The sequence below is a fragment of the Equus asinus genome, chromosome 7 (assembly GCF_041296235.1).
Source record: "Equus asinus isolate D_3611 breed Donkey chromosome 7, EquAss-T2T_v2, whole genome shotgun sequence".
NCBI classification, from domain to species: domain Eukaryota; kingdom Metazoa; phylum Chordata; class Mammalia; order Perissodactyla; family Equidae; genus Equus; species Equus asinus.
The window spans coordinates 12,150,606-12,438,963 of record NC_091796.1 but is presented as its reverse complement, the minus strand read 5'-3'; the positions used below and the strand labels follow the sequence as shown (position 1 = coordinate 12,438,963).

The following is a 288,358-nucleotide window of genomic DNA, read 5'->3' as shown; positions in this document are numbered from 1 at the left end:
AGGGATGGAAAGTCACCCGTAAAGATGGCAATGCCAGTGGAACTACGCTGCTTGAAGCTCTGGATTGCATCCTGCCACCAACTCGTCTAACTGATAAGCCCTTGCGTCTGCCCCTCCAGGACATCTACAAAATTGGTGGTATCGGAACTGTCCCTGTGGGCCGAGTGGAGACTGGTGTTTTGAAACCTGGCATGGTGGTCACCTTTGCTCCAGTCAATGTTACAACTGAAGTAAAGTCTGTTGAAATGCATCATGAAGCTTTGAGCGAAGCTCTTCCTGGGGACAACGTGGGCTTCGATGTCAAGAACGTGTCCGTCAAAGACATTCGCCATGGCAACGTGGCTGGTGACGGCAAAAATGATCCACCAATGGAGGCAGCTGGCTTCACAGCTCAGGTGATTATCCTGAACCATCCAGGCCAAATCAGTGTTGGGTATGCACCTGTGCTGGATTGTCACACAGCTCACATTGCTTGCAAGTTTGCTGAGCTGAAGGAGAAGATTGATCTTCTTTCTGGAAAGAAGCTGGAAGATGGCCCCAAATTCTTGAAATCTGGTGATGCTGCCATCGTTGATATGGTTCCTGGCAAGCCAACATGTGTTGAGAGCTTCTCAGACTATCCTCCTCTGGGCCGTTTTGCTATTCGTGACATGAAACAGACGGTTGCTGTGGGTGTCATCAAGGCAGCGGACAAGAAGGCAGCTGGAGCTGGCAAGGTCACCAAGTCTGCCCAGAAGGCTCAGAAGGCTAAATGAATAGTATCCCCAATACCTGCCACCCCAGTCTTAATCAGTGGTGGAACGGTCTCAGAACTGTTTGTCTCAATTGGCCATTTAAGTTTAATAGTAAAAGCCTGGTTAATGATAACAATGCATCGTAAAACCTTCAGAAGGAAAGGAGAATGTTTTGTGGACCATTTGGTTTTTTGTGTGGCAGTTTTAAGTTATTAGTTTTTAAAATCAGTACTTTTTAACGGAAACAACTTGACCAAAAATCTGTCACAGAATTTTGAGACCCATTAAAACAAAGTTTAATGAGACAAAAAAAAACTGAAAGCTAGAAAATATTACAAACATCAGAAAATTCAGGAGTATATGTGTGTTTTTATTAATTAACTCCCTGACACATGTTTATAGTTTGTCCCCTAAATTTTTGACCGAATATTCCTTGAATGCTTCCTCATTTGACAACTTTGTAACATTTTCTATAGAAAGAATAGAGTAGCAATTCAATATTTCCTCCAGAAGAGTTTAGGAAATTTTAAATTATTATTTATAATTTCTAACAGCTCCTCATTATTTGTAAATTCACATGTAACTTAGAATTTTTGTCGAATTTGAGAAAACTGCTATAAGCGTCTTTCACAGGTAAGATGTAGGAATTCAGGGCACTTTGAGTTTTCTTCTGCAGTACCTACTCTTAAACACTCTTTGAGCTGATAAAAGTTATTAGCCAATTTGTCCCTGGTGTCCTGGTTTTAGTGCTATATTGTAATTTTTATGCTATCCTTGTCCATATCAGTATTTCATGTCACATTAGCAAGAACTTTAAACATTTTTCCAACATGTTTATATGATTTATGCCACTTCATTAATTGGATTATCAAACAACACAAAAGCCTATTAATTATTTGTATACAAGATTTATCTCTTCCGTTACATGAGTTATTGCTTTTGGGGTGATCTGAAATCATTTTTCATGACAATTAGCTCCTCAGTGTCAGAATTATTTCAATTTGTTATTACTTTTGTTTTTGCATTCCATTAATTTTATCCACATTTCCTCTCAGGTCTTTACTAAATAAATTTAATACTCACATATACTTTCAGTTCAGGAGTTTGCAGTTTCTTACTTCTTTTATTGAAACTTTCCAAATAATGTTTTTTCAAATTGTAGGTTTCCCAGGGTATTTTACTTCCCAGGATGCTTGGGTCCACTCCAGTGAAATCCCAAATAGGGAAGGGTGTTGTGGAGCAAAGTCATAATGAAAGAGGCAGCAATCTTAACTAATTTTGGTTCAAGTATGTAATTTTTGAAAATGAAAAAAATGTATGTGACCACCTGCATATATTGATAAGGTCTCTCTGGGGACATTGGAAGTGAGGGGCCCTGTAGCATAAGCTTCATTAGTTCCATGGTATGTCTATCTCTGATCAAAAGTAAAACTAAGACTATCATCTCCCTCAGTAAGCGTGTTTGATGAATAGGTGTGTGCTTTCAATGCTAAGCTCCAAGGAAGACAAGAAACACACTTCATAAAAACAAATTGCAATTATTTTATAAATTGGAGAGAAACTTCTACATTGCTCTTTGAAAGTAATTGTTTTCTTAAAATATGCTTTAAAAATTGATATATTAAAAAATGAACACAACTTTAAGAACAATAAGAACAATGAAACGAAGCTTGAAAAACCTGAGCAAATTTTAGCCTCCGGACTCTTGATGAAGTTTGCTTAATTTATTACTGTTTCTTAATGCCTAGCATGCTGATGGAACTCAAGAAATATTTGTGACCAAGTACATTAATGAATGAATGAACTACAAAATTTGAAGTAATTAAAATTCTAAAAACCTAATATTTAATGGACAGGATAAACAGGTGACATTAGTAGAAGGAAAAATATTCTCTTGACTGAGAAAAAATGTAATGGGAAATATAAAGTATACACAGCAATGATTAATTTCCATTTAAAATTTTCTTTCACATAAGGGAAGGAAAATGATGCAGAAAGTTTTGCTGTTCCATGTAAAGAGTTCCAGTGCTGGGGCTGAGTAATCAGAGTGAAGAATACAACTAGTGTGCTATCGAAAGACTAACCAGTGGCTGAAGCAGAGATGAAAAGTTGCCAACATCATTGGTAAACTGAAGAGTCGCAACAGGAAACGGCTATTTTCCCAATTACTATGTGTCTCTTTTTCTGAGCTATATGAACCCACGCCCCTTACTGGTATCCTTGCCAAATTATTTAACTTTTCAGCCACGTATGCTATTATTATAGTCCTATTTTTGTGTTTGAGACACAGTCATGTTCATTTTAAACTGGCAGACCCGTATCTAGGTCAAAGGGCTTCTCTTGTCTCTGAAGTGCTGGCTAAAGCCATGACTTTCAAGAGTGTGTGTTGGTGTTAGTGCATGTGGCCCTCCTGTCGTGGGGAAGGGGGTGGAGAAGTGGTTCTGGATCTCAGGTCCTATCTCTCTCTTCCTTTTCTAACTCCCAGTTCCTCTGGCACTGAAAAGAAAGGCAAGAAAAGAAAGAAAAAAAGGCAAACATCTTCCCTGTAGGATATGAGTGCAGCCTCATTCTGGGGGTTCTTGCTGCTTCTCTGGTTAACATAACAGGAGGGAAGGTGGAGTAGTTCTGAAGTATGTATTTCTTTGCTGAAAGTTCCTTCTCATAATGGGAGAGTGATTCTATTAGGAGCAGGATTGATTTGCGGTGCTGAGTGTCCATTTGAGATTTGCAGTCTTAACTGTCAAGACAATCATCTGCATGGTTGAGTCTTTACCTCCAATTGAGTTCAGGTACTCACTTAACAGGATGGGCATCATCTCTAATCAGGGCTGGACTTCTACCAGGGGTAGACAGGAAGAAAAGACCATACAAAGAACATGCGAAGGGTTGATTCATATGCCTGACTATGGAATCTAAGTTGGGGGAGGAAAAAAGGGATATGATAACCTTTGTAAAGGTATTAGGATCAACAAAGAAAAGCTCTGTTGATACTGAGAAATTGTCAGAATTTGAATGCTAAACATGAAATTTTGAAAGTTCTGTTTTGTGGATAGTAATAAGGTGTAGAGTCTTGCTCCTCAAAATGTTATCCAGGGCCCAGCATCATTTACATCACCTGAGAGCTTTTCACAAATGTATAATCTTAGCAAGTCAGAATCTTCATACTAGCAAGTTCTCTAGTTGATTCAAATACACAGTAAGTCTAAGAAATACTGGTCTAGAATAGTGCTTCTCAGCCCTGGTTGCATATTAAAATCACTAGGGGAGCTTTTAAAATATTCCTGATTCTAAGTGAGAAAGTCTTGGGGTTGGGCCCAGGCATTGGCATTTTTTAAAACCAGAATTGACCCTGACAGTGGGTGGTAAGAAAGGAGACATGAATAAACAGAAAGGTCAAGATGGATAGATCATCTCATGGATTTTGAAGTTACCAAGTTACCACATTCTACTCAGGTCAAGCCAGTTGTTGCCACGTGGGGATACAGCATTGTCACAACAATTTTTCAAAGAAGAAAGAAATTTTGGAGGAGTGACATCAGCATCATGGCAGAGTGAGCCCTTCCCTTGAACTCTCCCCTCTAAGATACAACCAAAAGGAAATTCATATACCAACAGAGGACATATACATATCACAAAAGATATCTGGAGACCCACATAGCCTTACACCTCAAGGTGGTGGTGGGGCTGCATCCTCCAGAGGAAATGGAAGCTGATCTGAAAGAGTTCTGTGGAGAGAGATGGGCCATGGCAGTGGGAAATGTGCAGGTGAAAGGGGCGCCCCATCCCTGCCCAGTACTCCAGCCCCAGAATCGTCTGGAGCACGGTGTGGTGAGTGTGGTGGTGGTGGCAGGGAATGTGCTCAGGTGAGAGAGATGTCCTGTCCCTGCCTGGCACTCCAGTCCCAGGATCACCCAGAGCACAGCACAGAGAGCTTGGCAACAGCAGTGGGGAAAGTGTGCAGCCCCAGAATCATCTGGAGCATGGTGTGTAGAGTGTGGTAGTCACGGAGGGGAAAGTGCACAGGTGAGAGAGGTGCCTTGCCCCCACCCAGTACTCCAGCCCCAGAATCGCCTGGAGCACAGCACAGAGAACTTCGTAGCCATGGAAGGGAAAGTGCGCAGGTGAGAGAGGTGTACTGCCCCTCCTAGTACTCCAGCCCCAGTACAGTATAGAGAGCTTGGCAGTGTTGGCAGGGAAAGGGAAAGTGTAGTCCTGCAATCGCCCAGAGCTCTGCACAGAGAGACAAACAGGGGCTGGGAGAAGCACTGGGGAAGAAGAGTACCTTTCCCCCTGCCAGTGCTGTAGATCTGCCATCAATCAGTCGCTCAGAGAGAAAAGCAGTCAGTGGCTGGAGCTGGGGAGCCCTGCTTGTGGCAGATGCAGAATACACAGTGCCTGATCCCCATCCAGTGGGGGTATGTGGCAGCTGTGACCAGATAAGAGCACCACAAGGAAGCAAAAATCTACTTCATCAAGCAGTATGAGTAGGTGTGTTAAAGCTCCAGACCAGCAGAAAAGTGACAAGTACTCAGAAACCAACCCTGGAGGCACAGGAATTCATAACCTAAATGACAAAGAACTCAAAACAGCTATCATAAAAAAACTCAATGAGTTACAAGAAAACACAGAAAGCCAAATTAACGAATTCAGGAGCTTCTTCTCAAAGGAGATCGAAACTATAAAGAACCAATCAGAATGGTTGGAGATGAATGAATGTATGAAATAAAGAAATAAATGGATGAAATAAAGAAATAAACAATGGATGAAATAAAGAAAAATCTGTATTCCCTAAACAACAGAGCTGACAACATGAAGGAGAGAAACAGCCAGTTGGAGGATAGTACTATAGAAATGCTTCAGAGGGAGGAGAAGAGAGAACTAAGACAAAAAACAAGCTCTCAAAGACATATCTGACTCAATCAGGAAATGCAGCATAAGGATTATAGATATTCCAGAGGCAGAAGAGAAAGAGAATGGAGCAAGGAGCTTATTCAAAGAAATAATAGCTGAAAAGTTCCCAAACCTGGGGAGGGAGCTGGAAATCCATGTGAAAGAGGCCTCCAGATCTCCTAACTTTGTCAATGTAAAAAGAGTCACTGCAAGGCATACACTAGTGAAGCTGGCAAAAGTCAAGGACAAAGAAAATATACTAAGGGCAGTAAGGCAGAAGAAAATAACTTACAAAGGAACCCCTATCAGGCTGTCAGTGGATTTCTCAGCAGAAAACTTAAAGGACAGGAGAGAGTGGAATGATATATTCAAAATACTGAAAGACACAAACTTTCAGCCAAGAATACTCTATCCAGTAAAATCTCCTTCAGATTGATGGAGAAATAAAAACTCCCAGATAAACAAAAGCTAAGGGAGCTCATTGCCACAAGACTCCCTTTGCAAGAAATCCTCAAGAAGGCCCTCATACATGAAAAAAAAAAAAAACACAATAGGAAAGGAGCTACACAGCCCTGAGCAAGGAGATGAATACGTAGGCAATAATCAGAAAACAGCAGCTCTCTATCAGATCAGCTTAGCAAACACTTGTCTTTATCAACAAGGATAAAGAAAAGGAAAACATGAAAACAAAAATGATCTCATCAATTTAACCACAAACTCACCACATAAGATGGAAAAACATATGACAAAAATAACTTAGAAGGGGAAGAGGAATGGGATGGAATCTGTATAGTCTAAGGAAATAAGAGGCTATCAGAAAATGGACTATCTCAACTATGAGATTTTTTCCTACGAACCTAAGGGCAACCACTAAACAAATAATTAGAACTGAGACATTTACAGTAAACAAGGAGCAAATGAAGAAAACCAACAAACAAAACTACCTAATCAGATTGGTAGCCCGAAATACATAGGACAAGAAACAAAAGAAATGCAGAAGAACCAGGAAACATGAGATAAGATGGCAGTATTGAGACCTCATATATCAATAATCACTCTAAATGTAAATGAATTGAACTCTCTAATCAAAACTAGAAACAGAGTGGTAGGATGGATTAAAGAACAAGACCCAACAATATGCTGCCTCCAGGAAATACATATCGGCTCTAGAGACAAACATAGGCTCAGAGTGAAAGGATGGAAGACAATACTCCAAGCTAATGGCAAACAAAAGAAAGCAGGTGTTGCCATACTTATGTAAGACAAGGTAGACTTCAAGATAAGAAAGATAAAGAGAGACATAGAGGGGCAGTATATAATGATAAAAGGGACTCTATACCAAGAATACATAACACTTATAAACATGTGTGTACCTAACACAGGAGCATCAAAGTACCTAAAGCAACTATTAACAAACCTAAAAGGAGATATCAATGACAATACAGTAATAGTAGAGGACTTCAATAGCCCACTTACATCAATGGATATATCATCCAGACAAAAAGTCAACAAGGAAATAATGGAATTAAATGAAAAACTAGACCAGATGAACTTAATAGATATATAGAGAGCGCTCCACCCCAAAACAGCAGAATACACATTTTTTTCTCAAGTGCACATGGAACATTCTCAAGGATAGATCACATATTGGGAAACAAGGAAAACCTCAATAAATTTAAGAAAATTGAAATCATATCTACTATCTTTTCTGACCATAATGCCGTGAAACTAGAAATCAACTACAAGAACAAAACTGGAAAAGGAATAAAAACATGGAGACTAAACAGTGTAGTACTGAGCAACCAATGGGTCGTCAAAGAAATAAAGGGAGAAATCAAAGAATATTTAGAGACAAACGAGAACACCATACTAACTCTTATGGGATGCAGCAAAAGTAGTCCTAAGAGGGAAAGTTATAGCAATACAGGCCCAATTTAACAAACAAGAAAGAGCTCAAATAAACAATCTTAAACTGCACCTAGCAGAATTAGAAAAAGAACAACAAACAAAGCCCAAACTCAGTAGAAGTAATGAAATAACAAAAATTAGAGCAGAAATAAATGAAATTCAAACAAAAAAAACTGTAAAAAGCATCAGTGAAACAAGGAGTTGGTTCTTTGAGAGGATAAACAAAATTGACAAACTCTTAACCAGACTCACTAAGAAAAAAAGAGAGAAGCCTCAAATAAATAAAATTAGAAATGAAAGAGGAGAAATTACAACAGACAACACAGAAATACAACAGATTATAAGAGAATATTATGAAAAACTATACGCCAACAAACTGGACAGTCTAGAAGACAAGGATGAATTCTTAGACTCTTACAACCTCCCAAAACTGAATCCAGAAGAAACAGAGAATCTGAACAGACCAATCACAAGTAACGGGATTTAAAGAGTAATCAAAAACCTCCCAAAAAATAAAAGTCCAAGACCAGATGGCTTCTCAGGAGAATTCTCCAAACACTCAAAGACAATTTATTACCTATTTATCTCAAACTATTCCAAAAAATTGAGGAAGACGGAAATATTCCTAACACATTCTATGAGGCCAACATCACCCTAATCCTGAAACCAGACAAGGACAACACAAAGAAAGAAAATTACAGGCCAATATTTCTGATGAACATAGATGCAAAAATCCTCAAAAAATTATTGGCAAACCAAATGCAGCAATATATTAAAAAGATCATACACCATGATCAAGTGGGATTCATACCAGTGACACAGGGATGGTTCAATATCCACAAATCAGTCAATGTGATACAACACATTAATAAAAGGAGGAAGTAAAACCACATGATCTTCTCCATAGATGGCAGAGAAAGCATTTGACAAGATGCAACATCCATTCATGATAAAAACTCAATAAAATGGGTATAGAAGGAAAATACCTCAACATAATAAAGGCCATATATCACAAACCCACTGCCAGCATCATATTCAATGGGGAAAAAGTGAAAGCCATCCTTCTGAGAACAAGAACAAGACAAGGGTGCCAACTCTTGCCGCTCTTATTCAACATAGTAGTAGAGGTTTTGGCCAGAGCAATTTGGCATGAAAAAGAAATAAAAGGAATCCAAATAGGCACTGAAGAAGTGACACTCTCACTCTCTTCAGACAACATGATTTTATATATAGAAAACCCTAGAGAATCCATTGGAAAACTATTAGAAATAATCAACAGCTACAGAAAATTTGAAGGATACAAAGTCAACATACAACCATTGGTGGCATTTCTATACTCTAATGACGAGCTAACAGAACAACAACTCAAGAATACAACCCCATTTACAATCACAAACACAAAGAATAAAATATCTTGGAATAAATTTAACCAAGGAGGTGAAAGACCTATACAAAGAAAACTATAAGACATCACTGAAAGAAATCTATAATAAAATAAAGTAATGGAAAGATATTCCATGTACATGGATTGGAAGAATAAACATAGTTAAAATGTCCATATTATCTAAAGCAATCTACAGATTCAAGGCAATCCCAATCAGAATCCCAAGGACATTCTTCACAGAAATAGAACAAAGAATATTAAAATTCATATGGGGCAACAAAAGACCCCGAATAACCAAAGCAATCCTGAGAAACAAGAACAAAGCTGATGGAACCGCAATCCCTGACTTGAAAACATGTTACAAAGCTATAGTAATCAAAACAGCATGATACTGGTACAAAAACAGGCATATAGATCAATGGAAGAGAATTGAAAGCCCAGAAACAAAATCACAAATCTATGGACAGCTTATCTTCCACAAAGGTTCCAAGAACATACAGTGGAGATAGGAAAGCCTCTTCAATAAATAGTGCTGAGAAAACTGGATAGCCACAGGCCAAGGAATAAAGTAGATCATTATCTTTATCCACACACAAAAATAGTTTCAAAATGGATCAAAGACTTGAAGATAAGACCTGAAACCATAAAACTTCTAGAAGAAAATACAGGCAGTGCACTCTTTGACATCAGCCTTAAAAGGATTTTTACAAATATGATGTCCACTCAGACAAGGGAAACAAAAGAAAAAGTAAACAACTCGGACTTCATCAGACTAAAGAGCTTCTGGAAGGTGAAGGAAACCAAGATAAAAATGAAAAAATAACCCACCAACTGGGATAAAATATTTGCAAATCATATATCTCATAAGGGGTTAATCTCCATAATATATAAAGAACTCAAGCAACTGAACTACAAAATAATAAACAACCCAATCAAAAAGTGGGAAGAGAATACAAATAGACATTTTTCCAAAGAAGATATACAGATGGCCAATAGGCACATGAAAAGATGCCCAACATCACTAATCATCAGGGAGATGTAAATCAAAACTACACTCAGATATCATCTTATGCCCATAAGAATAGCTATAATCACCAAGACAAAAAACAATAAATGTTGGAGAGGTTGTGGATAAAAGGGAACCCTCATCCACTGCTGATGGGAATACAAACTGGTGCAGCCTCTTTGGAAAACAGTATGAAAATCTCCCAAAAAATTAAAAATGGTGTTACCATATGACCCAGCTATGCCGCTACTGAGTATTTATCCAAAGAACTTGAAATCAACAATACAAAGAGACTTATGCACTATTATGTTCATTGCACCATTATTCACAATAGCCAAGACATGGAAGCAACCCAAGTGCCCAAGCACTGATGATTGGACAAAGAAGATGTGGGATATACGTACAATGAAATACTACTCAGCCATAAAAAATACGTAATCGTCCCATTCACAACCACATGGATGGACCTTGAGGAGATCATGTTAAGTGAAATAAGCCAGACAGAGAAAGACAAACACTGTATGATTTCACTCATATGTGGAATATAAACAAATTTACGGACAAAGAGAACAATTTAGTGGTTACTAGGGGGAAGGGGGGAGGGTGGGCACAAGCTGTGCAGGGGTACATTTATATGGTGTTTGACAAATACTAAGGTAAAACTGAATTTTCAGAATGTTATAAACTATTTAGGCCGTAACAAAAAATTGTTTTAAAAAGGCAAGAAATTTGAATTTCATGAGAAATATCTATATTTTAAATTTAGCGTTAAAATTAAAAAGAAAAAATAAAATCACTAGGGATTCCAAACACAAGAGGCTAGAGTTACACTTCAGGTTTGCAGCTTGGAAAGAACAGTAATCTTAAGCCCTCAAACATGTGGACTCAAAATTCCTCTTGCATTAGCATACCAGAGATGTCCCCTTTCCCAACTGTTGAGTCACGTTAGGTAAGCTCACAATTATTTAGAGAGTAGCAATGAGTAAAACTGCTGAGAATTTTACAGGGCTCAGAATAGTCACATTGGCATTATCATCTTCTTTACTCTGGGTACACAATGATCAGTGGCCATCAGAGAAAAATGTAGCAGAAAAAGTTCAATTAGATGAATCCATGCTTCCATCTCCATTAAAGGGAAAACTGTTCTCTGTGGCACAAAAATACTTAAAAGTCTTTAGCTCTTCCCACCTGGAGGATATGAAAAACCACAGACATGTTGGCCGCCTTTTTTTCCCTCTTCTTCTGTTTCCCTTTCTGCTTGTCACATTGTTTTTTCTTTAGATAAATTAATAAAATCAATTGTTTATACCAAGTACTAGAAACATGGTAATTTTTTCCTTTTATAAAGTGATTTTCACTCTCTGTTCTAATCTGTTATGTGCAAAAGTCCTTTTTATTAAAATTGTTTCTGTTCTCCAAATGCTATGGAGAACCTAGCCATTTGGGTTTGTAGCTAAACATCAATGAAAAGTGAGCTAGGAATAATCTGGACAGTGATGATAAGAAGAGGGCCATCCAGATAGAACTGTCACCGATAACCAGTGACCTTGCTAGAGCTGCCCAGTCCAGGCCCTCAGTTACTGTGTGGGAGCTTTCTCCCCGTCCATACCCACATTCACACACACCACTGTACTAGATGTCCAGTCCCACCTCTCCACCATTTTCCAAATGTGGAGCTTACAGTTATCCTTAGCACTGAAGTGTGATCCACACAGGGTATTCAGACTAGGGCCAAACTCCATGGGACAGACAACTCAGACCCTGGTAGGGTGAGACCCTGGTAGGGATGAAAAGGCACAGGTCCTGAGTGCAGTGATGGGAGGATCTCAGGCACATAAAGGCTGAAGTTGGACGCGTTGCTGGGCTTGGAATCAGTGTTCTGGGGCCTCACTCAAAGCCCAGTGGGTCTCTTAATCCACTAAAACAATGTTTCCCAGGCAGCCTTTCAAGGGAGGCTTCCCACCCCATTCCCAATCTGCCTATGACTCCTAGCTTAACACGTTTTTATTCATATACAAAGTAGGGGAAAAAACTAATATCCTTTTATTTTGCAATAGACTTTGAAGGCCTAGAGACCAAAATCATTAGCACCTAAAAACCTGGATCCTCTTTCCTTGAGAGTAGGGAGGTCTCTGTCTTTAAAACCTATTTATGAGCCGGGGGGAAGCATTCCTTTATGGAATGCAGGCATCACAGACTCATTGAGAAGGCTGAATTCTTTCAATGGTAGAAATAGAACAAAGGGAGAAAGTTGTTTCCATATTAACTGAGATTGAATACTCTTATATAATTACTCATTTTATATATAAGTATATATAAACATTATATATGTACAATATTTTATATACACATATTATATATGTATGTATGCATATATATATGTTTATCAGTTCTAAGTACACAAAATTGAATTACACAGATCATATTAGAGACTAGAGTTAAATAGAACATCATTCTACTTTCCAGTGGTTAACAGAACCAGTGGCAATATAAACATAAACAGAGGAAAGTCCAAATTCCAGAAAAGAATGATCAATAATGTCAAATGCCACAAAGATGTCAAATAAAGTGAGGACTTAAAATTATCTAAGAAATTCCAAATCAGAAGGTCCATAAGATTTTCCTGTAGGATGATGACTAAAGCCACATTGCAGAGGGTAGAGGAAGTAATGTTGAGCTGAGATTTTAGAGACAGGGATTATAGACTATACTCTCAGGAAGCAGAACTCTGAGAGGAAGGAACAGAATAGAGCTGTCAATGGGATGGAAGATAACGAATGTTTGAGGGAGAGCTTATTTTCTTAAGTTTAGAGTTAGGGAACCAACAGGGTAAGTTAGAGACAAACATAAAGGTTACGATTAATGGAACAAAGTGACAAACAGGATGGGGACCAGATCCAGAAAAGTAGTGAGAGGATTAACTTTAGATAGGAGATGGGGTAGCTCTTCCTCTGAGAAGATGATAAAGGTATGGCTGAGTTGGAGTTTAGGTAAATTATCTGGACACAGAGAAATACTTCAAAAAAGAGGCTTCTATTGCCTCTGTGAGAGAAGGCATTTCCTTCTTTTGGTACCACTGTGGTGGAGACCAGCCTTGCCTCTCACCTGGATTATCGCAGTTGTCTCAGAGCCATTCTACTTACTCATCTCACTTCCCTTTTTTCTCAATGCTGCATCCAGAGCAATGTTAGATTTAAGCCTGATCACGTTACCCCTCTGGACAAGACCCACAAAATCCTGGACATAAAAGTCGCAGTCTATATAGTGACCTATTTGACCTGCCTGTGTTCTGCGCCCACACTCACCACCTCACTCCCAAACTCTCTGAGCCTTCTACTTCTCTTTCCTTGGCTCCCTGGCTCTGGCCACAGTGGCCTTTCTCGAGGTCTCCAGGGGCCTTCCACTATCATCCAGGACTTTGCTTTTGATGTTCCCTCTCCTTGGAAAGCTCTTCTCCAAGAACCATGGCTCAGTTTCTTCACTCCTTCAGATGTGACATGGCCTTGAGCTCTCTTCAGGACATGGCATCTAAAAATTCCACAGTGTTCCTCCCTTGACATTTTCTAACCCCATTCGCTGAATCACATTTTCAATTTAGGCTAGCTACTTGAAATCTGTGACATACTATATATTTTCCTAGCGTGCCTTGTTTTTTACCTGACTCCACCATGAGTGCAGAGGTTTTTATCTCTTGTTCACTGCTCCATCCTCAGCTCCTAAATTGGTGACAGGCACAGTAGACAATGCGCATTTGTTGAGTGAATTGTGATAGGTCGTTGAGGGCTGGAGCCCTCTGGGTACAAGTTAAAGGCCATCTGAGAAGTAGTGATGGTCATTTTAGGCTAGAAATGGAAATTCTAGGTTAGAAACACACATATTTGTATGATTTCTCTTGCCAAGTTCAATGCTCAGGAGTTGACAATAAGGACATAAATGCTCTGACACATGTAAATCAGCACTGCTCAACAGAATGTAATGCAAACCACAAAGACAAGCATGTATGTAATTTTTCTTTTTTTCCAGCTTTATTGAGGTATGATTGACAAATATAAATTTTATATATTTAAGGTGTGCAATGTGATGATTTGATATACATACATGTTGTGAATTTATTACCACAACCAAGTGAATTAATGAGATTTTACAATCTATTTTCATACTAAGGCGGTGAACTCTAGTGTGTATTTCACACATCTAGCATATTTCAATTCAGACTAGTCACATTTCACGAGCTCAATAGACCATGCGGCTAGTGGTTGCCGTATCAGACAGTTTAGATCTAGATAATATAGAGTTGGAAAGGGCTTGTTTCTAGTTGAAAGACATGATATGGAGGCAGTCGAATGTAAAAATAGGACAGTTATTGAAATGATAGAACATAAAGCCAATTGCCTCAGTAGGAGAAAAGGGTTGGACAGAAGTGGATTATGAAAGGAATTCCAAATTATGTCAAAGGGCAAATTCAGTGGGATTAAACAATAGGAGTTTCTGATCAGAGATTATCTGAAGCATCAGATGGACGGGAAAGTTATTATGGACAGAAAGTACAATGGGTATCAACAGTGGTCTAGGAAAATGAAAGATGTTGTGGACAAGAGAACTGTTGCCAGAGTCTTCAAAGAATTTGGGCGGAGGTGAGTGACTCTCAGGTCAAGGATAACAACAGTGGAGTCCAGAGGATGACTACTGGAATCAATGACACCCAAAATAAAAGATTTTAGCACAGGGGGAACCAATAAATCTTTTAGAAGTGATATAATGTAGGTTCTAGAGATGACTAAGAAAACATCAATATGATGCAGAGTGAGGAGAAGGAGATCAGAGTATAATGATCGGGAAAATATTAGACTAGGATAGAAGACAGGCAGCTGTAACAGCTGGGGCAAGGCCATGTTTTCCAAATAAGAAGAGCAAAGCCTATCTCTGGGCAAATCAGAAGATGGGACTCTCCAGTTATCTATCGATAAGGATATTTCCTGGCTGGCTGTGAGCGAGAATTTTTCCTCAAATAAGCTGGCACTGCCACACTACCCTAATCTTTTAACAAATAGTTCTTCCCAAGGGCAGAAGTGACTCTTAGATAATGGCTCTGAGATAGCCAAGATAAATCTGAGAAGCTTTATGAAGGCAGCTCTTTCCTCGAATTCACAGTATATTTATTATCCTTGATGTCATTTCACGTTACCTATTTCAGAAGCTTCTTTTAAGGGATAAAGGGGGAAATAAAGGAGGCCCAGCTGAGTCGTGGGTCTCGAAAGAGTACATCAGAGTCATCTAGGAGGATCTTAGTTTTTGAAACCCTATGGCAAGATAGGAGAAAAATCAGTATTTTGTTTACTTTGCCCTAATAAAGGCTGAACTAGTTATACAAATAATCTTTGTTAATTAAACTTGGTCACTATTCAATATTCATTCAACAAACATTTTCTGAATTTTAGCCAGTTGTCAGGCACACTACAAGGTTCTGAAGACACAGTGATGAAAAAGACAAAATTTCTCTCAAAGAGTTTCAAATTAAACCAAGAGACTGACAATTAACTAGGGAATTAAAATAGAGTGTGGAGGGACTTTCAAGGGCCCCTCCTGACTTATGGGTGGGAGATTGGTGGAGCTAGAACATCATCCCAGCCAACATATCCCCATTCCCCAGGTAGCTGACACTTCATAGAGTTTACTGAATATGAGAATAGAAAAGAGAAAATTGTATGACACATCAATACAGCAAAACCACCTAAGTGCCCTTCCAACATGTTTCATTGTTTCCTAAAAATTTCATCTTTATGTAGTAATCATCACATCTTTATCTCTAAAAAATTTGGATTCTCTCTAATTCATGTACATTCTCAAACATCCGATCATGCTCTCACATTCCTCTCTGCGAGACAATTATAAGCTAAGAGAAATAGTTCTCAAACTTGGCTGCACATTAGAATTAGCTGGGGAATTTTGAAAATGCCCTTTGCCCAGGGCACAGCCCAGACCAATTAAATCAGAATCTCTGGGTATGGGATACAGGCATCAGGATTGTTTTCTAAATCTCCCCAGGTGGTTCCCATGTGCAGGCAAAGTTGAGCACCACTGCCTTCAAGCACTCGGTGAACCCAAAACTAGTCGTAATTCAAACCATGACTTCTCATACTTGAGCATGATCTCTATAAAGAGCTTAAATTCACGGCTCTTCCCAAACAATCCAGGTCAAAAATGGTGGTGTTCTGAATGCAAGTAAGTAAGAATGGGAATCTTACAGATTTGAGGCTGGGCAGAAGCGAGCTGGTCCTGTAGTTTCTGGCCTGGGCGGGCAGTAGAGTATGGTAAGTGCAGCCAATTACAAACAACCCATGATATGTTTGTAATAACTAAGGGTCACTGGAGTACTTGACATGAACGCAACATGGTTGTTTTAGAAACTTAGGGTTTTTTAAGTAAGAATGCAATTAATTGTGTTATTTTTGAAGTGAAAGCAAAGTCCATGTGATGCTAAGGAAGAATTGTTGACTCTAAGGAGAATGTTTCTAAATGATGAGATTCAAATTAAGAGAATATTACATAGTCATGTGCTGTGTTTGAGGCGAGATTAAAATTAGACTATGGAATAGACAAGTCATGTTCTTTTCTAAAAGAAATCTTTGTCTTGAATTAAACTCTACATTCTTTTAACCATTGAATCTTCAAATCTAGGTAGTATCCTGAAAAGAATCATGTTTTTCCCCAAGCATATCTGTGTGGGAGCTTTAAACAAAAGTAAAAGGTAATTGTTATTTTGCAATTGAGGAGGCCCGAATGAGCAGTGCCACCCTTCAATCAGGATCTTACCAGTGTTCAATAACACAAAACATTTTCCTCAGATTTCCTCACACTATAATTTTATGTACTTTGCTTTGTAATTCCCCAAGATGTCTTAGAATTTCCACCATTTTTTACTCACCCTTTATGCCTTTCTTACCAGTGAAGTGGTAAAATACAGGCACTCTTAACCTTCTATCCATTTAGGATTTTTGCACCCAGAGCGTAAATATAGTACTATGAGTTTGGTTTTAACAAACAATGCATGTGTCATAGCTTATAATTCTTTCCTGGCTTGACATTAAAATAGGAGAAATGGCACACAGAGTTCTTTTACCTTTTAGACCAGGCAGGCAATGCTCTCCAAGAAGACTAATGACTGGGTTACATTTTGGTTATTAAAGTGAGGTTTATTATGCTGTTCAACAAAAAGTGCATTTAATAGCATTTTCATTATATTCAAATCATTTCCAGAGTTACACACTTAAAAAGTAAATGAAGTGTAGTTCTGTAGAGAATTACTCCTGTGTGAATTCAGGCAAAGTAAGAATAGTATATTATTCTTAATGGAAAATCCCAAATACATATTTGAGCTATAAATACATGTAAAAATGAATGATACGTTTTCTAAGGGTATTTTACTGTGAAGTTAACTTAGGTGGTTAAGGCAAAAATTCATAAATAAGTTTTAAAATTTCTAATGGAAAATGAGTGACATGCTGTTCAATTTCTGCAGCCTCATTGCAATCCCTCCCTCCAGCCACTCTATTCGCTCCATGGAACCTGCGTTGTGTGTGTCCTGATTGATGGTATTTCTCCTGCTTTCCTTGGGAGACATGAGTCCTTTCTGCTGCCAGTAGAGCTCCCAGTACGTTTGTAAGCATAATTTTTTTTTCTTACTTCTTGCCCTTATTCTTTGGGATTAGGTGAAATCTTTCCACTTAACTATGCCCTAACAAAACTGGTAATCAAGTAATGTGAAAAATAGGAGATAATGAGAGAGAGAAGTTGTTTTAGCATCCTAAAGTGGTGATGGTATGAAAGGGGTTAATTTTGTATACTTAAATAAAGGAATGATCAAAAGTTAAACTAAAATGAACAAATCACATATTTTTCCAATTCCTACAATTTAAAAACCACTTTTATTCACAATTAAGTAAAAGGACTAATGAAATAACTTTTTACTCTATTAATACCCATGGACAGAGTGTGTTGCTCTATATTATCTATCAATTCCTTCTGCTTTGAACTACAGCAGCATATTTTTAACTAAATTTAAATTTATAGGTGTATTTGATGGCTTCAGGTTTTTTAATTCTAGATTCTTGCATCAGTCATGTAAACCTGCGTTGACTTATCATCTGAAAGAAATTAGATCAGGCCAAATAGATGTGAGGCTGTTGGTCAGAAAACAAACTGAAAAAAGAATTGAAAATATGACCCTCAATACTGTTTTATATCACGGTGCCCTCTACCACCAGCTGTTTATAACTGTGAAACTGGCAAGACTCTTGAAAATGTGTTTTCAGAAGCTGAGTCTCTCAAGAAAGCTCCTTGCATTTTTTCATTTTGAAAAGAGAGCCTCTTAAAAAATTGAGCGCATATATATGGTGGTGAACACATATTTGGTCAAGGAATAATATTTACAGTAAAATAGTACCTAAGTATCAAAATTTAGTATTTAATAAACCTATTGGAATTAAGTTGTATTTAAAAATTTTTAGTCAAAAATTTAACAAACACATCATTTAAAAATAGCTTCAGGGGCTGGCCCCGTGGCCGAGTGCATAAGTTTGCGCGCTCCGTTGCAGGTGGCCCAGTGTTTCGTTGGTTCGAATCCTGGGCGCAGACATGGCACTGCTCATCAAACCACGCTGAGGCGGCGTCCCACATGCCACAACTAGAAGGACCCACAACGAAGAATATACAACTATGTACCGGGGGGCTTTGCAGAGAAAAAGGAAAAAATAAAATCTTTAAAAAAAAAATATCTTCAGCTTTATGTTAGATTTCTCTTTGACTTTTTAAACCAATTTTTAAAATTTAATCTAATATGATTATAAGGAATACATGTGTGTGGTATGAAGTTCAAGCTACTGTAACTTAGGCCTTTTTTTGAAAAAAGTATCCTTTACCTTAATATTCTTTAGTATTACTTTCAATATTATTTATTTCTCTATTTGTTTATCCTTACAATTTTCTGTACAGTAATTTAGTTGTATATGACTTGAACAAAGATGAACAGTTATAACCTCAAATTAGCAGTCGTGCTAAGCTAATGAAAAATGGTGCTGCGCTTTTGCTTCTTTAAGGATAAATTTTAGTTTTATACTAAAAATATCAACATAATTTTGATAAGTCGGTCTTTGGGACAAAATTCTTAGTATTTAGATTTTGAGATTAGTATTCTATTTATTTATTTATTTAAGATTTTATTTTTTTCCTTTTTCTCCCCAAAGCCTCCCAGTACATAGTTGTATGTTCTTCGTTGTGGGTCCTTCTAGTTGTGGCATGTGGGATGCTGCCTCAGCGTGGTTTGATGAGCAGTGCCATGTCTGCGCCCAGGATTCAAACCAACGAAACACTGGGCCACCTGCAACGGAGCGTGCAAACTTAACCACTCGGCCACAGGGCCAGCCCTGTATTCTATTTATTTTTAAGGAGAATGATACTGGCAATTTTGAAGACTTCTTCAGATTTAAAAATGCTAAAATATGAATGTCTCATGTGTTGTTCTTGTTGTAGTACAAATTTATTAATTATTCTTGTAAGATTACTTGGGAAAAATGAAGGCTAAACTTTTGAGTCCAGTTCTAACGGTTTCATTGAAATATACACTGAGAAATACCTTCGAAGAAAAGAAAGGATTACATTGAGGTCCTTTGAAAAGATTTAATCACTAAGTCGCTTCTATTTCTTATGACACTGAAATTCCATTCTATATCAAATGATGCTATATCAAATTTTCCTGCATGTTTAGGAGTAGCTAAAAGGAAAAAAGTTAAAACAACTTAAAAACAATAATTTATCCAGTCTTTGAGAATTAAAAAAAGACACATTATTCAAAAGATGTGGGAGCACATTCATACAAAGTAAATATAAGTACTAAAATGGTTTAGCACTAGGTACATTCGAATTTTTAAAATATCTGCCTTCTTCTGGTCGTCCAGTTGTCCAAAGCAGCTCAGCACTGAAATCAGGAAATCAACGCTGAATTTTACAGCTCCCTTCTCCCAATGCCCAATTTACACAACAGAACAACTATGGCACTTTTGAAGAGTGCGTCAACAGTCCTAATCCACCAGGACTTCATATGTCATTTGGGCAGTGCAGTGCATAATTCCCTAGTGGCGTGAAAAAGTTAATGCTCTTAGAAAAGTACCCAACATTCATGGGGGTAATTTATGCACTTGGAAGATTGAGTTGAATAAGATTTTAGTTATATCATTTTACTGAGCTATGGCTTTTTGGGCTTAATAACTGTGAGAACTAGAAAATAGGGGTCAGTTTTTCATGGTATCTCATCTAATCTTAAAAATCATGGCTCTGTGTTGCATTCCGTGCTGTGCCCCGTGGGAGGATGGGGTCCAATTTAGTTTCAGTGAAGTCAGTTGAAAGTTCCCATGGAAAATCTTTTTCCTAGTACAGTGAAAGACTGAAAGTTTACTCTCAGGTGAAAAAAAAAATTCTGAGACATTCTCTAATTAGAAGCCATATGAGTCTCAGTAATAGCGTAAGTGGAAACTCAACTCAAAAAAAATCTTTTTTCTTTCTTTTCTTCTACTGGCCCCCGAGTCCCTATTCTCACCATTTGCATTTTAAAACTTTTCTTCCCTAGCAAAGATCATATAAACAGGAATTAGTCTTGTGTACTAATGAAATTGATGAAATTAGTCAGACTTTTTTTTAGTAAGACAGAATATGTAGTTACCATTCATATCTACCTTATTGTTCAAGTTAGTTGCCCTGGAAATTTAAAGTATCTAATATACTTGGAAAAGATCATTTTAATCTCCACACTTCCTTCCTCGTTATCCGTGATCAAGATGGCCTTAATGTTCCCCTTAGATGAACTTGAGACAGGTTTCTCCCTGACTGTAGGCTGCTGACTTCCCTTAGAACTTTTACTTTAGAAAACTTGTGATTATAAATTCTTTCTCTGCCCCTTTGAGATGTAAATCTTCTAAAATCCAGAAACTTTTTTCTCGCACACCTGTGAGTTATCCTTTTGAAATGTAATCATCTAAGAAGCTGGTGCCCCTTTCTCCCAGTCTCTGTGGGAAGACAGGAGCCTGACTTCGGTAAGGTGAGAGTTAGCAAACACAGACGGTCTAATCTCATTGACCAACCTTCCCGCTAATGTCCTCCAGTACACTTCCATTGGCTTGCCCCAGCCTTTGAAAATCCTTCCTGCTTTGACTTCAGCAGAGTTGAGCTCAGCCTCCTCCTCCACTGCAAGGGTCCTGAGTAAAGTCTTCCTGGTCTCTTTTAAGAAGTGTCCAGTGCAATGTTGCTCTTCCATCAGTTACTACGTTTTTCTCCCTCTGCCATTTCTGTACTATCTACATGTGTATCATTCCCTTTATCTCTTAGTCTGTTTCAATATGTTTGAGAAAACTTTGGACTAATAAGAACCATGATTTATGGGTTACATCTCTTGAAACTAAGGTAAATGAATAGACAAAAAATAAAATAAAATAGAATTAAGGGAAAGAAGAAACAAGGCAAGTTCCCCATATGATTTTTACAGAGGATGCTATATATCTATTTAAGAAGCTCATTAGTTATGAGTACTAATTTAATATTCTCACAGTCTACAGGAGAGGTTAAAAATTGTATGCTAGTACATCTGAGGGTGAATTTTATTTGACCTGTTCGGTGTACTAAAAATCAGGATATTTCATATAAGTTTTCAGGTTTCTATCATCATAAACAAATTGTATAATCTCCCAACCCTATATATTTATTCCAGCAACACATAAATCAACTGAAAAAATAGAATAACAACAGCTTTCATTTAGAGATAACTTATGCTACATTAAAAGATGCACCTCAAACTTATTTTTATTTGTTCTGCAAGCCATATTGAGCATGTAATATATTCATTTCTGCCAAGTAGTTAAAGTTCTAAATGGCTTCTGACAACATGTTTTGAGTTTCTGGTTTCTAGGAAATTTGCACTTTACATCTCTTAGCTTTATAATTTGTCAACAGAACTGATAACTTTTTAGACCTCCCAAATTTAATATAGAACTTTATCTAAAGTGGTTTTCCATTTTTTTGCATTTTCTCGTATAACAAAGCACATTTACCGGCATAGTTTGGTACTGTATCATTTTCTTAATTTAAAGAGCCTTATGTTTTGTACATTTCTATTGGTCTTTCCTTGTTTTGAAATAAAAGTGACTCAAGTTAATTCTCAACTTAATACCCATTTTTAAATAAGTAATGAACAATTAATAAACAAGATTCATTACAGTTGGGTTGTGTGTGTGTGCGTGCGCACATCTGTGTGTTTCGTTTTGTTTTAATAAGAGATGACATAAACCAGTGTGTTTTTAGCTTTGATTTTCCTTTCATAGAACACTGGCTTCAAGCCAGTCTCTTCTCATCACTAGTTGCTTTTACATTTAGACAGATCACTTAAGCCCACTCAGACTTGCTTCCTCACACTAAAATAAAGAGACTGAAATACACACTTTCTAAACTCCCTCAAGCTCTAAACCAGGATTAAATAATGTGAAAATTATTGCTATGGCGAATGTTCACGTATTGGGGCAGCCAGAGTTCTAAAATCAGGCAGAAACCAGGTCTAGTGCCTGCTGTGCTTCGAATATTTCAGCCTGAAATACCATGTTTCTAGAGATTTATCATATAATTTTTACTATAAATTTTTACCAGGTTATAGAAATTTATTTTCACTCCATGTTTCTAAGAGTGTTTATCATGAATACGTAGATGTCCAGTTTTATTAAATGCTTTTTTGCATTAAGATGATATTCTGTTAATGTAGGAAAAATCCATATTTCCTAATGACAAATGATTCTTATATATTTTAACAGGGATGAATCTTCTATGATCAGGTTTTAAAAACATGATTTGCTGGCTTAAGTTTATTCATATTCTATCTACAATTTTTACACTTATATTCCTAATTGACTTTAAAATATAATTTTTCTTTTTCCTACAGTCTTTGGTATAAAAATTATATAAGAGTCATAAGAGGGTGGGCCTGGTGGCACAGCAGCTGAGTTCGCACGTTCTGCTTTGGTGGCCCAGGGTTCACCAGTTCGGATCCCAGGTGTGGACATACGCACCGCTTGTCAAGCCATGCTGTGTCAGGCATCCCACATATAAAGTAGAGGAAGATGGGCATGGAGGTTAGCTCAGGGCCAGTCTTTCACAGCAAAAAGAGGAGGATTAGTGGCAGATGTTAGCTCAGGGCTGATCTTCCTCAAAAAAAGAAAACAGATTCATAAGGGAAGTTGCAGATATGTGTGTATTTCTGTGTGTGTATGTATTCATAATCATTGGGTCAATCTTTGCAAGATGATGCTTATATGTTCTTCAACAGTCCAAATCACCTGTTTGGTTTGTCAGTAGAATTTAAGTGATTTATTTCACTTGTTCCATTTTTCCAACGGTTATAAATCTATTCTAATTTTTTATTCATTTCTGAGTGAGTTTGTGTAAGCTATAGTACTGTCTTTAGAAAACTGTTTATTGCCCCAAACTTTTTATACTGATAGCATTGATAGTTATAAAATATTCTTATGCACTTAAAAAATATTTGCTGATGTATATTCTTGTATCTTCTTTTATTTGCATCTTGTTAGTGCTTTCTATTAAATCTTATTTAAGATGTTGGGGTTACTATCCTTGTGCATTGCCCAGTCCCTGTCTCTCACTCCTTCTTGAAAGTAAGCTTCTTGCAAGGAACAGCTCTTCTCTCTGGTCTAAACCATCAGTGGTTCAGGGGCGGCCCGTGTCTGAGTGTGTACACTGGTCAAAGGGGTTCTTCTCTGCAGGAAGGATAAACAAAGCTCACAGACCTCAAAAACCACAATTCCTCTGAACGTTCCTCCTAACATTTCTCAGTGGTCTAACAGCCATTTGCTGGCGGAGATGTGAACTGGGAAAAGAGAAATATGCAGATTACTTTAGGACTATTAGACATTGATGGTGAATCTGAAACAACGTTAATTTCTAGGGTCAAAAGTAACCCCTTGATTCACCTGTCACAATGGAGACCAATTGATAGTAGGAATGAAATGGAGTTTTTACCCAATACAACAAACAATGTTTCCAATGGGACCTCAATTCCATCTCATATTTCCCCAGTTTCTGAGTTCTCCAGATCCTCTCCTTAGGAAAAAAATCGGCCATCTCAGGGGGCATCAGAAATCTTATTATTACCGTAAAAATTAAAGTGATTCAGAGGTAGTCACGTTTTCTATCATATTGCCACTTAACTGTCAATTTGTGTAAGTGCAGAAGATGGAGAGATAGTGGAGAATGACAGTGGATGTTCTGAGCTTAATTAACTGGTGCCTCCAATTGGAGCTATTGCTCCAGGTGCTGCCTGTTTTTCCCAAAGCAAATAAACAGCCTTTGGCATCTGGTGTGTAGCCAGTGATCTGGTGAATGTTTCCCCCCTCTTAATTAGTAATCCCCAAACACTACAAGTTGTCTGAGGTTTATACTTGGTAAGTACCACAGTACACCTCCATTCACTGTGCTGCCTCAGGCTTGCATCAATCTATGACTCTATCCACAATTTAGTCCAAAAGGAACTTAATTGTTCTCATCATTAAAATAATATTAAGCTAAATTATTCTATTGATGACAGCATATTGATAGAACCTAGAGAGCAGAACATATCAGGAGCTTAGAGGATAGAAATAAATCCCATGAAAATATTGGGCCTTCAAACAGTTTCTTTAAAGAGAAGAGAGTTACAATAGTCTGGAATGTAGCTGGATATTATTTTTACAACATAACGATGTTTTACTATGTGTCACTACACTTTAAAATGTGTGTATCTCTTGCTGGACCTCTTTGGATTTTGGAAGAAACACACCCTAAACTTAAGGATACTATATATTATATTTACACATGATACAAAATGCTGTATTTTAATTGGAATGCAGAACAAGAAAAAAATAAAAGCTCTCAGTTTATTCAAACTAGAGTGTGAGCACTTCTAACATTTGGCCCTTATAAGGGAGCCAGTATAATTGGTTGCTGTGTGTGTCGATGGCCAGGATAGTGTATTCAGAATTTTGTCAGGCAGTTACATCTGAACCCTTGTGCCTGCACATAGTTTTGGAGCAAAGCCATGCCTGCTTCTCCAAAGAACTACACTACTTTTGAGAAACATTGCTGGTTTTGCTACTGTCCTCAAAATGATTAAATGCCAAATCATGAAACTCCAGGTGTCCTTGCAAGCAAACCTGCTCAGCATCAACTGGTTGTCATTTGATCCGCTTAGATGCAAATTTGGGTGAGCTGAGGAACACTCCACGGTCCTTTAGGAATTGTCTTTACAGCAGAAATTATAAGTAGGTTCTAAAGCTAAACAAAGTTGTACAGAACTCCCAGCTTGTCCCGTTCTGCCACAATACTAGATGGCTACACCTACAATCAATCTTTGAGTCTTCAGGGGACTCCGCTGTGACCCATTTACTGAAGTGGAACATACGTGAAGCTGTTTTAGAGAGAGCTCTGTCTCGTGGAAGATACCAGCTTCAGGATGACAGTAACAGAATGATTACCCCGTTCAGGGTCAGCCTAAATTAGCACATCTAGCTAGTCACTTTGCCTGCAAAGAGAAATCACCTGAGGATGAAATGAACCGTGGCCTGAGATTTTGGCTGGTAGTTCAGGGACTTGGAGCAAGATTAGTTTACTGGTAACAAGAAATCTTGGGAAAGAGGAGTGTTTATCCACTCAGAACTGCGCTCGTCTATGTGTTTAGTGCGGATGCTCTCCAAAGGTTCTTGAATGCAGAGGAAGCATTTCATAATCAGTCAACAGTGTGACCTGACCTATGGATGGTGGGCTTCTCCCTCAGCTGTCGCAGGTTTACAGGTTTCCGTCACCATGTGGGGAGTATAAATTCAAACTTCAAACCTGACAGAGACAAGATGGTAGTTGTCAGTGTCTCAAAGGAGTGTTATTATATTTTACTTATTTTGAGCAGTGACACATGCTTAGTCAAGCCTTCTGACTTTGACCCTGGTAGATGGGTGCGTCAGTCTTTTCTGCCTAGGGTATATAGCCCTGCCAGGTCCCAAGTTCTGCAGAGATTTCAGTTCTAAATCTTCACTTCCCAACCTAGCGTCCTTGTCCCTTTTCTTGTCCCTGCTTAGGTTTTGAAACCCAGTAATCACTTCTGCATCACCTGCCCCTTCTCCATTCAAATCAGGATTACCTACCCCCCATCAACCTGGGAGCCCCCCATTCTTTCTTTCAATGATCTCTTCATTCCTGGTACCTGTCACTTCCCTTTCTTTCTGGAAAGCATAGCTATGAATAAAAATATTTTTATTGTATTTGTTTAATATTTAATTAGCATTCTTAGGTGTTTTATAGAATTGTTTGAGTGTTGCCCTGTTCAGCTCTGACATGACTCATGTCTTTCCAGTATAGCAGAATTTTTTAACACTCATTTATATTTTATTTGCATTATTAAACTTCTCCTGTGTAATATATATAGCTACATAGTGATGACATATCTAGATTTAAGGTATAGTACATATCATCATGGTGATTTTAAACAAGAATTCAATGTGGCTTAAAAATAAATTTTAAATTGCCAATTTAAATGTATTTTAAAATCAGAAAATAGTCCATTGTCAAATCTTATGACTCTATTACAAAACAGAATAAAACATGATTACTTACTTATAATATTTTCTTAAAAATAAAATTATAGATACTGATATTTATCTAGAATTTGAAAAGTATTAGTCAGTGCATCTAATCTAGAATAACATAGTTATTCTGGCCTGTTATTAATTACTTCTTATAATTTCTCATAGTAGGCTTGCAGCTTCATAGACTATACTATAACTACTGTGTAAAATCTGCACTACTCAAGCACATAAAATAGATGTAAGCAAACACAGATTAGAAAGACTAAATGAATGTCTCTTAAAGATTTTTTTTCCTAAAATGGTGTTTCCTGGAACTGTTTTGAAAACAAGATTCTTAACACAGTAACCATGGTTGGGTACTTTAAAGAAGTACTAATAGTAAAGGGCAAATAAAGTGCCTTTTATTTTCTAACTAAATATTAAGTTAGCTCAACTTCAGTGTTGCTTGAGTTGCAACATGCGTTATAGAATACAGAGCTAATTGCTTTAGTCTTTCAACCCTCCAAGCAGTGCAGATGTTATGCAAATGCTTTAGTGCTCATTTTCAGAAAGTAAACAATTGTGGTAAATTTTGCAAGGGTATTTTCTTTTTTTGCAGTAGCACTAAACTTTCCAAAATCGTTGCTAGCTGCAATGTTAGTGCTCAAATAAATTGAAATCTTTGTGGGGCAAAAACCTGTCAGAGGTGAAACTACAATGGATTTTTTTCTATTTGTAAAACTTCGTTCCATTAGAAAGCAACATGCATTAAGTAGAACAATTAGTATTAAGTTGTCTTCATAATTTGATGAAAGATACGATTGCTATCCACAGACAACAAGAATTTGTCAGGTGTGTCTGTAATAAGTGTAAAATACAAACACGTTTATTTCTTCACATGAAATTTACACTTAGTAAGCATTTAAAATTTTTCGTAATTCTACACTTATTTTGTGTCAACAACAAAGATAATTTAGAAAAAAATTCAATTAATAAATACTTACAAAGATGATTTTGAAATTCAGTAGCTAACTGATTTGTAATCCTTTGTAAATATGCCATCCGTGTGGTTTAGAAATCTGAATATTAATTTATAAGGATTCCTATTATAGGAGTGCAGAGTGTAGGTTCTTCTTGATTATGTGAATTTGAGAAAGAATGTGTATTTGTTTCCTATTGCTGTTGTAACAAATTACTACAATTTAGAGGTTTAAAACTATACAAATGTATTATTTTATAGTTCGGTGGTTCAAAAGCCCTAAATTCAAAATGTCACAAGACTGTGTTCCTTCTGGAGGCTCTAGGAGAGAATGTTTCTTTGTCTTTTCCAGCTTCTAGAGGCCATCTGTGTTCCACGGCTTCCAGCTCACTCCTCCATCTTCAAAGCCAGCAGAGTTGCATCTTCATATCACCCTCACTCTCTTCCTCCCTTCACCCCGTGACCTTTGCTTCTGTTGTCATGTCTTTTCTGACTCTGATTCTTCCTCATCACCTATTCCCTTACAAGGATCTTTATGATTACACTGGGTCCGTCCAGATAATCCAGAATAATCTTCCCATCTCAAGAGCCTTAATTTAATCACATCTGAAAATTCTCTTTTGCCATGTGTAGTGGGTTGAATAGTAACCTCCAAAAGACATGCCCACCTGGAACTTCAGAAAGTGACTTCATTTGGAATAAGAATTTTTGTAGATGTAATTAAAGATCCCCAAATGAGATCTCTGTCGATTAGGGCAGGCCTTGACTCCAATGAGGGTTGTCCTTATGTGACGGAGAAGGATTAGACACAGACGCAGAGTAGAAATGATACTGATATCATTGATATCCAAGCACAAGATAGATTCAAGTAAAATTCTTCTTCCCCATGGAACAGCTTGCCAAAAGGCTGATGATGAAAAGAGTTTGGTAAGGTTATAAAAAAAAAACATATTCTGGAAACTTGATATGGTGGACCTATAATTTAGAAATGTTTGCTCTTCTCTTCATATTAGTCCTTAACTGCAAGAACAATAAAATTCATAAAAAGTAGTTTATCAACTGAAATTCTCTAAACAAAACATGCCCCAGTCCCATCTCTATGTTTCCCAATGAATTTGGATTGATTTAAACAGAGATCACACTTACTTAACTAAATCTTCTCTATTTGTTTCCCAGAAGCTACTAGTTGTATCTAAAAGGCCCCAACTTTAATTTGGCAGTGGGTTACTGTTAAATCTTACAAATGAATCCACAGTGTTAGATTTTTTTGTTCACAATTAGACACTTTACTAGTGGTCCTACAGTCATCATAAATTCCTGTTGAATATCTGCATGGATATTTTCCATACTAGACAAAGATATTAATTTATTAGTAGATCAAACAGAATTGATTTGATCTACTATCGATAACAAAACTACAGTTGTTATTTTACGTGTTGAATTTGAATAACCCCAAATCAACGATAAAAATATAGACATCCTTCATGAAAAATACTTCAACACTGATTTCTCCAGGTTGCCGCTAGGTCATCACAGGTGTTCCCAAGTTAATCAGCTGTCTTTTTACAACTACTAATTAAGTCTCTTTTTGGGTTTTAGAAATTATAACTGAAAGCTAGTTACTCTTATAGTTATTCATGCCCCAGACTTACTTCTTCAAGCAGTAATGACATACATACAAGGAAAATAAAGTATGCTTTCTCACTGGTTGATATCAGCCAATGCAGGTAATTCGAACCAAGAAATATTTTTGCACACTTAGGTATAGATATCACAGAGAGACATAGCCTGAGAATTAAGCATGTAGTGCGTGTGACTATAATTTCTTACTGCCTTAAATTTCTTTTCAGAAGAGACATGAATTATAGAGTTTTCTATAGATTCCATTTCTACTTGACTGTTACAAGGACATATGGGATGTTATGACTAATTGAACTTAATTGAATTACAAGGGGTTCACTGTTTCTTATAAATGTTATTTTTTGGTCAAGCAGTCATATATAATAAACAAGAGAGTGACAGATGTATTCTGTCATTCTCTGTGCTGCCTATACTTCAAGTAAAACTTTTTGGAAGAGATGCCATCTTGAGCGGTAGAGCAAAATTGTAGATTAGAGTACTTTTAAAAATGACTAACACAGACAACTTCTATAAAGTTATTTTATTTTTCTGTGTTTAGGACAGAAATTTACCTGTATAAAACTATTTAAAGTATTTTAAACCACAACTGAATATTGCAATGCTGTCCTTAAAAATCACATGAATGAAATACCATGCACATTATTAGACTACTGTGACTATCTGCAAATGTTCTGACATGTTTATAAAAGTAGTGAACTTCTAGGCACCCACAAGGTATGGCAGTACATAATAATTACTGTTGAATGTGTTATTGAATCTGCATTGTTATTCCAATACATGATAGCATAATTTTCCTTGATTGAAATAAAAGTGTTTCTAATTACATACCAATTTCTTAAAAACACTTCTAGATATATGCATCTTTTAAGCTAATGAAAGTGATCATCAAAAAAGAAGTTTATCCATGCTTAACTAATGTAATTATTAGTAATTTCAAAGTAGATATGAATAACACACCTGGAACATTTCTTCTCTGAAAACACAGGGTAAGAAAAGTAAGCTAACATAAAATTTCTTATTTTAGTTATTTTTTGAGACACTTCCTTTTGAATGTTACAAATCTGGAAAAATGGAAAATAAAAGAAGTATGGAAGTAAGAGCTTCCATGAGGAAGAGGAGAAGGAACATAAAGAATAGAGAAAAGAAAAAGTAAAAGATATAGAGTAATTAATAAGAAAAGCAAGAAGATGATGTAGTTCCTGAGCCAGTAGAGTGTGAAGACTCCATTATACCCCATAGTATCCTCCACTATGTAAACAAAGAAAACTAAAACAATCTGATTCCCTACAAAGTGGCCTTTCCCCCCCGCCCTCATTTGCTTCCCATTCTTAGTTCCATTTCTCTAACTCAGTATTCTCAGTGTTGTCTGAAACTAGCACATCTGCCTTACCTGCAAATTCTCAAGATCCTCATCCTAGACCAACTGAATCAGAAACTCTGGAAGTAGAGCCCAGCAACCTGCTTTTTCTTTTTTTCTTCTTAGAAAACCTTCCAGGAGATTCTCATGTACACTAAAACCCACTCCTCTAACCTAAACCATTATCATGTTTTCCTCAACTTCTTCATGTTCATCCAAAGAATCCAAACTGCACACAAGAAGGGGTAGTGTAGTGTGTTTGTTCCCGCCCTCTCCAACTTGGCTAGAATAGGCCAAGACATAATGAACATGTGACAAAATTAGGGTGAATTCCTATGCTTGACATTCAACAAATCTTAAGAAAAGGGCTAGTGAAAATTAATGAAATGAAAAATTTTTCAACCTGCATGTTTTCATAGTTCAGTATTCCCAAAGACAGGAATCCTGGGGCTTACGTCGAATCTGTACTCTCTTCACTACGGTGCTGTCTAAAGCGCCAATGGAATTGTCTTCCTTAAAGATCTAGGAAGGTTAACATTCGATCAAATTGTTGAGGTCTCCCTGTCGCTTTCAAAATGAAGTATAAATGATTTGGCACTTTCCAAATCTCCCACTTTTCTACCTGCTACCAATTTTCAACCTTATCTCCTCTATAAACTTTCCAACTCATTAATTCCCACATGACTTTTCACTGTCATGCCCGTAACCTCATTCTCACTATGTCTATAACCATGTATGATCACATTCCCATTTGAACCCGTAAAACTTCTATTCACTTTAAGTTCAATTTCATGATCTCCTCTTGCCTAGTAAAATGTAATCATGCATGTCCCCCGCTTTGCATTTGATTCCCTTTTTCAAACACGTCTTCCCTCTATGTTCTATTTGATCATTTGCTCACTCACAGCTTCTCTGTATGAATGATATTCAATTTCGACCACAGATATAAGGCTTACAACTCTTCATATTCAGTTGTATTTTAGAGATAATTTGTCACACCTGAATTTCTGTCATTCATCCATTATTGGATATTTTTAAAACCTTTTAAAATAAATATTAAATATCATACAACTATTGCTTTACATTCTGTATTAGTTTGCTAATTATACAAATATTATATATTATTTTCTGTATTCGTTTTCTAGGGCTGCTGTAACAGAGTACAACAAACTGAGTGACTTAAACAATAGAAATTGATTTTGTCATAACTTGGAGGCTGGAAGTCCAGGACAAAAGTGTCAGCAAGGTTGGTTCCTTCTGAGGGCTGTGAGGGAAGGAGCTGTTCCAGGCCTCTCTCCTTGCCTTGTAGATGGCCTTCTTCTCACCGGGTCTTTACGTTGTTTTCCCTCCATACCTGTCTGCGTCTAAATTTCCGGTTCTTCTAAGGACACTAGTCATTTTGGATTAGGTCCCACCCTAATGACTTCATTTTAACTTAATTACCTGGTTGAAGACCCTATCACTAATAAGTTTACATGCTGAGGTCCTGAGGGTTATTACTTCAACATAGGAATTTGTGGGGGAGACACAATTCAGTTCATACTTTCCCTTAAATCATGCAAAATGGCATAATGCATAATAGCACGTATAAGGAGTGTGGTTGGAGGATAAGACCAATTATTTGGAAAGTTAGAGGGTGAAAAAGCCTCACTGGTTAGTTCAAGATCTTAATATTTAACTTGCAGGGTCAAAGTCAGTTGAAAACATAATAAAGTTGTGGGGTTTAAGCATTTCCCTCTCTTCAGGTTTCTCTATTGGCATGGTTTAAAGCCACAGGAAATGCATAGAATAACATCAAGTTTACACATTTGTTGTTAAATAAAATGCCTTCCTAAGAGCCACAGCAGACCTTTAGCAAATTATTGCTGAGCTGTTGCACCACAGGCACTAAGAAAAATTCAATCAATTTCTGCTATATTCAATTGCAAAAAACTAAAATATCATTCCTGAATAGGCTTGCTTGAAAAGAATCACATCATATTTAATAGTGTTATTGTTTGGCATTATTTCCTACACAGAATTGGTTTGGATAGAAATAATCTAAATTGAATTGTGAATATTTTTCAGTGATGTTCCTTGTCATAAGTTATTAAATGATCAGCCCTATGCCATGTTGCTCGTAAATTACTAATAGCATTAAAAAAAACCCCTAATACCTTTAAATAATTACCCTTTCTCTGGATGGAAGACAAGATGGTATGGCATATTTTAACTACTAAGAGTGAATCACTTTAACAGATTTATATAGAACATCTCTAACAAATGTAAAATGAACATAAAACAGCAGTTTACTTTGGCCATCGAGAAATAAAATAGTCAGCATTAGTATAAATTATTATTTTCTGTACTACATGATGCAAAACCTCCATCTCATAAAACTTTTTAAAATGATAAAAATTTAATCGTTTCAAAAACTTGTCAGAATCCAAATTTTATATTTAAGGAGAATAGGGATCACATAGTCTAAGCAATACATTTTTTTGTTCAAATGAAGAAACCCAGGATTGTAGAGGTTGATTCCGTTTCAGTAGTGGGATAGGTGCTATGAAAGATAGAAAGGAGAATTTTATGTAATTCGTCATTTCTAAGAGTTTATAATCTATGCAGAAAGGAAGACATAAGTATGTTTCAAATTAAATAAGGCAGATATAATCATGGAAAAATGAGTAAGTAACATAAATAAAGCATTTTACATAAGATATATTCAATTGGTAAGAACAAAAATGGCAAATATGAGCAAAATCTTTGCTGAAGAAACCTCAATCTTATTTCTACACTAATTTCCCAGTTCGGGGAGGCTAAGGCATCTTCAGGTTGGCATCTCACAAAGTGCTTTTATATGTTGTCTTCACTACTAAAAGAAGTAACTGGAAAAATATCATATTTTATACTCTAATCCACCCTCACATTTTGAAGAGATCAGATTATGTGGCTTGTCAAAAGTCAAAAATTAGTGTAATTTTTTTGTAAACCTATATGTTTTATTGCAAATAAATTAAAAGGTAAAACTTGAGCAGGAGGATAAAGTTTGTTTAATGTGGGCTCTGGTTTTCTGTTGGCCTGTCTGACTTAGTTTCCTACAGCAGCAAAAGTATACAGAAATAATTATTAGGTGTGTTCTTCATTATGTGTTAGTTTGGCTAATACACTATTTTGCAAACTACAAATACTATTTTGTTTTTTTGTTTGTTTTTTTATTTTTCAGTTTTTTGTTGTAGTAACATTGGTTTATAACATTATGTAAATTTCAGGTGTACATCATTATATTTTGATTTCTGCATAGATTACATCCTGTTCACCCAAAGACTAACTACAGTCCATCACCACACCCATGTGCCTAATCACCCCTTTTGCCTTCCTCCCTTCGCCCTTCCCCTTTGGTAACCACCAATCCAATATCTGTCTCTATGTGATTTTTTGTTGTTGTTTTTATCTTCTACCTCTGAGAAAGATCATACTGTATTTGACTTTCTCCCTCTGACTTATTTCACTTAGCATAATATCCTCAAGGTCCATCCATGTTGTCACCAATGGCTGGATTTCATCATTTCTTATTGCTGAGTAGTATTCCATTGCATATACATACACCACATCTTCTTTATCCATTCATCCCTTGATGGCCATATAGGTTGCTTCCAAGTCTTGGCTATTGTGAATAATGCTGCAATGAACATAGGGGTGCATGTATCTTTACGCATTCATGTTTTCATGTTCTTTGGATAAATACCCAGCAGTGGAATAACTGGATCATATGGTAATTTTATTCTTAATTTTTTGAAGAATCTCCATACTGTTTTCAGTAGTTGCTGTGCCAGTTTGCATTCCCACCAGCAGTTTCTGAGAGTTCCCTTCTCTCCACATCCTCCCCAACACTTGCTGTTTCCTGTCTTGTTGATTATAGCCATTCTGAGGGGAGTGAGGTGGTATCTCATTGTAGTTTTCCTTTGCGTTGCACTGATAGTTAATGATGAATATCTTTTCATGTGCCTGTTGGCCGTCTGTAGCTCTTCTTAGGAGAAACGTCTGTTCAGATCTTTTGTCCATTTTTTAACTGAGTTGTTAGTTTTTTGTTGTTGAGACCTGTTAGTTCTTTGTGTATTTTGAATATTAACCTCTTATCAGATATATGATTTGCAAATATATTCTCCAAATTTTTAGGTTGTCTTTTCATTTTGTTGATGGTATTCTTTGCTGTGCAGAAGCATTTTAGTTTCATGTAGTCCCATTTGTTTATGTTTTCCATTGTTTCCCTTGCCTATTCAGACACGTCACTTGAGAATATGCTGCTAAGACTGATGTCAAAGAACATACTACCTCAGTTTTCTTCTAGAAGTTTCATGGTTTTGGATCATACATTCAGTTCTTTAATCCATTTTGTTATTTAATTTTTTGGTGTAAGATAATGGTCAACTTTCATTCTTTTGCATGTGGCTGTCCAGTTTTCCCAACACCATTTATTGAAAAGATTTTCCTTTCTCCATTGTATGTGGTTGGCTCCCTTGTTGAAAATTAACGTCCATGGATGTGTGGGTTTATTTCTGGCCTCTTGATTCTGTTCCATTGATCTGTGTGTCTGTTTTTGTGCCAGTACCATGCTGTTTTGGTTACTATAGCTGTGTAGTACATTTTGAAGTCAGTTAGTGGGATACCTCCAGCTTTGTTCTTTTTTCTCAGAATTTCCTTTGGTTATTTGGTGTCTTTTGTTGTTCCATTTAAATTTTAGGATTCTTTATTCTATTTCTGTGAAAAATGTTATTGGAACTTTGATAGGGATGGCATTGAATCTGTAGATTGCTTAAGGAAGTATGGACAATTTAACTACGTTAATTCTTCCAATCCAAGAGCATGGAATATCTTTCCATTTCTTTGTGCCTTCTTCAATTTCTTTCAATGATGTTTTATAGTTTTCAGTGTAAAGATCTTTGACCTCTTTGGTTAAGTTTATTCCTAGGTATTTTATTCTTTTTGTTGCAATTGTAAATTCGATTGTATTCTTCATTTCTCTTTCTGCTACTTGCTTGTTAGTGTGTAGAATTTCAAGGACTTTTTATGTTGATTTTGTATCTTGAAAATTTATCATGTTCATTTATTATTTCTAAAAGCTTTTTGGTGAATTCTTTAGACTTTTCTATATATAAAATCATGTCACCTGCAAATAGTAACGGTTTCACTTCTTCCTTTCCAATTTGGATCCCTTTTATTTCTTTTTCTTGCCTGATTGCTCTAGGCAGAACTTCCAATACTAGGTTAAATAAGAGTGGTCAAATTGCACATCCTTGTCTGTTTCCTGTTCTTACAGGGATAGCTTTCAGTTTTTCTGCATTGAGAATGATATTAGTTGTGGGTTTGTCATATATGGTCTTTATTATTTTGAGGTACTTTCCTTCTATACCCATTTTATTCAGATACTTTAGCATAAATGGATGCTGTATCTTGTCACATGCTTTCTCCACATCCATTGAGATGATCATGTGATTTTTAGTGTTCATTTTGTCAATGTGGTGTATCACGTCAATTGATTTGCAGATTTTGAAACATCCCTGCATCTCTAGAATAAATCCCACTTGATCATAGTGTATGATCTTTTAAATGTATTGTTGTATTTGATTTGCTAGTATTTTGTTGAGGATTTTTGCATTGATGTTCATCAGTGATATTTGCCTGAAATTTTCCTTTTTGTGTGTTGTTCTTTCTGGTTTTGGTATCAGGGTAATGTTGGCTTGTAGAATTACAAAGCTTCCCCTCCTCTTCAATTTTTGGAAGAGTTTGAGGATAGGTATTAAGTTTTCTTTGAATGTTTGATAGAATTCACCATGGAAGCCGTCTGGTCCCAGACTTTTATTTTTGGGGAGGATTTGATTACTGTTTCAATTTCCTTACTGGTGATTTGTCTATTCAAATTCTCTCTTTCTTCTTCATTCAGTTTTGGAAGGTTGTGTGATTCTAAGAATTTATCCATCTCTTCTAGATTATCCAGTTTTTGGTGTATAGCTTTTCATGGTACTCTCTTATAATGTTTAGTATTTCTGAATTGTCCATTGTACACATTATCTTAGGCAAAAGGCCGAGAAGCAATTAAGTTTTCCATTGTAACTTCTCCTCTTTCATTTCTGATTTTATTTATATGAGCCTTCTCTCTTTTTTCCTTTGTGATTTTAGCTAAAGTTTTCAATTGTGTTTATTTTTTTGAAGAACCAGCTCTTAGTTTCATTGATTTTTTCTATTATTATTTTACTCTCTATTTCATTTATTTCTGCTCTGATTTTTATTATTTCCTTTCTTCTGCTGATTTTGGGATTTCTTTTTTCTTTTCTTTTTTTTCAGTTCCTTTAGGTGCATGGTTAAATTGTTTCTTTAAGAATTTTCTTGTTTATTCCAGTAGGCCTTATTGCTATAAACTTCCGTCTTCAAACCACTTTTGCTGTATCCCATACATTTTAGCATGTTGTATTTTCATTTTCATTCATCTCCAGGTATTTTTTTGATTTTTTATTTCCCCTTTGATTTCTTCATTGACCCTATCATTGTTCAGTAGCATTTTGTTTCATCTCCATATATTTGTGGCTTTTCAGATTTTCTTCCTGTATTTGATTTCTAGTTTCTTACCTCTGGGATCAGAAAGATATGCTTGGTATTATTTCAATCTTCTTAAATTTATTGAGACTTGTGTTGTGGCCTAACATGTGATCTATCCTGGAGAATGTTCCATATGCATTTGAAAAGAATACGTATTCCACAGTTTTTGGAGGGAGTGTTCTGTATGTATCTGCTAAGTCCATCTGGTCTACTGTGTCATTTAAGGCCAATATTTCCTATTGCTCTTCTGTTTGGATGATCTATCCATTGATGTAAATAGAGTGTTGAAGTCTCCTACTATTATTGTGTTGCTGTCTATTTCTCCTTTTATGTCTGTTAATAATTGCTTTATATGTTTAGGTGCTCTTATGTTGGGTGCATAGATATTTACAAGTGTTGTATCCTCTTGTTGGATTGTCCCCTTTATCATTATGAAGTGCCCTTCTTTGTCTCTTGTTACAGTTTTTGTTTTAAAGTATATTTTGTCTGATATAAGTATTGTTACCCCAACTTTCTTTTCATCACCATTTGCATGGAGTATCTTTTTCCATCCCTTCACTTTCAGTTTGGGAATGTCTTTAGGTCTGAAGTGTGTCTCTTGTAAGCAACATACAAATAGGTGTTTTTTTTAATCCAATCAGCCACCATATGCCTTTTGATTTGAGCATTTAGTCCATTGACATTTAAAGTTGCTATTCATAAGTATGTACTTATTGCTATTTTGTTACTTTTTTTCTGGGTGTGTTAGTTCTTCTCTGTTCCTTTCTTCTTCTCTTGCTGTCTTCCCTTGTGATTTGATGGAGTTTTTAGTATTATTTTTGGGTTCCTTTTTGTTAGTTTTTTTGTGTATTTATTATAGGTTTCTGGTTTATAAAGACCTACCTATATAGCAATTTATATTAAATTGATGGTCTCTTTAGTTTCACTTCTTTCTAAAAGCTCTACTTAACTCCCCTCCTCCCACATTTTATGTTTGTGATATCATATTTAACCTCTTGTGTGCATGTGTGTGTATCATTACTCTTTCATCATTGAAATAGGGAGTCTTAGTACTTTTGTCTTTAGAGCGTCCTATTATCTTCATAGGTGGTTGATCTGCTACCTTTACTGTATTTTTGCCTTTACCAGTGAGTTTATTGCATTTTTTGGATAATTTTCTTATTCCTATTTGTGGTCTTCTCTTTCCCACTTAAATAAGTCCCTTTATTATTTATTGTAAGGCTGGTTTCTTGGTGATACACTCCTTTAATTTTTGCTTGTCTAGGAAAATCTTTGTCTCTCCTTCCATTCTGAATGACAACCTTGCCGGGTAGACTATTCTTGGCTGTCAGATTTTCCTTTCAGCCCTTTAAAAATATCATGTCACTCCCTTCTAGCCTGTAAGGTTTCTACTGACAAGTCAGCTGATAGCCTTATGGGGTTTCCTTTGTATGTAACATTGTCTTTCTCTCGCAGCTTTTAGGATTCTCTCTTTAACTTTAAGTCTTGACACTTTAATTATAATGTGTCTTAGTGTGGGCCTCTTTGGGTTTATCTTGTTCTGTGCTCTCTGTGCTTCCTGTACCTGGATGTATGTTTCCGTCCTTAGGTTAGGAATGTTTTCAGCTATTATTCTTCAATTGGATTCTCTGCCCCTTTGTCTCTCTCTTCTCCTTGTGGGACACATATGATATGAATGTTACTTCATTTGATGTTCTCCCAGAGCTCCCTTAGACTGTTCTCATTCCTCTTAGTTCTTTTTTCTTTTATCTGTTCAGCTTGGGTGATTTCCTCTAGTCTTTCACCCAGCTCACTGATCTGTTATTTTGTATCATCTACTATGCTATTGAGTCCTTCCAGTGACGTTTTCATTTCCAGTGTTGTATCCTTCATTTGTAATTGCTTCTTTTTTATATTTTTCAATTCTTTCTTAAAGCTCTCACTGAGTTCATCCATTCTTCTCCCAAGATCAGTGAGCATCCTTATGACTTTTTGTTTGAATTCCATGTCAGGTAGATTGTTTATTTCTGTTTTATTTAGATCTTTTTCTGGGGTTTTGTACTGTTTCCTTACTTGGAATGTATTCCTTTGCCTCCTCATTTTGTCTCTTTCCATGTGTTTATATCTATGTATTAGGTGGGTCAGCCATGTCTCCTGATCTTGGAGAGGAGACCTTATGTAAGAGATGCCTTAGGAGGCTCAGCAGTCTGCTTCCCTTTTGTCACCAGTTCCAAATGTTTCAGGAGTGACCCCTGTTTAGGCTACATGTGTCCTTCTGTTGTGGTGGGGTTGATCTTGCCTCAGGTGCCCAGGGAGTCTACACTGTACCCCTGGCTGGCTGATTTTAATGCTCAGCTGTGTGTGGCTGCTATGGGCCCTTCAGTCACTTTATTTTGCTTGGAGAACCCCAGCACAGTTGACTACAATGTCTAATATCACATTCCTGTCGCACTTTTTCTGTTAAGTGATTAGGCCTGGAGCATGGCTGGTTGTTAGGCTCAGGGGCTTATAATTGTTATAGCACTCTGGCCTGAAAGGCTGTCATCAGATGTCTCAGGATTGTAGCTGAGTGGGGCTGACCCCAGGCATGGGAACACCCAGTTGTTTCAGGCTTTGGAAGGTGGGGCCAATCCCCTATGTGGCTGTTTAAGAGGCATAAATCTTCTGCAGCTGAGATGCCCCACCACCCACAAGGCCACAAACACCATCAACACAGTCCTGTCCTGTGTGCACACCCAGATCCTTGAAGTGGATGCAGTCATCCCACTACAGAGGCCCCACACATTCCACCAATGTCTGATACACTCCACCTGCTCCTTGAGCACACTGTGCCGCACTAAGGTGAATCCACTGCCCAGCTCCAGAGGATCCAGACCCCAGCCTATACAGGCTCACAAGTTGCCCAAGGGCTTACTGTTGGATGGGACCAGTCCCTAGGGCGGGCTGCCTACCCTGGCTGAGCTGGATTAAATCAGTGCTCAAGTGGGTGTGGCAGACCCTTGGATAACAGGCCAGTGGAAGAACTCCAACAGGTCTGCCAGTGTCTAAGTCAGCATGCCTGTACTAGGTCATGATAATGGCTGCTACCAATGTCTCAGTCCCTGGAGAGGTCTCACTTCTCACTGAGATGGACCCAGAGCCTTTCAGGTGAGTCTCTTTTCATCAAAGGACTGTGAACCTTTCTTTCCAGTGATTTTAGGTTGCTTTCTGAAATGGATGAATTTGTGCATGGGCCTTTTAAGAGCTGGCTTTTTTTCCTTTCTTTTGGATAGCTTTTCTAGGGGTATTCTACATTGTTGTTAGTGGCAAGGAAAGCCAGAGATTATGACACTCATCTCAGTTGTGCTGAGTCCAAAAGCTACTTGTAGCTCTAACCCTTCCTTGCTCAGATCCCCCACTCCACCAGGGAAGGCTGCATACCTTAGGATTGCTCTGGCTGGCCGTGAAGTGCCACGGCTTGTGAAGGTGGCTTTTTTACTCTCCAAAAAGGAATTTCTGATTCTTCCACGTCAGTCAGGACTGTCTCTTGTTGCCAGGTTCTTTCTATACAGTTTTCAGTTGTCTCTCAGGGGTAATTGTTCCAAGAGCAGTTGTAAATTCATTGTGCCCATGGGAGGAGGTCAGTTCAGAGTCACCTCTGATGCCATCTTGACACCAACCAAAAGTTAGTGTATTGACAACTCTCAGGATTTAAAGAAATCATCCAGGTCATCTAGTGATTGCCCATCCATTTGCTGATAAGCTTCTCAGTGATTCAACTGAAACTGGACCATTTGGCTGCTAATTGAGTGCTCTTTTCTAACATGGATATGTGTTACAAATAGTTACTTGAATTTTGAGATCAAATGTACTTGATCCAAAATGCCTTTCATCTTCATTTCAGAATTCACTTAGAAATCCCTGAAATAAATTGCATAGGACCCCCTTACTATCATAACTCTTCTGGTTGTCATCACAACTTGTGAAATTTAAACATACCCAGTGTCTGCTATAACAATGTCCACGTTTATGCAAAGACAAACACTGCAGTTGTGTGAGTCCAAGTGAAAGACTGTAGGGTGAGCTGCAGTCATATCTCAGCTGTACTCCTGATGGATTTCTTCTTTTATTTGTGGTTGTGCATTATTATTTTCATAGGCTTCTAGTTTAAATTAAAAAAAAATAATATAAAATGTAAAATCCTGGGGAGAAAGTAAGTGAGCCTATGAAGCCTAGAAAAACTCATTAAATAGAAGAAAATTTTATAGGGAAATTTATTGAGAGAGGTTTATGCCTAAGAACCATATGCTTAACCATACACAAGTTTTATGAGAGTTTTGTTGGTTCTGGATGTTCTCATTAGGATACTTGAGCACTGTGTAATATTTTTGAAATACTAGATAAACATTGTTACAGAAGTTTGAAAAGCCACTGGCAGCCTGGATACTATTGAGCATCTTGATACAGCAGAAGGTGTTGAAGAGTCTTTCAAAAGCTGAAAAAGAAAAGGAATAGAACTCAGAAATGATGGAAGGACTGAGTTTCAAGGCAAGTTTCAGATGGTTTGGGAGAACTGAGAATCATTCGCGACTATAATTTGAAGATCACAGGTGAAGCAGCTAATGTAGAAATTAAGGCTACACCAGGCTTTCCTGGTAACAGAAGTGGGCTACACTGCAAAACAAATATTCTAACTTGATAAAGCAGGGCTCTTTGGAAATAAATGGCATCTTTTCTGATTATATCAGAAAATTAAAAAAAGTACTGACACCTTCAGTGCCCGATGATAGTCTCGCTCTGTTCTGCAGGGGATGTTGTGAAGAAGAAGGTAAAACCTTTGTTGGTATAGCGCTCCAAAACTCCAGAGCCTTTAAAATAATGTTGGAGAGTGCTTGGACTGTTATATAGCATTCAAATCATAAAGCCTAAATGAGACAGAAGGCTATTTAACAGTGAAGAAACAACACAAGAAGGAAAATCGTGAAAGCAGCACTCTTTGATACGAGGCAAAACTTCAAGAATGTATTGATTTATGGAAGAGTTATTAATTTATGCAGATGATACTGAAGTGAAATTTTTGCCTCCTACTACATGATTATTGTGATTTTTTGGACTAAATATTTTTCACAACCTTCCCAGCCTATTCTAAGCAGTATCTGGTTCAGGGTGCTGATGGAGATGATACCAATTGAATGAAGACCTTACAAAAGAGTTTCTGCATCAAGGAGACATTCAGGTTTGAAAGAAAAGTATCACAACAAAGAATAGAGATTGAGAGAAACTGTTTTTGCCATTTTCTTGCTTGTTTCCAACGTGTTGAGGAACTATCTGACCACCCCACTCTCAAAGAATTAAACACATCTTAGATCTTTTGGAAAGACCAGGATTTAGTGAATGATGAAAATGTTGCAAAGCTATTAGCATCAAATAATGAAGAACTTACTCCTAATATATTCATTTTGATACTCGTCATTGATCAGGGAAGAGGAAGATGAGTACCAGGAATACTGTGTGGCAAAAATTTAGTTGAAAATTTAGGTTATGCAACAACAAAAAAAAAAGATCCTGTTAGTAAGCATAAGCATAACATGAGCAGACACATCACATTTTTTAAAAAAACTGTAGTGACAAGTTGGTGTATATGATCCAGATTCTTGGAGTTATCAGAAGTTTTGAATATGTGGGTTTCTTAGATTTGGTCATTAATAAGCCTCTAGCATTTACTGGGTGTCCTGACTTCTTCATTGGCACTGACCTTAACCTGCCACCTACATGCAGAATGACTGTTTCTTTTGTCTCCTCTCATCACCAAATCTCAATTGAACAATTCCTCCATTGTTAAGTAGAAATTTCGCTTGGTGTTACTTGAATTCCTTACGTATCTTTATCATGTTATTTTGATTCTTAATAACATTAGAATTGAATGACTAACCATCACATTTTATGAGTGTTGTCCTGGTGTAATTTTAATATCACACCACTCACCCTCAAAACTGATGTATTTTGAACCTTAAGTGATATTCTCATTGTAGTTACAGCATATATTTGTTGCAGTTTAGAAAAAATGGATTTGTGTTTGATTCTGTAAACTGTGTCATGCTATGCAAAAACACCCATACCCACCAAAGTTCATTTGTTGATAAGCAATTGGGTAATTTGTGTTTTACAACTCCTCAGTGGGTTTTTACATGGGTATTTTACAGAGTTTTTAAGATATGTGAATAAATTTGGGGTTTTGTATAGATTGGAAATGTATTATTGCTTTTCCTATTTAAATGAATGGTTGTGTATAGATGCCCACTCTCTGAAAATTCATTAACCAGTCGATTTTCAGGAATTGAGTAATTCTGATAAATGAAGAATACTTGGGCTACCATTTGATCAGGAAGTGAGTAATAGATTGGTAAAAGAAAGAGAACTCATTTATCCTTATATATTGCAATATAGCCTTATTGAATTTGTTTTGTTCATAGAAATAAAGCCCAATAGAGATAGAAAGTCTAATCCTTCTTACCCAGTATCTCTGTCTCAGTCAACAAATAGAAGGAAAATTGCTGGTCATCATCCTTAGATGAAACTGAGGGATGAATAGTATTTATATATGATCAAATTAGAGCAGTGTTGGTTTTTAACTGATTTGTGTTATGTGCCATTTCTCTTTTAATTACAAAATCAGCATGGGCAAATTTATTAATCTTCCTGGAAAGAAAAGTTGTTTTGTTTTGTCTTAATCCGGCATGGATTAATAGTCTACTTGCACGTCTAACAGAAAAAAAATAGAAAGAATTGTTGTACAAATATAATGGGTTATCAAGATTAGTATGCTTATACTACTATCATACGCTGACACAGCTTTCATTTAAGTGCACAGAATAGATGAAGAGATCTCTTCTGTAACTAAGATTCAGCTGGGCTTTTATTTGATCATCTCATTGCTTGTAATAAACTAGGGCTTATTCAAATAGAGTGAGCTAGCTCTTCTCTTTCTAAATCGGAATTGGAAAGCATTTTACCAGTGGGTGAAATCATGGAGATTGCGTCTAGGATGCACTGCTTCCATTGGTGGGGGAAAATACTGGTGCCAACTGAGGACATAGATGAGGAAGAGCTAGAAGACTTTGACAAATTAGCAATACTTCTTCCTTTTTCTTTAAAGTCGAAATTAGCATTTGCGTTACAAAATATTCACATTTGAAATGGATTCAGATTTCACATAAACGTTGATCTTTCAAATTTCATAATTATTTTATTGAGGAAATCAGAAAGAAGTGTAATCATTACACCAAACAAGAATACAGGTGATGCTTTATTGGGGCCAGGCCTCGAGAAATTATGGCTAATTTGTGATCTCCTTTATCATCAACTTTTCACATTCAGTGGCTACATATATATATATAAATTGTGTATGGTAATCATGTATGGGAGCACTTCCTGCCAGAATTTGACTTGTCCCAATAGGTGAATCAGTGACCCCTGTCAAGAAAAAAATATATAGCCTAGGTATAGTAAGAAATTGTCTTTAAAATTTAAAATAAAATGTCTATTGTATTCTTAAAATATAGCCTATACCTAGGCTGTATATTTCTTTTTGTTTGAAAGAGATCACTGATTCATGTGTTGGGACAAGTCAAATTCTGGCAGGAAGTGCTACTCACAAGTGATTACCAATTTACTAACAGCCATCAAATAGTTTCAGTGATCATAATTTCGAATTTCTAATTGAAACTCACTGGATAAATAATTCATTATACAGTCCAAATGATGATACAAATCACTTTTTCCTCTATGGTTCCACATAACCATTTTCCTTTAACCGGTAAGCCTATTTGGAAGAAAAGGCAATTTACAAATAACAATTTTTTAAAAGGCATGAGGAAGGTATTAAATCTGTTAAAGTAAAATTATAAAACAAATAGAAAAAATAATTTTTATGGTGTTCTATATGTATGTATTATTCACTTACTCAACTATTCTTTCAATTATTCATTTATATTTTCTGTCAATTTGGTGAACTGTACCATGTGCTAGCCATTGTGCTATATATGGTAACAGAAAAATAAGAATGCCACATGCCTCATCTTATAGATTTCCCTGACTTGTGCAACATACCTAAACTGGCAATTTCAATAGACTGTGATAAATGCTAACATAGAGGAAAACTCAGGATAGAAGAGAAGTAAATCTCTGTAGGTCATAAATTTGACATGGATCCTCCTGGGCTACAGTCAAGATGTCAGCAGGGCTGTGTTCCTTTCTGGAAGATCTAGGTTAGGATATATTTCATTGTTCATTCTGATTGTTGGCAATGAGATCCCCGTTTCCTTGGTGGTTTAAGTCATGTCTCAGCTTCTACAAGTCATCCACACTTCTTGGCTCATGGCTCTCTTCACTTTGAAGCCAACAACAGAGAAACGAATCCTTCTCATGCTTCATCTCTTCTACCTCCTCTTCCATCAGCATGTCTCTCTGACCAAAACCCTCCTGCCTTCCTTTTCCACTTTTCAGGGCCAATGTGATTACACTGGGCTCACTTGGGTAACCCAGTGTAACCTACCAGTCTTAAAAGTCAGCTGATTATAAACTTTAACCATTTGCAACCTCAATTCCCTTTGACCATGTAGCATAACATATTCATAGATTCCGGGCATTAGGGCATGGATATCTTTGCAGGATCATTATTCTACCTATCACAACATTCCTGTGTATTTTCATCATATATATTTCTAGGCAGATGTATTTACTAATGCTTTAATATAAAAATCACACATTCTTCTAGAGCTTGACAGGACTTCTTATTTCAAAATGCTCTCTCATAACTCTCATTGTAGTCTCTCATTGTAGGTTATCCTCCTTGAATATATGAAGTGATTATTTCATTATGTCTCAAGCATTAGTTTTTGTAATCTTGAAAGTAGCTTTCCAGAGCTTCTTCTGTTTGTGTTTACCTCAAAGTAGTATTTATTGGGTTATATTTTATAAATATATTCCTCACTACTTGGCAACCTATTCATATAACTTTTTATTTTTACACTTTTTCTTGGAATGAATTAGTCCCTATAATCTTAATTAATATATATGTACTTTTCTCATCTAATTTTGTGATTTTAGATTTTTTTGTTTCTTTCTTTTATTTTATCGTTTTTGTTTTTTCATTAATAATTTTTCCACATCATATGGGCCTAGCCAAACAGAATGAAAACAATACTTTCTATAAGCAACAGCAGCATTCACTCAATCATATAACCATTTTCCACCTTTTGTACCACTATTTTACATCTTTCATGTGTAGGTTCTAGAAAACCACCTGAAAGCTATTCTTAAGGAGGAGTCATTTTGACAGAGTTTAGTCGATGCAGTAATATGACTAAACTATGTTTTCAGAATCTTAGCCATGTGGAGAAGGAATGGTGTGGTTATATCTGGAGGTTTGGAGACCTGAGAGTACATTACTATAGCAGTCTCACTGAAAAGTAAGAAGGTCCTGCAAATACAAGCACAGAGAAAGGATCAAATGATGTTTTAGAGATCAAAGTAGGATGAGTTAATGATTTCATTCATGATAAGTGGGGAAGAAAAGAGTCAAAGATGACGTTCAGGTTAGTGCCTGGGTCACTGATGGGGACTTCTCCAAAATAAGGTCAAAAGAAGAGTAGTTTATATGGGGGTTAGGTAAATTCAATTTGGGACATAGTCACCAAATTCGTTGTAAATTCAATCCATAAAAGCAAGTAAAATTACTCAGGGAGAGCAAGCAGAGGGAAAAGAGAAACAACAAAGAGCCTTGGAAAACACTAAATTTAAACTATGGGCAAAAAAAGAGAATAGAATAAAAGAAAGCATATGCAGAATAAAACCCTCAGGATAGCATGTCATAGTGGAGGCAAAAATCAGAAAAATAAATTCCAGTGGACTAGATCTTCTGTTTTATCAAATATTTTGTATAGTTCAAGTAATTTGAAAATTGAAATGTAGCTATGGGAGTTAGTTATATTTTATCATTTACATTACATCAAACCTCAGGTGCTATGAGATTTTATAATCCTCAGTAGATGGAGTTGGAAAGTTTAAGTAACATACCCAAGGCTACACCTCCACTAAATCAGGGAATATAGTTTTAGCCAAGGTTATTTGACTCCTTGATCGTAAACATTATAGTACAAACAAAACAAAAACAAAATGAACAAAAACTAAGGTAAAAAAGTGATAAATATTTATTGGCTGTTGCAGTAGAAATAATTTTCTAAATTTGAAAGCTTTAGAAGAAAAATAAATTAGAGAAAAAAGATTTTTTAAATAAAAATTGGTAACTCCCACATATAAAACAATAGAAGCAACTAAAGAGGAAACATAACATTTTTGAATGATATCTTTAAACCTATAAATTTGAATGTAAAATGTACTAGGCTTCTATCAACTTTCCTTTGAAACACCTTAGATGACTCAGAAACACCAAATCTCACAAGAACACTGAAAACTATAAAACATTACAATAATCTGAAAGGAAGTACAAGACCCACGGGCCTGAATTGAGAATCACAATTGGCAGCTGACATGAGCTCTGCCAACTGGAGCAGATGGTGTGGATATGTTCTGGTTCTGTGCCACAACCTCCCCCTGGTAAGAGACCCGAATTTATGCCAACAGGAAACTTGGAAGCTGCCCTCCTCTGCACAGATAGAGGATTTTCAGGAGATCATAGTATACTTGCTTTCCTATTGCTACCTTGTCTCAAGTACCTCCCATTATGCAAAACGTAAGATTTTAAAAGAAACAATGAGAGCAGAGACCCTGGGATGGATAAATTGTATCCTGTGAGGTGTTGCCCCAACATGTTAAATTTTGTGGGCAAGATCAATAGGTGTGCCACTAGTCACATCTGCTGGGGATTAAAGTTTTTTCTGAATTCTTTTAGCATAGTGACAGAAAAAGATGTCATGGGTTTTTTTTTGAGACCATTATACCTCAGTCAAGTAGAATTAAACTAGACAAATATTTCCTAGCACAGGAAAGGAGTCTAGGAACTGTATCATCAATCTAATGTATACAAACCAAGAAGCCCAGGTCTGCCTGCTTTTTTCTCTCCACTAACCAGGTTGGTTGTGTGAGCTTTCTGTTTAGAAAACAAATAAGTGCTGTAAAGTGTGCTAAAATGGTCTTCCTTACTCCATTGGCTTGAGCCACCCAACACTCTGCCAAATTGCAGCTTGAATATGAAAACAGAAGGCTTCAGTCCAGCAATTCTTTTCTGATGCTATCTGAGAAGTATACCCAAGAGACAGTGAGAAAACACAGGGTAAGCCATACATTCTTTTTTCTAGAATTACTAAATGTGCTAGACAGCTCCTCATTCCAAAGTAAGTAAACAGAATCAAAAATCCACATGAGGAAAAAAAAAAAAGGTACAGGATAATGAATAAGGAATAAAGTAGCTTTAAAATTCAGAGAAAGATTTTGCCTACAAAGATTGTCTAGTTCTCTGAAATCATAAAATCAAATCTCCTCCATGACCACATGGTCCAGATCTTCCAACTGTTCTGCATCATTATTGCCTTTACTCCTTATGTTCAACATCACTGACATCTCCAAAACCTGAATCCTCTTCCTTCTTCTAACCCCTTATTCCTTTGTTATCTCCTTTCTGGCACAGACTCCAGAGTCTCTTCCTTGACTTTGCTCTTGTGAATAAATTCAACTTTCCTTTCTCACTAGTTGTAGCAACCTGGGATAAGTTCAGAGTTGGACAGACTCAATATCTGCATTCTTTAAGCCTACGCTAGGTTGGCTGAGCAATGCTAGGAAAAAACTGTCTAATTGCAAAGATTATGGCCTCGTCCCTCAACTGATGGGCCTTTGAAGATATATATATACACACAAGCATATATATAAAAAGTATGAAAATAAATTATACATATCATATATGTATATTATATATCTCAAATATATAATATATGTGTAACCTTGTACACATACATATATGTATGTATATATTTATTTTCACACCCTTCATATTCTTGCTTCTTCCATGCAGTGGAGAGGTTAGGTCATATCTTCTCAACTCTTTTCAGACTTATCCCAAGTACCCCTCCCTCTCAGCACAGGACCTTGCAGTACACATTAAATAGTGCTCATCAGATGAGAACTCATTCCACTTTTTGTCACCAAACTTAAAAATCGCCTGTGTTGTTATTAGTCTTTATTTCTTACTGTTGTAAAGGGAAAAGTGTCCTTCCTGTCCAAGCAGTGACACACGACAGGAGCAGCACCACACGTAAAAGGGACTGGACATTTTAGGGGAAGGGTATTAATTGTCATGGTTGATTGGTGAATGGTACTGGCACCTGCTGGGTGAAACAAGAAGTTCTAAAATGTTCAGGGAGGTCTGCTCATAGAAAATGTCATGTCTCCTGCCCCAACGTTCAAATATCTCTTTGGAATTAAAATAGGTGAAAATCTGTTTTTAATGACAGGAGTGTAGAACACAACTCTGATTTAGATGCAGGCCACCACCTTTCGCAGGTGTTTAATATACTGAGAGTTCCAGAAGTGCAGCTACTGGAAAGTACAGCTACTGGAAAGTTTAGTTTGTTTGGGTTCAGAATTTTACCAAAATTTGCATACCCCTTGTCCTTCTGGAGTTGACATTCTATTCTTATAATAAATATGCAGTATGTGAGAAAGTGATAAAGGCTATGGAAAAAAGAAAGCAAAGTAAGGAGAGAGGGGAATCCTGGAGAGAGAATTGTAATTTCAAAGGGTTGTCAGGATAGGGCTAATTGAGAAAGTGACTTTTGAGCCAATATTTGAGGAGGTGATAGATTTAGCCATTTATTAACTGAGGGACTCACAAGAAAGAATAGGTGCTAATAGGAACCTCACACACTTGTGCCCTGTGATATCCGGGTGATGATAGCTGTTAGCTCTTGTTTCTAGTATAGTTAATAGTATAGTCTTGGTGGGGACATAGTGCATGCCCTCAAAGAATCTTCACAGTGAGGTCATTCATCACAAGAAATGTGATGTCTCTGCAAACACTAAAATGTTTAGTTCAAGTATTGCAATAAAATCTATTACAATAATGAAAAGTTGAGAACAATCTAAATGTCCATTCAAAAATATTATGAAGCAATTACAATTCTTTTATTCAAGATTGTTTAATAAACTTTAAATAATAAATAAATTTTAGTAACTTCTCTGTAGTTAAGAGTTTGAAGTTGTTGGCTTAATATAAAGAGCAGTAATAAAATATCCCTAAATAGGCTTTTAAAATTTTAATGATAAAGTAGCTATAAAGTTTTCCTCTTTTATTTTAAATGATTTTATTTAATTGGATATTTATATTCTATTTATATTTTTGAATTTAATTTTATTTAATTTCATATTATAAGCATAATATATACATACATATGACATTATTATGTATCATTATTGCACTTCAGTTCTTATGTATATAAGGAGTAGGGATATTTGAGACCAAATGTTTACAGACACACTGCTGGCATTTTCATTAGTCAATGGGATCATTTTTATTAAAAAAATAAATGGATACTTACTCATAAATTTAAATAGCTATATATTTTCAGATTGAAGACAATTGAGACTACATAATAAATCCCACATTTATAAAGATTGAATTTCAGATTAGAAATTTTTTTTCAAATTAACTGTGGGTGTATTGAGTGGTGACCTAAAGAATGGGAAAAATGCACCCCACTGTGAGGCCTTAAAAAGAAGAAGTAGGAGTACCATCTGCCTTGGAGAAACTTGTTTTTTACCCATCAGTTAAATGTTTGTAAGCATTGTGAAAATTTCTCAAAGGATGTCTGTGCTCCTCAATGTAGATGTTGTTTGTGAAATCAAATAAAATTATTCATAAATGTAATGTGTGGGTATATACAATATTGAAGTTTTTTTCTTAACAAGATCTCAAAATGGAGCATTATTGCAAGAATAGCAAAATGCAAAAGGAAGAAATATTTGGTTGTCTATTATATAATGGCACTAAAAGAGAGGTCACCAATTTGAATACTCTGTTTTATCGTGGCTGCAGAATATTTTAGTTACAAAAAATAAGCTACAACTCCTTCGAATCTTAGTAGGAACTCAGGGAGATGTACAGGTTGCCTAATAATGTTAAGCAAAGGTGCTTCCTTAAATACAAAAAAAGTAGCAAATTTATTTGACTGAGATAAAGCTTATTATTTACTTATTCAAATCAAAATTTTCTTTCAGAATGCACACATGCCTTTCATTTATACTAAGTGATAATTCTATTAAAATTGTGTATAGAGTACCAAACCTCTGATTGAAATGTCTCAAAATCTAGTAGTTTGGGGGGCTGGCCCCGTGGCCAAGTGGTTAAGTTTGTGCACTCCACTTCAGTGGCCCAGGGTTTCCCCAGTTGGGATCCTGTGCACGGACGTGGCACTGCTCATCAGGCCACGCTGAGGCGGCCCCCGCATGCCACAACTAGAAAGACCCACAACTAAAATATACAACTGTGTACTGGGGGAATTTGGGGAGAAAAAGCAGGAAAAAAAAGATTGGCAAGAGTTGTTAGCACAGATGACAATCTTAAAAAAAAAAGTCTACTAGTTTGGCCTCTTATAGACCAAAACATAGATATAAATGATTAAATTGTTCAATTTTCACTGAAATATTCTACCATTACCTAAAATCATTCTAATTTATCATTTGAGCTATATCCCACTGCGTATATTTTTTTTAAAGTGGAGTTTGAATTTTTTGTCTCCAAAGTTTTTATGTTTTCAAAGTATTCCGACATCATGTTATTATAGTTTATTTGCAATGTACAGTGTGCACACAGTGCATACATATAATGCTCTTAAAACATTCATTTTGTTGCAATCCACTATACTTAATAATATTAAAAATAGATATGTTCTGTGTTGATTGTTTTCTTTTGATACTTGACAACTTTACTTTTTAATCATCCATTTTTAGTCTTTTTGTTTAAAAATACACTTATTTATTTAATTTACTGAATCATTTAGTATTCACTTAGTAAGCGAACCTCTTTTGGTAAAATCTTTTCTAGATATAAGATTAATTGATGGCATATGATCATCTCGTCTCAGAAAGTCAAGTGGCTTCCAAATGGAGAGAATCCTTGAAAGGACACTGGAGGCAGTGTCTGAGTAGTTGTATAGTTCAGGCTTGACAGAACTGCTTGCTGAATTTAATGTGTCCATTGTGTCCACGTCAACAATAAGGAATTGGAGACATTGTGCATTTCCACAGTGGTTCATCTGTTTTGGCTGAAACTCAGTTAAACAATGGTTAACTCAAACTCTTTATCTGATTTACTTCTCAATCATTTTTTCCCGGACTTAGCTAGCTATTTTAGCTGTAATTGGAGAATTAGTTGTCTAAGCTGACTGAACCCATTAAAGAGTAGGACTTTTTAACACTTAAATTAATTTATTTGTTGTTGGTTCCTCTTTATGTTTTAATTTTATTTTTAATAAAAATTGTACATATTTATACATTGATAATGACATGTTCAGAGTGTTTTAAAAGAAGTTTTGATGAATTCTAATTATTTTGGATAATAACGAATATCAATTTGTAGAAATTACTTAAAAATATATTTTCTAGCTCTGATGATGTGTCAAGAATATTTTGAAAGAGAAGTTTTTGATAAATTCTAATTATTTTGTATCTAATAAATGAATATTTTTTGTGAAAATGGTTTAAAAGTATACATTCAGTTCTCCATGGCTACAATACACTTGATTTACAAACAAGAGAGTACTCATATGTTAATATTCACATATAATGTATGAAAGTTTATGTGAATTATTGAAATATGATACGTCTTTAAATGAATGTACTGTGCTCTCAAACTGGAACAAAGTATTTGCAAATGGAATTAGTATAAAAATGAAATTTTTTGTAGACTAGTCAAGAAATAAATATCAACATCTTACATTGTAAAAATTTGATCTAAATATTATAAATTTCATCTAAATACTTCATATTTGCTTCACAGGAAATCTCTTTTGGATTGGTTTCACACATCAATTCTAAAATTTTATACCTCTTCAAATGTAACCTTTTTAAGGGAAAACAATCATTAATAGGAGCAAAGAGAGCTTTATGAATAAATGCTAAAAGAAGGTAGCTTCAAAAATAAAGTAGCATTTTAAAGACCATAGAATTCATTCAACTGTATTCTTAAATTTTCTTAAATCCAAGGAACTGATCAAAGTTTTATTAGTTTTATGGATTTTTCATATAGTCCACAAATAGCTAAACAAAAGAAAGGAAAATCAATAACTTAGTAATTTGACACTACTTCCTTCTGAAACATAGGAAACTTTTAATAATTAACTTGCCCTGATAATCTGCCACATTGTACACAATCATTATGTCAATCTAAATTAAAAATGGTCAGTAGTCCTACCAAAGTGGTGTGTTTAGAATGATATAAACTAGTTAAATATCTTGAAGATACATTATTGGGAAGCACTGATATAAAAACAGAAATAGGCCAATGGAACACAACAGAGAGCCCAGAAATAAACGCACACAAATATATGGATGAGAGTGCCAAGAAAACTTTATGGAGAAAGGATAGTCTCTCCAACAAATGGTGTTTGGAAAACTGGACATACACGCACAAAGCAATGAATAGGAACCATTATCTTACACCATGCACAAAAACAAACTCAAAGTGGATTAAAAACTTAAACATAAGAACTGAAACTATAAAACTCCCATAAGGAAACATAGGGGAAAAGCTTCATGACATTGGTTTTGGCAATGATTTTCTGAATATAACACCTTAAAAGCACAAGCAACAAAAGCAAAATTAGACAAGTGGAATTTCATTAAACTAAAAAGCTTCTGCACAGCAAAGGAAACAGTCAAGAGAGTGAAAAGGCAACTTACAGAATGGGGGAAAATATTTGCAAACCATGTGTCTCATAGGGGCTAACATCTAAAATTCACACAACTCAATACAAACAAACAAAAAACAACCCAATTAAAAAGTGGGCAAAGGACTTGAATAGATATTCTACAAAGAAGATATACAAATGGCCGACAGGTACATGAAAAGATGCTCAACATCATTAATCATCAGAGAAACACAAATCAAAGCCACAATGAGATATCACTTTACACTTGTTAGGGCGGCTGTTATCAAAAAGTCAAAAGATAACAAGTGTCAGGGAGGATGTGGAGAAAAGGGAACCCTTGTAGACTGTTGCTGGAAATGTAAACTGCTACAGCCACCATGGAAAACAATATGGAGGCTCCTCTAAAACTTAAAAATAGGACTACCATATGATCCAGCAATCCCATTTCTGGGTATACCTCCAAAAAATTGAAATCAGGATCTCAAAGAAAAATCTGCATTCGCCAGTTCATTGTAGCATTGTTCACAATAGCCAAGACATGTAAACAACCTAAGTGTTTATCATCTGGTGAATAAATTAAGAAAATGTAATATATGTATAAATGTGATTGGTGGTTGTCAGAGGCTGGAGGGGTGGGTGGGGAAATGAGAGTCCCTGTTCAACATGTACGTAGCTTCAGTTATACAAGACAAATGAGTTTTAGAGATCGGCTGTATGACGTTGTGCCTATAGTTAGCAATAGTGTTTTGTGTACTTAAACGTTTTTCCAGAGGGTAAATCTCATATTGAGTGTTCTTACCACAATAAAATACATAAATAAACATTTTACAAATGAAATACAATTATTTAATGAGAATATTCGAGACTGCAAAAGATGCAGTAACATTCTATTTCACATCTGGTAAACGTATAAAGGGGTATAAATTTTGTGAAAAATTATTTGGTAATATGCCCTGAAGTTTAAAGCTTTCAACTTCAGTAGTTAAACTACTAGGATGTTATCATGGCAACAAGTGATGTGAAATGATACATGCACAAGGGTAATTATTACAGAATTATTTGTAATAATGAAAAAAGGAAACAACCTAATTTCCAGAAGGAATATTGTTAAAATGAGCTTGTAGAAGGTTTAATGTAATGGGGAAATACAACATAATATTATTTAAACAAATAAAATTAAAATATGTGCATTAAAATTTTTTTAAAAATTGTTCCGATAGCTCTGTATTTTTTGTAAACTAGTATTGTCTCTCTTCCTTAAACCAGCACTTGCCATTGGGAAGGAATGAGCAGAGAGTATTGAGGTTCAGAGAGTAGAATGACAAGCTTGGGCAAGAGCCTATAGATTGGGCAAGAGATAGGGAGCTGTCTGAGTGTCAGACCTAGGGTTGGTGGAAGTGTAGGAATCCCTGGACAGTGAGAGCGGGAGCGCTGACATGGAGATACAGTGTCTGGATAGTACTTCTTTCCCCCAAAGAGACAGGGAAGTACCAAGGCATTTTCATAGACAGACTGGGCACTGTGGGTGTGTGTGCTGAGGCTGGAGTTCAATCACTGGTTTTAGGGTAAGGGATGTAAGGCTTGTCCTCCAGAACCAAGACATAAAATGAATATATTACTTAAACCAAGGTGCAAAATTAGGTGATATCAGAAATGGGATTGATTTCAAACTGATTCTTGCTGATTTTCCTGAGCTCTTTGTTTTCCCCCTGCACAGGGGCAGAGCAGGAGGTTAAGCATCTGGTGAGCTAAAACTAAGATTGGGGATTATGTTTATTTATCTCTTTTCTTCTTCCTCTCCTTCCTTCCTTCCTTCTTTCCTTTCTTCCTTCCTTCCTCATTCTACTTTTTTACATTGTCTTCAAAATTGGTGTATTTTACACTTAGAGCTCATCTTGGTTTCAACTATGTACATGTCACAAGCTGAAGAGACTGTGACTGATGACTAGTGGCTACCATATTGGACAGCACTGACATTGTTATTCTACCATACTGTACTGTAAGCCCTGACAGTTGTGTTTTTTCTTTTTTGTAAAACAAGTACCTGGCTTAAGTTTTGATTGCTGAGGCATCCACTTCAAAGAGGCATCCACTCCAAAGAAGGCTATCTGGAATACACACATTGCCATCCACATGACTAGATGAAGAGTGAGGCTGCCTCCCCCAACTAAGGCTCCCTTGTTTTAGAGATCTTGTTTGATTTCCATTACTCACCATTTGGGCTACTTTTTTTCTCTTTCCATGCTTTAAATTCCCACCCTACGTTTTAAATTCACCAATAACTGTGACCAAGAGAAACCCTAGGCTCCCACTCTTAACCCCCCAAAAAAGAGAACCCCAGGCCCGTGTGCACACTCTCCCTGTCCCTCTCTCTCTCCCTTGTGACCTCACTTTGTGGTCCCAGGTGTGCTATGTAATTTCCAGGTTTTGTAAGTAATAAATCTTTATTTTTTGATAGTTCCCTGATGGTTGTTGCTGAAGGGTATATTTGCAATCGTAATAAGTACCACAAGGGGCGGTCCAACAACAACATTGGTTATTGATAGGCTGAGATCAGACAAATCACATACACTCTGTATAGCACTTTATTTCCTCCACTTATATCTCTGTCATGTTCCTGAAGAGGATATAAAGCCATCCCTCCATTTTTAAAATCTCCTCCATAACATCCAACTATAGGGATGTTACAAATTGGGCTTAAAGGGCTCTCAGTGCAAATGGAAAGATTAAGTAAACTTGTTTACATTATAAATGAGATGAAATATTCTTACTTTAAAGATGAGGAAGTTGAATTTCAGAGGAGTTAAGCAACTGAAATGGAGTCGTAGGACATCTTAATGGATCAATACAATAAACTTTCATAATCAAATGTTTTACTTGAGTATTAAGATCAAAAATCCAAATAAATTGACTAATTTTAGCCATAACTGAAACAGAACAGGAAGCTTATTGATTTGTTCTGGTATTTATTATTCCCTTATAAATAGTATCAATATTAATAATATATTTTGGATAAAGTACAAAGTCATTTTCCTTCAAAATGCTTCAGATTTGGTTCTGAATTTTTGAATTAATTAATATACTCTGATTGAAAAGTGAGAGTTGAAATGAATTATCAGTTAGAAGTGCAAATTAAGTCCAAAATGTATGCTGAGAAATCCATTCAAGGTAGAATGACTAGAAAAGCCACACAGTGCACTCTACACTACAAGGTTCAAGCAAGCTTCAGTCTTTGAGGAGAGTGTCGGAATCAGGCCTGAGAGCTGGAGTTGAGCTAAGCTGCTTCCTCCAAGGTTCACCAATAAAACTGATGCCTGCTCTGCTTCTGTAGTGGGCTGAGCACTGGTGTCCACAGATGCACGTGCACACACTGTACTGGATCAAGAGCATTGCTTTATCTCAATAGATGAGTTTCCCTTCGTGATTAGTTAATATTAGTAATAGTATTATTACTCTTTAAAGGATAAATATCCCACTACTTTTGCATATAAAAATAAAAACTTTGGGATTTGGGGGAGAAATGCTCCAAGTTTTTGTAATATCAATTTTATTCCTTTCTTGAGCGTGTGGGTGTGGGAGTGTGTTTATTTTACAAACAATAAAAAGTGGAAATCTAATATAATTAGGTGCTTGTTACGCTGCCAGACATCAAGGCACAGTATTAACTGCACACCTATATTGTGCAATCAGAATCCTTTTATGTACTTCTACAAACGGCAAAGAGCTAAGGAGACTAATTGATTCTAAAAGAATTATCAGAAGAGATAGCCCCCACCCCTGAAACTCCAAATTAATTGAGTTGTATTTTAGTAGAAGCCTTTTGGTGACTGGGCCTATATTTATTGACAACCTCAAAGGAATAACTGTAAGTGTGAAAACTGCAGACTTCAGAAAAGAGAAACTAGCAGATGAAGGCACTTCCTGAGAGAGAAGTGCTTTATGGTCACAAAACTCATGAGAGCTCACCTGATTTAAACACTGCCTTAGCCTTTAAAAATCTTTTAGAATGTGCCGTTAGTGTTAAAAGCCAAAAAGAAAAAGATTTATATAATGAAACTGATATCAGACAAGAACTTCAGTTTTTTTTAGTTTGTGAATATGTTTCAATATCAATTAGAATACAGTAATAATATTTAAACCTTGTTAAAATGTTATATATATATATATCGGAGTATTTTACAATGAAAGAATTATCTTAGTCTAGAGATGGTACTGTCTTCCCTTTTAAATAGTCATCCATTATAATTATTAATTTGAATCTGGAGAAACTAAGGAATAAAACACTGTTTGATCCAGAAAGTCAATGATATAATTAACAATGGTGTTATAATAGTACTATTCTTGTTTCAATTTTTTATCAATTTAACAACTTGCAAAAATAAGTTAAAGATATCTTTCTCTAAAATGGAAAATTATTATTTGATAATATTTAGATTTTTATGGTGCTTGATAATTCAATTCACTTGTCTGTGTATAGTAAGGCAATATTGAAAGCGGGTGTGAAATTATATTTAATAGACAATAAACTGAGAAGCGAACACTTCATGACCAATTCAGTTTTAAGACCTGATTATATAAAAAATGACAAGGCAATTAGCATTATAGATTTAGTCCACAGTAAGAAATCCTGAATGACTGATTCTTCTCAAATTCCAGAGCAGTGTTGTAAAAAAATAAGATTATAGAAATTATAAGACACTCCATTCCCAGTAAAAGTAATAAATAAGTAAGATTTTAGAAAATTTTCTACAGGATTTAAAAGATAAATTCATAAAATAATCATAAATCTGTTATTTGTCACATAATATATAAAAATATACTTTGTAACAACAATAACATAAAGGAGGGCAGGAAGATAGTGCCATACAGGTACATAGATTTTGTATGCTTTCCAAATTAAATTGGTATTTATATGAATTGGACTGTTAAAACTTAGGATATGAAATATAACCCCCATGGAAATCACAAATAAAAAATTTTTTAAATATACACAAAAGGAAATGAGAAGGGAATCAAAAGACTTCACTAAATAAATCAATAAACACAAAGAAGGCATTAATAGAGGAAAAGAAGGACAGAAAAACACTATAAGACATACAGAAAGCAACTAACAAAATGGCAGAAGTCTGTCCTTTCTTATCAGTCATCACTTTAATGGAAATGGGTTAAACTCTATAGCCAAAAAGCAGAGATGAGTAGAATGGTTAAAAAACTTCAAATATTGGCTGTCTACAAGAGATTTGTTTTAGATCCAAAGACACAAATAGAACAAAACTGAAAGGATGGAAAACATCTTCTATGCAAATAGTAACTAAAAGAGAGCTGGAGCATCTACACCAATATCAGACAAAATAGATTGTAAGGGAAAAGGGTCACAAGAGACAAGGATATTATATATTGATAAAAGTATCAATTCATCAAGAATAACAATTAGCAATTGTTAACAATTATTGATGAATTAACAATTCATCAAGAATAACAATTAAAAACATGCACCTGAGGATTCTGGGAAGATGGCAGACCAGGATGCACCAAGAAACGGTCTCCTCACCCAGACAGCAATTGTGGAGTCTATTGAAGGTTTGCAATTTCCAGGGGAAGGGATGGAGGGAAAATCGCAGACAACTTCAGTCAATTTCAGCTCTTAGCACAGGTACAGCTACCAATCCCCACCCCTCAGCCCCCTGAAAGCAGCTGTGCACATGTTCCTGGAGCAGCTGGCACACATTTTGCAGAAGCCAGGGTGGGTAAAAAGGACCCTGCTTTTAAAATATGGTGAGTCTGTCCTCGGATTGGTGGTTGCTGCTTCTGATCGGAGGTAAAAACGAAGAAGTGGGTGGCCACTTTTGTTGCACCTGCTCCCATTGTTGCAAGCCCCTCCCCCTCCTGGTGAAGTGTCTTCCAGGGTATTTAAAGGGCCAGCATCCATTTTTTTTACCCCTTTATTTTTCTCTTTCCCCTTTTTTGGTTTTTTTTTTAAAGATTGGCACCTGAGCTAACACCTATTGCCAATATTCTTTTTTCTTCTTCTTCTTCTCCCCAAAGCCACCCAGTACATAGTTGTATATTCTAGTTATAGATCCTTCTGGTTATGTTATGTGGGATGCTGCCTCAGCATGGCTTTACGAGTGCTACCATATCTTTGCCCAGGATCCAAACCAGTGAAACTCTGGGCTACCAAAGCAGAGCCCACAAACCTAACCGTGGGCCATGGGGCCAGCCCCTCTTTTCCCTTTTGGAAGCCAGACATTAAAGACTAGGACATTCATACAACCTTGTACCAGGGGGATTTGGGAGAAAAAGCAGAAGAAAAAAGATTAGGATATTCAAAAAAAAATTGCATATACAGAGAAAATTAGAAAGTGACTGCTCATGCCCAGAGAAAGGCACAGGCTCAGAAAGACCTTAGAAGAACTAAAGTTTATAACTCAAACTTATCCTTGGCACATTGATAGCCTACAATAACCAAACAAACACAATTTTAAAAAATAACAAAAAACAGCAACCTCTGGGGAAGGGGTAGGATATGATTTCCAGAGAAAACACATTATAAGATTCAAATGTCCATGGTTCAACAAAAAATATCCCAAGGCATACAAATAAACAGGATAGTGTAGCCCATTAAAGTAAAAAAATAAATCAATAGACACAGTCCCTAAAAAAGACCTGATGGCAGATGTACTAGACAAAGACTTTAAAACTACTGTCTTAAAGATGTTCAAAGACCTAAAAGAAGATGTGGAAAAAGCCAAGAAAACTATGTAAAAACAAAACAGAAATATCAATAGAGAGACGTGAAACCTAAAAAGAAACCAGAAAGAAATTCTGGAGCTTAAAATACAATTAGTGAAATGAAAAGTTCACTGGAAGAATTCAAAGGCAGATTTGAGCAGGCTGAAGAAAGAATCAGAGAACTTGAAGAAAGGACAATGGAAATTATGAAGTCTCAGGGACAGAAAGAAAAAAGATTGAAGAAAAGTGTGTAGTGCTTAAGGGAATTGTGGGATACCATCAAACCAACCAACACACATATTATGGGAGTCCTAGCAGAAGAAGAGAGACAGAAAGGGGCAGAGAGGATATTGGAAGAAATAATGGCTGAAAATTTCTCAAATTTGATGAAAGACACTATAAACATCCAAGAAGCTCAACATCCAATTTAAAATGAATGTAAACATCCAAGAAGCTCAAAGAACTCCAAGATGAACTAAAAGAGACTCATATCAAGAAACATAATCAAATTTTTGAAAGACAAAGAGAATCTTGAACATTGCTAATGGAAATGAAAAATGGTACAGCTGCTATGAAAAACAGTTTGGTAGTTCCTCAAAAAGCTGAAGATAGGGTTACCATGTGACCTAGCAATTCCACTACTAGGTATATACCCGGAAGAACTAGAACCAGGGTCTCAAACAGTTACTTATATAACAATGTTCACTGCATGATTATTCACAATAGCCAAAGATGTAAACAATCGAAGTGTCCCATCAACAAATAATGAATGAAGAAAATGTAACAAATACATACAATGGAATATTACTAAACCTTAAAAATGAATTAAATTCTGATACATGCTACAACATGGATGGATCTTGAAACAATATGCTATGTGAAATAAGCCAGATACAAAAAGACAAATATTTCATGATTCCACTTATATAAAATATCTAGGCAAATTCAGAGACAGAAAGTAAATTAGAGAATACCAGGTGCCTGAGGGAGGAAGGATAAGATGTTATTGTATAATGGTTACAGAACTTCTTTGGGATTACTGATAGAGTTTTAGAAATAGTGATGATGTTTGCACAACATTGTGAATATACATAACACTACTGAATTGTACACTTAAAATGGTTAAAATGGCAAATTTTTCTTATATACATTAAAATACTTAAAAATCCCCCAATTCACCAAAATATAAAATAAGCAAACAAAACAATAATAACAACAAACCTGCTAGTCAGAAATTAGATGCAACATTAGAAATCTTTGTTATGTAGAAATATATCTATAACAAGTAATTAACAAAATATTTCATCAAATGTAATTTTTAAAATGAAACAAAAACAAAAATTATCTTCTATGAAATTCTGACTTTTCTGCATTGTGACTTTTAAAAGCATTGAAAATATAAAGTGATGTAACTGATTAAAATAATTTACATTAGATAATGAGCTCCTGAGTGCAGGAAGCATTTCATAGTTTATAGCTTACTGAGGACCTTAAGAGCTTTCATTAATGTGGTTTATACCCATTGATATTTGCCATATTATAAATTAAAACAGATGTTTTAAAAATAGGTACTTACTAAGTAATTAAAAAACAATAGAGACCTATTTATGCTAATATAAATACTTTGTGTAAAAGAATCTTTTTGAGAAAAAAATTTGTGTCATGGTTTTACATTTTTGCAAATCTAATATCTGGCTTCATAAAAAGCACAGGTTCTCATATTTGTGTCTGTGCTCTATTTGTTAAGATATGTGGTTTTGTTTGAAGAATATGAAGAAAATCCAACCTTATATGGACATGGAGTCAGAAAGGGAGTATCTAGCTCTAACCACACTTTGAAACCATAGACGTATCTGGAAACCAAGTTACCAAGAAGACCTCATTTATGACAGATATAGATTCTAGCTTGAGTCAGTCTCATTCTCCAGTACTTCATATGAATGACACATTTGTTAGGAAACAATCACAAATATGCCTATTTTGGGATAGGTACCTCTCTTCTCTTTTCCTACAAAACCTTGGCTTAGTTCCATCCTTACTCTATCACAATCAGTTTTACTTATTGTCCTCACTCATTACACTGCCAGCCCATACGGGACGTGGGAAATGTTATCCTTCCACTAGTTAGGACCAAGTCACCAGTTAAGAGTAGCATGAATCACTCTTTAAAGTATGTGTGAATAAATTTAATTGAATGAGTGGATGAAGGAAAATATTTGAAATTCTATTTAAAATGGATCACCACATCTTCTTGTAAGATTTGGAGATAATAGAACTGTGTTTTGAGAGGATTTGGTAGGACAGCAAGTGAGAAAATCATACTCATTTACACTAGCGAAGAATTTGACATCTTACAGACCTCCAGCTGTTATGCTAGACAGTTAAAAGGCAAGTCTCTTCCTTCCTTTGAGTTACTCAAAAAACTCATTGTGGTTTCAACGGTAGCACTGTTTTTATAGCAATCTTAGTTTTTAGAATCTGAAAAAATATTTTATACAAACCATTTAATTTATTCAGAAATAATTTCATAAATTGAGATAATATGGAGGGAACAATGAGAAAAAAGAAAAACCTCCCACAATAAAAAAGAAAACACTCTTTCTGGTCACACAACTAGACATCTTATAAGACTTCTTACACTTCCCTCCAACCCCTGACAGGATGGTTTTATCAATGCATTTTATTTACTTTTTTTTATTTTCCTCTGGTTTTATATTGATTGTAAAATTAGATCTCTGAGTTTGCATATGCATGCACGTGAGAGACAGAGAGAAAAATAATATATGGCCTGCAGTATACAGATATAAAATCTTTTCTTGCAATTTTTGTAGAAATTTTACCTTTTCCCAGGTACTCTATTGTACTTTCAATCTGTCATTTCTCTCCTTACAGTAACGTATAAGCAAGGAAAATATAACCATCTGTGTTTTAAAGATGTGGAAAAAAGGAGTTAAATGAATTGTCCAAATTCATATAGTTAGCACAGAGTGAAAACTCCTGGATCTGTAGTCTTTTCCACTTCATGGGCTTGCCTCTTTCCTCTTACTCTCACCAATCCAATCTTACTACCCTCCATGTATGTCTCTTCCCCCTTCTGATAGTTTGGGTGGATGCATGGCTGACTTTGTAGATCTCACATGATGAAGCATCTGGGGGTGGCCCCAGAGCTGCTGGCACTCTGGTGAGTTTGCCCCACAGCTCAGCGCAGATGGCAGAATCATTGATGGAAGTGACAGCCTCAAGGACGAATGTCGGCCACAGGGACAGCTTCTGCCCTTGTGTTTCTAGTACCAAACCAACCTTGGGAAGGCATTCTCTTACTCACGGGAACAGTGGCTATTTATGAGGCGGCCACTGGGTGGGGCAAAAGTGCATACTTTGTAAGAGGATGCTGACTTAATTGACAAGCATAATAGAGATAAACTAAAAGTTCATTTTTTGAAGCAAATTGGAAGGCTCAAATTCATATCCTAAGTTAAGGTCTGAATTTTTATTATCTAGCATCCCTCCTCTATAATATTTTATTAATTGCATATATTTTTATACATGTTAAAGAGAATATGTGTCACACACACACACAGTCTAAGGACTAAACACAATTATTAATTTGTATAATCGAAAGTAGAATACTAAGTTATCGTTGTCATTTATAATAAAATGTTCTCTCTAATCTTATCTGCTGGGCATTTTTATGTTTCTGAGTGTGTACGTCATAATTTTGCTTCAGTGTGGCAATTTTAAAAATGATAGTATATTACATTTTTCTCCGTACTTCTGTGGCTTTATGATTGTTGTAGTTACATTCATCAAACACCACATTCATATGCAGCAACATAATTGTGGCTGTGTAGTATCTACAATCACTTAAAGAGAATGAGTGGGAATTAGCCCTTAGCTGGAGAGTTTAAAGACGGAAAGAGCAAGCTTTAGTGTTTAAAAACAGATGAGCCATTTTCTACCTCCAGAACTCTTGCAGGATTTGTGCCTAGTCTGATTTTCTTTAGATTGGGGAAAATGCTTGTATCTATGAAGAATTTAAATGAGTACATTATACAAATGTTATATTCAGGTAGAGTATAGTGTATCTAGGAGTCTATTTTAAGGGATTCTATGCCTGAAAATCCAGTACAGTGAAAATTTTCATCCCCTCAGACTTTTGTGATCTATAGACAATGCGAAATACTTGCTTTAAAAAATAGTTTCACATGTAAGAGAAGCTCCCTTTTTCATATATATGTAAAAAGTGTGAAAATAACAACTGAAAATAATAATACCACAAACATGTCAGCATCAAATTGAAATACGAATGTTTAGTGATATTTCTAGACCTTTTATTTGTGTTTTTCTTTTGGTCAGAGAGGCAAGCCTCACTTTCTTTTAAATGTGAGGATGAGGTGCAGGGATATTAAAGTATCCAGTTTGGGAAAAGAAAATAAATCAACATTGAATGATACTTTTCCCTTTTCCTTTTTCAATTTTCCTTTTCATTTGTTTATTGTCAAGAATGTCAGCTTTAAGAGGAAGTACTTCGGAAGAAAGTCTCTTTTTCTTTTTTCAATTCTTGTTTTATGGTATGGGGATTTATCAGTATATACACAGCGAGCAAACAAGATATTCACCTTTTCCAGATACATCTCATTTTGCTTAAGTATGTTATAGAAAGTGTTGAAACATGGGTGCAAATTGCATTGAGCAATCAGACATGCTGTATTCAGTGTTTCCACTATTCTATTGTGACTGAATGGATAACACAACATCTTAGCATGATTCTTCCGCTGCCTCATTTATGGTCACTAACTAATCTTACCAGATGGTTCAGTAGCAACTTCATGAGTCAAGATGATGCAAGTAAAATAGGAACAAAATGACCTATCCAAATATATCATGGAAATGCTATGGATATCAAGTCATTGGTAGGGAAAACCAGAAAATAAATGAGGCCTTAGAGAAACAATAATCATAATAATCATACAAATACCATTTATTGAACTATGTGCCTGGTCCTGTACTAAGAGATTCATATTCCTTAAATCCAATCCCTATAATTCTGCAATATAGGATTATTGTTTTAGCAGGTGGGAAAGCAGAAGAGTAAAGAAATGCAGCTCACCCAAGATTATCCAGAAATTGGGCGACAGAGGGCAGAGGCCAGAGTAAATTTATTATTACCATGAAATTGAAAGTAAGGAAACGTAGATGTTTTATGCTTGTTCAATACCCTCAGTTTACAAAGTGCCACCATCCTACCATTTGATCTTTCAGGAACTCTGGGAGATACAGATATTCTTACCTCTGTTGTCCAGATGAATAAATGGATACATAAAATAACCATAATTACATGTCTAATAAAGTGCAGAGCCTAAGGTTGAAAAAGAGATCGGCACTTTCTCTATCAAGTCTAACCAGCTGACTCGGAGAACTGAAAGTAAGGATTATAGACGTATATTGAGAAGAAAGATACACATTCTGGAGGCCAATTCAGATGAGGATTCATGGCTTTTTATATTCATCCTTGTTCTACAGGTGACTAGAAGAAATGTGCCTGGAGAGGAACCAAGGGAAGAAAAAAATATTTGAGGAAATAAAGGTGGCTTACAAAGGCTTTGTGCGTGGGCAGAGTTCTGGAAGAGCTAAATCTGCCTGCAGCCACAGGAGGCAGCGAGCGATGAGGAAAGGAGCTCTGTGTCTGAAGCTAGCTGCTCTGGGTTCCAGGCTCCGACACTAACAAGCTGAAAAATCTTGAGAATGGCTTAACTTCTTCAGAACTTCTTTTCCTCACTTGTAAAATGAGAGGGTTGAATTATATGATGTCTAATGAATTTACCAACTCGAAAAGTTTTGCCCCTATAATTTAATTATATTTCCAGCCTTATTAGGAAGCTATCAGTGACAAGACAACAGCCCAAGGGGCTTCACGAGAGAAGGAGGAAGTCCCAGAAGTTCTTCTACCTGCCATCATGGTACCGGCAACCAACTTTTGTCTACCTAAATAATAAGGTAAACTGAGGCAAGCTCGAATTACCAGAAATTGAGTTTATTCTGGAAGAGCAGCGGTATTATATTTTGGGAAACGCAAACTGTAGCATGCTCCAGGCGAGTCCGTTGAGGGTTTGGGGTGGGCTGTATTTATGAGCAAGGAGCGCAAAGATGGGGGAGTCCAACCAGAAAGTTCATTGGCTTGAGGATAGGGAGATATTGTTGGTGGATATTCATTGGTCAGGAGATAAGTTTCAGTCTTCTGTAAATCACGCATTTGTGGGAAATTAATCTCAGTTCTTGTTTCATTTTCCTGATCGCGCGTGAGCGAGGTTCTCCATTTCACGTTCTTTTGGTTCCGTTTTAGATTGAAATGTTTACGCATCGTCAACATCAAAACTGGCAGTAATAGTATTAGCTTGCTATGTTCTTCCTACTTATCTTCCTTGAAATTAATTGAAGGGGGGAAAGACCATGAGGAAATAGATCGAAGGAAAAAATAGGATGCAAAAGACTTCCCTTGATTTTTAACCCCCAGTGCTTTAACGCTGGACTGCAGGTTTAAAGAAATAAACAGGAACAGCATATTCTTTAAGACAAATGAACCATATTTCTGGACGTCATGAGCTTCTCCCAAATTTTGTGGTCATCCTAACTCCAGGAGACCTCCATTCTCTCCATTCAAATCTGATCAGCTCCTTCTCTGCTCTTAAATGTATCAACAAGGACAGGACACCCTGCTTTGGAGACTGACTCAATTATTTGTCACTTTGTTTCTTCTGAATGTCTCACAGAAAGCCAGGGATAGGTTTTCTGGATCCCCAAAAAGATTATTCCCATGCCCTTCTTAAATACAGTAGATCAGGGATTCTCGGAGTAGGCATTTCGGAAGTTGGTAGGGGGAATTTTGCCCCGCCCCAAGTATTTACATATGAAATATACATTATTTTAATATAAATTGCTTTCTTCTATGTCTCATTTTTCTGTTGGGACATTATATTGATATTTTTAGTTATGGTAAGTATATAGGTGGGTTTGTTTTCTGTGAATTTTATTTCAAGATATTAAATGACCATTTTAAAGCACTTATTATGAAAGGAATCATCGGATCTTACAGGGGTCTGGCTCACTGGTGTAAAATAACTCCCTTTATTGCCTACTAGGCTCCTTTCCAGGTTGGGTAAACGATGCTTCCTTTAGTTCCAGTGTTCCTTTAACATCCTTGATTAATCAGCTCCCTAATTTTCCAGGATTAGAAGGCCATCTGATTTTTTATTTCTTCTCATACGGATGGGAAGCAGATGGACAAAAAAGTCTTGAAATCCATGTTGCTACCTCTCCAATCCCTACAATAATCTGCTCAGCTAACATTTACTAAAAACATACATTGTGCAAAGCTAAGTTTTCAAAGGATACACATGGCCACTACCTCACTGTCTCAGGGGACTACCTAAGAAGGTTGTGCTGTGGTTGGCAGGGAAGAAAGAGACCTGTGAACAGAGCACCAAGGCAGAGGAGTGGTCTCAGGAAACAAACAATGTGCTGTGGAATTGCAGGAGAAACAGTTCTTACAAGGGTGTTCAGAAAAGGTTTTATGAAAGGAATAACATTGGAATAGAAGCTTAAAGTTCAAATGGGGTTTTGATATAGCAGGAGAGCAAACAGTCTGAACAAAGTTAATTGGCATCAAAATGTGGCCGTGTTCAGGGAATAATAAATAGTCAATATGTACACCAAAGTGGGCTTCCAGATGGAGCTGACAGGCAGGATATGGACAGACTTTGGACGGTATGGAATGCCACGCTCAGGAATTCTGACCTATCCCCTTAGACGATGAGACCCTACATGTTTGGGGAGAAGATCCTGGCACTCTCCAAACTAGTCCAGGAAAATGAAAGTAGCGGTTTAAGGAATATAAAGGGGAGCAAATAAAAAGAAAAGGGCCAGCGAGGCTAATGAGGAGTTTCTTCCATAATCCAGTGAGATGACGTGGCAAGACTGAAGCCGGTCACTGAGGTAAGAATGGGCAGGAGCACGGAGGACGGGCAGATAGGCGAGAAACCGTATTTCCTAACTGAGTGTAGGGGCAGAGGAAAATCGAGGAGGAGATGACTCCAAGGCTCCTCATCTTGGTGATACCAGTAACTGCAGGAGAGACTGTCACTCTGGAAGACTCGCTATTTAGAGAGAGAAAAACGAATTTCGTTTGGAGCATGCTGAGTATTCCCCAAATAAACTTTGCTTTCAATAAAGATAATATCAACATTAAAAGCAAATAAACTCCCCCAAAATCAATAGTAACTTGTCAATATCAGTTTCCTTTATGGCATAGTCTTGGCTGATGGAAAAAGTCACTCAAAATATAAACAGGTTCTATCATGATTTAGGTAGAAGGTAATTGAATCACAGAGACAGTAATGTTGTAAGTGGACTTTATTAGCAAATACCAAAAAAGTTCTTTAATGAATGCTAAAACTTAAAAAATGTGTTGTGTCCATTGTCTGCCAGTAAAACTCAGCTGTTTACACTTGTTAATGTGTCATAAGATTTGACATGAAAAGATGCTATGCAGAAGAACAAAGTTCACGCCAATTGCAGATACTTACACACATGCACATTCCCAAAATCAATCATAAGAAGCTAATTACTCTTATACACTCTGACAGTAACAATCTTACAAGTACTTTTGCTAAATGTTAATATTTTACTTTTTTGCTGTTGTTTCTCAAAAGTATTTCAGCTGCCCCTCACTCGGACACCAAGGCTTGTTTCTATGTGACAACCTAATTCTAATGTGCTATAAAAATAAATGACTATAATTATTGGGCTTTTCTACAAGACATGGCCCACCATCTCTTCCTCTCACAACCACTGGGAAATGTTCTTGCTCAGGGATCTGGCACTGCTCTGGGTCAGGTAGTGGAGAAAGAAGGACTTCAAAACCGGACAGACCCCTTACGGTACTTTATGGATTGAATTAGACATCAGTGAAGTCATCTTAAAGAGGAGACTATAGCTCTCAGATTAGACAGGGCTCAGGAGAACATATCTAGAGAAGTAAGCGTTAATAAGACAGAGAGCTTAGTCAGAAATGGAAGCACAGTAGTAAATGATGAGCTATTTGGGTAGACACGCGTTAGTCTATTTTACCCAGACGCCTTTACACTTTTAAATCACAGAACTAACAATCCCCCTTCTCACTTCCTGCTCACCGGCTAAGAGCCTGATTATAGTATGGCTTCCCATGTGGCGTGCCTGCAGGTGGAGTGTCTGGTTGCCTCTCCAATTAGATTGCTCATTATAAATTGATAAACTGGTGTACATCATTCTTTTTGAGCTTGGATAACGTGAGACCACTCTTACTCCCGGTATGTTGATAAATCAGCTTTCTAAGCCACCTAGACTTAGAGCCAACTCTTGAACCATGATGAATTTGAGGCTGCCTCCCGATGAGCTTCTTGGGAGACGGATAGAAATGTCTCCCTGTAAGACTCCCATCGTCTCACTGATTGCAACTTTTCTGAATTAAATTTCAATGATTGCCACTATTGGCAGAGTGAAGATTTGTATTAGATACACTATGTTGTAGCGTGTTGGACCCAGTACCGTCCTATAGCCAGTGTGAGCATACAGTTCAGAGTTTAATACCAGATCACAATTGAGAGTGAAATGGAGCACTCACCAAATGTGAGAACAGAATAGGACACAGTTGTAAAAGAGGACTGTCCTAAGAAAACCAGGGTATATAGTCATCCTACTTATAACTCACGGTGCTGGACCAATCTTGAGATTGATCTTGAGATTTTCATTAGGATTCTTTTGTGATTCAAAAATGAACTAGTACCAAAAGATACAGTTTTTCTCTGCCATCTAGGCATAGACCCCTTTCAAAACTTCCTGGGCCAGCTCCCTCAGGGTTTCTGCACCCTGCACGCCATAGCACAAGCAAACTTTACTCTTCAGGATGACTTCCAGGCCAGATGACCTCAGCTGTGCTTAGGTTATTCTGTATTCGCTGTGTCTTATCTGAGGAAATCTGTTCCCTAAGGAGAGAAAATGAAGTTCAGGTCAATATAAAATTGTCATTGTTAAAAGTAGTTTTCTTTGAGGGGAGGGAATGGGAATCAAAAGGAAACAGGAATTGACTTTTTTATTTATAATTTTCTGTACTATTTGGATTTTCTTGTATTCATTTGATTTTTAATGATAGTCTTTTTACAAAAGTCACTTTACTCTTCCCAGAATTCTTAGACTCTGGTAACTGTGCAATGAAGACCCCTATTGGAGGCCCATAAGCTTTAGAAGAGAGCAGAAATATTAGATTTTTTGAGTATCACAGGGGCTTACACAAGGCTCGAGTAGAGAGAAAATATATATTTTATAAAGTAATATATATTATAATACTCATATGTGTTATATATATATATATATAAAACGTGTTATATATATGTAATACATTATGTATATATATCATCAGAGTTGCTACTTCCCACTGTGCTATTTCTACACTGGATTTCTCTTTCTTTCCTGATTATCTTTAGTTGGGATTTGTCACTGAGAACAGTCATGCTGAAGTCCCCGTGGTATGCAAAGTGAGATGTCTGGGTGCAGATTTCATTTGCTGAATAAGATTCCTCTGAGCACACTTTACAGATGGAGACAGCTGCTATAAATCATGTGGAATTGAATAGTACATTTTAAATTTCTTAAAATGAAATTAATTTAAATTAAACATACACATGTGAGTGAATAAATATAGAAAAACAGTTTTAAACTCAACAGCAAATTCCTATTGCTTCAAATCAGCTCCATATTTAAGGTTGCTTTCAGTTACAATATCAATGATTGTATAAAATACATTATTAAGATCTAATACAAAGAAGGCCAGCCCTGATGGTCTACTGGTTAAGTTGGTGTGCTCTCCTTTGGAAGCCCGAGTTTGGTTCCCAGTCGTGGAACCACACCACTCATCTGTCAGTGGCTATGCTGTGGTGGTGGCTCACATACTAAAAAAAAGAGGAAGATTGGCAACAGATGTTAGTTCAGGGTGAAACTTCTTCAGCAAAAAATAAAAAAGATCTAATCCAAAGAGAGAAGCTCTCGTATAAGTGACTCCAACAATGTAAATCATAGAGATCACAGCCAAGAAATGAGTTGCATGTGTGTTATCTTGGCTTCTAATATAGATACTACAATTTCTCTGAAATAAATGGTCTTCCAAACTTATTGACATTTAACATATGCCCAATCCTACACAGTTTAGTGATGAAATTAAGAGCACCTCAGTCTAGTAGTAGCACTTTAGAAGGGGAAGGACTTTAAAAGGGAGGTACTGAAAACAAATTAGGTAGGATATATTTAAATTTAATATGTTATATGTATGGTATTTCATATGTTTTTAAACATTAAATTTAAAAATTGAATAATTATACTTATACTATGCTTACAGTTATTTAGAGATTCTGAATTCCTAAAAAAGAGAAATAGAACATGTGAAAATGAAAATTGTTGATGCATTAAGTTAGGCAAACTCATAATGGAGAGAACCCAAATGGCAATGGACCAAAAAGATAGAAGGTCGTCTTTCAGAAAATGTTTCAGAGAAGATAAGCAGGTTCTGAGCATCAAAATCATCCGGTGGCATTGGCCGACAATGGCTCTGCCATATTTACCATATAGCTTCTAAGGCCACTCTGGACATGGTCTTTTCAGACACTGGGAAGGGGAAGAGCAGAAGAGTAGAGGCGAGGATTTCTTCTTAAGCAAGTGAGGTGGAAGTTGCATGTATCAGTCCTACTCATGTTCCATTGAGAGGAGGTTGGGTTCTTGACCTTGTACAGTTCAAGACAGGCTGAAAAATGTCCTCTATCCAAATGCTTACAAATAAGAGAAGGACCAGTATTGACCAGCAGTTACAGGTCTTGGGCCCACAGACATTATGGATCTTTGTCATCCTTTACCTGCATTATTATTTATTCAATAAAGACAAATAAAAATTCAGCATTAATTGGGAACTATTTCCAAATAATCCCCCATTTGTTCCTCTGGATGTTCAGTGAAAACTCAAAATTCTTTAAGAATTGAACAGTTGTTCATAGCATACAAGTAAAGATCATATGACTTCAATTGGCATAAGCAATCCTTTTGTGAGAAAAAATATGATTTACCATCCTGAACAGACAGAGGGTACATCTTGTCTGGTGGCCAATGCCAGATGTTTCACTAAGAGGAATAAACCTCCCATAATACACTTAATTTCACAATACTATACCATGGAGGGGAATATCTTCCTGACCCATCTGGTGTGCAGCTTCTGCCCTGAAGCATGAAGATTGATAGCTGGTGTAATTCTATCCTAGCTAGTGTACTGTAACTGCAGATGCTACTCTTCCTCATATGAATGTCTAATTATCTTTAGGATCATTTTCTCTCATTCACATCCTGTTGCCTAGAGTTATACAGGTTAGAAATGTTGTTAGTCCTTGAATGTTATTCTAAAAAAAAACACTTATGAATGTTTAATACATTGTTCTGTCTTGTTTTACTAGCTACAGGTCACCTACTTTTGTGAAAAACTGTTCTATTTATATTTGATATTGCCCCCAGTGGTTTGAGAGGTGCATTAATAAACTAATTTTTTTCTCAAAATCTATCATTGGCTCCATTTCCCCTGTGCCAAATGTCTTTGTTTATTTTCCATGACAATTTATAGTCATGAACTAACTTCCTTGCTGCTAATTTCACTGTAAATTTCATTGTGTTACCAGACACCCTCTGGACTCGACTCTAGCAGATCAATACACTGAATTTATATTTGGTATGGAGCTATTAGCACCAGTATCAGCAGGGTAATTAACTTCCCAAACAGATATCATTCCCCATCTTCATTATTAATAGTGTGTATATCTTGCAAAAATACTTCTATTTGCATCTAACACACATCAAAAGAACTTGTGGCTAAATTCCAAAGTCCCTGTGAATTCCACACTTTAGAGACATAATTTCTTGGCATAGGACAGTTTTAAGATATATTAGGAGAGAAATGAGTTGAAGAATATATAAACTGCTAATCATGTAAAGGGCTATACATAGGAACAAAATATAGAGGCCACATGGAAGAAAGACATCAATATTAAATGCTACTCAGAATCTGGATCATCCTTCCAGAAATAGTGGAGCCAATCCCTATTTAAATGACGATGGAATTCGCTTAAGGGTCAGCATTCGCTTTAGTAAAGCAAAGGCCAATGAGTTTTCACTGACAAAATAATTTGCTCCTCATAATTTAGGAGGTGACTACCTTGATCAAAAAATATGCTATATACTTAATGACCTATAATTAATATATGATATATATTAATAATATAATAACAACATATAATTCACTTACTGACTGAGTGCATATCCTACGCAAGATTCTCTACTAAGTTCTTTGAGTATAAAAAAGGAGTATTACCTATCTATTCTCAATTACTACAATTCTAGTGGGGATAAGAAGAGAACTATTCTGAGGCAAAAGTCCTAACAGAAAAATCTCACCACCACGTGTGAATGGGAGATCTGTGATTGAAGGGAGCTCACGGAATAATTGTCCTGAACTTTAACACAATAAGAAGTGTTGGGGACCGAAAAATGTGGGATTGACACAACTAATTTAAGGAATATAATTCCATCAAAGAAGAAAAAGAACCTCATCTATTCTTAGATAATGTTTGCCTAATGTTCTCATCTCAATGAATGGATTAGGGACATTTTATTTTAAAAGTAATTGTGGAATCTTCGAAACATGTTCTTTTAAAATTTCTTTGTTTAGCTATTTCAAAAGCCCTGATTAAAAATGACAGTGTTATTTAAAACAGTTTATGCCGCTTTTTATGTAATTAATTTCTGCTATCATTTGAATCTGTTTTCCTTTACTGCTTTTGTTTTTGGAATAAATCTTACTAGTTTTCAACTTCTCATGTAATTCTGTGCTTAAATATGAAGACATCTATCAAGCTTTGTCTAACCATCAGTTTGCTAAAGAGTACACGTCACATGCGCTTAAGACATGGTTATCTAAGTGAGAGTAAGAATTCCTCAGGTGTCTGGAAGACACAGTAATATAGGGCATCTGATAATTAGGTGTAACTCAATAAATGCCCAAGTACTGTTTTTCCTTATTGTCATTCATCTAACTACCTTGTAGTTTCTTATGTCATTATGGCTCACTTTTCAATATGACCATGGCTTAATATCCAGTGTGTCAAATCTAATCCTACGGTTTATTGTGGGCGATCCCAGTTGGTCTGTTCTGAGCTTTTTCCTCTCTTCCCGGTGAATGGAAGTTATCCTTATGCCCTGCTCGTGGTGGCTTGAATCACCTCAATTGGTTCTGGCAATCAGAGGCAGCTGCTTCATGAGAAAGTCGTGAGGAGCACTGACCATCACATTAGGACTGACCCCAAGCTGAATGTAAGAGGCTCAGCCCTCTCTACCAGGCCAGCAGAGCATGTGCAAACAGATTTGCTCAAGTGCCAAACAGTCCAAGGATTTAAAGCAAGGCTTCGTCTCTCTTCCCTTGCTCCTTCTCTTTTTTTCTTCCTGTCAAAATGAAACTGGATAGTGGGCAGGCTGGTATAATCTTAGCGACATCTGCTGCCTTTCACAAGAGTCTTAGCTGAGGACAATACATTTCAAAAGGGGACTGAGTTCCTGTTGACAGAGGTAAAATAGAAGCCCTTGACTGAAAGGAGTGTGGATATGTTTCCCCACACACAGGAGAGTCCTTTTGTGCCTTCTGCCACAGTGGGTATGAAGAAAGGTTTTTTTCCTCTTTTTTTCCTGAGGAAACTACCAGAAAAAATCTTTCCCAATAAGTGCTTAATGGACTTGAAGAACTGTAGAAACGTTACATTTCCCCTTCCTTCCTTTTACTCTCAATACCACGATCTTAAGTTCAGTCCATAAGAAGTGTGAAGGAATTGATTCTTTGCATTCTTTCACATCTGTTACTTTTGAGTATTCTTAAGTTAACTTTTATACTAAGTCCGGACAATTTTGAGAGCAATAATTAGGTTCTTACATTTTTTTTTCTTGGCCAAAGTAAATATTTCACACCGATTAATTTTTCCCGTAAATTTGATCTGTTCATCTTACTCCAATTAGCTAATGTTGAGCTGCAATAAACATTAAATTGGGATAATTTATATAGGAACAGTTACCTGCTTTTTTTGCGAGATATTTTTCACAAGCAATTTTATTCCCTGTAACCATGACATCCTTTCATATAAATGAGATATGATGCAGCTTATGTGTGTAGATCTCCTGCAGCCTTCTATTTCTTAAAACAAACACACAAATAAAACAAACAAACAAAGATCAATTCCAATATCTATACTTTTATTGACCTGATGTATGTTTTTGGAATCCTTCACATAATTTTGAAAAAATATATAGAAAGAAAAATCTATAAATATAGATTTATGTCTATTAAGAGAATGATAGATTTTAATGATTATGATCCATGTTCTACTTATAATAAAGACATAAAAATATTTCTGAAAAATCTGAATTTATACATGTTTCTTTAAAAAATATAATGGATCCTTTGATACTCAAATTCTTGTACCAACATAGTATATTCACAATTGATATATTTAACAATTGTTTAAAATGCCGTTTAAAGTTATAACTTAAAATGGGTACAATGTTTGTTCTTCCAAAATTAAAATTTTAATGCCTCAAAGGCTTTAAAAGTATTCCTTTTGGTTTAACTGCATTATTATACTTCCAATGCTATTTATATATGTGCAATAAAAATATAAAAGTACAATATTGTATTCATGCCTCCTATGGCTCTCCTTAATGATTATCAGGTTTTCCTATTTTTAAACCAAAAGTAAAAAATAACAGAACAAACTGAATATAAGAAGCAGAATTAGGGGTATAAAGATTATGTGTTATAAATATGGAAGAATATGCTAGGCATAATTGAAATAGGTTATTTTTTTAAAGAAAGGAATACTTGCAAACTGGGTATTAACATCTAGACCATCCTGGTAGGACACGGGGAGCTAACAGTACTTGAGAGTGTTTCATAACTAGTCTTCATGAAATGGAATGATTCATATTTTGCTTTTCTTGCTTCTAATAGATACATCTAAATGCTAAGATCCCGTTTAAATCAATAGGCATACCAAGCATAGAAAACCTTGACAGCAGGAGTAAAATGAGAAAAAAAACAAATAGATTGAGTCATTTGCCAACTCACACATGATAAGGTGGTTGTGTCCAGTGGGTGGTACAAAGGTTTCCTGGATAACATACTAATCAAGGTGAGCTAGTACTGTAGTTTCCATTCACTTCAAATACTCAGTCCCGATAACTGCCACACACAGGAACGATGAGATCTAATTATGTCTAATGGTTAAATGGAAAAAAACTGTTTAGACTTTTAAATCTGCCTATGTGTATGTCTTCGGCTATGGACTGAATGTGTTCCCCCAGATTCACATGCTGAGGCCGTAATCCCCAGTGCGATGGTGTTTGGAGGTGGGAACGTTGGGTCATAACTGGGTTTGGATGAGGTCATGAGGGTGGAGCAGGTGGGGCATGACCAGAGGAGAACTCAGTTTGCACACTCTGGTTAAACAAACTAAAACACCTAAAAACATTGCTTGTCTTGCTCCTTTTTGTATTTACTCAAACATGAGACTCAAATGAGGCAAATGTGTGTGGTCAGCTAAGGAGCTGTGCTTCAGCAATTTAGAAAGATGTATTTTGTCTTAATGTATAAGGAATATTTAAATGTTTAAAGGGTATTTTATAATTTTCTAACAAGTTAAGAGCTATTTTTAAGCATAACTATGTTTTAAACAAACTTATTTAGTTTTCTAATTATTAACCTTTTGGGTGGAAACTACTTGACATTTCATATGATAAAGGAACTGAATTATCAGTCAATATGGATTCTAACACCAAATGACTTTCCTGCCATGAGCTATTCATTTAACTTTATAGTCCTCCAAAATATAGGCATTTTACCCCATAGCAAACAACTCATTCAATTCTTATTCTCCTCAGAGTTAGAATTATGATTTACATTAGTATTTAAATAAATTTTAAGGTGTGTTGGAGAGCCATGTCTACAGAATTATTTATGAATATACATTCAATTGTCATAATTATAAAGTCACTACAGTCCAAGCCATAATAAACATTGAATTAAAAATGAGAAGGGTTACCACCGATTTCTTTTTCCATTGCTTAGAAGAGCTATGACATGTAAACAAAAAATTCCTTTTGGTATTTGAAATGCAAAATATCAAATAATTAAGTCTGAATATCCAGGGTCTTTCGGAATCCTGCTTTGGATATTGCAGTATGGACCAACCTGCGTGCCTTCATTCCTGGCTTGTGATTTACATTGCCATACCTGAAGTCTGTCATGAGGTTATGAACCAATCCCTTTACCCCTCTGAATTTCAGTTTCATCATTGATAAAATAAGGGAATATGCTTAAGTGTCTTCAAAGGCGTCTTATGTAGGTCATTTCATGCATGAGGTACTGAGCCCAATTATCCTCAGTGACTGTGGTAACTTAGTGGCTTACTGGGGCTCATTAACCCATTCAGAACATTACTTGTATCCACAGATATATTTGGAAGAAATCTTTAAGTTACTGTAACATTTTTCTAGCAGCATTAAATACAAAAAGCTGTAAGTAATAAACATGGCATAATGAGTATTCATTTCCACCACAACTTATTCTCACACAAATACATGAACACATTAGGAAATATTGTGCCTTATTTTGCTCATGAAGTCTGTTTATCTTGGTCCTAACACATTGTATCAGTCTGAATCGAGCCAATTTTTTACTTAATTTAGTGAGGGCCCCTCCCTTAATTGGGGGTTCAGGGTGACCATTTTGCTAGATGGGGAATGGAGGAAAGGAAAGATGCTAGTTATATTCCTTTTTAATCATTTAGATCTAAAAGCGGGAAGTGGAACCACTTGCAGTTCACAAAGATAATGACTGCCTCAGATTTCACCTTTGTGCATGAGGTAGTTCAAGTTCATAAAAAGACTACGGCTCTTCTGAACCATAAGTGTCTTCTAGGGCGGCGGTTCTTCAATATTTTATTAAGCATGCTTACCTTACTAAAAATTCTTTGAAGAAACTGGCTCATTTCATCTCATCTTTCTTCCTAAGGTATATAGTTTGCTCTCATATTTTCCCCTCCTGGATTTTCCTTCTGAATATGAGTTTAGCCTCAAAGTCACGTACTCCAGAGAGCTGTACTCTTGGCTCCATGCAGCTGCTCGAAGTAGGGTCATTCCTACATGCACGTTTTATGTGTGTTAGGAGAGCACTAAATATAATTGAGTGGCACCAGCTATAAAACCTACGGAACCCAGGGCAAGCCAGCTCTCTGGAGCTACAAGCAGGGAGCAATCAGATTAGTGCTGCAGAGGGCATGGCGGAGAAACGGTGTCCGAAATACAAGAGAAATAAGTGAGTGCACGCTCAGGGATCCCTCTTTCTGTCTAGGTGAGTAGAGGATTATGTATAAGAATCTAATTTTATCTGAAAAAAAGATTCCTCTATTAAATCCCTTTGCTCCTTGGAGGTTGTTTAAAGTTCTCTGAAGATTCTCCTGCTGTTCTGCTGTCTCCTGCTGTCTCCATCGTATGCATGTCCAAGACCCAAGTGAAATATATTGGTTTATGCTTTTGAGCCTCTCCAAATACCACGTGTTCTCTTCCTCCTCCAAATCCCATACCTCACTGCTCTTACTGAGTTTAGCTGCATCTCTTCTTTTTTATTGTTGTGCATGTGCCTAGAATATTCCGTGGGGCCCTGGCTTTACTTTCCTTTGTGGCTCCTGCAGTTTGTGACATTAAACTTGGTTCACAGGACACACTCAATAACTATTTCTGAAATGAGTTTATTGTGAAAATCCCCTTTTTTCAAAGGATTCTCTGGCTTATCATAGGGTGATACAGCAATGTGTAGCAGAAATTTGCATTATTGCTTTTCTCTCTGAAGGTTTTAGAAGGCTTTTATGGAACAACTATAATTCAAGAGACGGCACAGGCCTAGTATATTATTTCTGACAATTTTGATTTGAGCTGCTTTTTTAAAAGTAATTTGTGTTCCAACTATTCTGAATCCAGACATACAATTGCACATCAGTAGTATTATATGCTATTTAAATCAGTAAGTATTCCCTTGCTTTGGCATTTAATACAATATCCAAATCAGATGTTTATCTGTTTGAGTTTGTTCTTCAGAAAGAAAATGTTGAGAAATTTCACACGTGGCAGCAGCAAACTCTACTTCAACTTTAAAATGATAACCAATGACCTACAACATCTCAGATGTTCTAAAGCCCCAAAAGCACCCCTGAATGTCTGCAGGAGACGGGAATGATGGTCAAGATGACTTCTTTTGCTTAGATCAGGAAAAAAATGAATTCTTCACCTTTGCTTTCCAACCTCACTCTGTGTCGTTTTGTTCCCATTTCCTTTCTGTGGGTTTTTTCTAAGTGGTTCCAACCAGGAGTGAGCTACCTGCAGTCTCAGAGCCGAAGTGGCATCTTTGGCAGCACAAACTAAGTCTCAGAGAAATCTTCCCTGTGGATTTTCACTTCCCTCATCCCAGACCACTGAGTGCTGAGTGTCTGGCTTCTTAAGGACTGAGGCTCCTGAAAGGCCTGTTGCCCTACTCCTTACCAGGAAGAACTTTGAAGGAGAGAATTCCTTAGACACCAGTAGGCATCCGGGCATTTTCTAAATTATTCTGTGTTGTCTCAGCAGCTCCCTTGTTCTGTGAATATCTTCAGGGCCCTTTAAATGAACAGTCCACTTTCTGAGTAAGTATTCACTTTAGGACAGGCTGACTTTTTGGATAATGAAAAAGGAGCCCTTGAGAATATCCTAAGCAGCACAAATGTATCATCTCAGACTTTGTGTTCTTCCAGTCTAGTGTTCTGTGAGGGACACAGTCATCAGTGAGATGTGCTCCAGGGGGTGATTCGAAGATGTCAATCATAGGCACACATGTTTGTCTTTTTTAGTGTTCATTTATGGTCCCTCTTTGATAACTGTAGTCAAGAAATCTTTAAATCTATTTACATTTTCTGATTACATCCAAGTGGTTTTCATACATTAGTGTCACAACTAGAGTCCAGGCCAAGATTTTTGTCACCTGGATTTCTGCAGTAATTTCCTAAACATTTACTTACCTCCAATCCAAGGCTGACTTCAAAAGGCTGCCAGGATGTTACCTTCTTCTGCAATTGTCATCATAATGTCCCTTCATAAAACTCCTTGTGGTACCACATTGCCCTCTTGGTACATTCCAAACATTTTCTCTTCCCATTCAAGACTTTTTGTCACATGGCCCCTTTTACGTGCTCCCACAGTTGACATTTTGTGCATACCTCATCACAGTGCTTATCATAGTGTATGGAGATACATGCATCTCCTTATTTTCCTAATAGGTTGGAAAGTTCCTGAAGATAAGAACATATCTTCATCTTTTGTCTTCCCGTCCCCTAGTCTAGGAATCACTCAGCAGGGTTCAGCTGATATTTACCAAGTTAGTGAATGACAATCTAGAGCTACAAATCTCTCATACTAAGTTCTTTCTTTTCTAGAAGGTAGACTGGAAGAATGCTTAGATGAAATAAATTGAATATAGACATATTCAGGAAAATGCTAAGCATTACATAATGAAAAGATGTATTTTTATAATTATCCACAAGTTTATATCGGGAGAGACATTCACAAGAAACCATAAATGGTCCAACTTTTTGAGAGCTTTCCATATGTAAATGCCTCTTACTTTCTGCCACATTGATGTTTTCCTACCCATGACTCCACAGAATTTTCAGAACTACTCAGTTCTCAATGATGACCTCTCTTCGGCCCATGGCTGCCAGATACCTGAGTGACATCTTTGGCTTTAAAGTAAGATCAGGATGAAATGAATACGAAGCTAATCTAATCACTACTCTCATCAGAAACTTCTTACTTGCATCAAATCTGTTTTGGGATATAAAACATGCAGGGAAGTACTTTCCACACTGACCGAAATGGTGGCAGCGTTCTCCTACCTTTTTGGATTCCTCATTATCCTAAATACGGTTCTGGTTCAGGTGATTTTACTCATCTAATCAAGTGTATAGCTAAAACAAGAAATAAGAAATGAAATAAATACGGGGGATTTTTTTAGGGAAGAAGAGGGGGCATTTAGCAAATTTGTGTACAGCATTATATGAAACTGAAGAAATAAAACCTTCAACTGAGGGGATCTGAAAAAGATTGTTATAAGAGTAGAAATGTTATAACAAATTTGAAAATTCGATGGAAACACATTAGGAAATTTCATAAGTAAGCATATGCAGTTGTGACTTACATTTGTATTTCATGGAATCTTAAACATTTGGCAGCTTGGGATTCATCCAGTACAGTAATTTTTTATTTGTGTTCTTCAGAAAACTAGGTTTCCTAATCAACCAAAAGTTGTAGGAAAAGGAGGGGAGCGGAAAGAGGATCTAATAAAACACACCTTGCCCCTAGACTTGACCACAGTGTAGACCTGTGGAGCTCTTCTTTTATTTGGCATTCCTAATGTTGGGTGTCCTGCTAAGAATAAATGAGAAACTCCTTCCAGGTCTGAGACGGCCCTGCAAGACTTGTCCCTTGCCTGCCACTCCAACATGATCCATCTTTACTCTCCCCATCCTTCAGTACTCCGATTCTCAAAGATACCCAACTCTTTCCTTCCAGACATTCACCCTTGTTTATTCTGCCCAGATTTTTCCTTCAGATCTTCACAAGTCCAACTCGTTCTCATCATCACATGTCAGCTTAAATGCCATCTCCTCAGAGAAAGACCATCTCTGACCAGCCTAGAAAAAGGGGGTGTCCCTCAGCTACTGTCTGAATCATCCTCTGTTCTAATCCTTGCCTTCTAAGTTGTACCCTCTAGGTAGAGAGGACCCTAGACTTTCCTCTAGGATGAACAGCTTGCTAATGTGAGAAACACAACTAGTGTTCTAGTTAACTGAACTCACGTCACTCCTTCTAGAATCTGTGTAAGGGTTATGGTTTAAGGAAATTTCTTGAAAGGAAAGCAGGTTGCATGGACACATCTGGTTCAAGATGGAAGTCCAAATTGCTAGTCAACCTTTATATAGAGGCACAAGATAAGAAAAGGAAAAATTGTGGAAATTTATAGCCAAAATAACTTAAAAAGTGGTCTCCAAAGTTTTTTCCTTTCTTATGTCGTATCCTTTGATTAAAACAAGCTAGTAAATGAATATGGTACAGTACCTTATTCCTGATCACAGTATCCTCTCTTATAGATGAAGACTCAGGCAATCAATGAGCAATTTACAAAGAGCTTGCTGTGTTTAGGGTTGTGTTAATTGCTGGATGGGATACAAACAGTGACTTCTTGATTTAAGAAATATTTACTATGGGGCAAAAATGTGCTGTCTTGATCATACTGAGCATCAAGGTCTGTCTTCCTGAAGCTTTTAGTCCAGAACAAGTAGAAGAAAAGTTTCCATGCCAGAAATGAGTTCGTTAGACAAAGCAAGGCAAATGTGTGTAAGGCCACCAGAAAAATGTGAAGTTCTAGACTGTACGATATTAGCCAGAAAAATTGAAGATTTTAATACAGCAAAACATGTCAAAGGCCTCAAAGATGAACCCAAGGTTTAATGGCTGGTACCTGGAGAATGATGGTCCCCCTCACAGATAGGTGCATACTGGGAAAATCCAAGGTGATATCTAAGAAGAGATAAGAAGGTTTGTTCTAAAAGTCCTGAGTTTGGGTGATGACTGACAGTTCAGTGGAAATGGACCATGAAATGGCCATCCGAGAAGGCCTGGAGCTGAGGAGGTTTGGGGTGGGAGATATAACTTTTAAACCTTACAAGGAAACAGCGTAGAACGGCATCTGGAATTTACCAGGATCTCAAAAAATGTCTGCTGTTAGAATTACTGGCATAGAATTCGGTTTAGCGACTAACTAGATGAGAGGAAAAATGCAAGCTAAATGGACAGGAGGGTCTGGACTGAGAGCAGAGCAAGTGCGCTTGAATGAACAAGAAAGCAGAGGTGCTGACACCGAGAAGCCTACGTCCACGTAACCGGTATCCGAAGAACCACTGTTACGGATGGATAAGAGAAGCAGGACAAGTTCCATTGGCAGAACGAGAAAAATGTAGAGGAACGTAGTTGGAAATGATCTATTCACCTTCCTAACCCTTAACAACAGAACACCTAGCCATCAGGTTAAATCAAGCAGCAGAGCAGAGGAAAACAAAGCGTGCTGACTTTCCCGGCTGCGGCGCGTTCAGAATAAAAGCCCCGATCCCCTTCCCCACCTCGGGAGGGTCTGCTATCCCACCCTGCGCGTAAATCACACACCTCGGAAGTTTTGCATTAGAGAGCCCAGCAGGGGAGGAAATTTTCTGCAAGTAAAAAAGTAGAACTAGGGCAGTCGAAGGAGATTGAAAGGGCAAAACTATCACGCAAGAAAACTGTAAGTTCTGATTAGTTTTATGACTTTGCCTTCATGCCTCAGGAGCTCAATTGATCATGGCTTTCACGACAGGTTGGGGAGGGGGAGAGGAGGGCGCTTGAAAAAATCCTCAAAACTCTCCTCCAGCTCCGCGCTTTCAGATGCAAATACCTCGCGGAGAGATGGATGGGCTGCAGCCCCTCCTACTTTCATCGCTCCTCTTGATTTTCCTGCGAAGGACTCCATCTGTACGGATCTGTCAGGAGGGCGGTGGAGGAGGGGTGCGCGGCTGTGCGCGCGCCTGGCGGCTGTGCGGCTTCCTTTCCAAGAGCCCGCACTGGGTCTCCAGGAGGTGCCCAAGTCTCAGTGGCTCCCCGGGCCGGCCTCGCTCGGCGCTGATCACAGGCGCCCGCCGCCGATCCCCCTCCCTCCTCTCCTCCCTCCCTCCCCAGCCCGGGCCCGGCGCCCTGTCCTTCTCTCCCGCGCCGCCCTCTCTCCCTCTTTCTGGCTGCGCGCGCCCGCTCGCTCCGGACTTGGCGTCGGAGCCGCCGGGGAGAGCCGGCTGGGCAGCCCGGAGCCGGCGGAGGCGGCGGGCCTGGGGCGCCCCGCGGAGAGCGCGGTGATTGGAGCAGCGCCCGCGCCCCGGCCGCCGCCAGTCCGCCCCGCGCGCCCTGCTGCGCGCCCCGGTCCCGGAGCGCCCGCGGGCGCCCGGCCGCTGAGCGCGCGCCCTTTCGGATGCCAACGGCCGCGTGGCTGGCGCCGGACGCCGCCGGGAAGGCAGCGAGGCCCCAGGTGAGTGTGTCTGCCTGTGAGGGGCCGGGGCGGGCGCCGCTGGGCAGGAGCGCGCCCTCGCCGAGCGCCCTGGGAAGCAGGACTCTTCACTGAGCGGAAAGCGGGCGGGGGGATCCGTGTGGAGTTTCCCTTGGCGCCCCCAAGTTACTGCTGTGTGGCTGTGCGACGATCCTCTGCGAGGCAGGACAGGCGTGCGGACTGAGCTGAGGGCGCTCGGCCCGGAAAGCGGTTGTCGACAGACCCCAGGTGCGAGGCGAGTTCAGGGCGAGAGCAGATCCCCGCGCTTTCCAGATGAAGCGGTAAACAGAGTCTGGACCGCTCGCCTCCAAGAGGAGCACGAGGGGGCCCCCGGTTGACCTGGATGGATGGGGGCAGAACTCTGCGCTGGCTGGGCCGCTGGGTTCTGGGCGGTCTGAGACTGGAGGGGGTGTGTGCCTGCGTGTGCTCGAGTCCTTTTAACTGTCCGCGCTAGACTCCTTTTAGCTTTCGTGAAGGTGGCACTCAGCTAAGGGTGCCTTGCTTTTCCCCGTAATTAGTATTCTGCTGCCACAGTGCATCTGCAGGGCTTGCCTCTGCCCAGCGTCGTGCTTCCCCTCCGCACGGCTGTACCTGAGGTGTGAGCTGGTAAAAGGGCACCCTGCTCTGAATGCACGGTGGACTTCTTCGTGGGTGCACCTGGTACATGGCTACTTGCTGGTATTCAGCCTCCCAGCGTGGATTAATGAGAAAGGACCTATTGTCTGTATTGGCTTCACGTTTTAGATCGTTAACCTTACGGATTTCTTAGATATAGTTCAGGTGAGTAAAGATTGGAGCTGCCTTCACCCAGCACTGGGTATGTGGGAACCTGTAAAGAAACCATCCAGGATTGGGTGTCTCAAGGCTTTGGAAGTCTGCAAGTTGAACCATGAATATACTTAAGACTCTCTTTATTTTTGCAACAAATGTCTTCTCTTTATTAGATAATTTATTAAGTGAAATGTCTTTAAGTAGGACTCGCACTTCATAATTCCTGTAACTAGACAGGTGTTCAGATCATTTTTCATATAAACCTAGATAAACAGAACTTTATGGGGAAAAAAAGTAGAAAAAAACGTAAGTAACGTGAATATATGGCTCCTGCTAAGTGAGAAGTATGCATTTTAAAAATCAGGTTAACAGCCCCAAAATGTATATTTTAAAAGAGTTTAGGGGCAGTAACAGCCTTTCTTTTTGAAAAGGAAAGTTTGCCTCGATACACTGCCAGCAACATCTAAATAGTTTTAACTGTGTCTTAATAAAGACAAGTTGGTAGAGGAAAAAAAGGGCTAAGAAAGTAATTACATTGGAAGCTTTCAATAACTCATCTAAAATTACTTGTTTCCCAAAGAACGACTTAGACTTTGGTACCCAAGCTCTTTTCCTGTTACTATATGTAAAGAGGAAATACATTAAGAATCCCTTTCTTCATTTTGGGGGCTATTTGAGAACAGAATGAATTAAACTGCAGAAGAATTAAGGCAGGTAGTCAAGCTGGCAACTTTGTGGAAGTCTTACTGATGTGCTAGTGTTGGATATGGCGTGGAGCGGCAGAAGCAATTAGGGAGCATCCGACGTTAATAGTCTTATCTGGTAAAGCTAGCTGAAAGTCTGTCTGTAGAAAGAAAAATAAAGGAAACAATGATCGGTAGTGCAGACCAGCACCCTGCTAGAAGATATTAAGGTTTGCAGCTTTAATAAAAGGCCATTGTGCACTTAGAACGTGAGGTATTATTGTAATTAAGAGCTACAATAGGTCATTAGAATTGTGTTAACAATCAGCTGACAGACTCACAACTCTTCTTAAGTCTGTTTTTATTGATTTAATAGCACAGAGCTTTTCCCTTTCTTATGAAAGGGTAATTGTAAAGCAGCTATATTACTGCAGTTTACCCTTGAATTGACTCTAGTTTTTAGTGTCCAATGAAGAAGAGAGGGTGGGGAGCATACTGAGTTGGCCACTGTTGTGCCTTCCTAGATCTAAAAATCAACCCACTGTGTCTCCTCAGGCGTGATTTCTTTGCTGGTCTATCATTCAGCATTTTAGGATTTTTTTTTTTTTTTTTGGTGGCAAAGCTGATATAAACTTCTCAGAATGTATACTGATAAGAGGAAGTGAATATATCCTTGTGTCGAGTCAAATACTTTCTTTGTCAAATCTTTTAGAAATCTTTTATAAAGTGCTGAACCCATAGATTGTCTGAGTGGTTCCAAGCTTCCTCGATTTGTTTAACATTTTGCATTTATTACGTTAGTAATTTGTATCACATCACAGTTCTCTCACACACACAAAAATGTTTTTTACTTGCTTGGAAGGCTTCAAAGCCTTTGCCTAATTTGGGAGTTTCAGAAACTTCTAAAATAACGCACACACATTAGTTGATTGTGAAGGGACTGTGATGGAAGCTTTTCTCCTTGCAGTGAAGGAGTCAGTTGCTTCTAAATGGAGCGATAAAGGGGAGTTGAGGACAAGGAAAGAAGACATGTGATCAGAGTCCTGTGTGTGACCATCTCCTCAGCCTCTGACAAGCAGAGCAGATCTAGCTGTAACCAGCAATACTCGAGTGCCTCCTCTGGGAATTTGCTGGTTCTGCAGAGATACCCCTGCAAACAGTTCCCCCTTGCTCTGCAAGACTCCTCCCTGACACAGGTGTCAGTGCAAACGAATATGCAGACGTCTGTCCATATGTTCCTTTCAGATCATACTATAGATCTTCCTTCTGTTGGAATTTCTTTCTGACTGTTTTGCGAAGTGCTTATTGAAACATGATGCCTTTTACTGAAGTCACATAAATCATACCTGGCTCAATGTAAATGCAGGGATGAATTAAAAACTAAAATTAATACAGCTGAGATATGTTGTAAAAGTATAAAAGAAAGGGCCCTTTAAATATAATGTTACCATTTTGATATTATGTAAATAGCTGAAAAGGACTATGCTTTGTCACTTTGTTTTCTTTTTAATTTACATAGGCTTCTTCTAGTTAATTATGAACTATTGTTCCTCTTTCTTGTTCATTTCTTTCACCCATGACAGAGGTTACTGGCGCTTAGTTGAAATTGACTCGATAATCCACTTGGAGAAGTTTGCATTCTCTGTCTGATAACCAGATGCTCACTACAGGCTGTGTGGTTCATTTCCAGGGCCCCTGCCTGAATATTTAGGCCAGTTAACGGTAGGAGGTTGTGGTCTGTGGTTGTAATGTTATCTGGCCCAGGGAGCTGATGAATTTGATCACAGTTTCTTTACATAAGAAGTCAAATATCTCAGAGCATCCCCAGCCTCACTAATTAAAATGTAAAAAACTATAAAGTGCAAAAGAGGAGGGCTGTTTCATCAGTATTAAAATTATTGAAGTTAATGCTAAACTTTAAATGGTATACCGTGAAACAAGTGGAATGATAGTATATTTCTATAATAAAAGCTGAAGATGCCAATATTAAATCTAGAATGATTATAGTGAGTATATTAGGAGCAGAGAGTCATTGCAAAATGTAGGATTTGTAGCAACAACCAAATGATCTTACATATACATTCTTATATCCTGAGAAGTTTTCCTGAGTTGGTACCTATTTCTAAAACATTCAATGGGCTGTTGTTCAAATTCAGCGGAAATAGTTAACGACCTTGGTGTCACAGTGCAGTAGGAAGTTCTCTCTTGATCACCAGGGTTGTTTGGAAGGGAGAAGGCAATTTTAAAGTCGGATACTGCTCACTCTCCATTTTTTGTATCCTGGAAACATACAATCCTAAATAACAGATCCGTTTACTCTGTTATTCTTACTCTGCACTCCTGGCCCTTGTGAATGGAAATCCTGATGATAGCCTACTTTGAAAATTCAAACTCATGGTCATATAAAAATTTGAGTCAGATCAAAGCTACTTTTCTTGGCCTTTGGAGAAGATGGTAAATTCCAAAGATAATAAATTAAATATTTGTCATTCTGATAATGAAGATCTTTTTAGCAAAGACTTTAAATTATCCATTAAGTCCCATCATACGCAGTCCCACAAGTAACTGGCTTTGTGACCTCGGGAATTTCACCAGGATTCTGTAGATCTTGGTTTTGTTCTTAGTAAAGAAAGAAGAGTGTGCCTTTGGTTTTTCTAATGTCTATTCAGTTGTGTGGTTCCACTATTTGAGGAATGTTCAAACATTAGGAGCAGCGGATTTGGGGACTTTTCTAACAGAAAACCTTAAGAGAACCAAGTCATCACCTTCTTCAGCACTGAAGTGACTTTCCTCTCTATGTATCCCACAGACGTTATCCTTAAGAGCTCTGCTTGTGTGTGGTGGTTGGAAATAAAGTGTGGCCACAGCTCTTGAAATTCTGCTTATCCTGGATTACTTTCTCTCTATTGTGGGATCAGGACATCTGCTCATTCATGAATGGGAGATTAGAACATATCTTTCCTCGTTTTGCATTCCTCAAAATATATTAAGTGGATCTACTTTAAAAATAAGTAAAAGTAGCAATGAACAAGCATTATTCTTTTTACAAAGCAGACTACTCTAACTCTGTGTACAGAGATAAATCACAGGACCTCAGTCATGACAGGTGGCTGCAGTCCTGGGGAAAGCAAGGGCAAATAAGGTCTTTAAAGAAGGCATTGGATGACTCAGGAGGCAGTCTCTTCATTGAATTTAAATAATGCTATTAAATACCCAAGGAATATTGGAAAAAGAGCAGGCTTCTTTTGCCAGACTATTCAAAAGAACTAGTAAATGGAAGGTTGTTCCTAAAGCAATGGTAATATTTCACAGTGCCCTCTAACCACCGCTGCGAAGTGGTGTGCTTTCCACTTTTAAACATGTATCTTGCTCACCCTTCGTAAGGATTCATTAAAAATATGTTGCTTGTCAAAGTGTAGTTCAACTTAAAGCAATCTTGGAAATGACAATTTCTTTCCAATAGGCCAACAGCAAGATTTTTTTTTCATTTTGTTGTTATTGGTACAACTATGATTTCTTGTACTATTATGTTTTATAGACAGCCAGGAAAACATCTCGGGGAATATCAGATAGATTCTGCAGGTGTTTGGCAATCAACCATTATGGATTTTTCTGATTCTCATGGATTACTTTCTATCAAGTACGCTGACAGTCCTCAAATGTCATTCTTACAATTGTTTTCCTAGAAAATGAAAATTTCTGAGTTTATTTTGGGGCTATATGTTCTACATAGTTGTGAACTGTACCCATTTTTAAAAGTAGGCACAACTTCTTCAACTCTTCTTTAAATTACCAGTAGATGATAAACTATGTGCTAGGGTGGTATACGTTAAGTATATTTCAAAACAGTTTCAAAAGACCTGTATCTGATGCAGCTACACACAGAGAGCATGAGCATCTGTTCCTTTCCAGTAATTTAGAGAAACTGTGATAGTATAAAGTCTTGAACTGAGATAAGCTATTGGCTATTTATATTGAACTGTAAAGAACACATTCCTGTTTAACTTTTAGTGCCACAAAACCTAAAATAGTAATATATTTCCTTTTCACATAATTGATAGTCATATTTTATAGCTCAAGTTATTGCTGAAGGCATATAGCACTGTGTGCCTTTTTAAAAAACATCTTAGCATATATAAATTAATTGGTAATTAGGCACTCTTGTGGATATACATTAATGTGAGTGGATGAATATGATTCATTTTATACTATGTGTCATGTTTTTAGCATGTCGCCTTTAATGTAGGTGGAAGACTCTAGGAGATCGGTGCTCTTCCTGTTAACGATTGATATGCTGGTGCATAAAAACCATTTTTTGTTATTAAGGGATTTTTAGTCGTTGCTTTTAGTATGTGCAAAACATTTGATTAAAAGCTTGGTAGTCACTTGATCTGGTTTTTAAAAGTGATTTCACAGAGATGTTAAGTGGAGCAGAAAATCCAAGAAAATTTTCTAATAATGAATTTGGGTAAAATAATATTAGCTATTAAGGTTAAATGAGTAATAAACTGTCTACTTGGAAATAATTTTTTGCCACTTAGTTGAACAAAAATAATGAAACAAAACGGTAGCATGATAAAGTGATTTCAGGTCAAATAAATGATGTTGATTTAGTAAATACCGCCTGACTGATTCTCACTCCCCCTCTTTTTTTCATTTTTGCTTCAATCCATTTAAAATTTCCTTTGTGAGGTTTCATTTTGTATTCTCTTGATTAAACTGTGTTGTGCTGATCACAGTACTACTTGTGGTGATGTTCATATATTTTTAGTTTGGCAAGAAAATTCCTAAATGCTATAAATTTAAAAAGTACAAGTTTTAGCTTTAAAATATCAGAGCAAAGAATTTTAAATGTTACTCAGATACTTATTTTTATTTTAGATTACTTATTAGTCCAGTAGCCGTCACCACTGCTCTCTCAAACATCTCTGCTTGAGCCCTGTTCAGTTCTTCTCTCAGATAGAACCTATTTCTGTTGTTTTTCTCCTCAGAGTTATAATGCTGCACATTTGTAACTGTCCAGAAGTTGACACAGATCAGTAGGAGTTACCTAAACTGTATACCAGCACATCATTTTTCTGCACTGTTTTTTTTTCGCAGCTAGTAATAGTGAACAGGTCAGCTATTCAGACCTCCAGAAGGTCCTTCTCCTCAGTTCTCCCACAGGAGACATGATGACACACAACACAGCCTGGCTGCAGAGACCTCTGCTTGTTTTTCATGTGACTATCCTTTTGTTAATGCCTGATAGGAAACTCAGCTAGAAGAAGAGGCAGAAGAACGGGAGAGAATAAGCAATATCCTTCCTAAGAAGGAAAGGTGCAAGTTTTTGCTTTGGGGTAGAGGTTTGTGAGGCAAATTTAACCCATTGTGAAAAAACATCAACAATTGTGATTGTGTGCCAAGTTCATTTATAGATAAAAAATGTTGTGGTACCTTTATACATGTTGTCATGTGTGCAATGATGGGAAGCCTGTTTGGAGGGATTATGCAAGAGGAAATCTCAAGTTCAAGTTTTGGTTACTTCTGTTTGATGATCATAAATAACTGAAGGTTTTGAAGGTTTTTCGTAATGCTTCAGGGCCCTTCATTTCATTCATGGTACCCCAGTTCAGGACAGGATGAATTGGGTTGAACTGCTGTACTGGCCTTTACCTTGAAAACCAGATCCAATTGAAAAGGAGGGCAAGGATTTGGGGAAGACTGATGAAGAAAGGGGACACCTGACCTGTGCCCGGACCACTTTCCCCTTGCTATATTGGGTGTATATTCCTGGCAGAGGTGGAAACTACCAAAAATATTGATGAACATATTATGAAATGCCCCTACTCAGACCACAGTTGTTCACATATGGTTTTCCTATTTTACAAGTGCACTCCACAAAGGGTATTATAGAAACATTCATCTGCCTCATAAAAGAGAATTTCATCCTCCAATAATGTACACAAAGCCAGTTAAAGTACCCTTGTACACTCTTGTAGATCTTCAATAAAGGCAAGGAAAATTTGTCTCAAGAGCCTGAGGAATACTTCAAATACTGCAGAGAAATATAATGGAATTGTTTTCAAAGTGATTGTGACTCATAAACATGGCAGGCAGAGTTACCAAAGAATTTATATATTAACTTATTATATGGTTAATTTTCCGTATTAAAAGATGAGCTTGATTATAATGAAAAGAAACATTCCGCAAATATTTTTGAATGCCAGTTATGTGCCTGCTTGTGTTCTAGATACTATGATACAAAGACAGCATAGACATCCCTGTTCAAGGTTTATGTTAATAGGAAAGTACAGAATTCTCAGGCATCTTTCCTTTACAAATATTATCTCAGTGACTGAACAGTAAGCCGTGGCATGTTCTGTAACTCACTTCTCTTATATGTTCTAGCTAGTGTGATAGCTCCATAATCTTATAGGGAAGAGAAATAGTCTTCAAGAGGCAAGAAGAATAATGGAAACATCTCATGTTAAAATTCATGCTAAATTTCATAAATATGCCAATGGTTCTTTTACATTCCTATGACTGTCTTAAATCTCTCTACCTTTTGTCTTTAATTATTAATAATGTGCATTTTTTAACAGGTTAAAAAAAGCCAACAAAATCAATTCTATATACTGTCAACAGCAGAAAAGGAAGACCTGTAAAAAACAAACTATAAGATAATTTAGTTCAGCCCTCTCATTTTGCAAATGTGGAAATTGAAATCCCAGAGGGATCCAAGGTCGTACAGCAGATGGTGGAGGTTCTAGGGCAGAGACCCCAGTGGTCCTATTCCCAGTCTAGATTCTATTTCTTTTCTTCCATATCGTTGAACATCCTGAGTGAACTCGACTAAATTTATCCAATTTTGATATCAGTCTTTGACTTATAAAAATTACAGATGACCTGCCTTTGGGAAAGAAAGTGTTACATTCTTTTTTGAAAAACGTATTTTGATGCCATTGTTTGTATCCATTTAGATTTTTTGGTTCATGATCAGTTTAGTTCTCTGGAACTGACTAGAACTATCAAGAATGTTTTCATTCACTGTAAAAGTTGTCTAAGACATTTATTATAAGTAGCATTAAAATGAAAACTAACATCACTGCATAAACTAACTTTAATTTTTTTTTTTTAAAGATTTTATTTTTTCCTTTTTCTCCCCAAAGCCCCCCGGTACATAGTTGTGTATTCTTCATCGTGGGTTCTTCTAGTTGTGGCATGTGGGACGCTGCCTCAGCGTGATCTGATGAGCAGTGCCATGTCCGCACCCAGGATTCAAACTAATGAAACACTGGGCCGCCTGCAGCGGAGCGCGCGAACTCAACCACTCGGCCACGGGGCCAGCCCCGAACTAACTTTAATTTTAACGTAACTAGTATCAAACTACAAAATATCATCATGATAGTAATAATTCCAACAGCGACTTTTTTAGTGCTTCTGCTCGTTCCCGCACTATCCTTAGCTTTTCATGATTTCCCTGTTTAATCCTATGAAGTACACGCAGTTCTTATTGTTTTCACTTTAAGTGAGAGGCTTGAGGCTTCCTCTGTGGAGCTTCTTTTCTTAGAATTTAAATAACTTGTTCAAGGTTGCAGGCTAGGACATGGCAAACTCAGAGCTTGAGTCTTTATCTGATTGCCGTGCCCGCAGTCTTTACCACTGTGTAGTATTAATAACTCCTCAAATTTGGAATTCCAAAAGTTCATTTGCTGCTTAGTTTTTTAGAAGGTGGGTGCATTTTTACACTGACACAGTCTCACCAAGTTCACTTAATCTGTAAAGTCACTTAAATAATAGAATTTATGTCACATTTAAAGAAATTTTGTCTTAGAGACCAGAGTATTTATGTCCTTGTTTTTATGAGAAAATTCATTCTCTCTTGAGGAAGGAGAGCAGTGAAACTGGAAATGTTCTTTGGCCGCAGGTTTCACATGCTAGTCTCAGTCCTGTCATCATAACTCTAACCCATCCCTCCCCACCCCCAGGAACCTGGTTTGCCACTAGACTGAAGGGAGCCACATGACCATGTCCCGCCCCATACTGACAGCCTTTCCTACTTTATAAAGGCCACTCACCATGAGTGCCTGGCTTGTCATGGACTCATCCATGCATTAGTGCACCATTTCCTAGTTTAAGAACCTACTTGCCTTCTTTAACTACAGGTAACCTTTCTTTAGTGGGTTAGCTCAGACCTCCCTACAGTGAACTTTCAACCTAATTAAGGGGTCTACATTGGAATATCAACACATGACCGCAGGTTACTTCTTGTTTATAATTCTAAGTCGAGAACATCTAGCCCTTCTAGAGTGATTTCTAGGTTGACCAAATTCATTTTGATCCTTAGATGGGAGATTAGATTTTGGAAGAATGTGTTCAATGCACAGACCACAGTTAACATGCTCTAATGATAGTTTACCTGTTCCACAGTGGTTCTCAGCATACATCACTTAGCTGTGCATTGGATTATTCTGGAATGCCTTCAGGAATTTCAAGACTTCATGGAGATATTTTTAACAGGAATATGTTCATTTGAATAGAGCTCAAAGTCAATGCAACCTGTTTCTTCCGGTTGTGTGAACTATTTTAACATATTTGATAAATTGCACCTTCTACTATATATGGCATTTTTCATAAGCAGTTTGACTGTCAGAAATCGTGTAATGGGTAACAGACACTCCGGTTACAGGAGAGACAGGTAGAAAGATGGAAAAGCTTAAAACATAAAGATAGTGTGTTTTCTGTTTTGATAGGGAGCTACCTTTTGGCTTCATGTTCTTAAAACTGTAATTTTTCTCCTCTCCCTCAGAAAAATAAGCAAATGTTAATCCTTTGCCTTGATTATCCTATTGTTGATTTATTTATAGGTAGTCAAATAAATTCATAAATCAAAGTGCAGCATAGTGATTTAACTGAGCATTTTGTCATGAATTCTCATTCCTCTGTGTTTTGGGAAGTTTGTTTTGTAAGTGATTTTATATCTCTTGCATGATCAGAATTCTGCAACTGAAATAAGTAGACTTTAGCATAAAAGGTTTTTTTCTGTGCTGTTGGTCAAGCACCTCCTGGGGGCATGCCAACGATGAATGGAGCTCACAAATATAGTTGGGTTTTCTCATCCCCTCTGCTGATCAGTATAATTCAGTCCCATAAATGTTTATGGAGGAAGGCCCTACTACGCACAAGCCATGTGATGAGCTGTTTAATAAATATTTGCAGAGTAGCAAGTAAGAGCCGTGCAATAGCATAACCTAACATTCTACACAGCTTACATGCCAGCAAGTTTGAAGGGTGGAAAATGGGAACTACTGAGCTTTTCAGCTGATCACAATCAAATCAGAACACATCAAAACAGCTGGTGTTCTGTGAGTCAGAATCAATCAACGGGTTTTGAATCACCTCATACTTATTTCTCTTTACAGTTTTGCAGAAGAAATTTAAACCAGCATATGTCTTTCCTATTTGGTTGAATCTCTGCTTTGAGCTGCTTTGCTTTCATATTCTAATACCAGTGAATGAAACTGACTGTAATATAAGAGAAAAAAAATAAAGGCCAGCATTAAAATGATTTTTTAAATGATACTGCTCCATTTGGGTTAAATAAACCATATGTTCAAATAGAATGCCCTAGAAGAAGTACGAAATTTTAGGGTTGTGTTCTGGAATGAGGATGATTCAGCATCAGCAGTATTTATATAATTTACAAATATGACAAGAGTTACTGTAAACTTCTAAGTTTATAATTATTATTTTAATGATTATACAAATAATGATGTCTTGGGAAAGTCAATATTAAGTTAGTAAATGAAAGTTAAAAGTTGGTATGTGTTTTGGTTTCTGACACCGGCTCTTCTCTTTGTTCTGATAGGTCCCTATCACACCATTCTTTGGAGAAGGTTCTTTAGCAGTGGTGACCACTCCCAGGCGAACACTCTACAAACTATTATCTCTGGACTCCCAGGTGACACCCTGCCGGAGGCAAGAGCCACTAAGCCAACTGGAACTGTGCCTTTTCTCTTGTCAAGGTTTTTTTCTTACACAGGAAAAAGAAAGAAAAAAAAAAAGATGAAGTTGGGCAAAGTGGAGTTCTGCCATTTTCTGCAGCTAATAGCTCTTTTCCTGTGTTTTTCTGGGATGAGTCAAGCAGAACTCTCAAGGTCCAGATCAAAGCCCTACTTCCAATCAGGGAGGTCTCGGACCAAGCGCAGCTGGGTGTGGAATCAGTTCTTTGTGCTGGAGGAATACATGGGTTCAGACCCGCTCTATGTAGGAAAGGTAGGGCATTTGGCCTTTTGAAGTCACAAATGATTGTTGTTAATGTCTACAGTTGGATGGAGAGTGGCTAAGTTTTGCTTTGGGGATGGAAAACACAAAACTGTTACTCCTATGGAATAGCTTGTGAAGTTTTTGGCATTAGCCACTCTGAAATTGTAATCTTGGTATTTATTATCCGTACAGTGAAAGCATAACTTAGTGATGTAACATTCTTAGAAACAGATGAGGGTTCCACAGATGCCTAGACTGCCATGTCACAGCAGTAAAACTGTTATTTCCAAAAATGGAGCAAGAATATTCACTAAGAAATAAAGAGTAGTGGCTTCTTATACCTAGTTGACTTTTTAGCTTTTTTTGGGGGGGTGGTACTATGTAAATGATTTCCTTACTAACTTTATGCTTATATTTCCTTCCGTGATACTTGCAGTTTAAAAACTGCAAAGTGAAGTTATTAAGCCTGTTGTTTCTAAATTATGAGCAACTTAAACCCACTTTTCTTAGTGGTGGTCTTGTTTTGATGGATTTTTTTTTCTAATTTGCTTTTTGAAATTTCTTTTTGGTTAAAAATGAATGTGGACAGAGGTCAGTTGGAAGTGATATTAGACAGAAGGTGGGCAGTTGGTGGTGCATTTCTTTGGTGGCCAAGTGGCAGCCAAATTGAGCTTTTTCTCCACAGCTTCTTTTTTGTCTGAATATTTGGGCAGGTGATTTCCATTCCAGTGCCTTTTGAACTGAAGGGCACTTCAAGAGAGTATGGCTTTCCCCCTTCCATCCTCATAGCATGTTCCCAGTCCCTAGTCTACTGCAGGTTCCATTATTTTCATTTTGTGCAGATTTCCTGAATTTCTCAATTTTGGTGTTGAGTGCTGGGGAAGGTTTTCTACATAGAGTGCATTGGCGAGCAATCTGTACATCTGCATTTCTCCTCTTCGCTTTGTCAGTATTTTGTGTCTTTTCCTGATAAAACGAAGCAAGACATACTGATGAATTTATCTGTGAGTGAATTTTCAACTTTGAATGATGAAGGAAGAATATTTGCTATTTATTCCGTGGGTCAAGTTTTTATTTGAATGCACCTTAAGTAAGGGTGAAAAATATATTTTTGTTGATGGCTATCTACATAAATCAAGGTAATCTTTATTATATTTATTATTATTTTACTTTAATGCCTCTATATTTTACAAATACTGACCAACATGCATTGTAAACAAAAGGATTTGAATAAGTTTAAGCTTTCCAGGGATGTGGACTAGGGTTTTCCTTTTAGCACAGCTATAGAAGTTTTCTGCCGTAAACAAAGGATATGTAAGTACACGAGTGTTTTGTGTGAATATATTTATTTTTCATAGCCATTCTGCTTTGATCAATAGCATCATCATATGTACTGTATGTGTGGTAAATTTCTCTCATTTTTTTTCTTGTAAAGAAGAGCAATAACCATTCTGCAATTTTATTGACTAAGATGCTAGCTCTTAATTTTTAATGAACATGTAACAAATTCATCAAACTTATTTCAATGGACAGGTCTATAATATTCCAGTAATTCATAAAGAATCAGTAGTTATTAGGCAGAATCATGCTTTTTGCAAGAATGTAAAATTTTCTAAAGACAATTAAAATATTTCCCGTAATTTGGTTTTAAATGGAGTTACCTGGGTGAAGTTTACATGTTGAAATAAACATAATTTAAAATTTTAAAAACGTCTTATTTTAAATTTTGTAATCATCACATAATAATTCAGAATGCTTAAAATCCAAATAATCCTTAAGAGGAATTTAAAATTATGATACATGTGCCTAAAGTTACTTAAATTCTGAGTGCATATAAAGCTACTGGACACTGCTGTTGTTATTTTTCTAAAAGAAATTGTGTGGTTCCTTGATTAGGTAACAAGAAATATTCTGTGCTTCCCTTTCAATTAATCAGAGACAATCGCTTTGCAGATTTTATGTGACCGGAAACGTTTGTTTCTCTCTTGTGTGCCGTATATTGGGAGTTCAATACTGCCGTTCACAGTAAAATGTTCAGAATGGAAATGGATTAAAAAGGAAAACTCCTTAACTGACTAAAATGCAGAAAAATGGGAGTAAAATAATTTGAGATGGCGAGAGAATATATAGACAAGAGAGACAAATGAAAAACCTTAAAAGAGCAATTTATATTTGCTTGAGAAAGGTGGCAGAGATCTTGGAGTACTTTAGATTGTATAGAGGGGATGATGAAATGATTCTTTTTAGGCTGATGGTCTGAATAAGCAGAGGTGTAAGAATACCTTTGATCTCAGTATATTTTTCATCACTTGTATATGAAGAATAAATGTATTTTCCTTTTTTTGTTTTTTAAGTTGAAGGAGGTAATGGCTATGACCAGTTTTTACAGTACAGAGAGAGTGAAAACAACTGTAAGTGAAGCTGTAGGAGAATGGATAGGCAGATAATCATGGGAAGAAAAGAAGGAACCTAATCGTAATCTCTCACAAACACATATTTTAACCTGTACTAGTTAGATGGCCATACTCAGTCTTCCTGACAAAGTCTAGCTATTTAGGTAAATTTAGGAATGTGTAAATGATGACTTTGATAAACTTGATAGCTTAATTTGATCACATAATGGATAAGTACAGTGTGTGTCCAATTGGCTTCAGTTTTATTATTGACTACCACTGCCTACGAGTTGTATAACTTTGGTTAAGTTGCCTAATATTACTGAATTTGAGCTTCCTCTTCTCTGAAATGGGAGTAATGATATCAACAGTTCAAGTCTCTTACTGAGAATAAATGAGATCAAAATATTTGGAACATACCTTAGATTAATCTAAACATTATTATGTTTATCTACTTCACTCCATGTTATAAATTAACTGAGTTATGGGTAATCTGTTGTGTTATGTGTCCAATGTTATATTTGCGATCCTTCACATAAAAGCAGATGTTATTTTACGTCCTAAATAGTACTTAAATTTATGGCAGTTAATTAGAGGAATGGTTTGTGTTGGATGTGTTTAGAAATACATCATGTCTTTATATTTGTATATGATTAGACTATGGCAAAAATATGGCTAGTGGGTAGATGAGTCTATCCTTAAACAGACGGACTTAAAATGTCAGAGATGTCTGTAATTTTTTTTGACCTTTGAATTTGGAGACCATGTTAATGACTGGTAACCAACAAGATCAGTTAAATGACTGTACAGTAAATAAAATTTGGTCATTAAGACATTTGGGATAATGAGATCACAAGAGGGCTCATGACCGTATTATTTTAGCCAATTTACAGGTTTATTTAACATAATAACTCAAGACCAAAGTAGAACAATCTACTGAAGAAGGCAGGAGTGCTTCTAGAACTCTCACCAAGAGACCCTCAGGGCACAGGCTTCTGGGCCGTGAATCTGACCTTTATCATTAGCATACCACCATTTTCCTGTGATACGAGTTGATAACTGCTGACTCTAAATGTATAGAATTAAGGAAAGAGTCCTTAGACATTTCTCTGATGGAGTTCTTTTTTTCTTGAGGGATAATTGACTTAACACCATATTAGTTTCAGGTGTACTACCTAATTATTCAATAATTGTATATTTTGCAAAATGATCACCACAGTATGTCTAATTAACGTCTGTCACCATACATAGTTACATAGTTTTTCTTGTGAGGAGAACTTTTAATATCTACTCTCTTAGCAACTTCCAAATATGCAACACAGTGTTGTTAACTACAGTTACTGTGACATATGGAGTTCTGTTTTAAAGAATAATAGTGAGGCCTTTCCCTCAGAGTAGTTCTTCATTACCGTCTTGCATGTTTTCTTGTCCTTTTACAGGGAGAATGAAGTGGAGTGTCTTTTCTTTTCTCCCTGTGACTTTATATCACCCTGAACTGGCTGTTTGAAGTATGTAGGAAGTAGCAGTTTCCAGCCTTCTCATTGCATCACACTGCACTTTTCTGGTCCAGTCATTTCCTCACCTTGGCATTTCTCACTTAATGTCCCCTAACCACCTGACACAAAAAATTTGTCTGCAAAACCACCCAGCCTGTGTTCCAGGTATTAAGTGTTTTTCATCTCTGCTCACCGTAATGGGCTGCTGGCCGATTGCTGCGCTCTAGGCCATTACTTTCACTGAAATGTGTGCTTCGTGCCTCTTCCACCGTCCGCTTCCAGAGCTGTTAACATCATCACTCTTGCCTTTTCTGCTACTCCCTTTTCTTCCCTACTCATTCACAAGAATTTATACCTATTACCTCAGTCAAAATCAAATACATCGAAATGCAGTGTGGGATTCACTCTGCTTTAAATTTCAGCTTGCTCCAAAGTGTTGATGAGCATTTCCAATGCTTTTAGTTATACCTCAGCAGTCTCTCACCAAGAGATTCTCTCTCCTGATATCGAAAGCTACTACCTTCAGTGTTCCAGAAAAGAAATTTTCATCTTGAAAAGAGGTTGTGTTCAAAATAGAGCTACAAATGAGATTCCTTAACTGAGCAAATTTGTATTAGATACACAAAAAGAGTGAATCCCAAATATTAATTACTTAGGGAAGAGCATATTCATCATAGTAAAATTTACATTTTATAGATTTCTGAGGGAAAAAAGCATCCTCTAAATATGTAGATTGCCTAAAGTTGGTTCCAATCTTAGGAGAAAGCAAATACTTCCCATTGTTTGTTGTCCCATTGTATGTATAGAAAACCCGTTTTCATAACATCTTTGTAACCAGCGTGAATTGAAGACCATTGTTCTTATCTACTTGTTATTTTGCTGATAGAAGTGTAGAACTCCTGGTGTCTTCAAAAGGAATTTGGACATGAATCAGCTCTGCGGGATGCAAATAAGTTCAGATTTTTCGAAGTACTTTCTGGCAGTTACTTTTAGTTCTTATAATACTCCAGTGTAGCTATAAATATTAAATGTATTTTCTCTACATAAAATCAACAATTCAAAGTTTTTTTCTTTAAACCATGATGAAAATAAAATGTCATATTTTGCCACTAAAATGCAGAAACTTACCGTTAATTCAGTTGAATATTGCTCATTTTCTCTTCAAAGTTATCTTAGGTTAGAAATGAAGGTTATAATTACCAAAGGCTCTATCAGCTAAACATACACAGCTAAAAGTTGGAGGAGAAGGGACCTACAGTTACAAACCTAATTATAGTCAACTATGTAGTCTAGATTGGCTCTAAATTTTCTGATTGTCTCTGTTGATCACAATCATTTAAAAATGCTGCCTTCTGGAACATATATTTGTGTTTATACATGCTTTGCTTGCCACCCATTTGGTGATAGAAGAAGCAAAAACTAAAACAAATAAAATTCAGTCTAGTTGTTTTTACATTGTATTTGTGTTGCGTTTTTAAGTGCAGAAGACAGGAGATACACTAAATGATGATATTGGGCCTTTCTACAGTAAGTGCACTGTAACTGTTCGACGAGCTTTATGTGCAGTGGTCATTGATACAGAGTCACACAATCTGCAGCAGTCTCTAACTCACCCGGATAAATGACAGAATTAGATCAATAGCGGGACAGTCACCAAGCTTTTGCTGGTTTAAGCATATACAGGAAAGTACTACATTGGGAGAAATTTCATCCTAATCATCTTGCATGATTCATATTGATTATTTATCATGGTGGTTGTGATCACTGGAGAGAAGCAGTAGTGTGTATAAAAATGTTTAACATTACAGCCCCCAAATTCTCGTTGGCATACTATTAAGCGTATCCTTTTGAATTCTCTTTCTTCCTCCTTCCATTTCCTTTCTTGTTCAAATGCTCATCACTCTGTGATAGCTATTATGCTAGATAGAAGAGTTAAAAGAGTAAACACTTCTCCTTCATAAAATTCACAGTCTGGATGATAAGCCAAGCAGGTAACCAGATGGCAATGGAAAGCAGTAAATTCTACAGCTTATCTACAGATGTGGGTAAGACAGAGGAACTAATTCATGGATCTTTGAACAAACACTTGCATGAGGATACCTGGTATGCCTCTGTGATTTCATAATCCTTTTATACAACCTTCAAATCAAAACAAAAAAAATTATCTTCTTAGAAAGTAGGACAGAGTCTTCTAATTCTATTGGGGAAGCTTTATATAGTGGAAACGTCAGTAAGCAGAAACCCAAGGTTATGCTAACAAGTTTCTTGTTATTTTAAGCAACGCTTTAAAACATAATAAATATCTATCTGCTCCTCTGTGAAATGGAGATCAAATAGGTAAAATTTTAAGGCTTCTTATTTTGAAATAATTTTAGACTTACAAATAAGTTGCAAAGTACCACTTCGAAACCCAGCTTCTCCAAATATCAGTATCTTCCGTGACCACCTGTTATTTAAACTAGGAAATTAACACTGGTATAATACCGTTTACTAATCAACAGATTGTATTCAAATTTTTCCAATTGTTACAATAAAGTATTTTTCTAGTAGGAGCCAATCCAGTATCATTTCTTGCATTTGCCTTGTCTCCTTAGTCTTTCCAGCCTGGAAAGACTCAGTTCCTCAGTCTTTGATTGTTGTTCTTGACCAGTAATTTGCTAACATATCTCATTATCTGGGTTAGTGCCATGTTTCTTCCTAATGCATGCATTTCAGATGATGTAGTTATGGCAAGAATATCACAGAAGTGATCTTGTGTCCTTCTCACTGCATCTTGTAATGAGGTACAGGACGTTTTATAACATTCTTAGTGATGTTGACTTTCATCACTTGTTTAAGTTGGTGTCAGCCAGGTTCCTCTGCTGAAAAAACATATCTCAAAGTTTCAAAATCTTGAAGGAAGTATAAAATTTTCTAAGCTGTCATAAGGGATTGGAATAAATATTATCACTGATTTGAGGGGGATGCATTAGATGATTCTTTAAGGTCCACTGTCCATTTTTACGGAGTGGATCCATCTGAAGAGTGGGTCTTATTTAAATCTATAATACTATTGGTAGTGTCCATAATTTTATGTAGTAATTGATCTTGTTTCTCAAAAGCACATCCATTTAGAATGTCTCAGGGAAATTGATTTTGTTTTGTTCTTTTGAACCATGCAATATATTCTCTATAGTCCGGGATTCCAAGATATCTACTGATCTAGAATTGAAACAAGAGCTTTCTTCCTCATCGCTTACAAAATATAAAGAGCTGTTTTACATTGTAAGGTGTGTCACAAATATTTAACCCTCATAATTAAAAATAAAACATTGTTTTAGAAAATAATAGATACTTAGAGGTCACTAAGATAAAAGAAGTAGCTCAAGGGAATGCAATCTAATGTCTAATATTTTAACATTCACAAGAGAGTTGAAATCTAAACAGTGAAAAGAATTATTTAATGTTTGAAAAGATTTAATAATGATACTTCCTCCTAATGATTCTTTTTAGAGCCTGTAAGATTTCTGTTTCGTAGTCAATACTGATTAAATCTTCAGAAAAGCCTTGTGAGTTAGAAAGGAAGTGTTCTTATATTAGAGATGAGGTAATAGATGCATTTGGAAGTAAAATAAGTAGAGTAAGGGAACGATCGTTAGAGCTGTAATTTAGAAGAGTTAGAAAGCAAATCTGGATGCTTACATCAATTCTGGAAAGCAAAATTCTGGAAAAATGTTAAGATGCTTTATGTCTATGAAAATATTTTGTTTGCCTGCAAAGTATCAGGCTTAGTTGCATTATTGTCAAGCCCTTTTAACATATGTTTTTGAAACCTTTGCCTTAAATGGCATGTATTCGAGGAAGAATAGATACATTTACAGGGCTCTCAATAATTTCAAACTACTTCCTAAAATTTAACAAATCTTGAAACTGAATATAGTTAGAATAATAAGCAATGGTAATAATGGAGAGATTAAAGTGGTATTTAGCCAGGGAACAGAAATACTAGAATTGAATCCTAGAACAGAAATTTTCAGAATGGGGTGTGAAAAAATAACAAACTATTGAGAGTCTGGAAAGAAAATATTTAGGACTTTTATTCAAGTTAAACAAAAAATCTCATCCTATAAAAATTCCAGTTTTTGGTGTAGGAAATATACAATATACTTCAGTTTTAATCGATAAAAGTGTACTTGCAAACAAGTGGAATGACCATTAGCCCCTCTCAGAAGGGGTTATAAGAAAGATAAAGAACATTTGTAACTAGTCGGCCCTAGACTGCAATGCAGTACTTCAGTGAACTGATGTGGGCCCAAGGATCATGCCATAGGTTGGCCTGGACCAAGATAGGCTTAAAAGTCAGCTTAGCTTGCTTTTGCATCTCATAGCTTAACATTTCAATATAAGGGAAGGTCTGAACACGTTCCAGTAAATAACAGCTAAAGCAAAGGAAATGGCCAGGAAAATACTCATGTTGGACTCAACCAAGGAAGACCATCTCTTTAAGTCTTCTCGGGCTAAGAGCCTGGGAATTCTCTTCTGTCCTGTCACCATACAAACGAAAAAGATAGAGCCCAAAAGATATGGGAGAAAAAAACCGAGGCAGTATGGTGAGGCCATCTACATTTCAAGTTAAGCTAGAATCCTTGTCTTCTGTAAGATAAATGCAGAGGAGTGATTTCTCAAGATGGGGCTGTGTTACAGGAATGGTAATTACAAGAACCAAAATGATTAACATCATTCCAGCAAGTTTTGTGTGTAAACAGTGCACAATTATCTGATAAGAATGCTTCCCTTAGAATATTTACTTATCTTCTTAGTTAAAATGCTGACATGTTTTAAGGTATTTAACTGAAAACACACAATCAAGATTTGGACAACACATACATAATGCTCAACAGATGTGGGTTTGAAAGATTTGTGATAATCAGTAGTGAAATTAGTCAAACCGTGCTTAAATTAGATTCTTCTGATTTGTGAGTCATTTAAGTGTCCACATTGGAGCAGAATATGTGTGGAGAGTAAGAGATTACACATTCTGCACTTGGTTCTTTGAAATGCAGAAGAAGTAAGTATGCATTTTCTTTTTCATAACATATCTGAGAAACTCAGTTCTGTATCTCACATCCACTCTATCCCTGAGACTGTTTATATAATTTTCTCAACTGAATCATAACAGAGCTGAATTTAGGTGGCTAACTAATTTTGCTTATTCAGGAGAAGCAGATATTGAACTAGTCATTGGGATTCAATGTAATTATATCTAAGAAAAGTGATGCCATCAACAGTGAAAAATGATTGCAAAAGAAGTAGATGAGATATGGCTATAGCACATAGTGAGAGCTTATTTGTAATGCTAAAATCCTACATGGAATATATAAGGAAAGACTGAGCCGTGTCTAAAATAAAAGTAACTTGAATTGTAGAGCAGACACACAACCTTGGAAGAGCCCTTTTTACAAAGATTGGTATCAAATGATGGGATAGTATTGTAAAGCTTGACATTGAAATTAAAATTACAAGGTTTATTGCAAAGGATAAGTTATCTTTTTGGTTGATCATTAAAACACCAGCAAATAGAGTTTTACCTACGGCACAGCTGTGTTCAGTGAATTCGGGAGAGCAGTTGTGGCGTGTAATGATCTGAGACAAGATGTTATTCTCATTGATTAGATCATTGGTTGGAAACGTGAGTACCATTGACAATGGAAAATATATACAAATGGGCGAGGATTCGGGGTTAAGGTCAGAGGATGCAGTGCATTTGGTTTCAGATCCACTTAAGATTTCACGGTAGAATTTATGATAAAAAACATAGGGAATTAATATTCAAATGATTAACATCTTGTAATATATATTTTTTTCAGTGCTCTTCTCATCACACTGTCTATGGTCTCTGACTTATGTTTAAATTTGATTTCTCTGTAAACACTGGGCGCACTTATAAAGTCTAGTTTTTCCCAGCACTTCATTTTTAACTTTCTACCCAGAGCTAAGGGATGTGTGGGAGAAATGGAAGCTTTAAGGAGGAGTTCAAGCTACTGCAGAGGCTTCAAGTGTTGCTCAGTAGCTCTTTTTAGTATTTTTCCAAGCAATGACCTCCCTTGGAATTTAGCAAAAAAATAAAGCATTTTATGTAATTTTGGGCACATGATGCACATGACATTTTTTTTCAAATTACATGTATGCTTAATATTGAAATCAAAATATTAATATAAAATATTTTCATCAAAAGGAAAAATAATATATTCTTGTTTTTATTTTAGTTTTTAATATTAGATGTGCTTGGGCCTTTCAAGCTCATTTAGTCTAGTGTCTTTCTGAGTTCAGGAATTCTTTGTACAATATCCCTGATGGGTGATCAGGCAGCCTCAGGTCTGTTTCTTAGTTGGGGCAGGAATTGTGGTGGAAACACACAGTTCAGAGTCACATGAGCTGGGTTTGAGTGCTGGCTCCACTACTTACGAGTGATGTGACTTCGAGCAAATAACTTTCTCATTTCATTCACTTACAAAACAGGAACAATGATACTAACCTCACAAGGCTGTTGTAAGCATCAAAAGAAAGATGCAGTGGCGTGAAAGCATATAATGAAGTGTAAAAGGGAAAGAGTGTATTTCCAAAAGTGAGAAAGCTTTGTGAGGAAAGAGCTCCCTCCACTCCACGCAGAGAGCCCGTTCGCACTCGACGGGTGGTGATTGAATGCAGGAGAGGCTCACGAAACTGTGAGGCCCTGAGTGGTGGGGTGCGAGGATGTTGAGCTTTAGGACAACTCTTATTTTTAAGATGTTGAAATACGTTTAGCTGTTAAAGTCTTTGAAGGCAGCTATTTTACACTCCTCCCACCCCCATTTAAAATACATACTTGGAAGGATTAAGTAGCTCTTCAACTCAAGTATTTCGTTTATGACGTGATTTCTGAACTATTCTCATACTTAGCTGAGCTGGTTTCTCGATGTCCTGAAATATGACGAATGGGATTAAAGCTCATAATTTATAACTGACTCTGTCAATTCAAAAAAATAAAAGCCAACATTTTTATTTCCCTTGATATGAATTCTGTCACAAATACAAACCATGATTGCGTTAGCTATTACTATTATTAACATTATCATGTCATGAGGAAAACAAATGTAAGAAAAACAATTAGCGTTTAAGACTAAATATATGTAATCATAAAATCGCTAGTGAATATGCTAAAAGGAAGCTATAATAAAATTCAATATTAACTAAGAAAGCTAAAATCAGTCTCTTCAAATGTTGTTTTCCTCAGGAAAATGTTAAATGAGGAGCTTAGTATCTCTTCTTCCATAGAAACTCTGCAAACAGCCTGCACGGGCTGCCAATATTTGCTTCCTCTTACCCTGCTCTTCAGGTGTCTCAGCATTCTCCTTTGGTTTTACAGGTTAAAACACCCTTTTTCCGTGAATTGTCTGCTCTCTCCTCCAGGCAGCGAGACAGCTATTGCACTGGTGATACCTTGCACAGCTATGGGGCCAGGACGCTGGATTTTCCACGTGTTGCTGAATCTCATGCATCCAACTGAGCACGATTTCCTCAAGACTGTCACTGAGAGTGTCTAAAGCAACGGCCATTTCCTGGAGCATTTCCAGGGGACAGTCTAGTCTACTGGAAAGATGTGGGGCCCAGGAGACAGGGAGGCCTGGACTTGACTGGTAGTCATCCCCCATGATGACCTGGGATCGTGGACCTTACCATCCCTGTAATTCCTATGACGGCCCTGGCCCTATTTTGAAATCTGCCATAAACCAAGCAGAAGGAAATAAAGAAAGGGAAAAGAGGTGGGGGAAGGAGATAGGTTATTTTGGAACTGCCTGGAATGTTCAATACAAACAAGAGGATAGTTGGTTTTCTTTTTTTATTGAGGTATAACTGACATACAACATATTAGTTTCAGGTATAAAACATGATGATTCAGTATTTTTATATATTGCAAAATGAGTACGATAATAAATCTAGTTAACAAGTCACCATACAGAGTTACAAATGTGTTTTTCCTGTGATGAGAACTTTTAAGATCTACTCACTTAACAACTTTCACATATGCAATCCAGTGTTACTAACTGTAGTCACCATGCTGTACACTACATCCCCAGGACTTATTTATTTTATAACTGGCAGTGTGTGCCTTTTGACCTCCGTCACTCATTTCACCCACTTCCTACCCTTGACTCTGGCAACCACCAATCTGTTTCTGTATCTATGAGCTTGTTTTTTGAGGGGAGTGGAGGGTAAGATTCCATGTATAAGTGAGATCATCTGGTATTTATCTTTTACTGTCTGACTAATTTCACTGAGCATAATGCCCTCAATTGCCATGCATGCTGTCACAAATGGCACGATTTTCTTTTTTATGGCTGAATAATATTCCACTGTATGTATATGTCTGTGTGTGTATACATATATATACATGCACCACATTTTCTTTCTCCATTCCATCGATGGATACTTAGGTTGTTTCCGTATCTTGGCAATTGTAAGTAATGCTGCAGAGGACATGAGGGTACGTACATCTTTTCAAGTTAGTGTTTTCGCTTTCTTTGAATAAATACCTTGAAGTGAAACAGCTAGGTCATATGGTAAATTTTTGAGGAACCTCCGTGCTGTTTTCCATAGTGGCTACACCAGTTTACATTCCCATTACAAGGGTTCCCTTTTCTACACATCCTCACCAACACTTGTTATTAATTTGTCTTTTTGATAATAGCCATTCTGATAGATGTGAGGTGACATCTTATTGTGGTTTTCATTTGCATTTCTCTGATAATTAGTGATGTCAAGTACCTTTTCATGTACTTATTGGCCATCTATATGTCTTCTTTGGAAAAATGGCTATTCAGATCTTCTGCCCATTTTTCAATCAGATTGTTATTTTTCCTTTTGCTGTTGAGTTCTTTATATATTTTGAATATTAATCCTTTATCAGATATATGATTTGCAAATACCTTCTCCCATTCAGAAGGTTGTCTTTTTATTTTGTTGATGAGTTCCTTTGCTGTGCAGAAGCTTTTCAGTTTGAAATAGTCCCACTTGTTTAATTTTGCTTTTGTTGCCTTTGCCTTTGGTTTCAGATCCAAAAATCATCTCCAAGGCCAATGCATGAAGCTTCCGCCTATGTTTTCTTCTGGGAGTTTTATAGTTTTGGGTCTTACATTCAATCTTTAATCTATTTTGAGTTAGTTTTTGTGTATGGTGTGAGATAGTAGTCCAGTTTCATTCACTCGCATGTGGCTGTCCAGTTTTCTCAGCACCATTTATTGAAGAGACCGTCATTTCCCCATTGTATATTCTTAGCTCCTTTGTCATAAATTAATTGGTCATATATGCGTGGGTTTATTTCTGGGCTCTCTATTCTGTTCTATTCATCTATGAGTCTGTTTTTACACCAATAACATACTATTTTGATTACTATAGCTCTGTAATACAGTTAGAAATCAGGAAGCTTGATGCCTCCTGCTTTATTCTTCTTTCTCAAGGTTGCTTTGGCTATTTGGGGTCTTTTGTGGTTCCGTACAAATTTTAGGATTGTTCTATTTCTGTGGAAAAAATGCATTGAAGTTTTGACAGGGGTTGCTTTGGGTAGTAGGGACATTTTAACAGTATTCTTCCAATCCATAAGCACAGAAGATCTTTGCATTTCTTTTCTTTTTTTTTTTTTGAGGAAGATTAGCCCTGAGCTAACATCTGCTGCCAATCTTCCTCTTTTTGCTGAGGAAGACGGGCCCTGAGCTAACATCCGTGCCTCTCTTCCTCTCCTTTATATGTGGGATGTCTACCACAGTGTGGCTTGATGAGCAGTGCCATGTCCACACCTGGGATCCAAACAGGTGAACCTCGGGCCACCAAAGTGGAACGCGCGAACTTAACCCCTGCGCCACCGGGCAGGCCCTCCATTTCTTTAGACTTCTTCAATTTCTTTCATTAATGTATTATAGTTTTCAGTGTACAAGCCTTTCACCTCCTTGATTAAATTTATTCCTAGGTATTTTATTCTTTTTGATTCAATTGGAAATGGGATTTTCTTAATTTTTCTTTCTGATAGTTCGCTATTTGTGTATAGAAAAGTAACAGATTTTTATATATTGATTTTGTATCCTACGGCTTCACTGAATTTGTTTATTCTAACAGTTTTTTGATGTAGTTTTTAAGGTTTTCTATATATAATATCATGTAATCTGCAAATAGTGACAGTTTCACTTCTTCCTTTCCAATTCTGGTGCCTTCCTCTTGCCTAGTTGCTCTGGCTAGGACTTCCAATACTACTTTGAATAAAAGTGGTGAGTGGGCGTCTTTGTCTTGTTCCTGCTCTTAGAGGAAAAGCTTTCAGCTTTTCACCATTGAGTATAGTGCTAGCTGTGGGCTTGTCATATATGGCCTTTATTATATTGAGGTATGTTCCCTGTATACCCACTGTGTTGAGAGTTTTTATCATAAAATAGGAGGTTAAATTTTGTCAAATGCTTTTTCTGCATCTATTGAGATGATCATGTGATTTTTATGCTTCATTTTAGTGTGGTGTATCACATTGATTGATTTGCAGATGTTGAACCATACTTGTATCCCTGTAATAAGTCTCACTTAATCAAGGTGTATGATCCTTTTAATGTATTGTTGAATTTGGTTTGCTAATATTTTGTTGAGGATATTTCTGCCTATGTTTATGGGGATATTGGCCTATAATTTTCTTTTGCGTCCTTGTTTGGTTTTGGTGTCAAGGTGATGCTGGCCTCATTAGATGAGTTTGGAAGTGCTCCCTCCTCTTCTTTTTTGGGAAGAATTTGAGAAGGATTAGTATTAATTCTTGTTTGAGTATTTGGTAGAATTTACCAATGAAGCCGACTGGTCCTGGACTTTGGTTTGTTTGGAAGTTTTTGATTAATGATTCCATCTCCTTGTTAGTAAACGGTCTAGTCAGATTTTCTAATTCATAATGATTCAGTCTTGGTAGGTATGTTTCTAGAAATTTAGCTGCTGCTGCCTTTTTTTTTTTTTTTTAAAGATTGGCATCTGAGCTAACAACTGTTGCCAGTCTTCCTTTTTTCTTTTTTTTTTTTTCCTGCTTTATCTTCCCAACCCCCCCCCGCCCCCCCCCCCCCCCCCCCCGTACATAGTTGAATATCTTAGTTGCAGGTCCTTCTAGTTGTGGGATGTGGGACTCCGCCTCAACGTGGCCTGACGAGCGGTGCCATGTCCTCGCCCAGGATCCGAACCCTGGGCCGCTGCAGCGGAGTGCGTGAACTTAACCACTCGGCCCCTAGCTGCTGCTTCTAATTTGTCTGATTTGTTGGTGTATAATTGTTCATAGTAGTCTCTTATGATCCTTTGTATTTCTGTGGTATCAGTTGTAATGTCTCTGCTTTCATTTCTGATTTTTATTTATTTGAATCCTCTCATTTTCTTGGTGAGTCTAGCTAAAGGTTTGTCAAATTTGTTCTCTTTTCGAAGAACCAGCTCTTAGTTTCATTGATCTTTTCTGTTGTCCTTTTAGTCTCTATTTCATTTATTTCCATTCTGATCATTGTTATTTCTTTCCTTCTGCTAACTGTGGGCTTTGTTTATTCTTCTTTTTCCAGTTCCTTGAGGTGTAGTTAGGTTGTTTACTTGAGATTGTTCTTGTTTCTTGATGTAGGCATTTATCGTTATGAAGTTCCCTCTTAGATCTTCTTTCGCTGCATCCCATAAGCTTTGGTATGTTGTATTTCCATTTCCATTTGTCTCAAGGCATTTTTTGATTTCTCTTTTGATTTCTTCTTTGATCTACTGGTTGTTCAGTATGATGTTGTTTAATCTCCACATATTCGTGATTTTTCCAGTTTTCTTCTTGTAGTTGATTTCTAGTTTTATACCGTTGTGGTCAGAAAAGATGCTTGATATGATTTCACTCTTCTTAAAGTTATTAAGACTTGGTTTGTGGCCTAACATATGATCCATCCTGGAGAATGTTCCATGTGCACTTGAGAAGAATATGTATTCTGTTGCTTTTCGATGGAATGTTCTGTATATATCTGTTAAGTCCATCTGGTCTAACGTGTTGATTGAGGTCAATGTTTCCTTTCTGATTTTCTATCTGGATGATCTATCTATTGATGTAAGTGGGGTATTAAAGTCCCCTACTATGGTTGCATTGTTGTCTATTTATCCCTTTAGGTCTGTTAATATTTTCTTTATATGTTTAGGTGCTCCTATGTTGGATATATAAATATTCACAAATGTTATATCCTCTTATTGTATTGACCCCTTTATCATTATGTAATACCCTCAGTTGGTTTTCTGATAAGAAACATGTAGAAGATAGAAGGAAACAGGGATTAGACTCAACAAGTACGGGCTTTAGAAAAGTAAGATGGAAGCTTTTTGTTTTGTTTTGTTTTCTCATAGGTAGTTGGAAATTATCCCGTAATTTGCAGGTTACATGATCATCTTTGGATATGTTACCTAATACACTGGTAATGAATTGATAGATTATGCCAGTGCCAATGTTGAGAGGGTGATTTGCTAGTTTTAAATCCTAACTCATAAATCGGGTTTATAAATCAAGGAGATTTGAGTGTGAATCTCAGCATTGCCACTTATTTGGAAATTACTCAGCTTCTGGCAGCTTAATCTCTGTAAAATGAGTTTAATAATATGCCTTATATTATTATTAATATTATGCCTTATATAATACGATTGTTAGAACTAAGGAAAACAGTATATGTAAAGTACTTCATGTTTGATACATAGAAAGCATTCCTTAAGGGTTAGCTGTTATTATTAATCATAACGATATATATTTTACTTTGCATTTAATCGCTACTTTCTATAATTGACTTGAGTCAGGTGTTTTCTCTTTAAAGCATATTTTTAAAAGAACCTATAGTCTGAGGAGAAAACAAGGATAAACCCAAGCAAGATTCATCACATTGGCGTACTTTGTAACCACAGACAAGTCCTTTAAGTTATCTTTCCTTGTTCTCTCATCTATCACAAAGAAAGGGTAATGCCAGATCTCCCTGGGTCACAAAGTTGGAATCAGGACCTCTGACAGATAGCATCTGTTAAAGTGCTTTGAAATGTACAAAGTATTAAACCTTAAATAAAAGTTATTTTTGATGGGAAGGGCAGTTACTAGTTATATTTATGAAGTATTAGTGTAGGAATAGAATTTGCAACACATACACTTTTTTGGGTAGTTCTTGATGAGTAATACTTGGACAGTCTCTTTTGGTAATTATTAATGAGTAATGCTTTGATCTATACCATAAAAACACTTCCAGGACTTGGCTGCTATTTTAAATTTTATATATTCAGGATCAAATCAGAATTAAAATTACATAGGACAGCTTTTCAATCCACACATTTCAAGAAAGAGCAGGACACACACACACAGACACACACATACACACACACACACGCGCACGCACGTTTTACTCTCAAATACTTTCCAAATCTAGAAAGCCAATGACATCTTTGAGAGTTTCCTAAGAGACAAGAGATTCCAGTGCCATTAGGATTTTACTGAAGAAAAGTGATGCTCAATGGAACCAGATAAATGGGATTGCTTGTTAATCTCTCAGTTAATTTTCTTTGTTTTTTCTAAGATCATATCTCAGGTCAGAACTTCATTTAGTCTGAAGTTTGGCTCAAACCTATTGCTAGGGTTTATCGATCCTATACTCTATTGAGTTCGAAATTGAGAAACTGGGTTTGATTAATTCATTTTAGTTCCAAAAATGGTAGCATTTAGACATCTCTAGCTTAAGTATTGAGAATTAATACTGTTTGTATAACATTTGTGGAGTAATGAAATTCTGATGTTTTGAGAGAAAAAAACTATTGAACATCTTGATATAATTTGAATATTTGTATAAACAGGTATTTTTTCCTTCATGTCTTTGGAAAGGTAAATAAAGAGAAACCAAACATTTTGCAATCCTGTTAGCCTTACTAACATACAGAAGGAGAGGCATAGAGAGTTCATATTGGGAAATATTGCTAAGCTTCTAGGAGTTGCCATTGCAAAGGGATCAGTTCAGATAGACAGGTGTTGTCGAGTGTAATTTAAATAAAAAGAGGGAAAAAGAAAGATAGAGGTTACTTTTCCCTTTTTTAAAAAAATAAATAAAATGAAAGGCAAGATGCTGAAATAAATTGCCAAAGGATATGTGATACAAAGGATGAGGGACTTCCTGAAATGCAATTCTACAATATAAAGCTGAAGAAATGCTTCTGTAGCTAAGATAAGCATTTCTTTATGTACAAAAATAAACATGTCAGTTGACTATATCTGAATGAAAGCCACATGAGTTTTAGGGCAAATTCTGTACATTTTAGCTTGAAAAGCCTCAAAGTTTCTAGATAAAAATGAATGCCCAAAAGCTCATAGGAGGCTTCTTCTGTGATCTCTGCAGTGAGGCTAGCCTATAGGTGAGAAGAAAAACTCTTCAGCCTGGAGCAAATTTACCCATTCAAATGACTAAATTTATGGTTTATCCATCCAAATAGAAGCATTTAGTTGAGCAGAGAGAATACATGTCCTGGTTTCACAAACACTCCACTAAAGATTGAGGCCATAACTGGGGTAATTTTCTTTCTCTTTTATCCCCTGCCATATATGAAGTGAGCATTCTAATGAAAATTCATACCCTGCTCCCACACACCACCGAAGTAGAAATTTTATTCAATTTAAAAAAGGTGTCTAAAAATATGGTACATGAGTATACCATAGTATATTAAAAAATAAATGTACATAACAATCCTACGAGTCCCCTTTGTTGGTTTTGTAACAATGTCTCCTTAGAGAAACTAAATTCTGTACTCATGTTTGTTTCAGCTTTGATCATATCTCATTGAGAGGTGTCATCAGCCATCTAGTGAATTTAATCTGTATTTTTCAGGGAGTCGATGACTCTTCCTTAGTGTTTACTTTATGCTGATCTACAACAAAATGCCAAGTATACCTAAGTCGCTATCATCACTATTTTTATCAAGAACTGGTGCTGGGCTGATTCAAATGCACATTATTCTGAACTCACACAGAATTATATGAACGGGTTGTGCTAAGTTACAAAACCAAAACAAGAAAAACTGCACAGAGAAAACTGGTTTATTTTTATTCCCAGGGATGCATGCTATCCTTCATTGTTTTCTACCATCAGAACTTGCACAAATGAGAGTGAACATCTCTATAAATTTTGTGCCCTATAGGTGTCTTACCCTTAGGAAGGCTCTTGCTCTCACAGAAACACAAGGGCAGGGTTAGCAGTTGCCTAAAACTGAGAGTGAGTTCACCCTTAAATTTTGTACCCTTAATTGCCTTGCTACTAATCCTGGTCTTTGGCAGAGAAGTCACTAAGAGGATTTTCCTCCCCAAATCTCTGATGCTAATTCAGCGGCACTGGTTTCAACTTGAGTCACATATGATCCTCACCAATACTTTTGGGAAGTCAGTAGAGCAATAAAATACAAATATGTAACTGCCCAAGATGATGATAGAATGGGAAGAATTGACAGCTTCTTTCCGTGTTTTAGAAGGAACATCTGCCAATCTTGAATTCAGTTCTCTCTCATGGCTACACCATTGTCATTTTATCAGAGAGTTGACACCAAATCCTCAGAAAGATTTGGTGGTTGTGCTTAGTGCTTTTACTTTGATTGGTCCTGTCAACCTTTCGTTATGTATTTTAGATGTGCTGAATTTTATGTCAACCAGTTAGTAGAAAATAAAAAATAATTGAGAAGAGAAACAGTGATTTAAATAAGAAAGCAGATTAACATTTAAATTTTTCTCTAAAATAGCATGAATATAATCTGACCATACCCATAAATATCATGCAAATATATGCAAATGTGCATACAATAACTATTTTTACCATAAGCATTTTATAGATTTGAATGTGGTTTCTTGGTACAAATTTAGAGCTATTTCTCTTGAGAAAAAATAGTTTTGTGTTTGCAAGTCAACCTTTTAGACATTTTAAAAGGCAATGTTATCAGAAAGCAGGAATACAAAACAGAATATGTGCAATTGAAACCCTTTTTACATTTACCTTCCCACATTGTCTCCTCTTTTCTCTGATCCTTCTTTTCCTTACCCTTCCTCTGCCACGTCTTATATCTGTCTGACACTTGAAAGGGATTGCTCCTATCTTAATAGGGCAAAGGACCCTGCTAACTACCATACTGGTTGATTTCTACTTGTAGGTAGAGTTAGAATTTAGGAGTGACAAAGGCTTTAAAGTGGAGCAAAATTTTCTGTTGGATGGCTGGTTACATTCAGTTGATTCTCATTATTTAAGCAAATACTGAATCATTGCTCATGTGGGGAATACAGGCGTAGGTTCTTGTGAGCCTCTGGTCACAACGTTTCTGTCAACTGATCACCACAGAACCTTGTTTTCTGTGTGTTTCTGTTTAAAGACACCTTATGTAAAATATGTAGTGTTGATCATTAACATCGAACTCACAGCCAAGAGCACTATAACTCGTGCCTTAGCTAAGCTTAACTAACACACATATTTTCTCTTCCCTAAGGCACATAATAGCCTTCTTGTGCCCAGAAACACAAGACTGCACTTCAGCACTACACTTGGGGGCCATTTTAAAAGGCAAAAGCACCAAGAAAGCAGCACAAAAATACAAAAATGTGGCACTAAATAGACTGCAAAACGGGCACTTGTTTACAGTATGGGAGTTGAAACAAGAAGGCAGAGTGATGCCATATTTAGCTGTAATTGGGAATGGGCAAACCAGGAGACTCAAATATTTTGCTGCTCTGCTCATGTCCACAAATGACCATGAACAAACACATGTTAACAAGTAGGTGAATTCACAAACACGGAATCTGGGAATAATGAAGATCTGCTGTATCTACTTTAGCCAAGAGGACATGCATGAGTCATATTTTGGACCACAATGCGTGAATACTTTAACATTCAGTTATTAGGCAACTAATCCTCTCAAATAAATAAACCAGAGGAAAAATAAATTGATAATGAAGACAAATTAACAGTAAGATAATTACAAAGCAAGAATTGCAGCAGTTGAAAATTCTGTAAAGCTCAAAACATCACTGATAATACAGCATCCTTTCTAAAAATGGTATTTTCAATTCAGTGCGTGTACATGTATGATATAAGAGGTTGGCAAAACCACTACACTGTTTCATGGCAACCATGTTTCTTGTAGAATTTTGAGTTCGAGTCTATAAATGATAATTGCATCCTAACTTCAGTTTATGAGTACCAAATTTAGTCAGGTACTGGTACTAACCCATAGTGATGCAAAGGGTTTCTATGGAAAATTTGGTGATAGAGAAATTTCTATGGAAATTTTAACTCATCTCTTCATGGCCCTGAAAAGGACCTGAATGGGTTGAAGAAAACATCTTGAGGATCACTGACTTAAACTTTGCAAAGAGTGTTGACACATGCCTGATGTATTTTATCAGTCTTATCTTTTTTGGTGAATCCTGAGCGGAACCAGTTAGGGAGTGGTGATAACAGCTGAAACTGAAGATAGAGAAAGACACCAAGAATATGATGGAGCTTATATTCTACTGGGGGGCACAGGCAAAATCAAATAAATGGAAATAAAGAGTGTGACAGATGCTGACAAATCATATAGAGACAAATACTTAAGGGAATGAAAATAAAGAGTGTCAATGGAGAGGTTATAATTTTTAAAAGGGTGGTCAGCTTCTCTGAAAGTGATATTTTTACAAAGTTCAATGAGAGGTGCAGAATGAATGTAGTAGACACCTGGGGAAAGTAAATGCCAAGCAGAGGAAACAGAGCCAGCAGACAGAGACTGTTAGGTGAGAGCGAGCAGCTGATATGTTTGAAGAAATAAAAAGGGCCATGGTGGCTAGTTTGGACTGAGCAGCATATGAGAGCAGAGAGGAAGGGGGAGTCAGATTATCTCACCTGCTGTTTATTTCTTGTTAGTGAAGTGCTCTTTGATGTCATGACAATGGAGTGCAGCTCAAATATACTATAAGAAAATAAGTCCTAGGAAACACATCTCTATATCTGCTGTAGAGGTGGTGCAATAAGCTGCCAGAGTGTTTAGAACTTAATTTGTTGTCCAACTTGTCAAGAAGTTCTGGCGGCATCTTTTGACTCCCTCTTATTACTCAGTCCTTTTTGTGTTGCCACATTAATTATCCTGATGTTGCCCTTACTGTGCATTTATGCCATTTCATTGTATTTAGTGTCCTTTGAAACCATCATAAGTCCCTTCTGCAACAAGGTATTCAGTAGACAGGTGGAGAAATAAATAGATGATAAGAAAATGGAACTGTGTTCTTTTATGATATTTGCAGCGACTACAGTTTAATTAATGGCTTTTGGATTGACCCTCAGTTAACTGGTTTGGTTAATTTATTGCAACAATCCACTTGCAAAGCAATACATGTAAACTATGATTTACTAAATCCAGTATGTTGTATCTAACATAATTTTATGAAACTGATTATCAGAGAACCATGATGTGTACAAAATGAGTATATGTGTTCTATAATATATGTCATGTAAAAATATACATACTTGGTAATTCTCAGACCAAGGGGACAAATATAACATATAGTTCTCTATAAAGACAGCATGAAAACTAGATCATTTCCTTAAAATATGCTGACAATCTGGTAGGGAAGATTATTTTCTGTTTTCAATGCAATTTACTAAAAATATGTCTGGTTAAAATAATAGCATGAAATTCATTGTGTCATTGTTGAGGCAAATGATGGTCATTTAAGAACCACATTCTCTAAAATCCAGAATACTTATTTGTAGACAATGCATTGACAATAAATTCTTAGCCAGCCTTGAAAGACAGCTCTGCCCAATGCAGAAGACATTATATAAAATACAGGAGAAAACTTGAAATCCTTGAAAAAATAACACTAAGACTTAATGAAAAAATATCTAATGGTGTTTAGGGAACTTAATATGTATCATTTTCCTAGTGGCATTAGAGTTCATTGTATACATCATGGAGCGAGTATTTATTAATTTTATTCTGATTTTGATATTGTCTAAATAACAAAAAACCTGAAAATTATGATTGTAAAGTATTTTGATTTAGAAGGGGAATTATTTTCCACACAAGGAAATAAAAAAAATTAGAGCAAAATTAAACTTTTAAATATAAGAAATGAAATGTTTCATAAATATAGCAACAGAATTTTTTTAAGCAACTTATTTTAGTAAGATACTGAACATTCACTTTAAAACGTGTTATAAATAATTGTCGTGTTCATTGCAATTACGTGTTTTTCTTACATTGGCATGCAGAATCTTTGGTTCCCTAGGCCCAGAGATATTACCTGGCATAAAGTAAATGGTGGTCGTTAATCTGAGTTAAAGCTGCCTGTTAATATGGGTATAACATGAATTGGCAGTGCTGAAATTGTCACTGTGATGGTTCACACATATACCTTGTGTTTCTTCAGTGAATGTATCTGATTGCATAATAGAGATCTATGAGGGAGTACTTTTAAAACTAAACATTTGCTATGGCATATGACATTTTGGGAGCATACCTTTGTTGAAAAAAGTGATAAGTGGAAAGATATGAGTTTTGTTGGTTCCAAAGCTTCATAAGAAAAAATATAAAAATTGCTTTTGAACATTTTACAAAATTCTGATTACATTGCTAAGCTTACCGACTCCTCCCAGTTCCTTCGTTCTGGAAATGGCCTTGGCAAGTGTGGGGCCCTAGATCTTAAGTTGCATTAGCTTCGTAGTAAATCCACCTCTGCATAGCAAACCGTAAATCTTGACTGAAAATGTTTAATTGGATATTTTAATATAATGTCTGTGAAAGGATTGGGTTCTTGTTCAAACTGGTATTGTAAAAGGATAGTTTTCAGAATTGATAACTCTCTGGGTCAGATAATTTCCTTGGTTTTATGCTCATCAATGAAAATCCATTATTTCCGACACAAGACTGTCACATTTTTATGTGTTTTTACCAAAACAAATTAAGGATCAGTATCATAAGTAACATTGATTGATACACGCAGGTTGAAAGTCATACATGAAATACTTAGAAAATTTTTATCAAAAATTATGTATTTTTAATTTTAGTAGAAATTTGATATATATGTATGTCTATGCATATATATGAATATTCAGAAAGAGTTTTTCTTGCAAGATATTTCATTTAACTAATATTTCAACTTCATTGAATTATGCATCATACATTTAGATACTTATAGGTCGGAGGAAGATTACTGAAACTTTGATTTCGGGAGGTTGTTATCAGCTATTTTGCATTGTTGTTTCTTTTGCTGCCCTTGTTGCTGCCACAGCTGCTGCTGCTGCTGCTGCTGCTGCTGATACAGGGGATTTTGGTAGCAGTTCAATGTAATTTAACCAGAATTTACAGAGTATTTGCCATCCATTCTACAAGGTATGATGGAAGTTTTCTTATAGGCATGAGCATGGAGAGTAGTTGTCAAATACAAGTAACACATTTTAAGGAATTGTTAGTCTAGATTTCAGGAGATTTGGGCTAAGTGATCAGGGTGCAGGTAGAAGAAGAATGAAATTAGAGCTGTTTTAGTTTTGAATTCTATACCATGAAAGACTGGATGGACTGTCCAGATATATGAAGGCCAGCACAACAATATAATAAGGTGGAGCGCCAATTGCCTGCTTACTGGGCTGGCTCTTCTCTTCCATGAGCTCTTTGAGGGAGGATCTGTGTCTTTCATTTTTGCATTGTCAGCACTGAGTAGATGGTCTGATGTAAGTATTTTTAAAATATATTACATAGATGAATATAAAGCTAAGAAACTACAGTTCCTAAGTAGACTGAGACTATTAGGACTGTGCACTTGGTAGCTATACGGGTAATATATTTTCTGAGTAAGTTGGTGAAATTCAAGGCAAAGAAGTAACCAGTTAGTGTGAAGAATGGAGAGGAGTAAATCACATTTTCTTTTTAGCAGGATGGATCTTTGTAAAATAAAAGCACTGAAATCTTGCCTTAAAATATTAAGCAAGAAGAAAGGCAGATGTTAGCCATAAGCATTTTTGCTTTTTCAGTTTTTTACTGAACTCTCCTTCATTTGAACATGTTGAAAACAGGCTTTTCTAATTAGAAATTGATCCAGGTTCATCAAATGAACAGTGTATTAAAGTTAAACTGTCTGGGTTTTGGCTGGTTGGGTGCAGTGGTTGGGCTAAAATGGGCATCTGACTGGTGGTTATTTCAGTAAACATTTACCAAGCAGCACTAACACACATGGTTCTTGCCCCTCAAAAATCTTTGAACCAAGTGGAAGTTTCTCTTAGAGCTATTCTACTAGATCACACAGCAAATTCTGTATTACTGGTTCAAGACTTAAACACAGGAAACCACTTGGGGTCATCAACACTAAAATAGCTGGCTTTGGAGTGCTTTGTCTAATCTGCTTATTCTAAATAACACACACAAAATCTGAAATTAAAAAAGAAAGAGGGAAGGAGAGAGGAGGTAGAAGGAAAGAAAGAAAGAGAGGAAGGGAGGGAGGGAGGAAGGAGAAACCCTATCTGTCACATTATGTGTAAAGTTCATTTTGGTATCTATAAACCATGCTGTGTGGTATGAGCGGGTGTATTTACAGACAATTCAGTTCAGAGCTTATAGGGGCCATCTGCAGATCTGCTCAACTAGTACAAATGTTTGAATTTCTAGTGGCTCACAGCCTCTTGAACTCACTACCTCACTGACCAGAAAGGCCTTTCTCATGATGCCACTTACCAGACATCTGTGTAATCCAGAGACGAGCATAGCAAATACTATTTGTATGTGTCCTTAATGGGAAGAAAGAGAAGCAGAGTTATACCTGCATTCACTAAGATGGAAGTTCCCAGATGGTTAGCTCGTTAGTGAGAGTCAAATTTTCAATAAAAGAATCTACCCTAAACAGTTTTCTCTACCCAAGTTTAGATTTTACATGTAGCTGAGACAGTTTGCCTGGTTGAAAACCAAACTTAGGGGTTAAGGAAGTATAAAAAAGAAGAAATTCATGGTATGTAGTGGTCCTATAAGAATTCATATCGTCATGAATATTTTTCAAGACATGAACTAAGTTACTCTTTGATCAAATATTTATGAAGTTCATGGACTATACACCCATGTGGCTGTGTACTGGGATAGAAATATACAAAAGTAGGTTCTTATCCTTTCTGTAGGCCACAATATAGTGAGGAAACTTACAAATAATTTGTGTTGTCTTACAGTGGATTTTGTAAGTGTACAATGGGAGATGAAGGAAACAGCACCAAAATCAGCTTGGGGAGATCAGGCAAGTCTTTAAAGAGGAGGTATTTCAGCTGAGCCTTGAAGGATGAAAAAGTAATCCCTGAACTATATGGGAGAAGAGATAAGATATTCTTCTCCCAAAGAAGTAATTTATACAAAGGCATGGAGATGTGAGAAAATACAATTTGTTCAGAGTCTGTAAGTGATTCAGATGGCCAAAGAGTAGGACAAAAGAAGAGCAGAGGCAGCAGCCGTGAATCAAGAGCCACATCATAAGAATTTAATATACTTGCTAAGAAACTTTTTGTTTTTGTTTGTTTGTCTTTTGGTACGTTTAGGAGATGGTTTTGAGCCTCCTTAAATTTCAGAAAGGCCAGCTCTGCTAGGGTCAAAGCCTTTTAAATGAAGAGGGCAAGACTGGAGGCAGAAAGTCAATTCAGTGATGGTTAAGTATTCCCAGATAAGAGATGGTGGGGACTGAAACATGATCATGGGAAGGAGGATTAGAAGGATAAGATGGATAACAGTTATTTGGAAAGTGGAGTAGTTAGGAGACGTTTAACAGTTAAATGTGGAGTTGAGAATGTTGAAAGGGATACAGAAGGAGGGAAGAGGGCCTGTCTATCTTGATCACTGTTGTCTCTACAGTATCAGGAAAGGTACCTTCCACATAGTAAGTGCTGTGCAGTGAATGATGAATCCAGTGTTTCGGGCTCAAGATAGGAAATTGCTGAATTTGAAGCTGCCTGAGGGATATACACGTGGACATCTTCGTTAAGGAAACACTCAAATTCCTAAACATAGAAAATAGGTGAAAAAAACAACTTATTGACCTGGTTGATGGTGAAACATGTAGGATTTGATGACTCCCTGAAGAAGAGTTGACTTTTACATTTGGTCATTAGCATGACTCTTTGGGAGTGAAGGTAAAAAAAAGTACTCTACAATACACTGATTTTTATTTTTTTCCGTCTTCTTAATTCCCTTTTCTTGTTCACCCATGGAGTGAGAAATACTTTTTAAAAATATTGCATTAAATAATCTTTGTAGTCTTTGTACAAAAGCTATTGTTATGGACTGTTTATGACAGGTAATTGATTGGTTCAAAATGAACCCACTAAATTATGAAGTACATACTATGAGTCACTGTATATGTAATAGTTCATTATTTAGACACCTTGAACAGAAGAAAATCTGTTTCCAAAAGGGCTTTCAGAAACATGAAAAATATGTTTAAAGATTCCATTAATATTCTTGCTTATGAAGCAATGATCCTGTAAATCTGTACAATGTTTTAAGAAGGAGCTAATATAAAAATTAGGAACACTTCTTTTAGTCTCTGTGCCTAGCTCCATTTGAAACAAAATATCTCTGAGTGTACATGTATGTATAGAGACATGTATGTTGTGTGTATATCTCAGCATTACACATGTAATCAGTCAGCTTTTTGCATACAGATGTACATACAAAATAGTAAAATAGCTGGGTCTAAGACTCTGTCCTCTTTATGTGGTGCTCTTAAACAGTACTAACACTAAAAACTCCTTATTTAGTATTTTGTCGTTTGTAAGCCATGTTCTGTGACATTCTCTCTCTTGAATCTTACAAAAACTTCCTGAGGGTGGGGAAACATTATCATCACTGGTTAACTTCTGTATGTGAGAAACTTGAGACAGAAAGAAAGTCATATCCATAGATAAGAAGCAGTGGCGCTAAGTCCTGGTCCCAAGCATCCTGTTCTCGGACCATGTTTTCCTGTCCACTGTTAGTCACTGGCTATTTGGACTGATGCCAGACATTCCACTGGAATTCTTAGGAGCCATGTTAAATGATATAATATATAATAATAATTTAATGTTCTCTCTGGGACTCTGTCCAACAAATTCTGTCACTAGTTTTATAATTTGTTTAGAATATGACAGAATTATTGGCAAAACAAATACAACTCGACTGGTTCGGATTCCTTCTGCCCTAATAGTTGTATATATTCTCTAATGGTCCTCATCTTTCATCTGTTTCTCTTGGCCTTTACTTTAAATTGATATCTCTGGCTTTTAATTAAATGGCATTTGACTAAATAACATTTCTCTGTTCATTATGGTAATTTGTTTATATGGTACTTGGATATTGAATTTTGAAAACAACATTAACTATTTATTTTGCGACGGTGTGTTAGATATTTTTCTTAAGTGGCCCTGAGGCTGACATTCTATGCAGTAAGAAATGGCTCTCCTAAGTTCTAGCCGCACTCCGTGGAGCTCCAGAATGGCTGCTGCAGCCAGCCTTTTCTCAAGAGTGGCAAAACATATGGAACATATCTTAGAGAATTTGGAAGAGAGAAGAAAAAATGGAAAAGGGGAGTCTTCTGGTTTCTATACTCCAGACGACTGAATTCATGTACCCTCTAGGGCTCAAAGGAGGTCAGTGTCTGTTGAGGACAAATGTAAAGTATCAAATACCCACGCCTTGAAAAGCTCCCTGTCATCCTGGTCAGAGGAGCTTCTAGGTAAAAAAGCAGGCAGTATTCCTCCCTAGGGCTGTGTGTTGGCCATTTTATGTTTTAATTTTCTTGCCTTATATTACAAAGAAATGCAGATGGGAAAATATGTATATCTTCTTTCTAAGGTACAAATAATATTGTATTCTAGAATAATATGTTTTGCAGGTGTTTTTCCTCACATGGCTGCAGAGTTGTATTGTGATGTCGTAGCACTCTCGCCTCTAGAGCAGCCGACGACAGAAGACCACTTTTCCTTATTTCCATTGTTACCCAGTTCCCAGCTGCCCTCTCATCCATGCAGATAGATTCTGTTTGGCCTTCTTCAAAACTCAGCTCTCTACTAATTTCCGTAGGAAAACCAATTACACCAAGCATTTGGCAACATTTAAAAAAATCGTAGTTAAAGTTAAGTGAGGCCATGAGATTGCCATACAGCATTCCACTTAACAGACCTTCATCTGACATTCCATCCTTGGCTATCCTCCTCTGAGACCCCACCTTGAAGAGTTCCATATCTTTTCCTTCCCCCTTCCTCCATGCAGCCTCCAGCTCCTCGTGTCTCTCTTTTATTTGTGGGGGGGAGTTAGTGATTATCCTTTATAACTTGAGCGTTTATGAGGAAGGTTGGATGTCTCAGTTTCCGTACCACAAAGTTTATGAGACATTTCTTCTACATAAATAAACATAGGAGAAATTCCAGTGAATACATTTATTTCCATTTCATTACAAACTAGAAACATTTTTCACTGTATTAAAAGCCTATAAAACAGTGTTATTACAGTCCAGTCTGTAGACTGGAGCTCCGAGATTAGATAAGGTTTTTTTGTTAATGGTGGTAACTATAAATTGCTTACAACATCTCATCACACTGTACTTATCACCAAAGTATACTATCACTCAGTGTGATTGTAATGGACTTGATTTTGTACAGAAAATAAGAATAAGATCATCTTAAAAGATGTTCTGGAGAAAACACATGCAGTGGCAGTCCTAAACAAAATGCTGTCATTTATCGAAGCTGTTGTCATCATGTTTCTTTGAGCAACATATAATATTCAATGCTTCATGTGCTCTTTTCACTTTTATTTGGCTTCCTTGATTTTCATGTTAGATAAATGCAAAATATGGATAATTTTGGTATTGAGTCTGATGGATTTGATTGTAGAAAGCTTTAGGCAGTGTGTTTTTTCTTTGCAAAGCCTATTGCATTCCAGGGCAGAAGGGGAATGTAGAAAAGAAGAAGAATATGGGAGAATTAGAAGTAGAAAATAGGAGATAAGAAGCAAAAACTAGCACATTCTATCAATAATAATTTGCATTTTTTTCACATTTTACCCTTCAAAATTGGAATGCCTAGACATCTTAATATTATATAGGTTTCTTTTAATTTCGTGATAGCATATATGATTATGGTGCACACTGCAGTCAGTGAGCTCATACCACTGAAGACGTTAAATGCTAAGCTGATCTGTAATGTGGAAAGTTGTCGGGAGCCATCCCTGATCTGGAGCTGAAGAGCAATATCATTGTGTTTTAGTAAGTTGCACATGACAATCATGTAATGTTATGTGGTAGAGATTTTGAAGAGGGGGAGACCAGTTAAGAGTGCCCGTTTTTTGTAAACTGTAAGTTGCTAAGCTGATAACGTATGTGAGAAAGAATGAAATCCTTATTCAGGGCAGAAGTGGACAAAGTGGAGACAAAATGGCAGAGCTGGTGGGCATCGAGGTGGAATATTGAGAATTAACAACTGATTGAGGATGGCAGTCAAAGGACAAAGAAGGATCAGAAACAAAATCTTGACAATTCAATAGCTTTGAATGTACATTTTGCCTTTCTAGTGGTTGGATTTTCATATGAGGGGATGTGAGAATCCAGTACCTTGCAGATCATTCATCTCTTGTGGGAGGACACAGGGTAGGGGCAGCATAGTACAGACAGAATGGGTAGAAGACAGATTTTTGTTGTTGGCGAGACCTAGAGTCAAGTCTGTGATGTTACCGTCTAAGCCTGGGCAGAGTACTTACCCGGTTAAATCATAGTTTCCTCGTGTATAAAATTAGGCCAATAATGCCTACCACAGAAGTTTGTTAGGAGAATTAAAGGCCTTTTACCACAGTGTCTGGCACATAATTACACTCAATAAATATTAGCTCTCACTATTAGCTATTTGAATAAGAGAGCTATAAACCAATATGTGAAGCAGAGCGGATGAAAGTCGGGACTGCAAAAATAAAGCAAAGAAGTGTGAGGTTACAGAAAGGCATAGAGGAGCCACATTCTTTAACAGTTGTACAGTTGTGGTGGGGTTTTAAGTTAGACTGGATCAAGCCTGCACGACATTCTTTTTTATCATAACTTCCTCATGATTAAAATAGTCCCACTTCACACAGTATTGCAGTCCAGAATCAACTAGCCTCAGTGATTACTGATCATTTTGTATTTGACATATGACAATGCATGGCTGTACAGTTGTGATATTCTTTTTTCTCTTTTTTAATCACAAGTAATGTAAAAGAAAGGAGATTCAGTTGGCACTCTTCTTTTAAAATTAAAAAAAAAATTTTTGTCTACAGCAAAGGAGATTTCAGTTAATAGAAGCAACATAGAAAACAAGGGTGAATACACCCACCCCGAACGATGCCCTCCAGGAATGTTTCTCTGTATTAATATCCTCCGCACCAAGCTTCTACCAGGAAATCATTATCATCACGGTACTGCTGCAAGGAGTTTCAGGTAGTTCAAATTGAAATAGAATAATACATCTAAACCATGTATCTAAATGTGACAGGATAGAGTATGGAGAGAACATATAACATTGTAAATCTCAGGGAAGCAAAGAGCAAATAGGTTTTCTTAGTGTGTATATTTGTAAGTGATACTAATTGAATTTGCACATAGGATATCAGATAAATTATAAGTACTATTAATAATGTTTCCTTTTAAATAAGGGCACTTTTCCTGACAGTTGTGTTTAGGTAGCATATTATTTTGACATACTCTTTAAAGATACTTCGGGTATGTTCTTGACATAAATTTTTAAATCAAAAGCTAATTACTTCTGTTGAGTTATTTTAACCAAATTGCGAGCTGGTATACACAGGCAAAAAGATCCTCACTCTCAAATGCCCCGAAATAAATGTCTCAATGCCTTTTTTTCACAAGCCACCAGAAAAGACATTTTGCAATTATAGAAAAGACTCTTAACAAAATAAATCTTTGGGGTTTTCTGAGGATACATACTCTGAACTTGTTCTAAAGCACTCCTGACGTTCCCAAGGTGGCACGTCTATACAATTCCCACATGGATTTTATAAACTGGTTTAAGCTAAGGCATTATCACACACCTAAAACTCAGCCCCAGTGTCTTGTGCATGGCCTGGAGTAGACAGTATGTTCGAGGAATCTGGATGGATGATTATAGTTCATCCCTCCTCATTTGGACGGGATAGAGGGAGTTTTAGGGTTAGAAAGGGCCTTTAAGACCTCCTAGTTCAATGCATTTTGTAGATGAACAAACTGAAGTCCCGAGAAGGCCCTAATTGCCTCAGTGGTCTGGCCTTGGAGCAGTCTCCGTGGCACTAGCCACTGGTCCCCTGGCTCTTGTCCTGTGTCAAGTTGCTTAATACAGATGTGAATCGGTTTCATTGTTATTGTGACTCACTTTAGTGATTGTGATTGTGCCGCTGGAGGGCTTGATTTCTTCCTCTTGAATCCCAGTTCTGTGGATTAATGCATAGCAGAGTAGAGTTCTAATATTTGATACTCCTTTGAGAAGAAGAGACAAAGAGTCATACTATGAAATAAATGTGGCTGTTAGGAAAATACTCAGAGAAATTATTACATTTTTAAAATTGGATAGAACTTCATCAGTTTAAAAGCTAAATAGAATTTTGCAAAAATCAGTCTTAAGTGATGGTGTTACTCCTCCTGCCTTGCCTGTACCTTACCACTGGGATGCAGCCCCCTCTCCTTAGGTAGAACTGGTGGAGTCCTCCTGTTAATACCAGAACAACCTGTAAACAAACACACACACAGCCCTGGCCAGTCCTTCCCAGGAAAACCAATGCTGCCTTTCCAGCGTCTCCCAGGTGAGAGCTACTCGAGGATGCCTCACTCTGGCGTCAACTAGTTATTGACTTTATTCTGATGGTGCCCATCCTTCCACTTTACTCTCTTTCTCCCTTTTTCTCTTTTTCCTCCCCATAGCTTTACTAATTTTATTACATTTGTTTATGTAAATTTTTATCCTTAGGGCATTAAACATTGCAGTCAAGATTGTTAGTGGTACCGAGGCAGGATGTTGAAGTCATTGGCTGCAGTGGGTGTTAAGAAGGCTCCGAAGGGACTACATTTTCCTCCTTTATTTTTAAATGGTATTTTGTTTTAGAGAAGAAAACATGTCTTCGCTCTTCTTAGGTCACCTGAGCCAGAAGATGGTCCTCTTATTCCTTGCACCTGCTCTATTATAGATGAAACAATTACAGATCCCACAGAGGGTCCTGTCATGTGAAACAGGTTTATTTTTCATTTAGGAAGCTTTTGTGTTTATTGAAATTATGTCAGAGATTTTTCGAGGTCTGCTTTTAAAATTTGTACCTTTTCAGCAAATTATTGCGTAAGCTCTGCAGACGTGCTTATTTTCAATTTTTTATCTAGTGAATAAGCCTATTTTTCCTCTGTCTTTCAAAATGATTTTATCAGTAAAATGGAAGAGCATTTCCCTCATCTTCTTCTGTATTTCTTTCTTCTTTCTAGGCCAGTGATTTTTACATTGGGTGTATAATAGTGTGACCTGGAGAGCTTTTAAAAATAAAAAACGCCTAGGTCCATGGACACATATCTGATTGAACTATTCTGTGGTAGGTCTGGGCATCATAGTACGTGAGTGAACATAAGACACTTGCCCAGGCTGTGGAGAACAGGGGGTGTCGGGTGAAGAGGAATGCATGCAGACCTGGCCCCTGGGCTCGCTGAAGACCATTTTGCGTCTTCCATTTCCCCAATATGAAAAACACCACAGTGAATCCTCCTCCCTCTTGTGACTGGTTCATTCACAGTGTGAAGTTTCTAGAAATCAAAGCATTTGGAAGCATGGAAAAAATGAGTATGTCAGGTGTAGACTGAAAGAAACCAGCGTCACTGCCCAGGCTTACATCCTTTATGAATTTTACTACCCTGCAGCTTCCTCCTCAGCTGCCGCTTCTGATCTACAAGTACCAAATTATGTAAATATGCCTCTCACTCTCCCGTGCCTCTGCAGGAGACAGCATGGTATGCGTGAGGACAGATGGGCACGAGAGCCAAGCTCTGCTGCTCGTTAGTTACTGAGTTAGTTACCTGTGTGCGATTTGCAGGTCAAGGCCATAGGAAACAGACTCGGAGACAGGGATTTGCTTGTAGGGACTTCACTGGAGTGCGTTATTGGAATTAACGTTGTGAGGGAGGGAGGCAAGTAGCACTGGGCAGAGGACAGAGTTGGCCTGCAGGGCAGTTCAGCCCTGAACATAGCTGATGGGAGCTGTGGAGCTGGGAAGGCTGTTCCGAGTTGTCCTGAAGTCGGGGCTTTAAAGCCCCCATCAGCTAGTCATTGGATGTGGGATGCCCCAAGAATGGAGTATTACCTTTGGCAAAGTAACTCTCTTTGCTGACTTTGCAATCTTCCAAATTTGTAAATTTTCCCAAACTGACAATTTTGGGGAAGTGCTTAGCTGAAAAACAGCCGTCATCAACACTCCTGGTGTTTCATTGGGTCAGTAGGGAGTGGACCTGGGAGGCTGCCATGACATCCCCCGAGGCCACCCCTTGTACCACTTGCATCCATTTGCTTCATGTAATCAGTTCATGGAGCAGCTCCTACAGAAACATGTGAGACCTCTTTTCTTGGAGGCATTCACAAGAAAGTTAGTAGGATGAACTACAGCTCCTGTTGTTGCAACTGGTCTCCAGGTTACAAATGATATTCATCCTTTTCCTCTCATCACTCCTCCTGCCTCACGCTGAGGTTCTTGCACTTGTGCATTTACCATCAAGAATAGGGCAAGGGAGTATCAAGAGACACCAAAGGGCCCAGATGCAAAAACTATTCTTCCTGTCCCCCTTGTGTAATAGAATCCCACCTCCTCCTGATGATCAAAGTCAGTTACACTCATCAGGATGGCGATGCCTCTCCTTATGCCCCAGTCCCTTCTTGCTGGGAGTCCAGGATAGCATGGACATTCCCACTCTAACCCTTTAGTTCCTGGTCCTGTATGTCCTACCAACCCCAGGAAGCTATATGACATTAGATGAGGCACCTCTCTCCAGTAGAGGGTGAGTTTTCCTATGGCAAGTGATAACAGGCTGAGAGCAGGCTAATGCCAGCACTTCCAGCAGTTGAGGAAATGACTGATGACTGTTTCAGCCCTTAGGGTGAAGATGTAGTGGGATAGGGGTAACACACCATGAGTCCCCTAGAGGGGGTCTCAGATTTGGAAATACTTCTTCTTCTTCTTCTTTTTTTTTTTTTTGAGGGAGATTAGCCCTAAGATAACATCTGCTGCCAAGCTTCCTCTTTTTACTGAGGAAGACTGGCCCTGAGCTAACATCCTTGCCTGTCTTCCTCTTCTTTGTATGTGGGACCCCTGCCACAGCATGGCTTGGCAAGTGGTGCGTAGGTCCGCACCCAGGACCGAACCGGTGAACCCCGGGCTGCTGAAGCAGAATGTACGAGCTTAACTGCTGCGCCACTAGCCGGACCCTCGGATTTAAAAATACTTGTGAGGTTTAATAGAGATCATAAATATTTTCTTTGTACTACGACTTTCTTTGTTTGCATTCTATTTCCATTTCTATCATACTTATATGATATTTCCTTTATGTCATAAAAATGCAATAGTTCAAAATGTTAATTTTTTGACCAATTTCTATGGAAAAAGATACTATATTAATACAGGGTGTCACAGATCTGGTGCTTATAGTTCTCTCACCACCTTCGGTGTTCTCTCCACCTTTCTGACTCTGACCTATGTAAAATATAGGTAGGTGTTTTGTTGTTCTGAGTTTATATTTCTGACCCCAGAGGGATGCCCAGAGCATAAGAACATCCCTGCAGGTTAATAATATGACCTCGTTATATACAGAAAATGTAGTTTATGTTGCTAAGACACTACAACTTTGCATCATCAAAACATACTCCCACTGAATACTCCACAAATTAGCTTAACTTAGTTTTCCTGAAACATGAGTTATCCCGAAAAGAAAATTGTTTGCCCCCTTACCATGGAAAATTGAACTAATTGTAGAGTGGCCATATTTAAAGTATCACGTACTATTTGATGGATACATAAACATCCACTGTATATTTTTTCTCCTGTACCGCTGATTGTTAGAGAAGGGACACTTTTGAGTAAAATATGTAAACAAATCAAGATACAGAAAAAATTTTACTCAGTAATCTTTTATAGATGAGATTATAAATGCAAATTAATTGAAAAACGATTAGCTCTTTTCAGCAGTGACATTATTGGCCTCAGCTGGTTTGTGTGTAAGTGGTATTATTTGTTAGACCAGAAGTTTTTGATCTGCAGTGCTGGTTGAAAATTCAGATTCCTAGTTCCAACTCAAAGAGGTTCTGATTCCGTAGACTTAAGACAGAGCCTCGAAACTGGCATTGTAAACCAGCATCCCAGGCAATTCTGATGCAGGAACCCTACATCGTAAATGTCAAAAAAATAATAACTTCTTTAGCCAAACAATAGATTAAGATCCATGGACTATTCCATGGTCTTTTAAAAACTTTTAATTATTTAAACAGATGTTTACAGAATGTGGGTTGTAATATATTTATATTCTAAAGCCTCTTTTTATATATTGCATGAAAAAATTATTCTCTGTTATAAATTAGTAGATCCTGTGTATTACCAGTCTGAATGTCCCCAAAAAGGAATTTATTCCATCATTCAGTCAAGTTCCTTCCTGGAAATCAAGCTCCACCCCTCCATGCCAGACTAATTCTTAGTCATGGCCTTTTGCCTCAACTTAAATATCATTTCTTTAAAAAGCACTTCCCTGAACCCTTGAAGGTGGTTTGGTTTTCCTGCCATATGATTTCTTGGCATTCTGCAGGTGCTTTTTGAGGTCATCAGGAGTAGAAGTGTTTGTTCAACCTGGTCCGCTGACAGCGTGCCTCTGGGAGCTCACGAAGACGGGGACTCTTTGGGTCAGTGCTATCGGCTCCCCTGCCACTCTGCTCTTTCTCATCTCCATCCACACACCAGGCCAATAGTAGATACTCTGTACTTATTTTAAATAGATGATTAATGTATGTCAAGTGTTTAGATGGAGACAGAAACAGGCCCAATTCGAGCTCTATTTAATTTATGAGGACAATGTGGTTTGGGCACCAGGATAATGGCATTTGTATCTCTGTAGTCCAGGTAATAGCTGAAGTGGTATTTTTAACCTAGTACTTTTAATAACAACTAAAGGGGTACTTTATAAGCTGCCAGAAAGGATTAACTAGACAAACACTAAGTACTCAGTGAAGAATATTTGAAAACAAGTTTACCAGATATTATAAATTACAAATAATGTGCATACTTACTGTGGATTTAGAGTTAACCATCAGCCCTCCTTACCAAGATCTTACTAATAAGGGTGGAATGGGCTAGTCACTGTCTGTTCTCCCCTTGAACTAGCTCCTTTTCTCTGTTCACTCTGCTAGTTCTATGTGATCTCTGACATTCTCTGTCTCTCGTATCTTTGTCCACATACTGGCCTCCATCAGGTCATAATGAACACATATCTTTGCATTAGAACTTGCTAAGATAGTGTAGGATATTCTCTTTTTAAATTATACAAGTATGGAGTTTTTCTCCCCCAAGTGTAGACTCCAAAATTGCTTCCATCATTTTAACTATTATAATTTCTATTTTTGAGCGCACAAGGCATTGCAATGCATCAGACTTCAGGAAATATTTTGCAAACGCCTTATGCTATTCCTCTCTGCCACATATACCTGAATTCCTTACCCAAAATGCCATGTACAGAACTTCTGTGTAAGTCTTAAGGATGGCCTCTGCAGATTGCCCTGTGCCTGCATGGCAGCAATGGTCTTCCAGTCTGCCCTAATCTTAGGACAGGAGACATTAGCTAGGACTGATTATTGCCTAGAAGCATTCAAAAGAGCTTTCATGTAGGATTTTACCTACTGAGCAGTGCTTCTCAACTGATCTGTGGGGAAGGGCCAAGTTTTTTGTTTGTTTGCAGACTTAATTGTTTTTAATCACACAGGACACACTGTGTTGTGACCTCCTGATAATTTTGTAACTACATTAAACATGAATTATATAGATTAAAAAATTCAATCCTTATTTCTTTTATTATTACTATTGGGTTCAACAGGCATTAAATTACTCTGTAAAATGTGAAAGCTGCTGAGCCCTCCTCTCAGTTTCCATACTCACTCCAACGTGGACGGCCGGCACCCATTCATTGAGTAACACTGCCCTTGCCTCCTGTGGACATGCATCTTCTGCTCAATCAGCCCCCATTTAAAAAGTAAGACTAGGGGGCCGGCCCCATGGCCGAGTGGTTAAGTTTGTGCACTCCACTTCGGCAGCTCAGGGTTTCACTGGTTCAAATCCTGGGCATGGACGTGGCACCACTCATCAGGCCATGCTGAGGTGGCATCCCACATGCCACAACTGGAAGCACCAACAACTGAAAATATACAGCTATGTACCAGGGGGCTTTAGGGAGAAAAAGGGGAAAAAAAGAAGTAAGACTAAAAGTTATCCTCCTGAGAAAAAAGCTTAATCTTTCCAGAAGTTTGTTTTGCAGCTGCTTCTGGTTCAGCACTTAGAGTTCAGAACTAGGTGAGCGAGGTACTGCAGGGGAGCCCTGAAGGAGAGAACGTGGTGTGCTCACCATCCTTAACCGAGGAGGAGTTCTGATCAGCGAGAATTTGACTCAAGGCAGATTTCTTAAGTTATTTGAAACTTTTGGATGTGGCCTGGAGCCAGCAACCGGAGAATGGGTGAGATGCATGCTGTGGAGTTTTCTTTAGGGAGGTGCATGTAGCTGTGTGGAACAGAGAATGCTCTTCTGAGTTGCTCTCACTCCGTCCCTGGTGACAAAGATGTGGCTCTGAATGTGAAGCTCTGAGTAACCATGCCATAGGCACCAGTGTAGAACCTTTTCAAGCAAAAGCAAGATTTTTCCCCCAAAGGAATGCAGATAATTTTATTGTACCACTGTATGTGAACTTACACATGTAGATCGAAAGTTATGATTTACAAAATACTTCCAGATGCATTACTTTGTTTTATCCTCACTTCAGTATTTAAGGCCAAGTGTCCATTTATAGATGCTGATCTATAACAGATGGATAAACTGGAATTTAAGAGCGATCAAGCTACTGCAATAAGGAGCAGAGTGGAGCTTCAACAGCCATACCTCTGGTTCTTTTGAACTGACCTGGCAGTTGTAATTACTCTGCTGCTAAGAAATGAACTAAGACCCCAGAATGAAGGTTTATCATTGTTGAATTAGTGTGAACTTTTTCTAAGAATAAAATTATCTAAGTAGTCCTCCTTTTCTTTTTATTTATTTATTTCTTAAAAAAAAAGATATGAGATTTTTCTTGGCAATTTTAACCTTACCTAAGCACTTCCTGAATTGTATGTCTTTCCTTTATCGCTCTGTGCATAATAATTAATATCTATACTTCTTAAACTATGCATCTTGATCAAAGATGCTTCACAAGTAGATTGTGTTCCATTATCCTGGACCACATTGATACTTATAAATTAGGAATACTTCAACCAGAAAGGAATGACTCATACACTTGTTTTTGTCTCTAATATTTCTTCAACAGCTTGATTATTACATGGTATCCAGTGGCATGTGGAAAATATCTATTAAAAAGCATAATGAGAAAAGAAAACATACATGTAATGTGTATATTCAAGTAGTTTTATTTCTACCAATTATTGTTCAAATCTTCCCTCTATACTTGTAATTTTAACCTTGTAAAAGTTTAGTAAAAGTAAACTGCATGAGTTCTAACAATCTGTAATGTATCTTTAAACTTTAAAAAATCAGGAATCTATAATAAGTAAACCAATGGTGGAAAATTCACCTAGAAATATTATTTGCTAACATTCAAGTTAAATGATTCTCAGATTGATAAATGTGTTGCTCAAAGGAGCATATGTGTATTGTTTACTCAGCCATCATTACTCCATTTTGTACAGAAATGTAGCAATATGAAGAAGTTTTATTTATATAATAGTGCATTTTTCTTATTCAAGTGTTTCTTACAAGGAAAATTGAATATAATAAAACTATAATTATTCCTAAGTTCATCATCTCCAGGTCAGTGAGGATCATTGTGGCTTTTATTTAGTTTAATGTTTTTAGTGTCACACTTTTCATGTAAACATCGTCTCTTTCCCAATAGTTGCATCTTATGTCTAGATTTGCTCTTTTTTTTGGGACATAAAAATTTAGTATGTTTTCAAAGCCAAAAACATTTAAAAGTACAATCCTGATATTACAGTAATTTACCTTTGTGAATCACATTCTACGGTATCATCTTGAGTAGTTGTCACAATTGTTTGATGAAGTCCAAGTATGATGTTTTTATCTCCATTTTAAATAGGAGGACACTAAAAGTCAGAGTAAAGACAAGATCATCAGTAAGAACAAATAACAAGCAGAGTTTAAGAAGTACATAGAGGGAGGAAAAGTTGATCAATATGTTGAATTGATTTTTTTACCTCAGTCTTTGGCTAAATTGAGGAATATTCACTGTTTTCAGACTTTTCTTTAAGCAGATAGATTGAAAGTGCTGGACCAGGTAGTTCATATCAGGCCCTAGGTGATTAAATGGATGTAAGAAAATTGTCAGAACTGCAGTGCATTGATCTGGGTTTCAGTTTTGGCCTTTAAAATCTTAAAAAATAAATGGTGGATACAAAAATTAATCAAGGACGTGGAGATCCTGCCTTCAGAGGACAGCCAAGAGTCTATAAAATTCTCCTCGAGCACCTTTGTGTGTGTGTGTGTGTGTGTGTGTGTGTGACCTAGGAAGACAGGAGTAAGAAAGCATTTTTGCCCCTGCAGGGCCTTGTCTCCTGGGGAACACAAACGTGAAATGTGCAAATACAAAATCACGTGCTACGTGTTAGCGTGAGCGTACAAAATGAGGTATCTGAGCTCCATCTGGGCAGTTCAGAGGATTAGGAAGGACAAACCAGACATACTGGATTTTTCTTTTTGTTGCATAATGCTATTAAAACTTAAAAGGATAGAAATTGAAATAAAACAAGCACTACTGCTTTACAAGCTGGATTATAAATTTACTAAATTTAATGCAACGAATTGTTGATTGAGAATGTGGAATAGGGTGATAAAAAGAACCCAGCTCTTAAGGAGTTTATAAATTAAAGAAGGGGTTGGATAGGAAAACAACTGAATGAGATTTTCAATATAAAGTGGAATTAAATGCATTCTGTCATAGAAATTCTAAGAACATGCCATGGGAAAAAAATAGGAGGCTTGTTAAGCCTTCAGTAGAAGAGAACTTACATTAAGCTGAATTGGATGTCAGTTGGTGGGCAAGAGGATGAAGTATGTATCTTGAAAAGGGTGGAAATGCTTGCTATGCTTAGGCAGTGGTGACCAGTCCGACGTGGCTGGAGCATAGAGTGCACTCTGAGATGTGCTGGGAAAGAGAGACTAGGGAGAGAGCATGATGGCCCCATGGAGCCTATGCTTAGAATTTGGGGCTAAGTCCATAGACTATGGGAAGCAATTAAATGTATTTGATAAGGAGTGTGATATCATTCAATGTATATTTTAGGCAGATAATTTCTGACAGGCACTATGACCGCCTAGACAATGTGAATTATTGAAAGTAGACAATAGCTGGGGAGTTTTGTAATAGCCCAAGTGAAAGATTTTAAGATTCTGCATTAGGGTTATTATTCAGAGAGATTGAAGAGAAAGAGTTGATGTGTTAGAGATAATGGGTGGGTATTCTGTTAAGTGGGGGATGATGGAGCCATAATGGATTATTCAACGTATTATATTTTAGGCTGCATGTAAAGTGTACTTTGTCTTCCTGGCCTGTGTAGATTATGAAGAATCCAACACAATTTGGTATTTCCTATATTGTTACCATACACAGTGCTGCCATAGTGACATATAGGATTCACGTAATAATTGTGTCCCGTTCCCTGCTTATTCTTTTGCCTTATCATGAGCTAAACTCAGCTAAGGGTTCTGTGCTCCTCACTGCTTGAGCTCCTCACTGCTTGTGCTCATTGGCAAAAAATAGAGAAGTTATTTAGTGTAAATATTTACTTTGGAGTCCCAACAAATATTTTGAAAAGGATTTAGGAACCCAGGCAATAAAGGTAAGTTTTGTCTGGTGATTAATGAATCAAGATTTTGTTGTTACTGTTTAGATGAATCACAACATTGTGTTTACAAGGCTACTTGCAGGTGAAATAGACTTATCGTGAGTTTTACTCTGCCCCAAATAGGGTACAAACATTTGTTTTGATTGTGGTTTTTTTATTTATTTCTTATTTATTTAGCATATCGTGGGACCATAGAATTTTTTTTTCTATAATAGTCGTTCCAAAAGATTTTGTGTATGTGTGCACGTGCCTACATAGACATGTGGTAACTTAAGAATACCATTCAGTAGTTCTACACTTTTAATGTTTTTCTTTGCTGAGCGTTCTTTTTCAGCACAGGATAGTGATTTTTCACTGACAATGTGGATTTCACTCCACCAATTAAGATTAGTATATTGCACATAGTCCCGCAGATTAAATGTCTGAGTGCATCTGATAATTGTGTATCCATTTTAACATTTACAAGTTGGTCATCCACTTTTACTGTAGATGCTTACACTAACTTTGCAAGGACACCAAGCTTAGACTCAACAATTTTCTACTTGTAAATTTTGGCAGTGATTACAAGCCTAGTGGTGGTCCTACCTGGGAGAAAAGTGTCAGTGATGGGGAGGATGGTAAAGTTCAAGGATCCTGAACCAATGTATATGTGTGTGTGTGTGTATGGGTGGTGGTGGTGGAAGGCAGAAGAGAAGGAATCTGATCTTTGAATGATTGGAGAAAAAAACCTTATGAATCTTTTACCTTCAATGCTGTCAGTAATGGAGAACCACTCAGAATACCACATGATGTAAGATATGGCAGCAGAGCTCAGGTTGAACATCACAGTCGGGATTTAATGTATGTTATATATTGAAAAGGAATGTATCCTCTCCCCCTTACCTGGAATACCACAGGAATGTTGTATCACCATGCCAAGAAAACAGCAATCAGTTGACATGAATTAGTCAAATGAATCATAAGAGCTGGTTCTATAAATGGGATGAGATTTAGAGATATAGCAAGCATTTGATTAAAGGCACGACCTGGGTATTATTTATGTGTTTCTTATGGTCATCAGATCTTCCTTCAGTGTCCCACACCAGTCATCAGTAGTGTGTAGACGCTTACCACTAGATGCTGGCCCATAAAGGCACAGATGAAGATGAGGAGGGGTAAGAGAGTGGCTGTGAGAAGTGTGAATAAGAGGGATGCTTGAGGTATTAGCAGCTTAAGACAACTTGTTTTCATCCATCATCTGCATTTGTCTCGGGACTCACGTTTTTTGCTATGTGTTGTTGAGGGTGGTTATATAATGCCAAGAAAGGACCCTTGTGGTAAGTCATAAAATGCATCAATGGAAACCACCCAGAGTACTGAACTTCCTGAAGCTTTGGGGAGCCATCAGGTGGGGGTGGGTTTCATGCATCCTTCTTTCCCTGGGCTCTCCTTTGCAGCAGCTTTTAATGTGTCCCTTCACAGGACAGCAGCTCCTCTCCCAGAGACAGAATCCTATTGGAGGGAGTGGAGAATGGCCTTTCCGTAGTCTGCCAGCTTTCATAATCCTGTCACAGCCTCAGAGAACTGGCTGTGTGACCTCAGGCAAAGTATTTAGCTGTTCTCTACAACAGTTTCCTCATCTGTTGATAAGGATAGTAAAGTCATTCAATGTGAGCATGGAATAAGTTACTGTGTAGAGAACATTAAGAATAATTCCTGGCACATAGGAAGCACTCAATAATTCATACCATAATTATTCTCAGTTTTCTTCCTTCTTAAATTACAGGGAGATATAGATGTAATAGTAACCCTGAGAATAACTTAAGAAAATTAAGTAATTCACCATATTTCAGAAACACAACTTCTCCGTATGCTGGATAAACATGTGGCACAGTGATCCGCTAGATAATTCCATACCGAACAAATCCAAATGATAACTTGTGCCAGAAATTCACTTTTTGTATTATTTAGTCCTGACTAAAAACTACAGAAACTAAAGGACAAGTCAGGTATTTATTCTGAAGCAGAGTATAAACACAGCTGTTAACAATGCAGTGGAAGAATCATAGAAATCCGTGGTGCAAAAAGTGATATCCTCAACAGCTACCGTGAAAGGATGAAAATGCACCAAGCACACGCTTTCCTAAGTTGCTTCCCATATTTTATATTTTTAGCACCTTGTCTTTTAAAGAATGCAAAAGTAGTTCTGTAGGGCAGTGGAAAGCCTTGTTATTTGGTAAATTGGGTTTTTACATTTGTATTAATGGAAATCCAGAAGGACAGCAGTTACAGGGGATGAAAGATTGTTGGAATGACAGATTGACTACTGTATTTCTCAGGTTATGAAGTTCAGGAAAATGTGTAATTATTTTCGAGCTTCCTCAGATTTCTCTGTTCAACATAATGTCCTGACACACAGAAGGGACAGTTCCAGATATGAAATGCAAATCAGGAGGTGCTGCCCCTGCCACCCAGGCCAGGGTTAATCATGCAAATCTAATGCAGTTCTTGGTATTTCAAGAAAGGTTTCAGTTGAAGTCTCAGGCACATGCTGATTTAAATTCCTACTTCACAGAGCAGGGTAATTTTTTTCAGCTTCAAATTTTAAAATATAAAAGAGGATTTGGGGACTGATTTATTGACTGGACATCCATCCATTTTGTTGGTCGTGGAAAGGAGTGGAAGTAGGAGTGGGAAGGAAAGGCACCCTTAAAGAAAGTGAGGATTTCTAAGCATATTAAGTAATAGATTAGATCTAAATTTACAAATGTTCTGTAGCCAATCCCTTTGTTTGGAATAAGAGCAAATCAACCAATTATACATGTTTACTGAATATCTGCTCTGTTCAAAGAAGATGGCTAAAACTGGCAAGAACAGATCCAATAAAAAATAACACTACAACAAGTTCCTAACTTTGGAAATGATATAAAATCCCTTTGGAAATGAGACTGTTTACAGGAAGAAATGAAATTGTCTTGCTCACAAGTGCAAGCTGACACGTTCTAATAGCTTTTCTGCTGTGCATAATAAGCGTCAGCTTATCTTTCCAAGAACAATAAAATGTCATGTACTGCTGCCTGACATAAGAATTATTTTTACATATCTCCATATCGCTGACTCTCTTGTAAGTTAATCTCATCTCACATGAATTTTTCACCAGCTTCACTCTGATGTTGATAAAGGAGATGGTTCCATCAAATACATCTTGTCAGGCGAAGGGGCAAGTTCCATTTTCATTATTGATGAGAACACTGGGGATATTCATGCTACCAAGAGGCTGGATCGCGAGGAGCAGGCCTACTACACGCTGCGAGCCCAAGCGCTGGACAGGCTCACAAACAAGCCCGTGGAGCCCGAGTCCGAGTTCGTCATCAAGATTCAGGATATCAATGACAATGAACCCAAATTCTTGGATGGGCCATATACTGCTGGAGTTCCTGAAATGTCTCCTGTGGGTAAGTCAAGAGCATTACTTTTGCATTGAGTGTCTGATTTGAGGAAATTTGTCCAAAACTAAATCATCATAAGTTCTGAAGAAAACCACATTAGTATTTGTATAGTAATTGCCAGTTAGGATGAGGGGGAAATTTGGGACATGTTAGTAACCAGTACCCAAATCTAATTCTTCAACTTATTATTTTATTTATATGGAAAATTAGGAAATTTTTCCTTTTACACAGAGATCAAAATGTCTTCAATAAATTACTTAGGTCTTACATTCCCTTTTCAATTTAATATTTAAAATTTTTTTAAAGTGATTAAAATTATGCCTAAGAAGTTAAAAAGGAAAATCTTTCCAGACACAGCCCTATGATGATCTTTTACTTTTCTTTCTCCTGATATTAGGATAATGATTCACTATTCGAAACATCTCTCTGTGGCCAAGATATCAGGCAGGCTGTCAGTGATTAGCCAGGCTAACATTGGATCAGCCAGACTATTTGCTTGTAGAGTGTTGGAACTCACAAACGTCCATCCGCATGCCACCACTAATCCTTTTGTAATTTCTCCAGAAACTTAAATGCATGAAAATTTTTTACTGAATTGATAATAATGGTAAAGTGATACTCAGTTTGAGATATATAATAGAATAATGAAGGCTGTTTTACTTAAAGGCCTTTTGACATTGCCCCGTTACTGGAAAAATAGAAGGTAAAGTACTTCTAGTATATACTTTATTTAAATCAAATACTATTAAACTCTGTTTTAAAGTCCATTTAGTCAGGTATTTTGGAATAGTTTTCGGCCAGTATGTAATTAAAGTATGGATGATCTTACAAAATAATAAAAAATGGTAAGGCTGGAAGAGATACTAGTTGACTTCTCTGTTAATTTCCTGTTGTTTTTAGTATTGAAGGAGGAAGTTAATTTAAGATAATAATTGAATTTGCCTTTTACCACATGAAAATTGTACCCAGTGTGATTTGCTTTACTTTAAATGTCATTTCATTCATTCCATCATTCTGTCAGCACATCTTCTGTGTGGAGGAGTCAAACTGCAAAGATGTGTTATGTATGTCACAATGTAGTGACCCTAAATTTCTGTTCCTATCAGATGAGAGAGGGAAAATTATTTGGAGCACCATGGCTCTAGCTGCTAAAGAAATACAAACTGAAGATGAGCCAAAGAAATTGATGCTTGTGCTCAGGAAAAATTCTGAAATGCAGTGGCCGTATCTCACTCTAGTTAGCTTATATATAAGCATTTCTTTGACCAGACAGGCTTATTCACACTTTCTCAATACCGCCCACATCTTCAGAGTGCTTCCTGCCGTTGTTGCTTAACAACAGTAACAAAAACAACAACAATGATGACAGCAGCAACAAGATTTTGGAGGTTTTAGAGAGAAGAGAAGGCACATTGTCCTCCTCAAAGTAGTAATGTTTAGAAAAACAGGACATTTTGAGGTGTATTTGAGCAGTTCAGGTTGAGTCTGTAGTTCTCATGGGCTTGCTGGGCGCTCTTCATTGGCTTGCTAAGGTTTTCCTTTCCTATATTGAATGTTGCGATGCAAATTGGATTAATGCGAGCTTTTTGATTTAGAGGCTAAGTAATGCACTGTAGTTTTGGTTTCAGTGGTACCACTCTGATATCAAACAGCATGATTATTATGCACACAAGTAAGTTATTTTAGCTGTTTGATTGTTTCCAACAGGCTCAGAGCTTTTTAGAAAATGATTTTCATATGTCTTTAGCATTTACTTGACACTGATTTAGATCACTGGGTTAATATCAAAATTCAAACTAAGAACAATGAATGTCTATATAAAATATGTTATATGGATTTTTAGTGAGTCAGAGTTTATCAAAGTGTTTAATTCTAACCAAATAGTTATAATAGCCATTAAATAGTATAGTATAACAATGTAAGATTTCAGTGTTTAATATTCAGGACTATTTCTTTTTCATTGCATTCTAACTAATTATGAGATTTAAAACACACTCATAAGCCCTTATGGTAACTTATTTATTACCAGAATAGATAAGCATGGAAAATTTAAAGTTATTTGAGAATATGCATGTTTGTGTAGTAAATTACTTAAGGAACACTTCAGAAAAAATTATATAAAACTAAAATTACTGAGGTATAGTGTTCATTATTTTGTTTGTTTAAGGTTGTTTTCTTTTCAAATGAAGTAGGAAATCAGTACTAAAGCATAGCACCAAAATAAATATTGCTGTAAAGATGGTGTGTTATAGAGAAAACAGGGAACATGACTACAATTGTTCTAGCATTTTAAAATAATCAAGATTTAATTCTTAAGAAGATTTTTAAATATACATTATTTACCATTTGGTCCTACTGGGCATCCACATGGCACAATCACCTAAGTCTGTCAAATGAAAAAATAACTTCTGAATTTAAAAAATGGTACTATATATGTAACTTTAGAATTTCCACCCCGTTTTAAAGAAAATAAAATTGATAAGGGAAATCATAGTGTGGAAGAGAGAATGGATTTGTAACAAAGTGGACATTAATGACAAGGTATTTAGAAAGAGAGTCTCTGTAGGAATATATCTAAAAGAGATGTTAGGTTAAAAATGCCATATTTTCAAGAAATTATTAGAAATGAACTTGAACCTTAAAAGAATATATGGAGAAAGGGACTTATGTCATCCCTATCAGATAGGACATATATGATAAAATAGCGTGTGCTTAACCATATAAACCAAGCAAACGTATCTAATATTTTTAAGATTACATTCCAAATGGAAATAAAAAGAACAGATCACAATACATCGCTTATCCCATATAGAATAAGTGAATACATAGTAAAGTGGAGAAGCAACGTGACATTCTATCCTATGACATGTAGAAAAACAACTAATAATGCAATTTTTGATGTTGTCATGCTTTTCCTTCTTTAAGGGGAAAGTTTGGTTTAAATTCTCATTTCATGTTTTGTTTTCCAATCAATGAGTAGAAATGAAAAATAAAAGTATTACTGAAGAGATAGGATAGCCACCTAATATCCAGTTAAATGTATCAATTGAATATTCCTTATTCAGTTAGTGAAGTTTCTATTTCTGTCTGGGTCTGCTTGGTTACAACAGCGAGATTCCCTTGATGACTTGAGTGTCAAGATGCGATTCTTTGTCATGCTGCCTTCTGGACAGTGATTGAAACATACAGAGATTGCTCCTGATAAAAACTTGTACCTGGACCCTGATGGATGAGATGCCTAACATTTGAGTCCCATCCAATTCTGAGTATATCTCTGTCTCACATACATCATCAATCTTATTTTTTACTAACGCATTTTTATATCCCTTAAATATTTCTGAAAGCTTAATTAGCATTTGTCTTCTTTTTGAGTTAGTCTTATACAAAAAATATATCCATTTTTCATGTGCCTTGAAACAAGGAAAATGAAGAATTTAAAACATCGAATGTAGAATCTTCAGCATTATGTGAGTTTTTAGGTTTTGTGGCCTTTGAAGTTTTTAATTCATTGGTTTTGGGATTGGCGTGTAGGGACGTCGGTGGTACAAGTGACAGCAACAGATGCTGATGATCCTACGTATGGCAACAGCGCCCGAGTGGTCTACAGTATTCTGCAAGGACAGCCATACTTCTCAGTGGAACCAAAAACAGGTAAAAACTGAAGTGCAGCACTCCTTGTAAAGTCATCATTTATGTTTTGACACAGAATTAATATTAGCTGTTTTTATTCAATATAATTGGCACTGATAACAGACACTATATTGTGCTTTGATCAAGATGTGTACTATGGTAATCAATAACATTATTTATAGAGGCATTAGCACCTTTTAAGAATATTTTATTATATTTATCAGTATTCCCACGAAATTTAAACAAAATATTATAAATTAAAAGTCTTTCATTGGGGCCAGGCTGGTGGCATGGCAGTTAAGTTCCAGTGCTCCAGTATGGTGGCCTGGGGTTCACCGGTTTGGATCCCCGGTGTGGACCTACGCACTGCTTATCAAGCCATGCTGTGGCAGATGTCCCACATATAAAGTAGAGGAAGGTGGGCACCGATGTTAGCTCAGGGCCAATCTTCCTCAGCACAAAGAGGAAGATTGGCGGTGGATGTTAGCTCAGTGCTAATCTTCCTCAAAAAAAAGAAAAAATTTCAGCTGCTATCTCCTAACTATATAAGAAAATAGTGATGATTCACTTTTAAGTTGTGCTTTTGTTTTGTTTTCTTTAATTAATTCACATAGGATTTATACGCGTTAAAATTTAAATCTCAAGGAGATACGTCTCTGCCATGCAGTAGAATAGGGGTTCAGCTTATCCTTCCAGAGGCTGGTTTTCTCAGGAAATTATTTTAAACATACATAACAATTAGGATGGTGATCTGCTAAGTCAAAAACTAAATTAAATGACTTTTTTTTTTTAATTTAGGAGAAAAAAATTTTTATGAGTTGCCAAACTGCCTGGATAGAGTATTTGGTTGGTTGGCTAGATGTTCTGCTTTGATTTTAGGCTGAAATAGTTTACATCAAGTAAGACTATAATTTGGAGCACTGTTATCTTGGTTATAGAATAATATTTTATCTATTCTGCTTTTCTGCGTCTGTGTGTAGGGTAGGTGGGTGGCTGTGAAGATGGCTGAGTGTGTGCCCTTGATGTTTTTCATCACTCCGAAAATCTAAAATTTCTCTACATTTTAATAATTTTGCCTTTATCACAGAGAAGAATTCTTCTTCTACTAGCCAAGTTTATGATTATGAATATTTGATAGCACCTGTGATCCTAAATGAATATTTTAATGCCACTTATCCTCTTTCCCATATTTTAGAAATTGACGATAATAGTTCATTCTTAAATCATTGTGAGGGATAAATATTTTAAATGTCTTTTGAGAATGACAGTTGTATTGTGCCTCAATAGGAAGGTAAATTCAATCCCAGCTCATCATTCCTTAGAATTTTCATAGAGACCACATTGCGTATTTTATACCAATGTAGTGGTACAGTTTGGAAGCCACCTGGAAAGTCTAATAATAAAGTAGAACTAGTTCTGATTAAGCAAGTATTGAAGGAGAAGTAAGTGAAAGTATTTGATTTATGATATGAATCCTGTGAATGTAGAAGTTGCGCTCGTGGTTGATTTAATGATAGATCTGAGAAACCTACATTCAAACACCCACCCGTTCCCTTATATATCTGCTCTCTCCAGCCTAGAAAGACATTGACAAGTTTCTGACAATTTCCTCACAAATTACACACTCCTGCATTATATAATCTGTCCCAAAATAGCATGTGCTAATCCCAAGGGTTAAATATTTTGCTGCTATTAATGCCTGGCTTGTGATTTTAGCTGTGTTGTAAGATAATAGGTTTTCCATAAGCCCTGAGGCCTCACCGATTGATCAGCTGGACAATAGTCTCTGTCATGCAATCACATTATTAGTACTTCAGATTTAATTATACTTTCAGAATCTCAAGGATTGTGTATTACAGGAGATGAAGAAAGTTTAGTTTAATTTTGTTTTGTTCAAACTAATCATTGGATCTTCTGTTTCTATAGTCATTTGTGCAGAGATGTTCGGCAGTTTTTGTCCTCTCTACTAATTCATAACATGGAGAATGCATTTTCCAAAAAAAAAAAAAAAAACCCACTGTATTTTTCTGAGAAAAATGTAAAATTTTCAGTCTTTGCGTGTATGAAGAGCTATAAATCAAGTGTGAGTTAGTCTCCTTCATTTTGTGTCAGTCGGATTCTTATTTATGTGAGAAATAACATTATTTTCCACATCTCCAAATCTGAGTTTTTGAGAAGAAAGTAAAACTTTTGAAAGGAAAAATGCTGAAAGTGTGTTAAATCAAAATTATGTAAAAATAGGCCCAGGAAATCACTGTTAGGCACATCTCTATAAGTTTGTTTAGCTTCTATTTTGTTTTTCATAAAAAAAGAATATAATTAATAACCATTACTATTTGTTAATCACATACCGTTAACCTAGCTTGGCTAAACCCTCTGAGCACATTTCCGTCTGTAGCACGACTTACAGGCCAAATGACAGAGGGTAACTATTTTCTACCATATTTTCTCCTCTCACAAAACAAGGAATGTGAGTAGCTGCAAAAACTAATGTTGTCAGTTTATTTCAACAAGCAAATAGAACGGCACTAGAAACAAGATAATACAGCATCAAAAGGACTGTGAAGATTCCCATCACCTGTCTTCACAATGTCCCCAAATTTACAGAGAGACTGAAGATTATTCTAATGTGTTCTTCTATTCTGTAACCTACAAACAAATAGATCCCATTGTGTTGTATTTCATATATGGCAGGACCAGCTACATAATTTGCAGTTCAAAATGAAAATGCAGGCTTCTTGTTTTAAAATTAGTAAGATTTCAAGATGTCATCAGCAGAGCAAGGAACCAAGCATAGGGCTAGAATGACGGACAGGTGAGAAGGCCATGAAGCTGGCCCTGGAACATGGCTCGAGTGTTAAATATCACTTGTCATTTAGGAGTTCCCTCTTAAATATGGAGGAGTGACTACATGGTACCTGTGTTACACATTACATGCATGTTTGTTACATCATAATTTTATGTAAGTAATAGAGTCATAACAAGGCCCTCCTCCCAAATATGCCCTTCACGCATTCTATTCTGTGGCATGGCTCACGGTATGGAGGACCCTCACTCCTGTTAGGACTTGCTGAGGATGTTCCCTCACAGGTTACAAAATTCCCTTCTTCAGGGACTCTTCATTTGATACAAGCTCTGGAATCATTTGATGTTCCAGAAGCTTCCATCTTTACTACTGTTGGCTGCTGTGCATCTTTCTTTCTTTCTCTTTTATTTTTTGGTGAGGAAGATTCACTCTGAGCTAACATCTGTTGCCAATCTTCCTCTTTTTTTTTTTTTCACTTGCATAAGATTAGCTGTGAGCTAACATCTGTGCCAGTCTTCCTCTATTTTGTATGTGGGTTACCGCCACAGCATGGCTATGGCTTGACGAGTGGTATAGGTCCATGCCTGGGATCCAAACCCACAAACCCAAGTCACTGAAGCAGAGTGTGCCAGACTTAACCACTAGGCAATGGGGCAGGCCCCTCTTCTCCATCTTTTAATGGTTCTATTATATACTTCACTTACAGGTAGATAAATCAAATAATACAAGGCTTAGACAGAAAATTTAGGAAGAAATACAAACTTATTAGGAAGAGATTCATCTTGTACAGCCAGTGTATATCAAACTCACACAGCCTGAATACCCTAGCCCTGTGTTACCTGCATCATGCCTAGACTCCTGAGACTGTCACAAAGCTTGAGTTTGCAGAATGTGTAGGTTCCAGTGATTGTTTGGTTCCATAAGCTGGAGTAGATTTCAGAAATGGCTCTTATCTGTTACATGTAGTACACATATGAAGCCTTAAGAAGATTCCATGGTAACAGAATATGATTTTTTTAAAAAATAAAAATTACCAGTGGCTGATAGGACGTTAGAGAATCATCTGAAAATTTATTCCCTGACTGAAAACCAGACAGTTGTGGAACAATGACAGTGATAAATTTATGTTTCAGATGCACAATACTTTTCATGAACATAGATTATAAATAAATGAAAAGTTCTGGTTTACTGGGTCAGATGATACATCTATAGAAAAATTATTATTCAGAAAGCCTAAAATCTTAGCCAGTTTTGCTTTTCTGAAGATATAAAGAGCTACTGGATATATTCTTCTCATCATAAGTGGCTTAAAGTTATTAATTATTGAAATTAAATATTTTTATCTTCCATGAAAATCTCACAAAACTGTAGGGATCTGACTAGACAAGACTGACCTTTACCACTTCAGTGACATAATGTTAATCTGCTGTGCGTGTCTATATAATATATAGCAAGATGCAAATCAGATCCAATGCATGAGAATCATTTTCCAAATGTGGACAGCTTATACTTAAAAGGAAAAAGCTAGCAAATGTCATAGAACTAGAAATCTATTACTTTTTGAATATCCTTATTTAAATTCAATTCCCTCCCAATTCTTCCATTCTTGTCAAAAATATGTTTAATATTTGAGGTATTTGGAAATTACCTTTGCCACCTGCATTACTTTGCAAACTTTGTGATGATTTTTGCCTTGGAAAAGTATTATTTATAGGATCACTTGTAAAGAGACAATTAGAGGTGTGAAAAATAAGTGAGTAACTTTGACTACCAGACTTCTCTCCTAATAGTTCTGTATTTCCTTTCAAAAATAATGCCACTAGCAAAACCAGGAAATGATGAGGTTGCGGTGTTTTCTTTGCTGATTTGTTGAGATGTTATGGACCTCTCTCCATCATAATAAATGTGCAAGGATAAAACCTCACTTACACATACTGATATTGGAAGGAGAAAATGACTCTAAATTAAAAATTAAAACTGAATTGAGTAGGAAATTTTTCTAAAAACTCATTAATATTTTGTCATCTAGATATGAAACATGCTTATTAGTCAAATATTCAAGATAGTCAATGCTCAATGTTTTTTAAAAAAAGCATTACAAATAAATACAGAATTATTAAAAAAAAAAAAAAAGAAAGAAAAAGAGAAAGGTGGAGATATGTAAGTCCGAGCACTCTTAGAAAAAGATTATTTATGCTTGGTAACAGTGATTGTTACTGAGGTCAGTGCTCATTGCATTATATTTTAGAGTTAACAGAAGTATTGAAAAACAAACATGAAATATTCCTAGAAGAATTGTGGATCTAAGAAGAATATGTATCAGACAATTATCAACTGAACCAAATGGGTGTATGACTGTGTTTCTTTTGATTTTAACTGTGATATTTCAAATATTAACAATAAGCAGGGTGTAGATAGCCAAAAAAATTCGGTGAAGGAATTATTTAACGTGCCCCTCTATTGCTGTGATTGTAGCAATGTCCAACACAGTTAATGTATTAGAGTAAGTGATTGTTAACAACAACAACAAAAATAACCCACAAAAAACTGGCCTACTCAAAGAAGTATAAGTGCTTAAAGCATTGATGTATTGTTGGTGGTATGCGTGTGTGTGTATTTGTATTTGATAGTTAGTGCTCAGACCTAAACAAAAATATGGTTACTTAAGATAGTATGAGTGTTATTTAATTTGGAACCTTGGGAACCAATAATACATTATTTAAATTATTCTCCAACTATTGAAAAGCTTTTCTCATCTCTTCCCCACCCATACACTAGTTAACAGACTGTAGAATATTGTAAAGTATAGAGCTGGCCTAGTACCATATAACCTAAGCTTATAACTTATAGTTAGGACTGAAATATAACACACACAGACAATTGTTACATGTGTCTATTGAAGAATCAGCCTTTAAACAATTTAAATTGGCAGGTTTAAACAAAATTATAAGTTTGGAGGATATGGAAACATTTTCCTGTTGAACATGAGGAAAAAAGAATGTTTATCCCAATTTGTGTCCAATTATTTTCTTCTCAAAGAACCATCCTGTTATCCAACACCCCAGTTTTGCCTCTGAGAAGTCCGTGATAGCAGAGGACCTCTTCCTCAGGTCCGAGTCCATGAGGATTTAAATTCTGACTTCCCCCTAAAAGTTAGAATCTGATTAATAAAATAGATTAGACATTTTTCAAACTAAGTCAATAAGCAAAGGGTCCTGGGTGGATCGGTAAGACATTGTCTGTGTGGAAAAGATAAAAGTGCAAGAAAGATTAAGAAGGATTCTAGACTCCTTATATATAATTAGTAAAGATGGCCTCATATTGCTAGTTTCAAGGTCTATATAGATCAATATTAAATAAATACATTTTCATTTGATATTATCTATATGTACATATACTAAGTATACGAAGTATATGTGTCGTTTTATACATTTACATATAAGATAAACTAAATTCCATCTTGTAATTAGATATTGTTGCCTAATATACTTATATAATAATTAAATTAAATTTTTATTAATATAAAACAACTAATTCACTACAATAATGATTATTGAGTAGTTTCCCCGTCAAGCAACATGAAATTCTGAAATCCATTTCTCATACATCTGAAGTCTTAAAGGCCATCAGTATTAAAGGCAATTGATCAGAAACAAACAACAAAACACAGCATATTTTTAGTGTTGTTGATTTCCATTAACACAATCATTCTCATCTTTAGTCCTTTTTCTCAGACTTTTAGATCCAGTGACATAGCCACGGTTTGAAATGGTGTTTTTCTTATTAAACATAAATCACTCTCTTTTCTTCGTAGAGTATTTCTGTTATTTTGCTGGAAAAGAGGTAGTAGGGACCATTAGTAGGGACCATAGTTGAAAGGTTTATGGTGATTTCATGTCACCCGGAATTAAGTTGTTGAAGAGGGAGAAAGAGAAGATAAAGATGGGTTCATTGTCATATATTTGTACAGGTGACTGCCTATTATTCTAGATAAGAAGTACGTTTTTTTTATTTATAAGTTGGTATTTCATGAACAATATTTCCATGAAACCTAAAGATAATCTTCTCTATCCAATATTGAGAAACTTTGTTCTTTCACATTATAGCATGTTCTGTGTTTCATAATAGTGTATAACTGTTGTATTTCCTTGGCCTTTAATGTTCATTAAAATTATTAAAAATAAATAAAACAACAAAAGGCAACAACTCAAGAGCGACTTGTGCCAATGTCAGTGTTCTTCATTAGTATAAATGCAGTGATTCATGATGCGTTTTACTGGGATTTGAAATTTTACAGGAGTCATCAAGACCGCCCTCCCAAACATGGATAGAGAGGCTAAAGACCAGTATTTGCTTGTTATTCAGGCAAAGGATATGGTTGGTCAAAACGGAGGACTCTCAGGAACCACGTCAGTTACCGTGACCCTAACTGATGTCAACGATAACCCTCCTCGCTTTCCTCGAAGTAAGCTATTCTGTTCAGTGTTGCAAGGGCACTAACTTTTCTTGCCAATCTATAAAAATTTCCCTAAAAAGGAATTTTTCCAAATACTTCTCAAATGAATCTTACTACATTCTCCTACAATTTTGTTTTCTCAGTGGCATGATTTTAATTCAGAAATATGGAATAATAAGGGTATTGAAAACAAATAGAAGCAATCTTATCTTTTTATTACTTCTATCTTAAATATGTTTTTTCCTTCATTCACATTTTGTTTACTAGACAATTATTGTTTTTTATGTATGAATCTTCTTATTCTGACTTTTTTTTATACATTTTGTTAGCTATGTGGTTGTTGCCAATTAGTAATTGCTTTATTTGTAAAGTAAAATATTGCTTTATTTTTAAAAAATTTTTTAAATAATATTTTTAAAATATTTTTTACTTTTAAAGTAAAAATAGAAGAGTACAGAACTTCTTTATTTTTCATCCCACACTTTTTTTAACCAGTTCCGACACGGTGGACATGCCTTTGGCTGGTCTTCCACATCTTTCTTGTGCAAACACTCAGGTGTTTCAGAAGAAATCAATGCAAAGAACCAGAAAACCACATGCCCTCAATTTAGTCTCTTTGACCAAAGCAGCTTTTGTCTTAACAAAGAAAAAGGGAAAAAAGATTTCTTTAGGTAGAAATGTCTGGCTGTAAAAAAAGCATTTCATCTCATTCTCTTTTGGTTGCTTTTTTTCTTTTTGATGTGTATGTGGTATTTATTTAGAATGCTCAAGAAAGTAAGGAAATTGTACAGACTACAATGTCTCTAAAATGCTTGTCTGATAGAAATGGGGAACTAAGCTCCTTGACAAACAGATCTTAGAAGCAAATGATATTGAACAAGGAAGCTTTCTCTGCAAATATGAATGTCACTGTTTTCTCCTTGAAATGTTGCTTCTTTAGAGGTTTATTTTTTATTTTACATATTTTATTATTTATATTGCTATTGTACAACAGTCATTTCAATACCTCCTGGCAAAATAAAGAAAAATTACCCTAAGTTTAGCACTTAATAAAATGAACCCATTCTTAATTGTGTTCATGTTGGCTCATAATGGAGGATGAGAGGTAGATTGTAGGATTAAAAAAAACCCACAAAACGTAATTATGTAATTATATTGGGCTCATTATAAAATTAACTATTTCTCTTTTCTTTAAGCCTAGAGTGATAAGAATTGATAATTAGAATTTTTGTGGTTTCAGTTGTCATGATTTGATAAAATAGAGCACTGTTTTCTAGCTTATTAGATAATCTCCTACTTATTAAATTGAGGGAAGCCAAGGATATGTCATTAGGTTTTTCATCTTTGCTGGAATTTTCTCTACCATTTAATTACTATTCTAACCTTGAAGTTTTTAGATTTTACTAAGAACACTTCTGGATGTGTGAAAGGGGTCACTCAGAAATGATAAGTACATGTTGTAATCAATTTTTTAAAAATCAGTAACTATTAACAAAAGTTAGAAAATTGGGAACAGCAATACCTATCAGCCTAAAGTTATCCTTAAAAAGGATACATTTTCCTTTCTCTATGCTTTCTTTTCTTTTCATAAAAAAGTGAAAATGTGCCACATTTACCAACCAAAAGAAGATGGAATAGTGTGGAGGAAACAGAAAAAGTAGATGATTAGAGAAAAATGGTGAAGGAGCGTTGTGTTCTGAGGCTTTTCCTGGTTTTGAAGGGATGGTTCATATACTTCCTCTGCTTCTCGAACTTTTTTTTTTGAGTTGAGAGAGGGCGAAGAGGAGTTTTTACCAAGGAAAGTTTAAAAAGTTATTCTTCCTTTTTTGCTTTCTTTTCTCCTGTTCAAACAATATTGTCTCTGCTCTTATACCATTATGCCCCAGATCAGTCCTACATACAGCTCACAAAAATAATTCTTATCCTTGGTAAATGTACAAGCTAAAAGAAGACTAATATCGGCTTTCATAAACTTGCTTGTCCAGTTTTCTGAAACTTTCTTAGTAAAGGATGCTATTAAGTAAATTCCAACATTTAGCAATGAGAACTATTTAGGCTTGTATTTGTCCGTATGAAGCCTAAGCTATGCAATTTTTATTTTTTAACATTTATATTATTATTTACATTCAATGCTTGTATGTTAAATTTATTTTAATTTTATTCTTCTTATTAAAAGTAGTGGTCTTTCACCACTAGAAATGCCAGAATGGCGATTCTTCTCTTGCCTTTCCTCTGGCCATCTGTTTCTGCTGTCACATATTGATTATTATCATGAAATTTCTTCAGGCTATATGAAACTTGTCATTCATCTCATATTGCCTTAGCATCTTCTTTATAAAAAATAAAAACAAATTAAGCGAAGATATGCAAAATAACCAAATAGTTACATTTTTATTGGTTAGCTTGGTTTTGTTCATTCCTTGTTTTGAATTTCACAGGGTCTTACCAATATAATGTCCCAGAATCATTGCCAGTGGCCTCAGTTGTGGCCAGAATTAAAGCTGCTGATGCAGACATAGGAGCTAATGCTGAAATGGAATATAAAATTGTGGATGGTGATGGATTAGGGATTTTCAAGATTTCTGTTGACAAAGATACACAAGAAGGAATCATTACTATACAAAAGGTAATATTTTCTTGTTTTTATTTTCTATGAGGGCAACATCACAGAGATTGCTGAGCAGCCATGTCTGCTTTGATGGAAGAATGTATTATTAGACAAACTGAATGTCCACATGAAACCATTATTATTTTAATTTTAGGAAGAAAAGCTATGCATTTGTTTTTAGGTGTCAGAATCGTAGGGAATCTTGAATGACATTTGTAATCACACTCCATCAATTCTATTCTCTGAGTAAACCCACAGCCCTTATCTATAGCTCTATAACAATAAGACACACTCACAAATGTACTGTTTTAAGTGACCTACTTCGAGACTTGAATTTGCTTCTTCGTAGACTGTTCCAGTAAGGAAACCCTAAAATCAACCAAAGGCCTTTGTAAGCAAACTAGACAAGCACTCCACATCCATGAAAATAATGTAAACAAACTTGGAAATATAAACCAAAATGTTGAAGAGTTGCTATGTTACCAATTATTCTGTTTTAAAATTTATACTAATTGAAGTGCTTGAAGAATTCATACAAACAGCAGAGCACGGAAAGTTGTGAAGCCTATCATAATCCCTTAAATATAAATGCAAAGGCAATAGAAAGTCATTATTATCCAAACTAAAGACTATTTGTCACAGTATATTTAAATTAGCTCCCAACACTGATTAGATATGGGGAAAATGAGCTCTTCCCTCTCTCTGCTGTATAGACATCATCTTTGACAAATGTTAAATTGAAATAAGTCAAAAGGAATTATTTCAGAATATAGCCTTATTTTCTCAAATATTTGAAACACTGAAAATTAAAATATATGTGAAAATCCACACCCCCAAGATACTGGGATTTATGCTAGTCTGACAATCCAGGTGTATACCTCTGTAATTAACACTTTTCAATTAACACACAGCAGTAAAGAAAGTCATATTTTGGTTGTTATAGGAAAACATATGTTTGATTTCAGACCAATGGATAAAATATTTCTGCAACTATTTCTAGTGGACAGATGCTGTTTTAGCTCAGCTGGTAACAATCTGTGTAAAAAAGTTTCAATAACTAGGATAGGCCAACTGTTGGTAAATGTTTTCTTGTCTAAAATAAAAGAAGTGTGGTAAGGTACAAATGCTCGAAGATTTCAGAGATTCATCTAAAATCAATCTGCTCATATTCAAGAATTTTGAAATACATGTTTAAATTATTTTTATTGAACATATACGTATAGTTATAAATTATAATGAGACAGAATAAATCATTGAAGAAATATATATACAAATATATATATTTGATATGAGATATTTGTATTTGTACTAGTTATTATTATAATTACAATGTTACTAGATTCATAAAAATATTATTAAAAGGCCAAACCAAAATATTATTTGATTGACAGCGCATTATATTCTACTTTGAGTATAGTTGTGGATGAAACTTCTTGTCCAAATGCAAACACAAGGCCTAAAGATTCAGTGGGCTCAAATTTAGTGTATTGTTGAAGCTCTCTCAGGTATTAAAAAAGACACCATATCCTGTCTAATGAATTAAGATTCAAAAACATTCCAAATCCTTTAAATATTTGGATTAGTGGGTTTTTGTTTTTTCTTTTTTAAAGATTGGCAGCTGAGCTAACATCTGTTGCCAGTCTTTTTTTTTTCTTCTTCTTCTTCTTCTTCTCCCCAAAGATCCCCCAGTTCATAGTTATATATTTTAGTTGTGAGTGCCTCTGATTGTGCTATGTGGGATGCTGCCTCAGCATGGCCTGATGAGCAGTGCCGTGGATTTTTTATGTTTGATACTAGAAATTTCCTACCCATTCACAACCACCTGAGTGATGTTTTGCACCTATTCAATAATTGGTAAATATTTATGAACTGGTCATTGTATAACACGTTAGCTAAGTGTTTTTAGTAATTTCTTATACTAAATATGAGATCAAAATTGTGTTAGTTTTAGTTTAAATTCTTGGCAATTGAAATAAATTTTATTTTCTCCAGTGGCCTTTAATGTATGAATACTGTCTAATTTTTGTTGTTTTTTCTCCTTTGTTTTCTTACATAATGTCAATGACAGTTTTGGAATAATTAAGCACTCTCAGTATATAGGAGAACCTTGAGAAACAATGATGGTGGACAATTTCACAATTTTACTGCTGTGGCATTAATAGCCAGTAAAAAATTTAATGAAGCAAATCTTTTTGAACTACTGTAAAATGTAGAACTGAGTCTACCATCTAGGTATCAAGGGTCAAAAGTCACATTCAGGTTAAATACAGGACTTCTTAAGAAATCCCTTCAAAGCCCAAGTGTTGAATGCAAACTTGATTTTATATATCATTTTGAGTGTAGTCAAACACTCTGTTTATATGAACAATCATTTAGACTAAGAAATGAGTAATGGTTTATTACTTCTAAGATGGTTAAGTTTGCTCTAACTTGGCTAATGTGGAAGATTGATCTGATGTTTAAGTTTTATCTTCATGTGGAGGATCTCTTTACCATATTGGGGCAGAACCATTACATTCAGAAAGCAAAATAGTCTATAGTGATAGATAACATGAGCTTAAGCAGTGTAGTTCTGCAAAATTTTAATAATTATTAACTCATTATCATAGAATGCGTGTCTAATTAAGACAGATGTCTGAAACTTTGCTATTTGAAAAAGGTAATATTTAGACAGACCTATGGAGTTTATAACGTATAGATAATATCTATGTAGAAATCATTGTAAATAAAATTTCACAGTTTTCTTCATGCTAAAAGTCTTTAGTGTAAGCAAACATTGCTTCATACTTTCCTCTTACCCTCCTTGTCCACACAGTTCTGGGTAGATAATAGACATTGGGGTAATTACCTGGTATACATCAGCCTAATTTTTATTTCCGAAGCTCCCTCCACCCACAAACTCATTTTTAAAAATTATAGTTCTGCATTGCCTACTGAGATATTCCAGCACCTAACCAATCCAACTCAGAGTTCTTACCAATATTGAAATAAACAAACATAAATAAGTGGTCCTATCAGAGTTGATTAAAACTAGTGGAAATGAAATATTTACTTTTCTCTGTAGTTCAAGCTTAGTGATTGCTGAATTCTTTTCACGTGAAAAAATTGTTTATGGTATTACAGATTAATTTAGGTTTTAGATGAAAAACTACTATTAATCCATAATTTTCTCACGTTCAAGCAATTAGTATTTTATTCAAAAATGTAATACACATTTTATGTGCAGTGACTCTGCCTAGTACTGTACGAAGGTCTTCTATTAATCCAGGGCTTGTCATGTTTAAAAAGCTCAAATAAGGCTCATATTCCAACTCCTGAAATGGACATCAAAGAACTATTGGACGCCAGAATTATTTAGACTTGTATTTGCCAGATCCATATCCCACCATTCCTCAGTTCCATTCCAAGATCTACAGTAGACACTAAGCTACTTTTAATGTCTGCAAGCAACATAAACTTTCTTCTAGCTCTTCAAACATTCTCTCCTCCTGTGGGACTCTCCCGTGCTTGCTCCCATGCCCACTTACTCTAACTCTTCTTTCAAGTCTGGAAAATCACTCCTATTCTTTCTTCTTTAATGCAAATAGGTAAGCAGAGGAAGTGAAATTGTCTGTGTTTTTCTTGTTCAAGGAAGGGGGTGTGTGCACACGCGTGTGGGTTTCCCTTCAGTGTTGGGAGTTCTACTAAAAATGTAATGAAGTTGTCTCGGTTCCACAAATACCATAGGTTTTCCATAGGCTTAGCTGTGGCCACAAAGATTTGGATAAATATCCAAGTCTCTATAGAAGTGTCCAAGAGAGCTCAGGCCCCATCTGCCAGCCAACTGCTCAGTCCCACCTAGTCTCTCAAAGGTTTGATCATGGCCTGAGGAAGAAGTTGAATTGTGGATGGATAATACTGTTTCCCAGGTAGAGAGGGAAAGGGAGACTTTCTCACAGAGGTAACCACCTGTGCAAAGATTCACCATAAGAAAGCATGTTAGGTTCAGAGAACTAGAACTAAGTCAATTAATGTGGAAGGGGATGTTGGCAACAGATGAGGCAACATAAGTGAAGGGGCTCCTCCATGCCTTTCTGCTTCCTTGCAAGGCCGCTGTTAGTAAATAGGAACATACATGTACAAAGATTTGCAAATAAAAATGGATTACAAATAATAAATTCTAAAAGATATTTAATGGACAGCTATAATAAAATATACTGTAGAATAGAAAATTGTATTTTCTAATTTCTCTTGAAGCCTTATTGTTGCAACTGTCTGTGATAATTCTAATTCATTTCAAGCATTTTACTTCTTGTCAAAGGACTGTATTATAATGAGTATTGTAGGAGAGGAAGAATTATTCCTCTAGCCTCTAGGTCCTTCTGGCTGGGCTAAGAATTAAACTGACATGAGACAGATTAACAGGAGAAAATCAAACATGCTTAAGAACATGTCTACATGGGAGAAACTCAGGAAAACTGAGTAACTCACCACGATGGCTGAAGCCGCCACCTTAAATACCTAAACTCGGCTAAAGACAAAGGAGGATGTTGGGAGTAGTAGTTTGGGACTTCAAAGGAGTGGAGGCGTGGAGATGGAAAAGCAAATGTTTGGTGAACAAATGTGTGCCATACATTGCAGAGACGATGGGATGTGGGGAGGACTTTGATTCAGTGGGCCTGGCTAGGTTCCTTCCTGTCTACCACGCCTAGTTCATGTTCTACTATGGTTACCCATGGTATCAGCTCCTTCCTGGACCAGCCCTTCTATCTTAAATTTTTTAGGCAGTTGGGGGAAAGTCAAAGTTTCTTTATGAGTCTTTTGTTCTTAAAAATAATGAAGCCAAAGAGACACATTTTTTGGGTGGCAAATTTTGATCCCCCACAGTATCAGTATTTATTTAAAATGTTGTCACTTTCCTGTTCGTAGTTCAAATAGCACAGTTTTGTTGTTGTTGTTGTTGTTAGTAAGTTAAAAGCCTTAAAGTCATTTGTAGTTTCTCTTCTTGCCTCTTATTGAGATATAATAGCTCTTGGCTGCATTTTTTCTATTCTCTTTGGTATTATCCTAGGGTTGGTTATCATTGCTTCACTCTGAAACTATTTTAATAGCTCTCGAGCTCATGATCTGCTTATAGCTTCTCAATTCTTAAATGCGTCCTTTTTTTAAATTGCCATTCAAAACTCAACCAGATTTTGTTTTTATTATTCCAACTAGTTTGAAAAGGCTCTACCTTATACTAAGGGAATAAGACAGAGTGATACAACAAATTGAAAGGAAGCCATAAAATAATCATTACTGAAGCTATATACTTAGAAATTCTAAAGGAATTCATTGAAGAATTATTAGAATTAATGAGAGCTTTCAATAATGAGAGCTGCAAAAGTAAGTTAAAAATCAGTAGTGTCACTATAGCTCATGAGAACGGTTGTATAAGCTTCTGGCCTTCAATCCAGCCATATGACTTCAACCCACTAGGCATCATGTATGGAATATCCATCCCTCTTCTCCATATGCCCAAATCCGCCATCTAAAACATTGTATTCTGCTGACCTTACAAAGGCAGTATTCACCCCCAAATCCAAGTGCTTTTCCATCAAAAGCAAACAGTATCTCAGTTCTCTATTTCAGAAGAGTGTCTTTGCTTACATTTTTTAAACCAAAGTCTCTTTGGAGTGGTTTTCTCATAATGAAAGAAGTCTATTAAGATTTTCTGATTCTCTGTTAGAACTAACAACTGCCTGTGGGCCTCAAGGACACAATTTTGATTTTCAGTTCTACTTATCAAGATTTTAATAAAATTGCAGTCTGTAGTCCATTCCAGTAAAACATTTCCAGAGATCCCTCACAGTGAGTGGAGTCTCCAGAAAAAAGGTATGTGGGGCCAGCCCTGTGGCCAAGTGGTTAAGTTCGCGCGCTCCACTTCCATGGCCCAGGGTTTCACAGGTTCGGATCCTGGGCACAGACATGGCACTGCTCATCAAGCTGTGCTGAGGCAGCGTCCTACATAGCACAACCAGAAGGAACCACTACTAGAATATACAACTATGTACTTGGGGGCTTTGGGGAAAAGAAGAAAAAAAAAAAAGATTGGCAACAGATATTAACTCAGGGCCAATCTAAAAAAGAAATGTATGACTCTCATAAATTCAGTATTCTTTCTATACTAGAGAAGAGTGGAATCATCTGTGAAATCCAGAGTGGGCTTCTGAATCTGAGTCACAAGAGCATTCTGACTGAAACCAAGAAATTCTGAAAGAAGACAAATGAAGCCTTCTTCCATTGCTTTCAGAATATTTTTAAATTTTCACTGAGATAAATAATAGAATATTCTGGGAAGTCCATAAAAAGGAACCATTTGTTGATAGGTTTTCTAGTCTCTCCTAAGTATAGGAAAACATTTATAACCAGGCCGTGCTAGGATATTAACAAGATTTTTGTTAAGACATAAATGTATTTGTTCTGATGATTCTGAATGTCTCTAAATGTTACTTTACATTTGGATAAGTGTTCTAATATCCATTTAGATAGTGTCATTTCTACTGGAATTTGGTTATTTTGTACCTGTGAACCGTGCTTGATAATCATCTGAACTTATTTTTTCTGTACTCTATAGTATAATAAAACTTTAGTGCACTGCTTTTTCATAAGCAATGTACCGTCATGGTTATAATGAGATTTATTCCAGTTTGAGCAAATTATTGTCATATTTTGAAACTTTTACATATGCTATACTTTGCATAGGGTAAACTTAGGAGCAGGGAGATAAGAGCAGACAAAGAATCTTTTTAAAAAAAATGTATATTAATGAGGCTGGCTCCACGGCTGAGTGGTTAAGTTTATGCAGTCTGCTTTGGTGGCCCAGGGTTCACAAGTTCGGATCCTGGGCGCGGACCTACACATCACTCATCAAGACCCGCTATGGCAGCGTCCCACATAGAAGATCTAGAATGAATTACAACTACTATATACAACTATGTACTGGGGCTTTGGGGAGGAAATAAGAAGAAAATAAAAAGAGGAAGATTGGCAACAGATGTTAGCTCAGGACCAATCTCCTTCACCAAAAAGCATTAAAAAAAAAGACATATATTAAAAAAAGAAGAATGAGTACAGAATTATAAAATATTACCTTCAGTCATGCTATTTTGCTCCACTGTCTTATGTAGAAAATGTTTTATCAATATGACCAAATATGCAGAATCCTCAAAGCTAAAGATTTGTGTAGGTGTTGGCATAGAATTATTTCTTTCATAATTTAATTATCGTTTCTATACATTAAGAATAAACCATGATCCTAGAATTTAGATATTAGAAAAAGATAAGAAAACTACAATGTTAAGCAGCTAATGCAAAGTGCAAGCTATTTCTCTGGCCACTTGTGATAACCTTTATAACTAATTATATACAGCTTTAAAATTCACAAAGTATAAACATAAACATTACCCCATGTGAGTGAAAACTGTATCTTTCTTTCCACCTAGAGTTTTTTCTGTTTGCATTTCCATATCATAATTTACTATGTAGGAACTTTAGTTTTATTTTTCCTTTGAGATATGGCAATCCTTCCTCTAATGTACTTCAGTTTTCAATATAAGATCTCAGTTGGGATTAACTACGGAATTTTGCTTCTAGAAAATATATTACCATAGAGTTACAGTACAGTAAAAAATGAGCACCTTCAAGATGCATTTCCTGTGAAGGATAAGTACACATCCTGTCCCTGGCACGTGAATGACTTGTTTGGTGCCTCATCTTGTCACTCTGTCAAATAAGATATTGGAGCTTCTTCAGGCCAATTCTGCTGGGCTATCTTGATAATCTCCTTGTATTCATACCCTCAAAAAGGCTGAATGAAGTAAAAAACATCAAATAATAGAGCATTATTGTGGAGGTATATAGTGTGGCTAGCCTCCATTAACTGTGGGGGAGGAAGAGTTAGAATCTGCAGTGTCCTTTCAACCTTGAACTCGGCCGCACAGATTTCTAAGCTCGGGGGTTTACTATCTCGCTGTTGAAGTACGTCCTTTGTCCACTACTTGCAATAATGAGGGGCTAATTCCCAGAGTCAAGTCTGTATTTCAGGATTTAATAAAATGCTGCTGACGTGTGGTGGAGGAAAATCAAACCAACAACATTTCCAATTTATTTTTCTTCTTCTCATTACATTTTTCTTTCAAAGATTATATTCATTTAATCCTGCTGCTGTGGATGCACATTTCTGAAAATGGAGCAAAGATACTTCTCTCATTTAACTGTGAAAAGGCATAAATTTTGGATTTAGTTTTAAAGGCTAGATATGATAAGATTAATAAAGTAACTCTAATTTATTGAACTTCTGAATTTCAGATTATATTTTCCAATTTATTTAACCCATTGTTACTGTGTATATGTAAGTAGATCCTAACATCATTTAATCATTATGCAGATGTGTGCATGTATACAAGCTGCTATCTGCTTATTAAGGTCTAAACTTACCCGTGTTTGAATAGACAAGATTAGAGGAGAATTTAGAGTCTTAAAAAGAAGAAAAGAAATCAACACTCTTTGAAGAAAGTTGATACTAATGTAAATGTCAACACATGATAGACTTGATCAAAGAGACTGAGACCCTGTTCACTTAGGAGTATTTTCTGTATTCTTTGATTTCAACAGTTGTCAGAGCAATGTTCTCAGAATATGTGTATGTCAAAGACATTTTCCAGTGAGTCCATCATGATATTTTTTTTGCTTAGTACAAGTCACAGATAATGTACAATTTTCCTTACTTCTGTCTTTTTCCATGTTGTGTTGTTTCCTAAATTAGTTTCATTGGGATTCCAAGAAAGAGATATTTAAAAAATAGATGAGAGGATTTAATGATTGTATAGGGAAAGTTGGAGAGAGAATTTAAGGACAAAGCTGATGTTTCTAGTATGAGTAATTAGATTAATAATGGTGCTGTTCCTTCAGAATGGGAGCGTGGAGATGATTGACATGATTTGGAATATGTTATGTTTGAGGTACCTGTAATATCTAGGAAAATAGATCTAGGAGATTATGAATAAGCATTTGTGGCTCAAGGGAGAGGTCTAGAGTACAAACTTAGATTTCAGAATCATAAGCAAACGCATGGCAATTAAAATTAAAGGGACAATTGAGGACATCCATACATCATATATATAAAGTGAGGGAAAGAATGCTTTACTTAGTTACTTAGTGAGACTGAAAAATTTAAGTTAGCAGGATAGAGAAGCATTCAGAGAAGGCAAATTGTTTTATTCTTCTAGGTTAAGGTATTTCAGGAGAGTTTAAAAATAACTGATCAACAAAGCAAAAAACAAAAATTCATATTCAGATAAATAAAAGGGATTGCATTTATTATCAATAGAAGAGGGAATTGGTGGATCATGGAATCTATGTTAGATAGTAAAGATGAAACATAACCAATGAAGAAATGATTAGAAGCGTTAAGGGCCTGGAGTTCAAAGAAATTCCCATGTCTGGATCTGACCTGTCTTCCATTATTTCATTTGGTCATTTCAAGTCTATTTTGGTTCATTTTACCTGGATATGCTGCCATCACATGTCAAAAACTGAAGTCACCAACTCTTACTCTCTTTCCATGGTTATAGCAACTGTCCAGCTCTACTTGACAAATCACCCCAAAGCCTAGTGCATTAAAACAACATGATTTCCTTAGGTCCTGTGGGTCAGCATTAGGTGGGGGCTCAGCAGGGTGATTTTTCTGTTGGTCTTAGGTGGGCTCACAAATGTGTCAGTAGTCAGCTACTGGTCAGCTTGGTGGCTCTGCCTGTGTGGAGGTGGCTCTCTGTCTGCTGGGTGGAAATGTGCCTTTCATTATCCAGTAGCTAACCTGGGTTTGTTCCAAGAATGACAAGAACAGAAGCTGCATGGTCTCTTGAAGCTGTTATCCAGAATTGGCACAACCTCACTTCTGCCACATTATATTGATCAAAGTAAGACAGGCCAGCCCAGGTTCAAGCAATGAGGGGGAAAAATATATGAAAAGAGAGGAGCTATAAAATGTTATGCACTCCAGGAAAATAGAAAAAAGATTTTGAGCCCCAGCTCTGCTCCAGAGAAACTAAAAAACCTCAGGTTACACTTACATGAAGTGGCAAAAGTAAGACTGAATCTCAAGTCGGCTGATCTCCACTGTAGTCTTCTCTCCACTATCAGCATTATTCACAAACTGTATGCATCAAAATCAGTTAACATTTGCCACTGTTTGATAAAGGTTCCCAGGAAAACATAAACTAAACCATCTGTGGGTCATAATCTGGATTCTGCTTTCCTGAGAATGTATGAGACCCTCCATGGAAGTCTCCGGGTACAATCAGTAGTACATGCTGGGAAATATAGACCTCAGCCAGTAAGGGAATCCATATGAACTGTAGTGGGAACCAGGTTTTAAATGTTGGGCAGGAGTATAGTCATTTGCAAGGCTTATTTTCTATAGTCTGCTTATAAAATCAAAACAGCCTACCTAAATTCACAGTAGGAGGTTGTGGTTCACAGAATAGTGACCCCCTCCAAAGATGTCAATACTCTAATTCCAGGAACCTGTGAATATTTTACCTTATAAAAGGAACTTGGCTGATGTGATTAAGTTAAGGGGCTTGAGATGGGGAGGTTATTCTGGATTGTCTCATTGAGCTCAGTGTAATCACAAGGGTCCTTATAAGAGGTATGCAGGAAGATTCAGAATCAGAAGAAAGAGATAGGGTAGCAGAACCCGAGGTTGAAGTGATGCGCTTTAAAAGATGGAGGAAGGGGCTATGAGCCAACCATGCATGTGGGCTCTGGAAGCTGGAACAGTTCTCCCCTGCGGCGTCCAGAAGGAATGTAGCCCTGCTGATACCTAGATTTAGACTTCTGACCTCCAACGCTGTAAGAGAAAATAGATGTTTTCTAAGCCACTAAGTTCGTGGTAGTTTGTTTACTGCAGCCGTAAGAAATTAATACAGAAGTCAAAATGGAACGTTTCTGTGAGTGGAAAAGCTGATCCAGACAACAGAACATAAAAGAGAAGCCCAGGCATGCATTAGCTGCATCTGGATCAGAGTCTAGGTAGGCTGATCTCGGCATTCTGTGCACAAGTCAAAGTAAGATATGATGGCAGTGGGCATTTTGGTGATAAGAGCCCTCAGTTTTTCTCTCTTGCATCTCACCACTCCAACATGGACTGCCTGTTTTTTACATCAGTTTTATAGGACTTATCCCACTTCTTCCTTTGTCATCACCTGGGATTAACTACTACTCTTTTTCTTTTAGGTTGTCTGATTCATACTTCCAGTTCATTCTGATTTTTTTCTTAGTCTATGGGAACAAAGACACTGGAGTCACACTGTCCTTGTGGTTGTGAGCAAGAAATGCAGCCTCTCCTTGACTCGGTTTCCAGATTTGTCAAAAGGATCTGTTAAAAGCTATATTATGTGATAGGATGTTGTGAGAATCAATGAGTGTGAGCAGTTAATAAGTAAATATTGTAAAACTCGTAGAACAGTGGCCTGCACATGGTAAGGACTACATAAAGGTGCACTGTGAATGGAAAATATATTTAGCAGTTGATGGTGCTACCTCTTTGTGGGTAAATTCAACTAACAATCGGAAATGTACATGCATTTAGTTGATGGTCTTAGATTTTTTAAAAAAATTGTTATAAAATAGAGATATGCTATGATCCCTGCTTAAATTGCTTTTTTTTTTTTTTTTTAATTCTCAGGGCTTGCTATATCTAGGTTAAAATGTTAATTTAAGTACTCATGGAAGTCAGAGGATACCTGTGAAGCTAGATAATGGAAATCATATTTCCTGATATTTATATCTTTATTTTATTCCTAATATCTTACCATAATTTAATATTTTAGGCTTAAACATTCCTGCAATTTTTCCTAATATCTTTATCAGGGTCCCAATTTACCTGTAGAGCACCAGATACTTTCTATGTACTGGTAATGGTCTGTTTACAAAATGTGGATATTTGTATCAAGTACCTATGAGCAGCTGTTTTAAAGTATAATTTTTTTAAAGTTAAAATGATGACTCTCATAAAATGGGCATGGAGACACACAGTAACCTTTTTTTGCTTTTTGCTTCTTCTAAATTTGCTTACACTTACTTTGCTATTTTTCAAATGATATATTTGTCCTTAGATTTTTTTTTTCTTTCTTCATTCAGCAATCAGTAAATCTCTATTATATCCAAGATAGCTGTTACCTACGGGACAGATGTAAGATTAATAAATTTGGCTTCTATCATAGATCTCAAAGTCTAGCACAGTGAGACAGATCTGAAACGGTCAGTCTCCAGCAGAAGACACCCACAGAGCTGACATGGCCTCTAGGCCTCTCTCCCCCTTAACCCGTAAACCTCTATGAGGGCATCAACATGGTGCATTCAAATATAGAATCATAGATATAACAATTTGAAACATATCTTTCCCTTCTTCTTTATAAAAAATAACTTGCCCATATCTGGATATACATTTCATGAGTCAAAATAATTCATAACAAATAAAAGCTTCATAAAACTACTATAATCCCTTGCAACTGTCAAAGCAAAAATTACACTGGACAAAGTTAAATAGGAAGACAGACTTGAAGGATATTGCACTAGGGGAAGGAAGCCAGAATCCAGTTGAAACTCAGCTCAGATCAAACAAAGGGCTGGAGAATTATTGAAGAGCTGGAGTGTGTGTGTCAGGGGGAATCATAGTTCATCTGTGTTTGCTAATTGGCTTTACCCAAAGGAAAAGTAAATTTTCATGTATCTTCATGACAGGAGGTAGTTTTACAACTCGGAGCAAGGCTCCTGCTGAAGGTTGGCTGCCACCCTCCACAGCGCTAGCACTAGAGGTTCTGTCTTCCTTGATGATGACATTTCAAAGAGATGGCTCCTAGTTCCTGGAGAAAGACATTCCTGGGCTATAAAAATGGCAAGAGGCTTTTGAAAAGATTTACATCTCGAAAGGACTGAGAATGGGTTTACAGTAAAAGTTTTCTAAAGTAAATTCTCTATGAAAGGGGGGTCAGAGGCCTATGGTTGGGAAGAATCCTGTCTAAATTTGGTCAAGCTGAGGGGAACCTTAAGGCCTCCTTGGTCACAACCCAGGGAAGGGAGAAAGTAAAGGCGGCAGTGCATAATAAAGAAGGTGTGTTCTGCTTTTGGAAAGTATTTGGGGAATAATTTTAGAATCTTTTATCTTTGTATATAAATCTACAAAATTATTCTTGCTGAGCTATCCGTTTCAAGGTTATAGATTGCTTTTAAAGTTCTTGTTAGTAGATTTATTTAGAGTAGAATAATCATAAAGAGAAAGTTATGATCGAGAGTTATGTTACTTAGGAAAAAAGATTGTATTGATTTGATCAAGAAGCAGGGAGGATATTGAAAGCAACAGAACGTGCTTTGGTCCATAAAACAGCCGGAATCTCCAGAGAAAGAAATGTTTTTAAAGATGATGAGCAGTCTTAGTGCTTTGGTACAAAATCAACATTAGACACAAGACACTAAATATATAGACACGTACATGTGCATACAGGTGCATGCATGCACACACACACACTAACCAGCTCTGATGGCACCTTGCTGTGGTTAGAAGAACAGAATGAAGAATTTCCAGAGGGATTCAACTTGGATCAATTCCTGAAATATCAACAACAGCATTGGCCAAAAGTGTAAGATCTAAAAGGAGGTCACTGAGCGTAATGAGAGCATATTTGGCTGCAGACCAGGAGCCAAGCTATAAGGAGAAAGAAAAATGTAGTGCAATGATTTTGTTAAAGAAATTCAGGATTATATTTTAACTTGAGTTTTACCATTGAAAAAGCTAAAAATGGCAGGGGAAACTATTGAGACCACGCTGTTTGTGATAGTTACTTTTTTTAATTCAAGAGACAAATATTAACTAACTTTACCGAAGACATATGCCTAGGTGTCATCAGGGAAACATAGAGGAGAAGACATAGTCTTTACTTTCCATCTGATTTGCTCATAATCTAGCAGAAATAATAGTATCATAGTAACACAGCAAATATTTACACAGTACAGCGATTACTCTGTCAGTCACTGTTCTAGGTGCTTTAAATGTATAAATAATTTACAGCAACCTGTGAGGTTGGTGAGGTAGGCAAGGACCTAAGTCTGATAATGTCATCCAGTAGGGGGCCCTAATTGCTCCTGGAGCCTGATGAATGAATCCCTGCTTGTTACAGCAGAAGGGAATGGGTGGTAGATGGGTGTGGCCTTGAGTTTACATGGTGTGTCTGCCCCGTAGGACACATGTAATTTTGAACTTTCACTGGAACTCTTTGCTATTTAGTTGTTGCGTCTATTAATAATACCAACCTTGCATCTTTTTTAATGCATGTTAAAGATGTGTGTAAAACTCCTTATTCGTAGTTAGCTCTCAATATAAAGAAGTTGTTTTATTAATTAGGTAAGGGGTGATGGGAACATGCGTAAAGAAGGTGGTGTTTGTCTTGGAAAGATTTCAACCAGAGAAACGGCAGACAAAATTATGAGAAAGAAAGCAGGTGATGTGAACTGGGAGATACAAAGTGTGCTGTTTATAGTGAACAGTTCATTTTAATTCTAATAAAAGGGGTGAGAGGAAGAGGGCTGAGCATCTAGTCTGGAAAGATAGGCTTATTATTTTGGGCTCCTTCGATCAGGGATTATCAAATGACTGCCTGCCTGGTTTTGTACAGCTCAGGAGCTAAGGATGGTTTTACGATTTTAAATGATTGAAAAAAATCGAAAGAAGAATGTTGTATGATACGTGAAAGTTATATAGAATTCAAATTTCAGCGCCTGTAAGTGAGGTGTTATTGGCACACAGCCACACTAATTCATTTACATGTGGCAGAAAATGCATAGCCAATGAAGCCTGATTATTTACCATCTGGTCCTTACAGGAAAAGGTTGCCGACTCCTGTCTTAGTTATAATGCTTACTTTTTTTAATCCTAGAGTTCATCATCCTTTGGTGGCAATAAATTTAAACAACCTGTTTTATAGTTTGGGAAAGAACATACCAAACAAGCTGCTTCTCTCTTTCAGTGTCTCTGAAACAGATGAAAAAGCAGCTTCTGGAGGTCCAGAATGGCTCCCTGGTATCCCTGGTTTGGGTCTATGTGACTCACTTTAATTCCAGGTTCCCTAACCCGAGAACCCATGAGTGCAGCATGAGTCACCTCTGCCCTCTGTGGGCCCCCAGTGCCATGGCCCCGGGGAAGGATAGAGTGTGTGTCCTTGGAATGTGGGCAAGTGACTCTGCAACCTTCTCCCTCAGCTCTGCCCCTCTGGGACAATAAACTGCCTTCTCTAAAAAAAAAAAAAAATAATCTATTAAAAAAGATGCAAGGTGGGTATTATTAATTGATGCGAAAACTAAATAGCAAAGAGTTCCAGTGAAAGTCCAAAATTACATGTGTACCAGGTGGCAGACACACTATTGCTTGCTATTGTGGGCAACAGTGTGAACAGTGTTTTGGTTAAATTTCCAATGATATATAGTCTCCAGTGAGACAGAGTTTCAAATACTGAATAGAATCTGTTTAGATGTTACTTGTTACTTTTACCTCCTTTTTCTTTCCTTCTCCTTTGTCTTTCCTCAATTGTTATTTTAATTTTTTCCCCAAGTATAACTCTGCTCATTCAATCTAATAGTTGTGGAATGTATTGCTTATATAGAATTCAATAAGAAAGAGAAACAGGAATTAAAATTTTATTGCAAAAGCCTTTTTTTCAATTTGTTTAACAATCCTATCCATCACACTACACCCCTCTTTGAAAACTAGATGTCTGGCTTATTCTGATTTGCTCTGAAAATCATTTTATGTAGCAATTCCTTTTGTCTGTAATCTTGATTCATAGCCTTTGATATAAATTCTTTTATGGCTCTATTTTCATAATAGCTTTTAGGCAACCAATCATCATGCATGGTACTGTGTTTCTTTATGACTCAGTGGCATCCAGATGTCTATACCCCATGTTGCTGCCTCTTAGACACATCTAAAAAAACTAGTTGCTATAAAATAATTGCACTCATTTGTGCAGTAAATTTTAAATTATTCTTTCATAAGTCAGTCAAACTTTTACTTGCATACAGAAATAGTTGGTTTCCTTTTTGGTAAACCTGAATGACTATCTTAAAAGTTGTGGTTTTGAATTGATTTAAAAGGAGATGGTAAACAGTATTTTTTTAACACATTCTATCATACATGGATGTAATATATGAAAATAGGATTTCTCTCACAATTTGTCAGTTTTATAAGAAATATAGGAACAAGCTGAATAGGCTAACTCCAAGCTATTTGTGAGTATGTTTAGAGTTTCTAAGTGCATTTAGGTAAATAAGAATGCTCTATTTTATTCTCAGCAGTACCCATATTAAATATTGGATTTCCTGTATATGCCCAAGAAAATTTTAATGATGGGGTCAGGTTTCTTATAAGAGAATTTACATCACAATTACCTGATAAACCTTTTAAAAATACATAAGTTTGTGCCTCATCTGCTGAATCAAAATCTTGGAAGGAGCAGGCGTGTGTTAGAAAGTTTCCCAGGTGGTTCTGATTCTCACCTTTGGTTGAGAATAAAATATTTTTAGATATTAGACAAAAAAGGTAACCTCATAAAAAGATTAAGGAATTTGTTAATAAAGTGTGGTTTAGGATACTGTCTACCATGTGCCCCAGCATTTTCATATGAAACCTCAGACAAGAATTAAAACTGCATTTTCCCATCGCAAGTCCATGAAATTTTTTGTTGTCAAGAAAAACAAAGACTCTTTCTTTCCCCATCTCCCACTTTGGCCATCAGGATTTTCTGTGGCAAAGGTATAGCTCAATTTTAAGGTTCTTGTGGTTTGGATATCTGCGTTCTAGCTTTTTCTAATTCAACAAGAATTCATTGACCCCTTTCTCCATACCAAATTCATAGCAGGCACTGAGAACGCTAGTAATGAACAGAACAGTCTGCAGCTTACAATCTACTGGATGAGACAGATGTTAAGCAAATAAACATTTCAGGAAGTACTTCCTGGTTGAGATATTTTAAACTCATTTTAAGTATTTGATTTATATATTTTTCCTTCAGTATTGGCCAGAGATAAGCCATGGAATCTCATTAGTAATATTTATGTGTGGATACACACACATGCATATACAGTATATATTTTTATATTTTATATGTACATGGGCACATGTATATATGTGTGTCATATTTTATATAAATAATATATGTCATATATATAGCATATACACACATAAAGTGTATATATATCCTGTTTTATATTTATATAACTACACTGTTTTATTTATTTTAATCAGCATCACATGCTGTGGGATGGGTTGGAATACAAGCATACCTACATGTGTACACACACACGTGCCCATAATCCTGATGGATGAATTTGGATTACAATTCTCAATATAACATTTTAGCCCATTTTTCTTAATGCCTTTTTGTTAAATACTGACAAGTAAATTATGCTTTATATTTGAAAATATTTCTGTCAATTTCCTTTTAAAACTTTTGTTTTACATCATTAAATGTAAATAATATTTGGGGACAGTTTTTCAGTGGTGACATTGAGATGGAAAGTCACAAAAAGCTGTGACTCTGTGTCCCTTGAAGAAAGAAAAGCATGTTATTGTCACAAACAACTTCAACGTGTTGTGTATATAGTTCTTTTTTTCACAGATGGTGCTTCTCTAGTACAACATTTAATTGCCTTACAACTTTTTTAAGCTACCATATGGTTTGACTTGGGTCACTCTACAGACTAGAGATTCTGGAATATAACTGTCAACCATCTAATATAAATAAGAGAGATATATTGTATACTGGTGGAGGAATAGCGAAAGGAGAAGCAGTGGGTGCTTCATCAAGAAAAATCGGCTGTGTTTTCAGACTGCACAGCCTTAACATGCCATCTCCGCTGCTGTGGCTGCATTTGGAGCACCTGAAAGCTCAAAATTGTGATAGAGTCCCCCAAATCAATGAAAATGGCCTTTTAAAGGAGAAATTCAGTGGGAAGTTATATCTTTTTTCCTTTTTAATGTGCCCCCCTGGATAGTGCAGTTAAATTACATAGTTGAAGAATATTGTCTGATGTCCCTATTGGAAAAGATTTTTAAGTCTTATCCTCTTTCAAATGCTATTCTGAAGACCTGCATTTGCCCCTGCAACGTATGACAGCAAAGTGGATGAAGTTAGCGCAAAAGCACTTACCGTTGTCTGTGAGCCAGAAAAGGACAAGGATTCTGATTGGCATTATTATTTATTATTTTTGAATGCTGATGATGCATTTTCGTAGCTGAGTCCTTTCAATGCTTATTGACATTCATAAATGAAGAGGCTCTGCTTTGCTGACTATTTAATTGGCAATTTGATTTTCCTAATAACTTGCTTTACAGGACCTGGATTTTGAAGCCAAAACAAGTTATACGCTACGGATAGAGGCTGCAAACAAAGATGCTGACCCTCGCTTCCTGAGCTTGGGGCCCTTCAGCGACACGACAACCGTGAAGATCATTGTGGAAGATGTGGACGAGCCCCCTGTGTTTTCCTCCCCCTTGTACCCCATGGAGGTGTCGGAAGCTACCCAGGTTGGGAATATCATTGGCACTGTAGCAGCTCATGACCCAGATTCTTCCAACAGCCCTGTGAGGTAAAAGCTCATCGCGCTCCTTTTCTGCGGCTTTGTAACAATGTGCTTTATTCACAACTCATGTTTCTGCGTTATGATGCTTTTGGTTCATAGCAAACAAAAACTAGTTTTGCATATGTATTGAGCCATAACAGCAGAAGTGAAACAGGGTCAGAACAACTCAACATTTTACTAATTCAGAAATGTGTCATCTGATTATCCAAAGCCATTACTATGGAGCAATATTTTTAGGCATCCATTATTATCCATAAGCCATAGCTGATGTTCCTATTCAAACAATTATTCGGAGCACTTTCAAAGCAAACTCTGTTCAAAGATGAAGTGATGCATGTCCTACTTGTAGGATAAATGCGTATGTTAGAAAACTAATTTTATAAAGAATTTAATTAGGCATTAATTTTAAAAAATCATTTTTCATGTTGGTCTATTTGGATAGCACATGTTTAGTTTATTATTTTCTCTTATAAAAGATAAAATACTATCTGTGTATAAAAACTATTTAAAAATGTTCTTTCAGTAGTCATGTATCGAGACTAGACACATTGTTATAAACAGCTAACCTCTTTAGGACTAAGAAATGATGATATGTAAACATTTAAAAATATCACCACATTTCATTTCATACTTTTTACCTAAAATTTACATTCTGAGGCCTATGTATATATTTTGGTTTATGCATGTGTCCATGTGCATATAATAAATTTTCTTCTTAAATGAATATTATATGTGGAAGATTCTTGAAGTTACATTTTATTATATGTCTTAATTCGAGTTTCTAATGAAGACTTTTCAGTGTGACAGTTTGGATTTTGATTGCAAAGTACAAAACTCAATGAATGTTTTATATTCAGATATGTTCAGCTTATAAGCTAACCATAGCCTTTTAGATTTAACTCATATTTAACAACGCTAAGTGTTTTTGAGCTAACTTCTGAGCTAAGTCTGGACATTAACTACAAAGTGTCACGAAAAGGATCTATAATTTAGACAATGATTCTTAATTAAGAACATCTCATCATCTTTTTCCTCCATAAAATAATAAGCTGATTTTGGCCTGTATATATAATTACCACTCTCCTTTTCTTCTCTTTTGCCTGACATTAATATCATAGCCTAGTAAAGAGTTGGTATAGAATAATTGCTATTTTAAAAATGAAGCCATACTCATTGTTTTTCTACCTATACAAAAAATGCACGCTAAATGGATGGCTGTATTATTTTTAATGCAGTGATCATAAACCATTCCTAAGAATATACTCTCCTGTGCCCTAGAATATTTGCGAGTCACAGGTGTACCAGATAGAATCAGCCTTCCCCTCCTCCCTGTCATAGCCCAGCCTTCATTTTCAAAACAGCTCCCTGACTTCAGCTCAGCTCCGTTCACGAAGTCTTAGTGACTTGGACCAACTTCACTTTGGGTTTTGTCATTGCATCGCATCTCTTGGTGACACAATCAAGTCTTCTTCCCTCATGAACAGTCAACCACAGTACAACTGTGGGTGCATAGATCAGCTATTCAGGGTAGTCTGACTTCTGCTTAAGTCATTTAATTTAATGGGGAGAAAGAGAGAATGCGTTCGTGAAGTTGGGAATGTGGAAAAAGAAAGAGACACGCTAATGCATAGCACAGTTCAGTACTTCAGTGAGTGAGAGGATTTAAGAAAATTTTTTTTTTTTAAAGATTTTATTTTTTTCCTTTTTCTCCCCAAAGCCCCCCGGTACATAGTTGTGTATTCTTCGTTGTGGGTTCTTCTAGTTGTGGCATGTGGGACGCTGCCTCAGCGTGGTCTGACGAGCAGTGCCATGTCCGCGCCCAGGGTTCGAACCAACGAAACACTGGGCCGCCTGCAGCGGAGCGCACGAACTTAACCACTCGGCCACGGGGCCAGCCCCGGATTTAAGAAAATTTTGATTTATTGCACTGATATATTTGTCTTGTTTTTTATTTTTCCCTCACCCATTTCCTTGTGTATCATCCTGTTAAAACCTTTCAGAGTAAATATTTCACTTTTCATAATATTTTATTTGAAAATAAAAGCAATATTACACAATAATTTGGGGAACAAGAAGGAAGAGGAGGCCCAAGTGGGTAGTAGCTTGAGTTCAAGATGAAGTGAGCTCTGGATCTGCTCCCTGAAGGACAGAGATAGAAAAGGGCAAAGGCTGAACTCCATTGATTTTGGAGGTGAAGATCTCTGTGGCCTTCATTAATGAAAGAGCAGCTGGCCATCACCATATTTTTACCTAATTTTCATTTTCTTAAAACTGATGAAGGTGACCTGATGCTTTTAAACTGTGGATCATGACTTAAATATTAGGAAGTATTATCATTATACATTGCTATTATTGTAGTTTACTGTGTTTTCATGCCATTTTTATTTCAAGGTCAAAAAGGCAATGAAAGGAGATATAGTTGACGAGCAACTATTTTGATGATCTATATTGAAGATTGTTTTGTTTCCCCATGTGTTCCAGTGTATTGAAAAGATTACATAGTTAGTGGACATAAACATCTATTTCCATTGGGCACTCAAGTAACTATCAAAATATAAGCCCTCTGTCAACAAATGCCTATGGATGGATAGAGAGCACAGTAGGCTGAGGTCCTAGGAAAAGTGAATCTCCAGATGGAGATGGGACCTGAGGAGTTTTACAGTTGTGACATTTGTGTTTCTAGACCTTTAGAAATATTGTAGTTCTTTGAGGGATGGAAAAGCAGTGTTTGTTTCATCGTAATTGTTTAAAATTAGACCAATAGTATTTGAATGTAAAACAGTTTGGGAAGTTGGCTAGTGTTTGAATTTATTGACACTCTTCGCAGTAAAATACTGAAATCCAGCATATGCCATTTATATTTGGAATATTTACTGAAATATGGAATGAGAGATTAGAATTCTAGATGGAAATACATTTACTTTCCTCCAGCAAGGCAAAATTGAGAATCTCTTCCCATGTGATCCCTACCTTGCCCAGCATTTTAAAATTTTTACCTACTTTTGGCACCAGCTAAAAGCTATGCCTAACTCTTCTCTGCACACATGCACTTTCTTTAAAAGAGGACTGGGACACCTAGAGCACCACAGAGCATTTTGACCATTTGGAAGTATATAGCAATAGGTGGAAATATTAAACGAACCCGGAGTCCAGCAGTTGGCCAGAATAGAGCACCATTGTGAAATGTTATATCTTCATTATGGCTTGCCCACCATCCAATTAGGTTACCTAGGCCAGCATTTCATGTACACTTTGCTCTCCTCTTTTCCCACGTGGAAACTGGAAGCCAAAGGTGGAAATTAGGTGATACTTGAGATTACTTCGGTAGAAAACAAAGAAGAGGTTTTCTTAAAAGAAAAAGTGGGTAATTGAGGGTCAGCATGTTTCTGGCTTTTTATTTCTTATGTAGTTGCTTACCATTTCCTGTAAATATTGGCCCTGAATACCACGTCAGGCTTTATCTATTGAACTTGGAAGGACAGATTGTGTTCCACTGATTTTGATCATCTTTCTGAATGGTAGAAACTTCACTTCTGTGTTTCTCATCAATAAGATGGTAAAAACTGTGAGAGCAGCCTAGAGTCTAGAGGACTATTCTTTCCTCACGTCAGCATTGGTAGACTGATCAATAAATCAACATACATTTATTAAGAACCTGCTCTGTGCATGACACTGGGGAAAATACTGACAGGAAAAACAAAGATGAATAAAACATTCCCTCTGACCTCAAGGAACTTACAATCTGGTTGAAGAAATAAGATCTCATAAAAGTTAGCTAATATGAGAGGAAAAAATGCCAGAGCTGTAACATGACAAATTGCGAGATCAGTAGTAATCTCTCAGAGTTCGTGGACATGAGGCTCCATTTGAAGGGTGATAGCATAAGCTGGGCTTTGAGGGATGGCAGGATCCGGACAAGCCAAGAAAACAGTATGCAAAGCCTGTTTATGTTTTATTTACTTATATCCGAAGAGTCTAGTGCTATATTATGAAATCAGCAAATTTATTTCTGTAGGCAGCACAGCAAGCCCAAAGTCCTTAGGCTAAAAATAGCCAATGAATTGAAACATGGTATTATTACAAATAAGATCAGATGTGAAGAGGGGTGATAAAAATTAATAGGGATCATTTTAAAAATTTCTAACAATTTAAGTGCAGAACTATATTCGTACTTATGTTCAAGGATACTAGGATAATAATATTTACCTGCAGTCTCTTTTGGCATTCCTGGTATTGTATGTCCTCAGATAAAAGGTGATAAAATAGTATCAGATATGACATTATGTAGTGTCACTAGTATGAACACATTTGGGGTGTTTACTAATTCACTGTGTATTGTTAAGTAGCTTGTCTGCATGCAAATATTTGTACATATTACTTTATTTGTGAGTTCTCAGAGAATTAAAAGAAAAGCTGAATAGCCTGTCTTCAAAAGAGAGGATTAAGGTTTCTCTATAAATCTGGGCAGCAAGAAAGAGCAGACAGTCTTTTCAGGAAGCAGCAGGGGGTTGAACCAGTGCCAACTCTTTTCTTTTCTGTGGCCCTCTGTGTGCGGTTCACATTTCTTGGAAAGTGTTTTGGCCTCCCTTAGGACATGTGTCACCTTTTACTAGGGAAGTCTTGGGCATCTTGATTGTGAGTACCATCAAGATTTCAGGAGATTGGGAAAGCTTCAATCCTCAAAGGAAAATTGAGTTGCCATTATCAGAAGAACGGGATGAGGATGCAAACAGTGGCATCACTAAGTACTGGATGCAATAGTTTATTTTGAAGTGATTTATTTCTCATTGAAGCCCTATAAAGCAAGTATTAACATTGCTTTGTTATAGATAAACGTGCCCCATTAAACAGTTAGAAAACCTAGTTCCATGATTTTAGCAAAGTCTGTCTCAAAAGCTGTGCACTCCTTGAAGCAATACACACACACACATGCACAAATTTCTTAAGAGATTACTATTTCAACTCAAGGGATTCAGCTATTTCTATTGATCAGATTTGTCCATGCTTATTTAGTACATTATCTTTTACCATCTGGGGAGTCGTGATGATACATTTGTGTTAATCCAGCCCACTCTATTTGTGAACAGTGACATGCATATCAGTAGCCAGGTGATAAGAATGCTACTTGTGAACCTGAAGAAGAGCATTTTAATTGATCCCTATTGTTTATTGAACAGCAGCAATGATAATAACAGGCATTTCTGAGGGATTCAGTTGTAGCAGATGTGCAGAACATTGAGGATATACAGATGTGCAAGACATGGTCCCAACACCCTTGTTATCTAGCTGTAGAAGAGATCTTACATGAAAATATAGAAAAATCCATTGTTAAATCTGGAAATGAGAAATCCTCTTGTAAAACTTTCTCAGTTAGCAGGTAAAGAAAGAGAAGAGTACAAATGGCAAATGAAAAGCCCAAATTAGTACAATAGGTTTGTGGCTATAAATGTTGTCCCTGGATTCCCAGTCAGTGGTTTGTATAGATCATACCTACTGCAGGCTTTCTTAGAAAGGCATGATTTCTGATGTAACTGGAAAGGCTTGCTGCTTTAATGCTAGAGGATTGTCTTCAAGGAATAGTGGGACTGAAATAATTGGAAAGGAGATAAAACTGGAGTACAGAAGGACCAACAAGAGGAAAGGCACAGAAATGGAGATGGAGATACATCATAAAAAAATGATTAGTTTTGTCAAGCAGTTGATACATCAGTGTGACTGTTTTAGGGCTTTAAATAGGAGAGCAGTGGTAAAAAAAAAAAAAAAAGAGAAGAAAGTGAATCACAGAGCGGAGGGTGACAGGGACTAAAAGCTCATTTCTAGGTAATGGGATATATACTGGAAGATGGCTCAGACGACGTGGTTCTGAATCTTGGCTCCATCCACAGCCAGCTGTGAGTCTTTAGAGTCCAATACTGAAATATGGCAAGAATACTATCTGTTTGCCTTAGTTAGAAATTGTGCTTGGCTAGTCGCAACAAAGCTTAACACTAATGACTTACTAATGAGAAATCTGGAGCCATGCACTCAAGGACTGATGATTTGGCGGTATAACGTCATCAAGGGTTTTGGCTTATATCAAGCACTTGTCTCCTCTTATTTACAAGAGGGCTTTTGAATCTCTTTCCATTGTGTTCATGTCCCAGGTGAGATAGAGGAAAAGGGGCAAAAATCAAATGCCAGCTGAATTACTGAATTACCAATTCTCTCTTCTCCTTTAAGGAGTTTTTCAATGATAGTCAACCCAACAACTTTCTTTTGCATCTCCTTTGCCAAAACTTGGATACAAGGACACCGCATCTACAAAGGAAGCTAGCAAATGTCGTTTATCAGCTGGATACAAGGCTGCCTCTTGCAAAAGCAGGATTCTGTTAATAAGAATGAAGGGTGAATGGATATTAGGCAGTCAAATAGAAGTCTCTGTCACATATCACCTTTCATAGTTGTTTGAGGATTAGGAAAAAATGTAAACTATGTTTAAATGCTCAACACATTCTGGAAGTGGGAAAGTTCAGAAGGAGGCATAGTTTGTGGGAAAGGTTGATGAATCTGCTTTGACATATATTGAACTTGAGTTGAAGATGTTGCAGGTGTCTGAAATAGTTTACAAAATCTCAGGAAAAGGATTGAGGCTGGATATTGAGAGTTGGACTGTCTGCATAATGAATGGATAGGGCACAAGCTTTAACTGTTAGAGCAAAAATATGGAAGTAATCTCTCTAATGGGTCACTCCACCATACACTGAAAGAGGCCAAGTATTTCAGGCTGTAATTTGCAGAAACTAGAGGGATCATTGTGAGTCCACACACTACTAACTGCATCGGAAGGTGCACTGAAGTTAACTTTGGTTCATGATTAGAGGAATACCAATCTCTCCCTTTCTCTTCACCCTCTGATTGACTCAGGTATCACACATCTCCCTCTCTAGGCCAGTGCATCTGCAAGAACTGCAAAGAGTATGCTCCTCTGAACTTGTGTAGGGCCTTTCTTCTCTTTTGGCCCAGTCAGCCCTGCCAGATTCTAATTCAAAGACATTTTGCACTTCTCATTCTAGAAAGTGCCCATATTTTCTTTGTTTCTCTTGGTTAAGGGGTTGTTTTTCTCAGGTGACTTTATACCGTAGCTGATGCCTCATACATAAAGTCCACTTTTTTATATGTCCAGAAGGGCTGGTAGAAAATAAGGAACCCCTTTAATACTGGGTGATCTCAAGTCCTTGTGATTAAGAAACATAATAACCATCCAGAATGTTCTGGATAGTTTGTCTACTCTTTGTCTTTGCCAAGGTCTTCCATCTCTTCTCAAGTCAATACCTCATTCTCTCCCCACACCTGCCCCAACTTCTTTCATCATACTCTAGGAGAGCAATTTGTTGGTTTTCTCCTAAATATTTATTATAGGTGGCTATTTTTAAGAATATTTTGTTTATGTACTGTACTTCTTTAAATAGAATGTCACATGCAAGTGTTCCAGAATAATTGCTGAATGCATGAATGAATGAAAGGGAGACATAAGATATCAGCATAATTCACAAATTGCCAAATATGTATAGATATGAGGCTGTGCTATTTAGCTCTAAGAGAAAATTATAGCTATTAAAAAATATACACAATTTATAAGTGGAAGCTACAGAGTTTATAATTTAGAAATGATTAATATTTGAATGATAGAAACTTTGGTGTCCTTCTTCAGAACACAAAGAGGCCTAGGGCAATACCCAGATCCCTAAAAGATTAGAGATTTTTCTATGAGCTGAGTAGAAGTTGGAGACATTAACATATTAAATGAATTCTCAAGTCTGGTATCCTTTATTCTAATGCTGGAACCTTTGGAACTGTTGATAATAGAGGCAAATGTTTTAGTCATTGACTTTAGCTCTGTAGGGAATTAACATGGACTCATTTAAATAGACATTTGTCAAGTTCAAGGCCTTTTTAACTTTCTAAGACTCTAGAAGTCTATTTTTTCCCTGAATATGCAAACACTATCATAGTGATTTGAGAAAATGAACAATTAAGGCTTTTAGTATGGGCTCAATTGATGCATGAGTGCATGAGTATTAAGTTTTACATATATATATATATATATATACCTAAACACACATACATATACACTCAAATGCATTTGTGTAGTATGTTAACAATATGAAATATTGGCATATATTGGTTTGACTAATATGGCATTTCAGAGAAGAAAGTCTAGCTATTCTATATAATTGAAAATTAAAATCTATTTGTAACATTAAAATTCTTTCTTGTTTGAATGGCCGTGGTGTGGAAAATGGATTGTAGACAGTATGAATGGAAGTACATTGATAAAAAATAAAATAATGCAAAATCTAGGCTAAAGTGGATAATAAGTTGGATTGATAGTACTTGAGAATAGTTGTTGAGAAATTCATTGCAGGGGTAAGGGAGAAAAACAAGTCAAGGACCAATTCTAGATTTTAAATCTAGTGACTGGTGGTGTCACTGACTCAGATGTGAAAGAGACAGGGAGGAAGTTTGGGAGACTGTAGGAGTTATAACATCAGTTTGGACATCTTATATCTCAGTTCATGTTGTCTATCCATGTGGTGATAGTAAGTAGGTAATTCAATATAGAAGTGTGATGAGCCAAGGAGATTTTATATAAATTTGGGAGTAACCAAAATTATAGAAGTTATTTAAGCCATGGGACTGTATAAGTTGCTAAAGAAAAGTGCTTATATAAAGAAGAGGGGGCCATAGGAGAGGTTTGGGGGAGTTCAGGTAATTAGAGATCATGAAGAGGAGGATGCACCAGCCAAAGTAACTGAAAAGGAACCTATGGTGAGGTAGGAGAGAAACCGGGAAGATGTGGTTTAGTAAAGACAAAGGAGAATGTGTTTTGAGGAGGAGGGAGTGGTCAATTGTAGTACATTTGGGTGAGAGGGAGAGTAGGAAAAGAATGGAGAAGTGAACAATGGATTTGACAATATGGAAGCCAATGATGAACTTGACACAAATGGAGGAAATTTGTTTTTTTAAATAGAAAACATATTTGTTTTTGATTCAGATAAAGCTGTATAGATGGAAAAGTGTCTGAATCCAAGGAAAAACTTCTTGAGAAGATCAGAGCAGATGAGGTACTCAGCTTAAATGGAATGGTTTGATTTTGATTTGAGTAAAGACACTTGGCTGTAATAAAAGGACGATGAGGAAAGGGTATGGGAAATCTCAAGTAAGATTGATTTTTCCTCTCGTGCCCAATGTAGCACAGATCCTAGAAGTGAGAGTGAGTACATTTTGTACTGCTATTGCCATTTTCAAACTGTTAATTTTCTTTTTCCTTCATCAACTTTTTTGTGGAATGTGTCCTCAGACTTATTCAAAATCTTCCATGTTGCTATCAACATACATATGTATTTATATATATATTTGACCATTCTAAAAGAATGTCTTCTCTCTCCTCCTCAAACCACCTTCTCCTTTCTGCTCTCTTATCTGGTAACCTTGTCTCATAAGCCATCGAGAAAATAGAAGCCATTGAAAAGTAACTTTCTGATATTCTCCACACCCAAACACCTATTGCTGCACAGAGACAACCATATTTGTTGGTTTATGGTTAATTTTCTTTTTAGTATTTTCTGATACCTCCTCTTTCCTTCTTGAGTTTCTTTATATTATGTAATATAGCAGACTATAAGTGTGTGATTCTATTTAATAGTAGTAGTAGTTGAACTACTATGGAAACATAAAATACTTTCTTAACTTAAATTGGGTATGTGATTATCTGTTTGTACTTTTGTTTGTTTGTCTCGTTTGTTTTTAAATGAGACCCCTTCGTTCACCCAACCAGAAAGACTGTGAGGGTTTTTGAAGATAATCATTAATGAGCGAAGGCTGAGTTTTGTGTATGGAACAAATTATAGCATAGTGGAATAAGAATACAAGTGGAGCAGTAATTTTTCACTAATATTTGGACAGCTGATATTTTGAGAAAAGGCTTTTACACACCAAAATGTTCATGCAATTTTAGAGGTTCTACTTTGACACACATCTATGGAAGCCTGGTCAAGACCACTGCGTGAGAGACGCAAAAACAGGGTTAAGATCAGGCTGGTGTTTTCAAGACAAAAGATGTTACTCAGTATATTTCATTTTAGAGGGACCTATAGCCATGGCCAGGGCTACTAAATCTATTGAAAATGGTTTTTGAGGAGCCAAAATAATGATAAAGTGAATTTGAAGGTTATTATGGCATATTCAAATCCACTGTGAAGATAACTATACTATGGTGTTTATTTTGTACTCTCGGACAGAAGAGCAAAGACATTACTGATAAACAGATTATGAACCATCTATTAACATTAGTAAAGGTTTAAACTAGGCGTATATTTATGTAATTGATATGACAGATCAAGGAGTCGGCAAGATTGGGTGATTGACTATGCAATTAATGAAATTAGCAAATTATAATTAAACAGGAATGGTGAAGGCTTTTTTCTAATATTCAATTAGGTATTCGATTGACAGAAACACGGACTTGGAGAGATACTTCAATATTGATGCCAACAGTGGAGTTATTACAACCGCCAAATCTTTGGATCGGGAGACAAATGCTGTTCATAATATCACTGTCCTGGCCATGGAGAGCCGTAAGTAGGAAGGTTTAAAATTAAACTAGGATGGAGGACACTGAGAGTGGGGAATGGGTTGTCATGAGGTTATAATTTCAACTTGAATACTATTAGCTGCTTACTTGAATTGAGCAAAATATTGAAAATCCCTCATTTCAAGCTGTGAAATATATTTATATTCACTAACTTTCTTTGCTAATACTTACAAAGTTAATAAGAAGAAATTACTATAAAATGACAGGCCTAAGTTACCCTCAGAGGGCTTCTGTTGTATTATGGTCATGTTTCATATGCTGCATTTATGCTGATATGGAGTTGGTCAAATAGCTTATGAAAAGTACTAAATTGATCTCTAACAAAATTTCCAGATTCGCATATTGTGATATTGAACTAATTTTTAGTCCCTGATAAGAAAAACATTGAAAGAACAATGTATAATTATATTTTATGCATATTATTTACACATATAGTCTATATTCATACAAATATGAGCTCTAGCATCAAATATTAAAATTCATAGTTTATTGGTTATTTTTCTTTCAATGATTTTCTTATCATGGACTAAAAAGCTACATATATATGTATAGACACACACACACACGTACCCATATGTATGACATTTGGATCACATTTTCTCTTGCTCCCTTTAAGGTCTTAATGTTATGATTCTAGATTTCATTTGATGCTTGGTCATGTCCTTATTAGAATTGTGCTTTAGAGAGCAAACAATTTTTGGTGGATTCTAATTGTTTTTAATGTGCATTTCCTGAGTAAAATGTCAGTGGAATAACACGCTTAGTCTCAGAGTAACTGATGAAACATTTCCTCTTTATTAGAGAATCCATCACAAGTAGGAAGAGGCTACGTGGCCATCACTATACTCGACATCAATGACAACGCCCCTGAATTTGCCATGGACTATGAAACCACTGTCTGTGAAAATGCCCAGCCAGGGCAGGTAAGAGGCTTCAGAACATGTTGCTCCTAGTTGTGATCTCTTTGAAAATATCCAGCAGCAGTTGCCTTTGAAATTCTGCCAGCTTTAAGGTAAAATATAATCAGCATGTTTCAGCAAAACTAACACTTTGATGTGGAGCATAAACTAATATTAAAAGAACTTCCAAATTCTGGTTTTATTGGGATGATGAAAATTCCTCAGGAAGAAAAGGTAAACATTATAAAAGCCATGGTAAATGGTTAAGGACTTAGATGCTTTTGAGGAGAAATATGGTTATTAAGCCTGGGCTGTTTCCCACATTACACAGCAGGTTCTAAGAGTTAAGTGCAGTGTAATCTCGCTGTGGTTTATTCTCCTCATCCATATTGTTCAGTGTCTCGTGATGTTTACTGGGATGGTATAATCAATTGGTACAGCTTATTTCTGAGGTTCACAAAGGAGATTCAGACATGAATTTTGAAAAGGACAGATTTGTTTTCCAGAGCCCTTTCGAGATTGGGTTCACATTAGTACATCTGATCCTTCCCCCGGCTCGTTCAGGAAGATGGTGTTTATTATAAGGTGTAAAACTGCTCTGTCCTGCCTCAGAAAACACAGCAGAGCGCACCAACAGGCTTTCACATTTTACATTCTTTCCCTAGGTTATCCAGAAAATCAGTGCTGTTGATAAAGATGAGCCATCCAATGGACACCAGTTTTATTTCAGCTTAACAACGGATGCAACAAATAACCACAACTTTTCATTGAAAGATAACAAAGGTAAGGTAATATTATTGTCATGGATCGAGGCAGCAAGTACAAACTCTCTAAGCAAGTATTTTTTCTCACAGAGGAATGCTGATTACGGATTTTTTTTATAACAGCAAAGACATTAATTAAAGGGCGATGAGCCCCTCAAGTAATTTTTATCTATGGATTTGTTGTCATGAAGAAGAAGCTGCTACTTAAATCATTTTAGGCCTAAATCCAAATGGGGGGGGGGGGAGCCAGATCCATCTCTCTCTGTCTTTTCTTCTAGACATTTGCTTCCTTATTTGTATACCAAGCTCTTTATCCAAATTATCTAATTGGTTGAGAGCCAGCTAAATGCCTTAACAAAACTATTCTACATAGGTATAACTTGAGACATTAAGAAAATAATTGGACTTTACATGTTTCAACCTAAATCAACTTTGACAATATTTCAATGCTAACATCAGTTATTCTTTTATTTTTAACATAAAAGTAATTCATACAAATAATAAAGACATACTCTTTCTTTTTTTTTTTTTTTGAGGAAGATTGGCTCTGAGCTAACATCTGCTGCCCATCCTCCTCTTTTTGCTGAGGAAGACTGGCCCTGAGCTAACAGCTGTGCCCATCTTCCTCTATTTTATATGTGGATGACTGCCATAGCATGGCTTGATAAGTGGTGCTAGGTCCACACCCCGGATCCGAACCTGTGAACTCTGGCCCACTGAAGCAGAGGGCACAAACTTAACTGCTATGCCACCAGGCCAGCCCCAACACGTACTCTTGATGCAAAGAAAATATAAAAAAAGAACAACAGAATTCCCTTTCATCCCAAATCCCATTTATCTGCTTCAAAAATAAACATTCTTATCAGTCTTCTAAGTGTCATTACAGAAATATTTTTACAAATCCACCTATAAGTAGATTTTGGTTTTGCCTAATTTATTTATATATATACAGAGAGAGAGAGAGAGAGAGAATGAGAGAGAGAATTATAAGAACTTTTAAAGGAAGCATGTGAACTTGCTATCTATTGTCTAATTTCGAGTGTATATATATTCACAAGGGTTCTCATTCAAGGTATTTCGTTTAGCAGAAGGAGAGTATTTGCAACTGATATAAAGAAAAATAGTATTCCACAACAATATGGAATGTAATTCTTTCATTCAGGTTGAACGTGTGAATCAGATTTCAGAAGAAAGAAATGTAGAAATAGATTTGCTAGTCAAATAGTGGCTTATCCGAAAGGAATTTCTCTCGGAAGAGGGACATTCTAAGTGCTTTAGCCTGGAGCCACCATCTTCTTTAGTGCAGAAAATCCAACTTTGACCTCAAAAATTCAATCTGAAAATAATAATTTTTCCTGACCCCATTCATTGTTTAATGAGAACACTATCTTGTCCCCTTAGTGATATAAATGGAAGAGCATTTTCTATGTGAGTAATCTCAAACTCTGACTTTATCAAAGTTGAAAGGGACATTTCTCAGCACTTGTATTCATCCAGCACAAATGTGCAGAAGAGAATTTATGACCTTCCCAATAAAAGAATGAATCAATATTTCCCCCAGGTGTCATCATCTAGTACCACCGTGGTTGTTGGACAGCACATGCACTAAAATGTCTGGATTTTCAGGACATTCACACTGCCGCTTGATTGAAAGATATCTTCAAGTTAAGCCCAGAGTTCCCTAGCTTGTATCTTGAAGGAAAACATCTAGGAAGGAAGGAAATTCGTTCTTCTCTTGGCTTCCATCTTAGGAAGCACCTACAGATAATCATGAATTTTATGATCTCTTTCCTGAACATAGGGTTCTCTTCTCATGTGTTGGGCATTCCAGCATGTGGTCCTCAATTCGTTTTGTGTGTGTATGTGTGTGTGATTTAATGTCAGGCATTTTAGGTTACAAATCAATAACTTTGAAAAAATTTTGTGTATCAAATCATAAATATGGATAACATCTGAATGTTTGGGAAGTAAAGACAGATGTGTGTGTGCGTGTGTTATTGTTGAATATGGAAGCAATCTCAAGACAATATCCTTCAACAACTCCACGTGTAGTTTTTTAATGAACACCTCTCAAATGCATATGTTTTAAAGTAAAAGATTTGTGTACATGAAAACCTACCAGATAGAATCTGAAAAGTGAACAGATTTATTCCTGCCACATTGATAATTGCAGGTTATACATTTTCTGCATTTTCATGTGGGCTTGTTTTGTGCTGCTTGAGATAGAATACATTTCAGCTTGCTCTTTCATTAAAGTATTGTTAATTCTTTCATGATAACGTTGGATAATTATCTCTTTGACAGTTTGGAAATGAGATATATATTAAAGCACACGGGATTAATCTATGATCCTGGTTTCCCTTCTATTCCTTCATATTTTCATTAGTTGCTGTAAATGTAAAGAATCACATAAATTCTCTAATTAGTTAATTGAGACGAGTTAGCTGGATAAATTCCTAGCAGATAAAAAAATCTATTTGTGATATAGAAATCATAGATATGTGATACAGGCTTATTGATCACTGTTAAAAGTTTCATAATTACTGTAATTGTTTAGATGAAATAGAATATTGAATATAAATTAAACACAAATGACCTACTTTATCACAGACAAAACGTCTGTTTATGTGGGGTTTGGTAACTATGGATTTTTTAAAACTATACAATAATTCCTCTTTTGAATATCTATGCATATAAAGCTAGAATGGCTTATTTTACTTGTTTTGATATTGGGCTTGGAATTTAACAAAGAAAGGATGGATCGGAAATTCCATCTGTGCTGTCTGATGATGCTGCAAAAATATTAAATCTGTTAATTTTTACCATCCTCTCAATAAGTGTATGGTTTGAAATTTGAGATAAGTAAAAGAGGGTACTAAATGTAATTTTTACAGAGTTGCAGTTCATATAATAAGTGATGTATAAACATTTTCATATTCAGTTTTACTTTCTAACTGTTTCTTTGGTTATAACGGTGTAGGATGACATAAATATATTAAAATAAACCAAATGTGGAAATATGGTTCTCTGTCAAAAGAAACTAAGCAGAGTGACTTTAAAGTTTAGCAGGACTGAGTCAATCAGAAATCTTGTGCCCTATATTTGCTCTTTATCCTAGACAACACAGCCTCGATTCTCACCAGGAGAAATGGCTTCCGGAGACAGGAGCAATCTGTTTACTATCTGCCGATCTTCATCGTGGACAGTGGCTCACCTTCACTCAGCAGCACCAACACCCTCACCATCCGTGTCTGTGACTGTGATGCGGATGGGATAGCGCAGACCTGCAACGCCGAGGCTTACATCCTACCTGCCGGCCTTAGTACAGGAGCCCTGATCGCAATACTCGCCTGTGTCTTGACGTTACTGGGTAGGTACTGTTTTCAGGTCTTGTGCTGTAAGAGCAATCACACCTGTATATTGTGACTTTTCTCTCTTCCTTTCCATTCCTTTTAGTACCTTTTCAAGAACACATGCAAATATTTTATTCAATGGTGTTTTGCTCACTGAGCAAGCCATGATCCTTGGCACACTTTCCAGTGGTATATGTAAAATATAACTCAGAAAAAATATCAATTTCACCTTTAAAACAATGGTGAAAATTAGCGGCTTATGTTTAAGATTGAAGTTTTTTAAGATTTTTTTTTTAATTTACCATATCCCAACTGTTTGCTTTAGAATACTCTACAGAGGAGATAGACTAGACTAGAGAGAATCTTTTCTATCTTGTTTGGATAATATGCTTATTTTAGAATTTATGGCTTTGTATCCTACCTCTTTTCAGAAAAGATTTAAGGCGGATTTTATAATTATTTGCAAATTTTAAAAGATTTCAATTTCAGCAATGCAAAAGTTTTAATTTCCCAAGAAGAACCAACATATTTAATTATGCTTTCTATGATTACTTTATTATGTGGTTACATTAGATTTATAACTCATATTAGAATTGTAGTTTTATAAGAGATTATGCAGCAGCCTTTTAAAGATTGGGAGACATCCAACATGGGCATGGGGTAGTGGGTTTATTGCTTAGCTACATTCCCCTTCACGGTATAACTTCCTACAGCAAGGACAACAAGCATTTAATATCGCATCTGAGACTCTGCTGTGTGTTTTCTTGGGGTTTAATATAATTTGTAAATCTATTTATAATATATTTTTGGAAAAGCAGGATTCAGCTATGGGACTCATCATTCTGTAATGTTTAAAAACAAGATTTATGGAGTTAGGTAAACCTAGCTTTTATTACTGCCGCCCACACATACTAGTTCTTCACCAGGGGGATGTTAATTCTTCTAAGCTTGGCTTCTTAATCTAAAAGGGGAAAATAATAGAACTAGACTCGTAAGGTTGTTGTGAAAATTAAATGAGATAATTCATGTGCCTACCACAGAGTGAGCATTTAATAAATTTTAAGTGTTATTGATGAAGCAAGTTCTCAACCTATTAACTAAGCTAAGACTTAGTTCCTAATACAGTATAAAGGACCTCATAAAAATGGAAGCTATTATCTTCAATAATTTCAGCTAACCAAGTAAACCTAGAAGGGAATAAACTATTTTTTTTCCCATATAGCTTCACACAGGTGGCAGAAACATTCAGAAATTCATTAGAAATGTCAAGAAATTCCCAGTTAAAGGCTGATTTGAATATAAGGGACTAGAGTAAATTTTGAAAAAGATGAAACCATTACAAACTACTTTTTCTTGCTCTATCAGCTTCTAAAACATAATAATAAATATGTGAATTGCCTGTTTATTTTATAGTAGCTGAATAACCTAGATAAAAAGATGATGATTTTCCTTCGTATTTAAAATGGCAATGTCTTTAGCTCAAAAGCATAGAGTCAGAAAAAAATGAGGGGCTAGGTAGATGACGTGTGGAGAACTCTTTTTGAACTTAACTTGACCAGTTTATCACAGACAATTTAAATTATACTGTGTCCTTCAAAGAAATAAGATCTGTTTATCACAAACAATTTAAATTATACTATGTACTTCAAAGAAATAAGATAAAATTGTATTCCCCAGAATTGAATCATACCCAACAGTTAATTAACTTTTGATTTTTTTTAAGGCTGTCTATCTAACGAAGCCTGCTTCATTTTTAGAAAATACTTTCACCTGTGACTTCAGGATTCCTTGCAATTTAGGTTGCTTGGCAATTTTAATTGTTAAGAATCATTGCCTAGCTGTTACTGAAAGTAAGGGAAAAAGAGTTTTTTTAGATCTCATTCTTGCATATGATATAAATGAGTGTGTGTGTATATACATATATCTCAGAGTAAGATTATAGTTTAGGGGATTTTGTCACAATTTAGTTAAGTATGACTACTCTTTTTGTTAAATTTGAACATTTTCCCATTTAAACAGCCACCAGGTTAGGAATGCCACTTCTAAGGATCAGGTTTTTATGTCCCATATTTTATTCATTTTTCAAAAGTTCCTGCAAGTCTGCAAAAACGTAAGTCAAGACAGAACCTATTGTACTAAACTGTAGTTTGGAACTGCGGGCTTCTGCCTACAGCTTCCATTTCCCAGTAAGGACTCTGCCCAGTAATCAGTATGTTCAAATGTTAGCATCTCAGTACAGAATGAGTCTCCTTGTGCCTTATTTCCTAAGTCTTTAGAAGCAATAATCAGGACTTTTTATACTCTTTTGGTTCTGTCTCCTCTGCTGTAGACTCTGGGTTCTCACGATAGGTGCTGAGGTCAGTGGGATCGAGTCCTCGGAGTGGGGTGCGGATGGGGTGCACAGCCTGGCATGGAACTTGACTTTTAGTGCCCAAGTGACTCATTCTTGACAACATCTCCGGAAGTGTTGTGAATCTTATTTCTAGGCAAAAGGTATCAGAATTCATAACTCAAAACTTTTCAGGCTTCAGAACAAATATTCTAGAAGAAAACGCCAAGTGAAGAGGCAGGAATGGGGAAGAAGAACTTGAGAATCAAGTTCAATTCAAGGATGAAGCTAGAAAAGCAGCTGGGCTTTAGACTCCTTACAAAAGCATGCCTACTCCATGCCAAGTTCGTGTTCCTGTGATGTGACAAATTAAAGCTACTTGTACTGTGACAGACGGGGATGCTCTAGAGTACCCAGAAGGTTAATGCTGGAAGGCATCACAGAAACCAATTCCAGCCCAAACCTCAGGTACAATTAGGTTCAAGGATTTTTCAGTTCATGTAACAAGTTAGTGGCTATTAATGCATAAGGTTCTGTCTCCTTATTCTCAGTCACGGCCTTTGGATTAAACTACAAAGGAAACACACCTTGAAAATATAAAAAATGGTTGTTCATATGTAGTCCTTTCTTCCTCAAGATTTGAAATTTATGGTATCTGAAGTTGTATTTGTCAGTCTTCACCTATATCCGTATTCTCACATTATGGGTGAGCTCTTTTCTGATTTCTCTCTATTCTCACCCTCTCTTTCTCGTTTGTTTGCACCTGAATTCTCTAAATGAAAGAGATGATCCAAAAATTAGAATATGAGCTTTCCTTTACACCAAGTACAACCTAAATGGGAGACATTATTGTCATATTCAAAGTTCATGATAAAGTTATCGAACAAGTGTCTCAGTTATTTCTCATGTAGAAAAATTTCATCAATCTATGGCAAGAGACTCAAGTATTCTAATACTTGAATAAATATTTTCCACAACTCCAACATCAAATTTAATATGCATTTTATCATTGTTAAATTCATCATTATTTATATATAGTTATTTTTCAACCAGGCTGAAAGCACTTGAAAAAATCAAATTCCTTGAATAACTGACATTAAATTATTACTTCAGTAGATTTTAGGAAATAATCAGAAATAATTTTCATTGTTTTGTTTTAAAATGTGTCAATATTAAATATTGCACATTTATTTAGAGAATATTATAGCTAGTTTCTTTCTGTTAGTCTGCACAAGGAAGCTTTTTCCTGCACGCTAAAACTGTCACTGAATTTACTATGAAGTTTTGTTTTTTCCCTGTTTGGACCTTTAGGTCCAAGTAATTGAAGTCCTATAACTTCCCCTCTTGCTCTTGGCTCTTGAGTCACTATTGGGATTAGTTAGACTGGCCACCTTCAGGTTTCCATAAGGCATTTCTGGAAACCACTCTTCACTACATGGAATTCAGGCTCTTCCAGTGTGTCCAGGATGGCCCTTTGGCAGTTAGCTCTCATGCATCTTTTCACTTTTCTTGCCTGATCTACCAAGTGCTAAACCGTATTTGCTCTCCCATTACTATGGCCACTCATGATTTTGTACAAAAATATTTTCCTAGTTTTGCAAATGACAGTGTTACCTAAGTAAAAAATATATTAGATTGCTGATAAAAAAAATAACAGTATGTAAAAGATGGGTTCCTATCATAATCTATAACAATAGAATATATTCGACATAGCAGTCCTAGCGATAATAATGGGCAGACTACAGAGGCTAATTTATGGTAGCAGATGTGTTCTTTCACACCAGTGCAAGCATACTAAAAAATGATTTACATTTAATGAGCTCGTACTAAGTGCTAGACATTAGCTACGTGCTTTACAAGCATTATCTAATCTAATTCTCATATCACATTTCCTAGGCAAGTATTATTAAGTATTAGTATTATGCCCACTTTTTGTATGTGAAAACTATAAATTAAAGGAGATATGCACAAAGTTATAGGGTGTCAGAGCCAGGACCCAAACACGGACAAGGCTGCTTTCTGAATTCCTTTTTATTTTTAAAGTATTTTTCCCTATGTGTTTTCCAATATTAAAGACCTGTGAGGCTCTGGGAAAGGCCTGTGGGTCTGAGGGTGTGGCAGTCCAGGTGCTGCCAAATTAGAGGCACTAGTGTCTTTGATGTGTTTCCATTGTAGCTTTATGGCCTCTTTGGTTAACTTTGAGCGTCTCATTTAAAGTCTCCTCTAATTACTTCCAAACTTAGGAAAATACGTTTAGAATTGTGTAGCTTAAAATTTGAGATTATACTTCAGTACAACCAAAATATAATATACCAGTTGTCTTTGTGGATAAAATATTCATTGTACTTAGGTCGGGTTTTCTGTCTTACTCGAGACTCAAATGAAACCATTCTAACTCACATATTTAACGGAGAGGAACTTTGTGATAGTACTTGTTTTGGGGAAAGGGAAGATCAATTTCAGTTGTAACTAAACATTTCCCTGTCTGGAGGCGTGGAAAGCAGTAGCCCCTTTATGCAGATGATTTGCAAAGCTCTGGTTCAGATCTTCACAGCAGATCTAGATAGGCATATTCATTGTTCGACTGGACTGCTGACATTAGGAGTCTGAAATTATCACATACTGAACAATTTGTCTACATTCCGGCCTCTTTTCCTGATTTAGTCAGCCTTCACTCTTCACTCTGTTCCATCCTCCATAGCCATTCAGTCCCCAGGTACTCTTAATTTAACTTTGATTCTTGAATCTATTCCTTTCTCCCCTTTGGTGTTGCACCTGATTTTCTCCAAGGTCCATCTTTCCCCTCCTGAATTATGGCTGTTTCCCCAGTCTCTATCAGATTCAACCCATTGGTAGCACAGAGTAAGATTTTTTTTCTGTGTGTGGAAGATTAACCCTGAGCTAACATTTGCAACCAATCCTCCTCTTTTTTGCTGAGGAAGACTGGCCCTGAGCTAACATCTATGCCCATCTTCCTCTACTTTATATGTGTGGTGCCTGCCACAGCATGGCTTGACAAGTGGTGTGTAGGTCCACACCCAGGATCCGAACTGGTGAACCCCAAGCTGCCGAAGCAGAACATATGAACTTAACCACTGCACCACTGGGCCAGCCCTCAATGTAAGGTTTTTAAAAGCAAATGTGATTGTGACACACTCCAGCTTAAAATAAGATTTCCATGGCTCCGCATTGTCTACAGACTAACATCACTGAGTTTCTCTGACCTAGCTTTTCCCTCCCAGTTCCACCTTCTCTCTCTCAACTCACAGCATACTTCAGCCAAATTGATGAGTTGCTCTCTCTTAGACTCATCCTGCTCTGCCTTACCTGCTCTCATATGTGTTGCTCCTTCTGACTGGAGTACCTCTCCCCAGAATCCACAATTGATGTCTTTGTTTTGTATTCAAGACTCACTTCCTTTCCTCTGTGTCCAAGCTAGGTGCTATTCCTATGGGTCCCATAACACCTTGTGTAAAACAGCCTTGAGCATCATTCCTGGCTGACTTGTTTATTTCATGAGTTCATCTCCTTGTCCATCTCCTTCAATAGACTCCTGCTTTTGGAGGCAGGGACTGAGCAGTATTTTATCATTATGTACATAGCACCTCATAAATGCTGATGTGACATAGAGAATGCATGTGATACATGCATGCTGAATGAACCCATAAATGTTTGAATGTTCTCATTAGTAGAAGAGAACGTTTGATTTTACTTTTGTCATTATCCATAATTAGTATTTTCATTGGGTCCTGATTTTCCCATTTCCTAAGATTCTACAGTTTTAGGATATTTTTCAGAGATCCAGCCAATCTCTTTAATTTTTCTGGAAAATGAATATGACAGAGGTTAAAAGCATTTAAATTATATTTTCAGGTTAAGAGCCCTGGAGCTATATGAGGGCTCTAGAAAAAATATCAGTGTATAATGAGTTTTAGAATCTGTCTAAAGATAGAAAAAAATATTATAGTAGAGATGTCAAGAATACTTTATTTGTTAAAATTCACTTTAAATTTCTGTTAAAATGCTATAGTTATCTAATTTATCTCAATCACACACTTGGATTTTATTAATTACAAATCTTTATTTATCCTTTGTTACTATAAATAATTGAGTGGGTTTATAAGTGCAAGTTCAAATTTTGACCTGTTACTGGGGATCTGCATATCTCTCTGATTCTATGGCACATAGATCCAGACAAAATGATAAGTTGACTTCTCTCATCCTTTAAATCTTAGCTTAGCTGCCACTTCTAATGACATCCGTCTGTGATCACAACCAGACTGTACTAGTATCCTGTATTTTTCCCATCATTTCACTTTTTAAAACATAAATTATTTTATTTCTTTGCTAGAAATAGTTCAGAAGCATCAAATGTGCTTACATAAAATCCAAATGTTTCTCATAGCCCGCAAAGGGAGGCATGTTTTGATGCCTGCTCACCTCTCAAAGGTATCAGGCTGTCTGATCCTTCATTAACCCACTAGGAAGAGCCACATGGCCTTTCTTTCTATGAGTTTCCAACATGACACTCTGTTTCTAGAACATTCTTCCTGCATCCTTTCACCTGTTGGGCTTATACTGTCCTTTGGGCCCCAACTTCAGTGTTACCTTCTCAGAGGCAATGTCCTCACCCACTGATTATTTCCTTTATAGTGCTTATCACAATTTGTAAACATATATTTGTTTACCTTGCTCAAATATAAAAGCGTCTTGAGAGTAATGATTTAATGTCTTTCTTTTTTAAACCAGTATATTCTGAGGACCTAGTATAGGGCGCACAGGAGGGAAAATATTTTTGGATGAATCTGTGAATAGTACTTATCATAGTCCACTGTTTATTTTACTACCTTTGTCGTGTATTTTAAGCCTTTCAACAAGAGGTTCAGTATCTCTGTTATTCATTATTCTATCATCCAAAAAATAAAGTACATATCAAATAAATTAACAGAACTAACAGAGAGTTATCAAAATCACACGTGTATGAATGGTAAAATTTCTTTCTTTCTGTGCACCTGTTATATGGCTCTTACTTTAGCAAGAGCCAAAGCAACAGGAACTGAATTGTATAAGACATTATTATAGAAGTTTGCAATATGTGACATTATTTAACAAAACCAGATAGTGCTTACTATGTGTAGCACCATTTAAGCACTTTACAAATATAAACTCACTTAATCTTCATAAAATAACTATGAGGTGGTTCCTTTGAGGTAAGTACTATTATTATCTCCATTTTGGAGAGAAGGAAATGAGGCAGGGGGAGGTAAGATATCTTGCCTAAGTCCACATATCCAGTAAATAAAGAAACAAGGGTTTAGAGTAAGTTTTCGGATCTTAAATAGGCAGGAGAGGTGGATCTATGGAAGGGATTTGAGGCACATTCCAGGGATTACAGTATAAAAGAATTGGTTGATAGAGGTATTGGGATGAGCAGGAGGTGAAGACAAGGAGGAAGTGAATAAGTTGGAGGAAAAGGTGATCTGGGAGTTTGTGGTCTAAGTCTGGAAACTTTGAATGTTATATGAGTGAGAGACAATAGACCAAAAAGTCGTAGTAAAAAAAGTGGTAGTACCAAATAATAAAAATGATAATAATTACCGTTTATTGTACATTTACTATATTCTGAGAAGTCCATACATTTTTATTATCAATAAAAACTATGAGTAGTGGGGGTCGGCTCCGTGGCCGAGTGGTTAAGTTCGCGTGCTCCGCTGCGGCCGCCCAGGGTTCGGATCCTGGGCGCGGACATGGCACTGCTCGTCAGGCCGCATTGAGGCAGCGTCCCACATCCCACAACTAAAAGGACCTGCAACTAAGATGTACAACTATGTATCGGTGGGGTGGGGGGGAGCGGTTTGGGAAATAAAAAAAAGCAGGAAAAAAAAAAAAGATTGGCAACAGTTGTTAGCCCAGGTGCCAATCCTTAAAAAAAAAAAAAAAAAAAAAAAAAAAACTGTGAGTAGTCATTGATAAATATAGTCTGGTTATCCAGAGAGATAGATGGGAGATTTGATGTCAGTCCTCAGCAGTCACCATATATAGGAGGTAGTTGAGTTCTTGAGTTTCATTGAGTTCACGTAGGAAAAGCATTGTATGAAAAGGAAAGAAACCAAGTACAGAACTTGAGGAAGATTTACCATAAGTACTGCTTAGAGAAGAGCAGCTGCCAAACAAACCCTGGTTTTAGAGGAGAGAGTAGAACTTTAAGTGTCCACAAGAAGCTCCATAATATTCTGTTGAATTACTTCACTGAAACTTATCTGTGTTGTATTTCCTGGTTGAAGTTCTCTGTCAAATATGGCAGATATGCCATGTAAACAAAGGGCTGAAAAGCACCCATTGGATTTGGCAAATGTCAAGATCATTGGTAACCTTAGAAAAACCCAAATTTCTCTGGTTTAGGAGCAATCAGGATATAAGAATGTGGAAATATGGAATAGGCTGCTTTTACAGAAAAGAAAAGCCAAAGAAGTGAGTGTAGTTAAAGAGAAATTATTGCTTGTAAAATTCTCACTTCCTGACCTCTCTGTTTCTGGATGAGAGTACGGCGCTCTGGTGGAGCAGTAGGTGTGGAGAAAGCGGCAGGAGTTAGAAACTGACGCGGAAAGGAGTTAGGATGTTTCTCTGTCATGTTGTTTCTGATCTGAAGCCACCAAAATTCAAATTCAATTTAAAATTAAAAGAAAATTAGAGAAACTTAGTGCCAGACAGAGAAAATATAACAAATTTTTAATAATAGTTATGCAAATCAACAGGATCAAAGAACAAGAAAGTGACGGGGAACAGGATCACAGTGAAAAGTTAAAAAAGAGAAAGTGTTTGAAAGGCTAAATTCTACTTACACATTGATGTGGACAATTGTTTATAATGTGAACTTGTATACATACTGTGCTAGCAGATTTTTCATTTAGAATAGGTCATTTTTCAGTTACACCTGATAGATACAGTAATAATTGTAGTATAATAGCTATCTCATTGTTCAATATGTCATTCAGCAATGAAACCTACTATAAGAATAGTATATCTTAAGACCATAGGCAATTAAGGTTTTTCAAGTATTTCTGAATCTTTTGTTTAGATCAGCTATCCAAAAGAAATAAATTGTGATTCATAAGTGTGAACCACATATGTAATTTTAAATTTTCAAGTAGCCTCATTAGCAAAAAAAAGAAACAAGTGAAACAAATGATAATATATTTTATGTAGTATAAACAAACTATTATAATTTTAACATGTAATCAATAAAAATTATTACTATATTCTACTTAAAAAGATTGTCTTCAATATCACATGTATATGTCATGCTTAGAATACATCTCAATTCACATTTCACATTGGGATAGCCACATTTCAAATGTTCAGTAGCCTCATGTGGCTAGTGGCTACCATGTTGGATAGTGAAGATTTAGACAACACTTTTATGACCAATGAGGAATTCTGATTGTTTATAGCGACCATAGAGAAAATAGTGTTTCTTGGTGAAGGCTGGCTCATCCTTCAAATCTTACCTCAATGTCATCTCTTCTGCAAGACTTTCCCTGAGTATCCTGGCAAGAACATGCCTTCCCATACACATTTTCCTAGCATATTTTACATTGCTATATAATTTATTGCACTATATAATAGTTAATTGATTTTTTCTTACACAAAATATTGAACTTCTTAATGGCAAGAGCTATCTGCATATCTTCAGTCACAGTACTTTGTCCATTCTTTCTTAATTTACTCAACAAATATTTATTGAGTGTATACTTACTATCAAGTGTCCTTCTCTGTGCTTAAGATACATCTGCGAGGAATAAAATCACTACCCTTAGAGGGATTACAGTTTTAGTGAATCAGCTCTCAGTAAAAATATTGTTGAATTAAATAAAACTCAGGCTTTAACCTTTTGGTGATAGTCTCTAAACAATGGGTTAAACTTAAGAAAGTGATATTTAGGGGCTGGCCCGGTGGTGCAGCGGTTAAGTGTGCATGTTCTGCTTCAGCGGCCCGGGGTTCTCCAGTTTGCATCCCAGGTGCAGACATGGCACTGCTTGTCAAACCACAATGTGGCAGGTGTCCCACATATAAAATAGAGGAAGATGGGCACTGATGTTAGCTCAGGACCAGTCTTCTTCAGCAAAAAAAAGAGGAGGATTGGCAGCAGATGTTAGCTCAGGGCTAATCTTCCTCAAAAGAAAAAAAAAGTGATATTTAACAGGTATAAATATAAAGGCTTGCAACTTGATGTAAAATAAAAACCTTTAAAGGAGTTTTTAGGCTGGCTTGATGGTAGTTTACATGACTGAGTGGTTTCAAATGAACTCCAGACTCAAAATTTAGAATATGTTAAAAATAATTAAATGTATTAAAGGAAATAGTTGCTCTTTAATATAAGTAGCCTTCTCCAGCAGTGGTACCATTTTGTACCACATCCACTAAATTCTGCCAAGTTTTGGGTGCCAAAACTGCATATTCAGAATTCTGACATTTGCAAGCGTAGAAAATCCAGTGCAAGAGATTTGGGGTGCCAATGAGGTGTTGAATTCAAGAACAGCTGAGAGCTACACTATAAGTGCTTTTAGGGCAAATCCAGATAACTTTTAAAGTGTCCGCCATTTTTAAAAAGATAAGATACTTGATGATAGAAGTTTATTGGAGAGAAGGGCTTCTTAATCATAGGGACCAATAATGCTAGGTCTAACCTCTAGGAAGGTGGCTAGGAAAGTAGGACTGAAATACATTCAAGGTGATTCAGTAAAAACCATGTTCCAGTTTGAATATCTGGATAGGTCATGACCACAGTGAAGTTGAGAATAAAGGGGCCCACTCGTTTATAGTATGGTGTGTGTTTTACACTTCCTTGATTTTCTCCATCTTCCCTTCCTTTCTCTCGGTTTTGGGAGAATGAGGGGTTCCGATCTGCATGCTTCTTCATACCTATGGGTGTCTGTACCTTCTTTCAGTGACTTGCATTGCAATTTGTATTATATTTACTTGTGTATACATGGCCTTCAAAGTTTAAGCTGCTTGGATGTAGAGATCCTCTCTTGTTGTGATTTTGCCAGCACCCAGCACTATTTCCTACATACTGGGATACTCAGAAAATGTTGAATTGAACATTATGAAACTGAACTCTAAAACCAGAAATTAAGATCAACATTATAGTTTTACTGCTGCAATACCATTCTGACTTCTTTTCTCACATCTACTCTTCCCCTCTTCCTATCCTTAGTCCAATCAGAATGATTTATTTTTTGGTGAGGAAGATTCACCCTGAGCTGACATCTGTTGGCAATCTTCCTTTCTTTTTACCTAAGGAAGATTAGCCCTGAACTGAAATCTGCACCAGTCTTCCTCTATTTTGTGTGTGGGATGCCTCCACAGCATGGCTGATGAGTGGAATAGGTCCATGCCCAGATCCAAACTCGTGAACCCAGGCTGCTGAAGCAGAACGCGTGAAACTTTAACCACATGGCCACAGGCCATTCCCCAGAATGATTTTGTTTTTTGAAAAACAAATCTGATCATACTATGTGGTACTTAAAACACACTAGTTCTTGGGCCTGCAGGGAGCCTGTGTCTCCAACCTTATCTCCCACCTCTGTTTCTTTGCTCTTGAACCACACTGGCTTCAAATCTTTACTCACTGATTGTGCCAAGAATATTCTCCGTATCACCTCTCCACCTCCATCCAGCCCTCAGCCTTCAGTTACCCTCAGTTAAATCATCTTCATTGGGATGTTTTTCCCCTGATACATGTCCTTAAAAGATCATGTTTCCCTCTTTTAGAATAATTATCACAGTTCTACTTTTCCATTTAGTTCTTATTATTTGATTACTGTCTGTCTGCACCGTTTAATTATAAGCTCCACAAGGAAATGTATTATATCTACTTCTATGTCCAACATTATAGCATGATACCTAATGCATAAATGGTTAACACGTATTGTTAAATGGATATATAAATTCATGAACAGCGAGCATACTGTAAGTACCATGTCTAGACTTCAACTAAACCTAAATCTTTTCTTCTGTCTCCACTCAGTAGTCCAATCCATATGACAGAAAAGACATACGATAAAACCTCTTAAAGTCTAAAATCTTGTGCTTACTTAGGCAGAAAAAATACAGGGATTATCTTTTTAGTCCCTGAAGAGCAGTTAATACTTGTACTATGTAAAGGTTAAAATTTATTTTTTATATGTGCTCAAGAAGTTAGAAATTAATATTTTCCCAAGTCATTGAAATGTTAAATTATCTAATCTTCTAAAACACTTCACACTTTTTTCAGCTTTAGGCAAGATTGGGAAATAACACAGACTCCATAAAATATTAATATCCTTAATGAGTATTATACCTATGGGCCAACACACCCATGGGTGCTCTCGTTTTTCACTTTTGCTGAACGCTACTATCCTTTAGCATCAAAAGGCAAGTTTATTGGTAATGTGAACATATATTTACAATAGAATATAAAAAATGATTAATTGTTTAGGCTCAACCCGGTGGCACAGTGGTTAAGTTCATGCGCTCTGCTTCAGCAGCTCGGGGTTCGTGATTTCGGATCCCGGGTAGGTACGTACACAGCGCTCATCAAGCTATGATGTAGCAGTGCCCTACATACAAAATAGGGGAAGACTGGCACCGATGTTAGCTCAGTGACAATATTCCCTAGGCAAAAAGAGGAAGATTGGCAACAGATGTGAGCTCAGTGCCAATCTTCCTCACAAAAAAAAAGAGAATTGTTTATATATATATGACAAGATTCATTATCATTATATGAAAAAAGAGAATTGTTTATATATATATGACAAGATTCATTATCATTATATGAAAAAAAGAGAATTGAGAATTTTGAAATGTTTTGCCTACTTAGACATTGATTTAAATTAAACGAGCATCTAATTATTACGTAATTCTTACCCTCTTTGTAACCACATTCACCCCTCTTCCCATTCATTTCTTACGTCCTTTTGCTGTACCTCAATTTTGCACTCCAATATGTGTAACCTCCACCTGTCCACCTGTCACAATTCTCTCTGATATTCATCTCTCCATTTTCTCTCTTACTCTGACTTCTCAGTAAGAATTCTTATGTGGCCCTCCTTTCTTTCCATTGCCATTATTTTTATTTTGGGGGGACAATGTAAAAAGTTTCAGAAACCAAAGTTATGTACAATCTAAAACAATTTTCTTCATTCATATGTCTTAAAATGTACTGTGTCTTTCTTTGAGCAAACAGTTGTCACTTGAGCTCTAGGCTTGTATCTCAGTTACCTTCTATGGGAGCACTAAGCTCACAGTGTGATAGAAAATGCAAAGGCTTTGAAAGCAGGTGAAAGTGGAGTGTGTCTCACCCATGGTTATCATGTTTTATTACATTGACCATAGACAGGTTGTTTCACGTGTCTAAGAAAACCATCCGATAGGAAAATACTTCCCCCACAGGATTGCTGTGAGGGTCAAATGATATGTCCTGTATGCAGACCTTCCTTTCTCAGCCTACTGCCTTTTCCTTCTCCCATTTAATCCTTAGTGCACTTGCCTTGCCAAATATTTGGTACCTTTTCCTTGGCTTGTTGCCTAAACACATCTTCACTTGCTGTGTTCGTGGAATTTTGAATTAACATTCCTGGTAGGCTGGAGGATAACAATGAAAACGTCTCTGTTAAACACCAATAAGCTCTTAGCATTCTGCTAACTCTCCTTACATTATTACGCAGTCTCTCTGTCTCTCTTTAATCCACCCCATGAACATTGAAGTTGGCTATAATTGTCATATATAGCTAGGTTCAGTTAAAGTTACTTGCCGAAGATCACACAGCTAATATGTAGAAAGGGTGGACATTTATCCAAGGCCTTCTAACACCAAAGTTATGTATAAGTTTTCAAGGTCCATGCCAGCATGTTACAACAGAAGCGTGTTAATCATTTGTTAATGTGTTTCTATTGCAACATAACGGCGTGGACCTTGAAAAACAAAAGGCTTTGGATTTGGAGAAATGCTAATTCTTAGAAGACAAGAAGGGACAAGAGTTAAGTGGGCATCCACTTAGCAGGGAAGGACAGTGAATACCAGACTATTTATGGGAACAGACTGAGAGATGAATGATATACAAGCACTAGCTTTTGAACTACATGTCTGTTATTTTGATGAAGCCAGTTGAGTACATTCAAAGGGAGTAAATAAGAGCAAAAAAGACAATAGGTGTGTATGTGCCATAGGAACATGGCCAAACAAGCTAAAAAATGTATCTCAGTTTCTAAATTGTAGACTGTCAGTAAAGTTATGGGTGAGCAGTAGGCAAAGGTCAAATGGGAAAAGGGGGGGGAAAGGAAAACGTCATAATAAACAATTAGTTTCACAGCTATTCCCAAAGATCTCCAATGAAACTTTCTTCATCAGTCACATTCCCGTTGATGATTGAAAAGCAGATAGACAAACGTTTAAGAAAGCACATAATTTTCATTGAAGATAATAAAATCATTTTATTTAAAATTAAATATGTACTTAGATTTTTGGGTTTTTGTAAAGCAGATCAAGGTGGAGGATGGAATATGCCTCACCCCTAGTCATTGCATCTAATTACTCTGAGCTACATTGGTGTCCTTCACCGTTTTTATATTTTTATTTTTAAATGTATTCTTAATGTCAAAGTAAAAGTTTACAAGCTATTTTAAATATAAATATTTCAAACTTCTTTAAAAAAAAGTATACTGAGAATAACAGACCCTTTGGGCCTTTTAGACCTTCCAGAAAAAAATTTGGCTGATGCGATAAAAATTGTTAAAAAGATATTTGTAGATAGATAATTAAAGTTAATTCAGTAATTTATGTATTTTTGAACTCCAGAATTCAAGAATACCTTTTCTACTTTATTTTGAGTTAATTCAAGGGGCCATGAAATCTAATGTGTTCCCAATTCAGCTGTCATTCAGTCATTCATAGCCAGAGCAAACTGCTTGTTAGTGTATACTTTTAAAAATACAAAGATTGTACTCAGTTTAAACTCAAAGAACAGTCAGTGTACTTGTTCTCCTTTGCTTTCCAGTGTGATCATGTGCTTTGTTATTTAATTATTAATTTTGATATAGGAAGAAAAATGCCTAATGTTAAAGGAAGGATGGATTTCTTAAATTTGTCTTTAGCTAATGCCGAAAACCTCACAACCTGCATTCTCTCTCTCTCTCAGTACAATGCATAAAGACCAAGTTCAGCATTTGATACTGAAAGTGGAATTCGGTTTATTATAGAGAAGCTTTTAATCTTTGTGTATAGTCTGACATGCTAGATTTTATTTAACAGCTGAGTTTCATAGACAAGTTCTAGGCATTTCTTCAAAGAACCTGATCAAATGCTATAATCCATTTCCTTCTGAAATTGCAGTTGTTAAATTAAACCCAAAACATTTATGATTGTCACTTTGCCTTTCCAGCAATTAAGGAGTTCAAAAAAACCCCATCATGTTTCATGGCTTTGAAATGACTGTATTTATCCTGACTGGCCCTTCAATTTGCTCTATCAAATACTTTGGAGGTTACATTAAAGAGAGAGACATGAATTCTGAACAGGTGTGGAGAAGGGTTTCTTGATGTATAAAAGTGTTCTATTTTAAAGGCATTTTAGCACATCTACTGCTGTGAATTCCCATGTAGGCCAATTCATTTCCCTTTAAAGGTCAGAAAATCTGAGTCAACATCTTAGGCTTCATTATACTATGATGAGGGGCAGTCGGTGAGTTTACTGAAACTTTCTCTTTGCTCTTTCCTTGTTTCAGTGTTGATCCTCCTGATTGTCACCATGAGAAGACGGAAAAAAGAGCCCCTCATTTTTGACGAAGAGAGAGATATCCGAGAAAATATTGTTCGATATGATGATGAAGGCGGGGGAGAGGAAGACACAGAAGCTTTTGACATGGCCGCACTGAGAAACCTCAACGTCATCAGAGATACCAAGACTCGGAGGGATGTGACTCCAGAAATTCAGTTCTTGAGTCGACCGACTTTTAAAAGCATCCCCGATAATGTCATTTTTCGGGAATTTATTTGGGAAAGACTGAAAGAAGCTGATGTTGATCCCTGCGCCCCGCCTTATGATTCCTTGCAGACATACGCATTTGAAGGGAACGGCTCAGTAGCTGAATCACTCAGCTCCTTAGATTCCATCAGCTCAAACTCTGATCAGAATTATGACTACCTAAGTGACTGGGGACCTCGTTTTAAACGACTTGCAGACATGTATGGAACTGGCCAGGAGAGTTTGTACTCATAGCCCTGGAACCTTAATTTGAAATGTACTGAAGGAAAAGTAAAAGCAAAAAACACCACTACATACAGAAAATAAGAACTCCACTTGCTAGAGGAAATAGTTGTAAATATGTCTCCATTTTTACCTGTTTAGGTTTCTGCCTTGGTGAAGCAGATCTTCATTAGACTTATCCAAGGGACTGCACTGACCACAGACTCTGAGCATTTGAAGGCTTTTTGATAAAAAGAAATGCTCAGTGGTTTGTGAATAGATAGCAACTCTCAGATACCTGCAAAGGCACCTAACCTCTATGAGTTAAGTAGTGCCCTGTGTTATCAGCGAACCAAGGATGCCCTGTACATGCCTTCATGGTACTGCCAATGAGAGGAATAGAACACCATGTGCCATTGAAAAGTTCTGGAACTTCCTGCATATCAAAACTTGGGACAAATTTAATTTACAGCGATGCTTTTAGCTTGCTAGATTATAGACTCCAGCAGACTTTTATTGCTGTTGGTTAGCAAATTATATTTTATTTAGTAATATATAAATTCTTAGAAATCCTCCCCAATGCAAGCCAATAAAATTTGGTTTAAGGCAACATAAACCGTTGTTAGGGAAATAAATTATGAAGTGTTCCAAATAAGAAAAAGGTAAATCATTCTTAAAGTTTGCAATCGTTTTGAGATGCTTGTGTAGGTATGAAAAAAAGTTGCTGTCTATTCGTTGACTTTTATTATCTCTTCTGATTTGTACAGGAGAATATCTTTTCTTTTTTATTTGACACATGGTGTTATCGTTATTTTGGAGCTCCAATCTCCACTAAATTCAGGTCCATCTTACTGCCTCATAGTATAAGCTCGTCAGAACATGCTGATTTTTCTTCAGTCTGAGCTACACAAAAGAAATGAAGCATGGAAATGGAGAAAAAAATGGTGCTGCAATTGAGCCCTGTTGCAGTTCACATCTCAGACAGGAGCAGAGCTACAAGGATGCATAAGTTGTGTGAGCCGTTAGAATGTGCAAAACATTGGAATAAAATATTTGTATTTTAGAAAGATTTCAGAGAGAATTGAGAATTTCTTTGAAGCAAGATTTATTTTTCAACGGTGTAGATGCTCCAGACTCCAAACTCTTTTGCTGTATACATATTGAGTAAAAGACTGATTTTTTTAAATATATATCTTAAACAATGTAATGTTATAAATTTGAAAACCCATCTTTAAATTCTGATGCAAATGTGTTCCTCAAGAATTAACCAAGCAATGTATAATTTCTCTACTGGTTTAGATGTGCCAAAGTGAGGAGAACAATTTCAAATGATCATGTGTGTTTAAATTTGAGACGGGCTTCTTAGAAGAAGAATTTTATGACTAAAATGATATTGCCACTTTATCATCTTTTCCTAGATTACTACTAGTTGAATGTGTGTATATTCAGTAAGAATGGAGTTTTTTCTTTCTTTTCTTTAAAAAAGAATTTATTGTTGGATTCCTAAGAAATCTACCGATAGTGGACACTGGATAGGAAATTATGTTCTAAAAGTGCTTCTTTCTGAAAGACAAACACTAGAACCAGAATTTCAATATTTTGATTACATGAGGAGAAACTACGTAGGATTCTGTAAAATTGCAGCCCACCTTTAGAAATGAAGTATGTGAAAGTGGCCTTCAGCTTCATCAAAATAAATAATTCAGTCAATCCAATTATCTGCAAACAGTCCTTTGATTTGAATAAAGTTTTGTAGGCACTGTTTCATGTCTAGCTAGATATGCTTCTTGCTGTATTAATATACATATGATGAAAAAACAACTTTGTAACAGAGGAAAAGATGCTGTTCATGACTTTTAGTCACACATGTTAGTAAGTTTTTCAAATAAATAAAAACCAAAACCATAGTACGCTTACCTAAGTCAATAAAATCAGAGTGTGGTGCAGGAATTATATAGGTGTTAAACCAGCAGGATGCTGAGAAAACAGTTTTGCAATACTCTCGCTGTTGTCTGCAAGAAGATAAAATAGTTTAGTACATTCAGATTGTGATGTCAAAACTGCTGATTGTTGCACATATCACTAAAGGAGGTTTGAATGAATGTATTTTAGAAAAAGAACATCATTATCACTCACCGTACTTTCTCTCCTTTAAAAGTATATATATTTATTTTCTTGTTTTTTTAAATTTTTTTCTCATATTTGCTAGTAATAAGTTGGTAAAAGAAAGGCTCAAATTTAAATAAAGATATGAAATTCTTTCATATACCCAATTGCTATTTTATGTATGGAAGATTATATCAATAGAGTATTGAACTTGATTCAATGGTATTTTTAAAAAATGCTTGATATGGCTGGAAGAATATCCCTTATATTAAGATGGATTTATATGAAGTACTCTAGCCAAGCTCAGTTGTAATAGTGGTGAATTTGTTAGTTTTTTGTTTTCCTCTGAAATCTGATGCTATATATGAATATCTGACATAACACTTGAGAGAGAAGCTGTTTTAAACCAGAACAACTGACAAAATCAATGTTAAAGCTGGTTAGGAGATTCTCCAAACACATTTAAAAAATTATTATTCAGTCACTAAAATTCAGTGGTGCACTGGAACCAGCTAGAACCAACTCCCAAGAACCAGTTATGCACATCTCTTCCCAAATTCACTTCTAGTGATATTTTCGTAGGTCAGCATGGTGGTAATATTTAGACCACCTTGGAAATCAGCAAACACTACCGTTTTGTTGTTTTTTCTACAGAACCAGTTAAATGCCAACACTCCACTACTTAAATTACTTTATAAAAGGAAACCTCATGATTGTAAATATAGTATGAATGACTAGAATATCAAATAACGACGTGGAAGGAATTTATGCTCTATCCTACTACTAAATATGGATGCACGTGGTAGTGATTTCCTAGTATCAAATCCTTGGAGCTAAAGTAGAAAATTAGAGGATCCACTTCATTATGGGAAACAATGGCTTAATAATTTCAAGGGCAGACAATAGTTTAGGAAGCCAGTAAGTTTAAATGTTTCCCATTTATCCATATGGGAGCACCATTAGAAACTCAAAATGCGCAAAGTAATGCAAGTTTTGAAGAATTTAATTATTTGCATTTTACTTGTTATTGACCATGTCAAGGAATTATGCCCAAACCTCTATTCTGAATTATCATTGCGTAATTTTACTAGATAAAGAATATGAAAACTAAATTTTATCAAGAAAGTGACTTGCACAGATCAAGCCTAAATTATCATTCTGGATTCACAAATCAATCTTTATGGTAAAGCAACATCTTAAAGTCAGCCGCAGACCAAAATCAGGAACGAGACAACAAGAGTAGCTATGTGCAGGCAATGAGTAGATCTTTCTACAAGCGATTACTTAGGAAAAAGGTCAACTTTTTCCCTTGAAATGAAGCTCAGCTGAGGCTGACTGTCTTTAGTTAGAGACCTGCTAGACACAGGCAGGATGCAGGAATGTTTTCACTGCCTTTTCACTCTGCCCTCTGAGAATCTTTTAAATTATTTTAACTTCAAGCACTATTATGTTTACTACACTGGACGATAGCAGGCCTCAGCACTTATTCTGATGTAAATGGTGTAGTCATACAAGGTTTGAGAGATAGTTGTGGTATGGCCCACCTACCCAAACAAACTTATGTGCAAATAAATAGACGACTGTTAGCATTATATTCAAACATAAAAGCTAAAGAAGCTTAAAGTTAAAGGTAGTGCAAGAGGCAAAAACAATTTCGTTTAAATATTTTAAGTTTTTAAGCACTAGCTATAAACATTAATCTCCAAATTTTCAATTTTAATTTGACATCTATTAACTTACAAACTGTTTTCATTACCTTAATTGTTTTTAAATCACTATTTAAAGGTTTATTTACAGTTGATCTAATTAAAATTGATTAAAAGAAAGCTTCAGCTTAAGCCTAACTTTCTGGTCACAGATGGCTGGAGGCAATGCGATGTATATGACAATAGATAAGGAAATTCATTTTCTGTTCCTCTGTGTTGTTTATTTGATCTTAAATATATAGTCAGTTCTTTTTAAATTATTAATAATGTATATTGTGTGTATATACGATGGTGTATGAAAATTTGGCAAGGAAAACTAATACAGTAATATTAGCTGTCTAATCATCATCATAATCAAAAGAGAAAGAAAGGAGTAAGAGCACTTACATTTTGAGTGTAATTGAAATTGTTTCAGAGGAGTGGGATTAAGAAAAATGGGAGTTACCTGAGGCTGTAAATTGTCAGACATTGTAAAGATTAATTTCAGGGGTAATTTTTCAAACAAAAACAAGATAGCAAGTGTGTGTGACATTCTGACACTTTTTTATTGTTATCCTAACTTGTGCTGGCTCAGAGTTTTACTGAAAAGGACATTGTGTGTGAGTATGTGTGTGTGTGAGTGTGTGTGAGTTTGGGGGGCATTGGGAAGTACATCTGAAGCGACCTTAAGAAAATAGTCTAATATTACCTTGTTAATGCCAGTTTGTCATTAACAAACTGCCATTTGGCAAATATCTGTTAGTCTGTTAGGCAGTAAGACTAGAAAATCACATACTAACTGAAGGGAGCAATATTGTATTTGCTTTAAGAATCTAACTTAAATTAGGAGAAAGATTTTGATGTTAAGGGCAGAGCATTTAGCTGAACTCTCTGGAAAATTGTTTCATTTTATTGTGTAGATGCGATCTTATTGTTAACACAGAACATGGGGTGTGAATTATTTATTATGGAATGTCGCTGGGTTCTGGCCGTTTGAGCATCAGTGTGGTGTACTAGGAAGTACCGCTAGTCTGTGGTTATAAAATCTGGGTCAGAAGCCAGTTCCAGCACCCTTTGCTGTGCCCTGGATGCCATGCAAATTCTCTGAACCTTCATGTCTAAATGATTAAAATTGAGTTAATTACTATCCTGTCTGTTTCAGAGGCTTGTGAGATGATTAAGTGAAAGTGCTGTGTAAACTGTAAAACACTGTAAAAATGTAACATTTTATTATGGAAAATTATGGAAATTATGTAATAAGTTGATTATATTTATATTTGTTGTTATATGGTAAACACAGATAATTTGTTTTTGGAAATATGCAGTAAAGAAAAGAATCCATGCAATTAGTATCCTAAATGGGAAAAGAATATTCAAAGAGATGATTGGCATAATTAATTGATGCCAATATTCAAAAACAATCATAGGGTCTTTAAAGATTGGAGTCTAACTCCAACTCATTCAATCATGAATAATAATTAATGATATCAGCGTGGGCAAAAGATTACAAATAAAGAGCAATTCTTTTCCACTCATGATGATGACTGAGTGGAAGATGAGCACCTTTAGATGATCCCAGCCTCACCGTTAGCTCCCAAATGCACGGGAACAAAGACAATTCAAAGACAATGATGACTGCGAGTTAGGTGACCTTTCAGACCTCCAGAGGAGATGAAGAAAGTGAGATCTAGAGAATTCAATCGTTCTGTCAGGCATGAGTGGCATATGTATAATTAATAATTTATACATTTCCTAGAATTAGAGTACAGTATTATTCACTTAACCTGAAACATCCTGTACTCTTGTTTTGATGACTCAAAAAGCACTTCCAATATCTTGCAGTAGCTCATTTTAGCCTTTATAAATGAAAAAGCTATTGGAGATTAAAAAAATAGTATACACAGGATATTGCTGTTTAGTCAGTGATGGTCTACTCATCAAATGAGTGTTAATAAGCCTTCTACTCAGCTTTAGCTATCAGTGATCTGGTTACTTGAAGCTCATGTAAACAAGCATTATACACAAACACATTAATGGTCATGTAACTATTGATAATATTGAGAAGTACAGCATACTCACACTCAAAAACATTAACTCTTACATTGTCATTGCATTAATTAATGAAATTATGCTAGTGGTTTATATTTCTATAAGCAGGAAAAATTATATGATTCACCTGCTTCATGCTATATTTTTGGTGAGTATCAGCACTATGTTTTTTGTATATCAAGATCTGGAATATGTTGTATGTTGAATACAACCAATACTTCAAAAGTAATTAACTTTTTAAATCAACAGGTCAGTTAAATATATAGCAATTGCATTTTACCTGTAATAATAATTTTAAAGGCAAAAAATAGGCAAAAGAACTCACTACACAAGTTTAATATATTAGGCTTCAAATTGCGTATATTTTATATTATATATATTGAGCATTCACACACAAACACAATTTGAGGCTAAATGTTAAAGTAAAGCAAATGGCTTTTGACATTTTAATTTTCTAAGATAATATGGCTATCAGATCCAACCTCTACAGTTATGTGGGCATGCTGAAGAAACACTGCACATTTGTAAAGCTGTTCTTTTACTATAGATTTCAGAAATTCTTTCACAAAATTTAGAGAAATGAGCCATTAACATAAGTAAAATATCCAGCATAACTTTCAGTGAAGCTATAGCTACATATTTATGAGACTCTATTACAATTATATTAAAAAGAATCAAACCCATTTTTTTCTACAATGTTTTTGCTTACCTAAGATTCATTTGAATAAATAGATATAAAAGTTTCGAAAATGCTAATTCAATTGACCACAAAATCGATCCTAAAATTCCAGTTCCATTTAGCCCTGGAAATGAGACATTAAGTAAAAACTTGAGGTTTGAACGTATGTCAGAAACTGAAGAGACCATTTTAGTTCAGCTCAAAAACTGCCTTTCAGGAAGATAGTTTCCTAGAGTATTAGGTATTTGAGATTTTTTTTAGCAGATAGAGTAAATAAACTACTGTTTCAGAACTATACCAGTGTATAGCTGTATACAAACCATGCAGTGAATATGAATCAAGTCAGGAAACCAAGCAGTGACAATGGAAGAGCCCAGTTTATTGCCACATTTTCTTGATGTGTGCTTTGCTGTGTTTAAAAAATTTACGGAAAATTGTTTCAAATTAAGATATTATGGAAGAAAATAATTTCCCAAATTCCAGTTAACTCAAAAGACCGGAGACACTGCAATGCCTATTTTTATAGTCCTCATTCTCAACTGTGACGGTAATACCAACTTGACTTCCAATTTATATCTCCTGACAACTTGGTACAGAAAACGAGTCCTCTTGTAATTAAAGTTTTATGTTTTTTTCTAAGTGACTGACTTTTTAATATAAAATATCTTAATAAAATTTTTTCATCGATATGTCATTTTTAGTTTCAGAACAAACTAATGTAATAAGTGATTTGAATTTTCTTACAAGCCTGTGAATTGCCCAAGGAAGGCATTGTCATACCATTTTTAATGAAGAAACATTGAAGCCCAGAATAATTGTAATTTATCCAAGGAAACACATGAAGTTAGTGGTAAAGATGAAAGAAGAAAAAACAACTTGAGATTTTGCTCATTATATTTTCTATTATCATAGACCTTCAAAAAAATAGTGTTCTTGTTTGGGAGGATAAGAAGAGAGTTGAAATTCATTTCAAAATCAGACTCTCCAATCTTAATTAGGCTTTAGTTTCCTTACAAAGAGTGTGAGAATTCTTTATTTATTCTTTTAAAAAAAATCCTAATTGGGAAAATGGCATTAAATTCTGTGTTTCAAAGTAACAAGAAAAAGAAATATGAATATTGCTGCTAAGCTGGCACTTCATCGCTATGTTGCAATCCATTGCCTATTATGAGGGATTCATTATCCTAAGAATGGACAATATCATAGCAATATGGCGGACGAGATATGCTGAGGGCCACCCTCTCTGCATATTGCTATACTTTTCACTGCATTGTTGCTTACAAAATTGCTTAAAAAATACAAGGAAAATGCCACCAAGCCTTACACTTTTGCAAAAAGAAAGAAAAATTTTAAGAAAGAAAAAGCTGGATACCTTGAAGGTGAACTATAAACAAACAGGGACCCTGAAGTTGCTCTGTGGGCAGCTGTCAACCAGTGCTGGGCTTGTGGAAGGCAGCAAGACACCTGCATTAAGCCAGGACCCACCACGGGGTTAACATCATTTGAGGCCAGTTGTGCCCCTAGCTCCCAGAGTATCTTCAATCAAATATGAATAAACAATTAAAAATCACCAAACACGGAAAACAAACCACCATGAATCAGATGGTTCACAGAAACCCTCAAGTACTTCAGATATTGGAATTATCAGAAACAAAAAGAAAAATCCATGTATAAAATGTTTAAAGAAATGAAAGAGGGAATGAAACAGGAATAATAAAGAGATTATCAGTGATGGAGAAGTACTTACAAAAGAACCAAATTGTACATTTAAAAATGAATAATACAGTCTTTGAAGCTGAAAAGTCAATGGAGAGAGCATATACTACTACATTTGACACTGCACAAGAGAGACTTGATAAAATAAGAGATAGATGATTGGAAGAAATCAGCTAGGCTGCAGCTTAAAGAGATAAGGACGAGGATAAAATGTGGAGGTCTAACATACCTTTAACCATTGTGATCTCTGTTATTCAGAATTTCAGTAGACTATTTCATTGCCTTATTTGACTCCCATCTTTGAGTGATGGTTTAACTTTGCCTGAGGCCTCCTCTGTCTGACTTTACAGCAACCTACAACTCTACACTACACAGTTTGATTTATTCAGCTAATGATCCATTTAACAAATATTGTTATAAATGTAAGAAACCTCAATTCTAGTGAAAATAAATTGTGTACATTCATCAAAACTTGTGGCACACCTATAAAAAGTGAGCAGGATGCCTAAGCAACTTGAATTAAAGTCAGATAACTAAATATAGGCTCTGTGTTTTAATTTATCTTTTCTCTCTAGGGTGTTTGGATGATTTCATTTGTGGTTACTGAAGATCAAAGTGAAGCCCTAAATTTTTCCTCTAAGAAAGGGATTTTTTTTAGATTGGTTGGAAAGGATGTAATATAGTAAGGATGTAAGTGGCATAAATCAAGATGGTGGTTATTTCTCTTCCAAATACTCTCCTCATCTCCCAGCCCCCAAAATCCTTTCATCAGTGTGTTCTACAGCCTGAAAACGCAGCCAGTTGAGGACTGGGTCTTTCTTCAGCTCTCAGGTGATATGTCAGTCACTAATTCTGACCTATACCACTTCTAGGGGGTCCTAGAGGCCTTTCTTTATAAATTTCATAAAGATAGCTGAGCTCTGCTTTGCCATTTCACTGTTTGGGAGTATATGGGATTCTCTCAGTGCTAGTTCAAGGTAAAGATTGCTGTGTTATTTTTTTCTCTTGAGCATCAAAAGAGGGTCAGAAGTGAGCTTCGTGTTCCTACGACTTGATCTCATAAGAAGTTAACAAGGCCAATGTTTTAGGACAGAGACAGATCTCTTAATCTTTGCACTAGTTTCCCTCTGCAAGAGAATAATAAATGGAAACAACTTAGTCTTCTAGTTCCTGATGGAGAGGTAGAATATACATATGCCTATAATCATGGAAAAGGGACCAAAGAAAAGTCTCCTTTGAATAAGCATAAAAAATGTTCATATTCACTTTCCTTAGTCTGAAACTTAACCTAATATCTAGCCTGTAAATTGAAGATAATTAGTGAAATAGTGTGTGAAAATTTTAAAAATTAGAGTATTTCTTATTCTTAATATGCATTGCATGTTACTTTTATTATACATAATTATAGCAGGAGAGGCTTAAATCACATAAATGCTTCTTTACTGAAATTTAGGAAACTTCTTTATATGGAGTATATTTTACCATTATTGCACATAGATTTTCTGAGGACACATATTGTTAGCATTTCACCTACAAAGAAAGTGAAACTCGAAGGGATTGCATGAATTAGCTAAGGTTCCCAGAGCATCAAGTGACAGAGCAAGAACATGAACCAGGCTAAGGGCCATTCTGTCTTAGCACTATTATGATCGCTCACAATTTAAGCTCAATATCATCATGCTATCATTTCACCTATTAAATATATATGTATTGAACATCACAGAGGTAGGAAATTACAGGTAACTGAAGCTTATTGTTTTTTTCCAGGTTAATATGTGATCAGAGGGGGGAAATCCTTAAAAAAACATGATTTGTTAGCTTTAATGCGTCTAGATGAGAAAACATATGAAATGGATTTATAGTCATTTCTGTAGGCAAATCTTTAGGTTCCAAATATTATTTTACCTTTGCAACATCCTGTTGACATATACACAAATCAAACAGGACTGCAGAGGAATTCCCGATAGACAATTTGAATAGTTGTAAAGTTCAAGAGTGGAGGACTGCGGTGTTATGGGTAGGAGCCAGAATTAGAAGCAATGACTTAAAAATGAATATCCAGTATTGAACACACAGATTTAAAAGCAAACAACACTGCCAGTAGCAAGCAAGATGTAGTTTTATTACAAGAATTGCCTTACAATGTATGTTTCTAATTGAAATCCTCTTGAAGACTCTTAATACACAAGTAAATAGGAAAAGACGTCTACAGTTTCTGAATTCATTCTAACACTGTTAAGGATAGGTTCAGAAATTGTTGGTTGAAAGTACAGTATTGGATGAAAATTATTCAAATTAGTTATGATTCATGTCAAACTCCCTCCCCCTCTTCAGTTCAGCTTCCCCAAATCCGACCGTTAATTCATGAATTTTAGAAGTGCTCATTTAGCTTCTACATGGAATACGTGCTGGTCATACAACAGTGAGGTGGACAGACACTACTACTACATGTCTACTAGACATTTTTCTCTGAATCTGATTCCCGAGTTACCTAAATCATAGTAAGCCATTCTTATGAAGTAATGACATTCTTGGTAAAAAAAGTTTATTCCTGCAGACTTCATAACGTACACAGAACTAGAATATCTGGGAGTGGGAGCCTTTCCATGTCAGGACATCATTTTCTCCTGAAATGCAAAGAGCTGCCATAGGAGAGTATACAGGCACCTCTGTCAGATTCTCCACCATGGAGACTAGCAAACGAAGTTTTTTATATGCTAATACTAACACTATCCATGGATCCAGCTTGTCTGTACATTGGGTAAGGAAGGTTTTATCGGTGATTTTGAAGCACTTCAAATTGTCTTTTGCAATTTGAATGTCAAAATATGTACTAATAGTATGGATTATAAATTACTGAAAATAAAACCTGTGAGTCTATGCTGGTATAAATGAATATGAAATTAAATTAGGGATAAAGAAAAGTACTTTCTTGCAATAGAATGATAACCGGTAAATATTGAAGAGATGATGAAACTAGGAAGTTATTAGTGGATATTAAACTAATGTGTAATGTTTGATGATAAGCATATTATTTACACACTCTCAATGTTTCTTGCCACAAGATATTTATTAATTGCAAAGGGAAAATAATAGCTTTACAGTGGACAAATCTGGCAGACACCGCCTTAATTAGCTAATGGTCTGATCACTAACATTAGGACAAACTGTTAGCAATGCCTCTTGATATGACGCACTGAGAAGGATACACCACTTTTGTGTTATTCCTTACAGATATGTAAGATCTGTTTCTAATCAGGAAGATGCCTGGTGCAAACCAAAATTGAGAAGCAGCCTCCAAAATAATGTATTTGTCAAAAATGTCAAGACCAAGAAACCAAAAAAAGAATGTTCCAGATTAAAGGAAAATAAAGAGATAGAAATGCAATGCATCTGCTTTTATGAAACTACAACCTGAAGGCCAGTTTAGCCTCTGCCGGACCAAAAAGTGAAATTCCTTTCATATATTTTGTGAATAACGAATGGGATCTTTGATTACAGTAGAAATAGAAAATTAAATAGAGATAGCAGTATTTTAATACCCAAGACAGATTAAAATAGATAATTAGATAAATCACCATAAGCAGCTTACACATGGTAATGCTGATGCATATAAGGTAGCTTGGAAACAATTTCTATAGTGACCGCCAAACAGCCGCTAATCCCTACTTCCTTTTTCTACATGACCGTATACTTTTTGTTATAAAATTCTTAGAGATGCTTTATAGCATATTTATATTCACCAACAGGATATGAGTTGGCAATATCTAATTTCCCTATAAACCTATTAGTTTGTCAAATAAGTCTCTATAAAGTTTGTAACAAACATTATCACTTTTTCCTATAATGTGAATGACATCTGATTGGATTGGTATAGATTCACTTAGTGGAAATCCACATATTAATTTAAGATTAGAGATTTTCTTTAGAAAATGCTAACTGGAACTATGGCTGCTATAGCAAACTTTATGATGGGATTTTTAAGTGGGCTATTTATCATGTATTGTACTGAAGAAAATAATAAATATCCTAATGATTTGAGCCATTGCTAAGCAGGTTCAACTATTTGATGTCAAAAACTATTTTAACTGATGAGTCAGTCTATGTGAGTGAAGAATTTTGTATATTCAAGAATTTTTAAGAAATTTAAATTACCATATGTAAGCAGAGGGTAAAATTGACAAAGTATGCATTAATAAAATAAAATAAAATGAGATGCCCCATACTTTATCTGCTTTAATGGTTGGCAAAAGATAAGATATAATTACAATTTTACATGCAATTAATACTATTAATATCTTTAAATATCTGTCCCTGAAGCTAAAGTTCTCTCTTAACCCTTGATTAAATTTCAATGTGTGTAATGTACTCAATGACTTTATCTTCCCTTTATTCTTTCTGCCTTAAAGCTTTATTAAGATATTCGATCAGAGAATTATCCTCACTTCCTGACAGCATCTAACTCATAGCAAAGTCCCGTTTTCTTTAACTCTTCCCCAAATCGTCTAACACAAACTCCAACAATATGTCTTTTTTAACATCCTCTTACTGAGATGCCCAACAACTCTGGATGCATTCCTCTTTGTTGCAATGAGTAATTAAACCCAGCTTTGGTTAACTACAGGTCTATTACTGGTGGTTTTTGGCTATAGGACATTGGCAGTAGTTCTAGTGCAGACAATGAAGGAGAAATGAGGAAGCAGCTGGAGGACAATGTAGGTCAAGGGAGGGTTTTTCAAATATAGAACAATAGTACAGTATATTTGTAAGCTGATGAAAGGGAGATAATTTAAGTGATATCTCTGAGGTGAGAGGGGAAGTGATCTAATGCATTAGGGTTGGCCCTAGACAGGGAAAAAGATAGTCCATAAGCAGTATTATGAGGGAAGATAGGGCATATTGCTACCCACGTAGGGAGCTTGATAGATGTGATAGTGGGAACATGTGGAAGTTCTAATTGCTTGTGTTGTTCTTGCTGAGCTAGAGAGCAAGGTCATCAACAGAAAATGAGGAAGAGAAAAGGCATCTTGATGAGTAAGGAGAAAAAAGGTGATTTCTAGGGAGAGGAAAGAGTGAAGGAATTAGAGAAATGGAGCAGGACCTATGGCAACCATGAGCTCAGCACCCCTGAACTTAGTGATCATGACCAGAAATCAAATAAAACTGTTCCTACCTTCCCAAATCCCAACACAAACCATATAGTTTTTAAACCAAGGTGGATATTCACCTTCTAATTCCTGATTTACTAGAGTTATCAAGCTGTTCACACACACACACACACACACACACACACACTTCTTGAGGTAGATTTCTTAGAAGCAGCACTCATTGGGAAGGACAGTGTGACACAACTAGGTTCAGCCACTAGAGGGGGGTCCAAGGCCAATTATCTGAGTGATTCTGGGCAAGAGACCTGCCTACCTGTGGCTCAAAATTTTCCTCTATGTAGTGGGCATAACAGTAGAAACTATTTTATATAGATACCAAGAGAGTTAAATATGTTAACTCTTATAAACTGTTAGAACAGTAGCAGGCACTACATTTGCTAAATGAACAGAAATCTTGCCAAACTGAAATCTTACATCATTTTTACTTACTGAGTTGCTTAGAAAAACGAAATCAAATGGTTGAACCAATAGAAGTAGCCTATCTTCATGGCCTATTTGCCAACATGATTATTTCTGGCAGTCATTTAGGACGCTCTTTGTGGTCTTCGTCATGGGTGGCAATTTAACTCTGAAGAAAAGCACTCCTTCCATTGGTCCAAGCATTCTTGCATCATTTTTAAAAATTATGTCTATAAGAGTATTGGTAGAAACTTGTTTTAAAAGTTGGGAAAAAATTCAGATAATAATCATTAACATATGAATACATTACTAATTTGGACAATTATAATGGTGAAAAAATACATTCTTGCCTACTTTATTTCTTTATTTCTATAAGAGAGAAAGAGGGAGATCCTAAGATGGTATTGTCCAACAACTCTACACCCACCACCAAAACAAAGCCTCTTTAAAAAAAGAATATCTTATTCTGAATGTGTCCCCTTAACACACATATCTTTAAGGATTATTGTGAGATATCAAAGGACAGTCCCAATGTGAAGACTCAAATTACTATTCATCACTATCTTACTGCTCCAGTTTTAATATTACATTTTAAGACGTTGAGATATTTATTTAATGCGTTTTATGCTAAAATATTTGTTTTTGTACAGCTAAAGGTTTATAAAAAAAATCTGTGTTCACAGATACGAGGAAATCTTAAAAGACAAGGTCTATTGGATGAAAATTCTTTCTCAAATCTATAAAAAATCGAATCATCAGACTTCTGAAAGAAATTATTTCTCCTAGGGATTTTATTGACCCTAGCATTTCAATTATCTACAACTTCTTAAAGGAATTAAAACATTATGTGATAAATTTATTAATAAAGTATTTGAGGCTGGCAATAATCTAAAGTTGTCCAAGTCCACCTATTTCAGAAGCAAAGCATTGAGACAAAGAATGATGTCTCAGAACTGCCTGGAAGCTTCACAGGAAGAGCTGAGATCCACCCAGGAGAAATCAGTTTCTATTAAAATACGACAGGGCCTCTCACTCACTGATCTCCTGCTCTCTTTAGAGATGCGTTCCATGGAACTATTAGTGATGGAGTTCTTTTTACTTTAAAAACTGCTGTTCAAAGCTTTCCTTTTGCTTCTCAAAGAATTTTGCCTTGCTTTACAGGCAATACCCACAGAGAAATAAAAGTTACTTTGTGTGATATTACATTGCATTTTACACTCAAGGACACTGTAAGGACTTGTGAATTGTACAAAAATTAAAATATTGCTTTTCTTCCAAGAACAAATAAAACAATGTCTGTTTCTTTTCTTCCATACCTATTGCCCTGCGAAGGCTACAGATGATGGCAGAAGTATTAAGAAGACACTATTTCAAACTTCCTGATAATTATTCATTCCTTTATTTTTTTTGTATTTGGGCTAAATATAGCTTATTTAGCTAACTAGGTTGAAATATGGGAATAAAGAAAGGTATTAAATAACTTCAAACTCTTTGAGAATATGTAAGCTTGGGATATTGTCTTCAAGGAAAACAAAGCTTTTCTAAACTATAGAAAATTATCTTCCTGAAAAACAATTAAAAATAAGAAATATTGCCTGAACAAACAAATAAAAGGTAGCTTAGTTATGTATTTCAAATATTTAATATTGAGAATTAGTTTTATTTTTCCAGGCTGCAGATATTAAAAGAGTCAATGTATCATTTTACTTATTCAGACTATGCAAACCACTGGGATTTAGAAAGTATTTAAATGTTTTAAACACCACTAGAATTACTAATGAATGAAAAGACGCTAAATGTCAAATATTTATCTCCTTATGTATGCATGTATATATGTATGCATGTGTGTGTATATATGTATTTTGCCATTATACTCAAACTGGATTTTAGGAGTCAATTCTGAATAACGAGCAATGGAATATTTTGCAAGATGAGAGATTATTGTCCCTTTGCAAATGGCTAGGATGATTAAATTATTTATATTTCAGAAAGTAAAGAAAACTCACACACTTTTTTACTGAAACTGGTCACACGATGTAAAGGGCATTATGTAAAGAATATTTGTTAAAAGGTCCGTAAAGATATCTTACTGTCTTTTATTCCTAGGGAAGACATTTATCTACTGGCTTCCATGGAATTCATTTTATTTTATTAAGGATTTTTGATATCTGTAGAGAGAAACTTTTACATTATGCCAAAAAGATCTTACGTGAATACTTGCTTTCCTAAGTGCCTCTCTACATTAATACAAAAGAAATTCCTCTATTTTTAGTTTTCAAGTGTGTTTTGAAGCTGTGGATGTGGCTCACTTTTAAAGACTTCTCTTCTGCATAAAGTATGTGCTGTTTCAAGTAGTATAGTTATCATATTTGTGCAGAGCAACAGGAAGTAATTCATGGATGCATATAATAGAGCTATGCAAAAAGTGAATATTTTTTTGAGTATTTCTGCACGTATCCTTAGTCTTTAACCCTCAATTTCTAAATGTTCTGTGCATGTTATTCCAGCTTTATGCTTAAAGCTAAAATAAAATCAAGTGATTTAATTTTTAAGTGCACATCATTTGCAAGCAACAGAAAGACATTTTGAATAATGTGTTTATATAGCCCCAGTGTCATGATTCACTGGGTCTGTGCCACAACCTCTGAACAGCTCAGAAATAGGATGTTGTGTTGACAATTGCCTGTATTCACCGGAGAACTGTTAACTTAGATTTATTAAATTTAGTGCACTTTGGAAAATGTAAAATTGAACACAGGAGACTAAAATATAAATTGTATTCTACAAGCAAATAAATCCAGCTCTTTTGAGCCTCTAAAATAAGCATAAAATACACAGAGGGACGAAAAGAGACAATTTAGAGGGCAATCGCTAGTTTTACACGGCTGCCTGTCCCCTCAGCAACTTGAAGATATACAGTTGTTCACTTGACCCATGATTCTTTTGCTCTGTCTCGTGTTCTGTCACCTTTTATATGGGATTTTCACACTCCAGTCAGTGAAGAGATAAGTTAATCTGAAATATGTTTGATATTCATGTTGTAAAGTGTGTTAAAGAAGAACTGAGTTAGATGCATGATGCAAATAGTATTATGAAATTGTCCTTGCATTTTGATGGTGTAATGTTATAAACAAATCAGATAATTGTTGGAGTAAACATTCTGAAAATTCTAATCCATGTTATACTCTGTATAAAGTTAAATGAGGACTTCCATTTCTAGTAATAGTGTAGTAGTTTATATCAGAAATGTCTTGCTAAAGATAAGTTATACCCTCTAGAAAATATATGAAAAGTCTTCATTTGAAGGCACAAACAGGTAAATGAAACTAGAAAACATTTTTAGCTGTTGAAAGAAAAGGGGGACAATGAGTAAGTGTGAAGTGATTACGTTTTGGAATTAAGCAATCTGATAAATTAAAGTTGAACATCATTAAACTAGTACAAACACTGCAAGTTAACAATAAAATAACAGCTATCACTGAAAAGCTTAAAGATGAAAGAAATGGAATACTAAAAATAGCCAATTAAGCCAAGGGAGGTGAGAAAGGAATAATAGAAACAAAAAAGAAAAATGATGAATAAAAAATAAATATCAAGGTGGTGGACTTATACCAAATAACATCAAAATTGCATTAAACATGGGGCCAGCCCAGTGGCGCAGCAGTTAAAGTGCGCATGTTCCACATTGGCGGCCGGGGGTTCACCAATTCGGATCCCAGGTGCAGACATGGCACCGCTTGGCAAGCCATGCTGTGGCAGGCGTCCCACATATAAAGTAGAGGAAGATGGGCACGGGTGTTAGCTCAGGGCCAGCCTTCCTCAGCAAAAAGAGGAGGATTGGCAGCAGTTGCCCAAATAGCAAAAACAATCCAATAAAATTAGGCAGAGGATTTCATACTGGATTTTGAAAAAGCAAGAAACAACTGTATACTGTGTATAAATAATTCATGCTATAAAAATAGATATAGGGTTAAATTAATAACATAGAAAAAGACATATGGAAAGTTTCTGCTTACAAAGCTTATGGGTTAATATCAATATCTGTAAATTCAGACTTCAAAGCAATAAGTCTTACCAGAGATAGATATTTCATAATTATAAAAAAAATAATTCAGGGGCCGGCCCTGTGGTGCAGCGGTTAAGTTCGCACGTTCCGCTTCTCGGCGGCCCGGGGTTCGCTGGTTCGGATCCCGGGTGCGGACATGGCACTGCTTGGCAGCTATGCTGTGGTAGGCGTCCCACGTATAAACTAGAGGAAGATGGGCACGGATGTTAGCTCAGAGCCAGGCTTCCTCAGCAAAAAGAGGAGGACTGACAGTAGTTAGCTGAGGGCTAATCTTCCTCCAAAACAAAAAAAAACCAAAAAAAAGCAAAAAAAAAAAAATAATTCATCAAGAAAACACAAAAATCAAAAACATTCTCCTGAGCATTTGGTGATGTCAGTGTTCTGGATCTTGGCCATTCTAATAAGAAGTGTTTTAAATGGCATTTCCTTGATGACGTATGATTTGGAGCATCTTTTCACATGTTTATTTGCCATCTCTACCTCTTTTTTTACTTCGCTGTTATCTCTAGCTCTCTCCTTCTGTCTAACCTTCATCTCTCCGCCTCTTTAAAGTATTCCTCAGTGTTCTTCGAACAATCTCTTGTAAGGATGTTATTTTTTACATCTATATGAGGATGTTTCAAATCTATTTCTCTATCTCATTCTCTACCCTGAGATCTTGACACACACTTCCATCCTACCATCTAAAACTAGATACCTCGATACAACTCAAATTCAAAATGTCCATAAAAAAATATATTACCTTCATCAAAGTTTGTGACCCAAGCTTGTTATTCCTATTTTTCGTGACTTGGTTAATAAGAACATCATCCAACCAGTTGGTCAAAGCCCAAATCCTTTCTTTACCTGCAATTCCTTATTTTCCTTTACCTCCTGTCTAATCTGTCACCAAATTCTGTTTTACTTAGGAATATGTTTAGAATTTCAAAGTCTATATAATATCCAAAATATATGAAGAAGCTTATTCAACTCAATAGCAAAAAAAAAAATCCAAATAATCTGATGAAAAAATTGGCAGAAGATCTGAATAGACATTTTTCCAAAGAAGACATACAGATGGCAAAGAGGTATATGAAAATATACTCAACATCGTTAATCATTAGATAGATGCAAATCAAAACAACAATGAGATATCATCTCACACCTGTTAGAATGACTATTATCAACAAGACAAGAAATAACAAGTGTTGGTAAGGATGTAGAAAAAAGGAAATTCTCCTGCACTGCTGGTGGGAATGTTAAGTGGTGAAACCACTATGGAAAACAGTATGGAGGTTCCTCAAAAAATTAAAAATAGAACTACCATATGATCCAGATTTTCCACTTCTGAGTATTTATCCAAAGAAAATGAAAACATTAATTGGAAAAGATATATGCAGCCCTGGGTTCATTGCAGCATTATTTATAATAGTCAAGATATAGAAACAACCTCAGTGTCCGTCAGTGGATGAGTAGATAAAGAAATTATGGGGGCCAGTCCGGTGGTGGAGCAGTTAAGTTTGTGCACTCTGCTTCAGCGGCCTGGGGTTCACCAGTTTGGATCCCGGGCACGGACCTATGCACCACTTATCAAGCCCACGCTGTGGCAGGCATCCCACATATAAAACAGAGGAAGATGGACATGGATGTTAGCTCAGGGCCAATTTTCCTCAAAAAAAAAAAAAAGAAAAGAAATTATAGCATATATACATATACACACACCATGAAATATTATTCAGTCATTAAAAAAACATGAAATCTTGGGGGCCAGCCTGGTGGCACAGAGGTTTGGGGTTTCTCCCATAAGGGCACAGTGTATTTCTCCCCTCGTGTGACTCTCTTTGGCCAATAGAATGAGGTGGAAATCATGGGGCTGCAGTGCAGAGCTCAGGCCTCAGGACAATGTGCATTTCTGTTTCCTCTCTTGTGCCTCATACATAACTGTGAAAATATGCCAGAGGATGTGAGAAAGGTGGAGATAAGCTGAATCCATCAGATTTTGTCCCAGGTGAAGCCGGCCTAGATCATCTGAGAGCCAGCTGAACCCAAGACATGGCAGCAATCGCACCTAAGATCAAGGGGGATGTCTGACTGAGCTCCATGACCCCAGGTTTGTTAGCAATAAACACTCAGAGTCGGAAACTAGAGAAATTCTGTGGTTGTTTTGACACATGGCATCATTGTGGCAATAGTCGCTGACACACTGGTTTACAAAATAATCTTCTTTCTTGCTAAGGACTTTGGGCATCATTCCATAAGTAATGGACCATTATGGTCATGCAGGTTAAAAATGGAGGGGACCACCATATAGAAAGATTTAGGGATATTTGTAGAAGTTTTTAGAAATTTACATCTCAAAGGGATGGAGAAAGGATTTATAATGATAAGTTTTCGAATGTAAATACTCTTAAGAAAAGAGAGATGAGGCCTATAGTCAGGAAGAAGCCTGTGGAAAGTTTAGACAAGTTGAGAAGAACTTTAAGGCCACTTTGCTCACTGGCTATAACCAAATAGGGCTTTAAAAACAGAATTTTAGAAGTAGAAGGAAATATATGTCTAAAAGATAAGAAAAACAAGCCTCCCTAAGGGAGTTGGAAGGATTATATCAAAGAAAAATGCGATTAAAAATGGGCAACAGTTAAACAACAAAGAACACTAGTCAAACAGAGATTAGAAGTTTAACCGTTGAAATCTGCTATTCCTGGGAGAGTTCTCATTGCCTGGTGTTTTAATGACTAAATGTTTCTATTTAATGATCTTGTGCTATTATTAGCATCAATGTGTTAATACATTTAAAATGCTTATAGCCCATGGTAGGCATATTTAAGCAGCTCTCAGTAGCAATTACTTATTTATTCTGAATAACTCCTTCCTTTTCCTCCATACCTTTGTGCAAGCTGAGCTTTAGGGTATATGTTCTTGGCTTTCAGCAATAATGGATTGAAAATGTAAAGGATTTTCTAAACTAGCATGGGGACAGCATCCAAATCCTTGCGCTCGCCCTGAAGGATATTGTATCTTTGTGCGAGAAAGATGACACTGGCACAGAAACAGAAGCATCGGCATTTCTTTGTTCTATCTTTCTAAGATATTTTTTTAAATGATCATGGTTTGTATGTAATTGTACCAAGAAAGAAATGTCCGAGCACTGGAAGAATTTTATCAGTTCAAAAACTGATACTTATTATGGGGGAAACTAACCTCTTGGAAATATTAACTTTTGTTGCATCGGGGATTGATCAAACTGGTAGACTTTTGAAACAGGGATATGCAGCTGCTAATTTACCTTTTTTTTTTTTTAAGATTTTATTTTTTCCTTTTTCTCCCCAAAGCCCCCCAGTACATAGTTGTATATTCTTTGTTGTGGGTCCTTCCAGTTGTGGCATGTGGGACGCTGCCTCAGCATGGTTTGATGAGCAGTGCCATGTCCGCGCCCAGGATTCGAACCAATGAAACACTGGGCCACCTGCAGCGGAGAGCGCGAACTTAGCCACTCGGCCTCGGGGCCAGCCCCCTAATTTACCATTTTTTTAAAGGACATGTCTAACTTCAAACAAGAGTTGGAAAACTAGGAAATATCAGTTGGGACTTTGACTATCTGTGTCTTTGCTGGTCATTAAATGCACCATTTGGGAGACTAATGTCCAAATGGACAACTTGTAGACTATGGGCAGAAAGAAAATGTCACTTTTAAGTCTGAGTTGTGCTCTGATTCTAGAACTACTGCAGATCAGATTGAAATTATTTATAAATTAATTATGATTTCTGAAATAGCCATATGCCATTCCCTTGGTATGGTCAGCTTTCAATTGGAGGGATTGTTGGGTCTTTTATTTCAAGTTATTTACCTAAGTATTATAAGAAAAAAAGGATTTCTTAATAAAATCAAGTATGGATTTATGTTTTTAATATTACTAATGAACCTGAAATCTTTGAAATTTCAAATATCCTGGAACTCACGTACGACCATTAGTTCCACACGCTCTGCATAGGCAAGTTTCGCTGGACCATGGGGTGAGGTGGGGGGAGGGATGCTGAAACTTTTGATAATTACACCCTCAATTTTTTTTTCCATGAACCAAGTATTTTGCCTTGAAATATTATTCCATATTTTTAGTTATCCCTTGACAAAAACGGACTGAAAAATTTTTCACTTAAGGTTTTTATTTTAAAGCAGCAAAAGAGAATCCCACAGATTGTAATAATCATAATAATGTAAATACTACTGTTAATATTTGTGATATAATCAAAGAAATCTGGCTGTGCCTCAACACCATTGAGAGAAAAAAAAATTCTGGATAGTAAACTGCCATTAAAAACTTAAGCTGGGGCCAGCCCTGTGGCCGAGTGGTTAAGTTCACATGCTCTCTTTGCTAGCCCAGGGTTCACTGGTTCGGATCTTGGGCTTGGACCTACACACCGCTCATCAAGCCAGGCTGTGGTGGTATCCCACTTAGCAGAACTAGAATGACCTACAACTAGGCTATACCACTGTGTATTGAGGCTTTGGGGAGAAAAAAAAAAAATGAGGAAGACTGGCAACAGATGTTAGCTCAGGGCCACTCTCTCTCAAAAAAAATTAAGCAATTAAAATTAATTAAAAACCACTAAGTAATTTGTGCCTCCTTTACCCCCATCGATATTTATTTAATTGAAACAAGGGCACTTGTCATGTCCCAAAATCAGTTGAAAAGTGATGATTTGTCCTAGTGCTAGGTAAAAACCACTGCCATTGACTTTAATTTCTCTCCGTACTTCAGTTCTATTGGCAACAAGCCAGGAACTTAGTGCGGGTGCTGTCAGAGCAGCTCACTGCAGATTCCTTCTTGAAAATATAAGCCCCTCTGTGGCACGGATAATAAGCCTGTGTGGGCAGAAAAGTACAGAATGCCTTCCCTTCTCACTGGTGCAAAAGAGGAGGTTTACTTCTGTAGCCTACATTCGCTTCATCATCTTTTCCCATTTAGAAAATGTGTTTATCCCACTCCTGTTTTTCTATGTTTGTTTTGATTTATTACTTTCCTTTTTTCTTCCTTGAACTCTTTTGATATCATATTGTTCTATCTCAATTAGATATTGGTGTGATCCAAAGCATAATCTGATTGACTGCGTTATTAGCTGTTTCTATGAGAGAAATTTCTAAACTTCATCTGTGTGATACTGACCTTTGAAAAAAATCAAAGAATAAGCTAAGTATGTCCCAGGAAAACCAGATGATGATAAAACTAATAATCTTGAACACATTCGGTTGTAGGTTTATATATCCATAGATGTGTAAATGTTCATCATGCTTCATTTTATTTCCGTTATTCTTGTTTGTCACAATTTTCAGGTAACTGTGGTATTATTGACTCTATTTGGTATGACCATTAATTGAGCAAGAGTTTTTCTGAGAAACTTAGTAGGTGCTAAAATTTTCATGAATATGAAAGTGGAAAGTATGTTTGGCTTTTGGTCGAATATAGCTTGAGAGTGCAGACAGAATATTGTCATCTTTTCACTAAAATACCTTTTAAAAAATAATTGTAAGGTTTTCTTTAGAAGATGAATTTCTAATATTGATCGGCAAGTCCTTAAGTCAAGGATTCTCAAAACCTGATGGTCTTTGGGCTGTTTTTGTAATTTTATAGGAGAAAAAATTTTGAAAAGAAAATTTATATTCATTTCACATGTTGAAGTCAAAAGTTTATTATAACTTTCATGGAAATCTCATTGCACTTGCAATAATAATTACGTATGCTATATGGCCTGCCTTTTTGAGTTTGTTTTGGCTAATATTAAATTAATAGAGGGTAGTTAATGTAATTTACATCATTTTTTGTCAGTCTTTTTATCTTTGTTAAACATGCATTTTTCATTATTATTATTATGTTATATTAAATCCTCAATTCATCACTTGGATTCTTAGTGAAAAATGACTTATTAAAGTACAAATGCAGTGATTTTCCCAACACAAAGACTACAATTTATTTATTTACTTTTTTAAGGAAGATTAGCCCTGAGCTAACTGCTGCCAATCCTCCTCTTTTTGCTGAGGAAGACTGGCCCTTCGCTGACATCCGTGCCCATGTTCCTGTACTTTATATATGGGACGCCTACCACAGCATGGCATGCCAAGCGGTGCCATGTCTGTACCCAGGTTCCGAACCGGCAAACCCTGGGCCACCGAGAAGCAGACCATGCGCACTTAATCGCTGTGCCACTGGGCCGGCCCCAAGACTACAATTTAAAACAACTTTATTGATGAAAATAGCTAAGACCTAGCACAAGCACAGACAGTGAATCTGTATGTTCTTGGACAGGCGATTCTATGGAGATGATAATTCACACAAGCAGCTAAGAAAGGGGGAAGTAGGAAATAAAAATTACATTTTTTTGGCCTGGCAATTCGTAGAGCTCTAGTTCTCATGCAAGTGTCACATATGAAACTTCATGAAAAGTAGCATGAGATGAGCCATCAATACTTTAGCATTATTTACAGGTTATATTAATCTCTTGGATAAAAAGGTGACTTTTTCCCAGAAGAAGCATAATATATCATTCCTGCCTGGAATTAATTGACATCCAAAGTTAGAAAAATGGACAAAATTACAAAGGTGCCATTCAAAGTGGCGTGCCTCATAGCCAGAATGGAAACAAGAAATACTATTGCTGAGAAACTTGTAAACGAGGAGAAATGAGACCTTGGTAAGATTATTTGTCAAAGGGCACTTTTGAATGTCACATTGTATTGATGCCATACAAGGTGGAGGAGCAAAGGCGGTCACATTTGTAAACTATGATGTATTTTGTTAACACTTGGCTGAAACTACACCTATGCAGAGCATGACTTCCCACTCAGCTCATGCAGTGTATATAGAGGAGTCATGGCCAATCACATTGCTTCTATGAAGGCTATCTCCTATATGTGAAAATAAATACTAATTTTGTGAGCTATGACATAAACTGGAAAGAGTGTTTGGAATCAGTACATTCAGAGCACCAGGAAGAAAGAGCATTATCATATAAAAAATGAGCATGCATTCAAAGTTGATGTGAGTTTACTGAGAAAGAAATCTAAGTTAACAATGAACCTACAGATCTGAATTCAAAGTTAAAAGAATTACTGGAGATTTTTTAACACACTCCAACATCGGCCACTGAGTGTTCTTCTGTTCAGAGTGCTGCACAAGGAAATCTGGTCTTAGAAAAGACTGCTTTTATACTCTGAAATACACTCACGCAAAAAGAGATGTCAAGATGATTAAACGGGCAAAGATCAGGGGAGCTCTATCTTTGCTATTTTTTTGGGGGGGATTTTATTTTTTCCTTTTTATCCCCAAAGCCCCCTGGTACACAGTTGTATATTCTTCGTTGTGGGTCCTTCTAGTTGTGGCATGTGGGACACCACTCCAGCATGGCCCGAAAAGCAGTGCCACGTCCACGCCCAGGATTCGAACCAACAAAACACTGGGCTACCTGCAGCGGAGCGCGCGAACTTAACCACTCAGCCACGGGGCCAGCCCCATATCTTTGCTATTTTTGATTATCTAATTCATTGTTCATAAGATATATAGAAAAGATTCACAATGCCAACATATCTCTGAGGTTTCCTCTACAATTTTTTTTTGTCATTTTGTACTCAGAATAATACTAAGTACTGATTAATTAACTAGAGATTTTGTTTCCTAGTGGTCTGTATCTTAGGAAACACAGAGACAGACTGGTCTGCAGTCATTCCCGTGGATTGAGGTTCATCACTGCTCATCTCAAGGGGCTGTATTCCCTCTTGCGTAGTGAAGATGATTATAACTTTTGGTTATTATTGTTTGGGGCACTGAGAAGCTGGCTTACTTTATTCTGTAACATAAATATTTTAAAAGCACAAACACCCATAATGTCTTAGTAAGGATGATACTAATATTTTGTAAAACAATATATGCTTTGTTCACTTCCCTTTTTGTAATCTTGAAATATTTCTCACTTCATTCCACCTATCATTTGGAAAAGTTGCCTACTCTTTAATGCACAGTGTATCCTTCTTTGAGCCTTTCCCTAAGGCAGAATTTAAAAGGCGCTAGGTCAATAGTAAGAGACTATTAAAATAATGACATCTTATTTGACACAAGCCTAAGATGGCCAAGTATAACAGGTACTTTAACCTCAGCAGCTCCTTTAAAATTGCTATTAATTTGATATATTTTGTCAAGGAGTTGTTAATTTTAAACTCTGTGGGCTCTGCCTTATCTCATTGATCCACATTCAGTTGATTTACAACCTCTATTTGTATATCCCAGTTTACTTCAGCTTTTTGAGTTTAAGAATATATATCTACCCCCAAATGTTTTAATTCAGATATTATGAACTCCTGAAGAACCTCATTTCTTTCAATTAATAATAAATGTATGCGATTAATTAGTCGTATTGGTTATGACGCTTGCAGACACATTTAAAGTAATTTTAGGCAGTAAAGAAATCATCTAGTATTAGAATTTTCCTCTATTTTCCCCCACTGTCCAATATGCCACAAATGGTTCCCAAGAGCAATAATAGATTTTTTACAAACCTTTCATAGAATGGGATGCCAGCTCCCAAGCTGATCGGAGAAATCAAACTCCCAGTGACAATGCTCTACAACGAGTGGCCCTGAGAATTCCAGCAATTACACCTTCAATACAATAGCTCACACAACCAAAGTGCAGAGATATTAGCGAGTGTTACAGCTGAACACTGCGACTTCCCAGGCAGGTCTTACTTTCCCACACAGCTGGGGTTGCACTATTTGTCATACCCAAAAATCGAAGAACAACTTTGATCTAATTCTCTCTTATTAACTTTCAAGGTGTTGCTAATTCCTTTTCCTGCCAAAGCCATCAAATTGTACAATATAATTTATTTTTGAAAAGTTATTTCCACATTCTCAGACATAAAGGTATGATCCATTCTTATGAACTCGAATGCATAGTTCTTTGGGCAGATAACTTTTTGGAGTTCTACAGAAACAAATGTTCTCACATTCTGATCTACGATTAAACTCTTTGGATTCCTACTACTTCTTCTCCCAGTCAAAAAACGTTGACTTTTTCCAGTAGAGATAGGTCATGTCTGCAATGTCTTATGTACAGAATTATTTACTTATATTTTTTACAGCTTTATTGACATACAATTGAACTACAATACACAGCACATATTTAAATGTGATATATTTTTTCTCACACTCACACTCACATGTGTGTGAATTCATCACCAAAATCAAGAAAATGAAAATATCCATCACCACCCAAAAGTTCTCTGTACTCCTTTATAATCTTGTTCTCTTGCCCTTTCATATCTCCACTACCTGCAGGCAACCACTGATCTGCTTTTGGTTTCTAGAGATTAGTTTGTATTTCTAGAATTTTAGATGAATGGAATCATAGACTATGTGTTATTTCTTATTAAGCTTCTTTCTTTTGGCATATATGTTTTAATATCCATTCATGCCATTGTGTTTATCCAGTTTCTTCTATTATTGAGTGTTATCTCATTGTATTGCTGTACCACAATCCTGTGGGTGGACATTTAAATTGTTTCCAGCTTTTGGCTGTTGCAAATAAACCTGCAATGAACAGCTGTGTAAAAGTGTGTGTGGACATATGCTTTCATCTTCTCTAAGAGTAGAATGGCTGTGTCATGTGGTGGATAAACTTTTAAATTTATACGAATCTGCCTGTTTTACAGATAGTTGTACAGTTTTACATAACCATCAGTGGTGTATGAACATTCCAGGTGTTCCATATCCTCACCAATACTCGGTATGGTCAGTCATTTTAGTTTTAGACATTTAAACAGATGTATAGTGAGAGTTCATTGTGATTTCAATTTGAATATATGTAATGACTAATGATCTTGAGCATTTTTCATGTACCTTTTTGCTGTCCATATATTTTCTTTGGTGAAATGTCCAAGGAAATTGTATGGTTCACCTAATGTGTGTCTCAGAGATCATTGTCCTTAATTGCCTGATGTCTAGTGTTAATGAAAGCTGTTGTTTCATATCTTTTGGCAGGTTTTATAACGGTGTCAAGAGGGAGAGTCCATCTAGTCCCTGTTATTCCATCTTGGCTAGAAGGAGAAGTTCTTCTGCACAATTAAATTTTTAGCCTTCTTGCAATGAATCCATGCATAGAGTACCTAGCAGTCATTTAGATCTAAGGAAGCATTTCAATACTTTCTTTTTTCCCTTGTATGATTCTCAGTCCTGCTGTCATACGGGTCCCAAGACCTATTCCCTTCTGCATGTGGTATTCTTTTCTTATCATGCTGATTTATTTTCCTACACTTGAGGCATAAACAAATTCATTTGGGGTTTCTACACTTATTTTGAACTTCTCTGTCATTAGAGACACGGAATTTACCCTGTTGTTGTTATACTGTATATTTTTACTGTATCAGCACATATTTCCCCAGATGCCAGATTCACAGAACTATCATTAGCATTTATTTCAAGTCATTGATTATCTTCTCTAATTACTACAATTGAGTAGTTGTGTTTTCCATAGTTGAATGTACTCCCATGTGGTCCAGGCAAATGATTGAGAATTAATAATTAGCATCCAAGGCTAATCTGCTTATGGCCCACCTCAACTTAGGGTAACAATATATATTTAGTGAGTCCATTGGGGTTGCCAAATGTATCGTAAACAATTCCCCTTATCATCATAATTCATGGTTTCACACTGCAGGACTATATATAAAGGGAGCTGGGTGCTCTTGTGAAGCGAATTCATAACTACAACCTCAAACTGTAGACGCTATCATCACAAATAGCAGGAAGAGAGGAACACAGAGGTGAAAGAAAATCAACTAAAAGCTTCTTAATTATGAATTGTTTAGGTTTTTAAAGGATACTTCCCATGATCCTGATCAGTTACATATTAAGTATTTCCAGGACCTTAAACATTATCTCTCTGCTTTGAGTCTGGTTCCTGGATAATTACCCCATAATTTTCCTTTTATTTGGTCAAAGGGAATTTTCATTTTTTTCCATTCATCCTTTTGTTGAATAAATTAAAGAAGTTCACCTTAAAGCAAAGAACTCATTAAAACTGTTACTATTTGTGGATCACATGATTTTATATATAGAAAACCCTAAACAATCCACCAAAAATATTAGAAATAATAAACAAATACAGTAAAGTTGCAGGGTACAAAATCAATATAGAAAAATCAGTTTTCTTTTTTTCTTAGTTAAATTTTAGGATTCTTTGCTCTATTTCTGTGAAAAATGTTGTTGGACCTTTGATAGGGATTACATTGAATCTGTAGATTGCTTTAGGAAGTATGGACCTTTTAACTACGTTAATTCTTCCAATCCAAGAGCATGGAATATCTTTCCATTTCTTTGTGTCTTCTTCAATGTCTTTCTACAATGTTTTACAGTTTTCACTGTACAGGTCTTTCACCTCTTTGGTTAAGTTTATTCCTAGTTATTTTATACTTTTTGTTGCAATTGTAAGTGAGATTGTATTCTTATTTTCCCTTTCTGCTACTTCATCATTAGTGTATAAAAAAGCAACTGATTTTTTACATTGATTTTCTATCCTGCAACTTTACCATATTCACTTATTATTTCTAGAAGTTATTTGTGGATTCTTCAGGAATTTCTATATATAAAATCATGTCATCTGCAAACAGTGTCAATTTCACTTCTTTTTCTCCAATCTGGATCCTTTTATTTCTTTTTTTGCCTGATTGCTCTGGCTAGGACTTCCAATACCATGTTAAATGAGAGTGCTGAAGGTGGGCATCCTTGTCTGGTTCCTGTTCCTAGAGGGATAGCTTTTAGTTTTTCTCCATTGAATGACATTAGCTGTGGGTTTGTCATACATGGCCTTTATTATGTTGAGGGACTTTCCTTCTATACCCATTTTATTCAGAGTTTTTATCATAAATGGATGCTGTATCTTGTCAAATGCTTTCTCTGCATCTATTGACATAATCATGTAATTTTTATTCTTCATTTTATTAATGTAGAGTATCACATTGATTGATTTGCAGATGCTGAACCATCCTTGCTTCTTCAACGTTTGGAAGAGTTTGAGAAGGATATGTATTAAGTCTTTGAATCTTTGGTAGAATTCACCAGGGAAGCCATCTGGTCCTGGACTTTTATTTTGGGGGAAGTTTTTGATTGCTGTTTCGATCTCCTTTCTGGTGATTCATCTATTCAAATATCTATTTCTTCTTGATTCAGTTTTGGAAGGTGGTATAGTTCTAAGAATTTATCCCTTTCTTCTAGATTATCTAACTTGTTAGCGTATCTCTTTTTGTAGTGTTCTCTCATAATCTTTTGTATTTCTGAGGTGTCCATGGCTTGATAAGTGGTGCGTATGTCTGTGCCAGGGATCCGAATCCCAGGCTGCCAAAGCTGAACACACGTACTTAACTGCTACACCACGAGGTCAGCCTGATGTAGTGCTCACCTTTAGCTTTTGTTACAGTTTTTGTTTTAAAGTCTGTTTTGTCTGATATAAGTATTGTTACCTCAGCTTTCTTTTCATTGCCATTCACATGGAGTAACTTCTTCCATACCTTCCCTTTCAGTCTGTGAATGTCGTTAGGTCTGGAGTGCATCTCTTGCATGCAGCACATGTGTGGGTCTTGCTTTTTCATCGAATCAGCCACCCTATACCTTTTGATTGGAGCATTCAGTCCATTGACATTTAAAGAAGCTATTGATAAGTATGTACTTATTGCCACTGTTTTACTTCTTTTCTAGGTGTTTTAGTGTTTCTTCTCTGTTCCTTTCTTCTTCTCTTGCTCTCTTCCTTTGTAGTTTAATGGCTTTCTTTAGTATTATGTTTGGGTTCCTTTCTCTTACTTTTTTGTGTATTTATTATATGTTTCTGGTTTGTGATTTCCATGAGGTTCATACATAATAACCTACATATATAACAATTTATATTAAGTTGATTGTCTCCTAATTAAGTTCTGGTCTTCTTCTTCCCACTTAAATAAGTCTCTTTAGCATTTCTTGTAAGCCTAGTTTCTTGGTGATAAACTTCTTAGTTTTTGCTTGCCTGGGAAACTCTTTATCTCTCCTTCATTCTGAATGATAAGTTTTCAAGGTAGAGTATTGTTGGCTGTCAATTTTTTACTTTCAGCAGTTTAAATATATTGTGCCATTCCCTTCTAGCCTATAAGGTTTCTGCTGAGAAGTCAGCTAATGGCCTTGTGGGGTTTCCCTTGCATGTAACTTGTTGCCTTTCTCTTGCAGGTTTTAGGATTCTCTCTTTATCTTTCTTTTTTTTTTCTTAAAGATTGGCACTTGGGCTAACAACTGTTGCCAATCTTTGTTTTTCTTCTTCTTCTTCTCCCCAAAGCCCCCCAGGACATAGTTGTCTATTCTAGTTGCGAGTGCCTCTGGTTGTGCTATGTGGGATGCCGCCTCAGCGTGGCCTGATGAGTGGTGCTATGTCTGCACCCAGGATCCGAACTTGTGAAAACCTGGGCTGCTGAAGTGGAGGATGCGAACCTAACCACTTGGCCATGGGGCTGGACCCTTTATCTTTAATTCTTGACTTTTTAATTATGATGTGTCTTTGTGTGAGCCTCTTTAGGTTTATCTTGTTTGGTGCTCTCTGTGCTTCCTATACCTGGATTTCTATTTCTTTCCTTAGGGTAGGAAGGTTTTCAGCTATTATTTCTTCAAATGGATTCTCTGCCCCTTTGTCTCTCTCTTCTCTTTCTAGGACACTTATAATATGGATGTTAATGTACTTGATGTTGTCCCAGAGGTCCCTTAGATTGTTCTCATTCTTTTTAATTCTGTTTTCTATCTGTTCAGCTTGGGTTATTTCCTCTAGTCTTTTGTCCAGCTTGCTGATCCGTTCTTCCATATCGTCTACTCTGTTATTGAGTCCATCTAGTGAATTTTTCATTTTCAGTATTGTCTTCTTCACTTTTGATTGGTCTTTTTTATATTTTCCAATTCTTTGTTGCTATTCTCACTGAGTTTATCCATATTTCTCCCAAGATCAATGAGCATCCTTATGACTTTTTGTTTGAACTCTTTGTGAGGTGGATTATTTCTGTTTCAGTTAGTTCTTTTTCTGGGATTTTGTCCTGTTCCCTTACTTGGAATGTATTCCTTTGTCTCCTCATTTTTGCCTCTTTCTCTGCACGTATGTCTATGTGTCAGGTAGCTCAGCTGTATTTCCTGATCTTGGAGAGGTGGCCTTATGTAAGAAATGCATTATGAGGCCCAGCAGTGTGCTTCCCTCTTTTCACTCTTCCAAGTGTTCCAGGATTGTCCTCTGTGTGGGCTATGTGTGTACTGTTGTGGTAGGATTGCTCTTGTTGCAGATGCCCAGGGAAGCTAGGCTGTCCCCCTGGCTGGCTGGTTGTAATGCTTAGCTCCATGTGGCCACCATGGACCCTTCAGTCACTTTATTGGGCATGGGGAATCCCAGCACAGTTGGCTGCAAGGTCTAGTGGCACATTCTTGTTGCAGTTTTTCTGTTAAGTGAGTAGGTTTCAAGAGTGCCTGGTTGTGAAGCTCAGGGGCTTACAATTGCTGTAGGCCTCCATCCTGTAAGGCTCTGGTCAGCTCTCTCATGATTGCAGCTGATTGAGGCTGGACTCAGGCATGGAAGCACCCAATTGTTTCAGGCTTTGGAAGGTGGAGCTGATCCCCTATCTGTCTTTCTTGGAAGCACAGGTCTGCTACAGCTGACAAGCCCCAATGCTCACAGGATCACACACCCCATTAACACAGTCCTGCCCTGTGCACACCCCAACTTACTGAGGTGGACCCATTCATTGCACTGCTGAAGCCCACACACTCTACCAATGCAGGCTCACCCCTTGTACACACCCTGCCCCCCAGAGGCAGACCCACTTACCTTGCTGCTGAGTTTCCAGGCACCCCACCTATGAGGGCCTATAAATTGTCTGAGGGCTTTCTTTTGGGTGGGGCCAGTCCCTAGGACATGCTGCCTGCCCTGGCTGAATTGGATTAAATCAGTGCTTGAGTGGGTGGGGTAAACCTTGGGCTGATAGGCCAGGGGAAGAACTCCAGTGGTATCAGCCAGCAATGGTGTCAGCATAACTGTACTAGATCACAAGAATGGCTGCCACCTATGTCTCAGTCCCTGGATAGGTCCCACCTCTCACCAAGATGCACCCAGAGCCTATCAGGTGAGTCTCTCTTCACCAAAGTACTATGAACCTTTCTTTCTGGTGATTTTAGTTTGCTTTCTGAAATGGGTGAATTTGTTCATGGGCCAGGCTTTTTTCCCTCATGTCCAATAGCTTTTCATGGGATATTCCCTATTGTTGGTAGTCAGCACAGCCAGATGTTATGACACTTTTCTCAGCTGTGCTGAGTCCAAAAGCTGTTTATAGCAGTTACACTCCCCTACACTCCTCCAGGGAAGGCTTCATGCCTTAGGATTGCTCCTGGCTGGCTGTGAAGCACCATGACTTATGAAGGTAGTATTTTTTTCTCTCCAGAAAGGCATTTCTGCCTCTTCCACCTCAGTCAGCACTCTCCCTTGTTATGGGGGTTCTTTTTATCCACTTTTCAGTTCTCTCTCAGGGGTAATTGTTCCAAGAATAGTTGTAAATTTTTTGTGTCTTTGAGAGGAGATGTGTTCAGAGTCCACCTATGCTGCCTTCTTGACACCATCTCCCAGTTGATTGTCTATACACTAACAATGAACTACCAGAAAGAGAAATCAAGAGTATAATTCCATTTACAATTGCAAAAAAAAAAAAAAGAATAAAATATCTGGGAATAAATTTAACCAACGAGGTGGAAGATCTGTACACTAAAAACTTTAACATATTGTTGAAAGAAACTGAAGACACAAAGAAGTGGAAAGATATTTCATGCTCATGGATTGGAAGAATTAATATAGATAAAATATCCATATTACCTAAAACAATCTACAGATTTAATGCAATCCCTGTCAAAATCCCAGTTAAACTTTTCATGGAAATATTACAAAGAATTCTAAAATTTATATGGAACAAAAAAAGGTCCAAATAGCCAAAGCAATCCTGAAAAAACAGGAACAAAGCTGGAGGTATCACACTGCCTTAAAAACAGACACAGAGATCATTGGAACAGAATGGAGAGCCCAGAAATAAACCCACACATTTATGGACAGCTAATTTTTGACAAAGGAGCCAAGAACATACAATAGAGAAAGAAAAATCCCTTCAATAGATGGTGTTGGGAAAACCAGACAGCCACACACAAAAAAATTAAAGTAGACCACTATTTTACACCATACACAAAAATTAACTCAAAATGGATTAAAGACTTGAATGTAAGACCTGAAAGCATAAATTTCCTACAAGAAAACATAGGCAGTACACTCTTTGACATCTGTCTTAGCAGTTTCTTTTTGAAACAAGGGAAACAAACAAACAAAAACAAATGGGACTACATCAAACTAAAATGCTTCTGCAAAGCAAAGGAAAACATCAGCAAAATGAAAAGACAACTTACCAGTTGGGAGAAGGTACTACAAATCACATAAGCAATAATGGATTAATATTCAAAACATATAAAGAACTCATACAACTCAACAACAAAAAAACAAATAACCCAATAAAAAAATGGGCAGAGGATACGAACAGACATTTTTCTGAAGAAGATATACAGATGGCCAACACACACATGAAAAGATGTTCAACATCACTAATTATTAGGAAAATGCAAATCAAAGCTACTATGAGATATCACCTTGTACCCATGAGAATGGCTATTATTAAAAATACAAGAAATAACAAGTAGTGGAGAGCATATGGAGGAAAGGAGCCCTCATACACTACTATTGGGAATCCAAACTGGTACAGCCACTATGAAAAACAGTATGGACATTTCTCAAAAAACTAAAAATAGAACTACTATATGATTCAGCTATTCTACTACTGTGTATTTATCCAAAGAATATGATAACAACAATTCAAAAAGATTTATGTGGCTCTATGTTCATCACAGTATTATTCATAATAACCAAAACATGCAAGCAACCCAAATGCTCATCAATGGATGAATGGATAAAGAAGATGTGGTGTATATATATATATGCGCACACTTACAATGGAATACTACTCAGCCATAAAAAAGACAAAATAGTGTCATTTGCAACAACATGAATGGGCCTTGATGCTAAGTGAAATAAGTCAGATGGAGAAAGAAAAATATGGTATGATTTCACTCATATGTGAAAGATAAAACAACAACAAACACATAGATATAGAGCAAAGATTGGTGATTACCAGAGGGGAAGGGGGATGGAGGGAGAGCAAAAGTGATAAAGGGGCACATGTGTACAGTGACAAATGGCAACTAGACTTTTGATGGTGAACATGATGTAGTCTATACAGAAGTTGAAATACAACGATGTATACGTGATGTTTATATAATGTCATCAACCAATGTTACCTCAACAAAAAAGAAGCAACGAACTTGTCAAATTAATGTTTTCTTTTAATGAACCATGTATATTTTGTTTCAATCTATCACTTCTTTCTGTTTTAACAAAGATAAGCTGAGAAAGTCTTATTTCATCGAAGCCTGTCACATTGATCATGGTCAAACATGTCTGAGGGAGTAGCCTGCTTATCACCTGCATCTGATCTATTTTCTTTATTTCACCATTTTTATCTCCCATCAAGAAGTTTTCCAGCTCATATAAGAAATCAGAGAAGACAAAAATGTGTCAGGTTATAAGGCTTAAAAAGTCTCAGACAGGGCTGAAATAAATGAATGACTGTCATTTTTTGTTTACTTTTTTCCCCATAATGACTAAAGTTTGAGTAGAATACCACTCAGGTTTTTGGGCTTCATGCATCCTAATGTTTTAGCCTCATTGCTTAATTTAGACAAACTAAGTCTAGCTTAGGTTTGACAGTCAACTCACGAAAAGACTTATCTGTGTGATCAGCTGAAAGAAATATTTAGACGATATATTCATATCATAAAATGTCTTTACCTAATGGTGAAGGCTTTTGAAATAATTACATTGTGAACTCTTCATTTAAATGAAACCATATTTCCTAATATGGGTTCACAATTACTTTCCTATGATAGGTCTGGTAAGTTTTGTTATGAAATATTTTACAGACTGCTCAGTGGCTAAACACCTTCAGTGGCTTTCTCTACAGCCCTGGTTCTCAAAGTACAGTCACTCATCCTGGGTCACTGGGAGCTTGTTGGAGATGCAAATCCTTGCTCCAACCTTCCTCACTCTGCACCTATGTTCCCAGACCTGATGTATTAGAAACTCCCTGGGAGGCCCAACAATCTTTTAACAAACCCTCCAGGTGATTCAGAGTGAGCCAAAGTTTGAGAATAGTTAACATAAACAACCTTACACTGTTACTTGAAAAGTCTGAGACTGCCATAAAAAGAAGTACCTAGGGAAATGTCTACCATTTATTAATTACTTTTATTCAAATACTAGCCTTATGAGTCTATTCAACTGATGCCCTACAAAAACTCCTTGCACCAAATCATTTCAGGATATGGTGGAAACAGATCTTTATAAACATGAAACCATATGATATCAAATTTAGGATAGGCACCTGAGGATAAAGCAAAATATCATGTCTTGTAAAATAAATAGTTTTTTTCTGAAAAATTTAAGCAAAATAATGGGCTGGTAACAATGATAATTTTCCCCTAAAATTAATTTCTTTCTTAACTTTCTTATCAACCTATACTGAGTGTATTTAAATATTGAGCTAGAAAAAGTTTTAATAGTGAAAACTGTTCAGTTTAAAGTCATACATGCGATATATATATATGCCCTAAATGATGAGAAGATATCAGAAGAAAATTGTCCAGTGATAATGACAAAGCTAAATTATTTTACAAAATTTTTATCTTAAGAGAGTAGCTTGCATCAAAGTCATTTTTAAAAAGCTATTGATCTCGTATATCTTTACTTGTCAGACATAGCTTCTATTTATTCCTCTCATGGTTTGGAAAATAAGAATCTCAAAGAATCCAACTCAATATACTGTAATAAATTGGTAAAGTCAGTACAGTTGATTCCAATACTTAGTAGCTTTGAGTATATTGAGAAATGATAGCTATATAATCCAGAGCTCTGATCAATGCATGAGTACCTCGTTAGATGTGTGGCACGAGCATGAATCTACTAAGACACTAATAAGAGTTAAACTAAGTCTGAGGCACTTCCAGAATTAATAGATGTGAATTAGTTTGGCAGCTAGCTAATCATTTCTGAAGCACCATATAATGCCCCAGTTTTCTATTTGAATGTGCCTCTGTATATCTGTCTGTATAAATAACACAAGGTAGTATAGGAAAATCATTATGCTTTGCCACAAATCAGAATTTTCAACAGCAATATAATTCTGGTTTTCCCTCCTTATCCCGTTACTCCATTCATTTTGGAAAATATTTGTTTTGAAGCTTATATTAAAGGAACTTGGAGACAAGCTATGTTCTTCAAGGGACAAAATCCTTAGACCAGGAGCCAGCTTTAGACACTTTTCACACATGTGACAAAGTGGCAGAGATGATGTAGTGAAAGCAGAAGAAGATGAAGCCATTTTGTTTTGTTTCATTTTTGGTGAGGAAGATTGGCCCTTGGCTAATATCTGTTGCCAATCTTCCTCTTTGCTTGTGGAAGATTGCCCCTGAGCTAACACCGTCTCTGAGCTAACATCTGTGCCAATCTTCTACTTTCTATGTGGGACACTGCCACAGCATGCCCTGATGAGCAGTGTATATTTCCACACCTGGATGTGAACCTGTGAACCCTGGGCCTCCAAAGCAGAGTGTGCAAACTTCACCACCATGCCACCAGGCCAGCCCCCAGATGAGGCTGTTTTGAATCAGATCAATTTGGAATCCTTGTTCCGACATTTACTTACTCTATTCTTTGGACTATTAAATTAACCTCTCTTAGTTTCAATTTCTTTGTCTGTAAATTAACATAATAATATTTTCGTGAAATGATTACCATGAGGTTTAATGTTTATGTTGATTTCTCTCCTTCTACAACCCTCAGTAACTTCTGTGGTGAATCCATGCGATTGTCAACAAAAGGAGTTTACTTGCAAGGCCATGATCAGTACTACTTTCATTAATCACTGTTTTCTTTGAGATGATGATTTTAATTTCTGATTCTCTTACATTGGTGCTGCTCTGGTTCTGCAGTTTTAATACGTTTTGCTGTGTTCTTTAATGCTGTTCTCACAGAACAGAAGCTAACTTTTAGCATCCCTTCAGTATTAAATATTTAATGATGTTTAAATACTAACTTCCTAAGGATGTTTTAAATCACTCTGTAAATACACTAGTATAAATCATTAAGGTTTAGACCTCCACTAGGTACTGAGAAAAACAAGGAATTAAATCTACTACAAGCTAAGTAAACTTACATATGAGAGATTTTGTATGGTAAAGGGGGTGAAGAATGCATTTCCAATTATTTCCCTGGAATGAAAGAAACTTGTTCTGCTAATTACTAGTTAATGCCCATAAAGTGCATTGAAAATACGTAAGTACTGTATATAGTCCTTATAATGACTGAACCTTTATGACTCCTTCAAATAGTATGATCATTTAACAACACACGAAAACTCTTTATGTTAATTGCTTCTTTTAGTCATTTACATTGTAGGGTGACTGTTTCTGAAAACTAGTGTGTGGAGTATGTCCATGCCCAAGATCCGAACTCATGAAGCTGGGCTGCCGAAGGAGAGCGCGTGGAACTTGAACCACTCAGCTGTAGGGCTGGACCCTCAAATGTTCTTTTAACTACTGAATTATCTCCATTCCTTCAAGTATGATGTATTAAATAATGCCAGTGAATGAATTCTTCCTTTAGTCTCTTATTCAAAAATTAAGATTGTCTAAATGTTGTTGAATGCTTAAGTCTCTAAAATCCCCATCCCGTATTTTTACTTTTAATCTTACATACTCTTGATTCTGGCCAACTGCCACATTTCCTACCTCCTCACTCTCTAAAGGCACAAGTTCAATTCTCCTGTGTATGGCTTGGCAGCATATTTTGTGTGCAGCTCTCCAAAGACTGCCATAGCAACATAAAATGATATCTTAACTTATGCTTATACGAACTTTCACAGATTGGAAAAATAAATGCTTGGCATGACATCAAATACTTGTCTATATTTGTTAGCCCTCCACTCTGCTATAATATGAAATCTATGGATAGATTGTCTCTTTTATCTTTTTTCATGTATGGAGGTCCAAATTAGCTGCTATGATTTATGCTGACCTTCTCACATCACTTTGTAGTCTTGGTCCCTTGGTACTCAATTCTGTGTCTGAACTGAGCAGCAATCAATTTATCACTGAGCAGAGGAAATAGAAATGGAGAAAAGCGAGCAATGTGCTAAAGGGATGCATATGGGTGACTGTTATCTAGCTATCTCTCTTCAGAACCTAAGCTATAAACCCATGATGTGTTGACCTAAACAATCATTTATAACTAGTTCTAATTTATGTCTGGGCCTGGGATTAAAATATCTGTTAACATTATGTATATTCCATGATCTCTGAATTATCATTGCTTCATTTAATCCATTCATTATTACCACAGGAATTTATTAAGGGCTAAATATTAATCACGTGTAAGCTTATTTTAAAAGTAATTCAACACTAGAATTTGTTTTTCAAAAATTTAGTTTTGTAATCCTATAATTTAGTACTGAAAACTAGTGTTTTTAACTGCTCTATGGAAAATGGCAAAATAGTAAGGAAACTATAACTATATGCACATGGATTGAGAAAATATTAGATTAGCACTCAGCATAATTCAAGTATTTGACCTTTATTATGGTGAATTTTTGTTCGAAATGGGAAAGTTTGACACCTCATGAGCCATAGCAGCCAGAGACCTAAAGCACACCTGAGTTACTAAGATCAGAGCCCACGAGGGAAGAAGGCATCCTTCAGTTCCGTATGGTAAGAGACTTCCTCTCGTAGTTTTCGTTTCAAGGGAACTGGAGAAGTGGCCCACAACCTCCATGCACTCCAGGGCCTTCAAAACACTGTTTCATTTGCTTGAAACCTGCTTCATGTCTTCCGTCCCTCATTTGGCCACATCTACTCCTATTTAGCCTTCTCAGGTGAAATGTCATTCCCATAATGCCATCTGTCTTGGCCTCAGACTTTTGTAGGCACCCCTAGCACACACTGTTAGTCTTCCTCTTTCATAACATCATCCATTTGTAATTACTTGATCAATGGCAGTAATACCTGACAGGAAGATTCATGAGGGCAGAGACAGTATTTAATTCTGACCCATAGATATGACCCATGGTAGAAGCTCAACAGATGTTTTCAGAAAAAAGGAATAAATTTCATGTTAAAGAATTTGCCATTTAAACTATATAAAAGCTTTGGAGGTTCTAATCAGAAGAGTGACAGATATGATTTGGAAATATAAGTTTACGAGAACTTGGTTTAGGACAAAGTGGCTCCAAATCAAAAGGAAAGAATGAGCTATTGAATGTTTGGGGAAAACCAGCTTGTCAAAAGGAGAAAAATAAAACTTAATGCTTGCTCTTGACTCCAGTGGATTAAAAACCTAAATGTGACAAGAATTATTTTACAGGTAACATCCCTTGTAGAAGAATGTCATTATGTGCCACGTGGTAAAGGTCTGGGTAAACAAAATCCAAAAACCAAAAACAAAACCCCCACAACATCGAGCTAAAAACTAATGGATTTGATTATATCAAAATTAAAGAGTTCTTTTTAAAAGGGTGATATAAACAAGGTTAACTGACCACTGGCTGTTTAGAAGGTGATCTATGCATAAGTGCAAAGTCAAAGAAGGTTTAACATCTGAAATACCAAACAAAGTCCCGGAAATTGACAAGAAAGGAGAAAAACCTAAATTTATAAATGGAAAACTCTAAATGATTAAAAAGAATATGAAGTTTACCCCAACTAATTGTCAACCAACAAATGCTTGTTAAAATCTGTAGATTCCAATTAGCATTCTTCATATTGTAAAAAATGTGATTGATGCACCACGTATTGCTAGAAAGTGGGGGAACTAGGAGCCTAGCACTGCTGGTGGCCACGTGGAATGTGGAATGGAGTGGCCATTTTATAGAGCACAGTGGTAGCGCTTTGTCAAATTATTTTCCTGAACCTTTCACTTTCTCCCCGTGGTAGAATTAGACACCCATATCTTTGCCCTGTGATTTTGCAGTGGCGTTCAGTAAATGAAAGAAGCATATAGGACCCAACTATTAATTAAGACCTTAGTCAAGTGACTTCATTGAGCCAAGGTAATATGTGTACCCTTGATACAAGAAGAGGTTTTAAATAGGCTTGCGCAGCTCATGTACCAGAGGAGAGAAGAACACGCCCCAGGTGGCCACAGCAGCTTCAGCCTAATTCCCTCCACTAGAGATGTGTGGAATATGCCTGAAGCCAAGCCACAGCATGAAAGCTGGGTGCTGACATAGACTCCTCCTTTCACTCACAAATCCCTAGGTCAGGCACATTCTTCCTCAATAAGATCCAGAATATTTCTTATCCTTTCTCTATTACCATGAGTGCTATCTTATTTAACTTTCTTACCTGTTAAATTACTATAATAACATCTTTACTAATATTCCTATGTCCCAACCATTCCCTTTTTCCCAAACTCTAGCCCAGCCAATTCAACCTGAAATGTTCCTCCATAACGATTTTCTAAAATGTTTATGTCATCATGGCAATTTCCTGCATAAAATCCTTCAAAAGATGTTTATAATTTCTGTGATAAAATAAAATGTACTCTCTTAATATGTAGTGCCTAGTCGGTGGACCCCACTGGCTACTTCTCAACTTCTCCCACCAATGCTCCTTACGTACCTTTTGACCCCTGTGCTGGATGCTGATTATTGTTGTTCAGAATCATCCCACACTTGTAATTAAGCCTTCCTCAATAGCTCAGAGGCTGGAAACTATACTTCTCAGGCACCATTGCCAGCAGCACTCTGATATAGAAACTGTCAGCGTAAGGCATTGGTGCAAGACCGGTATCGTGGAACAGAAACGAAAAGCACCAATGTCCCAATGTTCCTCTGCCATAGGCTGGCAGGTGTCTGAAATTTAGTAGAGAACAGATAAAGATTTAATAGTGACTATGATGTCTCCTACAGATGTTTATTTTGGTGCTGCATTCATATTATAATTATGTACACATAGCATTCAGACTAATATAATTATTTATATCATGTGAAAATTAATAATAATACATAATACATATTGCATATAATTGTATGTATGGCATCCAGATTTCAAACAGCGATCATCTGAAATTTAAACACTTTTATAAATGTCACACTATTGCTTTTCTAAGGGAAAACAGCACTGGCTCTCAAGCAAAGAAGTTATTCAACTTCATGAAATGTACACCAGGAGTACTTTTTTCAAACATAATTGTGTGTATGCTTGAGGTTGTTCATATGAAAGACAGTTTTCAAAATATTTCACAGTTTTTCTTTTAGTGATGTTTAGCAAACCATTTCTGAATGGCTTAATCCAAACTTCCTTTGCTAAGTAGAACTTCCACACATTTTACAGCAACAATTCAAACTACATAGTTAGAGACAAGACGCTTATACATAACCATGTTCTCACATTTATCATCCCTTTGTCTGAGTGTTCAAATCAGCTGATAACTAGACATACTTGTGCAATGGCTTTTCTGAAGGCGGTAAGCTGTGTGCATGAGTCCTGAAGCTATGTGAATTTTTGTAGATGACGCGATGTCATCAGGAGACCCTCATAATTTGCAGCACTTGCCTTTGATGTGCTATATCTGAAGTAGCACAGTCTACATTTCTCCAGAACATATTGGTAATAATGACGATAGGATTTTTAATGCATTCAGTGGATATTATGCTTCACATATGTAATCTAATCTTCACAACAAAACTATTGAGAAGTTACTATTATTATCCTCACTTAACAGATGAGTTAGCTGGTTTATAGAGGGTGTTAAATTGTTTGATATCATAGAAGCGAGTTGAACTATTGATCCAAATCTGTCTGACACTGGAATTTGATAATGATAGATAAACACTAACCACAAAACAACATTTCTCAAAGTATGATACCTGCCCACCGGTCGTGGTTTACTTGAGCTGGCTTCTCAGGGGAGCTGACTGTATGCATATCCTCCCAGAAGGCCGTTCAGTGATGTCATGTGGATAGCACGAAATCAGCCCTGGGGAGAGTATTTGATCATGGGAATAGGTAAATGTTGTAAATCACGGCTTTTATATTTCAGGGAGCCAGTTTACCTGCATACCCACTGGCAATGAATATCTTATCATTGGGCCATTAAATGGCCAAAAATATAAATTATTTTTTTTGTTCTTTTGAATATATCCACAAACATTTCATTTTTACCTACAACTATTGGCTTTTATTACATCTAAAACAAATTCATTTTTAAAGTTTACTTAAATGAGGTGTTCATAATTTTAAAGTGTTTAAAGATAAGTTTACTAAGGATTCTAAATCAGTATTCTATGAATTCTAGTTGTCATACAATCATTAGCACATTTGTGACTTGAAATTATTAAAACTTTAATGTCTTCGTGGTCTTCTGCTGATTAGGCCGCGTGTAATTTGCTGATTTTGCAATGTGTGATAACTCATCTTTGTATCAATGGTTCTCTGGGCCTATGTTTTAACAATGATTAGATTTTAATGCATATGTGAATTGCAGTTCAAATATGAATCTTTTTTATATTCCTATTTCTAAGGTCATTGTATACCAGACTCTCTACCCCAAAGATACTGTGCAAAACCTTATCATCACTATTTCTTCCTTCACTAGACAGGAAGAAAGAATGGTCTGTTCTAAAAGAACTTGTTTGCCTCCCCTGAGCGAATGAGGGTTAAAATAGCTTCAGGCCTATGTGGGAGAGGAGCATTGTAACATCTGATGGTTCAGTGTTTAGAAGATAATAATAGCAGAAAAAGGAATATATCCAGAATTAGGAGAATAAAGAAAATCCCAAGAGAGTTGCTCAATTTTAATCATTTTTAGTAATATGAAAGAAACTACCCAGTTTTGATTTTTTATAAAAAATATAGAGTTTAGGAGGGGGAAAATGTCTGTTTTCTCAAATGTATAGGAAGAAGCTGAGCTAGATAATTTGGAGGGACAGTTTAAAAAGGATGCTGGTCTAACCTAGAAAGAAAAACCAAGTGATGCAAAATATTGTTAGACAGAGTACTAAATTGTGGTAGATTTCTAAACTAAATTTTATTTTTTATGGTTTTTTCTGTTTGAGTACTTTGTTTTATTACTGGCAATTATCTTATTTGTGGTGATATTTTAAGACACATTTGTTATCATAAAGTGTTTTAACAGTCATTTGCTATGCTGAATAATGGCCTCCCAAAGATTCCCTCGTCCAAATCCTCAGCACCTGTGAACGTGTCAGGTTACATGACAAAGAGGAATAAGGTTACAGATTGAATTAAGGTGGTTAACAAGCTGACCTTAAAATAGGGAGATTATTCTAGATTATAGTGATAGATCTAATATAATCAGAAGTGCCTTTCAATGTGGAAGAGGGAGGCAGAGAGCCAGTGTCAGAGGGATGTGCTGTGAGAAAGATTGACATCCCTGGTCTTTGCTGGCTTTGAAGACGGAGGATGGAGGCCATGAGCAAAGGAACGTGGGTGGTCTCTTGAGCCAGCAAAGGCAATGAAATGGAGCTTCCCTAGAGCCTCTAGAAAAGAATGCAGCCCTGCTAACAATTTGATTTTTGCCCAGTGGAACCCATTTTGAACTTCTAGCCTCCAGAATTATAAGATAATCATTTAGTATTGATTTAAGTCACTACGTTGGTCGTCATTTGTTATAGCAATAATAGGAGATTAATATGGGTAGGACACTAGCCTGAAGAAACATTCTGAAATCCTAGTAGTTTCATAACTTGATTTGAAGGCATAGCTTCTTCAAAGAGAAAAAAAGCAGAGACTCAATCAGCACTAGGGATAGAGGGTTGGGGGGGTTAGCAAGGCTGATTGCTGCTAAGACGCTGGGTACAAAGGCCTTTAGGTTCTCCCTGAGTGGTGGCCAGCTCTAGAGTGAGGGGCAGCCCTTCCACGTAGCACATAAAGCATGTGACCCAGCGTGCATGGTCCAACGTGCATGATACATGGACTCAGGACACTTGGTCTAGCCTTACAGAAATGGTCTCTATGTTCAAAACAGACTTCATCCTTCAAAATTGGATTTATGCTAGCCTTTCTAATATATACTAATTCAGAAAAGATTTTGTGCTTTATGGTAGGGAGAAATTAATAAAATATTAGTTATCAATACATGCTTGGTTTCTTGAATTTAATGACAGAAAGCAGTTATTAAGGATTAAATAATTCTTGTCAGCTGATTTGCTTGTTGGTTTTGTCAAAATACTGATCAATGAAACACAGCAAATGCCACAAGTTTTCTCTGATATCCTGTGGCTCTGATGGATTTGATGAATTTATAATTGAAAGCTGGGATACATTGTAAATGACCAAGCAATTAAAGCTATTCAGAAAAGATACAAAGCATTACAAGACTGTTTGAATTTCATTAATTCATTCTAATTATTTGTGAATTCATTGCATACACACACACAAAAGAAAGTAATTAATAAAGTTTCTGGCACCCATCCAGTATCTTTGTGTAGTAAGCAGAATGGCCCCCTAAAGACATCTGTTCCTAATCTCTGGAACCTCTGGATACACCTCCTTACATGACAAAAGCAATTTTGCATATGTAATTAAAGTTACTGACTTTGAATGGTGAGAATGTTCTGGATTATCTGGGTCTCTACAAAGGTCCTTAAGAAGAGAGAACTTTCTCCGGCTGGAGTCAGAGAGATGTGGCAAAAGGAGAAATGGGAGAGATTTGAAGCCTGAGAGGGTCTCGTACCCCGCTCCTGGAGGGAGCTGCATGGAAAGCACGAAAAGGAGTGGGGGCAGTTTCTAGGAGGAAAGCCTGGCCTCTGGATGGCAGCTGACAGGAATCATGGACCTCCATGCTACAACTGCGAGGACCGAATCCTTCCTACAGCCTGAGTGCACTTGAAAGCAGATTCTTCCCCCACAGACACCCTTGGGGAACCCAGTCCTGCCCACACCTTGATTTCAGCCTTGGGAGACCCAGAGCAGAGGATCCACTCAAGATCACCAGACTTCTCACCTCCAGAAGCTGTGAAGTAATACACTTGTGTTGTTTTAACCCCCTAAATTTGTGGGAAGTTGTTATAGCAGGAAAAGAAAACGAAGACCTTTGCTTCAGGAAGCAGGCATTGCACGGAGTCACAGCGATCGAGTAAGCACCTGGTCCATAGCATGGGTCAGATGCCCTGGCTGTCGGATGGCTGGATGGTGCAGGGAGAGGAGAGGAGACGATTCTCAGCACACTTATTTTCACCTTAACCGGAAGCATTTCCTCTGGATTCTTGATGACATTACAATAATTACAAAGCCCCAAATAAAATCAGCTCAGGACTCTTAGTCCAGAATGGGATAGTGCCCTGTGTTTCTGTGCCGCCTGGCTCATCCTGAACCTAGGCTGTGAAGCGTAACTTTTCATATTCACAATATTCTGTTGCCATGAAATGTGTTAGAGGCGATGTTGCAAAATTATTTTTTGAATGCCGACAGTTTCTGACAATTTGCGTTCAAACTCAGATCTCACTCCTGAATTGCTCCCTTCTCAGGACCTCTCTTGAGATTTTAAGTGATTTAGTTTTATTTGAATAAATACTTAAAGAGATCTTTGTGCCATTGAATTATAATGTCTCTTGTCAGATAGATGTAAAAGGCTTACTCATTTGAAAAGTTTTATTACTTTTAAAATCGATGTGTTCCGTCTGAAACATGTACAGGAGTTCTGCTAGTTTGCTAAATTCTGTGAGAAAATACTCCTTTGCTCGCTTATTTTTTGCCTCTAATAATTTCCTCTAAATCTTCCATATCTCTTCACATAAATCCCTCCCTGATTTTTTCTCTGCCTTGTTTCAGTTAGTGTGCTCATCTAAATGAAAGTCACCTGTCCTTGTCATTAAATGGCACCCTGTCCTAAGAACTTAAAACCTCCGAGTAACATATCAGAAAGGTTAATGGCAAATGAAATGATGCATTTCAGTGTTACTGTAGACTTCACGGAAATTTAGTATTCGTTATTGGTCTTTGCTCAGATCACGAGTTCCATTGAATCATTTGATTCTGCTCTTGTAGTTTCGTTAATAATTCAAAAACTTTGTTTCCAACATCTCTTGTCAGCATCTTTAAGCATCATGCTAATGACCTAACACCACCCGAATATCAACGAAGGAGACCTCTGATCGAGGCTGAGTTTATCTGTCAAGATGAATCTGTCTCCTTTCAACACGGCTTCTTGAATGCATGCCGTCTCCATGTATCTCCAAGAAGCCCATACTCTGTTTTCTCTAATAAAAGGACTTAAGGTGCTTATATGACATAGTATTTGCATCATATTCTATAAATAATACATTATTTATAAGAAATTTTAAATATAGAAAATCAAAAATGGAAAATAAAAGCAACACATATCTCTTTGCCTAGAGATAACTGCTATCATTATTTTTATATCTTTGTCTCCAGTAATTATATATAACTAAGATAACACTGTGTATATAGATTTTCAGCCTCTTTTCTTTTGCCTCTTATTCATATTTTCTTTGCATTAATTAATCTTAAAAATTAAAATGTGAATTGACTATCTTATGGATTTGGTACAATTCATTTAACCATTTCTCCAGTGCTCAATTCAAAGTTATCAATTGTAATGCTATTGTAAATAGTAGCATTGAAATATATGATTTTGCATATAAATTTTTCTCCTACCCATGACAGCCTACTAGAAGTCTGTAAAATCTTTGAAAGTTCATGATATATATCACCAGTTCCTTCCCAACCCTAGGAGAGAGTGTCACATGGCTACCTTTCCATCATTTAATATTGTCCTTCAATTCTGCAAATTTGATAGATGAAGAATGGTATTTCATTATTTTAATTTTTATTACTTTGATTTCTAGTAAAACCGTATGTTTTCTATCTATGATTCATTATCTTTAAAGGAGTTCATGATAATCTCTCTTATGTTTACCTGACCGATTTATTTAAATGATTAAGTTAATCTTCTCTATCAAGCCTTCAGAATACTATGTACCTTTCAAGCACAGTAATTTTTGCATTGATATGTATTATTCTTTGCTAAATGTCTCTCTTTCTCACTAAGCTATACTGCTATAAACTTTAAAACATGGACCATGACAGTTTTTCTCATCCAGGGTAGGTCTAAGCTTTATGGGTTCTCTTTAAGAAAATAAACAAATAAACAAAAAGGGTGCATGTGTCCGTGGCTATTACTATAGCATAGCTGGAAGTGTTACTGACTGTCTGATAAAGAATATACCAAAAAGTAGAGAAAGAGTTATATGAGCCAACTGCAGTTAAATTGTTGCAAAGACATATCACCTCCTGAACATATTTATGACTTTTCCAAGAGTCTTGAATACGGTTCATGCATATAAGAAGACTCTGAAGTTTAAGCTCTCTTGCTTTCATTATAAATCCACATCTGCACTCGCTTTCCCAGGCCCATTGCCAAGCACTGTGCCTGGCACATTTGTCAATCATGGAAATAAGGGGAGAATATCCTAGATTATCTTGTTCAGGTTGTTCTCTCTGAAGAGGTGATATTTAGGTTAAGAACTGATGGATGGAAGGTAGAGACAGGGGAAACGTAATACTATACAAAGAAATAACACTAGTGAAAGGCTCAAAGCAGAGATGAGCTCGGTAACTTAGAGGGGCTTAATAAGAGATGGGGAAAAATGAAGCAGAAGAGGTAAAGCAACAGGGAGACCAGGTGTGTCCTTATCAGCAAAATAAAGACAATGGATTTTGTCCAAGTAAGCCACTGAGTGATGCTAGGCAAGGGAGTAAAACGATGTGATATGCATTTTGTAAAGACCACTCTGGCTGTTTCATTTGGAGTGAGGTAAGTAAGAACATGAGCAAGGATTGCAGCTATTGCAACAGTCCAGTTGGAAATGATGACATCTGGGGGACAGTCTGTAGAGGTTCTTTATTTAACACTAACCCATCAATGTGCACTTAAAACTGTGCACTTCCACTATGCAAGTGGTTGAGATAGAATGAAGAACACAGTAGATACATTCTCCAACCCCACAAGCTTATATTTTATTGGGAGAGAGAAAATATTAAGTGAATAAAACAAATGCATAGAATAATAAAGGGATGCAATTCTTAATTTTATAAGGTAGATAATGGGGCACATTGATAAAGATTAATGAAGCAACATTACCTTTTGAGATTGGTCAGGAAGCCCTCGCTGAAGAGGAGACACTTAGAATTGCTCTCAGAAGGAGAAGGAGGCAGCTATGTGGTCAGAAGAGCATTCCAGGCAGAAGCAAGATTAGTATATTCTAGAACTGAGTAGGATAGAGTCAGACTAGAGCTGGGCTCATAAGACCAAAGTGGCTAATGGCAGGCAGGTGCCAAATCATATAGGTCTCTTAAGCCATGATCAGAGGTTTGCTTCAAATGCAATTAGAAAGCATTCACAGGGCTTCTTACTTGGGGTCCCTCCTTGGAAGTATGTGGATAGAATTTAAGGGGTCCTTAACTTGGATGGGTAAACATTGCATCTTTATTTCCATTAACCTCAAAATAAAATTTAGCAATTACAGTAGTATTTTAGGAACATGTGACTTTGTCACCAAAAGAAATCACAATATTTTCATACCACTTGTAGATGTCTCAACAATTGCTTATGCCCGTCGTCACTACAACGTAAGCAAAATAGTTATTCAACATGTCAGTAAATTTCATTAATATATTGTAAAGGTGCCTTTATATTATTATCTCACAAATTTTAAAGAAATAGTTTGATGGCTGTCTTTCAGCAATTTTCTTTATAGCATATGTATTTTATTTTATGTATTTAAAACCATTTTTCTGGGGGGAGGCCCATAGGTTTCCCAGACTGTCAAGAAGCACAAAACCAAAAAACAACCAAAACTGAGGAAGAATCTCTGCATTGAGTGTTTTAAGCAAGGGAGTGACATGATCACTGGTCATAAACCACTTGGGCTTCTCTGGGGAGCATGGACTGGAGCTGTGAGGACGAATCGGTGAGATCAGTCGGGAAAGTTGTACGGTGGCTGAGTTTAGGATAATGGTTGTGAAAATGCAAGGACATTGGATAGAATGGACATGCTGTAAGGGCTGGTTCAAAAGTGCATGGGGAGAGGTGAGGAAAGACTCATCAAGATGATTCAAGGTTTGTCACTTAGTAAATAGATGGATAATTGCACCACTTGGAAAGGGAAGTCTAGGGAGAGGAAATTCCAAAATTTGTGAAAAATTCCAGGAGCACTGTCACTTTGAAATGCTAAGTTAGGGATCCTGTTAGTCATTCAAGAGAAGACATCAAGTAGAAGCTAATTATAAGAGTAGACCAAATCCTACTCTTTTGTAGGGGTAGATATAACAGCCTAAATGTAAGAGCCAAGACTATAAAATACAAATGAGTAAATCTTTGTTACCTTTGGTAAGGCATAGGTTTCTCAGATACAACAGCAGAATCATAAGTGAAGGAGCTTGCCCAGTGGTGTAGTGGTAAAGTTCACATACTCCACTTTGGTGGCCTGGGGTTTGCGGGTTCGGATCCCAAGCGCAGACTGGCACACTATTCATCAAGCCATGCTGTGGCAGTGTCCCACACACAAAATAGAGGAAGATTGGGACAGACCTTAGCTCAGAGACAATCTTCCTCACCAAAAAGTTAAAATAAAATAATCAAATACAAAATCATAAGTGAAAAAGGAAAAAGAAATGATAAATAGGACTTTGTCAAACTTAAAACCTTTATACTTCAAAGTTTTCTATTAAGAAAGTGAAAACAAAAGCCCATACTGAGAGAAATATTTTCAAATTATATATCTGATAAAGGATGAAGGACTCTTTCAAGTTGGTAATAAAACAATTAATTTCTTAAAATTGGACAAAATATTTGAGTAGACATCTTACCAGAAAAGTTATACAAATGGCCAGTAAGCATGAAAAGATGCTCAAAATTCTGACTTACTAGGGAAATGTAAGTTAAAATCACAATGAGATATCATTCCACACTCACAGAATGGCTGAAATCAAGTAATATGTTTTGGCAGTAATGTGAAGCATTAATACATTGCTGGTGGGATTATAAAATGGTGTAATCACTTTGGAAAACAAACAGTTTCTTAAAATGTTAAAACATAGAGTTAACATGTGATCTAGCATTTCCACTCCTAAGTATGTACCCAAGAGAAATTAAAACGTGTGTTTACGCAAGGACTTGCTTGTGAATATTCATTGCAGCAATATTCCTAAGGGCTGAAAAGTGAGGAAAAGAAGAAATTGTCTATCAACTAGTGAGTGATTAAAGCAAAATATGATGTCTACATATAATGGAATATTATTTGACAGTAAAATGAATGAAGTACTGATAGATGTTACAATTTGGGTGAATCTCAAAATAATATTATGCTAAATGAAAGAATTTGGGGGTCACAAAAGATTATATTTTGCCTGATTCTGTTTATATGAAATCTTCACAAAAAGAAAAGCTGTAGAAAAACAAAATACATTTACTGTTGCCTGGAGCTGAATATGAGAATAGAAAGTGACTGAAAATGGACATTGGATGTTTTTTTTGTTGGGAGAGGGCTGATGGAAAGATTCTAAAATTAGATTTTAATGATGGTTTCTCAATTCTATAAATTTACTGGAATTCATTGAATTTTACGTTTAAATTGAGTGAACTTAATGGCAGGTAAATTATACCACAGTAAAGCTTTAAAAAGAAGTTAATCATATGAGTAGGAGTCCAGCTCTGGGCTGGATGTCAAAACATGGAGTTTTCAGCATGTAATGGTATACCAGTCAAGATCCAGTCAGGAAAATGGAAACCTATTTGGAATTTCAAACAGATGGAAGGTAATATGTTATTAAGGTGACAAAAGAGCTTGGAGAAAGAGTTCCTGCCTTGTGGTATGGGAAGGGGTACAATAAGGTTGATTCTGCTAATGACCAAGTTATCCGAAGGTTATGGCAGATTGAGCTGCTGTGGTGATGTGACAGTAACAGAAAAATCCCCTTTTCTCATCCTCTAGTATTTTCTTTCTGGACCAACAAACAGGCAGACCACCAAGGAGGGGTCTGAGGACTGCAGTTTGTAGAGTTCCAGTTCCGTATCGCAGAGCAGAATATTAGAAGGGCAATTTTGCAAATGAGAGACAATAGATGCAGAACACTCACGTGTGCTATTAAAAGGCAAGATGCTCTAAATATTCAAAAATTCAAGATTAGGTAGAAGAGGTGGACCTAGAAAAGTAAACTCCTAGGAGAAAAACCAGGAGCATACAGTTTTGTGGAAACCAAGAAGGGAGTGACAGCTGTGTCCAAAGGGGCTGAGACAACAAGTTGGGCGAGGGGAATGAAATAACAAGTGGGTTTGGCCACATGTAGGGGATAGATAGCATTACTAAGGGCAATTTCAGTGGAATGCTAGGAAATCAACAAATATTGGAGCGGACTAAAGAACATATTGTAGCGAACAATGTGAACTTGAAAATTCAGTGACTTTGGATAGCAGCGATCTGTCATTAGACTTTGATGAGGAAAGAGCTGTTGCTGTACTTATGAGTACACGTGAGCTCAAGGAGCGTTTTATGTAGTGTTGACATGATAATAATGGCTGATGTTTATGGACGGCTTCCTATATGCCAGACACCATACCAAGAGTTTTCCATATGTTGACACATTTGCATCTCACACCAGCCTAGAGTTACATACTGCTATCTGTCTTTTACAGAGGAGGACAATGAGGCATCAGAGAGCTTGCGACTTATCCACAGACAAGAGCACATGGGGAAAAATTAGTCTTCGAGATTCGAAGAGGCTCTTTCTCTGAAGAAAGAGAATGGAGAAGAAATTGGGTCCAGGGTTGGGCATGCATCAAAGGGAACTATTTATTTTCATGCTGTCCTGTGAACCTGTTCAAGCCTTGAAGATTCCAACATTTTCAATTCTGCTGACAGAGTTCCTTATCTCATCTGCCCTAATTCGAGTCACTTTCTAAGAATGAGATTTCATCTCATGCTCTCCACAAAACTGTGGACAACAGGGTTCAGGGGGACCCTCTCTGCTCCAAAGCTCCAGCACCACACCACCGGATTCTACTGCCTTCCTGTATCACCCTGATAACATTTTGAGCTATTTTTTTCCACTAAAGATACTAGACAATTATTCCTCTGAACAATAAGCAAAAATTATTTATCTGATAAGAAGTAATGGTGAATCTAATGTAAAAATGACATCTGTTTGCTTAAGTGACCTATATCAAGTGAAATTTATGTCATAGCTACAGTGCCTAGATTTTCAGAATAAAATTGCCGTATGCAGCTAACCTGTAACACTATAATTGGAAAGATGATGGACATAATCGAGGTTTCATGGTTTTACATTTATATCTATACCTGGATCTACAACTAAAGTAGCAGAAAGTTTTACTTCCAGAATATGAATATAAACATTGTGCAATTACCATGATCTCTACACATAGCATCAAAGTACAACTTCCATATCTAAAGTGTATTTTTTTTTGCCTATTGACTTCTTAAATACAAATATTTTAATTTTATTTATTTATTCCTTCCTCTTCTAAAACATAGTTGAACTCATTTTTAACAAGAAGCTAAAAATAAAAAAAAATCAGGACAAAGAAAACATGAAGAATGCAAATAAACTACCTAAAAGTATTATTTATCTATTTTCGGAATGAGTGTAAAATTTGATTCTAACTTCTTTGGATTCTAGGCAGAAAGGAAAACATGATGATTTATATGAAGACATAATTTTCCTTTATATTAAATTTGGAAAAGGAAGAAGATGAAATGGACTTTTAATTTTTCATTATTTTCCTAAATATGAAAACTCAACCCTCTAGAAAGGGACAGTTTTCACTTAATCTAGACCAATTCAATTTACTCAGAGTATTTGTATGAGAACTGTATACTGTTTTTGTGAGTGATCTTTTTTCTTCAGTGCACGCACTGAAACCAGGAAAAGTGTAATGACAGGGATGATGAAGCAGAGACAATGGAATAATAGGAGTGTAATTTATAATGCTTTACTTTCCCCCCAAAAAAAATCATAATAAATTTTATGTTTTGATTTAGAGTATAATTCTCACAGATTTCTTCTTTAAAACTGAGGTTTCTAGAATTCAAGAATATGGAGGTTTCTAGAATACAATGCTGCAGAGTGATTTGGGAGGAAAAAAATTATGGCTCTGAATTTGTCATTTGAAAGGGCGTGTGCTGAAGTCCCGGCACCTATAGGGCCCTCTCCTCTCCTTCCCTGGGGAAAACGGCAGGCAGCAGTTGCTATGTAAAAAGTACAAGCTGTACTATCAGCTGCAGTCAGTCAGGACAGGAACTCTGAGGAGCATTTAATCACCCAGGTGATTAAAAACCATGATGTTTACACCAACCACGAGATCATGTGTTCTTGAAAAGAGAAAACAGAATGCCGTTTGATGATGATCATGACAGTGATGCAATGAAGCATTTAGAGAATTGGTTCCAAGCCTTGGAAAAGCCAGATGAAGCATCTCCCAAGACCTTTGGTATGAGCTCCACACTCTCCCCATCAGCAGAACTCCATACAACAATCTCCCTCCTCCATCACCACCACCTTTAGCAGAAAACACGTTCTTGACTACAAAGAACTAATATGGAAATACCACGAAGAATGGAAAATTCGACTGATCAAGAACATAATTATTTGAATACCAATCTTCAAACCACAGTGAGGAAACTATAGTTCATCAGCTAAGTACAGAGTCCCTGCTGCCCAGATGGATGCCTGGGTTTGAATCCCACCACTGTCTCATTCCTGGGACAGCTGAGCAAGGTCTTGTATTTCTTGGTGAGTTAATTTCTTTACCTTGAAAAGAGAGATAAAAATAGAAACCTATCTGATAGGGGTTTGGGGAACTTCAAATGGTTGATAAATGTAAAAACTTAGAATGGTGCCTGGCAAAGTATAAGCTTTCAATTAACAACAGTCACATTCATATCATGGCTAGGATACGTAAACGTGGAGTGCTGTTCCTGACTTCTGGGAACACGTATAAACTCAAAGGAAGGGATTGTGTTATCTGATATGACTTTTACCAAATCAAGTTCTAGGGAGGTAGGAATGCTTTAGTTTACCAAGGTTCTGTCTTACTCAGATTTGATTAATTTGCTGACACCATTGCCTGGCCTTTTACAAGTGATAGCATATCTCCTACTTTCCTGTGGTATCTTAAAGATATTGAAGAATAGCAGAATTTCCCTATGGCTTAAGATATAGGTGGCATTTGTAGCACATGGGTAGAGAAGAAAATAACCCAGACAGTTGTTAGAGAGATATATATGGCTTGGCTTCATTTAATTTACAAAATCATCTGGTGTCTTCCTGCTATACATTAGTTTGTTTGCTCTTATAATTTCCACTGGTAAGTGTGAAGAGTATGTCATTAGTGGAAAGTATGATTTATGATGATAATAGGCAGAGTAATTAATGTGCACACATAGTATAAAGTAAATATTTGAGGCATTCTTACTCTTAATCAACCTTAAGGAAACAAACCATAATAGTCATCTAATCAGCCTCGTGCATGACTCTGATTATTACCAATGATACACTGCAACAAGTATATGCAAGCATTCACTTTATAATTTGGGACAATGTGAAGTCTAAATGTTGGTAAATTGTTGAAGAGGATGATTTTTCTATTTTCTAATCTGCCTCATTTCTTATTATGATAAGTATGACAAATGGAAGAAGGCTGCTTCTCCACTGAATTATTTCAGAGGTTTTTACAATTTAAGGGAGAATACAGAAGTCTTTATGAATTGAAATGTTTAGCTCAGCAACTTAAAACCTTTGGCGTTAGACTGTAGATTACAATGCTGACTTTGAAAGAGGAGAAGGAAAGGTATGCAAATTTTTGATGTCAAATTTAAACAAATTTCCCAATGCCCCATGAGAGATTAGGGTTTGTTATAGGAAAGAATTTCCCTGAGAATTTAAAATAGTTCAATGGGAGAGATCTTTCTTATTTCAATGATGTTTAATGTTTCATTTCCCTTTGTCGTCACACTTTATTCTCTTCAGTTCCCCAGATGGGATTCTCCCTGTGGTGGACCTTGCCTCTTGCCACCTAGAGCCCCCTTCAGGAACCTAGGTGCCCATCAAGGGACGAATGGATAAAGAAGATGTGGTATTTATACATGATGGACTACTACTCAGCCATAAGAAATGACAAAATCCGGCCATTTGTGACAACATGGATGGAGCTTGAGGGTATTATGCTGAGTGAAATAAGTCAGAGGGAGAAAGTCAAATACTATATGATCTCACTCATAAGTAGAAGATAAAAACGACAAAAAAACCCCACACACATAGCATTGGAGATTGGACTGGTGGTTACCATTGGGGAAGGGGGGAGGGGGAGGGCAAAAGGGGTGATTAGGGTCACATGTGAGAGGATGCACTATAATTAGTGTTCTAGTGGTGAATATGATAAAATGTATACAGAATTCGAAATATGATGTACATCCGAAAAAAATAAAAATTAAAAAAAAAAAAAAGGAATGAAGATTCCTTTCCCCATCTTCAAGAGTGCTGTTGGAAGATAACTCTTGCTGTCACCTGCTCTGAGTCACCTCAGCTCAAGAAAGCTGCCTCTCTCAGGTCACTTCTTCTTCCAGGGCAGCCCACATCCGGGGACTGGTCACCCTGGGGATCGGCAGGTGGTTGAAGGGCAGATCCCCTCAACACCATTTGGGAGACATCTTAGGGGCTGTTCGGCCTCAGAGCTCCATGCAGGGCAACTGAGTCCCGCCTTGGGACTGCATCACCGCTCTCCTTCTCCCTCCATCCAATCCTGCTTCCATCCTCTCCCTTACACGTGAGGGTATTGACCCCAAGAGCAACCCTCATAAACATCTCGAATGCTGATCTCCACTCAGAGTCAGCTTCCTGAAAAACTCAGCTCATGTGCTGCACACACACATAACCTTTTAGAGCTATTTGCTTTTAATTTTTTGTAAGTAAACATTTTTTCTGAAGAAAAATAGTGAAAACTGAGCAACAGTAATGGTACAGCTCAATGATTTTTCACCAAGCTCATACTCCACTATAAATAGTACCAAGAAGACTAAGTGGAACATGACCAGGGTCCCAGGATATTCCCCTCTCCTCTCCTCTCGGGGCTGGGGCTATGGTGACTTCTAAGACCATAGACAATTTTGTCCATTTTTGGATTTCGTACAAATAGAATCATGCAATTTGTGTACTATTTGTGTTTTGGCTTCTTTCACTCCGCAGTAGGTTTGTGAGATCCATCCATGTTGATACATGTAGTTTATTTCTTCATCGCAATACAGTATTAAGAGGGTGAATATGTCACACATTGTTCATCCTTTGATGGACTATTCAGCAGCTTGGATAGTGCTACTAAGAATATAACCATAAAGGTCTTTTAATGAACATACGTATGCATTTCTTTTGAATATCCTTATATTTTAAGACAATTACTAGTTCATGAGGAACATATGTTTTCAGATTTATAGATGGTGCCAGTTTTCCACAGTGGATAGCACGATTCACATTTCTTCTAGTAGTATATGACAGGCCTGGTTACTCCCACATGCTAGCTAACAATTGGTATATTTTGCTTCTTTCCTTATAGCCTTTCAGGTGGGTATGTAGAACCATTGCATTATGACTTTAATGTGCATCTCGCTGGCAACAATGAAATTGAACATCTTTTAGTACTTTAATTGGCTTTTAGATATTTTGTGAAACGTGTATTCAAATTTTTATTTTATAATTATTTTATCTGTCTTTTTCTGACTGATTTTTAGGAGTTACTATCTATTCTTCATTGAAGTCATTGCTAAATTTATGTTTCTCAAATATTTCCTTCCACTCTGTGATTTACATTTTTATTCACTTATTGGTGACTAACAGATTAACAGAGTTCTTAATTTTAATGCAATCCAATTTATATTTTTCCCATTATGGTTAGTACTTTTCATGTTCTACTTAAGAAAATTTTGCTATCTGAAAGAAATGAAGATATTTTTCCATGTTTACTTCTAAAAATCTTTATTATTAGCTTTATTTACCTTTCACGTATAAGTCAACACTCAATGTAGATTTCTCTTTTTTTCATGTGAAGTCGGGTCAATGTTCATTTTTCAAGACTGTCGTAAATTAGATGACTGTATGAGAGTCTGTTTTTGGCTATATTCTAGTTCATTTCTATATTTATCTGCCCTTGACCCATAACCACACTGTCTTAATTACCATAGCTTTATCAACAGCCTTATGTATAGTAGTGTAAATGCTCCAGTTTTGCTCTTCCTTAAGATCCCCCTGAATGTTTTTGGATCTTTGTATCTGGATGTCCCTTAGAGTCAGCTCGTCACTTTCCACAAAAAAGGGAAACACTGCTGTGGCTGCGATCGGGATTGAAGTGAATCCTTAGACCAATTTAGAGAAAACTGACATCTTTATAATATTGAGTTTTTCAGTCCATGAACATTAGAATATCCTTCCTTTTATTCAGATTTTCACTTTCTTTCAATGACAATTACAGTGTTTCTAGACGTGGTCTTTCATATATAATGTTTTCTGATGCTTTTCCAAATAGCATCACTTTTAACATTTGACTTTGTTTCTGGTGACTTTTTTTTCCTATTGACTCCGTATCCAGCTCCTTGCAAGGTTCACACAACTTTATTAATTCTCAAGTTTTGCCCATAGACACTTTAAAATTTACCACATATACTATTTTTCAATTATGAAATATACTTCTTTATAATATTTTTCATCCTTGTGAGTAGAACCCTTTGGGTCAAAACAATGTGCTGCTGTGGGCTCCACTGCTGAATATAGAGTTAGTACCAGCGTTGTACACGCTTGTATCGTGAATGCTCATAAAGTCCAGAGGGAATTCTGAACAGGAAGAGACAAATGTAGAGAAATGGTCAGACACATGAATCATTCCTCCACCTGTCTTCCAGTCCCCTCAGGGATGGTCCAACAGCAGCAACTGAGCATCCCAGGAGGAGACAAGGAAATTGTTGCCTTGATTACGGGCTCAAAATCCACGGGTGAGGTAAGTTTTGGTAAAGCTTAGTCTGATTTTCCCCTCTGCTCCAGGCATTCCCACAGGACATTCAACTCAGAGCTTGTGTGTTTATCAGAAGCCTGTCCTTCGAGATACCTTTGTTCTAATCGTTGCCTCACCCTTGCAGGAGACTGCTTTAAACACTGCTTTTCATAAAATTTTTGCTTAGAGTTTTAGTCTTCTTCCCCGCCTGGTTTCAGAATTCAATAAATATCTTGTGGAGGAAACTGATTCTATCTTCGAAAGACCCCAAATTCCAATTTTTCGTCTCTTTAAACTTTCAATGATGGCAAAAAGCTTTACTGGTTTCCCTGTCCTCAGTCTCTGCCATCTGTTGTCGCAAAACTCTATTTCTTAGCCTTTTGCCGTGTGCCAAGAGTCCTCATCTGCTTCGGGGGAAAAGGTAATTCAGAAAGTCAGTTCACCTCTCGAGGCACTTTCCTCTTCAGAATCTCAGCACCTGATTCCTCTTTGCTTCAGTAGCTCTAGTTTAAATTATTATTTTTATTTTTAGCATTTTTAACTTTTCTTCTTGTTTTTGCTGAGTCTACTGGTCTGCCACCATCCACTCCTTGATCCCCAGAGTCAGTAGTCCTACCATGCTAAATGTTGATCAGCATGTCTGTGTGTGTGAGTGTGTGTGTGTGTGTGTGTTATGATTGGGCTTGACAGCGGTATTATAATTTCTATCAGATTCGATTTTGAGCATAGTGGGCCATTCAGTGTGGGATGAAAAAGGCGAACTTGCTGCTTTCCAGAGCCAAAAAAGTGAAGTAAAACATGAAGCTTTTCATGAAGCACAAAGAAAAATTGCAAGCACATGTCCCAATCACACGAGGACGTTGACTCAGGAGCCGATGAGAGTGCAGGGTCAGAGCATTAAACAGTTTTGCTCAAAGACACAGCTATGAGAGCGAACAAATTGCAGAGTGTAAAATGGATGCATCTTTTAGTCCTTTTGGGTGGTTGTTATCCTGTCGTCAAGATTGCATTCTAGTTGTTGCTGACACACTAGTTTTGTTTTGAGCCTTTTAATCTACACAATGCCAGAAAAATTCTTCTATCTAAAAGAGTGCTGAAACAAAAATGGGTTGGCTGTTTTTTCTTATGAAATCTTAACAACATTACAGAAAATTAGAGCTGGAAGGGATAACAAGGCTCATAAACTCTATGTCCCCTTTATGAATGTAATGAAACTCAGGACAAAGAAATATAAATAATTTATGAAATATTATATATTATTTAGTGGTGGAATCAGTACTGCAACCAAATTTTCTGACTGCTGGTCCAGGATCTTTGCTTTATAAACCAAGATTCCCTCCAAACAGTACTGTGACGTGCACCTTTTTTCCCCTTTGTTATAAATCCAAACCCTAACTGTTTACCAGTACCTGAGGCTGACTCCTTCATGTTGCTGCCTGTTTACTCACTTTTTCTTTGTTAAAGTGTTATTGAAAATTACCTAACTGAAAGCAGAAAACATAATGCTTAAAGTAGATGGTGTGAATTGCTATGAGAGAATATTTCCAGAAGAAAAATTTGGTGAACTTTGTGTAGACTTTCTGGTGTATAAACGCAGAGGGAAAATGCCACATGAAAAAAACAGTTGCAACCATAGTCCTGTTTATAAACCATGCTCTGAGAGGCAGCAGCACATGATGCCTAGGTGGCATTTAAATTGCTTGTCCTTGGCTCCTTTTGCTTCTACAAGACTTAAAACATAGACACATATGCATTTACAACAAAACACTTTGTGGAGATTTTCATTAGTTAAAATGTATTAAAGATGTCATGATTTAATGAGAAAATAAAATAAATCAGTACACAACTTCCACGAAAGTAATATACTCCTACATTTGCCAAAATTCCTTTTTGTGAGCTTACAAATTGCCAAACTATTATACTCCAAATCCACATGGCAAACTGTATTATGGGTGAAGATGAAGTGCGTTTGTTACATAAATGATACTTTCCCACCTTAGGCTGCACCTTATGGGGTCATACTCTTTATGATAAGACTCATTTGATATAAAAAGAAAACTGAAGTCAAGGGAAACAAAGTGATATAGCCTGAATCATGGACTTGAGTAGTAGAACAAAATTAGAGTGGGCCTCAAAGAAATCAAGCAGAAAAATAATCGAATTCTCATTTAGTGAACCTTGAACTGTGGTCATCTGACTTTCCAGGCTACAGTGCTTACTATGAAGTGAATGACTTCTAAAATACTAATGAATAAGATAAAATGAGAAATATTTTTTGAGTTATATAGATAGATATCTACATTGTTATAGATTAGGTAGATAGAGATTATATAAAATAGTATTCACGACATTAGCAAATATCAAGGCATTTCTTTCCTTAGCATTAAAATCAGAGATACCTTATTATGACTACTGCTGTAAAAGCAGATGTAACGTAAAAGCTGTAATGTAAAAGCTGAAATTACTATAACAAGGTATTTTCTGTTTATGTCCCTTGTTTTTTCTTATAATTCTGAAAATACCTTAATCATCTACTACTTTAGTCAACTAACATTCTTGTAGCACTGTTCAATCTTCATTATTTCTATTTCAGATTGCAATCTGTTATGGATTATTTTTGGTAATGTTTGCTTTTGCTTAATTAATTACTGAATCACATATGCATAAGGCCAAATGTAATGATATTCAAAATGACATTTACCCAAAAACACACCATATTGTGCTCAAACAAATATCATAGATTTTCTTATTATGAAAGTAGGATTTTCAGATTTGTAATAATCACAAAAGTTATGTAAAATCTATCTTTCAATAGTTTTCACCAGGAGAGTTTTACTTAAATCACTTAATAGTTTTAAACCTCAATAAGTGAGCTGATAATATCTGGAGCACTTTATTGGTATGTAAAAGGTAGTCACTTATATTCTGACCTAGATTCTGGTAGGTTGAAATGGTCTTGCAAAGCACAAGCCAAAATTATACACACACATACCAGTATAATGGAAAGAATATGTGCTTTGGATTCAGACAGACCAAGTGTTAATAACCATTTTAGCCATTTCCCACTTCCATAGATGCAAATTATGACTGTTTTCCCCTCCTATACATGGTACCGTGCTCTGAATTGTCACTAAATTCTAGATAATTTAGCACTTGTGCTATGTAAATATAAAGTAGCTATATATTTTTGACAGATTATCAAAGCTATTAATAACTTCACCTGAAGTCTCATAACAGAATACCTTGACACCAGTCTAAGCATATGATAATTAATTATCTATAAAACTGGTTTAACTGAGTTAAGGATGCAACTACCACCCTGAAGTACCTACTTCCAACCAGAATTATACTCAATAAAGTCATCTTACTGTACACTTGTAGCAACTCTTTCAGGTACATGTTATTATTTCTACTTTAGACATAAAGATCATAAGACAAAAACATTAAGTTTACCAAATTCACATTTTTAAAACTGGTTGGAAGAGTTACTAACACCTGACATATCAGAATCCAAGCACATGTTCTTTCCGTTACACTGTGCTAATCAATATTTTAATATCATGCTCCAGTTCTCCATATGACATCACTTCTAGGTGCTAGCACTTTAGGTTCTCCAGACTATATTCCCAAGCTGTAGATACTCTCGTTTTCCCTAAGAAAGAGAAAGAACTAATATTTTCTAAGCATCCATAGGTAGGTGATGGTAATTACCTACAATACTAAATTGATGTAATGATCAAAACTGGACATACAGGTATCTACATATGACACTAAAAGTGAATATTGAATGTATCGATGTTGAGGCTTCACACTTTTTGTCTCTAATGATTTTCTTCGCATCTCTCCACTTACTCAAAAGTTATTTATTTGATTCCTGATGCTGACTCGGTGAAGAGGATTTAAGAAGAGTGAGAACATAGTCTTGATCCTAAGCAGCTACAGTTTAGCAGAGAAATGTATTTGTAAACAGTTACTATAAAAAGCGGTCCTTCTATTTCTTACATTTAAAATTTATTTCTTTCATGTTTTTTCCTAATATATGGCCCTTATAATTAAGGAAAGATGACAGAATTTTAAGGAAGTAAATGGATTCAACTCTTTCATACAATATGAGCAGCCCATGTTTATAAAAACGGCATGGAACAAAATGCACGTTATTTTACAAACAAATGTATATTATCAACTATATTATTTGATATATTGCTTTTCTCAAATAATTCTGGTGTCAGCTAATCCCTTTGGATGTTGTTTAGTACTTTTTTACCTAGAAGATACTCTGAAAGACCAATTCCAGTTATTTTTTTAAAATAAAAGAAAAATGTATCAATTTGATGTGGCTCTATTACCAACCTCATGGATCATGTTATGTTTTTGTAGCACAGTGGCTCACTTCCAGGAATCCCTCCAAACTATCTACGGAGTGATGGGTTAGAGTGGGCTGAATTCATTTCCTAGATGTCTTGTACTTTAGTCTCTGGATCTACATTCCTTGGACTTTTACCAAAACATCTGAAACATGAAGACCAATCTCAAGACTCAAGAAAACTGGTTTTGTCTCCAGCTGCGTTTAAATAAATTGGCCCTTTGAACATCCTAAGTTTATTATGAATACAAAATATTGAGCAATCAAACAGAAGGACAACACTGATGTCATATGGTGTTTTATTTCTACCATCCCCAGATGTCCCTAGTTCCCAGGCTAGGAACTAACATTCGACTTTGAGCATTTGTTAGCCTTTACCAGAAAGTAGAGGGTTGCAAAAGAGTTCTATTCCAACCAGTGGCCAGCTCTTTAACTATACCTCCAGAATGTCAGGGTGTTTGAGGTAAGTTTTGCACAGCAGAAAAAAAGAGGTAAAGATTTTTAAACAAAGAATTATGAGATTATCAAAACCCTACTTAGAAGGAAATGTTTTAAGTTGTCAACTTTCCAGAGAAAAGCTAATTTAAGGACTTTCTAGGAGGTAGAAAAAACAATAAAGCAAAAACTGAAGACAACTTTTGTAGATTCTTTCGAGACTAGCCTACATTTTCTAATAGTTCTAGCAAATATAAGCTTCAAAGATGTGCTTTTCTGACAATTCTCTTTAAACCTACTTCTACCAGCCTTGATGAATTTTGATAGAAAATGAAAACAGAATATAAACAAGTATTAAGTTTTCTGTGGACTTAATTTTATTGGACAGACAAGCAAAATAATGATTAATTGATAGCCTGATGGTCTAAGGAATTTCCCCATAGGTTCCTTTACAAGGCCTTAATGTGGAATAGAAAAATCCTAAAAGTGATAACAAAAATTTCCTGTCCTCCTCTAGAATACTCTCTGCTCATTTCATTCACCTGGCTGTGTTGATTGACATTTTCTATCATGGGATAGAGCTGAGATCAGAAATAGACAAGCAATTATGGAGTTTAGCTCAAATCAGTAAATATTTAATTAGCATTAAGTGTGTATGAAGAACTAGGTATTGAAAGAGTCAATCCTTCAGTTCTCTGAGAACCTGAAGAAACTATGCATTTCTCCTAAATTCTTATGTTCCTTTCCTTCTGGCAAGATGAATGAGGATCAGGAGGCTATTTTTAAATTAAATTAGTTGGTACACTGTCCCAGCAGTCATGATTGAATGCGGTGGCTCTTCTGACATTTGAGCGTTAGATGGTAAGGGTTTAGTGTAAACCTGACGTCATCCCTGATTTGAGCCAGGGCACTGATATTTTCCTGGAAGAGCCCTGCCTCGTTATTACAAATAGGAATGATTTCCTTTTCCTATAATACAAGAAGAATTTCAGCACCAATTTAATACTTTTGCAAATTACCCTAAAGTTGAAAATAATACAGATTATCATAGTTAATCTACACATTTGAATTGTAGCTAAATTTTAATTTCACCCTTTAAGGTTTTGTTTCTACTGGAAAAAAAATGTTTATACTAGATCAATCTATAGCTCAAAGAAGGAGGCTTATGACAGTAGCACCAGAAATGCCACACACCAGGGGAAGTGATTTACCCTACCCATGAATGCACTTCCTAGCATGCTGTGTACAGGTTGACTTTTATGGGGTAATTATGTTGAATCTTTTCCTAAACCTTTTGTTCCCTGGGCAGCACCATCTTTTGCGTGAAACATCATCAGTATGCCTTTCTCATACATCATCCGTGTGACAGCTTCAACGGCCTGCTGAAGCAACAGCTCCTCAGAGCACGGGGCCGTGGGATGATTTATCATGGTAACATATCATCAGAGGGAAGCGGCAGAATAATACATGACCAGAAGCATTCAGGAGTGTAAGGCAGGGACATATTTAGTTGCACGAGAGGATCTGAGGAAATCTGAAATCCTCCTGTTAGCAGGCATGTGTCCTAATCCACAGAAGGGGATCTTGGCGGCTGAAAGCTGTTATTCACTCTCCACTTTACCCGACACCTGACTAGCTGGTTGTCCAAGTATTTTCAGGAAGTTCTTATAAACCCTTTGCAAATGCAATTCAGATTTTGTTTTTATAAGAAAATTTGTGGTTATTAAAGGTGACATAAAATGTCAGATATTGCTCTTTATTAGGGGCACCCTGGAGTTTGTCCCTATCACATTTTCTAGAAGGATGTATAGCTTTAAAAAAATTTTACTTACTCTGGAAAACCATTTTCTCGTATGAAATGAGTTCACTTGAAAGCCTAGTTGATAAGAGGTGAATATTCCACCTTGAAAGTGAATTCAAGACAAAAAAGCCTACCATAAAAAAAATGTTTATAAAACTCAAGTGTTAAGATTCACCATTTTAACATGGCTTACAATGACACTGTTTGTCATGTAATTTTCAGAGAAAAGGTTTGGTGAAATTCTCTGATCTTAAAGAGTATCTGATATTAACTGAGATGCTAAGTAAATTTTCAAGCTTCCAGAAAATTCAACCTTTTATTTTCATGGATTTTTGAAATTATAAAAATAATTAAAAAGCTCCATTAGAGACACTGATTTTATTCATTTTTGTGCCTAATTCAATTTGCATGTTCCTGGTCATAATTTTTATGCATGGCATCCGACAGCTTCAATCATGTCTGAAATGATTCGTCAAACATTAAATAGGTCCAGTTTGGGAAGCCCAACATCATCCCTGCTAACGAGCTCTACTTTTGGAAGGACAGCGAGTTTTCTTACCCTGATTTAGATGTGTACGCTTGTCCCACTTCTTGACGGTGCTGCTTGGTTAGAAATATCTCTTGGCAAACCTCTCAACACAGCATTTGTCAAGATCTTATCAATCCTCAGTCCCAATTGGGTGAGAAATATTTCCTGAGTGAGTTATTTCTTCTCCATGCAACAGGAAGCTGTTGTCACCAACTTTATTGGGCAGTAAAAAAAAAGAGGCTTTAAAGAGACTAAATCATACATTTTGCTGCCAGTTTGTATTTTTGATATCCTCAATATGCAGTACCTTATTTTATGAGTTTGGATACATGTCCTCAGTCCTTTCCTGCCCAGGCTGTGCTCCTATCAAGTCATTTTGTGCAACTTCAATAGCACTTATCCTTATGCGATCATCATTGTAATTTATCTATTTATGTGTATGTCTTCCCCCACAGGCCTTGAGCTCCTTGAGGACAAGAATTATGTTTTATCAAGCTTTGTATTCTCAAGGGTAGCACATAACAAGTGCCCGATCGATACAAACTGAAATAATTTTGTTGTTACCTATGGTGACTTAAATACATAAATTACTATTCACCTGAATGAGTTTCTACTTATATAGATCTTATATTTATTTTGCTCATTTCCTCCATAGTGTATTTTCTATGTTTGGTTGATGATACATTAACCTCATTTAGCTCAAAAATGTTAATTGGAAACACACTATTTGTCAGAGTTGCTGTTATCACTCAGACTAGAGAAGAGCCCAGTTAGGTAAGCATCTACTTGCAACATAGTATGTTAAGTGTCACCAGAAGAACAGCCACAATAATCATGATTAGTAATGGTAACTACTGAAGTAATATGTAAGTAATGAGAAACAAGTTTGTGCTTTCTAAGCAGGATGCACTGTACTAAGTGAGTTATACGTAATGTTGAATCACGTACTCATACTCACCTGAGGCAGGTGTCATTATTGTCCCAACTTGACAGAGGATGAAACTAGCTTAAAGAGGCCATGTCACTTCATCACACATACACAATGAGTATGTGGTAGAGCAAACATCTAATCCCAAGGGTGTCTAACTTGAGCCTAAGCTCTACCTACCTCTAAAGTGTTTCACTAAAAATATGGATACGTGTTCTGAGGGTATGGAGGAGAATTTCCACAGACTGAGGCTTCTAGAAGGTATTTCTAGAGGAGCTTACCTCAGCTGAGTCTTGGACTTTGGCCTCTGGTATGAAGATGTTACAAAATTTTAAAGGAGAATAGCATCATCAGATTTGTGTTTTGTTGGTTCACTCATAACAGGAGAATTTATTTAAGGGTGGCAAGAGTAGAGATATTATAATAGAGAACAGTGGCTCTCAGATTCTGATATGCAGTCACGCACTGCTTAAGACGGGCATACTTCTCAGAAATTCGTCGTTAAGTGATTTAGTTATTGTGCGAATATCCTAGAGTGTACTTACACAAACCTAGATGGTATAGCCTACTACATACTTAGACTATATGGTACCAGTCTTATGGGATCACCATCATACATGCAATCCATCGTTGACCAAAATGTTATTATGCAGTGCATGACTGTACATCAGAATTACCTGGAGGGCTTGTAAAAGCAGAGTCCTGGCAAACATCCCTAGAGATTCTATCAGTCTGGAGAGGGCCCCAGGATTTGCATTTCTAAAAAGTTTTCTGGTGATGCTAATGCTGCTGGTCTGGAGATCACACTTTGAAAACCACCAATCCAGATTATTTCAACAGCTCAGGTCAGTAATGATAAGGATTCAAATTAAGGATATACAATAAGCATGCAGGGGAGGAGATAACTTTGTTAAGTATTTAGACATTAAAAGTTCAGTTTCCAGGAATGAGAAAATAACCACATTTGAGTTTTGAAAACATAATGAAATCTGGTATGATTTTCATATTTTCAGCTGGGTGATGGTATTAACTGAGATAAAGAAATCAATGGGGACCATTTTTGAGAGATTAAGGAAGCTGTTACATTTTGGGATTTTGAGATTTGACCTGGTCAAGAGATAATTCTTCATGAGTCTCCCATGTTTCTGCTCTTCATGAGCACCTCTTGATCTGGGTCATCTTAAGGATATATGCACATCAAATAGCGATATAGTGTCTCCCTCTGGGCCAGAAGACAGATTTTTTTGCTGTCTAGGATAACAAAGTCATTGATTCTATCTGGGCAAGGATTGGTCAGGTTTCTTAGTGTCTTTAAAAAATTGAGGTTTCCTAAGGTCACAGTGCCTGAGCCGTGACCCAGTCTACTGTGTGTACAGCATCTACCAGGACTGCTCGGACCACCTGTGGGGACTTGAGGGCAAGGTGAGACTGACACAACCTGAAGTTCCTGCTACCTGCTATGCCGTGAGTAATAAAGTCCTTTGTCTCTGACCCAGGACTCTCATGTCGTCTATCGGGATCCATGAAAATGTAACAGGCTAACTTGTTAGCTTACAAATAGGATAAAATCTTAGACAGTTCACGGTTCTCCACAGGCTTATCTGTAGGACATTCTAATAGATACGACCAAGAGGAAGATAGATAAGGGTCTGAAGCTTAGGGAAACAGTCAGATTTGAGGATATAATTTTGTCAATTTTAGTAAATAAGTGAACGGAATAATATGATTAAGGAAGATCAGTCAAGAGGAGAACATAGATTTAGGTGGACAGTGATCAAGAATGGAAATGAACTGGAGTTTTCCTCTTTAGGTCCTATAACAGAACTGGATTGTGAAGCAAAAGTTCTTAGGTTTCAGCTGTGGGTGGGAGAAGAATGTGGGAACAGAAAATTAGTAATTGTTCCTTGGGAGATAAAATCAAAGCACCTGATTTTAAATTAATTTTCTCATTTCTTTTAAAGCATTTTAGATAAAAATATTTAAATGTTACAAAGAAGTTGGTGGAATATAGAAAATAATAACCAATCAAAAAGAAAGTAACCACTGATATATACAATGGCATAGATGCATCTCAAAAGCCTTAAGTGAGAGAAGCCAGACACAAAAGTCTAATTACTGTATATTTCCACTTATATGAAATTCTGTAAAAGATAAAAGTATAGGGACATAAAGTTGATTAGTAGTTATCAGGGGCCTGGGCAGGGAAGGGTATTGCCCGAAAAGGGGCACAACCAAACTTTTTTGCGCGATGGAAATACTCTAATCTCGATTATGTTGAATATTTGACCAAATTGTGCACCTAAAATTTATGACTTTTGTTTTATGTAAATTATACCTTAATACAACTGATTAAAAAAGAAGTAAGCAATATTTTTCATGGCTATGTATGCATAACAATCTATACCTTCTTTTTGAATTTTAATAAAATATCAAATCAAGATTTCAACAAGTCTAACTTCTATATTGTTACTAAAATTTTCCTCTTTTTGATCTTCTATCACCTACTGTTAACATTTTCTTTCACACAAATATTGAACTTGTGATGTTGGCGTCACTTAGATGAACTCAACACATTCCCTTAGCTTCTCTACCTTGACCTGACACTACATTAGGTTTTGTATTGCTTGTTAACATGTATTTCGAGTTACGGGTTTCTTAATGCCCTTGGAATACATCACCTTAATGAACTGTTCATTTTTTATATGCTCTTTGAGCTCTGGGATCTTAGGATGACCTTGACTATGTCCGAAAAAGAGAAATAAAAGGAAGTGAGTACTAGTCCAGAATACCCAAAGGATGTCCATGTCAATATTTGAGTCAGGCTATTTTAGAAAAACACAGCTAGTTCAAAGAGAAATATTTACATATTTTTATTATAATCAGAAAACCTGAGTTCTAGTTCATTTAACATCTTTGCCTCAGTTTATCTTTAAACTGAATATAATTGTATCTACTACCAAAAACTGTTTTCAAGAAGGAAGAAAAAAATATTTGGAAAGGCAGTAATAACAAATATCTTATTCTGGTAAAAGTCTGAGAACTGCATGTAGTGAATAATCAGAACTTCAGGGTAGTTTAATGGGCTGCTTCTCTCTGCTCAAAATTACTAACCTTTCAATATCCTCTTTGGAAATGCATTAATTTATTCATTCATTCAAAAAATTCTTATCTCGTTTCTCTTAGAGTTATGTCAGTGTCTGTGCCAGGGGCTGGGTCTGCATTGCTGAGCAGAACAAACCCACTTCCAAATCTTCAGTTGCTGACAGTTTAGGGGAAGGCAGACAGCAATCAAATCGGCATTCTGATCAATGGATTGAAAAAGAGGTTTCTCATGAAATCATACTATCCCTAAGCAGTTTTATAACAATGAGACAAAAATGCAAACAACTAAATCTGAAATTCAGACAAAATATAAAATCAGGCAAAATATAAATTCCTTAATCATTTGGAGCCAATTTCACATCTTAGGAAATTTTCTTTCAATCTACCAGAAATGGTCTTTAGAAGAAATGTCATTAATTGAAAATATGCTGAACTGCACATTTTTATTTTATATAGGAATCATGTATGTTCAAGTAATTTGAATTTTTGATACTGCAGAAAATAGAAGTAATCTCAACTATTCATTTTGTATTCGGATATATTTCACATATATTTTGACACAAATACATGTACTTATATTGTGAAACTTGGTGGTTTCAGGGCAAGTATTTTATACTGTCCCATTTCTACAGTCTAATATGATTTAGACATATAATGAATAATTTAGAGAAGCCACGTTATATATGGGAAACAGATGTGTGTATACAAAGAAATAGTAATTCAATCAATAAGGAACTACTGAGAATATATATAAGTGTGAGCACTTTAACATACATATATGCCACATGTTGAATTATCATACCATTAAATATAGCATTTATCATGTAATAATATGAGTTATTCAGTATTTTATAAAATTGATTAGAATGAAAAGCATGATTTTGAGAAAAGCATAATTTATCATCTGATTCATTTAGTTATAATAACCTAGTTATTATAAGTAAACACGTATCTTTTTTATAGAAAAATACTGTTGGACATATTTTCAAGCCATCTTATAATAGATGTTATCAATGGGATTTACTTTTTGTGTTTTAGTATTTGTGTCATTTTCTGAGAAAAAGAATTCAAAATTTTATTTATTGACAAGTGCTAAATTAAAAAAATATTTGGGTTTTAAAAACTAGCCTTCCATTTGACAAATGTAATATAGTTAATAAAATTATAGGAAAGAGACTTGAAAGTTACATTAGAGATTATAACAATGCACAATACTTTTATGGATAGAGATGATTATAATATATGTTAGACCTTATGTTTAGTTAAAATCAATGTACATATAGTACAGTCAGAGAGGCTAAATGTATTGGTTTCATATGGTGCTATAATAAATCACCTCCAATATATGGCTTAAAATAACAACTTATTATCTTATATTTCTGCAGTTTAGAAGTCTGACACTGACTCACTAGGCTAAAACCAAGTTTCTGAAGGGTTGGATATCTTTCTGGAGCCTCCAGGGAGAGGCCTCTAGTTTCTAGACGCCCTTTTCCTCCATCTTCAAAACCAGCAGCATTTCATCTCTGATCATTTTTCCATAGCCATATCTCTCTGACTCTCCCCTTCTGCCCCCCATTACACGTTTAAATACCCTTCCTCACATCTGGTGTTCACCACATAATCTCCCACGTCAAGCTCTGTACCCTTCATCACATCTGCAAAGTCACCTTTCCCATGTGATGTAACAGATTCACATGTTCTGATGATTAGGACAAGGGCGTCTTTGGGAGTGGGGCATTATTCAAATCTCCAGGATCTTTTTGACATGCATTTCATTAAAATGTGACCCTGAGGGGTTGGCCTGATGGTGTAGTGGTTGAGTTTGCGTGCTCCACTTTAGTGGCCCGGGGTTCACATGGAGGTTTGGATCCTGGGCGCGGACCTACACACTGCTAATCAAGCCATGCTGCGGTGGCATCCCACATGCAAACTAGAGGCAGATTGGCACAGATGTTAGCTCAGCGACAATCTCCCTCAAGCAAAAAGAGGAAGATTGGCAACAGAGGTTAGCTCAGGACCAACCCTCCTCACCGCCCCCCCCAAAAAAAAGTGACCTTGATTAGTTTAACACCATCACTAATTAAATCAACAAACATCTGTTAAGAGTTACTATAGTCACATACTATACCAGGAAATGGAAATACAGACAAAGAAATAAGAATAGACTATATTACTGCAATGGAGTAAAGTCTAGCAGGAAATATTAATAAACCAACAACGGTGGTGCAATGTCGTAATATGTGAGCATATGAATCAGACTCAGGTGTGTGGAGATGTAAGAAAGTTCAGGAGAAGCTTTCCAAAACAGATGATCCATGAATTTGTCCTGAAGAGCAAGTAAGAGTTAATTTGGTAAAGAAAAAGAGCTTTTGAAACATCCAACATTCTTTAAACAATTTAGTCCCCAAAGGTTTAAAGTAAGCATTAGAGTTCTATTTTAAGAAAACTCATCATTACATTCATAACAATTGTTTTTGTGAGGAAGATAACGGCACTTTTCAACTAAATATGAAACGTACAGTAATGTAAACTTAATTTTCTACATACATTTCACCCACCTATTTAAGTCACTTCTCGATAGGATGTTCAGGGTTATTTACCTTGTAGGAAATTCTCTTCTATTTTAAGGCAGATACTGCTGCACTAAGTGAAAAACTAATGGATGCAAATAATCGCTTTCATAAACAAAGATTGTATTCTCAAACATCCTCCCAGAACGCTCTCCTCCTTGTCTCCTCGCCTCTCCTCCGTTCTCCCCATCTCTACCATTGCTCCCCAAAATTTTCACTAAGCATAAAGACCCGGCAGTGTGCCCCGCCCATAAACTTCCTGGGGATGTTCACTTCCCTTTCTGTAACACTTAATTTAACTTACCCCACATGGCTACTTCTAACAGACTTGTGTGAATCTCCAAATTAGCAGTAAACATTTTGTGGAAATGCACAATGTCTTCGCTTTTATAATCCCATTACGTGGTAGACTATATAAGCAAAATCTCACAAAAGATTCTCAAATAAACATTATATATTGGATAATAAGATATTAGCAACAAAATGAGGTAAATTCTGTATCTACCTGCTTTAGTAGATGAGGAAATTGAGGCTTACAGGGATTAATCAATTTATCCAAGCTCTCCTTGTTAGTAATTGCTAGAATCACAATTCCAATTCCTGCGTGACCTGTGTACAGAGCCTCACTAAACCCCTTTGTACTTCTGCCCTGTTTGGCTAGATGGGCTGAGGAGAGGAAATGGATGGCTCCTTCTAAAAACACAATGTTTGTAGGAATACTCAGACTAAAAAAGGAGAAAGAATTCCTCAACAAAGCCAATTTAATAGAAGGCACTATAGAGATGGATCAATCGTGGAGTCAGAAATTCAGTGGCGGGAGAATATTCAAAACTACCTTTGAACAACTAATCTGCTTTTGTCTCATACAAGAATTTCAGGGGGAATACCACATTGTTCCACTCGTGTGATTTTGTTTTTGTCTTTCTGATGCTCACAAATGACTTTAACAAATCCAACATTTACTATCCCCACAAATAAATGTGTTTCATTTGGAATTAATTTCATTTATAAAATAAAAGTCTTATATGTATCATTAATGTTGAATAAAGAAAAAATAGTCACTTAAAAGGCAGATGAGAGATAATAAGTTATTTTCAGTTTGGGGAAGAAAAAGTCAATCAAAGAATGCTCAGCTAAGTATGTGACGTATGAATGAGGGCCCGAGGATGCAGTTCTGCCCTGTTCTGCTGTGTTGTGCTGGGAAGGAGGAAGCATGGGGTTTGCGGTCAGGCAAAACTGTCTTGGTTTTTCCAGGCTCATGCTCTGACTGGTTCATGGATTCAGTAAATATTAGGCATCCAGGCTTCAATACCCTGAGTGTCAGAAGAGAAGATGTGAGTAAAGCATGTCCTCCTTAATTAGGAGAGTTCCCTAGGTTGCCCAGGGTGACTCAACATTATCATCAGAAACTTCCTAATTATTTCAAGGACTTGGACCTCAGGGAGGTCACGACTTCCTGTGACCTAAAGACAGGCCTGTTACTAAAGAAGAATATAATTGGTCTGAGGATTGTGTCGTTTGTTATTAAAAGAGAAGTTTCTTTACAGCCTTTAACTTGATAATGAGATTTTAGCCATAGGCAGTGCATAGAACATGACAGAGCTGAGTGAGGAGGTAAATGGCAGGCCAGTGGCCTTACCTTGAAAGTGAGAGTTGCTTGGTCCCCCTATCCATTAAAATAGATTAGTTGGTAAGAAAAGGAGCTAAGATACCTGCATATTTAACAAAGAATTGAAAACGTGATCTTATTGCAACTTTTGAATACCACTACTTTATACATTTTAAAAGCAAATTAATGATAATTGAGGGACCAATAATTTGATTTACAAATTAACCACCGAATGATTATGTAGGTTGTGGGTTTTTTGAAAAGATTTATTTTATGTCTTTTCCGTTTAAATACTAAACATGCACTCTTGGTCTCAGCATTCAATAGAATCTCGATTAGAAACACAGCTATTTATTACAACTTATGACAAAAGATTATGGCAGATGGGAGTGGGGAGTAAAATTCTATCATTTCAACTTTCCTATTTCCCTTAGGCTTTTTTGAGTTTTCTGTTTTATTCAAGCGTTCCCCTAGAGAGACTGCTTCAAAAATCCAGTCTCTTCATTTCCCTCTAAAATCTTTTCAGATACTTTTAAACAGTATCTCTAGTTAGGAGTGTGGGGAATTAGAATTGGCCACCTCAAAATGTGTCTCTTTGGCTTGATTACTTTTTAGTACAAAAGACTCTGAAAGGAACTTTGACCTTCCCTCTAAATGCCTAAAAGAATTTGACCTTCCCCCTAACAGCCTAAAAGAGTTTATCTATACCATAACTAACTCTGGGTCTCCATAGTCTGTGAGAGTCCTTGCTAAGCCCATTCGTATCTACCAAATACGTGCTTTTCCATCTCCATGTGAATTGCCTTTCTCCCCTTTGAGTCCTCAAACCACTACCCCCAAATCCTCTTTTGTCTTTAGCTGAAGACGGTGTTTAAGGAAAAGCCTCCGCCATTTTGGCGAGTTGCTCAGTTTTTCTGAGTCTCTCCCATGTATACATGTTATAAAGCTTTGTTTGATTTTCTCCTGTTATTCTGTCTCATGTCAATTTAATTCTTAGCCCAGCCAGAAGGACCCAGAAGGTAGAGGGTTTGTCTTCCTCCCCTACAGGAGACAGAGGAGCTGAGTTTACATTCTGGCATGAATTTCTGAGTTTTAACTTGTTCCATCTCTGCTGTAGAAAGATTTTCTTTCCTTTATCTTTTGTTAATTTCACGAATGACAGTTAAAAAGAAAACATTAAAATTCTCAAAAGGTGCCCAAGAATTATTAAAGCATTTAAAGATGCGCTTTTAGACCTGGTTGATGCCTTATGCCCATGGCAATCTTGGCTAATGAGACCATTTACATTCATGAAATAAAAAGATGGTCTGTAGAAAGTCATGAGATACGTTTTAACACATTTAAATAAATTAGCGGTATTATCTGGACATTATTGAATTGCAAGGCCAGAAGCCTTAATTATTGGAGAAGCATATTTAAAATAGCCAAGTTCTCATTACAAAGAATTTAAATTTTTTCAAGTTTATATTGCCAGGATACCATTTACAACGGATGTTAACGATTATTCTTATTTAAAAATGGAGCTGTGATATTTCTTGTTGAGGTGGACCATTAAAACTTATTTTCATAATTTTCAGTTGCTGTAATGTTACACTACAGTTCATAGCATTTAAAACATCGCCTGATCCCAGTGAGTTTACCCAGCTGAATTAGCTGTTTCAGGATATTAAGGTAGTAAGTGGATATTTAAAGCAGGAAGTTATTTAATGACATCCCAGATCCTTTCTTCAATTCTAGCAGCTTACGCAAGAGGAAACGTAACTCATTGTTTCCCAAGTGACTTGTCTTTTTTATTTCCTTTGCATTTTTAAGAATATCAGTGAAAATAGTACCATTCTAAGTCAAAATCAAGTTGTAAATAACTTCAAATTTTCAAGTTATGTTCCTACCTCCCTCTGAACCCTGAAAATATATAGGTGAGCCAGTATTATTTTTTTTTTCATTGAGAGCATGCACATGCATGGCCACAAGCATACATACACCTGCACAGACTTTTTTAAAATAACTATATAGTTCAAATTTCTTTGACTTAATCATTAGAGAGATAATTATGTGCTAGAATAATGACCCTGAAGGCATAAAATCCTTGAATTGACCCAGAAAATAGTTTTTCTTCCTAAATCACAGAGACCTTATCATGAATATGTTCATAGCAACTCATATGAAGCAATACCAACACCTATGTTTTCCAAGTGTTTCTCTTAACAAGAGAACATTCATATAATAAGCCCAATGTATATACATGATTCACTAAATGCTTTTAACACACTGCAAAATTTTTTATATTGAGATAGAAGACGTGTGTTTTCAGAGATTGGTAATGGAATGGATTTGTTCATGAGTGAAAAAAAATTCAAAAAAACCCATTGGTATTTGGATTCCAGCAGACTACGATCAGAATCGACAATATATGCCATATTTCCAAATGGTGAAGTAAAAACTTTTACTGGTTTCTGTGTATAAGATACCCTTAGAAAATGTACTTTTATAAGATGACAACATATTTAAACTGTAAATTTTATAACATGCTGTAAGCTAAATATTTTCTTACCTCCCTAAACTTATCTCTTGATAAGGTACTCTATCAATTTTTAGCTTTTACAAAATATATATTTTTTGAATCCCTTGTTTGCCTGTGTGGGGGATCAGGATTTGTCACCCCAAAATCTCTATCTGGTATGATTATTTTTAAGAATAAAAGACTCAGAAAGAAACTTTGCTTTTCCCCCTAATTACCTAAAAGAATGTAAGATAGAAGGGCTGTCCAGGAAGGAGCTATGACTGCAGGTAACTATAGTACAATAAGAACTAGGTGCGGTAGACAGGGAGGAACCTAGCAAGGCCCATCTAATCAAAGTCCTCCCCATGTCCCATGTTTTTGTAAAGTATTTACCAAACATTTGCTTCCCCATCTCCATGTGAATTACCTGCCCCTCCTTTGAAATCCCAAACCACTACCCCCAACATTATCTTTTGTCTTTAGCTGAAGACGGTATTTAAAATGGTGGTTTCTGTCATTTTGGTGAGTTATTCAGTTTTCCTGGGTATCACTCACGTATATATGTTATCCAACTTTGATTGATTTTCTCCTGTTATTCTGTCTTATGTCAATTTAATTCTTAGTCCAGCCACAAGGACCTAGAGGGTAGAGGAATATTCTTCCTCCCCTACACCTCATACTAACTATGTGCTGAAATTACTATCATAGCAAAGTTTTTATTTATTATATGCTTCAAATATTTTTTACTATTAATGGTATGACCTTCAGTCACACCACCAAAATATTTTAGCCACAAAGAACAATGTATTTTATCTATCTTTAGATAGTGTTGGTTTAGGATACAGAATTTATTTTATTTTAATCTCCATATCTGAATTTTCCTATTTACAATTGGATAATTCTCAGTGATACTCGACTTTTTCAATTTTTAAGTAATAAAGTAAAATTGGTCATTTTCATTGATCAGGTTAAGTAAATAACTGCCAGTCTTACTGTAGAACTCATCATTCATTTGTGGTATGTGGAAACAGTAAAAACTGTTGATGTTCATTATAATCCTACTCTCATCATCTTCTTTTAATAAATAAATTTCTAAATTTTAGGTTTTGCTTTATAAGTACATTATTTACCAGTTGCTCCCTAAACATTCTTTACTTTCTGCCACAATTGGGGCAGAAGAATCAAGAGGGCATGAATTAGCCTATAGTATTAGCAAAAGAAAAGTAATAGAAAAATCATCTTGAATCTCTTACAACACAATTATGCAACCCCAGATCACCCAGAGGGGATCTATACCATAACAGGAACAGCTTCTCAACCCTACCAACTTCTCTGGTTCCTCCAGGAGCCTCTCAGAATTAGGGGCACAGTTGGTGGTACACCGGTGAGCAAGACAGGCTCAGTTTCTGTCCTTTTCTATTTATAGGATAATGGGAGAGGAAAGTAATAATCAGGGAATGACTCACATTACTGTTAAATCACAACCCTGATAAGAGTTACAAAGGAGAAGTGCAATGGCACAATGAGAGCACAATTGGGCAATTTACCCAGATCCTCGGGTTAAGAGAGTCTTCCGCAGGCAGTGATGTTTGAGCTAGAATGTGACAAAATGTACAAGAGAATGGGTTATTCAGGTTCAAGGAAGAGTGCACAAATGACATGTGGAGTCTACATGGACCAGGCATTGAAAAGAGGCCACTTGGCCTGGAGCACAAAGACCATGTGAGAGTATGTGGTCCATAAACTAGAAAGTCAGATGGGGCCAGAACATGGAGGGCTGAGCGGGACATGTTGAGAATTTTGGACTTTATGTCTACAGCAATGGGACTTCATTGAATCATTTTAAATGAATTATATTTGAATTCAGAAAAGTTACTCTTGTTTCAGAGTGGAAAATGGATTGAAGATTGGGGGGATGATGCTCTATGTGTGGGGTGCTTCTTTTGTGGGTCTCATCTCTTGCTATTGTTACCACAATAATAATGAAAACCAAAATACTATTTATGGAGCTCCTAAAGCAAGTTTATGTGGTAGGAACTTTTTTAAAAAAAATTTTGTTTTTGAAGAAAATTAAGCTTAGAGAAGTTAAGCAAATTGTAAAAAATAACACAGTCAAGCAACTGAACATTGAACCCAGTTCTTCAAGAGTCCCAGTTTTTGATTGCAAATGCAATATTCCCTCTGCCACCATCACACTGGCAACTTGTTCTGGTCACCTGACCTGGGGCAAAAGGCAGGCCTCTTGCATAGCCTAAGCAGGGTATTGCTGTTCTGAGAGGGAGAATACCTCATTGCTCCAGTGGTTGACTGCAGCTGTTTTGAACTTCCCCCCTTTCTCTGGAGGAATTCAGGTTAGAAATTTTCTAAATTTCTCTACCTTTAGCATCCATTGGGACTATGAAAGCTAATAATTCTGCAGCTCTATGGCCACCAGTTATTCCATGTTACCAAAGTAAATGGCAAATTCTCAGTCTACATTTCACTTGTCCCCTCAGCAATATTTGACACAGTTGGTCTCTCCCTTCTTGAAACACTTATTTCAATTCGTGTTCAGAACATCACCCTCTACCCTTTCCCATCATTTACTGCTCTTTCTTATTCTTTTTGACTGAATGCTCCACCTCATCCCCAATACTAAGTGTTATAGGGCCTCAACTCTTAGTCTTCAAAGCACTTCTCTATTTACACTGAGTCTTTGAAATCTTCTAGTCTCATTGCTTACATAGCATCAATTCAATGAATACTGCAAAGACAATTCTTCAGCCTTAACTTCTTCCTGCATTCTAGAGTCATATATACAACTTTCTACTCAACATCTTCATTCAGAAAACTAATTGCAACTCAAATTTAACATGCCCACACTGAATGCTTAACTATTCCTCACTCCAAATCTGTTTCTCCTACAGTGTTTTTTCTCAGAAGGGAAATATTTAAGTCAAAATATGGAATTTTTCTTCATCTTTTTTAATCACAACCTATATACAATCCATCAGCCTTCAATTATCAGTTGAATTTACAATCAAAAGTATATTGAATCTGCCCACTTCTCATCACCTTAATCTTTGTTGTCTAGTCTCATACTACATACAGAAATGATGTTATTCTAAAACATCACTTTTTAACTGGTCTAACTCCCCTAATAGATGCCTCCACTGCAAGTCATAGCCATTCACTATTCACATGGCTATCAGAGTGGTCCTCTTAAAATATACATCAGATCTTGTGGTTCCCACCTCTCTATCTCCCAATGGTTATCCACACCATGCAGAACAAAATCCAAGTCCTTTTCACAGACTCAGTGTCATACACAGCCAGGCTCCTGATTACTTCTCTAACATCATTTCTTATTATTCTTTCACTCGTTCATTCTGTTCCTTCTACAGTGGCCCATGTGTCCTCCCAAGTACAGTTTTACCTCAGAGCTTTATTGTTCCTCTGCCTAGAACATTCTTTTCTCAGGATGTTCTCATGGTTGACTACCTTGTTTGCTTGATCCATGCCTTTGCTCCAATATTATCTCCTCAGAGATGCCTTTTCTGATCAACCTCTCCAAGATAGCCTCAATCTATAAACTTAGTCTTAATTTTTTAATTCATAGCATTATAATATATACTTTAATATATATTTACTTGTTTTTTTTAATCTGGTACCTATCTCCCTGACTAGAATGTGAACTCTATGCTGATAAGAACTTTGCTTGTCTTTCTCACTACCATATCCAGGACCTAGAAGAGTATCTGACACATCCTAGGAGCTCATTACATATTTGTTTAGTGAACGATTAAATAATTGAGTGAGTCAGGCTCTGTACCCGTAACTCTAATAGCTACGCATCTCTTGATTTTTCTTTAAAGGCTGCCCTGACACTGAGATTTCTCTTCCAGTAGTTGACCAGTCTCTTTCTCCTTCACCCACTAGCTCTCTGAACATAATGGCCAAGTGCTTGGACCTTGGGGTTTTGTAGTCCTGGGCTGAGTCCCAGCTCTTCATCTTACTGACTGACCATGGGCAAATTCGATGTGTCTCACCTTCTTCAACTGTAGATTTAGCACGAGTAACTACCTCAAATGGCTGCAATGAGAATTAAATGTAGAAAACTTCTTAAAGTAATAAGCATAAAGCCTGCACATATGAGTCAATAAATGTTATTATTATTTTTATTGATCCCTTAGAAAATCTCAGATTAAGTAAAATTATTTAGTCCATTCTTCTTTTGTTAAACTTTCAAAACAATCTATTTTTAAGTGTATTTTAGATAATTTTGTAAAAACAGACTCATGTATTACAACTGTATGCTAAAATACATCCTTTGGGCTGAGCATAATATCTTGCATTACAGTTGTCTTATTTTCTGTATCTGTTACATGCCTATGTGTTTAAATTACATTTTCTTTATTCTTTTCTTTTTTTTTTTTGATGTGGAAGATTGTCCCTGAGCTAACATCTGTGCCAATCTTCCTCTACTTTGTACGTGGGATGCCACCACAGCATGGATTGATGAGTAGTGTGTAGGTCTGTGCCTGGAATCCGAATCTGCAAACCCCAGGCCACCGAAGTGGAGCGTGCAAACTTAACCACTATGCCACCAGGCTGGCATAAATTACATTTTCTTTTAGTTATGTGTAGTTAATTTCCTTCTGGCAGAGAAAAAGTAATCATTTATTTGTAATCCCTTGTCCTAAATCTTCATATGTTGAATTTTCTTGGGACTCAGTCTCTTAGTTAATGTTTTGCAGTTTGTTAAAAATTTGTATTATTCTATTTCCAGTTTCATCAAAACAACTCTAATTAGCCAAAGAAACATGCTTTAAAACAACAAATTGTAGACCTGTGTGTATAGAGTAGACGCCTAATAGAATGCTCATCCTTACGTTTTATGTTAGAACTGAGGCCAATTA

General features: G+C 36.5%; 1 protein-coding gene and 1 pseudogene across 1 annotated transcript; both read left to right on the top strand.

The window, feature by feature from the left end:
• Positions 1 to 1,020, top strand: part of LOC106835834 (elongation factor 1-alpha 1-like) — a 1,741-nt pseudogene extending 721 nt beyond the window's left edge.
• An 83,818-nt stretch (positions 1,021 to 84,838) lies between these two features.
• On the top strand, positions 84,839 to 208,776 carry CDH7 (cadherin 7). The gene is made up of 12 exons (XM_044774845.2): positions 84,839 to 84,977; positions 96,300 to 96,706; positions 141,865 to 142,159; positions 145,685 to 145,804; positions 152,887 to 153,054; positions 155,484 to 155,671; positions 174,060 to 174,313; positions 184,787 to 184,923; positions 185,742 to 185,863; positions 186,505 to 186,622; positions 189,722 to 189,973; positions 206,049 to 208,776. Exons 2-12 carry the CDS (start codon positions 96,497 to 96,499, stop codon positions 206,540 to 206,542), a joined length of 2,358 nt encoding a protein of 785 aa, XP_044630780.1. The 5' UTR covers positions 84,839 to 84,977; positions 96,300 to 96,496; the 3' UTR covers positions 206,543 to 208,776.
• The last annotated feature ends 79,582 nt before the right edge of the window (positions 208,777 to 288,358 follow it).

Bases quoted from the DNA above. Each gene is read 5' to 3' on its own strand.
- CDH7 (XM_044774845.2), top strand. From the start codon at position 96,497: ATGAAGTTGGGCAAAGTGGAGTTCTGCCATTTTCTGCAGCTAATAGCT. The intron at 153,055-155,483 runs GTAAGCTATTCT...TGAATTTCACAG, and splicing joins CCCTCCTCGCTTTCCTCGAA to GGTCTTACCAATATAATGTC. The intron at 184,924-185,741 runs GTAAGTAGGAAG...CCTCTTTATTAG, and splicing joins TGTCCTGGCCATGGAGAGCC to AGAATCCATCACAAGTAGGA.